Raw genomic sequence first — 284,344 nt, 5'->3', positions numbered from 1 at the left:
ATCCTGTTGCTAATAGTACTGATGCAGTTTAAGGTAAAATATTTTTCCAAAGTGAATTAATGCACAGGTATGCATGGCTTTGCCCACAGTTCCTTGTCAAATAGAGATTGCTCTAAAGCAAAGTACAATTTATGATGCATTGTTATGTTGTATGAATATATTATATATATATTCTTACAGTATTCTAATATTTATTTCAAATTCAATTTTTCTTGTGTATGTACACATATTTCACATAACACCTAACCGAGAAAGCCATTATATTGATTTTGCACAAGTTGTTTTGTTCGTTTGCTGTTCTCAAAATAAGTAATACCTGTTAATTTTTATGGAGTACATTGATTAATATAATATTCTATAAGAATGCCGAAAAAGTGTCCTTTAACAGTAGTGCCGTTGATATCTAGAAGTTACAGCTTCATCTATGTTGTAATGAGAATGACCATTCACATATATAGCAAATGTCATACTAAGAAAATGCAAGATTATTTGCAAATTAAATAACTATCATTTAGTTCAAATATTTACTTTAGTCTAGAACTAACTTGGTTTTTATTAACTCAATCCGAGAAAAGCTATTTAAAATGAATGTTGATGTGAACGTGGTATGTAATCATTATGAGAAAAACATATACACTGGAATTATGAAGTGAAGAAAAAAGTGTCATCAGCTACTGTTCATTTCCTTACTTTATACAGCTTATATCTTTTTGGTTAACTTGTGTTCAAGGTTATTGATTAGGAGTGGAATTCTCTAAGACCAGTAAAACCAATACAAGTTGATCAAATTGTAGATTGTTTGTTTGTTTTTAAAATTTTGCGCAAAGCTACACGAGAGCTATCTGCGCTAGACGTCCCTAATTTAGCAGTGTAAGACAAGATGGAAGTCAGCTAGTCATCACCACCCACCACCAGCTCTTGAGTTATTCTTTTACCAACGAATAGTGGGATTGACCGTCATATTATAAGGCCCACACAGCTGAGTGGGTGAGTATGTCTGGTGGTACAGAGATTCGAACCCGTGGCCCTCAGATTACGAGTCAAGCACTTTAACTACCTGACCATGCTGGGCCATGTAGATTGAAATGGACCTTCATTGAACTTAGATTTTGAGAATAAACAGTTTTCGGAATGCTAAATTTATTTATTAAAGGCTTAGTTCTTCCATTATAAGATAAACATTTACTATGCTTATTAAATTGTAGTATCTTTTGATAAGAAGCAAAGCAGAAGAAAACTGGTCTCAGGCTTGAATGTATGTTTCCAACAAGCTACAACAGTTAAGTCACAAAGAAAGAGACAATACATAGATTTCTATAGATAACAGGTATTTAATTACTCAAAATTTACAATACAAATAAACAATACTCTGCTAACAAATTACACAACAATAAACCACAATAAGCAAGTGATCATATGTACTTCAGAACTTTAAATAGAAATGTAGGATAAGCAAAGGGAATTGAAGATTTTAATAGAAATCACTCCTATTGGTCCATATGCTCCCCTTTATAAGTTAAAGTGAGTGAAATGAAACCACTTACTAAAAATAAGTTACGTTTAATCTACATAGAATGAATAGAACTGTAAAATTCATGTCCTTTCTTGTATCTCACTAGTAAAATAACTTTACTTAAAATGACTCTGAAGTGATAGAGCCAATGCATCACTAACCATGTATTACTTCACGCTTAAAACTCTAAAATTCCTTAAAGTATAGTGAATCTAAACAACTTTAAAGTACTGGTAAAAGCCTCAATGTATTCACTCTTAAAAAGTAAAATTAATAACAAATTAACTGCTAATGTTTCTTGTTTTCCACATTTCTCATAATATGTCCATTATTGTTTGAAATCAGAGAAGCGTAAAAACAGCATTTTTATCTATCTTTTATCTCCTGTTAGTCACTGCCTGGTGTGCTTTCTATTCAATACTCAGTTACTTCCATTTACTTTCCACATTTCAAGCATACTGCTAAATATCTGATGATCTATAATTTTTGCCTTGTAGTTTTTTATTTCTGACTTCGTTGTTTGTTAAAGAAAGTTATTGTTTTGTACAAACTCAGTATTAAAAACTTCTTGTTGAAGAGCATTGTCAGAGTTCAGAAAGAAATAGAACAATATTGTGTAGCGTGATATTCGACTAAACATCTGTTTAGCGGAACCTACTCATTTACTCTATTGGAAACACGTGCATCAGAGAATCTTACAATATTTTTTTCTAAATTTCCAACTTTGATTATTCACTTTAAGCACCTTTGGAATCTTCACTTAGTTTCTTATATTTTAAGTGAGACTAAGAGTAGAATTAATACTCCATTTTATAGTCCTTTCTTATATTTGCCCTCAGTCGCACGGTGGTATTTCTGCGGGCTTAAGATACTAGAAAGCGGGTTTCATACCTGCGGTGTGCAGAGCACAGATAATTCAATGTCTAGATTTGTTCATAACTTCAAATAAAATTATCATACTTTTGAATAAGGTGAGTAGAAATAAACAGAATAATATGTGGTTTCAATACAATAACAATAAAACGAAAAATTAACATTAATCTATATAAAAAGAAATTCAACAGTTCTTCTTTCTTTTTAAAAACATCGTTGTACTAAGAATGTTTCAAATTGGTTTAATAGTAATAAATACATAATAATAATTAAAATAATAAATGTCATTTAGTTGTTGTCACTTTTCAACCACTGACATTAAGTATATTCCTTTACATCCATATCATAGCCTGCCTCTTATCCTTTTCATGGATACGTACCAACCCATGTGTTTTGTTTTTCCTTATTGACACATACATATATTGGATAAGTATTTTTTTCCAGTTCGGCTTGCTTCTCTCTGATTGGTGTTTTGATTTACTTCTTACTTTTTCATAAATATTTTCCTTCTGCGCTATGACTGGTAAAAGGCTGGTATATGTGGTCCTATTTTATTAGCTAACATTTATTTCTTACCTGTGTTTTTTATTTTCAAATACATAGTTCTGATTAATTTTTCATGTGTTTTAACCTTAAAGTCAGGTTTTAACCTTAACTTTGCCTAATAACAAACAAATAAATAAACTCTCGGACTAGTGATGTTTCAAGTACAAAAACAAAGTTTTATGTTTAACACTGCGAATGTAGGTTGGTTTTCATTGTTCTCTGCATTGTTATCAGTGAAGATCATATAGCGAGAGGTGACTAGTCTATATACGTTTTTCAGCCGTGGGGGCGTAATAATGCGATGGTCAATCCCACTATTTGTTAGTAAAAGAGTAGTCCAAGAGTTGGCGATGGGTGGTAATGATTAACTGCCTTCCCTCTAGTCTTACACTGCAAAATTAGGGACGGCTAGTACAGATAGTCCTCGTGTAGCTTGCGCGAAATTAAAAAACAAACACATGTCACTCATATTTTACTCGTTATTAAGAATTAGTAGTAAGCACTATACACACAAGAAAAAATTCGAACACTAAATAGGTATACTCAACTAAATCTTTTACTAGATTGATATTTTAAATTTCAAAAGTTTAAAGAGACAAAATAATATGTTCGTAACAATATTATAAAATGAAAGTGAATAATAATAACACAGGCCTGCGAATTTAAACTTTATAAAACTTTGCTTATTTTTGGAATTTAGAAAAAGCTACATGATGACAATCTTCGCTAGCCGTCCCTAATTTAGCAGTGTAAAACTAGAGGGGCTACTCTTTTACCAACGAATAGTGGGAATGATCGTCGCATTATAACACCCCCACTGTTGAAAGGGCGAGCATGTTTGGTAGCACGAGAATCCGAACCCGCGATCCTGAGATTACGAGTTTAGAGCCTTAACCACCTGGCCATACTGTGCTAAGCCTCATCATTAAAGTTGATTTGATTTTAATAATGAATATTTCATAATTCAGGTACGCAGATTTCGAAAATAACATTCTTTTTGTTTCTACCCCGTAAAGATTTTCTACAAATTGGGAAGAAAAACAAATTATACTGAGATCAAATTACTATTTCGTTTGTCACAATGATAATTTTTATTAGTATATTTGTTAACAGAATGGCAAACACACTGAAGAAAGGGGAAAAACACTGATGTTAAACGAACACGTATCCTCATTCATTCTGATTTTGTGTGTTTGTAAAATTTGTCTTTTAGTCTTAAAACTGTGTGTTGTGCCCTTTCTTTTATGTATTGCGTCTAGAATATCTCGTTTTCACGACCAGCAGTAATCTGCCATCATGGTGATTTCCACCATCCCCGATACATTTTCTCCATTTCCATGATATCATTACGAAACATTTTCCTTTGTTTTTCGCTGAATGCACCAAGATTTTCAAAGTAATAGCCAAGATGTGAATGTAAGAAATGAACATTTAAGCTCATATTACAACCTAACTTTTTTGAATTTATCGAGTAAATTATTGACAATATTTTTATGATTTCGATCCTTTTTTGTTTCCTAAAAATTTGACAAAAACATTTTTAAAGGAAATCCATGCTTCTTTTTCAGACTTAATTGTTGTTCTTCCACACTGTTCACCCGAAGTCAATTTCCTAATCTGAGGCCCCCAAAAAAAATCCCTTTTATTTGTGTCACTTCTAAAAGAGTTGGGAATTTCCCAGATAAATAATTCAAACTGTTACAATCTTTGTATAAGGCTTCTACAAACTGCTTCATGAAGTCCAGTTTTAGATGAAGTGAAGGTAATAGGACTTTCTTTGTGTCAACCAAACTTTCACTTCCAATGTTTTTCGACCCTGGTATCAGTCTAACTCTGTGTGACCAATGCTTCTTTATCCAGTGTTGATTACGTGCTCTGGCCTCCCATTCACACAGACAAAAAAAACGTGCAAATTTTATAAAACCGCATTATTGGCCCAAGAACAGACAAAAAAACCAACTTTCAAGATGTTCATATGTTTCCTTCAAGTTAATGGAATGAGCGATAGAAACAGATGTATATATACGTTACCATTGTAAAGTAGAACACGCGTTTTAGACATTTTTGGAGAAATCAATGGAAAATTGCCACTCACTTGGTTCATAGCATTGGTATTAATTCAAAAAAATAGTTGAAATAAACCAGTAAACTTTCTTGTGAGAAGAATGATATAAGCCATGATGATTTCTGCACCAGTAAAATGGTGACACTGAAGAAAGTAAGTTATTAGCCTGAGGTATGAGCCCAAAATTCACTAAAGAAGCCTTTGGAAGACCCAAATCTCTCACCAAAGCATTAAGTTCACATTGTGTGAAAAAGTATGGTTCACCAGTCATTTCAGGTTTAAAACAATCCCTATCATCCTTTCTACTAACATCAGATTCAGAATATTCAGTGCAGTAGAAACAGGTACACCAGGTCCATGAATAACAGGTCTTGCAGCAGATGGAATGTTCGGATAAGAAATGTCCTTTTAGTTTTGAGTGTTGTAGCCTTGCACGTTACATGAACTAAAATAGTATTCATCTTCATGCTTTCTAAGCTCAGGATAGACCACTGAAAATTTAAAAGGCGAAGACGTTTTCTCACCTTTAGTCCTTTGTTTTAACTCCTTGACAGAAATGGTGCAAACTTTATATGGAGTCCATGATTTGTCTTGATCACCCAATTTTATTTCAAAATACGCGTAATACGTTTATTTGAATAATTCTATAATATATCACCTTTATTTCTTTACAACAAGTTTACACAACAAAGCGACGAGTAACTGATATTAAAAGAAAAAACTAGTGTTAAATTTCACGCACAAACAAATACTATCCAGAAATTACATGTCATGTGCCCTGTTAACCGTTTATATACTAGTGGTGTGTTTTTCATGGGTTCTACAAAGATCGATAAAGCTCACACATCGCAATTGGTCTAAAGAAATCTATAGCCAGTGGTTATCGATATTTTAAGCATAACAAAATTGATCCTAGTTCAATGAAAATGATTCAAATATATACTCTTCAAAAAAAGAAACGCAAAAGGCAAAATTTGAAACATATTGTTAACAAGTTTATTCCGGGTAGTTCTGTATGACATGTGTGAAACTTTGCACATTCACTGCTGAACATCCAAAGTCTGCAAAGGCGAAGGCCACGCTCACTAGTTGAAGTTTGACGTCACTCAACGTCAATAACAAGTATGCCCCCCGTGAGCATCAATAACTGCTTGGCATCTCCTGCCCATGGAAGCGATGAGATGACGAATCACATCCTGTGGAATGGCTATCCACTCAGCCTGCAAAGCTGCTGCAAGCTGAGGTAGAGTCTATGGTTGAAGTTGTCGCCGTCGCAGACGTCGGTCCAACTCGTCCCAAAGATGTTCGATGGGGTTTAAATCTGGTTATCTGGAGGGCCAGGGAAGAACGTTGATGTTGTAGTGTCTCAAGAAGACAGTGGTGAGTCGGGCTGTGTGAGGACGGGCGTTGTCATGTGGAAAAACGTCGTTGACGTTCACCATGATGGGTTGCACATGGGGCCTAAGAATCTCGTCGACGTATCGTTGAGCCGTAAGATTCCCTCGAATGTGCAAAAGGTCTGTTCTGGCATTGTAAGCGATAGCAGCCCACATCATGACGCTGCCACCACCAAAAACGCTCACCTCGGCGACGGTAAACACGAGTCCTTCCATCCTGCCTACGAAGGATAAAACGTGATTCATCGCTGAACCAAACATGCCTCCATCATCGATGAGGCCAGACCCGATGTGCCCGAGTCCACTGCAGCCGTTCTTGACGATGTTGCTGGGTGAGGATGACGCCTCTGACTGGACGTCGATATCGGATTCCTGCATCTCGTAGACGGTTGCGTACGGTCTGATCGGAAATCCTACGCATCCCTGGTATGGTTGAGGCAGTAGACGTCGCAGTGGTGGTCCTATCCCGAAGGTGACGTAACCGGATATAGCGATCTTGTGCGGGCGTGGTCACACGAGGTCTGCCAGATCGTAGACGGTCACGAGTTGATCCATGTTGTTGGTGACGATTCCATAGCCTTGTGATGGTGCTTGGGTGGATATTCACAGCACATCTGATCGAGATTCGCCTGCTTCCAAGCGACCAATGGCGTTGTTGCGTTGTGCTTCAGTCAGTCTTGGCGTAACTGTATTGCGTGTCGGTGGCTTAACACTGAGCTATGGAAACCAAGAACCCGTCACTTTTATATGGATTTTGCACATGTTGCACTTGCAGAACATGCAGATCTCTCAAACAAATTTATTGGACACGAATGCGTTTTGGCGAAAAATCCTATGTTTTCCTCCGTTTTCAAAGTGCACAACTTTTATTGTCATTTTGGTCTGACAATCAGTGCCTTAACACGTGTAACATCACATACTCTAAGCTTGTAACGTTATTACATATATTTCTCTTTAAAATAACAAAAATATCCCTTTTGCGTTTTTTTTTTTTTTTTTGAAGAGTATATAACGTATTGTGTAAAATCTGTACGTAAGAGGAAAAAGTGGATATCATTTTCGGATTCAGCTTAGAATATGCAAAAATTTCAAAACAGTAAAACCATCATAGGCATGTGCAATTACAAAACACAACAAAAATTAATCACTATTACTGACACTTCTATCACTATCAGTAACTAATGTTTGATTATGAGCACTACATTTCCAACTTCCATATTCAAGGATGTTCAAATTTCTACCTAAAAAAATACATAACAAAAAAACCATATAAATATATATGCATGTGCATAATGAACAATGTCCCCACAATACTAAAGATGAAATACACTTCAAATTAGTTATGTATAGTTGAAACATTCTACAATTTCATCAACCGAGCTTCCTGGTAGGTTCCTGGATTTGCCTTGAAGATAAACATGCTGTTTCTTACTGTCGTAGTGTGTTTGCTCATTTTGCTTCACATCAAAATGTGATCCAGTATTTTCAAATGGCTAAACTATATATCACCTGTACAAAAACATTGAATACAGCGTCTGACTTTTGGTCTATTCAGAATTACTTGTATATCTATGCTAAAGTTCATCTGTTTCCACTATAGTCCGCTCCTACATCTTTGTTGCCTTTGATGGATATAACTTTAGACTGATATGGCTTTAGAATCAAAGCCCGGCTCATAATTTCACTATTGGTCACTTTGGACCTTTAACTATACCTTAGTGACTGGTGGCCTGTTTTTAATATAAGTTCTAGATTATCTAGATACGGTTCTAATTTTAAAATTGCTTATATAACTGCCAAACATTCATGATCATGACTGAATATGCCTTTTGTAACGTTGTGAACTTACTGCTTGCAAAGGCAACAAAAATTTTTCACAATAAAATTCCCGCAAAAGAATTTCCCCATCTACAGTGTCCAACGTATCAGTATTTAGAATAAATTATTGATGGAGGTCAGTTAGATGTAAGACGGGAGGAGATGACAACTTACTCTTGAGAGTGCAAAATGTATTTCTTGGGTCTTTTCCCGATAATTTTTGTACGGTAAACCATTTTTGGTTTTTCCTATCAAACGAGAAGCTGTAGTAACAAATTTTGTAATGTAGTTACGATAAAATCTATTCAGTCTTAAAAAACCCCTTAGCTGCTTCTTAGTGACTGCCCCTCTATATTTTGGCTTCACACATCTATGACTTATCACATGGCTTAGGAATTTAACAAGTCTGTTCAACTTACGCAAGCGTTCTTCTCAAGTCTCAGTATGGGTCAACATGTCACCTATGTACTGATTACATTGGTTATAACTCTCAACAAAATCTCATGAATGTACTGAAAGTAGCCAATGCATTTACTAACCAAAAATAGCATCATTCTAAATTGACATCTGCCATCAAGATAGCTGTGATTAATTTTTATTCTTCTGCTTGAGGATTTGCCAATAACCCTTACTTAAAACAACTTTGGTAGAATAATTAACTTTGGCAAGTTTGTCAAAGATTTAATCGTGGTTGGATAGGGTTTCAAAATCAAAGACAGTTTACTGATTTATAAGACGAAGATCATAATTATATTAATTAGACATCGTGTGTTTGTTTTTTCCAAATCGCTGATGGATTGGCATAAAAATTGTCACTTTTCCAACGATTTCTATATATAATACTGACTGAAGATCTTTTCTTCACTTTGACTCTAAAATAATGTGGTACAAGGTACAACTTCTTTCTAACCTGTTCATTGCCTGTCAACTTGATTATATGTTTGTCCAAATTAACTTCACATGGGAGATCTGTTAACGCATCTTTGTTACTCCTAAGAAGTCTCGAGACTACCTGTACTTGAGTTACATCTAAGATGACACTTGTGTGAAGATTACTAACTGTGTTATTTACTTCAAAAGAAAGTAAGTTTAATAATTCCTCATTTGAAAGAGGCCTATGTACGAAGATTTCCTCGTTTCTGTGCTCTAACTCTAGTAGTTCTTCCTGTATTGCAGAAATACTTTCCAATTCCAATATTTCTTGCTTATGTTGGATGCTAGTTTCAGATGATGAAGTTTCATGTTTCTGTTAAAGTTTCAATAAATTGGCATGAAAAGTTTTTTTGGTCATGCATAACACCTGTTTGAATCTCGATAACATTTACCTTCTCAGCTATAGAAAAAACTCGTTTCCAATGCATGAGTAGTTTGTTATTGCCTATTAGAATAATAATAATAAGTTCATCATCTGCTGAAAATTCCTAGGCCTAGTTAACGTATTGTAATTATTTCTGAATCGTGCCTGAGACAGTTAATATTCTGCTCTTTCTACCTTGTAAATTTCCCCTAAGTTTCTTCATTAGGTCATTTACATTCTAGTAAGCATATTTTGTTTTGGCTGTTTCCACATTACCTGTTTAAAATCTTTGTAGAATGGTCACTGGCCTTCTAACAGTCATTTGAAACAATATAGTCCGAAGGAAAAAAAATATTGTACTGTCGTGTGGCATTTCCCAGTAAACAAACAAAAGTGAAGGAGCATATATATCCCAATTTATTGGCTTTTCTTCGCATAATTTTTTCAGCACTGATTTCAAGATTCCATCGAAATACAAGTCCGTTGCAGGCTGAGTGGTAGGGATTAGTGGCTATCTGATAAATGGATAAAAGTCTGCCATCTTTTGGATAACAGCATATGTAAACTTCACAAAGAACTTCAAATAAATTTAAAGACAATAACTAATTTTTCAGTTACATGTTCAGATTTATGAACTTCATCGAAGTAGCTCCTGGGTATTTAACACAATAGTCTATAATCACTAATATACAACTATGCCTTTCTTCTGAAGTACTATTAATTGGACCTATCATATTATCTGCATCTTGATCAAATGATTCATGAATTACTCAGTATGTGTCCTTAGACATACTGCTGTACCTCTGGGGATCGGGAAAGCTCTAGCAGGGTAAATATTTAACGAACTGACTTGTTAGAAAGGTGGCATCCCATGACAGTGCCACGTTGAAATTCACTGAGCTCTTCAGTACGATTAATTCTACTGCCAGTGTTTATCTATGGAGATTGCATGGCTGTACGTTTGATTTTGTGCACCTGTTAGCAATGGGTGTGGCTGAAATAACTAAACCCACCAATTAGAAGGGGTGTTCACATACATTTGGCCATGTAGTGTATATTTATTTAGTTTTCTTACAACGATAAAGTCGTTTCCAAATACCTCTAGGAAAACGGGCAAAGATTCTGTAATAAGACAGCTTTCAGTAACTTAACTGGTTAGGGTGGTGACGTTAAGAAAAAAGTGTTTTACTTAATAAAGACAAATATACTGTTTCACGAGTATTGTTTGTTTATTATTAAATGTATATAGCCCGATAACAATAAAAGACGGTATGGTACTGGTAAACTAGGACTATTCTACTTTACCCTGAATGTAATTTAAGGGTAAATAGGTAAACTTCTGTTATTGTGCATTAGGCAGTGATAGGGTCCATCAAACAAAATCAGAGATGTAGGATTTTTTACTATTAACTCTAATTATTTCAATCCAAGGGCTTACTTTTAAATTTAATATAGTTTTGCAAATTTATTGTAATTTATGTGTTTTTCTTATAGCAAAGCCATATCGGGCTATCTGTTGGGCGCAGCCAGAGAAATCAAACCGTTGCTTTTAGGGTTGTAAATCCGTATTCTAACCGCTGTACTAACGTGGGGCTTTTTAGTGTAATATCAATATTTTACTTACTTTTGCCAATAGGTACTTGAACAATCATTATTGGTTCACATTTGATTATGTCATTAAGTCAGATACATCACTTTCATTTTATAATGTTCTTTTCTGAAAATTACACAAAAGACAGAGATTAAGTAAACAAACTTCACAAGCTTTTTATCATAGTCTGATAAACTTCAAGAATAATTAAGATTGTTTTTAATTCTTATCTAATTTCAGTTAAAGTAGTTTCAGTATAAATTATATTATACAGGAACAAGATATTGACAGAATAAATAAAAAACTATGGTTTATTATAGACGTGACGTGATATAACACTTCATGGTTTCCATTACATCTCTTCTAAAGATCCGAGGTAATAACATTATCTTTTCCTATCAAATGTCTGAAGAGAGTTGTCTCTCTCTGTCTACTACTCTTGTTCTGTCCGTTGGAAAGTTTATTTCTGCAAAACCGCAGAGTTTCACAAGCCACGTCTCCAACTGTCCACTTTCGCTTTTCAGCCTGATGATATACTTCTGTCACCTAACGATAAGAATGAAAAATGTTTTAGTTTGAAAGTATTCAGTAGGTTTGATGTGAGCCAAAAATGTGTTTAAGTTAGTTTTCTAAGTATTTTATGGATACGATGTGAGTCAATTAAGGGATAATCGTTTAATATTTCAATTGGAGGTTTCAAACAGATGAAGAGATTCTTCACTAAATTTGGATCGAGGTTATCATGTTCGTTCTGTGAATACAAGGGTCCTTTGTGTAGCTTTGTCTTTAATACCAAAACAACCAAGGGTTCTTGGTTCGTTGCAAAAATGTGCTTTACAATCTCAGAACATGGATGCTCTATAATAATGACAGTTAAATCCTGTTACTTGGTAATACAAGAGCAGAACAAGTATTAGCTGTGGGTGTTGTGGACTAAGTATCTTCCCTCTAGTGGATTAGTTTAAAATTAGAAATGACTGTGCACAGATAGCCTTTATCTAGTTTTGTGTTAAAATTCCAAACAAGCACTGTAAAATTCTTCAAAACTAGAGTTTTCAAGTAACTTTTTTATGTAACTGAGTGAATTGTTACTTTTATTTGTTTGTTTCAGATATTCACATAAACTAGGATAAGAGCTACCTTTACTAGTTGCACCTAATTTTAAATTAACAGGGAAGCCAGCTAGTCAACATTGATCTCTACCAAGTCTTAGACTGCTGTAACTGAATAATAGGATATCACCGTCACCTTATAAAGTACTCACAGCTGAGCGCGATTTCGCGACAAGGGGAGACAAGCTATAAACCACCGGATTCTCATTCAAACACGCCAATCAGCAAACTCAGTCCCTTTAACTGAGATAAAAGTCATATTTCTTATGGATTGTACTTCTGGTTGAGTGACTGAATGATGAAAGAAACTATAGATAGAAATACGTTAGCGCAGTGCACTCAGAGTTACATGTATGTGATGCTTAATCAAAAAATAAAGAAAAGTATGATATTTCAATAAAATATGTTGATGATTCCAAAATCGAACTTTATTGGATATCAAATAGTCACTTTACCATTAGTTGTATTAGAGGTCATGAGTACGGGTCACATCTACTGAATTTGGAGCTGCAGTGGAAAATGTAATCGAGAAAAACTAAAATTCTAATATCTTACCACAGTTGTAGATCACTTCCACCAGCGTGAAAACACTCCATGAAATGAAACAGTTATTATCGGCCTATCTATTATTTTCTATGTAGCATTACTTATACATAACTAAAAGTTGTCTACAAAATTACAAGTAAGACGCATATAAATCGTGCTTGATACTTAAAACCAGGACAGTTAACTAAAAATCCGTTTGAGGGCACTACATTATTTTGTAAAGTCAATATTTTAAAATATTTATTTAGTTGTCCATTAATACTTTCGTTTAATGATTGGTAAAAACGTGTTGTTGTATTTTTGTACAATAAATATCACGTATGAGCACTTGTCACACAGCTTAGCTGGCAATGAACAATGTAAAGGTAAAAACCACAAAGTTTTCAGCTACTTTATAAAATAGTAAATTCTATGAAACTATAATATCTTCGATTAAAATTCCATGTTAAAACTAAGAAGAATTGAGATATTTACTTCAGGAGAACAAAGTTAACAAAATTATGTCAACGGACTGTTTATACAATTAAACACATGAAACTGACCATGGATAACCTTTGGTCTCCATCTGTATAAACGATCAGGGAAGGAAGACCTGCTCTGCTGGCAGCTATCCATAAAATAATAACAAGAAGTTGGCAGTCTCCTGCAATGTTACAATGTGTCGCTACTGGACGAAGATCCTCTGATGTTGAAGAGTTACACCGCTGTTGAAAAATATCTTTTTTGTCATTAAGTTTACTTATAATCTATTGAACATTTGTTAAAGAGATTTAAAGTGGATATTGTATCGTTTCCACCACTTGCACATGAAATACTTATATTTAAAATATAATGTTAGGAAAAATGATAACACTAAACTTTCTGAATTAAATAATTTAAAGTGAATCGCAGGTAACTACCTGATCTTCGTAATGTCTCTCAATTATTTTTACGGTATTTTAAGTCGCTTACTCGGTTCTGATATTTGACACTTTGTAACTCAAAATTATACCTTTTCATTGTAGAATCACACAGTATCAAAAATATAAATAAAGTTAATATCACTAATGAAATCTGTTTTCAAATAACTTGAAAGAAATACCTTTAAATGTTGCAACGAGTGACATTTGTCGTTCTTAACAGAGTCCTCTTTATTCCTGGAAAGGTCTCCCAAAGAACTTTTAATAGAAGAAACTCCACTTAGTGACCCTGCTGACCCCCAGTGCCAAAATGAAGCATCTGCGAAAGAGTAGAAATGGTCGTCCCTGCTAAGTTCTTCATTTGATGTTTTCTTGCATCTAAACCTAGCCTTGAAAGGAACCGGTAAATTAGGGTTAACACCATCATACGAGTATGCTTTAAGGCTTCCTTTTCCAGTGAGCATCAACAAATTCCGACCTCTCCATAATGTAGCAATGGCGTCTTTGGGGATTTGTAGTGGCGGTAAAGATAGTGCTGGATCCGATGGCGACATATGTAAGAGGCAAGGTTCCGAGTTAGCCGACCTCATAGGAATAATAGGAAATCTTGTGAAACCTAATTTGGGATCTTCAATAACATTGTCTATTTCACTGCTTCCACTTGAGCCCTCTGTCTTCCAACCGGACAATTTCTGGTGTCGGCGACAATCTTTCTTCATGAAGTCGTCGTTGCGTTCATCCAGACTAACAGTTAAAGACTCATCTTCATCACTTCCCTCCAAAACAAAACCAATCGAACTACCACGCGACAGCTGACTTCTGTCATCCTCTAAGATGTCCTCAGTACTCTGAGACAATTCACTTTCACCACTTTCTAAATAAAGGCGTGAAGAGTAGCCTGTATGAAACAATAAGAAAAAAAACAATTTGCTTCAACTCCTCGCCAATAATTTATGTAAGGTAACAAAAACTAAGTACGCTGAATGATCGTCCAGCTAAACATAGCATATTTTCTAATGTTTTAAAAATATAAATAAAAATGACTTAATTTTAACCTTTCCAAACATTTGTTTTTTGCTTCTTTAAACGGGGTGCACATAAGTATGAGGTCTTTATATAGATACTTTTGTTCTCTTTGTTTTAACTGATACAGTTCTATATATCTGATAAAGTTCTATATATAAACTGTTAGTTTAAATTAAAATGTCAATATCTAATAATAAAACTAATTTTCGATGTTTCTTTTGTTGTGAAAAGATTTTTATTCTTATTCAAAAATCCCCTGGTGAGACAGCGATAAGTCTACGGATTTACAAATTGCCCTTGGCGGATACAGCAGATAACCCTACAAAACACACGCAACACATTCACATACTCATTTTCTGTTTGTTTCAGAAAGCATCACAAAGCTGCACAAGGGCTATCTACGTTAGCCGTGCCTAGTTTTGAAATGATAGACTAGAGGTAATACAACTATTCAACTCCAAATTCCGCCACCTCTTGGACTACCGTAATATAACAGTGTAATTTAACCGTCACTATTGTACTACACTCATGGCCACAAAGTACATACCGTAATTTTGTAGCAATGGGAAGTGAGTCACAAACCCTCAGATGCACAATCCGCCACGCTTATGACTAGGTCCACTCCCTACACCAAATCTAAACATTTCATCATACCGTTTTTTGTATGTTCAGGCTACTTACAGACAATCTTCAACTATTATTACTTGTGATTCAATGTACTCGTCCTTCCTGTATTAAACACTATTAAATTATAATTTCTATATCTTTACCTTAATTTACAAGTTAAACACCAAAATCATTAATACTAGTCTTAGAGCTAACTGAATGACTGTACCTTGACCGACGCTCTCATCGGCTGTAAAGTATTCATCATCTAAGGACACTTGACATCTAAGATGTTCCTTTGAATTAGTGTAATCATGAGTTAGTTCACATCTTTTGAAAACTTTATAGTTTACTCTGGGCAAAAGCTCTTGTTCTGACTTATTTAAAGGTCTCTGTTTTGAGAGATGAGACACCAATAAATTCTTAGATCTTTCCCTCATAATGTAATCTACATTACTTTCTTTGGAATTTTGATTTGCCGTTTTCCATGAGTCAAGTGAACTTTCACTTGTCCAAAAGCCTTTAAATTTTTTGGAAAAAGCTCTTGATCTGCTTGAAGATTTACTCTGAGACGTTTCAGTTCTTTTGGAACTGGTATGAAAATAAGAGTTACAATCCGTCCGTATAGTATGGCGAGCATCAAGTTGTTCATATTTTGAAAGTAATCTTGAATTATTCGCTATGTTCCCTTTCTTATTGCTTAATGAGAGGGTTTCGTTATCGTGTAACAAACTGAATGGTTCTGAAGTGTGTTGCTGTTCAATGGCTTTACTCAGTTTGTCTTCAGATTCAGTATATCGTGGGCAGAAAGATTCAACTGAATTTAAGTTAAGACTGTTTTTCTCTTTGCATTGATGAACGGGTAGATTATGCCTTAAAAGCACGTATTCCGATGATTCACTATTTCTAGTGTCTACAAAAGTTTCCTCCAATGTAGCAAAATTCCTAAACTGAAAAGAAGCTTCTGATTCTGAGCTAGAATTGAGTAATGAATTTTTATAATCAGAAGTATCTAGCATCCTTTCATGCATTTTCTTCATACACTTTGGACTTTCTGGTGACCAAGTGCTTGGTTTTAGTATTTCGCAGACCAAAGTTTGAGTTGATTTTGACAACGTTTTACATACTGAGTTGTGTGATGATCCACAGTACTGTGTAGCGTTTATCTCAGTCCCCAAATCATCACATATTGGTGAATTTATTACTCTATCCTTACAGAGGAGAGTATGTGAATTAAGATGAGCTTTAAAAGGGTTTATCTGGGCTGGGCTGTATGAGTGGCTATTCGTTTCTGTGTCACTAGTATTTGGGCTTTCTTTGAGAATTGTCTTTGTATTATTGTCTATGTTTGCTGCTGTGAAACTACTTATTTTTTGGTTCCACGCAGAATGGTTAGTATCACTACCTAATCCATCGTTTTTGTGATCAAGAGAACTTGCAGGGATTTTGGTTTTGTCGACAAAACTTTGGTCTTGTTGCATACAAAACTGCCTTCTGTAGGCAAATCTCGGTACTTTTGGGGAAATATAATTTGATATACTTCTCAAATAGTGCTTAGTGTTTTTTCTATTTTTGATTTTTTGTTTTTGTGCTATGAAACATTTTACATTGGCCAAATAATGTAGTAGCTTAGCTTTGAAACGAGGTTTTACATTATTGGTTTGTGAATCATGTACAAATCTGTTCTCGGAGCAAGATTTCTCTTGGCTTTGATCACTAAGATCTCTAATTTTATTACTATCATAATATTCATCTGTACGATTTTTCACATCAGCGACTCCACATTGGGAGAGTCTTGTGTTGGAACAATGTTTCTTCTCGCTGTCATCGTCTGTAGGTCCAAATTCATTTCTAACGTAATGTCCTTCTGTACAATTTTTCACATCAGAGACTGAACATTGGGGGAATATTGTATTATAACAACCTTTCTTCTCACTGTCATCGACTGTAGGTCCGACTTCATTTCTAACGCAATGCCCTTCTGTACAATTTTTCACATCAGCGACTACACACTTGGAGATTATTATATTGGAACAGTGTTTCTCCCGGCTATCATCATTCACAGGCCCAATTTCATTTCTAACGTAATATTCTTCTGTACAATTTTTCACATCAATGACTGAACATTCGGGGAGTATTGTATTGGAACAATGTTTCTTCTCGCTGTCGTCGTCTATAGGTCCAACTTCATTTTTAATAAAAGTTTCGTCTTTACAATTTTTTATGTCAATGACTGAGCAATGGGTAATGCAACAAGTTTCTTTGTGATGATTCTTACCGTTAAGTTTACTGTTACTAATAATGGAATGTTCTTTTGACGAAACATATTTCATATTAGTCGAATCGTTAAACAAGATTGTATTATCACAGCATACACATTTGCTACATTCACTATTATGAATACATTTTTTTAATAAATCTCGTGTTTTCTTTCCTTGGCAATTAGGTAACGTAACCGAAATAGTTTCTTCAAAGCTCGAATTCTGGTTGACAGGAAAACTGTATATTTGATTTTTTGGCTGAATAAAAGCAACAAGGGCTTTATTCAGCTCTCGGAGTAAGGAACTGTCCTCGTACTGCTTGAAAGGATGGTCGAAATAGTCACAGATGTCCATTAAACAGATATCAGTCACCTAAAATCAATATCTGTTGTCAGTACAAGGTAAAAAAAACTCGAAAAGGCAATAATCACTTAACTATATTCAACTGAATTTTAAATGTGAAAAATAATAGGAATACTTAAATACTGCAAATTTCAAAGACTAAAGTTATCTAGTAACATCTAAATCACCAAATGTTGCCTGTATCGTATGATTAGAACTCTGTCTCGAGATCTAGATGAAAGGGCAATAAATTTGTCACTTAAACGAGAGGAAATTTAATTCTTATATCGAACTCAAATAATCATAAAACGTGTAGCTAATAAACACATTATGTATCAAAAATTAATTTACCAATAACAACTCCCATGAAGTTAAGTTATTAGAAATGTAGCTTATAATAAAAATGCTTAATTAGCTAAGCATATGAACAAATAAGTATAACATGTAAAACAGCTATCACCACCACAATACTTACGTACAATTTATAATTATTTCATAGAACTTACTATATGATTAGTCGAAGAGAGCAAACCTTCTGCCACAAGGGCTTCGTTGTCGGCTAGAGATTCAACAAAGCACAGGCAAGTTAACAATTCAGGATAACGACAGAACAAAGTGGATTCCTGAAAACCAAAGAAGAGGGCGTATTGTGTTTATAAAACAGTGATTAGAGATCTAACACTAAATGCCAGCATTTTTACACATAACTTACGTAACTTTTCACAAAAATGGTGCTTCATGAAATAGAAAATTTCTAAGAAAAATAAAACTATATATGTATGTTTTTAGAGAAAAATTACAATATTTTATCAGTAATGTTGAAACACTGATACAAAAATTAATAGTTAATGGATTTAATAAAGAAACTTTAAATAAGATTACTAAATTATTCTGTAACAAATATAAGAATGTATTAAATAAATAAAAAGAAATAAAAATTAAAGACATTTTACTAAAATTCTCCAGTAACAATTTTTAGTTATAAATAAGGTCATTTAACAACTTGGCACTACTTTATGTGGATGTACACCTTACCGCATATAAAAGCTTGTTTAGACTTAATGAGTGGTTGTAAGTTTGTTTAACTTACTTACCCCCAAACGGTAGTGCCTTATTTTTCTTATCTTTATTTTGCAGTTATTTTTTCTTATTCTTTACTTTGGAGAGCAGTAACCTTCCCATAACTGTCTGCAGGCAGTAAATGGTGATATAGATGTGGAACGTTGCAAGCTTAAGCCCCCACATCTCGCTCTCCTAATTTCTGTTTCTATATCTGTTATTTCTCTTGCTATTCCTTTACTTTATTTCTTTATGTGCGACTGGCAAATGGAGGTTAAGACTGATAGACTTTGTATACCCACTGCAATATGGGTTCTACTTTTTTAGTCATCTTCAAAACCTAGAGTACATTTTATATCTCATATTATGGCTTGTACTCTGGGATTCTTTCAATTATTGCATTTTTTTGTTTTTAAATTTATTTTTGTTTCGATTGTTTTTGGTTATAACAAACTAATATATAATATATATACATATATATGGGGTGTCCTATTTTGTGCGTAGCATATAAATAAAATTAGTTTTTATGTTGACCGACAACTGTTCATATCAGCTTTTAAATCATACAACCACCACATGCATAAATGAAATATCGGACGAACTTAGGATTTATTAACAACATTTTATAATACCTTTCCACCAGCAGTCGCCCCCCAGTGGCTCAGCGGTATGTCTGTGGACTTACAACGCTAAAAACCGGGTTTCAATACCCGTGGTGGGCAGAGCACAGATAGCCCATTGCGTAGCTTCATGCTTAATTCAAAACAACAACAGTCAAAAATGTCTGATACACTCATACATGTATGGCCTAACATGTTTTGTCTTGTTTTTATAGTTCACTGAAACTGAAGTCATAAAAGAGTGATTTCCAAGCGAAAGGAAAAAATATGAGCATTTGTAGTTGATCTTATAAAAAAAAAATTATCTTAGAAAGTCAAAGAATACTCGTTTAAAACTAAAAATTACCACACAGTTAATACTCCTGGCTGATGAGAGATTATCCCATATTTGAAAAACAACGCATTAAAGCAGGGTTATAGATTTCATATGTTTATTGTTGCTCGAATTATGCTATAACGTTTTCATTTTCTGATAAAGATGCTCTCCAGTGTCACGGCGGTATATCTGTGGACTTACAATGTTAAAAACCAGGTTTTTGATACTCGTAGTGGGTAGAACACAGATAGTCCATTGTGTAGTTTTGTGCTTAAGAACAAAAAAAAAAAAAACTGAATATCGTAACTAATAATTAATCCGTGACTAGGAAAACGTTTAAAATAGTGAATAAACACCAATATAGTAAAGTGTAAAAATAACCTGTCATGATAAAGTAGCATGATTAAATAACAACACCGAGTCTGCTTGTTTTCCTACAATGTGTTATTTGTTTGATAACACAATTTCGAATTCATGCAGTGTGTCTGAGCGAATACCTGAGAACAAATAAACCGAATCGTGTTTGGTTAATACGTTTTTTTTAAAGAAAAAGAACTTAAAAGAAGCCCATATAGATAAACACAAACATCTTTTTGTTTACGTTAATGATAACACTATGTAACACAAATTTTGTTCCTGGATAGTATGTGTTATTTCTTAATTGCTTATGTTGTAAAAGTACATAAAATGGCCATTATTCCCTTAAAACTTTGCTTTTATGATCTGGATAATGAAATTTAGAAATTAACCTATTTTCCATGTAAAAACGGGCAAATTTGCACATTTTCATTTACATAATGTCTGAATAAAACAACATATGAATCAAGATTGACATGTATTTACACTAAAGTCAAATAAAAATGAACAAATATGTTTAGAAGTGAGTAGTTTTTCGAGATTTGGGACTATAATGTAAATCACTTTCACGTATCAGCCCCCAAATACAGTCTCCCATCATGTTTTCGTTATACGCTCCTTGTTAGCGGCGTTCAAAATCCAGTATATCTTGGTGGAAGTGCTTACCTTGCTCGTCTCACTATGCTCTCATGTTCTCCTTGAATTTATCAGAATGAGCATCAAGGATATGGACTTTCAGGGACATCCTGCAGCCCTTTTCGCCGTAGTTTTTCACCAGAGCCTCAACCAGTTCCACATAGTTTTCGGCCTTGTGATGGCCCAAGAAGCCCCAAACCACTGCGACAAAACTGTTCCAAGCTTTTTTTCCTTCCTACTGAGTTTCTTGGGGAATTCTGTGCACTCCAGGATCTTCTTTATTTGGAGTCCAACGAAGACACCAACTTTAACCTTTACCTCAGACAGCTTAGAGAAGAAGTCTCGAAGGTACTAGAAGGCTGCAGACCTCTTTATAAGAGCTGTGACAAATTGTTTCATAAGACCCAATATTATGTGCAATGGTGGGAACAACACCTTCTGGAGGCCCACTAGCGGTTCACACTTGACATTGTGCCTCGCACAAGGAACCTGGTCCGTTGTAGCCAGTGCTTCCTGTTGTAGTGCGCTGCAGTGTTCCTGTTGTTCCAAAGGCAAAGACAACAGAGAAACTTGGTAAATACTCCTTGGAGACCCATCAGGAATGCCACCATTTTGAAGTCTCTGATAACCTCCCAGCCATACTCATCATACTTCAAGGCTTCTAGCAAGGTCTTGACGATGTTGTATTTGTCTTTGAGGTGCACTGAATGAACCAGGGGAAGAGACGAATACTTATTCTCGTTATGGAGCAGCATAGCTTTGAGGCTTCTGGATGAGCTATCAATGAAGAGGCGCCACTCGTTCGGGTTAAAGGCAATTCCAATTGCTTCGAACAGACCGAATACATTGTGGCAGAAGTAGAGTCCACCTTGACGAGTGAAGAACCTTGAAAAATGTCGGTGACGCTTCTTCTGACTTGCGACTTGCAGACTTTCATCTAACAAATCCCACTCCCTGAGCCCAGATGTCAAAAGCTCGGTATTCGACTTTGTTAGACCAAGATCTCTGATCGAGTGATTGAGGTCTCTTTGGTTGGGATAGTATGGGTTTCTCTCACCAGCTGCACCCCTGAAATTATAATCTCGATCTTCAACGTCTTCCTCCTCTTCTGATTTGATGCTCTCTTCTGAAGATAGCTGCTTTCTCTCTGGTGGAGTGGGTACAGGGAGCTCAGGGCAGTGTGGGACTGGGACGATGGATGATGGAAGGTCCGGATAGAATAGTATTCTTGCCAACACGACGTTTGGAAGGGTCCACCATGCAGAAGTAGCAATTGCTTGAGTGATCAGTGGGTTCACGCCAAATTCTTGGAATATCGAACTTCATGGCTCTCTTTTTCCCTCTGTACCATACTGCAAAATCGCAAAATAAAATTATTATTATGAAGAATGGATTTATTTCATCCACAACTAATGTGTAAGAAGTTCATGCAAAATATTTTACATGCGATATTTTTTCTATAGTATTGGAAATAAAAAAGAAAATTAAAAGATATTTAAATTTTAAAAGGTCTAAAATTTGTATAATATAAAATATTACTGTTCAAGCAAGCAAATATTGTCCGTCTTACCTTCTAAAGTTTTTTTGCAGTGCTCACAGGAAACATGAGGTGTTTAGGGTTTGTTTTGATCCCTGACAAGCATGCCGAAATATGCCTTGTGGACTTCACACATCTTGGAAGATGCTGTCACAGAGTACTTTTTACTCTTGTCTTAATGAATTGGCTACATACATAGCAGAAAGCATCTGGAGAACGTTTGCAGCTTCTTGATGCCATCTCTAACAAAATCACATAGGTTTATGTGTTCAATTAAGCAGCTAAAACTAAACTGAAGTGGTGAGTGGTGAGCCCCTGTATATATATTACAATGGAACGTTCTAGAAAATTCTAAGAGGTTCTAGAAAATTCTCGTAAGTTCTACAACATTCTAGTAAGTTCTACAACATTCTAGAAAATTCTTGTAAGTTCGAGAAAATTCTCTATGAACTACTCAGCACTGAATCTACCTGGGATGTCCTGGAAAATGGGTAAATTTGAAAATTTCATTACCCAGATCACAAAACAAAGTTTGTAGAGAAAAATAGGTCTTTTCCATTTACTTTAGGCGCAAGCAATTAGGAAATAAGACTTTCTGCCCAGGAACAAGAAAAAGTAAAAATTTTGTTACATAGTGTAATCGATCGTCTAATGATAATTATTTAGTTCAATATACACACATATCATTGTACAAATTGACGTCCATGAAAAACTGATGTACTTGACAAACACTGTTTATTAAAGCTGTATTAAACTACATTTTAAAAATAATTATGATAGGAATATTTAATAAATGCTCAGAAACTAATTACTAAGAAGGAAGTTTAAAGTTGAAAAACCAAAGTGTCACAACTTTGAAATTCACAAATAAATTGAATTTTCAAATTTCTTCTCGAAGACAATCCTTGAGCCTTTTCTAGATTCTCCTATTTTATTATATCAGTCTATTATAAAAATACAATAAGTTATGATGCACAGTAAAAAAAAAACACGTAAAAAGTGTTCATTTACAATTTTAAAATCTTGTTTATTGAGTCCCATTTTTCGTAACCTGTTTACCATCTCATAAAAATCAATCATTTCCTACATAACCGACTACCCATTAAAGTTATTACTATGCGTTTCCAGTGAGTAAATCCCCTTTCATACTGAAGTGAGGGCGAATATATGCTAACCCCCAAACCTCTATAATGAGCTCTTAACTACAGTAATATATTTGGTAAATTTACAAGTACCTACCTCTGTTTCACTGTTCCTTAGAGTATTTTCACCTATTCTTCGGCTACATTTATAGGCCTGATTAAAAATAAAAATATATTTTGTAATCTATGTACTTGTTTTATATTGCTAAGATATCTGTATAATCTAGATAAAATTATTATTTGGTAAGGTATTGATTTAGTTATTTAACCCTGGCAATACATATTCAATGCCAACTTCTTAATGGCAAAATATATGTAAATGTATCAAAATAGTTCGATTAAAGAAGTATTGGTTATGCATGTATGAGATAAATATAAAATTTATACACAATTGGTCTATAAACTGACACAGAACATAAGAAACCGTGTCTTACTTTGTAAACGTAAGGCTCTGAATCTTCTAAGTTACCATGGGATCGAACAAGCAGAGGGCACAGCGATCGATCACTGCATAACCATTCTGGTAAAGTTGGAATTGCTTTCAGTGGAAGAACCTTCCAAGACAAAATAGATATACTTATCATTTTGAAATGTTAAGTTAATGTACATAAATACATCTCTGTATATAAATGTGTAGGTGTGTATGAGTTTATATATACATATCACCCTGGCGCTTGTATTCAAGTTAAAGATATTTTAACGTCCTGTAAGTAATATAGGAAAAAAAACACAAATAATTCAAATTTTAATTTCAATTTATCGTTTGTTTTTAATTTCAGTGGTACTAGATTTGTAGCTGTATTAATATACAAGCTTAAAGATTTCCTAACAAAAATTATATTTCTTTATAAACAGTCTTCCTTGAGAGATAAAGTACTCATTGTTAGTAAAAAACAGCTGTTTGGCGTGAGAAACCCAAACTACAACTTATATTCAAATAATAATATACACCCTTGCGCAAATTAATTGAAACAAGACGGAAAATTACGATTTTTGTCAAACCAAACATTACTCACAAATTAACACATGATATGACCGCCTTTATTTTTCAGAAGATCATTAATCCGCTTTGGCATCGAGTCCACGAGTTGACTGCAATCTTTACTAATTTTTGGATCGCGGTACCACACCTCAATTATGGCCTCAATTATATTATCTTTTGTAGTACAGTCTTTTCCCCGAAGTCTTTCTTTACAACTCCCCCAAAGATTTTCAATAGGATTTAAGTCCGGAGAGTTTCCAGGCCAGTCCAGCATCTTTATTCGCGTTGTAGTCATAAAATTCTTCACAAGTTTCGATGCGTGGCACGGAGCCAGATCTTGCTGAAAAATGCCAGATCCATCTGGAAATCTGTTTTTCAATTCTGGAACGACTCTTTTCTGCAAAACTTCGATGTACTATGGTCCTCGCATCATATTCTCTACGATATGTAAGCCTCAGACGCCATAGCAGCTGAAAAAGCCCCAAAACATCTTCTTCAAGGGATGTTTTACGAATTGATTGATGTGAGATTCTCGAAGTTTCTCACCTGGAGATCTGCAAACATGCAGACGTCTTTGACCCTGTACGAAAAAATGAATAACACCTTTCTCCATTGTTCTTGCGTCCAGTTCTTGTATTTCAGACCCCATTGATACCGTTTTTTCTTCATTGAGTTGGTAAAAAGTTGTTTTTGACTGGTCTCCTTGTCCTTTCAACGCAATTTTGAATGACATAATATTCCTCAAAATTTCGTCATATATCCGAAAAAATAGATCGACCGTACTGCAAAACACAGCTAATGACGCCGTCTGTGTGAAAAAATAGCTATTAAAGGAAATCAGCGTGTCCAGCGAGCCTACACCGGCCGCCATGCTGAAAATATAGTAAAATGACCATTCGTTTCAATTAATTTGCACAAGGGTGTAAATGTTACATTATCTCGCCAACGGGTCACACAGAGTCAGATAGTAAATGTCACATCTACCTCGCCAACCAGTCACACAGAGTCAGATAGTAATCGTCTTGGTAACAGAATAGGATTATATCCTCAAAACTCCACTAAATATTAAAAAAACAACCTATGCAGCAACATTGTGGAGCTGTGTTGGTTTTTCGAGATGGTCATACTTGCTAAACATAACATTCTGAGAGCCATCTTTATTCGTGTTCCTCAGCTATTGTATTGGTACAAACACTCCAAAACTAAAACGTAATTCAAATCAGAAGCAGCGGAGGGGGGGGGGGGTATATTCACATTTCACCATAATTCAGCTACTCGCAAATTATACGTCATAAAGATAAAGATAGGTACAATAAATACACTTTAAATTACTATTTTATTTGTACAATAAACATCATACCTGTCTACGAAAATGAACTTTCCGTTTCAGATCTTCTGTTTCTAGAATTTCGAAGTAACGCAATATGTTGTTTAGTTTTTCTTGTTGTCTGAAGCTGCATAAAAAGTAAGTTCGTTTAACGTTGTTTAACTTCATTCTCGTTGGTTTAGTTTATGATGTAATAACAAGTAGTCACTCGAGAGGGAGAAAGAACTGTAGTTAGTCTTTGATTTATTTTAAATTGTGAGCCATTTTTGACGAAACTGCATGTGTTTGAAATACATAATCAAAGAACAATCAAATGAATCTGTTTTAATATCATTCAGGCATAATGAAAAATTACATCCTCATTTGTCCTATATTTTGAAAAGACGCAAACTGGTATAAAATTAAATTACAATCATATCTGACACACACACACTTATGGGTTTACAGCTATGTAACTTATTTTTCTTACGTATAAGTGCATTCTTTGAAACAAAAGAGAGTTTGTAACTATAAACGTGGATCTTTAAAGCTAGTTATTAATTTGAGGAATTGTAAGTACTCTTAAAGACATGGATGTGTTTAGTGTTAATGATATCCTTGACTTTTTTCTGGGTGCGTGGTGGGAAGGACGACATCCTAAAGTTTGTTTGTTTGTTTTGAATTTCGCGCAAAGCTACTCGAGAGCTATCTGCGCTACATCCTAAAGCAGCTTGTGAAATTATAAACAACTACTCCTTAAACTTTATCAACAATACCTCATATGAGATACTGATTAGTAAGTCTTATCATTGTAATAACAAAATACACGTTATAACAAGCAACTGAAATAGGAATAACTCGTATTATTCTAACATTCCAGTATCTTTCTTCTAGATTCAACATAGCTTTAAAATGTTCTTATAAAATGACTTTTATGTACCAATCAAGTGGCTCTAGTTCCTTACTGAAATTAATCAGGTACTTTTCCAAATTCAGAACATCACATAAAAACTTGTGACTTCTGCTAAAATGAATGAAGTAAAAAATAAGATTTGTGGTTCCGGAGTTCGCAATAACATAGGTTTGAAAATACGATACGTTCTCGTCTTCACTTCAAAAACATTATATGACACAGAATCGTACCTAATTAAGTTATTTGTGTTTATAAACTGATCATATTCTCATCTGACGAGCTGTATTTATCAATTGTTTTAAATAGGTAATTATTCATTAAGTGACTTTCTACTTTCCTATGTGGAACAGGAAGGTTAATATGATTAATACTTAATATTTGCAAAATTTCAGTATTCTTTTCATTGTTTTTATATTATATATAGCATTGATCGAGAGGGAGCCACTAAGTTTCTTTCTCTTCAGATTTTCTCTCTCTCTCTCTTTTTTTCTTTTGACGTCACAAGGTGACTTTTAGCAACGACGATACTGTGGTTTCTATTAGGAAAGGCTACTGTAGCATGAAACGTTGTAATTGCATAGAGATCGTTTTTACTGGTGAATAGGTAATGCCTAACAGCATGACACTCATTTGTTAATTTGAGAATGGCTTTCAATCAGATAAGGCATACACTAAGACAGAAATGTTTTTGTATATATTACAATGTTTTGTTTGTTTTTGACACATTTGATTAGTTTTAAAAATAGTATTTGTTTTTAGCAATTCTGGCTCCTGTTCTGAGGCTGAGAGATAAGTTTTCTTTGCTTCAAGACGTAGTTTTTACTGTTCTTCTTTTAAGAGAAATTATTTCTGTTCAGAGCTTAACGTTGAACTTAAACATTTTTGGCACTTATCTTATTTATCTACCTCCTTACACTTTTGAATTACAGCTCAATTTCAAACTTGAAGCACAATAAAGGTATCTTTGTTTTTCATTTTACAATGGATGACGCCTGTTTATTATTATGGTGTATTGAGTCTAAGTAAAGCAATGTCTATAGAACATCTAGGCATTTGCTGGCGAAAGCAATAAAACCCTGACCCTGGTTGACACAACTTATAGTTGGCAGAGATATTGGAGGTGACTTTGTTGGATGATGTTCACCATCAGGAGTTGCTTTGGCAGCAGGCTAAACAACAGGCATGCTCTGGTGAAGATGATGATCTGTGTGGCAGTGGGGAAACTCTCTGTGATGAGAGATATCTGGCTGAAGCAACCTCAAAACACCCTGGAGTCATGTAGGATCTTCAATGACCAGAAACCTCTAGTAATTCATAATTCTGTGACCTGAGTCGAAAAGTAGTACTCACCTAATTGTAAGGGTATCAGCACCAGGCTACTTGACTACATAAACAAGACTTTCTCTTTCATCATAGATAAAGATTTCATAATGGAGATATTTATATCAAATACATGGGTGAAAATAGTGAGGAAGAATATCTCATGATCTTTAAAAGTGTGATTAAGGAGGACTTTTGTCATTTTTGAGGCATTTCAAGCTTGTAACTGTCTGTAATGGCTGAAAACAGGAGTAGGCATTCTCATTTAAACAAACGCTATCTTTGACTACGAGGTATAAAGTGGTAACTTCAAACGTATCACAAGAAAGAAGACAATAGCAGCAACTGAAGTGGTTACCTCTAAAACAAGCCACCCTCCTCAAGTATGTACATCTAGTGGAGTTCAAGCTGAGCTGAGAGTGAATTAGCAGTCAATAAGTCTTAGCTCTGTAGCATAAACAGAGTGGTTTCCAGGAAATAAATATGACTTTCCTGGCTTTCCATTTATATTTTTGGCACAATTAACTGTAATGATGTATCCACCTGAATGTCACTCCAGAAGGGATGATCAGAGCATCTGCTTTGGTAGCGGGCAATTGGGAATTTCTGTATAAGCTGTTAAGTTGCAAGATAAACAAAATACTCACTCATGTAATGAGCATGAAAAGTGCAGGAATACCAGTAGTGAGTCTAGCTACTAACTCAGGCGAGTATACGAGTATAACAGAAAATGTGTACCCTCAGCCAGTGCTAGGTAGCGCTTGTTGTATGCCTATAAAGATATATATAACCAAAAAGATGGGATTTCTATTTGACAAATGAGTTATCATAAGTCTGGTAAATACCACCATGTATTAGACGTTGAAATTGAAGTAACTAATTCAACCAGTTTACAATAACTTTATTCTGGCAAAATGATGCAAGCTAGCTTTCAATGAAAAATATTTTTCTATCTGTATGTAGGTTGCATGACCCACAAAATGAAGGTAGTCCTCTGAAATCCTTGCAATAGATGCATTGTGTTTCTTTAGAAAAACAATTTGATGGCAGTGAAAATGAACCCCAAAACAGCAGATTGCATAAGTGTATGTTGCAAAGGGAATTCAATAACTCTGTACACATAGATGGTAGTGAAAGAAATCTAAATAAGTATCTTGATAGTGGTGAGCCATTGTTTTGATGATGAGAACTATGTGAATCACCATGAACTATACATCAAGCACCAGGCCCAAGGATGCCTGCGTGGATGATGTTATCCACAGTTAGTAGAGATCAAGTTCTACATGTATACATGTTTTGTTTTTACTACTTTATCAATTTTAAATCATTGTGTTCTCTAATCATTCACTATAACGTTTTAATTGTAAAATGTATATACCTAGGATTATATCTAGGATATTTTGTATTGATAAACAATTTAATAATTCAGGAAATTTGGTATCACATCTTTTACATTAAAGATATCTTTAATTCTACAAATTTGGTTCAATATACATACACTACTGGAGACAATCCTAAGGCCAATGAATATAAAGAAAAAATATGCATTTTGCGATGTTAAACTCAACCAATTATTTGAGTAGAGCTTCGAAAGATGAAAATAAGAAAAGGGAAAATAAAAAACTTTTTAGCATTCAATAGGGAAAATCTGAACACTATGAAATTAGCTTAAATACTAGCTGGCCAAAAGTTTAAGACCATACTGAAACGAAGCGTTAATCAGTAAACACGTAACGAAATTTAGTCATTTGTGTTCAAGCATTAGCGTTGTCAATATCTCCCACTGACATCTCCTGTGTTACATTGGGTAAAAACATGGCAGAGGCTAAATATTTGACAGAGTTTGAAAGTAGCAAAATTGTCGAACTGTAAAAGCAAGGTTTCTCTCAAAGTGCCATCGCTGGTGAGATTGGACATTGTGAAACTGCTGTTGCAAATTCCTTAAAAGACCCTGAGGGATACAAAACGAGAATTTCAAGTGGTCGGCCCAAAAAAATTTCGTCAGCGTTGAGCAGGACGATTAGACGGGTTGTCCGACAAGACACCAGCCGATCATCGAACTAGATTAAGACCCTTACGGACGTAGAATACAGCTCAAAAACAATAAGACGGCATCTACGAGAGAAAGGCTTTAAGAACCGTAAACGTCTTCAAAGTCTATGCCTTCTTCCACACCACGAAACTGCTAGGTTAAACTTTGCTGAGAAGCGCCAAACATGGGACGTAGAAAAGTGGACGAAGGTTTTGTTCTCTGATGAGAAATAATTTAACCTGGATGGTCCAGATGGCTTCCAACGTTACTGGCACGATAAAGATATCCTACCGGAGACATTTTCTACACGACACAATGGAGGAGGTTTCATCATGGCCTGGGGTGCTTTCTCCTTCCATGGAACAATGGAGCTTTAGGTTATAAAGGGCATCAAACAGCAGCTGGCTACACTGGCATGTTGGATAGAGCATCCTTATTGACTGAAGGCTCTCGCTTGTGTGGAATGACTGGATCTTTCAGCAGGACAAATGACTTTTTCATGGCGAATAACGTGATTCTTTTGGACCATCCAGCGTGTTCGCCCGAACTGAACCCCATTGAAAATATTTCGGGGTGGATGACAAGGGAAGTCTATAGAAATGTACGTCAATTCCAAACAGTGCATGATTTTCGTAAAGCCATCTTCACCACTTGGAATAACATTACAGCCAACCTTCTGCAAACGCTTATATCCACCATGCCAAAGCGAATGTTTGAAGTTATTCGCAATGACGGCCGTGCAACTCACTTCTAAGATCTCTTGTTGGGCATTTCCTACCCTGTTTAGGACTTTTTTTGGTATGGTCTTAAACTTTTGACCAGCTAGTGTTTGGGCTAATTTCATAGTGTTCACATTTTCCCTATTAAATGCTAAAATGTTTTATTTTTAATTTCTTTTTTCTTATTTTCATCTTTCGAAGCTCTATTCAAATAAGTAGTTGGGCCTAACAACGCAAAATGCATATTTTTTCTTTATGTTCATTGGCCTTAAGATTTTTGCCAGCAGTGTACATTAACCATCTTCCAAATATAACCTTCTCAATATTTAATGATACAGATTTTTATATTAATTTAAAATTACTCTACTCCTATAAACAGAAAAGAAGTAAATACCTTCTGTTTATTAAGTGCGCTAATTATATTTGGGTAAATATATTGTTTATTCAAATAAACTTAATGGCTTTATCTATTATTCTACGTAGAAACTTATTTTGAACAAGGATGTTTTGACGTTATGAAGCTATTTTGCCATGCCTTCCCATTACTATAGACATACAAATGTATGGGTGCATTGAAAAATGCCCACTTGTTCAGCTCTTGTCTTGTTTGTTTAAAAGCAAACTATACAGTAAGCGTTCTGTGCTCCGTTCATTACAGGAAATCGAACCCCAAATTTTAGCATTTTAAGATAATAAATTTACCATTAAATCACTCAAGTACACTTTAAAACCATTTTTATGAAATTTCTTACATTTTGAAAGTCAGTTTTCAACAAATACATGTATAAATTGTAATTATACATTTCTTGATGTTCTACGAAATTGTAGGTCCGGCATGGCCAGGTGGTTGAGGCACTCGACTCGTATTCCGAAGGTCGCGGGTTCGAATCCCTGTCAGACCAAACACGTTTGCCCTTTCAGCCATGGGGGCGTTATAATGCTACGATCAATCACATTATTCGTTTGTGAAAGAATAGCCCAAGATTTGGCTGTGCGTGGTGATGACTAGCTGCCTTCCCTCTAGTCTTACACTACTAAATTAGGAACGGCTAGCGCAGATAGCTCTCGTGTAGTTTTACGCAAAATTCAAACCAAACCTAATAAGTGAGTGACTTACCAATTAATTGTTTGTTGTTGTTTTTTTTAATTTCGCGCAAAGATACACGAGGGCTATCAGCGCTATCCCTCCCTAATATAACAGTATAAGACTACAGAGAAGGCGACTAGTCATCACCATCCATCGCCAACTGTTGGGCTACTCTTTTACAAAGAAAACTGAGATTGACCTTCACATTATAATGCCACCACTGCTGAAAGAGCGAGTATGTTTGGTGCAAGAAGGTTTCACATTACGAGTCGAGCGCTTTAACCACCTGGCCATACCTGGACCTACCAATTAATTACAGAAACTGTTATGGAAAACTACTTTCCTTTGATTTTTCATCAGATTAATTTTTATCACTTGTTCAGTTATTTATGTGCAGAATTATGTTTGTTTAGTAATAATTAAATATTTTGATCTATCAACTGATAAATTATTTTACATTGGAGCTTACTTAACTGATTTCTGAACAATCTTGTATTTCAGAAACTGATCATACAGTTTCCTATAGTAACTCCTGTTTTTAGCTGTGGCTCATATAACAGCTATGAATTTTTATTATTGTTGTTTTTCAAATACAAACCTTTAGCTCATAGTTCCGTCATCTCGTAACCAAACTGAGATCTAATTACAGTTTTAAACTTAGGAGATCAAACCATTTCGATTGCTGTATATGACCACGTTTGAAGTCTTATAGATTAATTTGCATTATTCCTGCCTAAAAGAAATTAAATTTGAGTGTAAGCTGGTACAAAACCTGATGAATAATAAAATAGAATAAGGTATGCGAGCGTCCAACGCTTCATATTTTATTGCTGACGTACAAAAAATATAGCTAATAAAAAAAAGAAAAATGTCTCATACATTAATTTATTCTAATCCTGTCTGAAAGAATTTCAAGTGGCACAACTAATGAAGACTAAATCTTGTTTAATTTTTACTTGATCATGCACTCCATCGTGAGGCTACACCCATTCGATTCCTGATCAAATCCGTTTCTTGTTAAACTGATCATACAGGTACTCCTACAGGTGTACTCGAGCCTGGTTTTTTCCATTTTATTTTGTTTTAAACTGGTTACTTACTTTTGCGTAGCTGCATTTGTTATTCCTTAATCCATAAAGATTTGTTTCAAGAGAGGTTGGATTTTACAGAAGATGTTTATACTGCTTATTAACAAAGATCAAATAGTATTTTCTTAATACATATTTATAAAGTTTCTTGTATAATCTTTTTGAGTACGTTTTAGTATAGTTGCCTAAACATTTGTATGTTTGTTTTTTGAATTTCGCGCAAAGCTACACGAGGGTTATCTGCACTAGCCGTCCCTGATTTAGCATTGTAAGGCTAGAGGGAAGGCAGCTAGTCATCACCACCCACCGCCAACTCTAAGGCTACTCTTTTACCAACGAATAGTGAGATTCACTGTCACATTAAAACGCCACCAAAGCTGAAAGGGCAAGCATGGTTGGTATGATGAGGATTCGAACCGTGATCCTCGGATTACGAGTCGAACGTCTTAACCCACTTGGCTATGCCGGGCTCTGCCTAAACAAATTTAGTACGTTTCTTTGTTTGTGGAATTTCGAACAATGCTATACGAGGGTTACCTGCGCTAGCCGTCCCTAATTTAACAGTGTAAGACTAGGGGTTAAGCAGATAGTTATCACCACCCACCGCCAACTCTTTTGCTACTGTTTTACCAACGAATTGTGAGATTGACCAGCAGATTATAACCCCACGGCGAGCATGTTTGGTGTGATGGGTAGTGGAACCCGCGACCCTCAAATTACGAGTCGAGCGCCTTAACAGCTATGCTGGACCAACAAATTTAGACTTTCCAGAACGGTCTCAGTTTATTCCATATTTTCAGCTCACATATCAATATTTGTGCCATACTTTGTGATTTAGAACACGTTATGATGTTCCTTTAGATGCAAACAGTATGCTTGGTGTTTCTGCCTTAAAATCAAATAACTTACGACAGATAAAATTTAAAATTCAAAATTGCTGTTAAGCGTCAAAAACACTACTGGCATTTACTTTATTATTTTGTTACATTCAAATTTTGATAAAGTCATAATTCATATTTGATTCAACATTAGCAACTCTTTAAACATTATTTCAAAGAGCCTCATTTTAACCATCATTCTGTGTTTTAGAAACATGAAAAACCCACCTTAGCAGATATCGAAAGAAATTGCTAAAGCTGAAATCCTGAAGAGTTGGATGTGTTTTTAAAGTCCGCCTGGGAAAGGTACAGAAAAAAGCGTTGGCTAACAGAGACATCACAAAAGTCCGATCGAGGCTCATTGTACTTTCTAAGGAAAAGCAATGTATGAAAATAATTAAAAGACTCCAATTACTTAATTCGCTGAAGGTATAATAATAACAATAATAAAACGTGACAGTAAAAATTGCAAATTGTCTTCAAAAATGAATAGTAACAAAGAAATATTCAAAAGATGAAGGAAAACTGTAACAGACGGACAGGCAGATAGATGAATAGATAGATAGTACCTTCTTGTTGCAAACTGTATTTAAATCCTTGTGACGGTTTGAAGAGTTTCAGGCTGAGGGCGCTCTTCACCAAAGAGGGATGCACCACTTTGAAGAAGTGAGCTTTTTCCTCTGTGTTAAGTGTTTCTTCGAGAAAGTACCACAAACCATCAAATCTGCTCACTTCTACAGCGTTTATCGTATCATCAGGGTCTAATCCAATGCTGGCAAGTATACAATTTAATACTTATATAATCGTGCAAGATTAAAGATAGAAATGCAAATATAGATTCAAATTGTAAGAAGTGTTAAGCATGAAAAAAAAACTGTCACACGTGTTTTGTTTTTCCCAGTATGTAGAGTATTTGCTTTTGTGTTTACACAGTTTGCTTTGTCTCACTTCAGTTATTTTCATATTAGATTTATTAACCAAAACATTTTAACAGTTACTTCGTTGACTTTACATTATGCAAAAAATGTAAAATGAAAGAGGAAACAACAATCTTCCAGCCACTATTTATATTCTTCTACTTTTACCATTACACCACCTGGTGATCTATTTTGAAAACTAACCACCTTGCTTGTGTTAAAATGCACATATTTAATCTTAAACAGCATACTGAGTTCACATAATAGTGTGTTTTATTTAACATCACATTGTCTGTTCTTCTATTTGTTTTCTAACGTGTTTGTTAAATTCTATGAAATACTTTTTTATTCTTATTAGCCTCTCAGTAACATTTTTACAAAACGTTCTATCTTTTGGTAAACTGATATAATAGTGCTTTTCGTATTTTACATATCCAGGGATTTTTATTTTAAAATACTAACTAGTTTCAAATTATTTAACTTAATCACTTTTCAGTTAATTGTTAACCGAGTAAAAATTATACAAATCTTATTTCTAAATATATTTACTTCTCTGCTTCTGTTCCTTGACTTACAAAACTCAATCATTTTTCGCGCGTTGTTGCATCGCTAAAGTTAAACTTATTAAAGTTATATTTTATCTCTTTATTGTTTCAGAGAATTTCGTTAACAAAAGTTTAACATATCTGAAAATTTTATAAAATTTATTCTCGAAATATTAGGTCTCGATTTGAGAGCGTTAAATTATCTTCCTTTACAATTCACTCAGATGAAGAAGTGGTCAAATGAACACACCTGCAGCTGTCTTGTAATTTCAACATCCCAGCTATCAGCTCCTCGGTCGTTTGAGTTCGTAACAGATGAGTTAGTTCCCGTTGAAGATCCAACCAATTCGGTATGTCACACGGAAGAAGCACATACGCCATTTCACAACGATAGTTCTTGCTACTATAACGTATTTAATAAAGACAATAGATATAAATGTATCAAAAATTAGGATTTCAATTCTCAATTGAAGCTGCATTCACTTCACTAAACACATTCATTCCGTTGTCGAGTGAATCCGTACCTAAGTAACATACTTTAATATAATAAAAATACCATATTTCCAAAATATTAGCGATCAGTTTTGCTTTTAAAATAAAAGAGCTAACCTCTTGTTTTATGCTGTAATAACTGGATAATTGATATTAACAAATAAGTAATTACTTTTGGAAATTTTTAATTTAGATTTTGAAAAGTTGGAGAACTTACATGCTTTTGTGGATCTTAATTCTAGATCCATGGCATTGGCAAGTAAAAAGTCGTTAAAATTAGCGTATACATTTAGAATTTAGAATTATTCTAATTATAATCCTTAAATCTGGAAGCAAGAATATCAATTATAATAATTATTTTATTCTTAAACATGGGGATAAATTGGGGTGTTTACTTCAAGATTGGCTTTGCAAGTTTTATAATTGGCGTTCACGTATTTTAATTAGCATGGTAGCATGCTTCTCTTAATATTGTAGTCGTAACAAGTAGCCAACCTGCTTTCGGTTATGATTATGTTTGAGATTGTTTTATCATAAAACGTTGCCTGTTTGTTTTAACGTGTAACTGTAACTGCTTGTGCTATTATAAAGTAAAAGTGTTAAATAACACAAATATTGATAATCATGGTAAATATTTTGTGTAATTTAACATGTTTTGAAATAAAATCACATTGACTTCTGCTTAGTTTTCTTCTATCATTCTCTTGTTTTCAGCTGTGTGAGTCAGTCTTATATAGCTTCAGTTTTTTTTCTAAATATTAAGATTTTCGTTTTATTAAATTTAGACATAGTAAGTTCGTCTACTTCTATTCATACTTCTAATGCAATTCCTCTTATTCTATTTGCAAGCTCCAGTTCCATTCAGTCTCTGATCTCTTGAAATGGTGAAGATTATAAAGACCAGAACGATTACGTTAAAGGTCAAGGAAATATAATCAAGTTTTAAAGCTATTCATACCTACATTGTCATTAGATAACTCCTTTCAGATGGCAAACAATATACCGTGAGAAAGCTCACTGAACCCTAAATTTATATCATAAAACACTTTAGTTCATCCTTCTTAATCTTCCACATTAGCAGTAACGAAGTTACTCAAACCATGCAATGAAACCGTAGATCCTATCCAACAATCTTACAGCTTTTTAGAGCTTTTATTAGTTGTCTTATGTAGACCACTGACAAGATAAGAGCATCATGCTTCCAGTAAAACAGGTGCATCCACCTGTCAGTATTTAAACATCACAATATCAATATAATGTGTTGATGGAAAGTTTCAAATAAAGAAATCATTTATATGCATTTCAGAGAACCTTATAAACCTGATAGCCTGCCATATTTCAGTGTCAAACTAGTTGCCATTAAAATGATCGTGCAGTGAAAAGTTTTTCTATAATAAAAGTAAATAGAACTTAAATCTGCAGGTAAGCTTTTAAATAAGTTATTACAATAACTCCCTTATTCGTCTACCATCGGACTTAGAGTTTCTTAGTGTTTCAAAGCGTATGAAAAGGATTACCTGGAAAGTTATCTAATAAATTAATGATGATTTGGTCAGTAAATCATCTATTCTCTCTCTTTTTCCGTGTAAACATTCTGTATTTATTGTCGTTCACCCAATATTTTTAACATATTATATTACTGTCTGTTTTAATTTCATATTCTAATTACGTAATAAAAACTCCATCTCTTTTATGCTCTTTTCCTTTGAGAGGTTTATTTAAAATAATATATTCAAACGATTTTATTTCTAGGCTTGTCAGATAACAAAGCGATAACAAATAAATGTATTTTAGTAACTTGTGCTTGATGAAAGATATTGTAACTACCGTTAAATTGAAATAACCGCCATCTTAATTTACAAAGTTCAAAGCGTAAAAGAATGATAGATTATGAAGGAAAACACATACGCAATAATATAAAACGTTCGTCTATTTATTTTTGTTTGTAACCTAAGTTTCATACTTTTGCTTCAGCCTTAACCACATTTTGAGGCTGAAAAACATACGAGGGCTGTTCAAAAAATACGCGGACTGACGTCATAAACCAAAATGTACTTTATTTAGAAGTTACAGGTCTGGGACCCCTTCAAAGTACTCTCCTCCCCAACGCACACATTTATCCCAACGGTGTTTCCACTTGTTGAAACAGTCCTGGTACGCTTCTTTTGTCATGTCCTCCAGCTCCTTCGTCGCATTTGCCTTAATCTCGGGAATCGTCTCTAATCTTCTTCCTTTCAAGGATCTTTTGAGTTTGGGGAACAAGAAAAAATCGCAAGAAACAAGGTCAGGTGAGTAGGGGTGGGTGGGAAAGAACAGTGATCGAGTGTTTGGCCAAAAACTCACGAGTTCTGAGGCACAAATTTCGTAGCAACGCGGTGCATCTTCAATTTTTCGGTCAAAATCTTGTAACAAGATCCCACACTCTTCAGCAAGCTCCCTGACAGTCAGACGTCGATTTGCCCGCACCAGGGTGTTGATTTTGTCGACGTGTGGGTTGTCAGTTGATGTGGAAGGACGTCCAGGACGCTAATCATCTTTAATGGACTGTCGACCATCCTTAAAACGTTCATGCCACTTGAAACATGCCGTACGCTTCATAGCAACATAACCGTAAGCCGTGTTAAGCATAGCAAAAGTTTCAGTCGTAGATTTTCCAAGTTTAACACAAAATGTCACAGCAAGTCGTTGCTCCTTCAGGTCATTCATTCTGAAATCCGCCAAACGAAAAAATCGCACTTCACTTAAAACCGCGTAGCTAATACACAAATGAAGATATCTGCAATCGGGAAATGGCGTCGTAATCAGCTGATCTATGCGAACCTAGCGACACCAAGTGGATTCCCCTGGAACCAACTGGAGCCGCGCAATTCAAACAGTCCGCGTATTTTTTGAACAGACCTCGTAGTCCACTTGTGATTTTAGGTTATTTTACCTTTTAAGCTACTTTGAATATAGTTAATATACCTGAATACGTAAACGGTTGGGACTGAATATTTTATTTTATGATTAACTAGCTGAAAAGAAGTTAAAAATATATTAAACACTTTTGTGCAACGATAAGCAATTTATTTAATTATTTGAGAAATATGTAAACTTACCACTGTCTCACCAGGGGACTTGGAAAATACAATTCTGTTTCATAGCTTTACAAGATTTATCACCGTAACGTACAATTAATCGATAAGATTGTATAACTGAAAGGTAGCGAATTATGTGTTACAAAAGTGAGAGTCAAATCCCAACAGTTAGTCTGAAAAGAACAGTCGGAGTAGTCGTTTTTCATTAATTTTTGATATCACTAAAAATTACTGCTTGGTTTTAGGGTTGCTTTCATTCTTTATTCTCAGTAAGCCTAATGTGAAATCGTTATTGTATTGTTGTAACTGTTCTTTTATTGGCGGGTTCCATTAAATTATCTGGTCAAAATAATTTAATATCCATTATACGCACCAATAACAAAAATATTTTATTTTCTCCTTAACGTTTCTTTACAAAATTTTTGTAACTTGTTGAAGGCTTACATTTACTTAGGCCTACCGAGAGGGCGGGGATATCAGGAAATAAATCCCCAAAGCTCAGGCCTCAAAGAAGCCCGAAAGAAGAAGAAATAATAATAATAAAGTACTTGATTAAGTAACAGAGAGTTCCCCGCTAGTACAGTGGTAAGTCTACAGATTTACAACGCTAAAATCAGATGCTCGATTCCCCTCGGTGGACTCGGCAGATAACGTGATGTAGTTTTGCTATAAGAAATACATGCAAATAACAGTGAGATAATATAAGTAATAAATATTATAAAGATTGTCATTCGTTGTTAACTGCTAAAATATCAACTATCACAACCGACATCAGTCAGAAGATAAAGGTGCAGTGTTTGAGAAAATATTATGACTGACACATTACGCAATTACAATATTATGTCGTTTAATTCACTCCATATACCACATTCTTCGAGCTCATAGAAACACTTGTCGGTTACATGTGTGATTATCAAAAGCTGACCATAAGGAATGTTGATGTTATATATCCGAATTGTGAGATTTTTCAACACATTTTTGACAATTTGGTTTGGATAACCCAGTTAATAGTTAGCTGAGTTTCGATGTGAGTAACCCTCTTCAGGCTCGAAATAAAGCAGTCTGACCCACGTCATCGTATCTTTTTTCAGCTGAAAATCCCTTTCAAATTGAGGAACTTCTCAACAATATATTTCTGAGCTTAAACATGGCGCAGAAAAAAAGGAAATTCAAAAAACAGAAAGAATATGCTGAAAGTAAATGAAGGCAAACTCTTTTCGTTGCTGGTTTTAAAAAGAAAAGTGAGGTTAACCTATAGCTTTCCACTCATGGTCTAATGTCAATAATTATCACGAAGCAAGTGCTGTTATTTCGAATAAATCGACTGAGTATGTTGGAACGTTGAATGATTCTAATCCAAGTGGCAATGGCCATCTTACAGCATATTCTGTTACGGAAAAACTAAATGACTATCTACAGCCAAATGTGATCACTACTGAAGGAACACTTTAGAAAATGTTCCTGAAAAACCACAGTAGCTCAGTTGCTTTGATGTTCGTACCCTAACTGAGGAAAGTTTATTAATGTTCTCCTCAAAAACACAGGCTATTCTCTTCATGGACTTTCTGAAACACATTGGACAGACAAAGTGGTTAATGTGAGGTCTTTTGCAGCTCCTCTTCTTGGGGTTCTAGATGAGCTATCAGAAATTCTTCAACCCAATCTTGCAAGAAGTGAAGTCAAATGTATAACTGTGCAATCACTTTCTTGCATCTTGATGACTGGAGTGTGGTTAAAGGAACTTGTAATTATCAAGCTACCACAAAGCTACCATTTATACTGAAGTGAGCTACTTTGAAAGTCGACTGACTGATTTAAAAATCTACATAAATATTGGGAGCTCAATTCTTAATAAATAAAGCTAAATAGTTACAAATAATATGAATCTTCGCCACAACTGTCTGCAATACAGAAAGCAGTTCCCAAGTAAAAAATGATTCCTTAACTAAATACGAAGAAAATGAGCCTGTAGAGGAGACAAATTTCATATGTAACACATTTCATAAGATCATAAATTTTATTACTGCTGAGTCCATTATAAGATATAGAGCAGTCATGAATGTTAATAAGACCTTTTCTTTTTTTATAGTAATATGTAGATATATCAGAAATTGCTCTACATTCTAAACCTAATGAGTTTGTCAAGTGTAGATCTGATTTGTCAGAAGAATTAAAGAAAAAAGAAAGATCTGAAGGCCATTCACAAAGCTGACTTTCGCGATACTGCATTAAATCCTTTGGTTCCTCTAAAGAAACTGCATATATTCAGCTACATCCACATTCCTCTTACCTTTCTATAGCCCTTCGCATTTTTTCGCAATTCCAGTTACAGCTGCACAAAAGAAAGTATAATTTTGCAAGCTGAAACTGATAAAAGTTATCTGCGCTACAACATTGCCCAAGACCAAATGACAGATCTGAGAACCCTTACAATTGAAAGCTAGTTCGCCTGTAATTTAGATTTCAGGAGAATAATTGATCCTTTTGCCAAACAGAAAGCAAGGAAAGTACACTTTTAACAATGAAAATCATACAAAAACAACCGTCTGACCTAACGACGATAAACCCATTCATCATATGAGTATTTTTTTTCCTTTTTATTTATTTATTCAATAAATTTATTTAATCAGTGATTTTTATGAGTTCCTTTTAGGTAGCAATGTATTTGTATGTTAGTGTATTTTCCAGTTATGTAGTGTCCCCCGCTCATACAGCGGTAAGTCCACGAAGTTACAACACTAAAATTAGGGGTTCGATTCCCCTCGGTGGACTCACCAGATAGCCCGATGCTATATGAAAACACATACACCAGTTATGTGGTGACATAATTAAAGATTGGATCCTTAAAACTTTTAATGTATTTTTGCTTGTTTTTGAATTTCGTGCAAAGCTACACATGGGCTATCTGCTCCAGCCATCCCTAATTAAGAAGTGTTAAACTAGTGGGATTGACCGTTACATTATAATGCCCTTACGAATGAAAGGGTGAAAATATTTAGTATGACGGGCATTCGAACCTCTGATCCCCAAATTACAAGCCGACCGCCTTAACCACTTGGCTATTCCTCACATTTTTTACTCAAGTAGCCCCCAGTGGCTCAGCGGTATGTCTGAGGACTTACAACGCTATAAGCCAGGTTTCGATACCAGTGGTGGGCAGAGCACAGATAGCCCATTGTATAGCTTTGTGCTTAATTCAAAACAACAACAACAATTACTCAAGTAGTTTGTTAAAGCGTTATTAATAATGACTTGAACATGCATTTAATTTACTTGTTATTCATACAACGAATGGAAACCATACATAATAAAACACTGATTAAATATACCTTATGTTATACGATAAGCCTAAAATTCATAGTTACTTGTAGATTGCTATATTTAACTAATGCAAAATAGCAAGTAACAAATCCACATTAATATTGTTCTTACAAATCCTCAAAATATGATATTCAACTGTAAAATCTGTAACAAAAACATGAAAAGTTAATAGGATATGCATGCCGCTGCAAATCTATTAAAATGGTATGCAATAGTGGCTGGTTTTAATCCAACATTGGGTAAATTATACTATTAAAGAATCCCAAATTTCAACTTGTTAAAAGTCAGTTTGTACATGCATATCCGAGTCTGGAGGAGGGTATTACATTCAGAAATATTTTCCTGGGACCTGGAGAAGACCTCAGCGGCCCTGAGTTTACTGTCAAGCTATCTGCACAATACTAACATAAAAATAAACTTACTTGTATAAAGTATGCATGATAGGTAACACAGATTAAAAAAAAAAAAAAAGATACGTAAACTCACTAATTCACTCTACCAGCCAGAAAAAAAAACTATCTATCTTCTTGACGCTTCACTGTTTTGTTTAACTGTAAACTTACTTATTTATAACCGAATCCTTGTTCTAGTTCTTTCACAAGCCCCTTTGTTCATTAATATTCTAGAATATTCTGAGACTAACAAGATATTAATGTGAGAGTGTTTTTTTTTTATAGTAAAGCCACATTGGGCAATCAGCTATGTCCACCAATGGAATCGAACCCCTAATTTTAGCGTTTATAACTTGATGAAACCTCAAGCTAACATCTATATTATAAAATTACAATTATAGCTTATAACAGTGCCATAATAGCTTATCACTTTTTGATAAATGGTTTGTTTGTTTTTGAATTTCGCGCAAAGCTAAATAATAAGAGCTATCTGCGTTAGCCGTCCCTAATTTAAGACTAGAGGGAAGGCAGCTAGTCATCACCACCCACCGCCAACTTTTGGGTTACACTTTTACCAACGAATAGTGGGATTGACCGCACTGAATAACTCCCCCACGGCTGAAAGGCAAACATGTTTGGAGCAACGGGGATTTGAACCACCTTAACCACCTGGCTAAATGGAAAAAGTATATATTAACACCCTTTACTTTATTGAATTTATGAATAATTAGGCAAGTTAATGTATAATTTTACACATTCTGTTCTCGGAGTTAAATAAAGTTTTGACAAATCTGTACACATTAGTGAATTCTTAAAAAAAACAGTTCACTTATTTGCATAATTTTTTTTATTTTTTCTTATATTTTTAGTATTCTTTTAAGTATTTTTATTTTACAAGGTCGCTTTTTTATTACTTTGATGGTTTTCGATCTTTTTATATTGGATTATTTTACAATGAAAACTACATTGTGGTCCACCTCTGGTAAGTTTACAAGCTAATAATGCTAAAATTTGAGGTTCAATTCCTTGCGGTGGCTAAAGCGTAGATAACCGGTTATGTGTAACTTTGCTTTAAGACAACTACGCGTTGCAAAAGCGCCTGTTAACGTGTACATTCAGTACATCCTGTAAGCATGTATAATAAAAACGTTTTGTTCTGATATTGTTAAAAAATATATATATTGGTGCACTGTCACCATTAATTGAGCCAAAGTATTATAGTAAGTAATTGTTATTAACTTTCATTAAAGAGCTTGGTCATATGATTAAGCCTTCTTTTATCATTAAATTTTTATTACTTTATCGTATTATATTAATGTGTAGTTACTGTATGGAACTGAAAACTTACTACGCTAAAAACCAGGGTTTCGATATCCTTGGTGGGCACGCTACAAATTAATCATTGTGTAATTTTTTGCTTAACTACAGACAAACAAACAAATATAACAAACTGTGATAACTAGATTTAAAAGATGGAACAAATATAAGTGGGATGATGGGCAGAAAGTAAGTTGCTATAGGTTTCTTTTCAAGTCGTGGTTATAGGACTGCACTTAAATGAACAATGTACGTCATAAGTGGTTATTATAACTTCAGCTGAAAATGTTACAAGGACCTATAGATAATTTTAGCTTTTTATTTGAATATCATGCGTGGTGGAGCAAGCTCAAAAGTGCCAAAAATTTTGTTAAGGTATTCAGAACTAAACCTAGGCACTTATATACAACTTAACTTATTAATTTTTATTCGTGAGTAGACCCTCGTCTCTCTTTGTGTGTATGTGTTTTGTTTTCCACAGAACCACCAACAGACTTAATTATACCTTCAAAACATAAAAGATGAAAGTTGTAACATGAAGCACCTCCCGGGATGTTTTAACTTTTGTCCAGGTTAGCTATTTTTAAAGACTTCGTGCTAAGTTTAGCGAGCTTTCTTCGAGGTCGTGTGGGTACGAACATATGGCTCACATCAAACACGATTTAATCAATCACTTTGTCTCCATTGAACAAATACATGAAACTTTCCAAACTAGTGGCCAAGAAGAAATACGTCTGAATTTTTATACTTAATTTAAATGTTAATAAATATGTAAATATACAGTTATTTTTACTTTATATTGTTGGTAAATGTATATGGTAAAACTTGACAAAACTGTACATGTTTAATATGTTTTATTATTCTAGATTTAACAAAATATTAAAATACTAATGTTTCTACTAAATTCAAGACATATTGCATCAGAGATAGATTTTCAATACATTTTTAAGCTTTACATTTTCTCTTTGTTTAATTCTGTCTTTAATCTGTTAGGCAGTTTGCTTCCAAATTTATTTGTTTAGTAAAGAACAAAGGTACATACTACAGGTATCGAAACCCAATATTTAGCGTTATAAGCCCACTGCCTTTCAGTTGGACCACTAGAACGCTTACCTAAAGCACTAAAACCAGTTAAGTTCTGTGCGGTTTACTTTTACAACTAAAACTGTTAGATATTCTGAAACATTTTAAGTTCACAAAGTATAAATTATAAACGGAAGAATTACATGTAATTAAAGTAAAACAATAATCTTTCTATTACATATTTCAATGTATTTTTAAAACTAACATTTAATATCAGAAAATCTTTCATTTTGTCTAAGCGTCTGGTTTGTGACAATACAAAGTGTTAAAGCAACTGCAAAATAATATATTCCATTATGTTTTGATCACCGTTATGATCACCAACTATTATCAGAAATGTTTCTTAAGTTAAAAAAAACATATCATGTTCATAAATAAAACAAAAAAAAAGTATTATTTTATTATGAAATTTTAATTATGTGTTGAGTAGTCGAAATTTGCTTTAATAATGAAAAATATCACAAACACTCTTAATTGATTAACTAAATAAACTGAAACTTATATTTTCCCTTCGTAATGAGGAAACTTTAGTACAATTCTTACTAAAGTAGGCTTCCAAACACAACACACGTTGAGCTTAAAATGGGCAAGGAACTTCACCTGTGTTGCTCTTTTTAAGTATGAAATATACTTACGTCATAAAGCTGGAGAGATTTAGTTTCATTAACAAATAAAACCATGCTTGACTTTTGTTTTTATGTGGTGTCACGTTTTTGATTATTTCTTCAATAATTAGTCATTATCTTTATATTATAACGCATTCGCTAAAATACTGGGCACGATTCTCCGTAGTGTACACAGCAGATACTTCATTGTGACTTTGTTTTAAAAAAAGACATGAAAATACGAACTTTAAAACTAGTTGGGGACATTTTAAAAGTTACTCGAACCCGTTACTTCTATTAAAAAAAGTAAATTTCTTTAGAATTTCTTTAGTTACACACTTAATGCAAAATTATTCTGAAGACGAATTATTCAGTAACTTCTCCTAATTTTAAAATAATCAATACGTTTCATTTGTTTGCTGTTAAGCACAAAGCAACAAGATGGACCATGGGTATCAAAACACGGTTTTCAGTGCAATAAACATTCGGACACACTGCTGATCCACAGAGAACAGGTAAAAGAGAGAAAGCGTTTAAAAATGTAGACTTATTACCTCAAAATATATTTTTAATCACACTTTTTAGTAAACATCAAAAACAAAATAAATGACTTAAAACAGCATGGTTTATTTTTAACATAAAGTTCCAACATATTATGTTTTAATATAACTGTAAATAAACGTTAATACAAAAAAGTTTATTCATCAAATATCGCTTATATAACTAATTTTGTAGTATATTTTTTTAAATATCCACGTTTTGCGTTAATAACTTCAGTTAAAATACTGTTATCAGAACTTTATCGTAAGAATATCGAAACCAATATACCTAAAAAATATAGCAATTAGTAATAAAACGCTGCACCTTACAGTATAAGCTAGATATAGTAAGCTTGTGTTTATAAAAACAAAAACAGATATCAAAATAGTAATAACAAAGTAAAACATTCATAATGAAATTTTCTTTGTTTGTATTTTAATATTTAGGACTGACGTCACTTACCGCTATATTTATGCAATCAGGATCATCAGTTTATTTTACCTGGTAAATAATTAAGATTATTTTCTGACTTTTTAACACAGTCTCCAAATTTTACAAGTTTTCCAAACAACGCATTTTTGCCGTTTGTTATAGTTCCCTGGTCGAAAAAGTGCTTCCAACAGTGAACACAAGACCATCTATTTCTGTTTCCCCTTTTTTTTTTATTCAGTGACACTACGTCACCGAATTTCCTTCACCTCACTGGCTAATTGCCAATGTGTGTTTCATAAAAGCAAATAACAAGTTAACCAATTTACTTAAGAATATTTTACAAATGTATACAATGTTTTAAGTACACAAAACTTCACATTTTTGTTACCTACGTCAATTTGAATTACAAAATTTCGTTCCTTTCTGAACTTTTTTAATATTATTATCATTCGTTGCCATGATTAGTAGCCTATACAATCACCTGAGAAATTATTAATAATAAGTTGCTGTTTCTCTGGGGTTTCTTCCCATCAACCAGTATTTGATTTCTTTAAATAAAGATTTCTAGGTTTCACTGACCTCTATGCTAAAATGTATGGTTGTCTTATGAATTAGGTAGATGTAGACCTATACCAATTAATAACCTCACATCCACCTGCAAAGCCCTCTACAATCCCGTACTCATTTATACTCTCATCCCTAAGACATGCGTCCGTTAACCTGAATATGACCTTGGAAGATCGAAACGTCGTTCTCTCCTTATCACTAAAGGTGTTAATACCCATGCCAGCACTTCTGAGTTAGTTTTCTCCCCTTTGACTCAGCGGAATGTCTGCGGAGTTACAACGCTAAAACCGGGTTTCGATACCCGCAGTGGACAAAGCACAGATAGCCCATTGTGTAGCTTTGTGCTTAATCCAAAACATCAACATTTTCTCTCGTATAGTCCATATCCTATTAATTTAGTTTTTATTTGTTATTAAACACAAAGCTAAACAATGAAATACGTGTGCTGTGCTCACCACCGGTATCAAACCATGTATTTTAATCTTATAAGCCATTGAGGGCATTATTATAGAATAATTTCAATCTATTCTTGTTCTCTGATCTAATGAGCCCTGGTATTACGATAATGCTGATCTACTAGTTTTTCTGAAGGGCAATAAAGTTAATACAAATACAAATAATAATATTATGTTACAAATATTTTTATTAATTATGATTTCTAAGTTACTTAAATGGAATTGCAATTCATTGACTTAATCTAGTTCACACCATAACAGTTACTGTTGTTCACGCAACTGATAATATCCCCCGTATTTTGTCATGGAGACATTTAACTTAAGAGGAATATGATTTAATAAATGCAATCTTATTATTAGTATTTATCTTCTTTCTTTTTTCTTTGTAAAATGTACCATTGTCAGTGAGGGTTGTAGTGATGTCTTTTCTTCCTTCTTATTGGCATCTTCAGTGTAATTAATTTTGTATATTCTTCAAACCAGGCAGTCTCTAAAGCCCATCTTCACACAGTTGGGATGGTTTGATTTATAGTTGAGATGTCCGCCCATAACTACGGGTTTCATTTAAACTCCCACAGTTGTATGTCTAGTAGTTATCAGGGATGTAGCGCGGCACGCCACCATATGACGACAAACATGTGTAGACCCTAGGCAATAGAGGGAGAAAAAGTAGAGATGATGATGTCATAGCGCTACTTAAAAAAAGGCTATGACATCATAGTTCCAAGAAAAGGGACCAGGGGTAGAGACTATAATGTTACAGTGCCATGTAACAGAGAAAATTACGTCATACTTTTATGAAGAGTAACCAGAAGGCGCATTGCTGGGGTGTTATGACTGGTGGAATTGTTACGTGCCATTAAAAGGGAAGTTGACCAGAAAACACGTTGTTAGGTTACCATGGTAATCTCATCATAGAATGCCACAAGATGTGAATCATCAATGTCAAGATTTAATTATGGTCTGAAAGTTACAAGAAAAATTATATTTATATAAAACTATATAATTAAACAAGTATCGTAACACTGTGAGGCCTGTCAGTTTCATCATACGTATTACACTGGGGAACACTCATTTTGTTGCATTTAAAAAAAGACCTTTCTATAGTCAATTTGAGTGTGTTGATTTCAAATCTGAAGTTGGTTTTTGTCTGCAAGCTACAGATTTCATGCAATTTGACATTTTTATTTATTTTTTAATTTTTCGTTATTATAGGAAATTATAGGAATAGCTTATCAATTTGTTTGTGTATTTTATTCAGGTAGGAATTTGCGTTTGTACACTTCATCTGGACAATCTCGTTTAATGCTCCAGCAGTAGTCAGCCATCATACTTTTGTCCCAGCGCCCTTGGTAGCGTTCTTCCATGACCTTTAGGTCTTGGTGGAATCGTTCTCCTTGTTCGTCACTCACAGCCCCCAGGTTGTCAGGGAACTTATCAAGGTGGCTGTTCAAAAATGGAGCTTGATGCTCATGTTGCACCGAGATCACGAAAAGCGAGGAGCATTCTGTTCACAAGTTCACTGTAGTTCTCTGCCTTATTGTTTCCAAGGAAGTTCTGAACGACTGCCACAAAGGATAACCATGCTGCCTTTTCTAAAGCGGTCATCTTAGCAACAAACTGATCATCACGAATTAGGGTTCGAATCTGTGGGCCATCAAACACGCCTGCTTTGATCTTCTCAAATGATAACCCTGGTAAAGCTGTGATGATGTGTTGGAAACATTCACCTTCGGTTTCCAGTGCCTTGACAAATTGCTTCATCAAACCTAATTTGATGTGAAGAGGAGGAAAGATGATCTTATCTCTGCTTACAATTGGGTCTTGTATGATATTTGGCATGCCTGCTTCAAGGGTGTCACGAATAGGCCAGTCCTTCTGAACCCAATGTCTGTCCCGTGCTCGGCTGTCCCACATACAGAGGAAACATGGAAACTTGGTGAAACCTTTCTGTTGTCCAAGAAGAATGTTGACCATCTTTAAGTCTACACAAATGATCCAATTGTGCTCATGATATTTTAATAAGTCCATGACCATTCTCATATCATCATAGTCTTCCCAAAAATGCACTGAGTGACCGACAGGTACTGCTCCATAAACATTCCCATTATGTAAAAGAACACACTTTAGACTGTGTTTTGAACTGTCTAAAAAGAGTCTCCATTCAGCAGGACTATAGTAAGGTACACCCAGTTCTTTGAGAAGCCCTTGGATGTCATGGCAGTAAACAAACTGTCTGTCTTCTGAAAAGAAGGTCACAAAAAGCTGGTCACGCTTTCTGAAATATGATACTTTAACAGAGTGATCAACAAGATTTCTGCCTTGTAATCTTGATGCTAAAAGCTCTGCTGCTTTCTTTGAAAGACCTAAATCCCGCACTAAATCATTCAGTTCAGCCTGGGGAAGAGGCTTGGGGACGGGGGAAAGGTTCAGTGTCTGAAGAACAGTTCTCCGATTGTGTACACTTTTCTGACAATTCACTGTCACAACTGTCTTGTTCGCTTGTATCATGTACAATGTCTTTATCGTCCAATGAAGGCAAGCCTTTGAAAACTGGAACAGGAACTTCTTCAGAGTGCGGAGCAGGCCGAATAGCCGAGGGAATGTTCGGATACGTAATCTTATGTCGGTTTTTCTTCCCAACACCCGTTGTGTTTACCATGCAGAAATAACAGTCAGTTACATGGTTGGTGGGTTCGCGCCAAATCATTGGAACACCAAAAGGCAGACCATTGCGTTTTCCTTTGGTCCAGTTTCGAAGCATTTCCTCACAATTGTGGCACACAACATGAGGAGCCCATTGCTTATCTTGATCACCAAGATGAACTTCAAAATATGCCTTGTAAGCACACTTGACGAACGAGGATATGTTACGTCTCTGACGATTGAGTGTGTAGCATCCACATATGTAGCAGAAGGCATCAGGCTTGTTTCTGCAATGATATCTATTTTTGGAAGCCATGTTTGATCTGAAACAAAAGAAGAATGATCAAAATATTAGAAGCTATCTATATATATGGACGTGAAAATGCTTATACATGGTTTACGCAAGTTCACATTTGTACAATTTCATTAACCTCAAATTGCATACAAACTAGAGCTTGTAGAGAAAAACTAATTTCAGATTTTAAATCAGCACCTAAAACTCCTTCAGAATCAGTTAAAATATCCAATGCAACTCAAAGTTACTGAAAAAAGTGTTCCCCAGTGTTATTTACCACTTGAATGATGAAAATTTTATAGCCAATAAGTTGTTTTACATATTATTACAATTATCTATCATGAAAAGATTTTATCATATATACTGAATGAGACAGCTAATTGTACTTTTATGATTTAATAAAGTGATTAAAGTCTTCGCTTCCACACCTAATCATATTTTTGTATTTCCTGTTTTAAATGTAAAATGATTTTATTTCTGTAAATAAAATGAGATTCTGAAATTACTATTATTACCTCTCTGTTGAGAGCTTGCTGACTGAAGTTAACAGCATATAGGCATTCTTTCAGTTTTTATCTGAAAGCCATTAACATAACCATTTTGTACAACTAAACATAATAAATTAATGGCTTACTGTTTATCTAGTCATTTTATGTTATAGAAGCTGTTTAAAATAACAACGCTTACCATTTTCTATAAAACATTCACTTGAAGTGCAAAACATGATATACAATTAAAAAATCATAAAACTGTACAGTTTTAAAGTAGCCTATGAATCGAACTTTCTTTTGCAATAAACCTTGTGAGTTACCTGACGTTACATATTCTCTTCAGTTTAAGACCATTGCCAAGCTTGATAAACCTTCATTGTTAGGAAACACAAAGACTATCATATGTCAACTCCCCTCTTAAACCTTGTCTATGGGATAGATTTACTATTATATATATATTTATTATCAATGTTTGTTTAAGTTAAATATATATTTAGAAATGCATACAACTTATAGCGTTAAACCTGTATTGTGAAATTCCCGCATGTTCACTAAAGTTGTAGAAGATTCTCAGTTATAAGAATCAACAATATGTGTGTGTGTGTAGACACTAGTGTAGCATCTATATTCTTGTACAAGCTGAAATTTCAAGGAACTCTTTTCATGCCTATAAATGTAACCAAGAGACAGTATACATTATTGGTTTGCTATAGTTTGTATACTATAAACCTCAGAAACTACAACTGTGATTAATGCTTAGTAATCAGAAATTTCAAATATTTCACCGAGAATTTTTACAGATTTCACTCACTACAAACCACTTAACTTCAGTGAATTCACATTAGACTTTACTATTTTTATGAAAGCAGTTGATAGATGAAAAAAAGATCAAAGAAGGTGGCAGAATTAATTCTTATTTGGTTAAGAAAATATTGAAAAATTTAAAGAATGATAAGGCTCTTGAGCCAGATAATCTCTATGCAAGGGTTTTGAAGGTGGTTAAAGAATGGATATGCGAACCACTTGCTATTATTTTTTGTCAGTCCTTGAACCGTAGGCAGGTACCAGAGTATTCGAAGTTAGCTAATATAACTCCTCTTTTCAACTGAGGTTATAAGTCTGACCCAGTAATTATAGACCCATTTAGTCTTAGATCATTTGTGGGAAAAGTTTTGGAAAGTCAGATAAAAGATATGTTGTAAAGTCGTTTAACAAAGTTTATAATTTTATAGAATAGTCTCACTGAGGAAAAATCTTGCCTCGCAAACCTTTTCACATTCCTTGAAAGTTTTACTGCTTATGTAGATGAGGGTAAGAGTATAGATTTGGTGTATCTGGGTTTTCAGAAAGTATCTGGCAAGGTGATATACGAATAGCTAGTAAAAATTATCTCCACAGGTGTGGGGAATAAGTCAGCAAATTGGATAGAACAGTAGCTGGATGAAAGAAAGCAGATGCTTGTTACAAATGGAGTTCAGTCCAACTGGATTAATGTTACAAGTGGTATACCTCAAGGATCAGTGTTATGATCTTTATTTATTTTGATTTACATCAGTAAAGAATGACTAATAAGCCATTTAAGTTGGCAGACAATATTAAGGTTTCTAAGTGTTGGTAGCTGTGAAAAGGATGCTACTGGTTTACAAAAGGATTTAGATTATTTAGCGAATTGGGAAAATAAATGTCAAATAGGTTTTAATTATAATAACTGTAAGATAATACATGTGGGTAAGCATAATTTGAATTGGAATAACATTAACAGTGTCATGAAAGAAATGGGTCATGGTGTAATACTTGGTGAGTCTCTAAAGCCATACAAGCAGTGTGCTGTTAGAAGTGGCAGGGCAAATAGGATTTTAAGTTGTAATTACAAAAATATTGAATATAAGTTTAACGATGTTATAGATTTATTGTATGAGTCTCTGGTTAGACCGCATTTGCAATATTATGTTTAGTTCTGAAGAAAAAAAGAGCTAGGGGGATCTGGTTGAGGTGAAGCAGTAGGAATCATATTAAGCTGAGACAGTTTTACTTTTCTAACACAGTGGTTGGTCTTTGGAATGGGTTGCCTTTGGTTGTTGTGGAGATAGTAAATTTAAGTGAGTTTAAGAGACACTTAATAAGTATAGGAATTATAAGAGTTGGGTTTAAGATTTCATAAATTTATTTATTGACAATTTTAGTTTAGTTTAGAGGATGGAATAGCCAAGATGAAAAAATAGGTCCCAAGTATTTCCAAAACGTTGTTATATGTTGTATTATTACTAGTTTATGACTTTGTGTATAAGATATGACACTTTTAAATGCATACATATATATAAGAAATTCTATTTCCACATATTTTAAAAATCATTTTGTGTACACTATAACAAATTTATTATGTAAAATAAATGAACTTAGTTTTAAAAATGATAAGGTGAAAATTTTGTATTTACACCCTACTTTGCACCATTTGATCAAAAGCTCAAGCTGCATCAGTCAATTTAGACTACTTTTCAAATCAAAATATCGATTCAATTCAATTTTTAATATTTATTGCTTGTAATTGGACCTGGAAACTATATCAACATGTGAAGCATGATATTTCATTATACAATGAATGGTAACAGAGTCAGTAGTTTTTGAGTGGTGTTGATAACTTTTGTTACAGTTCAGTCTACAACAAACAGTTTAGTTTTTATTTTAAATATTAACAAGCTTTCGATCTTATGTTATAATTATACATTCATGTTTCAGACTCAGAAGATATAAATTTTCAAAAATTAAAATCTATTTTTGAAACAATGTCACAGTAACACCTAAAATTCAGTGTTCCTCTGTATTGAACAACATAAATTGTTTTTGAATATTGTACAGGAATAGAACTGGTCGAATCTTAAGTCGAGGTCATTGACAGTTATACGATAAACGTCAGTTTGAGTTGACCAAGTCAAGTAATACATTGTCCTTATTTATGTATTTAAATTATACTTAATATTAAAAATAAATTGTTCAAACTTCACATTATCATATATCTTCTAAATAAATTTAATGTTGACCATACTTTAACCACAGCCTTTGTATTTTACTAAATTTAAACTTAAATAAACATAATCATACAAAACATTAAATGTATACTAACAATATCTGACAGGACATTTCAGTTAGAGTGCAATTCTTATGTACTTTTATTTAAATAAGATCAATAAGCTGACTATTCACGTTTCTAAAATTGTTTTTATCAATCTAGTGTAAAACTGTATTGATATGTGTTATGATCAATGAATGTAAACAAAATTACTAACTATAAATATATCTGATTAGATATATCTTATAAATATATAAGATTAAAAGTAACCCGATTTTAGTTTTCCTCTCATTTGGATTAAAGTGGCTGATTTGGAGCAGCAAAACTATAAAGACGAAAGAGCGTGCAGATACCTAAGTACTGATTAAGCCAAACAAATGAGATTGCAGTTTCTAGGTCAAGTTTTCAAAATAATTGTACGGATGAATGATTATTATCCATTACTTCATTGCTAGCTTTGTTGTATAAATTTACTAAAATTTATACATTTAGCATCATGCAATATTGGCTTAAGCAGTTAGCGTAAATAATGATGCTTGATACGGCTGTGATGATTGCATAAGGGGTTATGACAAGAAACTGTTTTTCTAAATTATATGGCATTATTATAAAGGAAACTATTAACACTATTTTAGAGAGGAAAACTAATAGAGTTGTGATCCAAAAGCTAATGTGAGACACTATCGAAAGTTACTTTCCTACTTGCTGTAGTTTGTTGGTGTGCATTGACACAAATTATGATATCAAAAACACCTTAGATGTTAAAAAGATGAGACTTAAAAAGGATTGGGTGTGCCACTTAAAGGAATGAAATAAAAATTGGCAGCCAAACTAGTAACTGCATCTACAACATTGATAATAATCTTACAGCAAGTATCCATTCAGCAGTTAGCTAGGACATATATTTTGTTGTACTTATTATGTCTCAAGCTGAATAAGAAATAGTCATGTTAATAATCTTCAGATAGGAAATAAAATGATGCTTCTATGCTATTAGTTTCAGTAATCAAGCAGTTAACAAAAAGGTAACAATAGTAATTGTTATTTGCATAGATCCTTAAACATTAACGATAAACTTAAAATTAAACACAGAATTTAATAATCATCCTTTTCAGGATGTTATATATTAATTATAAAAATGACAGCATTTTACACAAAATATTAAGAAATGCTAAAATATAATTAGGTATGGAAGTAAAAATTATAATAAATACGTTAAATAATAGATGTGATAAAATCTTTGTACAAGTTGGTAATGCAAATTATTGGCTATAATATAACTTCAACCTAAGCATGTATGGTATGCACCATCCAAGATTGGTTTAATCATAATTTCATACATTCACAATATAAAATACAAACATATACAACATTTTACCAAAATATACCAGTAGGTTAGAAAAGATAGAACAAGTGACTTAATGTATCCACAACTGTAAGTCTCTCAATGCAGCTGTGACCTTGTGGTGTTCCATTGTAGTCTAGCAGATAATCTATTTGATTTTCACAAGAGCCTTTCAAGTTTACACCAGCTATCCTTTGAGCTGATTTATCCCTTCCTCTGTGTGTGCAGCTTTCATCACTTTATTAGATGGTCCCCCTCTATAATATTACAGATCACCAGGCTTCCATTTTCCTGACTGTCTGATCTTAGAAATTGTGCTTTAAAACCATTACCTGATTCAGTGTGATTTGTTGGGTTACCTCTGTAGGTGGCTTTATATGAAGTGTTGCCCTCTTTAACATCTTCTCAAGAGCTGTGGCAGGGAATGTGTGTCTTGTAGAGTTAATGATAAAAACTACTACTCCAGGTGCTCTTGACATATTTGATTTTGCCATAGTTTGAAAAAACTACTGCTACAGGTGCTCTTGACATATTTCATTTTGCCATAGTTTGATTTCTACTTTATGAATCTTTGCTGGCATAGTGGCAGTGAAAGTAGTGAAGGTGCTGAAGGAGTGGTAACATCATAAACTGACTCCCACTTCACTGGATAAAGTGCTAAAACATTCCTGGATTAACCATCACAACAAAGAGAAAACACTAAAAATAAAATCCAGACTGTGATCAATGCAGGTAAAATTGGGTCATCAGTTCAATCAAATCTTAGTTGTCTCCGAGTTTGTCACTGATATCATAGTTTTTCAAACTTACCTGTACTACACCATATTCTATACCATCAGGTCAGTCTCTAACATTTCATCAAAATGGTTGGAAAGAAATGGAGTAGTGATAGTATTCATACTGGTGGATATATATTGAACATTGTGAGAATATCAATCTGACTTAGAAGATCATAAAAATCCATTATCATATACATCTCTTCTTTTTAGTGGTTTTGATCAGCAACAAGCTCTCTTTAGGCAAGAACAACCACTTCTTGTGAAAGTATCATATCACTAGCATCTCATCTTACATTTTTAAGAAAAATTGTATTTGTAAATATTTATATTAAGAATATGCTCAGAAAAGTGGAATCCTAACATATTTCCATATACATGATCAAAATATTCCTGCATAACAAATCAAATTTTGGGTTAACTCAATTTTACAATAGTCATGCTTAAACATGCTGTTTATGATTTCATTTTTCCCATATAATTTTGTATCACTCATTTGCATTTCAATACTGCATGACTGAAACACTATGAGCTAAAAGTTATGAAACACAGTGCAAACTGTATTTTCATGCAAGTGTAGCAGAACCCTATATTACTTTAATTTTCCAGCAAAACCTATTATCATGCTGAACATTTCAGCATAAAATTGAATGGTTCTCATTCTTGCATTAACAAAACAAGCAGTATTGCTACTTTTTGGTTAATACCTATTAGATCAACATTCACAGTTAACAGTTTGACCAAACTCTTGTATTATCAATCATAGGCTGTCTTTTAGTTATGTTCTATGTGTTTTGATTCACTTTGTTTTGCAAAATACGTACGAATGACATTGTATAGTTTCATATATGTGTCACATGTAATAAACACATAACCTTAAAACTATATTTTCATACACATAAGTATCTAAGTTAAATACACTGTCTACACCAGTAGTTTCTCATAGATTGCTTAAAGTACATGATTCATTACCCAGTAACCAATACAGATTACTTCCATGATTTATCTTTTAGCAATTTTAGTCCGGTAATGTGGTGCCATTTGGTTAGTGGAGAAACTCAATAATTTTTACACTTTGCAAAAAAACCTGGCTAAATGTATTTGAAACATCATTCTGCCAATTTTTTTGTTTACATGAATTAAAATATTTGTTTTGTTGCCACATTGCAAATTTACGCTAAAGGAAAACACAACCTCATTAGTTCGTATGGAAGAACTAAACTTGTAGTATAATTTGATCTCTAAAGAATTCTGCATTTTGTTCAGATAAGCTGTTACTATTGTGATAAGAATGATATATAGGAGAAACTTAATACGAGCTTCATATAAGATATAATTATGTGATATACAGGCTTATCATATATTTTCTATCTCTTTTTGGTAAGAGGATTTGCTCAATCCTTCCAGAAAAGGAAATAATGCTCCAAACAGTATGCAAAGTAAATGCTACATAAGGTTCAGAAGAACAACTACCAATCTGATAAGGTAAAATAGAAAACTCTACAAAAAGGTTCAAAAGAACTTTTACCTCACTCATAAGAGTAAAGTAGAGAAAACACCCTGCAACAGGTTTGAAAGAACCTACTAAGGTTAGCAGTTTTTCTTCAGATAATGATATGAGTGTTAAGAAGAAAATGAAATTCCCTTTTGATTATTAGTTTCTCAACCAAAAGGCTATTCTAGCGAGTATGTTACATCAACCTAGCAGTCAGAAGGTTGGCAGTGGAATATGCTTACAACTTCATCTACAAAGCTGTTTCTTCCCTTTGTCTTTTTGGTTGAAATAAGTCCAGGATTCTACAGATCTCTATCACTGTGGGAGAGATATACATTGCCTACACGTGGGCTTTGGTGGTTGAAACTGGACAGGTTGATCTTACTTGGGTTATGGAAAACCAATGGTTACTGAGAGAGTAGATACAGACCAGTCATCAGCAAGTCCTTTTAGACCCATGCTCGTCTATGACCTCAGTTGCCTTTGGAACTCATTTCTTCTTTTAAAAAGCATCTATTTTTTCTGTAATGGCATGTTATGGAAAACCAATGGTTACTGAGGGAGTAGATACAGACCAGTCATCAGCAAGTCCTTTTAGACCCATGCTCGTCTATGACCTCAGTTGCCTTTGGAACTCATTTCTTCTTTTAAAAAGCATCTATTTTTTCTGTAATGGCATGTTATGGAAAACCAATGGTTACTGAGGGAGTAGATACAGACCAGTCATCAGCAAGTCCTTTTAGACCCATGCTCGTCTATGACCTCAGTTGCCTTTGGAACTCATTTCTTCTTTTAAAAAGCATCTATTTTTTCTGTAATGGCATGTTACTTCACCTCACAATGAGCAAGTCTTTGATGTGTTTATGTATGAAACTGACAAAACTACTAAATACTAGAAAAGTAAGTAACGCTCTTACCACTTCACATACTTCCTCTTGTATATTAAACTACAGACAAACAAAAGTTAAATGAACAGGAAAACTTGACAATTCACTTTTCTTGCAGTTCAAATATTCATAAGCAGGATTGCACCCAGCTTAATCTTAGACTTTCAGTTCTCATTAAAAATCACAATACTTTATAAAAATGTTGCAGTTAATACGAACTTAAAGAAATAATGACCTTTATTCATGATTGATGATTAAGTATTTTGTTCCACCAGTCCTGTCAAAATACATATCAATTAAAATGAAAAAACTATAAAACTAACAGCAAGCTTGTAAAGCATTAAATTAGATTTTAATAAATCTTTCACAACACGATCAACTTGAGAGCACTTTTCTTCTGATTGATTGTACAACACAACAGTACAAGGTGAATGAAAATGTTTAACACTAAACAATTCACATTAAGAAATGAGGAAAAATTTTAAATCAGTAGAATTGACTTGAACATAAAAATAATAAAGATAAATAATCTATAAACACAAATTAACTTTTACTCCCTTATTTTGATAAATTTTGTAAATCACCTCATATTAAATAATTTCACACTTAGTAATAAACATAAGGTTTTCTTTGTAACTTCCAAAATGTTTTTGATCAATAATAAATTAGAATTAAAGAAAAAGTAATGCCACTACAAAAACTAAACATTGTATACAATACTTTAAAAGAAGATGAAAAATGTTTGTTACATGCATTTAACTGTAACTAAGAAACCTTAACCAAACCCTTAAACAAGTATTTCAAACTCTAATTTTTTCATGACTTTTTCTATGCTTTCCTGACCATTCATATGATATAAATATTTTATGCTCCAAAATCACTACAGTAACTACATGAATTATTGAACTTATGCACTAGATGTAGTATTTAACTAATACATTTCTGTTAGTGATTACCATGGTAGTGCATTATATATTAAAATGATTTCCAATGTGCAAATTAGCAAGTCATGTAACAAACACAGACAATATAAAGTCATGGAATGCCATGTATCAGAACTACATTTTGACATTATTTAACTCATTATAGGTAGTGCAACTCTACTAAAAACTGAGTGCTTTAAGGAAAGGTATGTAACAGCCTTTTCCAATGCAAAATATTCATACATTCAGCTCATAAAAATGTATTCAGACCAGGAGGAATTTCAAGGACAGGGATATTCCTTGTACTTAATGGAAAGTGATCTGCAACAAATCATACCATAACCATGACATCTTGTTATGTGAAAATTTATTACCACAAAAGCAGTTCAATGCCCTAAGCAACACTGCATAACATAATCAAGAAAAATATTCATCTGAGAAAAGACACACAAGTAACATCCACAACATAACCAGGAAAAGAAGAACAATTACAAAGAACCTAATATGATACTTAACTAGGAAAAACTAGCAGTACCTATTGAAACTCAATAAAGCATGTTTCATTGATAATTATAACAAGTGCCATTTTCTACTGATTGGGTGTTGAAAACAATTTCTAATCATGGCACCTGCTATGTTGCAAAACCTTTTTGAAAAGATTCATAATCATCACTGGATACTCTACCAGGCATAAGTTAAGGACTGGAACAGCAGATATACAAGTGAAGATAAACTCTACTTAATATTAGGCCATTTACAAGGCTAACATAGTATGAGTTCACCAAAAAAAAAGCTTCCAGTAATACCTCCTGTTTTACAATTTCATACCTCTTGCAAATGGAGAACAAAAAGAGTATCCACACATACACATCAGATGCAGCAATTGCATATTTCTGTAAAATGGCCAATGGTAAACTATTATCCTTGGACACTGGATGTATAAAGGAAAGAGTGATGTACTACGAATATGACTACCTTATGACAGAACTTTTGGAATAGAAATTTTGCTGCAGAGCTAATGTGAAGATGCATGATTGCCAAATAAGACATGACCAAACTTTCTTTATAATGTTTGGAAATACAATACAACATAATCACCAACTTAAAATACTGTTCTATAATTGTTAAATTTTCACAATAACTAAAGAAAAAATGATTTATAGAAAAGAGGTGAGTAAATCTTGCATAATATAAAAATTACTGAAATGACAAAATTTATAAAATATAGAATAAAATATACCTCAAAACTCATGACATGAAAATGATCATTCAAAAAACATCTTAGTTTAACTTCCAGCATCAAACACTATATTATTGCAAACATGTTCCTTGATCATCTAACTAGCAATGTTTAACTAATCTAGTATGTTCAACTTACACATGCAGAAACTGAAATAAAGTATGTATAAAAAATATAAACTCAGAAAGTTTGCTGAATTTTTCTACCATACTTTTACTTCTGATAAAAGTAATTCAAATGTAGCATTTTTACACATTTTAATCATTGCTTACCTTTTAAAATATACAAAAAATTAAACATATTTCAAATTCTTAGAGTCTATTTATAAGTTGATCAAATTTTAAAAACATAAGTTAAAAGAATTTAATGTCAGAAAATGCATTTTTGGCGATTTATTTTTCAATTCTTTGTGATTGAAAGTGTAAATAAAAATTAAATATACCACATTACAGGCTGACATTAACAAATAATTTATGAATAAAATGATTGATAATAGAATGCAATGAAAATAACATTTTATTTCCTACACACAACTCCTGCGGGTAGGAAATAGTTAAATCAAAGTGACAACCATATATTTAAAACCATGAACTCTTAAATCAGTGGTTCCCAACCTTTTTTATGCCCTGCACCACTAAAAAATTTTAATATGTTCTTGCACCCACCAAAGTAATTATTTATTTAAAAATAAAGGTGAAGGTGGCCAAAACAAATTTTTATAATGTTATCTCGCACCCCCTGGAACACTATCTCGCACCCCTGGTTGGGAACCACTGTCTTAAATTAAAAGTTACACTAACACTTACAGCCTTTAAAAATATCTCAATAAAACAAAAACTATTTCAAGAAACAGGAGAAAGTGTACAGACTCAAACTTATAACTCATTGTCTGGATGGGAGGAAAAAAATCTTAAAAGAACAGTTTTGCTTAACAGCGACATCAAAGAAGTAAAAAAAATAATAACCTGCTCAAACAAATGAACGTTCAAAGGCTTGAGCTCAATAAGTTTCACATTAAAAAAAAACAGAGTAAATGTTAAAATTGTTACTCAGTAGGCTTAACAGTAGTATTCATTCAACATCATAGTCATCAGGATCATCTTCTCTCTTTCTTTTTTTCTCATTTTCTGTCAGATCTGTGAGTGACTGTGATACTGAAATATTTTGAGAAGTTACTGCAGAGCTTGAGGTTGTAGTTGGTTTGCTTGTTTTTACTGATACAAGTGGACTGCTACTAATGATAGGACCTAAAAAATGTTTTCAGATATTTAAGTAAAACTATTTTACAGTAACACAGGTACGTTATTATCTTGAAAGAATAAATATCTGCAAATATGGAAAAAGGAAGCATTTTATGCTTGAAACTATAAAATTTATTTATTGAGGAAATTTATAATAATAGTAAAGCAAGATGTAACCTGATTAATTAAAATATACCACTTATAGATATGAACACACAAATACAAAACATATTTTAGTGTGTGGTTACATTTCGATAGTATATATTTCTAAAATATTTTCAGTTCCATAACATAATGTTCATACAATAAACTATCATGCAAAATATACATTGACACTGATAAACATGAAAACTATTTCTTTATATTAACATACTACAAGCAAAGAGGATTATATTAACTGCTTTAATTTGACAGACATGCTAAAAGCAACATTACAAGGTTCAAAATATAATTAACTTCTTAGTTTTAAGCTTGTGGGTTAACTCTTATGACAGCTTACAGTTGGACAGAAGTTCTAAGAATGCTGTCTCAGCCCCCACAGAAATAACAGCACTAACTAGCTGAAGCTGTAGATGAGCAAGAAGAGGTTGTTTAATTCCAGGACAAAACAAGATGAGCATTAACAATTCCCTTCAAAACCTTACAAAGACAGCTAATCAAACCATTTGGTCTATAGTTAAAAGATATCATGGGATCCTTTCTAGGATTTAAAAAAAAGAAAAAGAGATGACAATAACCCTATGCCAGGCATTTGAAAAATCCTTCTCTTGCAAAATCTGATTAAAATCAAAGAAAATAAAAAGTAACATAAGAAGAAGAAAGATAGTGTAGTATCTTGTAATGTATATCATCTGGTACATTCAATGTACTACCACTGATGAAGAACATTCTTTAGTTCCACAAGCATTAACAATTAGCTATAATCACAGAAACTACTAGCTCAAAAATAAGGTGATGAGCTATGGCTTGTAATATGATGGCAAAGAAGGTAGGAGAAGAGATGGAGGTGCTGGAATGGTAATAAAAGCACTTCCCAGGTGTTAGCAATACTCTGTAAATAAACTTCTTTCCAGTTGCTGAAATGCAAGATCAAAAGACAATAGGATATAATTTTCCCTCTAATCTTTTAGATATTGTCCTAAATAACTTTGGAAAAGGTTGTCAAAGAGATACTTGAAGTGAATTTATCTAAAGATTCCTCCTGGTTTTGACATTTGACCTAACAAGCATAGGCACAAGCCTGATGAAGGGTCATGCAGTTACAAAAAGTAGAATACCTGTGAAAGATATCTCATGTTCATTTATGAGTCTTCTACATTAACTGACAATCAAGGGTCCACCAGGGATGAGAATATCATGTCAAACAAGTCGATGTTTTAGGGAGCAGCTGCTTGAACAATATAGTCATTTACTGCCTGTACACTGTCTGTAGTGGGGAGATTAATGGCAGTGGGATTAAATTTCAAGAGAGTAGTAAAGGAGAACCAGTCAGCCAACACCAGCTTTCACAAGCCAACTCAAATTAATTGTAACTGATCTTCTTCAGTATGACAGGCAAATAATCACTCATCAGTGAGTCATTGTCTACCTTCCACAAAAAAACTAGGGAAGGTGTACAAATTAATGGATTAATAGAAGTAAACAACCCCTCACATCAATATCAACACCAACTCATAGAGAAATGTGTCCTTTTATCTCTCAAAATGAAGGGAAATAGCTACAGTTGAATATAAACATCAAGAAATGCTTGATCATAATTGTCTTGTAATGACAGGTAACAAGAACAAATTGTGGTGGTATGTCTAATGTTAACAAAGGTGGCAATAGTCTACAATAACGTAATGAGTGACACAGACATGAACTTGTCCATTGTACAACCTGTCCTTCCTGTACAGGGAAAATCAACAAAAAGTGACAGCTTTGACAGGTCTCAAAAACATCTCCTGTAATAGGATAGTAAAAATCAATCAATGTCTTAATGTCATCTGAATTAGAAAGGAAATCTCAACAGCTCCACTGTATCAAAACAGCTGTTTTTACTTATAAGAAGCACAATAACTGAGTAGAGAGCCTTTCTGTTTTTTATTACAGCCATGTTGGTTTTGCTTATTAGAGAGGTCAATCAACTTCCATAGATACTACCATGGGTCAGTAAGAGCAAGTTGCTATCAAATGAACATGATTAAAGTTAATGAATGTAAAATCTAATAATTCTCCTGCACCTTGAGGCTAATATAATGGGTCTTAAATGTTCACTGGATTCTGCTGTATGGACAGATTGAAGTAGGCATTGGCATATCTACCAGCCTACCCATGGAAAGTTAAAGACCTGTAATATGGTAAAACAAAGACTGTGGGAGGAATGAAGAGACCTGTCTGCACTCTAAACATAACAACAGAACAGGGTGCAGCAGCATGTGTCCAAACTTAAAGAGAGTACAGCAAATTCCAAGCCTTGGGATAAGAAATCTTGGTAATAATCCTTAACCATTATATATCTTCCTCCTCAACCAACTTAGGACATGAACAGTGGTAGAAATCAATGCATTTAACACAATTTTGGTTCAACTGACACATAGCTATCATGGCCTTTTCCACCCCAATATAAGCATATACCAAAATACCGTGACATTGCATTTAAAAAAAAAAGTCAAAACCACTAGCACTGGAACATCTGAAAAGGTTAGGAATATAAGACAGTACCTTACAGTTCAAATAAGCTGCTTTCACAGTAACAACTGGGCATGGCAATTTAAAAGTCAAAATACGAATGGTGGTAGGCTGTTTTATTCCAACTGTTAGAGTTGAGATATGCCAAACAGCTGAAACACCTTGGCTGGAGAAATCAGCAAGAAGCTCCAACTCTGGATTGTTAAATAAATTCCTTCAATGTTTACATCTCCTAAAGAATTCAATGTAGCATGGGGAGTAACCTAAATAGGCAAATCCCCAATACATTTTAATTTGCTATCTTAAGGTTAAGATGTTCTGATCAAGATGTCCCAAGATCATAGTTTCTTAACCTATATAGGACAGCTGACATGCCCCTCTATTCTCTTTTGAATGAAATAAACATATTCTCTAAAGTTTTGTTAGACAAGAAATGGAGTACCAAAAAGTAAGGTACAAATAAATGGTTGGAGATGGTGACTTTGGAACAGTCTTCCATGTGTGATCATTTTCAAATATTAATTTTTTTATTTTTAAAATTATTCAGAGAAAAAAATTCAGTACCCACTGACTAAACCCATCAAGAAATCCTACAAGGTGATGTGCCATACTGTCAACCAAGAATAACTTAGTGATCAGTGATGTCGAGAAAACCCACTTGTAGAGAAATATATATGAAAAAACGGCTCTTTTGGGTTGAGAAAATATCTTACATATAAAAGCGAACAACGTTTCGACCTTCTTCGGTCATCGTCAGAAGAAGAAGGTCGAAACGTTGTTCGCTCTTATATGTAAAATATTTTCTCAACTCAAACGAGCTGTTTTTGCATATATATTTCTCTACAAGAATAACTTAGCTTCAACGTTTCATGGGTACTAAACACCAGTGCCAAACTGACATGTCCACAACACCTGTTGGAGCATCCAATATTGACATATAGTTAAATTTAGTTGAAATAGGACCAGTCAATTCATCATGAAGAAGCAATTCCAAAACAACCACCTATTTACAGGAATTTAAGACCAAGATGATTTATTGCAGCACCCCCAACACCCTTCAACCATTAGTATCTTCTTCTCCCCTTCAAGGGTTACCAAGTTTAAATCCCAAAAGAGATAAACAATACAAACGATACAACCTTCCTGAAAGTTCCTCTCTCACCATATACAAGAATTTACATCAAGGGTGTTTACTTCTCTACAGTTACATACATAATTTGTAAACTAATTCACACAGATATTTATTTTGTCTATACTATTTTCAAAACTGACCTTTATTAGTAGTTGTCCAGATTATATATATTGAGATCATAAAAGGGTGGAAACAAGAGGCTTTACTTTTAAAATCAGTTGAAGAAAATAAAAATCATATAAACTACAAAATACACAATTATGTTATCAAGTGATGATATTTTCTTAAAAACCATAAGCCAATCTCTGATTGGGCATAAAAAGCCTAAACAAAACATATTATTTACAGAAAAACTCAGTAGAGCTGCAAAGAAACGTAAATTTTAGTATTTTGTTTGTTGCAAATTACACTAAACAAATGTCAAAAATGATATCAATTCTAAAATGGTTTGAGATAAAAGTGTCAAAAATAGTTAGAATTATCATACTTACTTACTGTCTGAAATTTAATATGCAGATGTACACTGGACACCTGAAAGGTGATCACTGGTCATGATAAGGTTGGAAATTATTTATTTGTGAAAGATGCATTTAAAAAAATATTTAATTTGTCAATTTTGATACATTTTAATTTCTGTTTTAAACCTACCTCTAAATACATGTTGCTTTGCATATACACAATGATATCTTTAATGGTTTTATTATATTTTATAATGAACTGTATATTACTAATTACCTTGAGATAATTTGAAAATTGGAGTTGGTGTCATTTTACCCTTAGATGGTGTAGGAGTGGTGACTGTTCTTGTAACTAATGTGACTGTTGGAGAACCCACAGTCTTAGTGACTACAGACAGTACAGTTCCAGATTTACTAGCTAAAGGAATAGCTGGCATCACTCGAGAGATTGAAGGTCCAGCTGAAATAATGAAACATACGTTAAAATTTTGAATGTGTAAATATCATTCACAATTGATTTCAGGAAATGAATTACCTTAAGAGTTTATCACTTATCCAATCTTGCTACATCATCACAGTAATTACTAAAAAAAAAAGCCTAATTTTAATATTTTTGTAAATGTTAACAAATAATCCATACTTTGACAGTACAAAACACTACAAGAACAATTATAAACTAGCTGACTATGAATCCTCTAATAAATTCTTTCCACTCTATCTACAGAATAGTTTTTTAGTCCAATAATAGCATTTCTTATTACTTTTTGACATTATCCATTAGCACAGTCTTGATAACGTTAGCCCATGATTATGACATCCGTCAACCACAAACATACGACCATTTTTTTTAATAAAATAAAACTATGATTTTACTTGCAAAAAAGATGTTTTACCAAATTAGCTATTATGTTTTGAAAGCTCAGGGTATCAAATTTTATTTCACTGGTTACTAAAGGCTGAATCAGATATAAATTTCTGAGTGATGACAACTGACTTCGAAGTCATAATACTTTTACTGTAGACCTGTGGTTTGAAATAATAAATATACATGTCTTAAGCATACAAACTTTAAACGTGTCACATTTGTCTCAAGAAGTGAAAAAAGAGATTACAATTTAAATAAATCATTTAATACTTATACCAATTCTTAAAATTGCCCAAAAAGTAAATTATATGAAACTACAACTTATGTTTATTGAAAAGCCATTTATCTATTACATAATTTCAAGGAGAAGATAATTTATATTAATCAAATAATCAATCTATTTATTTATTCTTACTATATATAATGCTAGAAGAAAATTATATTAAACACTTACTAATGTTTGAACTGCCAGACTGTAAAGAACTGAAAGACACTTTAGACGAAGGAACATTAATCTGCACACGAGGCTAGAAAAGACAGAGAAACAATACTATAAATAATATGGATACATAAAAAATTCACAATAAAAAGAATCCCATACATTTATAAAGTCATCATCATAGATATACATATTAGCTATTGTGTGAAGTTTTTAAAATTAAATCACTCAAACAATGTATTATACAGTTTCTATGATAATCTACAGTCTATATTTTCCTTATACATAAATTTTTTTTACAAACATACAACATATACACATTTTAAAACTAGCTTAAATTAAAAATAACTCTATAGGAAACTAAATCTTTTTAATAAACTACACCTGAAGTGTGCAACAATAATTACCTTTTTATGTGGTTTCAGTCGATAATTACACGCACTTAAACAATATCGATCTGGTGGAAGGCGTGCCCCAGCACTTGATTTTATTAAAGGCAGAGGTGTACTATTTTTCTGTCTTGCTACTTCTAACAAAAGCTAGAAAAATAAATGTTTGTGTTTTAAATTTCATGTTATTGATTTGCTAACCAAAATATCTATATTTTTAAAGCTAAAAACTATGTAATTAATACTTATACACTGAAGAAAAAAAAAATCCCATTAGAATTTCTTTAAAGCAGAATTTTTTTGAAAACTATAATATGGCATTAAAGTTCTGATCAAGAATCAGCAAATCATCTACATTTGTGTAATACAAGTATGTCCTCAAACTGAAACACAAATAATTAGAGCTGAGCAATTTAATCAATTACCTACAAACAATATTCACATTGATTAATCAAAATTTTTAATTATTAATACTTTTGCTTACTTCAACAATCACACTGCCATGACAATAATCTACTAATTAAAATTACTAGTTCCAATTATTAATGTTATTCCCACAACTAATTAATCAAAATTCTAATTATCACAAAATTAGTAAACATTTTTTTCTTTGCCTCTATATATGTGTATATGTATATAAAAATTTTCAGGAACACTCTACTATTAAATGAGGTTGATTATCAAATACCTCTAATTACCTAGCTCTATAGATAATGTAAAAGCTTTATTGTACAGCTATTCAAATGTTAAAAATGAAAGAGTCAATAATATTAACATGTGTACAAAATAATCATCTGTTAAAGCTATTTACTTAACAAGTATGTATTTTTGTACATTATATTTTTTCATATTTTATTTAGATCACTCCTTGACAGATCTGTTTTTGACATAATAATGATGTAAGATCCAAATACTTCATGCAAGCTAAGGTTTCAGCAGAATGTGGAAGCTTCCTGTATTACATAGAAAACTACACTGCAAATAAATACCATACTCAATGAATTATTCATATTTGTTAATCATTTAGAAGTCTTGAATCTATATATCTGCAATTCAGCTTGACAGGGAGTTATTCAAAATGTATTTAATCAATTCATTAGCTAGGAAATTCTGCAAGTTAATTTGTGACTAAAGTGTATATTAGTTTGAAGAGTTTATGTTGAAAGATTGTTTATGAAAATATGCCTGCCAGTGAACGTAACTTGTAGCAAACATTATTGAAGAAATAAATTTCTTATTGTTATGTGTACCAAAATACATTACAGTATTATGTTTGTATCAAATTTTCAAAAAATTACTTACATCTCTTGGAGGAGGACATGTAAAAGACTTGTCCATTTGTAACTGTATTGCAAGACGAACATCGTCAACATCGATGTTTTTCTTTTTGGCATGTGAAGAAAACAAACGAGCATCATCAAGCATTGTGGTAACATATTCTAAAATGAAGAAAATAACTATGAGTCATTCAAATTACAAATATTACATACAAATAACATGCAATGATTTGGTCCTTCAGTTCTATTTCTACATAGCCATCCCTTAAAAAAAAGGGAAGTAAACATTTTAACTTACTCATTATTTTTCATTAAGCTCTTGTAAGATGCAAACTTCCACTGGTGCTAACAACAACTCATTCCATAAGTTAATCACCCCATTAAAGAAAAATTTCTTAACTAAAGCCTATGTCCCCTCATCTTCAAAATAGAGCACAAAGAAATTAGGGGATCTTCAACCTATCAATGCCCCAAATAATCAAGATAAAATATTTAAATAATCAAATCTATTCCTAAAAATTTAGGAAGAGCCCAAAACTATACAAAGCATTCCAAATGAAACTTGTGATTTTCAAAACCACTCCTTTTGATATTTAATAAATATTCCTATATATACATATCATAATTTTATAAGCTTTATTACTAACAACAGAGTACTGCCTCTAAGATTTAGGTGACTTATCTACCAATATGCCTAGATTTTTCTTCACTTACACTACTGATTGGATGCTCATTTCCATTAAAAACATGGTCAGAATTATAATAATCCAAATGCATTCTCTTGCATTTACTAATGCTAAAAATCATTTTTAATTATTTGTCCAATATACCAATAGATCTAAGTCATTCGGTACTATGTTAAAAACTTCTACACAGCTATAAATACCCAAGTCTTATATCATCAGCAAACTCACAAATTTAATAATTACACTCTTATTACTGTCATTATGTAAATAAGAAGAAGCAAAGACCCAAGCACTAACCCTTGAAGCATACACTTAACAAGAAAGGTCCAGATTGATCAGACTGCATTAATTAGTGCTTTCTTTTACTTAGTCATCCTACAACTCAATTAACTAGTCTTTCTCCAATTTTATATAGGTGCAATTTTTTAGTTAATTGTCCTTTTATATACAAACACTCAGAATAAAGCTTCACCAAAGAACCATAGTTTAAGCACAACTGAATTCAGATATTTATGCCATACAATTTACAATTAAACTTCCAATAATTAAATGGGAAACACAAGAGTCAAATGCTATCCAAATATTTCTGAACACACGACCAAAACAACCTGATGGATTTATTTTTCTAATACATAAACTTTTTCATTACATGAATAGCTTTTACCAATCAGATTAAAAATGCAAACACAATACTGATTCTGTGTCACTTGCTTTTTAAAACTATAACAATTACTTTATATACCAAGCAGTAATTATATTTATCACTTCTTTTTCATTATTTTTTATTTCACCATTTCTATATATGTATTTACAGTACATGTGTAACAGAAGCTGAATTTCAACATATATGTTTACTACAGTCCTACTACAACTGAAAGCACAAGAATAGGTAAAATTTAAAATGACACCATGTCCAACATGATAATACCTCCACAAAGTAGTAAACAGACTAAATAAACCAACCAATTCAATCTGAAGGTAGTCCTTCACATTCAGATAACCATTTAACATTCTAAAACCAAACATAGCATTACAAACCATTACATCAGACACAATGTTACAACTCTAACACACAAATATATTAAAAAAAAACAGGACTAACCTGAGCATCCAGACATACTTATTACTATTAATACTTTGTTATTTTCAATCTTATTAAAATATATAGGATGCCTTATAATTGGCCCTGGCATTCCCTTAAAAAAGTGCAAGATAAAACAGAAATTACCAGCCAATAATAGATAAACATTAGATGAGTATAACATGCAGAACACTTATTGGTTTGTATACTATACAGTCAGTGTCTTCAGGAAACCAACCCCTATATTACATATGAATTGAAAGAGTTAAAAAAAAAGCACTATACATAACATTAAATTTTATTATACACATTCATAGAATACACTAACTTTCAGTAAGGGGAAGAAATGTGAAAAAAAACAAGTAATAAAAAACACTTTTGTAAATTTAAAATAATATAGGGATGGCAGTGCCAAAAAAATGCAAACATGAATATGAGGTTAATACAGCTATAAATTTATCATATGTATTTTTCCTTACTGAGGTTTCTCAATATTAAGTCCAAAGAAGTCAAGACTGTGACCAGTGACAATCAATAATTTACTGTAAACAATTGTATGGTATAACATCAACATCTGAAATCATTATAAAAGTGCAAAGAAATTGACAAAACTGATATTATATTAACAATTATAACAGAATTATAAAAATAAATGTTCACTTATCTCCCTAGCTATATTAAAGTTGTGTAAAAAATCAGGAAAAACAAGTAACAAAACAAAATTGTTAAACTTAAATAAAATGTAGGAATGACAATTCTAAAGAAATACAGAAATAAGGTAGAGATGAGCACACAAAACTATCCAAAAACCACTACGTAAATATCCACATAGCAACTAAGGTGAAGTGGCAAACAGAGAGTATAATCAACAGAAAATTTTATATGCAAAAACGGCTCGTTTGGGTTGAGAAAACACTTTACATAGAAGAGCGAACAACGTTTCAACCTTCTTCGGTCATCGTCAGGTTCACAAAGAAAGAGGTAACTGACCGGAAGCTGACCACATCTTTGAAAGGGGTTGTGTAACTGTGTGTCGAAATGTAGAGGGCGGTATTAGATGTTTGAATATATAATTTTATTTATTTATTATATTAATATAGGTATAAAGGCGTTCCTTTATATTGGTTTATTTTGGGTTTAAGTTGTTGTATAAGTAAGGCTTCTTAATTTTACGTTTGTTTATGTTTGTTTCTTTATTTAATATTTGAGTGTTTTCTATGGTTATGTTGTGTTTATTTGACTTGCAGTGTTCGAAAACGTGTGAAGGTGACTTTTTATGTTCTTTGAATCTGGTTTCCATTTTTCTACTTGTTTCTCCAATATAGAAGTCGTGGCAGTTATCACATTGTATTTTATAAATAATGTTGGTGTGGTGTTTGTCAGTGTAGTTTTTACATAGTATAGACCTCAGTTTTGTGCCGGGTTTTTGAATAAAATTGATTCAAATCTACAGAACACATACTTAATTTTTTCAATCACATTAACTCTACACATCCCAACATTAACTTCACATGTGAACAGGAAGAAAGCAATCTAATATCATTTCTTAACCTTAAAATTACAAGAACTGACACACAATTCAAAACAGAAATACACCGAAAAATCACCCATACTGGACTATACATTCCTTGGGACTCAGCACATGAAACAAAACAAAAACTCAACATACTAAGAAACCAAATAAACACAGCCATAAAACTATGCTCACCAGATAAAATTAACGATGAATTAGACAAAATAAAACAATACTTCATCAACATCAATAAGTTTCCTCCACAAACCGTAGAAAACATTATACGCACACACCTAGACAGAAAGCAAAATCAACCAACTACAGTAAATACAGCTCACGAATCAAAAAACCACGAAACCATATACTGCTGTATACCATATATTCCTGACATCAGCAAACAAATAACCAACATTTGGCAAAAATTAGTAACAAAATATGACATTCCAGTTAATATCAAATTTATTCAAACACCAGGCACAAAACTGAGGTTTATACCATGTAAAAACTACACTGACAAACACCACACCAACATTATTTATAAAATACAATGTGATAACTGCCACGACTTCTATATTGGAGAAACAAGTAGAAAAATGGAAACCAGATTCAAAGAACATAAAAGTCACCTTCACACGTTTTGAACACTGCAAGTCAAATAAACACAACATAACCATAAAAAACACTCAAATACTAAATAAAGAAACAAACATAAAGAAATGCAAAATCAAAGAAGCCTTACTTATACAACAACTTAAACCCAAAATAAACCAATATAAAGGAACGCCTTTATACCTATATTAATATAATAAATAAATAAAATTATATATTCAAACATCTAATACCGCCCTCTACATTTCGACACACAGTTACACAACCCCTTTCAAACATGTGGTCAGCTTCCGGTCAGTTACCTCTTTCTTTGTGAACCTGACGATGACCGAAGAAGGTCGAAACGTTGTTCGCTCTTCTATGTAAAATATTTTCTCAACCCAAACAAGCCGTTTTTGCATATAAATTTCTCAACAAGTGGGTTTCTCGACATCACTGAGCAGAAAATTTTGTTCATTCTGTAGATGTGCCTGCTGTCTAGACTTGTAGTTGTAATGACTGTGTGCCTGTGATTAATTTTTGTTGTTCCAAACCTGTAGATATGGTGAAGAGTTGTTGTGTATTCAGCTATACTAGAAATAAATTTAAAAGATCTGAACTTTACTTCTATTTGATACCAAGTTTTCCAACTCACCTTAATAGTAAGCATAAACATTTATGGAATTCTATTTCTAGCTTATAATAGTCTGAAGATAATTTGTTGATAATTGTTTTTTTAAAACTAGTTTGACCTTGAATATTACTTTTGAGTGCATGTTTTCCCACTAAAACAAGCTATAGAAAAGGAGGGAGGAGTGTTGAGGTTGAAAGCTATCAATCACACAACACAGGAAACAAGAGGAAAACTTTGGGAGCCAAAGTTTAACAAAGTAAAGTGACTCAAGTTTAATGTGGTTTTCATTTTTCTTTAACATTAGGTAATCATATGCATCTGGGTAATACAGTGTGTTCGGAAAGTCACTGTGCACTTATATATTTATTAACAGATACGTTTCAATATAGAATACAGGAGGTAAATATGAATGATAATTATAAACAATGTTGAAAGTGACCCCCATTGGCATCAATACAGGCCTGGATCCTTCTTATTTTATTTCTAAACACCTCTATCAGTTGCTGCCTTGAAATAGACTGAATAAAATATGATTACAAAACTGCACAGTGACTTTTTGAACACCCTGTACATACTGGGCTCTTCTGTTGGGTTAATGATCTACAAGTCAGCAGGGTACTGGTAAAGTCAAGAATCAAGCCCAGTTTTAGTCCACATCTCATTAAATTCTCAGCCAACAATTTCTCCATGTATTTATAAGACATTACAATTGATAATTGCACTACCAAACAATGACACATAAATCATGATTCAAGGATTTGTACAACACATTCAGTAGTAACAGTATCCACATATACATTGTTTGTTTTTTGAATTTTGCACAAAGCTACTTGAAGGCTACCTGTGCTAGCTCTCCCTAATTTAGCAGTGTAAGACTAGAGGGAAGGCAGCTAGTCATCACCACCAACTATTGAGCTACTCTTTTACCAACAAATAGTGAGAATGACTGTCACATTATAATGCCCCCACAGCTGAAAGAGCAAGCATGGTTTTAGTGTGACAAGGATTTGAAACCGTAACCCTCAGATTACAAGTCGAACACCTTAACCACCTGACCATGCCAGGCCAACCATACATATATAACATACATCCAGCTGTATTCACTTTCCCACAATTCCCCCCCTTGTTAAGATACCGTTAATGTTACCAGGCAAAATGACATGATGTGATGTTATGCCAACCTCAAAATTGTTTACGCATTTTTTTATTCCCCGTGTTCAACAGTATAGTTGAATTTAATGTACAATAAAGTAACAGCTAAATATTTGTGCAATGTAAACAACTACTACCATGACTATTTTTTGGTATGGAAATAAGTTTTATTCTGAGTTAACATTAAAAATTATGTTAATAATACTAATACAATAGTTTTCTTAATACAGAATCTAAAAATGAATTTTTGTCTGACAGTTTATGATCTCAACCATTGAACCAATCCAATATTTCAGATACGTTATTACGTATTACAGTAGCTTTTGAAGAAAATAAGTTAACTTACTATAAGTAAATTCAAGCATTTGATTTATAACTCGAGGTTCGTATTCTATTATCCCCATGTCTTTTAAAATTGCTGCCATAACTTGAGCATCTTTTGGATTACTTGGATTACCACTATTACTATTCTTGCCAGACGCCATATTCCCACTAACATAAAAGCGCCATCTAAAACAAGTAGATATTTTTCCTTTTAATTATCCTTGTCGTACATTATTTTTGCCCATTATACTTTTAACACTACATTCCTTATTCAACCCATAGGGTTTTTACTCAAGTACAAATAGGATATAATCATATATTAACCATACTATGTTCTCAAAAATTCGTTGAAGATGACACGTTTCGCTTAGTATATAGTTAATCAAGCCGGATGGAACGCGACACACAGAACAGTGTAAACGTGTTTAATAAAAAAAAAAGTTAATATCTGCGAAAGTGTTTTATTTTCTCAACGTTTCACCTTACTACTTGTCAAAAAGTAGACATTCTTGGAAAAAATCAAACCGTCCACACTTTTATCTGCGTCTGCCGAATAATTCTAACCTAAAACATCATTATTACAAAATGAAGAATATGAGAACCTACTTTTGCACCTATTATCTTTATTTTTACTTTATTTTAACACTAGGTTTACACCTGCTATCTTAATTTTTTTAAAGTCTATTACTGCATAACTTTTTTGGATTAAACGAGCCGTATCATCACCAAATCCAGATCCAGAATTGGACTAACCAATTCAAAAATATAATCTAATTAACGAACGAATATAATTTATCAATAAATACCCTAGGAGGCATAACATGCTTATTATTATTATGCCTCTCGATTCCATGAAGGAACATAGGGCCGCAATCGCTTGCGGATTCATTAACAGGCTGGTTTTTTAAGTGAGTAGATTGTTAGCCTACTGCACAACCCCCAACCAGGAGGAGAAACCTTAGCCGTCCCTAATTTTGCAGTTTAAGACTAGAGAGGAAGGCAGCTAGTTATCACCACCCGCCGCCAACTCTTGGGCTACTCTTTTACCAACGAATAGTGGGATTTACCGTCACATTATAACGCCCCCACGGCTGGGAGGGCGAGCATGTTTAGCGCGACGCGGATGCGAACCCGTGACCCTCAGATTACGAGTCGCATGCCTTAACGCGCTCGGCCATGCCGGGCACATACATGCTTAGTTCTAAATAATTTACAAAGTGGACATAAAACTATTCCTCTTGCTGCTTATTGAGAAAAATGATTTTAACAACAGCTGAGAAGCATAACTACTATCCAATACTGATAGCTTCCTTATCTAACATATTCACCAGAAAGAGGTATTCAGGCTACTAAATTTAGAAGAACCTGAAGAATACTTGAAAAGAGTTATCCCATTATCTTATGATGATGTTAAATATGCAATACTGTGCAAAAGTGTTAGGATAATAGAATATTTTGTCATTATTTTCAGTATATGGGGCTACTTCATTTACATCATTACCGAATTTAAATTTCAACATTACGTTAATGTTTCACCGATCCCTGCTGACAACTGAATGAGCCAGGGTGAGAATAATTATTATTTTTAGAATTACCATATACTTTTACCAAGAGCAAATCATAAGGGTTCTGCTTGAATGAACATAGTGATTAAATTTAGGGTCTGAAATAGTACCCCATGCAGTGTTTTAACTAAATAGAAAGAATCTAGCATATCGTACCGCTATATACCAGAATAAATTGATTTAATAACATTCCACAAATAAACTTCTATAAAAAAAACAGCGTTTAACATTATATATTAAGTTTTGTTGTTATGCCAAAACCCAAAAGGAGTATTGAATTGTCAGTAGAACAGGGTTCACATAGAAGCTTTACGTAATGCTGGTTGGACTCTCAAACAAATTGCTGCGGACTTAAAATGATCCCCAAACACTGTGAAGTCCACCCTAAATTGTAAGACTGAGGCAAGTAAATTTGAAAATAGGAAAGGAAAAGGCGAAATTCTTAAACTCAATGATATTGATGATAAATATCTTTGTCTATACAACTTTCAGGACAGAAGAAACACTGTCAGTGATTTCAACATGAGATAAACGACCACGTATTAATTGAAAGAAAGATGTCCAAATGTACAGTATCAAGACAACTCAACGAGAATGGAATATTTCGTCATGTAGCAGCTTAAAAACCTTTATTTCGCTCTACAACTCATTTCAAGAGACTGAAATTTGTTAAAAAGTATAAAATGGGCTATTGATGATTAAAAATGGGTGTTATGATGGACTAATGCAAGCAGCAAGTGGACATAAAGGTCCAACACGTGAAAATTCAGAAGTAACACTTATTGTAGGAAACTTCTTTATGCTCATGGTATGTGGGCTATTGAAATTGAAGAAAATAGCATATTGTGAATTTGCTTTATGTGGAAACATGGAAGATGTTTAAACTAGTTTCGAAAAGCATCATAGCATATTACCAGGAAATCACTTTGCATTATATGATAATTACTAGGCTAGTGATAGAGCTCTCAGTGACAAGGATCGAGAACTGCCATTGTACCACCAATTAGTGTAATACTCATACCAGGACTAATTAAGTAATAAATTACATTTAATAAGTGTGCTATGGTAGAAGCAAATGCTCCAATACGTGAATCTGTGAATCTCTTGTGAATCTGAATAATAAAATATGTTATTATTAGGGTCACAAACTAATGAACCATAAAACTTAAGTCTGAATGTAACAGTATAAAATTTAAAGCTCTACATGTATCACTTTCAAAACAGGGACCATCAGATGTAATGAAGTTTGAACACCCCCAGTTGATGTATAAATATTAATGTCTGCAGACTTACGATGCTATAATTCGGGTTTTGATATCCGTGATGGGCATAGCACCGATAGCTCATTGTGTATCTTTGCATTTGACTTTAAAACAATAATATTACAACACCTTTGAACAAGATTTATAAAATTTGATACCAGATCTTCACATTAGAAAAACGTATCACTTCACTTACAAGACACACTTTTATATAAGGCGATTCATAGGCTTTTCAAATATCAGAATGTAATGGTATGTATATACATATGTGTGTATAAACGATTAATATTCAACAGTCAAGTAAACTAAATCAAAAGAAAGGATTTTGTTGAAAATAGTAAATCCAAGCCTCTGACTAATAATATTTTCTAATAAAAACTTTGCACAAATTAAAAGGATCTCCAGAGTACAGGCTATTATGTGTGATATAAAATATATCCTAGGTTTTGGAGGTGAATGAGAAATAGGGCCTACATTGAGGTGGGGATACACTGTCTATCATTCTTAACCTCTGTTTGTGAGTCTCACATAAACAGCACCATAGTGGACTCACACCACTAGTAACCGGCTTTCCATGTCCGTGATGGGCAAAGCATAGATAGTTTATTGTGTAGCTTTGTGCTTAATTCAAACAAAAACTCACACGAAAAGATTCATAAATAATAAAAGTGATTAAATAATTTAATGTTGAAAAGAAATAGAAATTACGAGAGCAAGATGTGGGTGCTCAAGTCCACAACGTCCTACATCTATATCTCTCTTTACTGCCTGTAGACAGTTGTGGGAAGGTGAATGCACAAAATTTGAATAATTATGAAGTTATAATGCTTGTCAGAAGAGTACAGCACATTACTATTGACCTGGCAAGACCAGGTGGTTAAGGCGCTCAACTGGTAATCCGAAGGGCACGGGTTCGAATTTTCGTCGTACCGAACATGCTCTTCCTTTTATAATGTTACAATCAATCCTACTATGCGTTGGTAAGAGGTTGGTGGTGGGTGGTGATGACTAACTGCTTTCCCTCTAGTCTGCTAAATTATGGACGGCTAGCGCAGATAGCCCTCATGTAGCTTTACGCGAAATTCAAAAAACAAATACACATTACTGTTAAAAGAAAGTAAACAATATGTTATAAAAAATGTATTCTTTTGTCAGAAATATTTAAATTGATATAATTATTAATTATTTTAATTTCTAAATAATATACTTCTATATTCGATACTGAAGTATTTTCAATTTCTAATTCTACCAGATAAATAGTGCTAATAACATTACTTATATGTGTGTGCTTCTTTTATAGCAAAGCCACATTGGGCTTTCTGCTGAGCTCCCAGAGGGAACCCATGATTTTAAAAATTGTAAATCCGTAGACTTACCTCTGTACTAGCGGGGGGCAACATTATTTATCTCAACGTGATTTATACTAATCAAATCATCTACATATCTGTAAGTTAAAGTAAAAATGTCTGGGTTTATGTAATTCTCGATAAATCTATTCTCATAAAAATAAAGATATAAATTTGCAACACAAGTAAAATAAATTAATTCCATTGGAACTTCTATCACTTGATTAAATAGCTGGTTATTGTAAAATGTATAATTATTATAAATGCAAAAACTTGATATGTCTTTTATGCTTTTAGAGTTAGATTTTCATTCTTTCTTCCAGTACTATGAAAGGATAACAAAACCATTCTATTAACGAGATAACAAAAATCAAAGCTTTTAATGGAGTTATGGTGTACAGTGTGATAAAAACAAATGTTTGTATATTCTTTGCTTGCTCGCAGCTTCTAACATATTCTAAAATGGGTTGATTGTTTTTTATTATCATTAACGTGTGTTTCTTATTATTAACACTTACATTTTTAATCTTATAAAATAAAATATTAAGTAATTTACTGAATGAAATGGACGGTTATTTAATAATTGTTCTTACTGAACTAGGAATAAATCTAAACTTAACCGGGGATTTATGGAGTTTGGGAAGAAACGTGGCTCAAAGATCTTGCTACAGGCACGAAGCATAAAACGTTTGTTAAACATAAAATTAAAAAAAAAGAATTAAGAGAGAAATTTGTAGTAATAAAAATGATAAATCAAAATACACAATTCACATTTTGATTACCAATATTCAAATATTAAGTGCGGACTCGTGGAACACGGCAATTCAATTAAATTTTGAGACGTAATTTTATTTAAAATATTTTCATAAGCAATTCCATATATACTATATATTGTTTTAATGCTATGTGTGTATGCAGTTCTATAATAGCCCAATACTTTCAAGAATTAATATTAATTTCCAATCAGAACAAGCTTCCTATTTGTTACATCTAATGTATAAGCTATCAATGCTGGTCAATAGATGGCAAGAGATTCGTATTTTATTTAAACTTAATTTTATTGTTTTATATCGTGGTTGAACCAGTAGAAATGCGTTTTAAGAGATTTTTCCTGAGATATTACCCCCCAGGTAAGAGAAAAATAACTTTTTATGCTTAGTTTCAGTTAAAACTTGGAGATGATTCTTGAGAGTATTAGTTTGTTTTTTCTTTTCTTTAGCTTCTATATATTTTTGCTTTTTTTAAGTAATCGTTCTCTGAGATTGGTATGATGAAGGATTATATTTATCATATGAATAATACATTTAGTGTTAAAATTTTAAGTTACTCTAAGTTGAAATTTTCAATATATATTTTGTATTACAATGGAACCAAAACTAGACATTGATAAAATTGAAATAGTTTTTGTAGTATTGTATAAAATAAAGTATCCTAGTGGATTAAAATAAAACATTTTTAAGCCCTGCTTGCTAGCTGTTAACCTAACTTCGAAGGTGGTTGTTGTCACTGTTCCTATAGCAACGAAACGGCTACTATTGCATTCATATTAGCAAACTTATTATAATGCTGCCTTACATAAACTCATGCTGTAGAATATATTTATTCATTTTAATTGTAATTATTTCATTCCAAATACGGTTCTCACTCAGTTGTGATCAAATTCTCTGTCACTTCAGACAAGAAGATTTTGTTATTTGTAATGAAGCATTTCCCCTTTTAGTTTAACATTTTAACATATTTTCTCCACATGTATGTATTATTTTGTTTATTTAAACTAAAAGCTTGCACTCTTTGCTTTATCAATCGTGGAGAACAGAAATCAGTCATACTAAGGCATTCAAATGCTTTATGGTGAAATTTTATCATATCACATCAGCATACCTATAAATAGATTTGGTACTTTATCTTATTCAAAACTGTCTCTTATATACTTGTTTGGTTACTATAGAAGTGTCAAATGTGTTAATTACCCAATGAATCAGGTAACAAGATTAATGACATAAATCTTGGTGATCTATAGATGATTGGAATTGTTAAGGATGTTGTTAGGCATGTTCAAGCAATGCATGCAGTTCTAAGATGCATTAATATGTTATATAAATCTGTTTAGATGCTGTTGCTTCAATTAGCAATGATTATAATGAGTAAATAAATGTATATATATAATTCTGCAACTAGTCCACTCTATCTATGAAAATCTGTATTTAATCCATAAATAGTGTTAATTCTGAATTTTGTAATAGATATATTCCTGTATTAAAATTCTTATATATTTCTTTATTGTGACAAATTTGACATCACACTCTGTTAGTCTTACCATCCACCTTTATCAATATTGTGGCTAACTCTAAGCCTAATCCTGATATCAGCAACTTCAAAAGAAATATACTTCATCCAGTTTGTACATATATATAATTTCTTCAGTTTTCTTTAATGCTTTTTCATCAACTCTATAATTTTTTGTATGTTTCTTTACCTTAAATTTTCCTGTATGGCCCTTTTAAGTCTTCTCAAGTATTATTTTGTAAACAGAAATATCTTAGCATATTCCAGGTTTTTTAAAATTGTTTTTTGTCATATAAGTATTTCCAGTTTGGTGGCATTCCTCATAACATTTTAATCATGTAATTCCAAGGGTAAAATTTTGACAACAATCACCAGTACTATTTACCAAAACTTATTTTTAAAATGGCAATAGTACCAGGACTTATTTTTAAAATGGCAATAGTACCAGGACTTATTTTTAAAATGGCAATAGTACCAGGACTTATTTGAGCTGCTTTATAATTTCTATGTTTACACTTATAGTTTTTTCCTTTTCAAAAACAGGCCCACTTCACCCAGTTGAGTATCTCTACTTTCTTTTTTGAGAATTTCATCTCTGTCTAATTTCATTTTCTTCCAAAATCTTTCAATTTTAGTTGAACTTTTCAAACTTTAAGGCATTTTATTTCGTTCTAATCTACTGTCATTTCCACTCATGATATCATTCACTGAATTTTTGGTTAATTGATACAAAATCAAGAGATGATCAACTCTCAAACTTATTAACAGAAAAAAAGCAACACAAACTTAGTAATCTTTAGGAATTGCTAACTATTGAACATTCCATAATTATGCAAAACAAATTTTTAAGGCTAGAAATTTTGGAAATTAAAGCAGATTAATTACATAAAAATTTTCTGTGTTACTCATTTTCTCACATTCTCTATGTAACTTAAAAGGCAACATACTATTTTCTTAGAGTGGTATTAAATAACATATTTACATCATCAGCAAAAATAAATAATTTTTGATTATTTCTTCACCTATGCCATGCATGTAAAACAAAAGAAGGGAAGGTTCTCATGCTGTGCCCTTAGATAACTTGCATGTGACATTAATCCATTCTGCTGAACTTCATTTATAGTTTCCCTCTGGTTTTTTTTTTTGTTCAACCAGTTCCCCACACCAACAGCAAGCCTTTTATATGATGTCTTGTCAAATACTTAATGAAAATTCAGATAACACCAAATCCACACCTGCATTCTCATCTATGTGAACAGTAACCTCTTCAAAAAATGTCAAAAGATTAATAAAGCAAGATGTTCTAATGAAACCACGGTAACTGTTTATCAGAATCATTTGTTTTTTTTAAATATTGAGTTTTATTTCAATTAATACTAAAGATTTGAGGAAGTGCTATAAATATTATATAAAACTAACAGTCAAGTGACTGTTCAGCATTATCTAAAATATTAGGTCAATTGTGTGGTGAAGGTTAGATTACCTTATTTGTATAAAAGTACAGGAGTTGTGGAATATACAGTCAAAGAAATAAAATGCTTTCATTATTATTAAGTGTATTAGACTTTGCATTCTTCTTTTTTATTCCATAACTGAAATGAATCTATTCAACAATGTGGTCCATTTTCTACTGCATATGTGCCACAGTGTACAGAGGAGTAGATGGAGTGGTGAGGTGCTGCTTCTTGTTTTGCAGTAGCATATGAACATTAATTTGTGTATAAACAAATAAGAAAAGTGGCTATAGGTCAAATATAAGTTTGACTGAGGGGCTGAGTTTTGATGTGCTATATACTGGCCTGTAGTTCAGCAGGAATTTGGATCCATTAAAACTGGACTTTATCTTGTACTCTGATAACTGAATCTATCAAATTAAGAGTTTCAGTTATCATATGGCTTATGAAAGAGTTTCAAACAATTAGTGAGTTTATTTTACTGATGAAACTAATATGAACTATCTGGGCTGAGAGTTTGAGGTAGAAGTTACTGAATAGTAGAAGACAGCAAGAACACTATGGGTCATTATCTCAATCAAATTGTTAATAAGGAAGTTGTGAGTATTTATCTGACATTTCACAATAAGGCAAAAAAGTTGAGCCAGTAGTGGAACAGTATCTATACAATTGATTGATTGTGTTGATGATATGACTTGATCTTGGTGATGTAGTTGGGACTGAAATGTATTAACTATTAGGAGTGTTTTACAAAACAGGCTGCAATCAGTAGGTTGTTTATAAGACATGAAATTTAAAGAGTTTATTGCCTGTTACATTCTATGTTCTAGAGTAGAATTAAATAGTGAGTCTGTGAAACTGATTGTTATGCTATATAATTGTTGTTGATCCTATAAAGCTGGTCACTTGGAATTGTCTAGATCATTAATATTGATATGGAATAACTGAAAATACCTTAGATATGGTACCTAGAACTTTAATAGCTGGAAGAGCTGGTGATTATGAACCTCCACTTGTTTACTAAGTACTAAGGTAAACTTCTGTGATACACAATGTTTGCATGAAATGATGCTTGATAGTATGTTTTGTTCGTGTCAGTCAAGTTGAATAATATGACAAATGATATGAAATTTCCTATGCACATTCTCCATAGATTCAATTTAATTGGGAGACTCTCTTATTGTAAGACTTAATTATATGTTAATCTAGGTTACAGGGAGAAGAAAATATGTTTCAAAGATTTTTGGATTTATACCTAAACAATCATTTGACCTGTTGCAATCTGTGGTTTACCTTGAATTGTGTGATAAAGTATTGTTGTTTGTATTGTAAACTGTGGTGACTTTAAATAAACATCTGTATTCTCTCTGAAATGTAAGTTTTATCTTATTTTTTGTGGCCAAACTGTCTCACCCTGCACCCTGTCACAAAATAAACACCTGCATATGAGACCTGCAATCCTCCTGTTATTTATGGGCTTAATTTCTGTACACTCTTGACAATCATAAAGATTCTTCAATTTGCACAGAAAAACAAATATAATGTCAATATAATATTCAGTTAAGCATATCTTCAATTAGTAATAATGAGTATATTGGATGGCACAATACTTTCCCTTATTGTATCCTAATCCAAACATTTTATTTTATCTTACTACTAATAATCCATAAGCTCATGAATATTTCACTTTTTATTTTCTAACATTGTCAATGACAGTGTAGGGTACAACATATTTTATTTTAATATAACCCAAACTAGTATTCACAGTTTTAATTTGTATCTTGTTATCTTAAAATTCCGGCCAAAATTATTTTACTATTGCCTGGCACTTCTATTTTTTGTGTGTACTATTCATGTTCATAATTCAACATACATGAATGAACTTTTATGTAATATAATATATATATTGCAAAACGTAGTGTCTGTTTCGAGCATTTTTGTGTTTCTTGTTTGAAAAGCTGTGCACCCAGGCAAAATTGAACATTCAGTTTTGAAATGATGGGAGAACAGGTAGGAACAATGTCGAAGGGGGAGGAGGTCACTCTTACTTAATATTGTTGGTGATTTGAAGGGGGAGGAGGTCACTCTTACTTAATATTGTTGGTGATTTGAAGGGGGAGGAGGTCACTCTTATTTAATATTTTTGGTGATTTGAAGGGGGAAGAGGTCACTCTTAGTTAATATTGTTGGTGATCCTACTTGTAGTGAGATGAAAATATTTATTCAGATCTTTGGTGGTCATCAAGGGTCTCTGAAACCACAATTGAAGGCAGTCATTGTCATGCTGGAGAAAAATTAGATTACATTTTTCCAGAGCCTTTTTTTCTCTGTTGGCCTTTTAGTCCCCCTATGAAACAATGGTCAGTTTGTGGACTTGTAGCACTAAGGTCTGGGATTCGATTCTTTCAGGTGGATGTGATGGATGACCCAACGTTGCTTTGTCATAACAAAACAAATTTGCCTCACAAAAGATTTACAATCAATTGTAATAAACACTGTCTTTAAAGGAAAAAAGAAAATGAACAACCATTTTGAGATAGCTGTCTTTGAATTTTCTGTTGGTTCTTCAATAGTGTGATGTTTCATCTTTTTACTGGTTGTTTTTGAACCTGCTTCTTATTTGATGGCTAAAGGTCTGGTAGTGAATTTTTTAGTTTTTCTCTCCAACTTCTTTGTTACTTGAAGAGCCTTATCTGAAACTTTGCCAGAACTTTGTGGTTTCAGCCAACCACTGCTAAGTGAAAGCATTTTCTAACTCTCAAATAGTACTTCTGCTCCTTGAATTTTGTGGTTCTAAAGCAGAGTTTGTAGTTAACCTCAGTAAGTCTATATCTCCTGATGCAACAGAGTTAGTCTATGGTCTTCTAACTGTAAAATCCACCATTTTGTTTTCTATTCACTTCACTTTGTTAAAAAATTTTCAGGATCACCAACTTCATTGATGATGAGCTGGATCCCTTGGTAGCATGTCTGTTGGCTCAATTTTCAGCTTCTACATTATTCTCTGTTATTGTTGGAGTAGTTAATATCATTATAACTACTACAGGTCATAGGTCCTCCCCTATTTGTGGTTCCTGAATCCCAACATCAACCTCTTACATTGTTACCAGGATAGATTCTGTCTATATCCAAAGGTTCTGCTGCTTGACCTCATTTCCAGCAGTGTCAATTGTTATTGTATGCTTTCAGGGTCTGTGAGAGCTCAGCTCTGAGAATTTCTGCATGTGTGACAACCTTAACCATAGATCCAGGAGCACTGCAGATCCTTGAGTCAGGATTTGCTATTCATTTCATATCTTCATGTGTATTATCCACCCAACCTATGGGGTTTCTGTCTTTTGCAGATCATCAGTAGTTGATGCACAGTTTTAGGGCTATCAGAATTTGATTGGTCTGAGTATAGTGAGTAAATTGTGCCAATTCTTCTGAGGTTTTATTCCTTTTGGTCTTTGGGCCTGTGCAGACAAAATATTGGGGTTCAGTCATCAGCCCTTCTTGTCTATATCCATGTCTAGATTCTTCAAGGTTTACAAGTTACTGATTCCTCAATCTGAATTGACATTTTTCTTTCCTTTTTTTTACTGGGATTGTAGATGTCAATGTTTGCTGTAGTCAGTTGCTATCTGCACATTGCCATATTGATGGAGTCTCACCACTATAAGCATTTGTTATTCACAAGTATCAGGTACTGGTGTTCTTGGTTTTTACTTTTGGACTCGCATCAGCTTTACATGAGTTATGCCATATTGCATGAATTTTCTCGTCACTTCCATACCATTACACTGTTCATGCTCCATTCCATGGATGACTATTTTTTTATGGCATTATCTTGTCAATTATCAGAACATCATCCTGATTCTACTTCCAGAAACGACCAGGACAAAGAGGTCTGTTGCCTTCTTGGAACTTGACCTAGATTGATTTGACAGATCTCTGTCAGTAGAAGGAGATTTCAGTGACTGAGAGCACAAAATAATAATAGTTCTGCATATTGGGACCAAAGAAGATGAACCAAAGCAGTCAGTTGAAATAATGGTGAGGACGGAGAAACGAGTAAATGTTGCCTTGTCGACTCTAGCATCCATGGAAGATAAAATACTTTAAATGATAAGAGAAAGACTGAAGGAGACACAGAAAGGTTCATCTGCCTTCCCACTACAGCAGCATATGTTCAAGATAGAATGGGAGACATTAACTTCTCAGCTGAAGGGTAAGAAATGTTATTAATAGTACATAAACATTGTAAATTTTTTTTCCTCCATTCATTTAGGAAACTAATACAAATAATGCAGTGAGGGTCCAGCTGACACTAATAGGCATCATGATCTTTGCCACCACAATGAACACACATTAAAGAACAACAACAAGATGCTTTTGAATGTCTGAACTGCTGACACTGGAAACATTTGAGAGAGTCAGGAATATATGGCCTTACCTTACAGTTCAGATATCCTGGCAGATGGGCAAGGTGATGTAAAAATCAGTACAAGAATATTGGAAAGCAACATAATTTCCCTCTTTACAAATGGAGATGTGTTGCACAGCATAAACTCATTGGCTGGTGAAACTGGTGAGGATCTTAGAGATGAGGGTGTTTTGTAAATCCCTCTCAACATTCATTCCTCAGGAGTAATTTAAAGCAGCATGAGAAATATCCTCAGTAGGTATATACACATTGTTTTTCAAATTCAGGAGGAGTTCAGTGTGTTTTGATGTTGATGTTCCTACCAAGACGTTCTCAGAACATGGCTTCTTCACTGACTTTGGAGAGCCTACAAACCCTTCTAATCCTTCTGAATAAAAAGGGAGATATTTGCCCTGAAGATTTGTCTGATAAAGAGTACAAGATGAAAAAAAGTTAAAGGTGCAGAATGAGGTGGAGACTGCAGTTCAGAGTCTTCTAAATTAGGTTGTTTATCTATTAACTGCTTTTTTAAGATTTTATTTTTTGTGGAGTTGGGGAATCCATGAGAAAAAATTATTCAGTGCCTACTCACCCAATGCCAGGGCTTCGTGAGCATTATGGCCAAACACCAGCATCAGACATAGTGGCCAAAACACCTATTGAGAATGCCCAACACTGGTACCGAGTTGACTTTAGCTCAACAGGACCAGCCAAATGATCCCAGGAGAGCCACCAATCTATATGAATTCAAGATCAAATTGGCGTGTTAAAGTGCCACAGATGCCCCTCATCTACCAGGATTCTTTACTTTCTTTCAGGGGTCAACACACAGTAAATGGAAGAGTGGATGTTTAGATCACAAAAGAGGCAAATGAAGAATACAGAACCTTCCCTGAGAGGTCTCCTCACCACATACAGGAATCTACCTCAAGGGGTATATGTTATAGAGGTGATCCACTTCCATGTGGTGGGACCTGTTGGTTGTTATTGTTCTCCAGCTTCTGTATGATCCTACCTGAATAATGATGTTACACATATTTCAGAAATATGCTTCATATCTGAACATTGGGCCTTGGAAGCTGATGCTGTGCCAAGCATGAGTGGAAGTTTATCTGGAGGGTGAAATTGTGTATCTTTTACAGAGGTGATTCACTTCTGTGCAGTGGGCCTCAAAGATTAACACTGTGCTTCAGCTTTTATGTAGTCCTAACCAGAAGGTGATGTGATTTTTGAATAGCTCCATCACATTGCAGTTCAACCCTCTGATTGGAATTCTTTGTCCTACCATCACCTGGATATCAGTTCAAAGTAAATTGTTTTTGAATTGGAACTGGATCAATCATCATAAATCCTCACACATGTTGGCCATGCTTCCTTATCCTACATCATTCTAGTGGTTTTGTCTCAAGATTTCCATGTAGTGATTTTGCATGTTGATGTTGCACTGCACACACACTCCAACTTCTGTGCAGTCATATCTAGAGGATGATGTTATCCCTCTGTTGCTCCACCTCTAGTAGTTTTACTACATATGGAGTCAATCTGATGGAGTTTAGACTTGTTGTATACTGTCATAATGGCACATCCCTTTCTAATGTTATTTGGAGATTAGGTTCCCGAATGACTAGTTGTGATTGTGGATTTGTGCACATGTGCCATTTTTGGCAGATTGGTTTGGTACATATATCATTCGATTCTGCTCAAGTTGAAGTGTAAACACTGTGGACCCTGGTATACCATAGTTTAGAAGATTTATTCTCAGAACTGCTTGGTTTTTTTACTAGAGTTGATGGGCAATTTACAGTCCAATGCATCCTAGCCATTCTACAACATAAGGTACATATTTTTTTAGCTGTTTTTTGGGGGATGTGCAACTTCTACTTTCTTCCTATGTATATAACATCCATTTCCACATTGGGAAAAGCATATACCTGGTACAGATGGGGTGCAGTTTCTCACTTGTGTTCCTCTCCCAACAGGGGTCACACTTCAAGGGTGTTCTTTGGACACTTTCAAAGGATACTCTTCTACATCCTTCAAACCAGTTTCTCTACTCTTCAATATGGGATTCTAGTTATAAATGTGAGAGGAGTTAAGGTACCATATTGTAACTTATATTACTACGCTGAAAATATGTTTTTGATTGGTACTTATCTCTTTCTTCCTTTTCTCTTCACTTAAAATCAATGTTTCCTTCCTGCTTGATATTGCGATGATAGTTTGGGAGAATTGAATATAAGAGATCATGCAGGAGGTTGTGTCATGTTCCTGTTGGTGGAGGGCTCTTGTATGATGATTTACATGCCTAGATGCAAAGAACCACATTAAAAGTGAGGTAGAAGTTCAAGGCTTGTGGTATCTGGAAAAAATTGTTGCATATAAAGGACAGCACTGAACTGGATAAGTACCTACTGGAAATATATTTTTAGTGTAAGGAAGTAATAACATTTCAATGTAAAGTTACTTAATTAGTTTTGATAGATAAATAAACATTTAACTCGCATACTAGCTGCATAGCACAATAGATGTGATAAGTCTTACTACTTACACTTAATAATTTTTTGACAATAAACTAGTTGGCTGGCACTCAACAACTCATTGAATACTTCACTCACTTCCCATTCACTGATGATTCATATTTAAATCATTTTCACCTTCTACTCACTACATAAACTTTTTAGATTATAAACATTCTAATAAATATCTTAATTAAATATTGAAAATATACCTTATAACAATACACTACTTTTTACATTTTGATTTTTGTAATTATCTAAGAAAAGACAATGACTTATTGAAAAGAGTTCAGAGTATGCATATAAAAATGATTCTGATGACAATAGCAGTATCTTGTATAGACAAGTAAAAATAGGTTTATTTTTTCTTTTTTTTAGAAAAGAAAGATAAAGGATGATCATATTAACATTTACAGATTTATTAACAATTAATAGAACAAAGCCTTCTCACATTTCTTTGTTATATATTTGAAAGATAATGTAAGTTGAGAGGCCACAATTTTAAGATTTGTAAACAAAACAAATCAGACTAGACTCCATTTAAAACATATTTAACAGAATATTGTAGCATTTAATCAATTGCTACTGGCTGTAGTGTAGAGTGTCATCTTATAGGAGTTTAAGAGGGAAATTTGTCATTTCCTGGCAAATAAAGAAGGCATTAAATTTATACTTTTCTATATAGTGGGGCTTAAGGATAGCTTTGAAAACCAAATTAACCATTTATCTGTATGTCAAGTGTAGCAACCGTGTTTAGATTATTTAGAACTGTTATGATCAAATACAAGTTTTTGTACAAAGATCAGAAAAGTAGCAAGTTTTGATAAATAATTTTAAGTATGAATGCAAATATTTGAAACATGTAGTCATTTTTATTCCTTAGATCTATAAAGACTCATGTTAAACATTCCTTAAAACTCTCACTGTATTTGTGAAAATCATGTGTATAATTACTGCCTCAGTATAACATCAAACAAATTGTGATAAAAGAAATTATTTATTTTTAGGAATTGTGTTGGAATGTGAAGAAGATTTACATAAAATACATACAAAACATGTTGACCTATTTGATCTAACACCTGAGTAAGTATTGAATTTATTTGTTTTTCTCATGTGAATGTATGAAATATTTGTAATAATAGCTTTAGTCCATACCAGCATTTCTCAAAGTGGGATCAGGGAACTCCCAGCAGTACACAAGAGCACTCTGGAGAGCCCATGAATCTTGTCCAGAATTTCATTAAAGTATTTTTTAAAAATATGATTTAAAATTATTTTTGCAGAAATAAATTTATATGAAATAAAAATTTAACTTTAGAATACAGATTTTAAGGCACATTTTATCCTTTTTTTAAAAAACAACAAAAAACATTGACAAGTTTGGGCATCCACAAAAAAATTTCAATTAAAAGGGGTCCTTTTTTTACTAAGGTTTGAGAAATGCTGGTCTAGAGGCCTTAAAAATTGAGTAAATTTAAATATTCTTTAGTTACTATTTATGAACACTTTAAATAATATAATATTAAAAATTAGCTTAGGCTTACCATTTTATTTACTATTTATAACAACTTTCACTTTATAGGCCTTAATGTTATGTTATGTAGGTTAAAATGCACAATAGTTAGTGTGTAAGAAAGATTATACAAATTGGATTAGAAAACCACAACTGGTATAAAGTTGCGATAGAGTGGAATGCATCAGAACTATATTTTGACATTGATGTACCAAAGATAGTGTGATTCTGTTAAAAATAAAAATTTACCACTTTGTAAAAGGAAATGTAACAACTCTTTCTGGTGCAAGATATTAATACAATAAGATCATAAAGATGTGTTTAGATTGGAGGTTTAGAATTTGCCAGATAGGGATATCCCTTACACTAACTGCATTATAAAACAAATGAGTACACATCAATGTATGGCACCATGACCATTTGAGAGAAGTCAGCAAAAGCTTGTACATCAACTGTGGTAAGCAAAGTGCATTTTGTAACAGGTAAAAATTCATAAACACAAAGCTCATTAACAAAATTCATCCATATTCCCAGGCAACAGTATGTAACATAATCAAGAAGGATCTTCACCTAGAAAAGTGACACAAGTCACGAGTATACTAGTTGCTTCCATGAATTGGTTTAACCATTCATAAGCAACTGGGAAGTGAGAGTGGTATTCATACTATTACTTACAAAGACATATTTTTCAAATCAGCATATGCACCACCTATGTATTTTTTTTGCAATTAAACTGTTTAAAAGAGGTGCTAAAATGCCATCATTGTGGTACAGTACATCGATTATGGAAAGCCACAAAACATACAGTCTTATAATGGAGCCTCTTGCAATGAAATCTATGCTGTTGTTTATTACTATTACCAGAGTTCACACTTTTCATATAGAGCATAAAAGGATGTGTCAGCATGGTTTATAATGGTATGGTGAAACTGCATATATAGAAATAATAAAAATCCTTTTTTCAAAAACTCCATAAGATGTAGAGATGGAAATGCCAAAAAGTAGGGATGAATACACTAAACTGTACAAAAATTACTATATAAGTAGCCCAATATTTCTATAAATAACTTTTATCTACAACTAAATGTTGAGTTCCTGTTAGTTGCATGAATTCAGGTTTGAATAAAAGCATTTAAACTGAATATACCATACCGTCTTACAGTGACTAATCACGTAACTTTGTAAAATTGGCTCGGTATGTACTGGCCACTTATGTAGAGATTTTTGTATGGTTTTGTGTATTCATCCCTACCTCATTTCTGTGGTTTTTATCATTGCCTTTCATACATCATACTTAATTGTTTCATTTTTATTTTATTACTTGTTTTTCCCTCCATTTTTTTCAAACAATTTCATTGAAAAAGGTTCATATTTTTATAATCCAATGGCAATATATATTGTTAATATCATATCAGTTTTGTCAGTTTCTCTAATTCTGGATTACAGTGGAAGCCAGTGAAGCTGGAATAATTCATCTAGGATGTTACAAGTACCCTGGAGTGCTTCACCAATGTTAAGGGAATATTTACATAAACTACCCCTTCCAACTTCACTCCAACTCATTGCATGTGCTTACAGTCAATTTCACCTCATGCTAGGGTCAGTTGATATGAAGGACGTGATACATATCCCATGGCATGAAGTATGATACCATGCATACACACACACAGCTGCAAAGCTTAGCCTCACTGAAAATTTGAAGAAAAGTCGACCACTAGATAATGTATTGTTCTGATAATTATGAAACCGGTGTTTTTAAACTTGAACATTGATGACATATGCAGATCTGTCAGTTGCATAAATGTCTATCTTTTTGATATCTTGAATATTAAATTAGATTATTCTTTATTTATTTACTTACTTTTACTGAAATCATCTTTGTGCATTGAAGTCATAAACGTTTGTTATATAAGAACAATTGTTTTGCCATCTAGAGACAAAACATGAAACTGTTATTTACGAGGCTTGGAAATAAAATATGCATATAAACCTAACTCTCTTCAATGTAGTAGTTTTTCTTTCTATTATTTCCACACAAAAATATGTGTTGTAGAAGAAAAATAATAATACTGTTACATAATCTGTGAAACACTTGATAATGGCAATTAGGTGCTCAAATAAATCTATAACTCAACTTTAGCAATTATTTGTTATCATCATAGAGTAATAATTTGAATGCAACTGCCATTTTTAGCTCAGCCCATCCCTACACACTAAGCACTTTCAAGTGCTCCCAAAATGCTTTTCTGTCATACTAAAGTCATTTCAAAATCTTCTCATTTTTTGGCTAGCATAGGTAAAGGAAAAAGAAAGATGAATACTTTGTTGTTGTTTTTTAGCTAGTTCCTAGTTCTTCAACTTATCAACATGTCTGAATGATATTGGGAGTCTCATAAGCATGGCCTTGGAACATTTTAAATATTTTTCTGATGAAGTTTCATATATATATAAGACTATATGTGTGAATCAACTTAACAAATGAAGTCTAACTTGTAACATTTATGCAATCCATATACCCTTTCAATAAATGTTTAACAAGATTCAATCTGAAGTACGCATCATAATTTTATAATACCGATATTCATTTACACTATCAATGTATGCTAAATGTAGGTTCCTGAAACACAAAGAAAATAAAATGAGCATGGACAGCAAAGTAAATACAACTAAACACAAGTAAACAGACAAAACTGAATCATTATTTACACACATGCATAGTATAAACTTTAAATGTGTAACTTACTGCTCAAGTTCTGTATTTGATTTCAAAATCTGTACATAGCTGCTAGGATCAAGAGTTGAATAGAAGTATTTGTTTCTGCATAAGATAAGGACCAAAGCAGGAATAAATAAATAAATACCTCCTTTTTCAGTCAGATTACTGATCTGGTATGACATGCATAAGTCTTGAATTACCTACATCTTAAATTACTGCTATATTACACATACTCAAATCTTCTGGTCTTACTGACTTGTACAAGTCTCTATGACCTCACTCCAGACAGGCAAGACAAAGAAACAGGATCATTCAGAAACAAGTATTGTACTATGTAAGATTTTACTACAGTATAAGATTAGTGCAAGTGTAGAATATTTGTACACTGGGCTTATAAGATGTCAAAACTACATGTATAATACTTACACAAAAATATAGATAAATGAACTGAGCATATCTGAATAAAAATAAATTTTTCATCAATTGTTGAAGAGTGAAATATATTAATATTTCCACCCATCACATTGTTATCCAAGAAAAAAAATTGTTAAATAGGAAGACTAGGCTTCTAGTATTTAAAGTTATTACCTTTAATTTTCATCTTTGTGTTTCTAATATATTTGTCCCATCATTCAGACTGAGTTTTCAGAGTGAGAATATGCAAACCCTAAACAAGTTTAAACATCTAAATCAAATCACTTCTTTTATTTTGTGTGCTCTAGAAAAATTAATTTCAAAATTAAACCTCTCATCATAACATAAATTAATTAAACAAGATATCGATGTTTTAACCTGACGTTTTATTCTTTCAAAGATGTTGATATCTTTGCTGTAGTAAAGAGGCTTCATCAGTCTTATGCAAAATTATTCATAAATAGCTGAATATCTCCTTTACTCTTCCTTTACTAAACTTTCTCCCCAAAGTGTTCAGTGAATGATCTTATGCAAATATAGAAAAATATACATTCCATACAAAGAATTGACTATTTGTATGTCTCCTGTGGTCATGACTAGACTAATTGTTTAATAATAAAATGATGTGATTGCTATTACACAATTGTTTTATTTATCTTAACAGCTCAGACGTAAGTTTGATTTTAAAAGAAATCAGAAGAAAAGAGCCATTAATGACTGCACTTTCTTGCACTCAGCTGGAAAAAGCCATTAAAAGTATCCTTTTTTAGAGTAATAAGATCCTACTTGCTTTCATTTTTCATAATAGTAATAAATGATGATCAGGTTTTTCAAGATATTAAATGCGTCAACTGAGAAAGGTATAGAGATTTGTTTTATAAGTAATCATAAAATATAAGAAAGTACAAAGAGATAGAAGACTATTTCACTTACCAAAATAATCCTTCAAACAAATATACAAGTAGAGATTAAAAGCAAAGTAATGAAGCCCTCTTTGTCTATATATCTATGAAAATAATATTTTATAAAAGTTCAAATTGACAGCATACATCACATAATTAGGAAAAAACACTCCACAAGTTTATAACTAACTGAGAAAAAAGTAATAAAAAAAACATCTGAATCAAGTCCCCTTTAATTCTTCTATGCTTCAGAGAAAACAGATTTAAAACTTTAAGCCTCTCTTCACTGCTGAAATGACTTAAACCAGAAGTTATTGTAGTAAACACTTTCCAGACTTTTTCTAACTTTTAAATAACCTTTGTGTATAATGTGAGGAGAATAGAATTTCACACTATTGCAGTTTAGGTTATACCAGAGGCTGTTAAAATATTATATTGTCATTCTAAGCCTTATAGTCAAAAGTCCTTTAGATATAACCTAACACTGATTATTTTTTCTTTCATCACAGCTACAACTGATCAGAAGTATTCTCAGATTCTTTTTTTCTACAACTCCACTCTTCATTTAATCATATGAATCAGCAATATTTATACCATCTAACATGTGAATATAACCAAAACTTTGAATTTGAGTGAATAGCTTGCCTTAAACATCCATATCTATCCTAATTAACCATTCTGTTAGTCTCATTTCTACCTAAATCTAAGATATAATTCTTCAAGGTAAAGCCATTTTTACTTTTATCAAAATTAAGTTAAAACAGCCACTTATAAATGTATAGGTATCATTATGCAAAATTTAAATGTATATCATTTCTTTAGCTGTTTCCCAGTGCTCTGCCATTTTTTCTATTACAGAATTTGATTTTGGACATAGACTTCACTTGGTACTTAAAAGGTTTAGGGTTAGGGTATAGAGGCACAGGAGTTGTCAGCATTTCAGTGTGATGTTGGTCATGATTTTTTATTTTGGTGTTTCAAGACACCATCTGGAGATCTGTGGCACAGGCCATATGTGCCAGTGCCTAGTGATGCTCTGCGGACTTACAACACTAAAAACCTGGTTTCAATACCCATGGTTGGCAGAGCACAGATAGCTCATTGTGTAGCTTTGTGCTTAATTCAAAACAAACAAGCAAGCCTAGTGATGCTTCCAATCTTGAATCAGGAAAAGACTTTTACATAAATTCATCATTAAAAAATAAAATAAAATAAATAGGCTTGTTTTGAACTCAATACAATAAATGCTTCCATCATATTTCTTCTCTGTTAGGCTAATGCCATATTTAATGTTGATATAATTAGGGCAATGCATTGACTGTCTCTCTGATTATGAGCCCCGTAAGTAACTAAGTAATACAAAAAAAACTTACAAATGTCCTTATCTCTAGCTGATCAGTATGGATGGGCTTCCTAAGAAAATTTCACTGATCAGTTTGAAGTGTTAAAAATGGTTCTGAGTTGAACATGGCAATCAGTGAATTAAAGTCCATGGTTTACGTCTCATTGCCACAAAATTTTGCTGTTCATTCTGAGGCCATGAGTTTATTATGAGAATGGTGGTTAATCCTACTATTTGATGAGAGTAGCTCAGGAGTTAATTGTGGGGGCTATTGACTGGCTGCTTTCACCTTATTGTATCATTTGAAAATGAAAGACAACTTAAGCAAATATTCCTTTTATAACTTTATGGGATTATCTGATTCAAATAAAAAATACTTCTGTGCTGAAGCTCTTCTAGTACTTTTCTGAATAACAGAAGTAATTCATTGAGATAATTTTTTTGGAGTAATGAGTATTTTCAATATTAATGATCAGTGATTCTACCAGTTATATATATTGGTATTTGGTGCTTTTTTATTACTTTTAACAAATAAAAATAACTAACTTTTAAAATAGTAAGAATATAATATTTTAGTACATTTGTAATTAGTAATCACTAGTTGTAAGCACCTAATGATTCAGTATATTTATAAATAAAAATATGCTTCATGTGACTTGTGTGTGGTTTATTACCTATCACTTGATCTCAGCATATTAAAATGGTATTGAAGTAATTTTTATCTTAGAGTAAATTGCATTACACGAACATTTAAGGTTATTCAGCTATACACCTGTTCCTAAACAGCTAAACAGAGTTACAAAAAAAATTGGATGCTGGAAGAAGTCAGATTTACCATTTACATAAGGTACTTTTGTAATGTACTTTATCACTTGGCAAGTTATTTTGGATTATTTGTTGAAAGTAATGCTAAGTCTAGTCCATGCTAGAATAACAAATTAATTTATTTCTCCAATAATGTTTACCACAGGTTATGATTACTGGTAGGCCTGATTTCACAAACAACTTTTTAACATAAATTATAAAACTAATCTATGTCTAACTTACTTGAAAATATTTCCTTGCTATCCAGTTAAATAAATATGTTGAGTGATTAACTTACAAACTTGATCACTGACAAATATATGTACTACTCCTCACTGGCTAACTCACTAACTTACCCAGTCTGGCATTTTTATATTTTTCTACTTTTTTAAATACTAAAGGAAGCATTGATATTCTGCAGAGGTCCAAATTTTCATGAAACTTTTTGGCACACTAATCCTTATTCACATAAAGACAAGCTACTTGTATTAATCAAGAACAATAAAAATATAGCCCATAAAATTTCTCTCTTCCTAGAATGATTGTGATACATTAACTTTTTGAGATTGCATACATTTATATTGGATAATGTCAAACTTCACCTTTTAAGATGCAGAAAATCCTTCTCAGATTTAATCTTAATGTGCCCATGAAATTAAACTTATTATTTTCAATCCTCAACTGAGCAAGAACTTTCCCTAACTTATCATAAACGTTATCTGAGGTCTTCACATATGTGATTATGTCATCTAAGTAGATTAGTATGATGTTTAAGGATAGTTCAGAGAGAGTACACTTCATTAGTCATTTAAATTTAGTGGTTTCACAACATAATTCAAATAGTAACACGAGTTACTGCAATCAACTTCCTGCAGTAAGGGTTATCTTCTAATGACTTGCTTTTTCAACTTTTACTCTTAAAATACAGTGTTATAAACCATTTTCATATAGAAAAAGCATCCAAAGTAAAGTCAATCCTTTGGATTGGATAGGCATCTTTCTTCATTCTTTTTTTTGGTAGTTCATGCTGAACCTTGTGGACTTATTCTTCACAAATACAGGAGGTGATGCTCAAAAACTACTACTTGGTTCTATCACTTTTTGTTCTTCATGACTTTCATCTTGTTAAAATCTTCAAAATATTTTGGGGGTGGAAGATACCTGGGTAATTAATATATTAGTGCTGCATCTCTAATATCAATCTTAAGAGATAGTTTATTTCTTTTACCCAAGTCACAATACTCACTTGAGAAGATTGTTTATATTGCATAAGTAAATTATGTAATCTGTGCACTGATCAGCTCTAACATCCTTGCAGCTCCATTCATACAGCTCTTGTAAGTTAGGTGATGAATTGTCCTTGGGTAGGGATTTGAAATCAGATTTCCTACATTTTGCATCAGAGATAACTCTTTCTGATGTTTTTTGATGTAGAAGTAACACATTTACAGCTTCACATTTTACAATGTCCCATTCAGACTTGAATTTCATGACTTATTGTGTTCATGACCCTAACGATGACATATTTATACCTCAGATGCATAAGAGTTCTCCACTCAGTAATTTCTCAGTTCACATTTGAGTGTCTAACTCTACAGCAACCAAATTTCTAGAAATAAATTTACTTCTACTGAGTCCTGGTTTGAGTATTTTGCTGCCTTTCCTGTTGTCATTCTAAGTTCAGCATCTGGTGTAGTAATTTTCTTGTAGCATACAGGAATTTCCTGGTCATAGACTGCAAAGCTATTTGAAGCTAGTCTAACTTCACATCTTTGTTTCTGCATGAAGTCAATTCCCAATATGCACATTTCCTCAATAACCACACATCATGAGACAACAAAAAAGTTTTCTGTAACAACAGTAACCTCCAACTTTCCTTTTGTTTAAACTGTATTACCACATGTTATTTACATGAATCTACCTTCTTTCTTCATCCCTGCAAGCAATTTTTCACTTTTTGTTACCAAATTGAGTTAAACAGTTGATCAACATACTTCAAGGCATTCCCTCAATAAACCCTGTACAAATTCTTGTACTGGTTTCTTTAAATAATGAATTACTTATCTAATCTGGGGCAGATGTATTATCCTAAGTTCAGCTAATTCCTGTTTCTCCAGTGTTTAGTTAGCTCTTTGTTGTTTCTTTGATTTGTTTTAGCTCAGAAACTCAATCTTGGATTATTATCAACTGTTGATTCCTTACGATCTTGACTGTAATGGCCATATTTCCCACATTTATACCAGTTCCCTTTCTCTGACATCCTTTAGGGAAATTTTCATTCTCTAAAAGATATTATCTATAGTTTCTAGCAATACGTTATTTCAAGTTATACTTGAAACACTTATTGTCTTGTGGCTATTTCCTCTATTATGTGTAACTAATTCTTTCAGCTCTTCTGGACAATCATCAGGGGAAATTGATGTTTCAATTGTGTTTGAATTAATGATTCCATGAATTTTAAATGGTATGATTTCAAGTTCTATTACCAACTAGAGAGTTTCATCTACTTTTCTTCAGCATAATTCTCATATCCTCCTATTATGTGGCATCTAAACTGATCATGTAAAAACAGCTCCATCATTTCATATGGAGAGTTTGAGTAAGATAATTAGGTAAGTCTTTTCAAATCTTCCACAAGTTTGGATAAGGCCACTTCTTTCCTTTGTACCCTGCTCTGGAACATTGCTCGTGTGTCATTACAAACCTAATGGATAAAGCAGCCACCAATTTTTGATAATTGTTATGTCTCTCAGCTGTTGCCAAATGTTGTTAAAGCTATTCTTTTTAAAATTTGCAGGAAGGTGAATAACTTGTTCACTATTCCACCTGTGGCCTGGCATGGCCAGGTGGGTTAAGGCATTCAACTCGTAATCTGAGGGTCATGGGTTTGAATCCCCGTTGCACCAAACATGCTCACCCTTTCAGCCATGGGGGCATTATAATGTGATGGTCAATACCATTATTCGTTGGTAAAAGAGTAACCCAAGATTTGGAGGTGGGTTGTGATGACCAGCTTCCTTCCCTGTAGTTTTACACTGCTAAATTAGGGACGACTAGTGCAGATAGCCCTTGTGTAGCTTTGCACAAAATTAAAAAAAAAACAATTTCACCTGTACACTTAAAAATTATTTCACACTGAGCCTGATGTGTTTCTGTCATTGTCCTTGGTTGAACAGTTTTGTTGAGCTAGCCATCTAAATTTTGGAACTGGATTTGATAATAACATGGCAGGAGTAGTCCAGGAAATTTCTGCTTTTAGATATGGCAAAGCCAATGCTATAAAAGATGTAAATCTAATACGTTTTTTATGGTATATGGTGTTGTAGCTTTGAATTTGTGAGAAAATGCAAAAGGAAAAAGTACAGCCCACATTTTTACAGTTATTTGATTTTTTATTTGTTGTTAGATATAGAAAATTGTTACAATTTAAGTTTAATGTGAGCATCATGATTCAAATAGTTTATATAGCACAAGTGTTAAATTTAGTAATTTTCAGAAGTGATAGTTTATCACAAGCTTGTTTGCAAATCATACATTGCACAGTTCATTTGTTATGAACTGGTAATTATTATACTATTTCATCATATATCCTAGTGTGTGGAATGTCTAGGCCTCTGCTGGGATATATATATGCATTGCAATTTAGTTTAATATAGACAAGTAGATAGATTTAGGCTACGTGATTGTGAGCCCAGCCATAAAGATCTTATAATGGCATGTTTTAAAGTGAAATTATCACAGACTGTATTGTAGTAATGGAGCAGGAAAAATAATTCATCTTGTCAAATTATGTTCTAAAGTAACTGAACCAGCTTTTATGGACTTTTGACAAAAAGAAATAATTATTTAAAACTCTGAATACAACTGTGGTAACTAACAGATATTTGTACATGCATTTGACTTGATTTAATATATTATTTTAAAACAAGTGGACTGTGTGCTGTTTCTTTATTGTTGAAATTTATTGCCAACAAGTCACAGGTACTAACTGTAAAGAATCATTCCCATACATAAAACCTGACAGTTGTAATTAGGAATATTTGATAACTTAAAATAAAATGCTTCCAATAAACTATGAATATTCATTATTATCATTATTGTTAAGAGTATTATACATTTTGATTGTTTGGATTTTAACAAGATTTTTGATATCGTTTCTGCTATTTTATTATGCAATGTTAAAATTTTAGTTAATATATGAAACTTTGAGTAAATTCGAAAAAATATATTTATTATATGTACTTTTTTAACTGTAAGTAAAGTAAATTGCTAAAATAACTTTTTTAAAGCTGAAAAATATTTATTACTTTATTTATTTTACTCGTTAAAATTATTTCAAGATGCCACCTTCTTCTCTTAAATATTAGACGTTTTTACAAAGTATATGTATTAAAAAAAAGAAACAGAAGGTAATCACAAATCTAAATGTCATCTTAAATGTTATAACAAGATTTATATGTGATCTTTAATTTAGGTATTAAGAGCTCATATATTGCCTTTAACAAATGTGGACTTCAACAAAGATGGATCAAAGTAAGATTAAGTGTTTGAATAAATGTTTGTTGTTGTTTTTAGTGTACTTTATGCATATGCTAGTTGAAAGTTTCCATATTATTCTTGCATCAGTCCACTAATTTTATAAAGAGTTTCTTATATATCTATAGTTTGTTGATCTTGCAAACACTTTCTAAAGGATACCTGTATGAAGAAACTCAGTATAAGATTATTAAAGAAAGAGAGTATCTATAATAGCAAATTTCAGTAAAATATTAACTGTGAAAACGTAATAATAGTAATAGAAGAATGATGCTGAGATTATAACAAAATGGACATTTTTTCACATCTGTACAAAAGCTTTTGAGATCACTTAGCTGTTTTACATTCAGAGGGAAGTTTCCAAAGTCTGAATAATTTTTTTCATAAATATTCTAGATTTGTTACAGGAAGTTATGATCGTACATGTAAAATGTGGGATACCCTTTCTGGTGAACAGTTACTCTCTTTGGAGGGCCACAAGAATGTTGTTTTCACTATTTCTTTTAATAATCCGTATGGGTGAGTAAAATTAATATACTTATCTTTGTATAATATCCTAGAATGAGTAGTAACTGATGTGCTTTTAGTTCTTTAAAATGGAATAAGTTTGTTTTAGATCATTATTATTGTTTCTCAGATTTTTGTGGGTGTTAATTTGGAAAATATTTTACATAATGAAACGGTATATGTCCATAGTATTAATTATATTAAAATTTATTTGAATAGATTTATAGACAAGTAGACAAAATTTAAAAAATTGTTTATTTTTTGTTATAGTGCTTATATATTGTAATATATTATAGATATGGTTGATAGTAATATCTTCCAGTAGCTTAAACTTCTGATTCTTGTTTGGTTACTGTAACATAGATATTGTTTTTCAAATTTTTATAGGGATAAAATTGCAACTGGGTCTTTTGATAAATCCTGCAAAATCTGGGATTCAAACACTGGTGAATGTTACAACACACTCAAAGGTCACACAGAAGAATTGGTAATTGTATTTTGTTATTGATGACAAATATATCCACATGTCATATAAAGTTGGTTCTACACATGCAATTGTTTTGTTTAGTTTAGGTCATTAAGAATTGTTAACATTTAAAAGCTCATTCTTCATAGAACAGTTTCAGTCATTTCATTTAGATGTTCATTAACTCATGTTATAAGTCTTAGATAACACATAATTTTGTTTCAATAAAACCATTTTCTTGTTATCATGATTGTTACAACAAATAAATCTCAGTTTTATATAATCTCAACTCAACTACAATGAAATTTATACAGTTTGTGGTATCTCCTACAATCTAAAATTGAGATTGTTTGAAAGAAAGATTCAATACCAACAGAGGTAAAAATGCACAAAAGTTTATTTAGCATGATAAATAATAAAAATAGAACAAAAGTAAGTGTTCATTGGTGCTTATTGGTCTGATAAGAGTAAATACAAAGTCTTTATTTTAAAGGTTTCTTTTCTGTTCAGTTTTTTCCCCTCCCTATTATTTAATTTAAAACCTAAATCTAAAGTGAAACTTAACTTTTGGTAAATATTAAAACAAAGTTACAAAATTTACATTTAAACAAAATCCAAAATTAAGTTTAAACTAAACTATAGTTCATAAAGGCTAGCAGTATTCCATATTAAAACTGAACAAAATATGACTCAATGCAAACACTTAAACCTTTCTCTCTAAACTTTAAGCAAACAACCTTTCAAAGTGAAAGGTAAAATTAAAATGCAAAATACAATTTAAGAGGTAAAAAATAGCAAAAACTTAACACTAGGTCTTACTACGTTGTATTTGTTTATAATTCTACATATCCTCTAATGCAAGGATAAATCTGGATTTATAAACAAAAACAAGATACCCCCAAAAAACTGTGCTTACACCTGACAATGTATGTCTGTGGTGTGGTTCCCTTTGATCATTCTCCAATTTGTCAATAGAAAAGATAGCTTCTATTTCTGAATGATATGTGCTATTTTCCTTTAAAAAAGTTGGTTAATTGTTTAGGGAGTCCACATCTTTTATGCTCTCAAATGGAAAGTTAAAGTGGTACAAGAGCAACTCTTCATGTCCAAACTTTGAACTCTCAGAAAGTAATAATTTAAAAATGTACCTCTTAACTGAGGGGGTAGCAGGCAAGTAGTGCCATCCTGAATTACAAAATTGACTTACTTATTTTTACTGTTTGTGTATTTTAATGTTTCAGTAAAGCATTGAATAAAATCTGTCATTTGATAATATACAGTTAAATGTTACAACATTATATCACATTTCAACTAGCTTGATGGCATCATACATTTTAGTATTGCAGTGCTATTTTGTATTGTTGTTTCTTGAATTTCTTGCAACACTGTTTGTGGACTACCAGTGCTAACTGTCCCTAACTTTAAAGTAATAGAATAGAAAGAAGGCAACTAGTCAAAACCACTTACCATCAACTCATGGGCTGCTTTAATAAGTAATGAAATTGGATCATTACTCTTATATGAGCCCATGGCCCAAAAATGCAGAGTAAGATTTTTTGTTGTTGTTATTGTTAATAATGGAAAGTATGCAATTGAAGCTTAGATTTACATTTCACACACTACCCTATTGATTGCACTTGCCACATTACCTTGTGTCACATATATTATTTTTAGTGTCCAATACTTTCAATAGTAACATACTTAACATTCTTTTATAATGTTTCTATAATAATTGTACACATACATTTTTGGAATATTAAGCAATTTCAAGTTATGATATTTTTCCTATTCTTACTTACGGAAACATTTCTTATATTGCTTGTATTAATCTTGTTGCTGAACCCATCTCATTCACTTCTGGTTTTAATCTGTTGAGCAATAAGTAAACTGACAAGAAGTCAGCCAGTTATCTAAACAATGTTTTTGTTTTCTGTTATAACAATGTTTGTGGCTCTGCATTTTACATTGTGTCCAATCTCTTTATTTCATCTTTAAAAACTCGGATATCTAGACAAAGTCAGTATAACTCTACCTTAGATATTTATCAAATTCCTTGCTATTTAGCAGACCTCTCCTATTGCCCTAAGAATAGTTAGTTTTGACTGAATATGCAATAGTGTGGATAGGAAGGAGAAATGTTAGATACTGTGACCTCAGATTATTTTATTGTAGATCTGTTGTATGTATTACCCTTTACTTCTACTACTGTGATATTTAAGTTTAAAACAGCTTTGTTTTGTTAGAAGTGGCACTTTCCACATTTGAAAGACTTGCAACCAAGAGGAAAAGGTGGTTGCTGAAGCAAGATTATTGTATGAGAAAGTTGTCATGTAAAGGAGTCTTCTCCTGGACATTAAACTTTCATTGATGCTACAAAAGTCCATGAATACTGTCTCAGTAATACAAATGACTCAGGTAGGAAACCTACCAATGTCTGCTTTACCAAGAATTGCTGTTCATGCTCTTTTCCAGCAGATCAAGCTCAATGTGAGTGAAGCACAGACAACTGAGCACTGTTATTGTGGTGTGGTGCATGACACACCTGAGACTGAGCAGGGCAGTTTGTATAGAATTTCTAGGACTTTATCAGCAAGAGTAACCCAACCTAAACTCTTTTCAAACCACCTGAGAATATGGAGAAAAATCAATGGTGCCAGTAATGCATCGCATCTTTCAACAGGAGCTATGTTACTAGCAAATGAGATGGCAAGCTTCAAATAGTGAAACGGTAAACCCTGGAGTCATCAAGAACCAGCAGCAACACATAATTATATTGCCCTGAACCCAGAGTTCAAACACTCACTTGAGAGTGTCAGAGTCTCTAAAATGTCTTCCACTGTGTATCATAACATTGAGAATATCTCAGACAGATGATTGCTGAAAAGTCATGAAGGAAATATTCTGATCATGACTAAAGTTTTTCATGAGTGAGGCAAAACAAGTCACCCCCACCCTAATGTTCATGGGTGCACTGAAAAAAATTTTAAAGGGAGTGCAGTGGGAGTAATGACTGTTTTCTATTGTTGATGTTTTGTTGTTTGGTCACACATTTGAGTCTGTGGCTGAGAACCTGAAAATGGTATTCCAGTGGATAAAAAGACAGGCCTGAAACTGAAACCAGGAAATTGTATAAAAAATATGCTTGAAAGTGGAATTTCTTGGTAATATTGTGAATATAGATGAACTCTCCATGGGTTCTGTTTATATAGCCAAGGTACAAAATTTGCTTCATATTGTAACCAAGCTAGAAGTTATATTTTTCAGTATTTTGCATAATACTGTCAATAGTTTGTAGCCAGTATCTTGAAGCATGCTTTAGTAAAAGCTTCAGTGTTGCCATATTCACAACAGGACTGAGTTTTTCTTTGATACTGAGTCCAGTGATAATTAAACTGAAGCAATGTTTTTGCAGTTGCAGGATGGAGTAGAACATGCATTTGTGTACATTATTTGAACACTAGCAAATCCTTAGTGCAGTGATGAAAGAATTACTTGCAGTTATGTTCTTAATGAAGCTCTATTAACGCTGCCTTTATGGTAGAAAAGTTAAATTTTCAAATGAACCATGCATCACTGAAATAGTTAATAAAACCCAAAAGAGATGACAGCAAGCTGGATAACAGTACTGCAGGAATATAGCTTAGTCATACAGTATTTCCCAGACATGTAATATGGAAATGGTGACAGATTTTCTTGCTGTATGATAAGCCTTTTTCATTGATTTAGGAGTTCACACCATAGCAATGACATATTATACAGTATGAGATTCCATACTGGATAAATGCCATACCACAGTTATCAGTTTGGGATTTCCAGGAAAAACAGCTGAAGGGCCTAGGTAAAACATAGATGCTCCTTGCTATATAGAACTATAAAACATGGCCATTTCACAGTGATAAAAGTAACATGGACACACTTAACCTCTGTCACTTGTATGAGCAATTACAAGTAGAGAAAAGTGTGCTTTACCATTGTTATCAACCATCAGGCTCAGTGTGTGTTACAGCTGTTGATCCCCACTACTTTGAGGTGTAAGATTCTGCATAACAAAAAACTGGATGACACCAAGTTATTACTTACACTTGTTTTAACATTTTACAGTGATTAAACTGGCTGAATCTGAGTTGAGATATTCAGTGCTGTTGTCAACACTGTGTGGTGTGTGCCACCCAGAGAAAAAACTGGCCTAAAAAAGTTAAACTCCAGCAGATAATTGTTGGCTTTCCTCTACAGAGAATAAGCCCTAGTCTGTTCCTAGAGATGGAATAAGGTTGGTGATATATGCTCTTGGTCATTCTACTTCACAGAGTGGACTAAAGCTTATCCAGTGGTTGAAATGTCAATACATTCAGCAGTTAATGTGTTAATGGAGCACTGAATATCCCAATCTGGAGCACCTGAAAATATTCACATTGATCAGGAGCTAACTTTAACAATCATCTGTTCACTGTATAAAGTATTGTGGGTGATGAAGATGAAAAATTCACCTTATAACATCAGAAAATCTATTGTTTCTTGGGCTGGTTTCTTTAAATACTTACACACCTTATGTTCATTCTGACAAATGAAGTTTTTTCATTCTCAGAATTTTGTCTCCTTGATTTATTATTAGTTATTGATTAATATAGTCTTGGATGTAATGTCTCTGTTTCCCACACCCTTATAGAGTTTTCTTCTATCTGTTATCCCTTTGGAGTAGTTTTTGTTTTCTGAAGACTCTTATCTACAGCTATTAGTAATATTTATTTTAAGTAGCCATTGAACCACCTTCTGTCCTGTAGTTTACTTTAGTTCTGAAGAACTATTTGTCTAATTAATTCTTTGATTTCTTCTAGACTTGCACGAGAAGAAGTTGATATTTCCGTGCTACCTAATTTGACAATCACACAATTCTTAGGTGGTGCTTTTAGTTATTTATCTGTGACTTTAATTTATTTAAGCTTTATTTAACCATATATATTTCTTCGCTTTAGTTTGCACATTTTCAAACACTGTTGTATCTGTGAATTGGTTGCATGCAAAAAAAATCATAATTTCATTCATGCATCTGGATAAAATAATTGCACTATTCTTTCCATATCTTCAGAGAGTTTGGCAAGGTCTCATCTCTCCTCCTTACTATACTCATAAAATTTTCTTTTGAAATTTCCTTCTGATATGACATTTCAAATCTATTTGATTAGGTGGCCATCAATGCTGTCAATTTAAATTTAATTAACATTGTTAAAGTTCTACCTTTTAAATAACCAACAAGGTATAAGAGCTTGCTGTACACTATTCCATTCATTCATGTTGGAAAGGAATTCAAAGTTGGCCTGATAGGATTTCCATGATACCTTTCCATCACAATCTATTTGTTTATCAATTGGCCAGCTAAATTCTGTAATGTGATGAGGTATTTATTTAGCTGAAGTAATCCATGAATTAATGCAGTCAAAAATGGCAACAGGTATAGAAAAGATGAGTTTTCCATGTTTTCAGTTAAGTCTTTTGATATTGGAATTCTTAGGAGGATGCGGAGAGAGGTGTGGTTAGTTGGATCTTTGCATATACCTTATATGTTTCTGAATGTTTAATTCTGGCATTGATGTCTTTCTGTATCTTGCTAATCTTTTTATTATAATCCTTTTGTACATTTGCAGTTACTTCTTTGAGTTTATTGGCATCATCATGTTATGCTTCAATGATTTTGTTTTAATACTTTTGCACTTCTTCAATGTTGTTAATATATTCTTCTTTATGTTTCCTATGGCTTTCTTAATCTTGCATTCAATGAAACTGATTTTTGTTTGTAATTCTTTTGAAAAACTTTCATCTTATTTTTATACCTCTTTTAAATTCCTGTGGCCTTATTATTATTCTTTTATTAATTTCACTTTCTTTTAGACCTTCTTTGAATATTTCCAGTTTCTTACTGGTTTTTTTTTTTCAACTTGTTAATCACATCTAACATTTTACTTTAATTTTACTTTAATTTTACTTTAAGGATATATCATAATTTTGAGCAAAGTCTTGAGTTCTGGCATGGCTTGGTGGTTAGAGAATTTGGCTAGCAATTTGCAGGTTGTGTGTTTAAATCCTATCACTAAACATGCTCAATGTTTCACCTGTTGAGATGTTATAATTGACAATTAATCTCATTATTTGCTGGTAAAAGAGCAGCCCAAGAATTGACAGTGGATGGAGTTGGCTAGGTGTCTCCCTTTAATACATCACTTCAAAATTAGATAGCTATGGAGTAGCTTTGTACAAAATGTTGTTGTTGGGTTCACAGTACAAAGTTACAAGATTGGCTGCCTGAATTCTGTCTGCCATAAGAAAACAAATCCTGGAATTTAGTGTTGTAAATCCAGAGATATTCTGTTGACCCATTGGAAGTCTACCAAAATAATCCTATCCACATGACACCAATGTTGTAATGACTTATACTGATGGGCAGAATTATTATTTTTTTTAAATCCAATGACTAGTCCATGTAAGAGATTTATTTCTTCAAATCAAATTTCATGTTATTTAATATAACTAACAATAAACAAAAGACAAGCTAAATTTACAAATGAATAATGCTAATCTTCAGTATTTTAATACTTCATTGAAATTTTGAAAGAGAAGTTAGAAGTTTACACTGCCAAACTAACTAATACAATAGTAGTAAGTACTGCTGTGTACTCTTATAATAATTCATTATGTATATGAATTTGAACAACTACAGGCTACTGATTAAGCTTAGTTTTTCTGTTCCTGAAATTTTTAATCTTTTACAGGGAATGCAATAAATCAAAAATTCTCTTAAAATATTTCATTGTGAAATTTATACTTTTATCAAACACTGAGAATTAGATATTACAAAGTAATGGCTTTAATTTATCCGGTTTTATTTATGTATCACTCTGCTTGGAAGAGTACAACATAATGTTTATGGATAACAAGGGACCTATTAGTCTATCTATGGTGTTCCATCCTCTACACTAAATCTTATCATCCATATACTTATCGAGTTTTATCTTAAACACCTACCCTGCCATAATTTATATTTGTGTCGCCCTACCATTCTCACTATTAAGCACGAAAAAGATAATGTATCAACATCATCAGTTCCATTAAAAATCTTAAACACCTCTATAAGATCCCCTCTAACTCTTTCTCTTGCAAACAAAAAAACTGAAGAAAAACAAACAATTTCAGACATCTGAACCTTTCCTTTCATGACAATCACTCTATCCCAAGTACTAATCTAATAGCCCTCCTCTGAATCCTTTCTAACAATTCAAAGTCCTTACCAATGTAAGGAGTCCAAGACTGAACACAGTATTTTAAATATGGCCTAACCTATACAATGAAATTATAACATCTTTAGACTTGAATTCAATATATCTGCAGATACAACCTAAAATCTTATTTGCCTTATTACTAGCAACAGCACACTGCTTAGATTGTGTAAAAGTTTCATCAACTACTACACTAAGTTACCTTTCTTTCATAGCACTGTTAAAGTTATTCCAATCTATATTATACTTACAATTCGAATTACGATAACCCACATGTATCATCCTGCTTTTATTATAATCTGCTATTTATAAAGAAATCTGCCATTTCTTTGCCCAACTCACTAAATGATCGAAATCCTTTTGTAAAGCAGTATCCTCTTCTTCACAGCCAGCAACACCAAAAACTTTAATATTATCAACAAATTTTAGTAATTTATTGATCATTTCCTCAACAGTGTCATTGATGGAAATGAAAAATATCAAAGGTCCTAAGGACCCCACCTGCAGGGGCGTTGAGAGATGCAGGTTGGGCCCCAGGGACAGTTATGTCACTAGGCCCCTTTTTGAAGTCTTCATAACTTCATGGTAGATTCATGGGCACATGAAGAATTTTCCTGGTGCGTGGAAGCCAAATGTTTGAGAATTTACATTTTTTGGATAAAAGTATTTTATGAGGCAAAGCAATTTCCTGTAATTTATCCTTAAGTATATTATGAAAATGAGAATACATTATTCTTTATTCCATATTTCCCTGGGCCCCCTACTTAACCCCAGGCCTCAGGACTGTAGCCCTCCAACTTCTCCTCTCATCAGGCCTGCCTACTTGTACTATTAATCCAACTTGTAACAATTCTCTGTTGTCTTTCATCCAACCACTCTTCTATTAAATTTGCTGACATGTATCCCACACCTTTAGAGATAATTTTTTTACAAGCCTATTATGTGACATCTCATTAAATGCTTTCAACAATTATGAATACTAGATTTTATAAATAAAATACTGATATAAATAAACTGTTGTAATTATCAGGCTGTTGCATATGAAAAGTTGGATTTTCATACACAGATTTAAAACTGGTTTTTAGTGGCTGGAAGAGAAGTATTATCATAAATTTGTTAGAATAATAAAGTATATTGTCTGGTTTGTATTTATTTTGATTTTTGTCATCATGGATAAAATTGATAATCATATAATTTTCTTGTACAAGTTCAAGCTTGGTAACAATACAGTGACAGCAGCTCATAATACCAATCTTGCATTTGCTGATGGTACAGCAGAGGGTTGATTTTGGAAATTTTGCTCTGTTGACACAAGTATTCAAAATGAACTTTGGAGTCACCCTCAACAGCCATAAATGAGGAAGAATTGGAGGCCTTAGTTGAATCAGATACCCACCATACTGTGAGAGAACTTGCCAACAAACTTAATGTTCATTATTTGACAGTTTGATGACATCTTAAAGTAATAATTAGGAACCTCAAAAACTGACTGAAAAAGTATCAAACAAAACAAATTAAAATTTGCACCTCACCCGTAACAAAAACAACCTGTTTCTCCATAGAATTATTACCTGTGATGAGAAATAGACTCTTTACAACAATTAATGATGATCCAGACAGTGGATTTACTATGAAGAATCACCAAAATATATGTCAAAACCAGCTCTTCACCCCAAGAAGCTTTTGGTCAGTGCTTGGTGGTTATCAGCATGTGGGATCCATTATTCATTCTTAAACCAAAAAGAAACAATCACAGGAGAGTAATATTGCTGTGAACTTTAAATTATGCATCAAAAGTTGTCACAAAACATCCAGCAGTAGTCAGTCTGAGTCTACCTATCAATACTGCTTCTTGACAATGCTCAACTTTATGTTGTACATATTGCTGTCTAAAAACTAAATGAACTTTAGTATGAAACTTTACGTCATCTACCATTTTCACCAGAGCTTTTCTCTACACATTATTACTTTTTAAAACATCTGGACGTTTTTAAAAAGAAAAAACGTTTGCAAATCAAGTCAATTGAAAGTTCCTTTGAAGACTTCATTGCATCAAAGGATGTCCAATTCTTTAAAGATGGCATTTATAAAAACCTCACTGACAGAACTGTATTGAAGTTTATTTTTATGAAATAAATTAAACAACAAAAATGTATACTAGTTTCATATATTCTTTTAAAAATCCAACATTTCATATGCAACAGATAATAAATTACACTTTTGTTTTACTAAATGAAAAAGATTAAATACACATATACTGATAATTTGTATTTCATAACAAAGAAACACACTATCTTAGATTCAACTGGAAATAAATAGGATGGAAAATAGTTTTCAGTAAAGAATGATAAACTTCCCACATCCTAACTAGTGATTTTTATCTGTATATATATAAATGTAAATGCCTCTCTATTCCATTCTCTCTCTGTGGGTCTGTTCCTCATGCACAGTCGTATCTTCAAAGCTATAAACTCTAAAATTGTGGTACAGGTACAACTTTGTTAAGGAAGTAACATGGACTACATGGCCACAGCTTTGAAGCTGTTTTGAGGCCACAAATGGAGACCAGAAGTGACCAGTATAGTAACTTTTGGCAAATTGGACAAAATTCTAAAGACCTGGTTTTGTTCATAACGTGTGATCAACTGGACTATTATTTACATTTCTCTTCTCTGTGAGAACTTCTCTTAATCATTCTATTTGTGATCAATTATGTGTTAAAATTATTTAGAAATTTTGTGTAGTTTTTATTTGCTTCACTGCTATATTCTCTTTAATTTTTTCCTCCCTATTTCTTTTTTCTACATATACATGCTTATGCTATAACCCTCATTAATTTAAAAAGGCTGATGCTTTCTCTCAAACATGCATGTGCACTCCATCAACAAAATAGGCTTGTTTCAGCTATATCTTTTGCTTTGCTTACATGTATTTAGAATAATAAGCTATACAATGTCTCTACAAAACAATAATAAATAATAATAAAGTTATAATATGCTGCAAAAGACACTTGACTACACAGCAGAAATCAGGACACCAAAAAGTAGAGAATTTTATTTTTGAAACTTGAAATGTCACAAAAAGCACAAGCAAGAAGCAGAAACATTGCACATGGTTTTGCTTTGATTAATATAGCTTCATCAATTTTTTTTTTGCACATTGTTATTTTTATACATTTTAATAAAAATATTAATTAGGTAAAGAAATAATTTTGAATTATTTTGCAAAAATCACAATTAACATAGTTGATTTAATAAAAAAACTCAGGATATTTAAAGCCATTTTCATCTCAGCAACACTAGAGAGTCTGCTAGTTTAAAATAATATTCATTCAGATGCTGTAAAAGGAAAAGTAATATTCATTTTGTTATTCAGGTATACTTACTTTATATGAAAGTGTTAATGAGTATATTTTATTTTTCTCTTTCAGATTTGTCTAGAGTTTTCTGGAGACAGTAACTACCTAGTAACTGGAAGTATGGATGCAAGAGCCCTTTTGTGGGATGTAGAAACAGGAAAAAATCTCATGCCCTTAGTGGTATTTAGATCATGTATTTTTATGTTATTTTAATACAACTATTTATGTACATAATTTTAGCACGTAAATGTTATATTGTTGTTCCCATTGGACCATTGTCCAAAGTTTTAAGAATTATATTGTATGATTACTCATGACTTGAATTATAATCTATCTATCTTAACAGTTATAATAATTAAAGTAATGTAAATGTAAAGAATTGTACTCTGATGTTTTATAAAAACAAGTCCTAATTTGTGTGTGAAAATTATATTTTATTTTGCAGAAACTGATATTCAATGCTAGAAGGATAGATTTGTACATATTTTAAATGTTTGCACTAAACATAACAACAGCAATAAATCAGAAAATATGCTTGTAGGCTGTTTCTTGAAAAAAAATCCTTCATTATAACTCTAATTCTTAGTGATGCTTATAAATTTATATATTATTTTCACATGTTAAGCCATATTTGTTACTTTTTATTTTGTTGCATAAAATTCAGTTGTTTTTAACATTTCCTTATATTTTGATCCAGGGTCACACTGGAGAAGTGATAACAGTTTCTTTTAATTCTTCTGGATCTCAGTTGCTATCAGGATCTTTTGATGGAACAGCAAGGATTTGGGACTCTAGAACTGGACAGTAAGTGATATAGAAATAATGACTTAATATTTATATAGAATAAAATCTATGTATTTAAGTAGACAGTATTATAACAGTATGAAAAAATTATGTTTGGAATGCTTAAGACAGAAAATATTGTAACAACAGTAAATGAAAGTACAGTATATGATGCTCAAGTACATAGTGACTGTTGTGATACTTGTAACAAATGAACTTTGTGATGCTTAAAAGAAAAAAAAAAGACATGTTAGGACAGCAGTAATGAACAAGTTGAATGTGATAATTATGGGCAGTATCTTGGCATCATCATTATCGGTTCAACCATTTGCATAACATAAAGTCACATTTAATTGGAAATTCTACGAATTCAGGAAAAAATGAACTGTGTAAACAGTTAACAACTACGTGTGAGTGGATGATGCTGCAGTAAGGAGGCATACTAAATGTTTCCACCTCTTAAAAAAGTAAACTTTCAAACTGCAGTAGTCATAATTCCCAGGTTGTACACGGAGAGGAGCTCAAGTGCCTTACTAGCTCTTGCTTTATTTATGGTGAGCAAGTTGCAAAAGCTTGTTTATTTGTTTTACTTACAGGAATAAAAACATTGTTTTTAATTATTAAGCTGAATTATTCTTAACATCAAATCAAATAATAGCTGTGAATGGAATCTCTCTTGATCTTCACTGCCTATTGGCCAACTGATCAAACAATAACCAATTACTGTTTTTTTTTTGTTAGGAACATAAAGGTTTATAGACATATTCGAGACTGTGTTTGGAAGAACAGACTTTGTGTTTATTTAACGTACACAAATTTCATGTGAATTTTAAAAAAATGTCAACATATTAATGACTCGTTTTTTCTTTCCATTGCTTTTGTAATTCTGATACAATAGGTACTTGACAGAAACCTTCAGTTTCTGCTGTACTGTATTTGTACTTTGATTTCCACTTAATAACCTGGACATCTTTTGACCATACTTCATGTTTTGTTCTTGTACTTGCCTTAAGTGAGTAAGATTAGAATGTTAAACAAGAACTAATATTAGAATGTACTGTTGGCTCCACTGTTCAAAGTATAAAATGTTTTTGTAGATTTGGTGATAAAATTCAAATGATATCTTGTATGTCACACAGAACATTTTTACACTTTAATGCAGTTCACTTAAACCTTTGGTTCTTTACACATAGTGTTTTAGTCTTTTTCACATAGTATAATTTGCAAGGGATACTGTAGTATTATATCATTACTAGTGTTGTTTGTTTTTTAAATTGTAAGAATCATCACATACTGTATTTTTTCTGTTGTTTTTTTGCATACATCTTTGTCTTGTCTCTGTCTTTGTAACTTATCATTTGCAAGACATTGGGAAATATATACCAAAACTAAGGTCTAAGAATCTCTTACTTTAGTTAGCTTCTCTGCCCTACTAGCTATTTAAAATACACCACAATGCTCAAGTATTGGCAAATTTGTATGTTTGATAAATCGTTGGATACATTTTACTGAAATTCTAAATAAAGATATATATTCGTACAAGTTCATTGTGAGCTATGATCCTCCCATACTCCTCTCCAAACAGGCCTTACTTAATAAAATTTCAACTAATATTGAGCTTAAGACAAGTGAACATGCAGATTTAGGTGTCTGTAATGGGATACCAACAATGTCTCACAAGGTTTTGAAAAAAAAGAGCAATGTCTCACCCAAATATTTTTATATAGTATACCTTTTTTATTTATATTTTATTAATTTTTAAGACATCTTGAAAGTTTGTTTGTTTCAATGTGATAATTCAATTATATCAGGAAAAGTACTTCAAAAGAATGTTTGTTTCCAAATGAGAATCTAATTAAATAGATAATTTGGTAATTTATAGATTGCATTCATCAAGATGAAAAATTACACATTGTTGCAAAAAATTCGGCACTTTGTTTTTTAAGATTGGCGTCTGATTAGAATGAAATGGTTCTATTTCAATAAAACAACTGCCAAACACGTTTTTCAGTCAAATACAAGAGACTAAAATTTTCATAAAAAATGATTGGAAAATATAAAGACCTACTTATATAAAAAAAAAAAAATTTTGTCTGAGCACAAAACAAGAAATATAATGATTCAGTTCATGTAAAGAAAAACTTAAAGCAATTGCCAAGAATTGAAATGTCGTTCGAAAAAATTCTTGAATATTTATAAAAACTGGAGAAACTTTCATGGTCGACTTCATTACTGCATTCAAGTCTTATAGTTATAATTTTTCGCAAAGAATACATCTTATACTTTATCAAAATAATGCCAAATTTTTACAAAACTCTGTATTTGTGAACAGGAATGCAACATCAAAATTTAGTATGTCTTACAGCGAGAGGCCAGTGAAACACTGACCTGCACCAATCTGTAACTAAAATTATTTTTTAGTATTCTAGAAATCATGTATTTTAAGTACAGTTGCAATAGATATACTAATTTGCCCATAAATATTTGGCCAGTCTCTGCTAGTATCCAATATCTGAATATTTGTCATTTACACTGTGCAAAAATGTGAAATAATGGTCGTTTCTTTCACAGATGTTCCCGAATTTTAATAGGCCATGAAGCTGAACTCACATCCTGTATGTATAATTGGGATTCTTCTCACGTGATTACTGGCTCTGTAGATAGCACTTGCCGTCTCTGGGATCCTGGGACAGGTATATATGTAATTTAAAGAAATCAAAAATTGTAATGAGTCCTAATGGTAAAGTAACATGTATTTATTGTACTACATTTTAACTTAACGAAATACCAAAGCTTATTCTTTTCTGTTAAAATTTCATATGATTTAAAACGGTTATTAATTATTTATCCTACAAGTTATTTTTCTACAATAAATGTTAATTTTCCAAAACAAAAATGTATTTCTGATAGGTACTTCCCACCTCTCCCAAGATTAGATTTTCTCGTTTTGTGCTGCCCTCTATTTGCAAACTTTTTTCGAAAGCATGCCACAAGTTCTCAACTCTCTGTTACGTATTGTAATGTCCCCCGCTAGTACAGCAGTAAGTCTACAGATTTATAATGCTAAAATCAGGGATTCGATTCCACTCAGTGGGTTCATCAGATAGCCCGATGTGGCTTTGATATAGAAACACACACAGACGTATTGTAATTTCTTTCGGACGAGTTTCCAATTTATTATGTTGCATATGTTAACGAATTACTATTTCAAATAGCTTAACATTTGAATTTGAATTTAGAAGTTAATTATGCTAATATGTATGAAATTTATAGTATTTGCCAACAAGACTGATATACAAAATTTTCTTTTTGAAAACAAATATATTTTAATATACAAAAATAAAAACAATACAATTTATAATAACAGTTATTACAAATGATGGTTTATGTACAACCGTTTTTACAAACTCACAGACAATACTGAATCTTGTATCTGGTGTAGAACTGAGTATCTTATCGAAGAACAAATTACTTCTGAGTTGATATTGTTGCGCCTTGCTTAAGCTAGCTAGCTTGATTGGCATCACACCATTGACTTTTACTGATGAAGATATTTAATATCTTCGAAGAGATTCTAATGTTCAAAGTTATTCACTGAAGTTGAATTATTTGTAATGTTCGAAATCAATAAATGTTCCTGGTCAAATTCCGTAGTTTTTGGAATAGTAGGCGTTAATCACAATTATAACTTCCTATGCCTGTAGCAAACTGATTGTAGCTGCCCAATAATATGAGGTATGATCAGAATGTTCTAAGACTTCACTTTTATTCACAAGAATAATGTACATACATCAGTATTATATGCTATCCCCTTAAAAGTAATCTACCCCAGTTGATACACACTTGTTCCAATGTTCCTGCCACTTTTGGAAGAAATGCTAGAAGTCTTCAACTGTTATGCGACTTAGTTTTGCTTTCACATTATTATGGATTGTTGGTATGTCATCAAATTTCTTTCCTTTAAGGCCCAGCATGATTAGGTGTTTAAGGCACTTGCCTCGTAATTCAAGGGTCGCGGGTTCGAATCCCCTTCACACCAAACATGTTTGCCTTTCAGCCAAGGGGGCATTATAATGTGATAGTCAGTCTCACTATTCATTGGTTAAAAAGTAGCCCAAGAGTTGGCGGTGGGTGGTGATGACTAGCTGCCTTTCCTCTAGTCTTACACTGATAAATTAGGGATGGCTAGTGCAGATAGCCTTTGTGTAGCTAAATCTTTCCTTTCTACTTAATTTTGATTTTTGGAAACAGAATAAATCACACAATGCAAGGTCTGGAGAGTAGGGGTGTGTGGTATCACAGGAATATTTTTTTCTGCCAAAAACTTTTAAACATACACAGCAGTATGTGAAGGTGCATTGTCGTGATGAAAACACATGCAGAGTTTATCAATTAAAATTGCCTGACACAATTCAAATAGAATGTCCAGTTCATCAGTAATTTCGCGGATAGTTAATCATCGATCACTTCGAATACTTTATTTCACTTTAGCAACCGTTTCATCAATGAACGATGCTGCTAGTTGCTCAGAACGTGGGTCATCATTGACTGATTCCCGGCCATCTTGGAAGCATTTTATCCACTGATAAACGACAGCCTTACTTAAGTAGTCATCACCAAAGGCAATTCCTAACATTTTAAGGATTTCTTGATGCAAATACGTTGCTCTTCTGTCCATTTTTATTATGACAGGGGCAAGAGATACGTCTGTCTTTGAATACGTCTTTTGCAACACAGGTATAAGGTCTGGAGAAATGGCTTGTTTATGGGGTAGATCACTATTTGTACTTTGTACACACCTCAGTGAAGCTCACTACCTCTGTACGGGCTGGCACTTGTTACAGAAGAAGTTTTAGAACATTTTGATCAAACTTCGTATTCTCACTGTAGTTTCTCCATGCGACACTTTTTATATATCAATCATGCAAGATTCTGGAACTTTCACCAAAGTTCATTTGCAACAGCACCATCAATCACTAGTATTATATATACATCTAGCATGTTGTTTATTCTTATGCACAATAACATTCTACAAATTTCGAAAACACACTGTCAAGAATATGCATCACATGCCAAAAAAAAAGAAAAGTATACAGAAACAAACATAGACACTAAAAAAATGTTTAACAATAAATCCATTACATTTCCCTTTGGTGAAATTCAAAGTTACAACACATCTTTCATGTAAATCTCTATGAGATACCTCTCCTCCAGGCCCGGCATGGCCAAGCATGTTAAGGCGTGCGATTCGTAATCTGAGGGTCGCAGGTTCACATTCCCTGTCGCGCCAAAGATGCTCGCCCTTTCAGCTGTGGTGGTGTAATAATATACAGTCAATCCCACTATTTGTTGGTAAAAGAGTAACCCAAGAGTTGGCAGTGGGTGATGATGACTAGCTGCCCTCCCACTAGTCTTACACTGCTAAATTAGGGATGGCTAGCACAGATAGTCCTCGAGTAGTTTTGTGCGAAATAAAAAAACAAACAAACCTCTCCTCCAGTAGGAGAGCACTACTATCGCGTGATGCACGTGATTCCTCTACCTGCTGCCACCAAACTATCACTTTGAAGTTTACAGGAGATGTGAGCAGTGCAAGATAGGTGGGAGTAAATGCGAGAAGAGGGAAGTATAAGTTGGAAATACATTTTCCTTTAGGAAAATTACAACTTCTGATGTGGTACCCTCTCTCCTTGCATTATTAGCTTGAATTCCACATTGAATTGTAGGAGAGATCAGTGCAAGGAAAGATCTCTGGAGGAGCACCACACAACATTTGAGCCAAGTATCTCTTTTTCATAAAAAGTTATAAAGTCCAGAGGACCAGACATGGTAAAACTAGAAGAGAGTACATCCACATGAGAGAAGATGATGCATAAAAGAAGTTGAATCACTCATTGCTATGATGGAAGGTGGGTAAGAAATATGAATCAAGCTGTAGTGCAGCAAAGGAGTGAAGAACTGCACTTGGCAAGCCAACTACATCTGAAACCTCACTCACTAGGTACTGATCTTCTTGCAAGGGTAAGATGAGGACATATATTTTTTTCCCCTCGATGTGTATTCCTGTACATGGTAAGATGACCTCCCAGAGAAGGTTCTGTAATTTTAGCTTACCTTTTCTGTGATCTGAAGGTCTACCCATATGTTTACCATGTGTAGTGACCTGTGAAGGGGAGGAGAGGATCCTGATGGTCGAGGGATCCAACCATAACACAACACTTTGGTTTGAATTCCTATAGACGATAGGTCTTGGGGTTTCCCCTTGGGTTAATTGGCTGGTCCACTTGAGCTAGGGTCAACTAAGTACCAGTACCAGACGTTTTCAACAGATGTTGTGGATATTGTATCTAATGCTTGTGTTTGGGTATAGTGCTCACGATACATTGGCATTGCTGCAGTGTTCTTATTTGGCATTGCAATGCATTCCCTCGTATGGCTCCATGGTGGGTGGGGACAGTGGGCACTGACATGTTATTTTTATTATGGATACCTGCATTCATAAACAAAAAATAAAAATGAAAACCAGAAAAAACAGATTATCAGAAAATGACTACCTATAGACGAATCTGTTGTACAGTCACCATCAAAGTTAGACTCCACACCTCGATTTCTCATTTTACATTCATTGTCTGACAAGTGTTTAGGGCAGTCAGGCTGGCTTGCTCTTCCAAGTCAGTAATAAAGCTGTGCTAAGGAGACATTTTGGTGGAAACATCAACATAATACACCAAACTCCTTCTGAGTTTGAAGATCATTGGGAATATACCCATCGAGGTTACTCCCCATGCAAACCTGATTTCCTCAAGATGAGTTATTGTTAAAATGGACTTGAAGAACATTCTCGAGTCGAAAATCCTCTCTGGTTTACCAGCAAAGTCATTTCTGTGGTGCAATGAATCTCCACTTACAAAGATGGAATTATAATGCCCACTAATGTTTTGGTGTTTACATCACCACACCCTTCTGCCACATTCAAAGCAGGTTATCGTAACAGTAAGGCATGGTCATACATTCCCAATCCTCTTGGATATTTCCAGTGTCACTCAAAGACATCATGTCGTGGTTCTTTAACATGTGCTTGTTGTGGTGGCAAAGACCACAATACCTATGTGTGCAAGCTGGAGCTACACTGTGTTAACTGCAGTTGTTTTCACCCCTCTTACTTTAGTTCTTGCCTTAAGTGGGTGGAGGAGAAAGAGGTGCAAAGCTTTAAGACTTTGAACTATATCTCCTACCCAGAGGCTCAGAAATTATGGTCCCCAACTCCATTTCCAACATATGCTGATGGACTCCATTCCACAGCCACAGTGGAAGTGCAGACAAATCTCTCCATGTCTCCAACAGAGTTGTTTGCAAAACATCTAAAGTCTTTTTCTCTCCATGGTTAAAAGAATTGACAAGTCTACATCTACTCACATCTCTCTCCCCACCACTCATACCAGTGGCTGCCTGGGTTCACTTCTTTTGGCTTCGGGTTCATGTGTTTTTGGGCTCATCTTCTTCTCCAGCCCCCAAGATGTAAAACGATTATTCATTCACACCCCCAGTCACTGGAATCTTTGTCCACAGACAGAGACATAACTACTAAAGCCAAGGCAGGATCCATGGATGTCAATAGATCTGCATCTAATAAAGAAAAAATGCAGTTGAAAACAGAAGAGCTCTCTGCCCTATTCTCCTCCTCATAAATAAAAATGACCACCTTAATACAGTGGAACTGTAGGGGTTTTCATTTGAATATAGATCACACTAACAATTTGATTGATTCTTATCATTCTCTGTGTCTCTATTTACAGAAAACGTTTCTGAAACCTGCCAACACAGTCACCTTTCGGCAGTTTTCTTTGTACAGAGGTGCAGATTGTGTGATGGATGAGTGCATGGAGGGATGGCACTGATGGTCGATCAGCATGTGCTTGCCCTATCTTTGTTACTCGATACATCCTTGGAGGTTGTAGTTATTTGTGTTTCCTTGGGTCATACTATTACTATTTGTTTTCTTTACATCTCTCCTGGAGAGGCCTATGATCAGTCAAACCTTGATGCCCTCATTGAACAGTTACCATTTCTCTTTTCAATTGTAGGGGATTTTAACTGACATAATTCCCTCTGGGGTGGTGCTTATATTGATGGGAGGGATAATTCCATAGAGCATATGCTTTCAGATCACAATGTTCATCTCTTCATTACTGGTTCTTATACTGATTTTCGTGCACCTAGTCAGTTTTTTTACAGCTGTTGATCTCTCTGTCTTCTCTCCTTCACTTTTCTCTTACTTTGTTTGGAGGATTGACAGTAACCCATGGAGCAATGATCATTTTCTAATCACTTAAAGAGAGACTGGACATGGTCAATGCCACCCAACCTGCATGCCTCAGTGGAAGTTGGATCAAGCCAAATGGCCCTCTTTCACTGCCATCGTCTGTAAGCCATTGATAGACAACTGCATGGTAGCAGTGATTAATTGTATTGTCCAGGCACCTGATCAGTGTATTCCTGAAACCTCAACACGTTTTCCATGGTATCCTTGTCCATGGTGGAATCCTGCCTGCCACATGGCATTAAAGCTCAAAAACAGGCATGGGATACCTTCGTAGGTATCCCACTCTTTTAAACCACATTGGTTTTCAGCAGGCCCTTGCACATGCTCACCAGGTCAAATGTCAAAGCCAGATAGAAAGTTGGATTAAGTACACAACTAACATCTCTTCTACCACCAGTTCCAAAGTCATATGGGACAAGGTTAGTGGGTAGTATACTTCTCCCCTTTTGATCTTGCTTTCTGATGTCCAGGAAGTTGCTGATGCTTAAAGCATTGCCAGTACCTTCAGCAAAAGCTTTTCTCATGCATCTAGCACTTTTGCTTTACCCCCCCCCCCCATCTTCTTAGCTTTCAAGATTCAGGCATAGTGATCGCTTCTTTTCTTTTGGGCTGATCATCTCTATGACTATGATTGCCCTTTTACACTGGTGGAACTCAAGCTTGCTGTTCGTTGGTCTGGCAGTACATCAGTTGACGTAATGATATTCACTATGAGATGCTGTGCCATCTCTCTTCTGCCCTCTTGCTGCTCTTCTGGTTGTTTTTAACTAGATCTTGCAGGAGAATGCTTTTCCTGATGCTTGGCACTTTTTCTCAAGCATATGGAGAATCCCAGGATTTGTTCAAACTATCATCCAATTGCTTTGACAGGCTGTCTCTGTAAAATCTTAGAGGATAATTAATGCTTATTTTGTTTGATCAAATAAGCTTTTCTGTGCAATCTGACAATATTTGCAGCTTTTTTACATAGTAAGTATAATATCAAAGATATTAAGAGCATAAATTGTGAGCATGTTTCTAAAACTTTAGGGTGAACATAACATTTGCACAGTTTTTGTCAACAAGAAATAATGTTATTGATAAAGGCACAGTGTGAGTCACGTATGCCTCTAACCTAAGTTAAAGTGACTAAGGTTTGTTACCACCTGCTTTGGTTTTATGTGTGTCAAGTTAGCTAACTTTTTGACAGCAGTTTCATTGTTTTACCAATAATAAAAGCAGTATGTTTGGCTGAATCTTACACACTTAATTGAAATGTTAACTTAAAAGTTAAAGGTTATATTAAACTGTAAAGTGTAAGAAGGATTGCTCTATTAAGTTATTAACTGATCAAGGTCACCATTTGTCATTCACTATTACCAGTTATCAAAATCGAATTTAAAATAAAGCTTTTTTACATTTACATACATATCAAACAAATGCCAAATTATCAGTTAAACCATTCTGTGAATTATAAGAAATACTTTTGTTTGAGAAAAAAATTGCACCTTGGTTTCTAAAAAGTGTCAATCATGGAAGCCTTTCTCAAGGAACATCTTGTTTCTGTAATTTTTTACCTTGAGAAAGCTTATGATACTACATGTAGGTAAGGCATTTTGCAAGACTTCTACTTATATGGGTTGTGTGGCCATTTGCCCATTTTTATCAGAAGTATTTTAATTAACTGGTGATTCCAAGTTTGTGTGGGTTTGACACTTTTTTTTCTTTTCGACAGGAACTATAAGTCTCAGAGCTGCTGTCTTGAGTGTCACACTTTTCACTATAAGTGTTAATGCCATTACTGAACAACTCTCCACTGTAATTTCAAATGTACTCTATGCCAACAACTTCCACATCTTCCACATGTCAGTCATCAAGCATGAGGTTTATGGAGTGGCAGTTACAGACTGCCCTTAATTGTTTACTGAAGTGGACAACAGCAAACGGTTTTACCTTTTCTCTCTCTAATACTGTCTGCATTCACTTTTGCCACCAATACCTCATTCACCCTAACCCTGAGCTCTGTCTAAGTGAAGTTGTGCTCCTTATTGTCCCTGAGGCAAAGATCTTGGAGCTTATATTTGACTGCAAGCTGACTTTCATTCCACACCTCAAGCAGTTATGCATCAAGTATACAAGGACACTAAACATCTTCAGAGTCCTCTCTTCCACCTCTTGGGGAGTGGATCAATGTTCTATGCTCAAGATATCTCATGCCCTCATTTCATCACAACAGGACTATGGGTCTCTGGTCTATGGCTCTGCCAGAACCTCAGCCTTGAAGATGTTGGACCTCATTTGCCATCAGAGGCTTCAGCTCTGCAAGGAGGCTTTCTGCACTTCTCCAGTCCAGAATTTGTATAGTGAGACTCATGAACCTCCTCTACACCTCTGCCGTTTGTAACTGTCTTTACTGTGTGCTTCAAAACATCGATTCTTACCACAGCATCTTACCTTGGGTTGTGTGTTTCTTCCTCAGTGGGCCATGTTTTTTCAGAATAGATGGCCTGGCATTGTTCCTTTTGGCCTTCATACCAAGTGCAGTTGATTGAATTGAATCTGTCCTTGGATGACATTGCTGTCTCCATAGGCCAGCTCATCCTACTATGACTTATTACGATCCCCAATTTGACCTTTCTTTGAGTCATCCAAAGAAGTTGGATGGTCCCAATTGAAAGTACCGTCTTCTATTTGCCAAACATCATTCAAACCATCCTTTCATTCCCATTTATACGTATGGTTAAAAATTAGGTGACTCTGTGGGCTCTGCCATAGTTTATTGTGATTCAGTAGTTGCACACAGGATCCCGTCTACAATTTTTGTGGTTACTGCTGAATTGTACACCATTTTTCTTGCCCTGGATTGCTATGCAGTACACAAAGGGTACTATTTATGCCAACTCGTTTAGCTCTCTATTGGCCTTAGGAATCGCTTCATGTTAGTTCTCACCCTATTCTCATTGATATTCAAAACTGACTGCCCATTTATCTTTATTGTATACTTCTATTCATGTTGGTATTTGTAAGAATGAGCTTGCTGACACTGCAGTTATGTCTGTCTGCTCTGGTTCTATCACTACTGTGCCTAATCCACATGTGGACTATGGCCCTGTATTTCAAGTCTTGGCTACACACCAAGTTGGCAGTCAACTTGGAGTGAGCAACACAATAACAAACTTTACCAGATGAAACCTTCTCTTGGACTTTGTCTGTCTTGTTTCTGTAAGGATTGGGAGGAGGAAGTTGTCCTAACTACACATTGGTAACATTTTTAATTCATCATATTCTTTTATCTTGAACTGATGTACCAATGTGTGGTCTGCGTGACACTCAAGTCACAATAGCTCACATTTTACTGTTGTGTCGTCATTACAAACGTGAGCGACGGCACCATTTTAGGTATGTTTTTACCCTTGATGTTGGACAGTGTCATTGGCGATGGTGACACTGTCCACCTTACAAATATTTTTAATTTTTTTAAGGACAATTGGCCTTTTTAATTCTATTTAAGTTTTCATCTGATGTTGGGCTGCTGTTTTTGTTTTAACTTAATTTCCCTTTACACTTTATACTTTCACTGTTTTATTTTTTTTACTGGTTGTTTGGTACAGATAGTCCAGTTCCTTTGCATCATAAAATGCCAAATAACAACAACAACAATATACTTTCTTCACCTCAAGTTCTAAGATTCAAGAGTAAACCTATCAGAAGACTCTGAGAATATGCAGAGTGGTCTAATGCCAGGGACTTTAGAATGTATCGTCCAGAAGCCAAAGGAAGTACACAGCATGCACTAGACCCCAAAGACCATGAATAAGTCTGAAATGACTCAAGTAGTCAACAACCTCATAATAAGGAGAAATCCAGAACAGAAGCAGAAGCATGCCATGGAGACCATCTGTGATCAACTACACAGAAGAATAATAGAGGGGGGAAGATGGACAACCTGAAACCTATGTGAGGACTTATGTGATTGGTTCATTTGATCTCCAAAACTTACTCACTAGGTACCAATATCTGTATGGGGATAGGAGGGATAAATCAAATTTGAGGGTTGAACTGCATATGAGCATTTCAACTTTGGGAAAAAACACTCATAGGTAGGATCCTGTAACTCCCACTACACTGAACTGAATGGTTATAGCCATATTTGTGGAGCCCATCCAGCAGGTTGCTTCTATGGTCAACTACTACTTCAACAGTTTAAAACTGCTAGGTGATGACTCCTATACTTCATTGGGAAAGAGGAAGTAAAAGTGCACTGGGGAGCCTGGAGAAACTACAACCCCTGAGACAGTGTAATGGGTGATCACAAAACCCTATTTTTAGAAGTAGATCATACAGACTTATTCAATAGAGGCATGGTGGGGATTTGAAGCAATTCCCTTATGCTTTATCCATATCTTCCATGGATGGTGTGGTTCAGGACAAGCATAATATTATATAAGTATCACAAGGAATTTACAGTCAAGTGAGCTTGTGAAGCATTCCATCTCAAGAGTGGACATTATATCATCTTTATCATGCTACAAGGGTCATTGAAACTTACCAAGATTTTTTTCCCATTTTGTTCCCAAACTTCTTTCGAATAATGAATTCAGACTTTTTTGTCACTAATAACCACAAGCATCCTAATTCCCATAATTAAGATTTATCAAAATTCTGGGATTTCTCTTTATGATATTAGAAATTTTAAAACAGTCTTTAGTATCCTCATAGGTTACCATGTGACTTCATCAGGTAAATTTAGTGAATATCCTAAGTTTATTTCTTCAAGTTATTTGGAGATCAGATAGTTCTAAGGTGTATGGTGGTGCTTTTGTTTCTGATCTTTTTGTCACATATAGTGACTTGTGGTCTGAATTACTCTCTTCAGATTTTTTTTCCTGAAGTGAGCTATGTTTACCCTCTGGAGGTACTTTATCAATCAACAGATTTGCTCTATACCTTACTTTTTTTTCCTCCTGTTGTTTTACAGTCAGAAGTTTCATAAGATGTTTGTGTGATGTACAGGCATATCAAGTATTTTCCACTTTCTATTAATTTAATAATTTTAAAGTTTTTCATATAGTTCGCTTCTATGTTGTTTTGGCATAAAACATGGCCTAGAAAATCATTGTGTTGTTTTGTTCTAGTAGATAACATCTACTTTACACACAGATATATTGTTGTACCTTCACACATTGTGTGCATCAGGCCCTTGACAACAATGTCCTTCATTGAACAAGTATATCATATCCAGAGTATACAGATTTATATGTTTATGAGAATGACCATTACGTGAAGACACTTGTCACTAATGGGTAAAAATGAGGTTCCTGTTTAGCAAGGAGCATGAGTTTTATTTAGTATACAGAAAGTTATACTTAATTCAAGAGATGAGTTGATTAATATAAAAAAACACCTTTTAGGATTATAAAACAGGCCTTATTCAGTGATATGGTAAGTTTTTTTAGCATTTTAAATAAAACTTGTTTTACACTTTACATCATTTGTCCATTTATTTTCTCAACTTAAGTTCAGTCACAGTTAACTTCAGGTTTACTCTTTAATTGTCATACATAAATATCTCATTATAATGCAGACCTACATGGTACTCATACCTTTTGCTAATTGCATTTTATCAGTCACATTCTTGCTGCTGATCCAGCATATAATCTTTGTTTTCTTATAATCTCCAACTTAAAATAGAGAATTTACCCAATTACAGACCCACCTGAAGAAATATTGGTAGATGTCTATGATTTAAAGGCCCCGGCATGACCAAGCACGTAAGGCATGCGACTCGTAATCCAAGGTTCGCGCCTGCGTCGCGCTAAACATGCTCGCCCTCCCAGCCGTGGGGGCGTTATAATGTGACGGTCAATCCCACTATTCATTGGTAAAAGAGTAGCCCAAGAGTTGGCGGTGGGTGGTGATGACTAGCTGCCTTCCCTCTAGTCTTACACTGCTAAATTAGGGACGGCTAGCACAGATAGCCCTCGAGTAGCTTTGTGCGAAATTCCAAAAATAAACAAAAACAAACTATGATTTAAATAGCTAATAATTATTTTAAAGTTCCAATTTATTTTACTTTTTGCTTCCTTTATGTTTTGGGGCCAGATGCTTCACTCTCAGTACAATATTTACCCTCTGTATGTTCACCAGCATCAGCAGGATGTTTATTTACATTATTGCATTGATGATTAATTGACTTTTACTTCCACCCAATAATATGCCAAGATGGGAGCAGACTTCTGCCTGTAATCTTCTACCAGTCTTGGGTTTATTATTAGCTGGCATTTACATCAAAATTCATTTTTTCAAGCATGTAGGTGTCTTTAAAGATTCCTGTTAGGGATGTTTATAGCTTTCATCTTTAGAATTAATGAAGTTGAAATTTTAAAATTCACAGGCATTGCTTCTTCATAACTGTTCTTCTTAGAATGTCTTACTTTGTAACTTTGGTGTAGGTGGTACCTTTTATGTCTTTTGATTTAACTTTTCAGTGGTGTAAATACTGAAACTTACCAATCTAGACATTTTCCAACTTGCTGGAAACTCATGAAGCTATGAGTTTTATTTGACTGAAACTTCATTAATCTTGGAGTTTCATAGCATCTTCCACGTGTGAACTTTAATTTGTTCATTGATGTGACCCTTCAAACATGGGGAAAGATGCAGGATTGTTTTCTATTATTTCTGGTTTCTTAAAAAGCAGAACATAATTACCAGTGTTCTAGATTTGCCAACTGTTAGAAAGACGTGCTTATGGATTATGGATGAGTTGAAAGATTCAGTTATTTTCGTGCATTTTCAAATCAATGCTTTAGTGGATTATATCAACAGTATGCCTCTCCTCAGAGCTCAGTAAGTTGTTTCTGTATGCTTATCTTCTAATCAGAACCTTCCCATATATATCACAACAAATTATTTTCACAGCACAGTGAATTCTTCTGATGGCTTTTTCTTTTAACCAGATCATCTATGGTTTCTTCTTCTTTTTTCTTGGAGGGGGGGGGAAATATGCACTTGAACCTCATATTTTCTGAAGCTTATTTGAAAACATTTCCTATAATTCCCAGGATGCCAGTTGCATCACCAAAGTGCACAAGCTTAATCTTCAAACTTCGTTTGTCTCTGGGACATTAATAAATCACTGGGTTTATTGTCACAAACTATTAAATGGATTGCCAATTTCTGTAAGTAATCTTAGGTAGCCATTTATCATTTTAATGGATGTCTTATCTTTGCAGACTTCCAGAATTTGACCCTTTGTCTTCATTGACCTCTTTGATGTATAATTTATTTTGCTTCCTCTTTGAAGAGACCTAGCCTTAGAGATTGCAAGGCCCTTCTATTCCAGCCTTTAGAGGTGAGGGGGGGTATCTGGGGCTGCCAGAAGTTCCATAGAAAGTCTAAGGTCTGTCATATCCCGGGATGTACCTGCAGCTATTTAAGACATATTTTTTATAACTTAAATCAGAATCTTGATTTATGCACCATTTTAATTTGATAATAACATATGGGCTTATTAGGTCATATTTTCAACTGTACAGATCAATACAACTTTTTGGCAAAACATAATGTATACAAGTGTGTACTAGTATATATGCACTTGCTTAATTGCAATTGCAATAATAATAATAATTCATCAATAGTTATTAAATCAAACAATTGCAGACAGATGCTTCATAAATTCACCAAAGATAGCCTTTCTTTATGTTGATGCCAAAATCAAGAAATACAGAAGTGTCACTGTTTCTAGGCAAGTTTTTGCCAAGTCACAAAGCAGCAGATTGTAAGTGTGGCATTCACATGGAATGAAAAAATGCTCTTGGAATCACGTATAGAAGATATGCTTCTACACCTGACTTATGCTCTTTCATATTAGCATTACAGTCCAAAGTCTAATCCCAGCTCATTCAGCTGGCACAGTAAAACACTGATAAGATTTTTATCTCTGCTTTCCTTCACCTCCAAAAAATTTATGAAATGTTTATAAATTTCAAGAGAAATATCAGATGAACTGTCTGAGACACAATGAATAATCAGTGACATATTTTCATTATATTGAGGTCTGGTATACAGTCTAATATCACATATTAATATTTAACACTTTTTTTATTCTGCGTACAATAATTGTTTACACCTTAGTGTGCCCATAAAAAAACACAACTCCTTCTTCATGTACTTTACTAAATAGTGGTCACAAATATCTTCATCCTTTGCTCCTCAAATCCAAGAGAGTTTGCATTATGTAGCTGGCACATTTTGTAAACTGAACCATAAAAAGCCATGTTGTGTTCAGCCAGAAACTGTATGATGACTAGAAAACTTTCAAGAACATTTTGACACTGAACTCTTTTCATTGTTGAGTAGTTGTAAACTTAGATTGTTGACAGTGCACCTCTTGTTCTCTCTTTTTTTTTAAGTTTGAACCATCACAGGGTAGTTTCCTTGTGTCCATTTGAATCGTTCATGTTCAGACAGATGTGAATTTGTATTCAACCAATCACTTAATCCACCTGATCCTAAAGCCATATTATAGTTACCAAAGAGCATGCAACAGAAACAAAAAATACAATTCTTTGTCATGGAGTACATGAGCCATTGATGATTTACAATTCATCCACTTAGTAGCTTTCATTTGTAGTTTTTTGAAAATGTTTGTCCTCTGTGAATCTTTTGAAAGTTATCCTTTTCATTTTTCTGTAAACCTTTCATTACTAAGAAATTACAATTAGTTATAATTATGTTTTAGCCAAAATGTAAGATACTGAAAATTTGAGATGCATATGACTTTATAAGTTTCATAATCAGGATGTTATATTCCCTACTAGTAGTTGCATGATGGAGCTTTTCATGTTCACACTGTTCATTCTTTCAGACTGTAAAATGAACTGTGGTACCAGTATCTTTACTCTTTTCATTAAAAAATCTTGCCATTGAATGAATTACTTGGCACTTGATGTCTGCTAGTAGTCTTCTCACTTATATTTTCATCATGGTCTGAAACATTTGTATCTTGACTGATTCTATTTAAGAGTAAACTTTTCAGTGGCTCCACCTTACTTTTCATACTGTTTCTTTAGCAATTTTAATATTTCTTTTCTTACGTCCACTTTGTTATTTTTAACAATGTCTCATTTTCTTTTTGCCAATTTTTCTACAGTAGTTATAACTAATGTGTATTTTTAATAACGAATATTATTATACACTTCAGATATACAAGTGGTGCAAAACACGTGTGAATGCCTCACTTTCTAACTTACATATGAACCCCTGAGTAATCATAATGTACATTCATTGTTTACCACCAATAAGAAGTGACCTCCCAATTTGAAAAACCTCATCTCAGTTTAAAATATACTTACACATTTTCAATTTAATAAGTCTCCAAAAATATGCTTCCCAAGTTACTGTGAGATAAATTATTTCAATACAAATAACTGTAACATGATCATAATGTTTCAGTGCTAGGTATTTTTATTGTGAATTATTGGCTTTTAAATTTTAAACTTCAAGCCCAAAGTAAACTTATTAAATTCTAGATTTTCAGAGTGACCCTATTTTCTTCTGAAAATGACCTATCAACACCTTGAATCCCATATGTATGCTTTTTGGTTGTCTTTTTTCCATAAAAATGTTAAAAATAGGACTTTGGAAAAGAAAAAAAAAAGACAGTTTCTACTCTGGTAATTATTTTTGGGGAAAACATAAGAAACCTGCTTTGTTAACTGGTTCAAGTTAGGTGGGAAACCTATTTTCTTTGGCCAATCAGCTGGTAAAAAAAACTTTATTTTCATGTTGCAGGCTCTTTTTTATTAAATACATTTTATCACAGATTATATGTTCTTTAACTATCTAATTAAAATTATTTATAAACTGTATGGTATTTTACAGGACAGGAACTAGGAAATTTTTGTGGCCACACAGATGAAGTATTAGATGCAGTCTTTGACATGACAAGTCATCATGTAGTTACTGGCTCTGCTGATGGTAAAGCTCGTATTTTTGATGTCATGAAACAAGAGTGTTTAACAGAGCTTAGTGGACATGAAGGAGAAATATCAAAAGTAAAGTGGGTCTTTGAGTTTTTAAAGCAATACTTGAAAATGTTTTAGAATTTTATGAACATCAATACCTTGGAAGCACAAATTTTATGTAGCAAAATATACTAAAAGGCTTAAAATTAATATGTTTAATTTAATAGCATAAAGCATTTAATGATAAAAAGCATACAGTTTTCCCATTAAAGCTTATGCTCTACAAATACTTGTCAAAGACTATAAGTTATTAAAGTAGTAGTTTATCTTTTCAGGTCATATAGTGCAGAATTTTTCCAATTATTTTGTAGGTGCTGTTTAATCCTCAAGGTAATAAAGTCCTAACAGCAAGCACAGACAAATCAGCCAGGATATGGGACCCCTTTTCTGGGAGTTGTCTACAAATTCTACAAGGACATAAAGATGAAATATTTAGCTGTGCATTTAATTATCATGGGGACACTATCATCACTGGTTAGTGTTATAAAGTTGGATGTATTTGCACTGTTAGATTTATGCAAATAAAAAAAATTGAAACACAAATAGCTGTTTATGTTATGAATGGTTGAAGTTAGGTTTTAACATGTTTCAGTTCCTATCAACATAAAATTTCAGAAAATACTGAATACTGTTTAAATTTGTTAATATTCTAGATAGGCTGTATTGATGTTTATCAAAGAAGTACTGGTGTACATAAATATAGATAACTTAAGAACTTACAAAATGTTATTCATACTTGATACAAACTTTGTGTACTTTAATATTTTGGTGGTTATGAGTAAATAAATTATACTTTTTTATGTAACTTTCTTAAACATCTGTGTACACCTAAATGTTTAATCATTTTTTTCCTTAATACACACTATTTTAATGAGCCTGCAATATTATATTTTTAAAATAGTACACTATTTTCTCAGTCTCTTTTAAATCATTACAAATATACATCTATAACTTCTTAAATAAATTATATATAGTTGATAGAGGCAGAGGTAACTGACATTTTATTTTATTTAAAAGAAATCTTTATGATCTTCATGACTTGTGTGGTTTTTGCATAAACACAATATTTAAATATCATGACGTTTCTTTAAGTTATTGTCATTTACTCCAATGTATATTTTTAGACTACTTCTTAATAGATAAATGCATTTTTCCTTTGCAGGAAGTAAGGATAATACTTGTCGCATTTGGAGATAAAACAAGTTTCATTTGTTTTACAAATACCTGTGGTGGTAATTCATCAACATCAATCTGTAAGTAAAGTACATAGCATACAAATGAAATTTTTTAAGACACCTAACAGTTTCTTCAAAAATCAGAATATTAAATTTTCCCACCTTCCAAAGTGTTTTTATTTCATACTAATGTAAGAAAGTTGCTCTGAGTATTAAATTAAAATAAATTAAATATTTCTCTCTTTCAAGTTAGTTGCTGAAACTTCTTTCACACGATGTTTGGAGATGATTTGAATAAGTAGTGAAAAAATTTTACTACAGTTGAACAACATTTCAACAAGCTTGTGTCACCATCATGTACCTGGTGTACTTGAGAATGTTAAAAGCTTGTTGAAATGTAAATTTATAACAAACTTTCTCTTACTACCAATTCAAACCATCTTTAAGCTTTATTTTCTGAAAAGTTGGTTCTTTATCATCACATTTCTCTGATAAGTGATGGTAATAATCCTGCATGGTCTACAAGGTTCTTAATATGATTGTTTTTAATATAACTCAACATATCTAATGTCATTCTAGGTCACACATTTGCCCAAGAAAATGATTTATGGTTTACTAGAGTTAACCATGAATGCTTAAATTTTTATAACTTTATCTATAGTAAGATTAGAAAGTTTGATTTATAGTTGTTGTAATATTTTCTATTAAGAAAATACCACTGTGTTTATCCTTGTACTGTAAAGTCATAAGCAAATACAACTAGGTACAAAAATACTGCCACAACTGGTTTTTAGCTATAACAATAGCTTTCACCTTTAACTGTGGTATGCAATTTGGATTTGACTTGTACATTTATGAGTTTTTTTTTTTTTGATGAATATATGCTTTTAAGTTAACAGAATTATTAAATTGAAAATAGGTTTTACAAATTAATTATGTTTTCCTGGATCATTTTAGGAAATAGGTTTAAATCATACTTGCTTTGATAGTTATACTGTAGTATAAAAATGGTAAAGCTTTCAATAGCTTATACAAGAGATATGAAATTATGAAGAAGATAAGAAACAGCTTGATTATGACATCTATAATTTCATTTCATATGCAGTTAAAAACTGGAGAATGACTGAAGTACATCAGTTGTCATCAGAATCTTCCATCAGATGCTTACACTTTCATGTACTTTTGTGATGAAAATGAAATATTTATTATGATGCATATCCTTTTTTTTTTTTTTAACTATAATCAAGGAAAGTTTTCAAATGGTCCATTTTTATCTGGTATAAATGTAAATTTATTTTCAATATATTGACATTCTGGTAATACAGCTTGTGTGAGAGTAACTTACAAAGTCTACAAGTCTTTTACAAAATTACCAGGACAGAAGTTTGTTCTACTGTCTTTTGTGACCTTATGGAAAAGCAACAGTTGCTGTCTAGACCAAAAGCTCTTGGTTGGTACAAAACTACTGTCAACTTACTATAATAAACAATATCAATACTTCAGTTTCTGCTAATTTCTGCAAATTTTCACTCTCTATAAGATCATAAAACTATGTTACAACATGATTCCATCTCCAATTCTAAGATCCTGAAGAGCAAAAATCTTCAATCTTGATAGTTGTCTAATACAAATAACCTACTTCCTCTATCAACAATGGTTTTGTAACAATTCCTAAAATATGTGAAAGTATCAAGGTCCAGCACTGGAAATATTAAATTTAGCCATTCATCTCACACTGTAGGCAAAGTACTCAATCCTTATCAAACCACCTTATTTAATTTCAATACATCAAAACAGTTCCTTAATATGATATGTTAAGGTTTATGTTTTTGAGTAATACATACAGATGTTAAAGGATAGTTTATAATTCCTTAGTTCATTCTATCAATTAAATATATATATATATATATATTAGAAAAAATGCAATTTTTCTAAAAAACGTTTTTATAAAATGAAATTAAGAATACTTTTTTTAAAAAAACATAGAAGAATTTTTTTTACAAAATAAATAGATACTTAGAAAATCTTCAAATGTATTAATTATAGTCAACAATATAAAAATATTTAATGACAATGTAATTTCACAAATTTATTGTATTTAGTATCTCAGTTTAGTTACTGCACATGTGTAGAGAAAAAGAAATATACCATTTTAGGACAATAAGTAAATTAAATTAAACTCGTCAGCCATGGCTATAGAATAATTAATTCATTTCTTCATTTCTAGATGATGATGCTTTCACTTGGCTTTAAATACAGGTACTACAATCAACAACCTTATACTGGCAGCAATGAAAATACTGGTTGTTATAACACTTTGAATTTGTATAACACATTCTACTGACACAAAATTACAATGAAATTGTAAGTTTTTCATCTTCATACAATCCTGTTTTAATATAAAGCACAATTACAATTAACATTGATTAAAAGTAAGTCTCTTAAATGAAGTCATCTGTAAAGTTATAGAACATTTCAATCCCATAGAGCATTGTGGGGTGATTTCCTCTGAAGACAAGAAATATTGGCATGCATAAGATGAACTGAAAATGAGCAATGAAGACACATTTTTCTCTTGTTATTGAGAGATCAGAAAACTATAAAAAGACCAAGCAATACTTCGATTTTAACTACTTTAAACAGGAACTTATACCTTCATAGTTCTTTAAATATTTTTCAAACACTGCAAAATCACTTTGCTTAAAACAGAAGTTGGGTGTAGTCTATTTTTCGTAAGTCTGCCATGCGTGGGTTTTTACAACTAGTTTACACTAAGTTCTAAATACATTTTGTCAAATAGATCCTAGTGGACTGGATATACATTACATTCCATAACATTAGTTGTCCTGTTCCCATTCTGTACTATTACTTAAAGATTAGCAAAGAACTGATCAGCATGAAGGATTAATAAATCTGAGTATTGCCACAAAGTGTTCTAGCAAACTAAACATCAGTCTTATGGAATTAATAAGTTTTAGATTAATTAACAAATCAACTACAAGTTCATTAAGGCTAGCTGGCCATGCATCAGTTAACATATCTGTTACTCATATCACTGGAAATATCCATTTTTAGGCTAAGTTAACTCCCACAGCAATTGACAAGAAGACAATTCTACAGTTAGAGACAACCAGTATTAACAAACTATCCTAAGATTTGTCAATAAGCTGAACACTAAATAATCCAAAATTGGTACATCCATAGAAAATTAGTTTAGAGAACTAGTGAAAACAATTATTAGAAAAAAATCAATGGGACTAGTACAGCTACTCTGATCAATACAGAACTAAGGGTTTAAGAAAAGAAAATTCCTGCTAACCAAATAAGTGTGCAGCTGAGCTTATCAAACTATGAAGATATATATATATATTTACCTATTAAAAGTGTTTACTTTTAAATGTTTGCTAATCCTATTAACACCATCTAAATATCACCAAGATCATGCTGGAATGTGCTCCTTTTAAGATACCATAGACTATGCTCAGCTAAGTATTTATAAACATCTCAGTAAAACTGTAATCAGCTGTCTTTATCTATGTCTACAAATACAACAAAAACAAGTTTTTTTTTCAAACAGACACAGTAGTCTTCACATTATTACCTATAGCCTTTACTTTAAAAAACAGAAACATAAAATATAGAACTTATCGTGGAAAACTTATACTTTTGATTAGCCATTTAGATTCAACAATTCTTATTTAATACTGAAAAATGGAGCAAAGATATACTATTTACTTCATATATAATGTGTATAACAGTGTTTTAGTTTTTTACTCACTGTAAACTAATGTAGTAAGATTGTGGGTAACATCATGGTGTTACTAATGATACATCATTGATAGAAGTAATACAGTGTTCTCAAAACTTATGAAGTAATGATAAAATATGATTGTTAGTTTCTAACTTTTCTGGACGAGCATATTAGCAATTTAAGGAACCTGGAAGAAATATTTTACAGTGGAAAAAACAGCACATCTCAAACTGACATTGATAAAGTCTAACCCTTCTTACATAAAAAGCTAACTATAGACAACTGTTAAACATAATGCTTTTAACCAGGCCACATGTATAACACAAAACTATTCTGCAATGAAGATTGTATGATACTTACAAACACAGAATAAGACTTGCATACAGTAAAAAGTTTTAAGCTCGATAAAAATTCATGGTATGCAATACACATTTGAAGCTCTTTAAAATTGCTTGTGAACTTGAAGGTACAAGCAATAATTTTAAAAATAAAGCAATTTGTAAATGTTGACCTTATAAGTTACTTTTTAGTTTTGCACTATGATGAGAATTAATTGAAACAAGTAACAAATTCACAATCAGCCAAATCATATAGCCTATCATTGGGCCTCCTTTCCACACAGTTATTCATGCACATTAAGTATATGCATTAGGAAACATTATTAACTCGTTTCAAGGTGTTTGAACAGACCTTAGACTTTAAGACAGGCTCAATGCCTACACAGTACAATAGCTTATACATTATATAAATTTTAATAATTCACCATACATTACTTAAGAACATCCTACAACAGCCTCTTGAGGCATCAGAAGTTACCTCAGTTGTCTTTGTATGAACAATTTATAGTTCTATAAAAACCAACACCATCAACAATAGTAGACAAGAAACACTACAAACATTTTAAATTATTTGTCACTAGAATTTATAAAGATGTGATTGTAACAGTAAAACAACATGACATATAAAAACAACATTATTAAAAATATCCTTTCCATTTTTCCCCCAAAGCCTTTTCTTCTACAAGGTACACTATTAAAACTGCCCTAAAAGTTCTTGGGCAACATGTGACTTGGTATTACAACATCCCTTAAGGTGTATCACCAGTATTATTAACAGCCTTAAGGCTTTTGAAAACAGTTTAGTCCATTTACAACTTTTGTTAAAACATTTTTAATAAACCTTCTAAACAATTAAATCAGTCTAGAAATTAAAAAAAAACATCACTTAATAACATAATCATATCTCATATTTTGCATAGTTTAAAATATACATTTCCAGTTGTTGTTTTTCTCTTTTTTAGAACAAAGTTTCTAAAATTACAAGTTACAGGCTATTTAAAGATGCAAATATAATAAAGAAATTATATCAAGTTTTAACTGAGAAAGAAACCTTTTTGACCTCTGTGATTATTTTTATTTTATTCATCCAGGGAGCTGTACTAAAAATGGCACAAAAAGTTTAAGTTTTTATGCAAACTAATTCTTTAGGGTTTGTTTTTGTATTCTTTCAATGACTAGATCATTTAAAATTGCTGCACCTTTGTTGGTTCTTTGATGCCTTGTGGATACAGTGACACCAGTTAGCTAAAATGACCTAACTATATGTTTGCCTTAAATATTTCAGCATAGATGAAACATTCAGTGATGCCCCCTGGACACAGAACTCAACTCACTAGGGATGTTGACATGTACATGTGATCACAATGACAGAGACATCTGAAAGAACTAGATCATGCCTTTATGGAAGATTACTTCCTCATTCCCGTACAGGGGCACAAAAATGACCTGATGCAGGATCCAACTTCATCTTTATATATCTATGACAAAAACATCAAAACTAAGACTGCCTTACTACTCCTTACATTAAAGCATTAGTTAAAAGTAATTTCCAATAATTTCTTTCTTTGAAATAATAAAAATATATATCTGGTCTTGTACAGAAACTTCAATTTTATGCAATAGAAAAATATATAAATTGTTTTTTTCCCTTTTACTGTGTTATATGACTAAAATGGCTGCTCCACATGCTCTTAAATAATGGTTACTTCTTTTCTGTAAAGGTGATATAATAAATATGACAGGAAGGACTAATATAAAAACAAAACAAAATATTCTATGAAAAATATTTTTTAACAATCTCAAAGTGTTTAAAACTGCATTTGCTAATTTTCATTTAGGTTTCTATTATGATAATTAGGTTATACCTTTTAAAGGAAGAAATAAAGCTGTAAGTCAAATTTTTAACTTTACATTACTTCTATAAGGTTTTATTCGGATATTTCCAGAAAAGTTTAGTTAAGTTGAGGGAAAGAATGATGCTGAAATGTTTAACTTAGCCCAAGTTTGCCATCCTTCAAGATTTAAGCTTTAACAGATGTAGTCCTACAAATAAAAATTACATGGTTAAAAATACAAAATGTACCTACCTTCTTTCATAGTTTTACTCTTTTTAAAATCTTGGCACACCTGTTGAATGTCCAGCAACTGGCACTGTAAACAATTTGAAGAAAATTATGTACATATCCAAGCTTCAAAACAATGTTTTACCAATTTATTTTATATTACAAGAGTTTGGTATTTTGAGATAATAATATGTTAATAGTGGTAATTTATTTGTTAGAATAAACAAAGCCAAATGTAACTATCATTTTAATGTGCGAGTTTGTCTTAATATGAAACGTATAATGAATATGAATGGTTTTAAAACTTACATGATACAGGCACAAATGGTTGCTGAACATGCATGGCTAATGCTTGTTGGTAAGCTGCAGAAGTACTAGGCTGAAAGACTGGGATTCCACTTTTGTCCATGGCTGGACGTTTTGTATATGGGGCGATTCCTGGAAAGGCCTACATCACACAAGTTTGGTTAATGACCATTCTTAGTTGAAATTCTATATGTTTATATAAATAATTCATTTCGTATTTTTAATACACAGGTAACCAATATATAATTAGGTTTTTTTATAGTAATGTAAAAATAAAACTAAGTTTTTATCAGCAAATCTTGAATTTTTGGCTACATGTTAACAACCTGATGTGACAATATACACAATAACAAATTGGTTCAATCTCATTCAGTACTATAACATAAATCAACTTGTCCATACTGTTCTAAGAAAATATGGTATAGCACATTCATTTGTTTCTCTGATGTAATATTTATTTTACATTATTCAACAGATAGTAAACAATTATCAACTGTCCTATTGTTGCAGCATGTACTCCACAATTAAATGCAAAACTAACAGAAAAATAATCTGAAGTGCTACCTTACCTGTTTCATTAGATATGGATTTTGAGACACAATTTCACTAGATTAGATGGCTGCTAATTTTTAATTTTTCCAGAAAAAAAAAGAGAGTAACAAATGGTAATACACACATAAAAAGCAATTTAAGTTCTGGCTAATCCTTTTAAATACATAGTGTAATAACTGAATGTCAGCTAACAAATAACTTGTACACTTGTAGTTTTAGTATTTTTCTTATTTATATACTTTTAAAACTGCATTAAGTTTGCATATCAAAATTGGTTTTTTTCATTGTAAGTATATTTGGCCTATCATATTAATAAACCCTTCAACACATAAAATATTACATTTCCCCCAAAAATTGCAACATTAACAATTATGAACTTGCTACATCTATTGTAAGTTATCTTATAGTTACTTAAAAAAATGTATGTATATTTACAAGACTTCCAGCTTTAAGCAGTGTTCTCATCAGTTTTATCTATATGCCATGTAAGAAATACAAACTATAATCAGCTATTCAAAACTTAATTACTTTGAATAATTTCATGGGTAGAGTTATTTTGTTTTACATAGTCTCAACAATAAACCAGTCGTCTTTAACCCTAAGGATAGATTTGCATTGAACTAATACAGTTCAGCACTGGAGTTATGAGAAAGATAAGTCTCAAGTCATAATATCAAATATATAAGCTCATCTATAATGTCATTAGAAAACATAATATACCACATTCAACTGTTTCTCTAATATAAAATAAATTTTACATTATTCAACAGATATAACACAATTATTGACTGTCCTGCTTCATAGTCTAAAATATCATGAAAGATAATTTTTCATACTTATGTATATTATCTTTAGTTATCATAACTGTGAATAAATTCTTTATTCCCAACTGTACATTTAAAATAACAGCTGTAAACATGTTTCCACTTTTCAACTTAACAGCTGCTACAGCTTGAAATGGCTATTTAATATCCACTTAAAGCAAAAGCTACAAAAAGTACCCATTCTCACCTAATTCAGCTGTTAATGCAACTATGGATGTTTCTCAATCATTTACTTGAACAAGTAAAGCATTAACTAAAGAAACGTTACATTTATCTTTACTAATACTTCTTGCATTAGTAAAAACCATCTATGACCAGTTTCAACAAATACAGCAATACCTACAGAATTTTTGTCCACTACAGGAATTTTCCACTTATATAAAAATGAAAAAAGCTGTGTTGGATTTTGTTCTCCCACTATTTTATCAGTAAATGCAAGCACTGACAGTGAAATTCTCAATTCTTCACACATACAGATAAAGCAACAAGTTTGAGCCTGTTTTATTTTTAACTTAAATTGTAAATGAAATCTATATTCCCTACTTTCAGAGCTAAAGGAGATGCAAGCTTGTATTTTACAACTTTAATTAAAAGCTGCTGAAATTGAAAGTTGAATTCTTCATACTTCAAAAGTCAAGTAAAAGTTACAGGCATGTTAATGCACATTCAAAACACTTCTGATTCCATTTTTTTGTACTACGTTAAATAATGCTGCACTTTCAAATATGATTTTACTGTTACAGTTGAAGTGTAAAGAAACCAATTATAGTGCATGTTGACATTTCTTTTTTTAAATTTTCATTACGACTCTGTAGTCAGGTGTTGTGTATTATAGCTAACATTTAATATGTTTTGCTAGTTTCTAAAATCAAAAAAATAAAGATTATGAAGGCCATGATGCAATAAAGCTGGCAAAGTCTGCCTGGTGCAACACACTAAAGTGTGCAAACTCTATTAAAATCTAAAAGGTTCCTTTAGGGGTAAGGCCTGATAATACTATGTAAATTTTATTGCCTCCTATTACGTTTCTTTAATACTTAATGGTAGTGATAACTCCAAATAGTCAGTATATTAAGTAATTTAATTTAAAGAAAGATAACCTAAAGCAATGCACTGACCTATATCTTAAACATTCATGAAGCAAATATACCAACTTATTGTTATTCAAAGCTAGCGTTAATGAAAGTCTAGCCATTAAAAAACAACAACAGCAACATCCATGTACATGCAGCCACAGATGCTTACTGGTTTTAGTTCATACATTTACACAATTTTAAATAGATGTGTTATCTTGCAGACTTTCATAGAAAACATAGTTGCATATACATAAGCCAATCCAACATGTGCACAACTTGGGTATGCATTAAGTGATTATTAAATGTTTTTGTTTTCTATTTTTCTGATCTCACTCACTTATAGGGACAATTTACTTACAATTAATACATGTTATTTTGAAAACATTACTTTTTCACTGCTGACACAACACACTAAACAGTATGATCAGTTTTCTGAAAAGTGATAAGACTATATTAATCAACATGAATTATCATAAATATGTTTTCATGAAACAGTTGAATGTTAGTATATACATTTATATTTAATTTATGTTGGCTTTGATGCTCATATTTAACTAGATAATTTATCAATCCCCTACTCTAAGTAACCTATATTTTTGTTTAGAATGATCTTTCTTTTCTTATAAACCAACTAAACAGTTTCTTAACAGAGAATGAATTGGTGTATGAAGAAGAACAGAAATACTGCACAGTTTCTGAAAGTAAACTTTCTTGATTACAATAGTACTAATAATAAACTGCATTTATCAGTTAAAGAATATAAATTTGTTTAAAATTATCAGTTTTATTTCTTTTAACAGAAAACTATATACAAAGCAGTGTGATTCATAAATTCAATACATATTTAACTATAATCTTAATATTCAAAATACCTTATTAATTCAAGGCAGTTAGAAAGCTGAAAAAAAAACAACAGTTTCAAGGGTGCATATTTTAAACTAAGAAGAAGTATTCAGAAAGATAAAAACAAGTAATAACTCCTTCAAAACTTCATATTAAATTGGGTAATACTTTCAAGTTTAGTTTGTGATTTCCTATTTTTTTATTACATACATTTATCTTATTACCAAGCAACAACTAGCAGGCATAATATTAAAACCAAACACCTAAGGTTTAAGAAGTGTTTCAAATAGTTAAGTAATCTACCCAAACAAAAAGGGCGTTGTGCAGCATCAGATCAAAAATTGGGTTATGTCTACCTAAAATGTGGCTGACTTAATATTAAGTCTGAAAGTATATATTGTACAGTTATAATATTCACAAAGAAACACACACATCAAAGTGTAGGCTGAGCAGAAAGCAATCATTTCAAAGCCTGACCACTGAGGCATTTTTAAATGGAGTTGACAGTATTTACTGTATATAACCATACTGTTGTGTGTATACATCAACAAAACAGTATGGATCACAAGGTTTTTCTGTTGCTGTAATACATGTTAGTCTGCAAGCTTTGCAAATGGCAAAAAATTACCTCAAAAACTAAGTTTTACAGAAGAAACCAATTGTATAAAACCAAAGGCCTGAATGTAAAACCTGTTCTGTTCTTTTCTACTTGTATGTATTTCATGAGAAACAAAACATGCACTTAAATCTTTTATCCACAGTCAAAACATTTTTCTTCTAACTTTAGCTTTTTTTTACTTATATTCTAACCAAGGTTTTTTAATACATGCATATTTATTTCTTTTAACTGATAAAAGAGAAAAAAATCTTTAAGAATTTTAACACTGGGGCTGCATGCTTTTAGTAAGGCCAGGCATTGCAATGTTGCCTGAGCTCAAACTTCAACTAGTTCTATGATTTTTAATCTAAATTGCTTTAAATTGTACTGCCAAAAGGTGAGACACTGCACTACGCCCTCTTCTGCTATGAAGTCTGAGCTACATGCAAAAGCACTAAGGGCCAATACCAGAATCAGGTCATCAGCAGGGTCACGCGGACGCTTCTTGCTGATCAAGGTCTCGACCACATGTGGCTAATTAGTATGCAGAGCAGATGATGTTGATTGGAAGGTGCCAGGGGTGGGTAGTAGGTGGCAGCACATGACACAGCAAGCAGCAAGGCGATGAAAGAAACCAAAACAAAACAGCAACAATTACAAATCAGCTCACCAAGTCCAACATGCAGTAAGGAGCTATTTACCTAATATATAACTGTCAAAATCAGATTATAAAACATTAAAGAAAACAATTCCTATCCTCTTGCCAACCAATTGCACAAAATTCTAAAACAGTTAGATTACTATGCAGCTAAGTTTTTATTTGTGAAACTTACACACGTTATAAGTAGTTACTGCAAGATGTATAGCTTTTAATAAATGTTCATAATATTGAATTTTCTTTGTAGTCAACAGAAAAATTAACATCATTATCAAGGACTACAGAATTTAAAACAGTTAATATCACTACCATAAAAGGAAACATTTGAAGACATGCAAGTTATACATCAAACCCCAAAACCGTTATATAGAAACACAATCAGTCCTTCCTATTACCTCTCATTGATATTTTTATGTCACTTAACATTTTTGGGATTACAAAACTTTTCTGAGAAATCAGTTAATACTTTACTTAACTTCCATGCAATAAACATTAAGAAATTTTAGAACTATCATTTTTTGATAAATTCAGATAAAAATATTCAATTAATTTCAAAAACCTGTGAAACATTATTACATCTACACTAAACTAGCAAACAAAAAAAGGCTTTGTGAAATTTTGCATCATCAGTTTAAATATTAATTATAGTCTATGTACATAAAAAGTAAGAATGAAAATATTTTTAGGTACAGTGTAATATAAACTTGTTTTTTTACAAAGACAGCATTTTCAATGCTTTAAATCATATTTTATCAAAATATTATAATATGTAAAATCTGTAACTGCAAATACAAAAAACAGGTAATAATGCTGGCATATCAAGAGCTTCAATAATTATGAATATTCTGTTCATGTATAATACATTATAATATTTTAACAGTTTCTCTGTTTTAGCACTAGGCCTATAGTGAAAGTGACATGTGGCATACAAGCATACAAAGACATACAGAATGCAATATAAATATTGATCCAATTTAACTGTGAGTTAATTTTGTTTCCACTGTAGCATTATGCCTAATACTAACATGGATAAAATTCATAACAAAATTATGGATATTTTTATATACATATGGTACATTAATTGTGCACAGATAACAGAATCAAATTATTGAATTAATTATTGAAGCACATTAAATCAGTCCAGTAGTTCTCTCTCTTACATGAGTTTGAAATTACATCACAAAATCAATTTTAATAGAACATTCTACCAATCAGTGTCATTATCAAATCTAAGCTGCCTGGATGAAAATCCTTTATTTTCTGGTTGTTGAAAAAATAATAAACTATTTCAAATTCATATGACACACTATTAAATAAATTTGAAGTTATAATTTAGTCTCTTTATCACCACGAGGACAGTTCAGTTCAGCCAACAAAACCAGCTACAAATCAAAAGCCTTTTCTGTATGTGTGTTTATATATATATATATATGAAAAGTTTAAATAAACAAAGAAATATATATGCTGGTAACTACATATTTCATTTATTCTATCAAAAGCATAAACCTTTTTCACAACAAACAAATACAAATTTACATCCTTTCAAGAGCTTTACTTATTATTGTTATATAAGCAGAAATAAACACATGAATAATTAGCTAAGCTGGACTCACTCTTATTCTTACTAGGAGGCAAAAAAAAAAAAAGTGATTATTTCTGAGCAAGCAAACAGGATGCACACATTTTTACAAAGCAGCTAATTTTAAAGTCAGACCTGGAGCCAGGCAGGAAAAGCCTGTGAAATACTTATTGTCCTACCATAGCAGCGACGTTAGCACGACATTGGGCAGCCTTTAGCTGAGCCTGTAAATGCAGTGGGGGGTGAAAGTAGCGGCATGGGTCTCGCGTACACCGTCCCTTAATGAAATCCATACAGACAGTCACCATGCCCTCTGTACTGTCCATCGTCACATGCTCAGGAGGGTGGGCGAAGCGGCATTCAGTTTCCACTCGTTTACAATTCCCACGTTGGAACTCTCGACACACCTGCAAGGAAAGGGGGAAAGAAAATGGATAGGAAAGCAGGAAAAAAAATATAGTGACAAACACAATTAGCTAGCAGAGACATGGATAGGGAAGTTAGTGCAATCTCTTACCCTCTTTTCACTCATTGTATTACACATACACAATTTTGAATGAGGGTAACATGATATGTCTTCAATTAGATCATGCATTTTCAAATACAGGCTTGGACAATGGAAAGTTTAGAACAGAAAACACTGAACACAATATATGCAAAAAACTTAACAACATTAACAGCAAAATGAAAATGCCCCTATATGGTGACTATTTAATTAAAACACCTCGCACAGTATGATGACACAGTTCTTATAGCACTAGCTAGACTACTTGTTATTAAAAAAATTCAGAAACTTTTACAAGTAATACTATTATTGCAACAAAATACAGTAACCTTTAGCCTAAAAGAAGGACTAAAGCCATAAATTTTACCAAAAACAACAACAGTTTACTTATGAACCTCGAGGTTCAGTATTGTATTATACAATAAACATCTATTGTAATTGTTTAATTGCAGATATAGAAATAGAAGTAAACAGTCCTAACATCATAGTACTATATCATATCAAACTTATTCATTCAAAGAATTATTCTTTGATTTCATATCGGGTGTTCTCATCCAATATTCTCCAATAATTCACACTTTTTAATACATTCTTAACAAAGAATTGCTCTGATTTAATCTATTTACATGTTTTTGAGTAATGTTTTTTTAATCAACTACAAAAAATGTGACTGACTGTGTACTGAATTCAGTTCATATGGTTACTAAAGTTAAACATTTTCAAAAATTATATTGCCACTAAATACTGTAATTACAAAAAAATTCATTCTGATTTGTCACTGATATTTTCTGAAATCTCAATTACTAAAAAAATCTGGTTTTACAACTGAATAAGTCCTCCATTGTTTAATGTAAAAAATCAAATTTTGTTATGCATTTGATAAAGCTGTATTCTTTAATCTTATAAATCAACTGCAGTAGGTAATAATTTAGTCTTGACCTTCAGGTATTATTAAAAAATAGTGTTGCATATTTATTAATCTCCACATTCTTCACTAATATTAAACTGTACTAAATATCTAATAACACAGAATTCTTCACTTTGAATTAACTAATCATATAATTAATGAAAATTTTCTTTCCTCTTATTAATAAACAGTGTTATACAACTAGAAAAATATGTAATCTGTTTTCAATACTTTGCATAACAATGAAACTGTACATCATAAACCATTATTAACTATCTTATACATCTGATAAAACTTTGAACATACATTAATCAATTTTATTGCATTAGTAATAAAATTCTAAATTCACTATTGTTAAGGCATTTTACTACACTAGTAATGAAAATTCATTTTATTAAACTTAAGTAGTTGATCACAACGAATTTAATTCAAGTGTATTACTCCACATCTGTCTAATCTATATTATTAATCTTAAAACAACAAGTATCCCACTGTAGTTTCTAAAAAGGTTTTATCAGCAAGCACTAGGGGTTAGTCATTTAGTTTCATTGGTAGAGCACTTGTCTACGGAAGAGGTCTCGGGTTCAAATCAAAGATGAGAAGATACATCATGAAAAAAATTAAAATACCGTACCATTGCATTTTGTGGCCTGAATAGCTTTTTTATCATTTAGAATTAAAGCAACTCTGTTCTAAATGAAGTTTTTACACAGTTGGTAAAACCAATTTCTTTTAAGAACATGTACATTATACATTTACTTACATAACTGATTAGCTACATAATATCTCTGATGGATACACTTTGCTCTATATAGTTGATAATTATGTATTACAAAAATGGCTCATAAAACTATTTATTATATAAACAGACTCTGTATTCTATTTACAATGAACTATTAAACAGTACATGAAACTTATTCTCCATCAGTATCATACATAGTTACTTAATTCATTAAACTTTCTATTTTCTTTTCACTAAATAAGCTTTGAGTTCTCCATTCACAGTGATGTTTTTTTCATATTTAATGATCATTAAATATATATATTCAATTACACAATAAAGTTTAACTTTTCTAGTTTTCTTCTTTCATTTTCTTAATTTGTTTCTATGCTGTATATGCTTTGTGAAATAAAGTTTCTCTTTATATTCTTGATAAAATTAAATTTATGGCTTCTTCAAGACTCAGAAATTGTATAAAATCCTTTGTAAAATAACTTAACAACTTGAGTTTTAACACCTCAAAAATAAAGGTATTCTTACTTTTATAATACTAAAATTAGCTTCCATAAGTTACTTTTCAGGCTTTGAACTTAACTTTGTAAGGCACTAGCATATAATTGCAAATAACACCATCCCAACTATAACATTCAGGACTACCACAAACAACTACCTTATTCTTCTAAATTAAATGTAACTGTCTCATAAATAATTACTTCATGTATTAAATATTAATAAATGTGTATATACTCTCTCTATATATATAAATCTTCTGTGTCACATTTTATTTTCAAATACTTTTGAACAAAGTTAATTTTAATTACATTTAAGTATTTTTATTTTAACTGCTTCAAAAGGTTAGATGATAAATTTTGGTGGAAACTGGTATATCTAGGCCATGAGCATCTGGGTCAACAAAGTCTGCAGTAACCCAATGTTGATAGCCACCCTATACTAAAAAAGATATTTAATTATTAACAGCTATGGTTTAAACACTGAAATCTGATGAAGCATTAGAAGCCAGTAAACATTACATAGGTTAACCATAGTCAAATAAATAGGAAAGTAAAAAGAAATAAAACACATGTGTAGTTTACATGATTTCTAGTTTATTACTGTAATAACTTTCTGTACTTAGAATTTTGCAACATAAGCAACTGAATTGCATGTATCACAGATATACTGATACTCAATTGTAAGTGTCTGTGAAAGAGATATTTTTCTAGTGCTTTCCAATTTTTACTAACAAAACTACAACACTAACAAGCACTTTGCTTTCTTAGCATTAATTTCATGTCCTTTTCTTCAAACAACTATACATAAACTTGGAGAATTATTTATAAAGCAGTAATAGTAGGTTTAACACACTAGTTACACACACTCTCTTGTCCAACCAATAGCATTCTATTATTTTTGAAAACTTGTGTACATAATTACATTTTGGGTAGAAAATCCTTCTCAAGTTTACTAATTCATAAGAACAGGTTTTGGAAACTAAAATGTACATAAGATTTTTAAATTACAAATTTTGAGTTTTAAAGCTAAACTTATTTTCCTGAAACAACTAACAAAAACACACAGTTTAGATAACTCTAAAAGAAAAATGGTGTGATATGAATGATGGTATGGAACATATAAAGAACTTATACACATTCTTAACTTTAATAGTGAATTATTAATTATTTTGAGTTGTTCACCAACTCTTGGTGATTCTTATAAATTCTACACCTTTATACTTTTAGTTTTACCTCTAATCTGTCTGTTCGAGATACCTTCTGTGGATTAACAAAGGGATTAGGGACAATGCTGAGAGGTGCTGCCATCGCATCTGCAGGCATTAAGCCAAAGATGGGGCTTGGATTCAAGTAGTGGGCAAATGATGCAGCAGAAGCCATAGTAGGAAGTGCTGCCAGATATGGATTGGTTGTTGCCTTAAAAAGAAAAATGTTTCAATTTCAAATATTAAATAACTATGTATACTTGTGTGTGTGTCCTATCACCTTCTTTAACAGCTTAACGTGGTACAACACCAGCTGGAATAAAATGTAATAAAATTAACAAGAAATACCATTCAGTCCTAGTAACAAGTGTATTAGTGCTTATAAAGTAGTAACAGATATCCAAAGCTAACTTTAAAATAGAGAATTTTACAATGGTCAACAGAATGTTTCTGATGTTACTCCCATAATCAGCAGAATTACTGACATGATATCAAGTTGGTTATATATCCAGTAGAACTACTACTATGATATCAAGTTACTTTCATATTCAATAGAACTATTAATATGACATCAAGTCAGTCACGTATTCAACAGAACTACTGACATCACATCATTTCAGTCACAAAATTTCTGGTATACTTTCACTTCAATTTACTAATTCTACACATTTTTTCCAAACTTTTATCAATTTGTTTAGTTATGTAGTAACTTTCACATTTTTTATTTTACTTTTTTTAAAAATTATTTTCAGTTTCTATGCTTAATAAATTTCTAAATGTTATCTATTTGAATATAACCATCTTATATCCATTCTTAGTTGTTTGCTCTTATGGTAATCCTTAGAGTAATTACTTCATTGTCATAACACTGAATACTTCTCATAATAATATTTCACAAGTGTTTTATAAGTTGCAAGCTATCCTCATTGAAAGATTTCTCTGCAAACACATGCTTAAACTGTCACTTATTTCCAAGCAGACAATCTTTCTGAGGCTTTGAAATAAATTATCTTAAAAAAAAAAGAAGACAATGTCGCTATAGAAAATTACCTTCGATATTGTACCATTGGTTAGTAGTGACATCCCTCCATAATGCTGTTGTTGTGCAAGTTGCTGCAATAGTGGCGTGTACAATAAGGTGGGTGCACCATTTACCACAGCAGGAGCAGGCAAAACAGGCTGAAGTGGCACTTGTTGCAAGAAGGCATTCTTCAGAGCTAAATGGTTTCGGCCTGTGATGAGAAGCTGATCCTTAAGATGTTGTGGTGGGTGGAAGTATTTACAAGGAGGTTTTTCTCTGTTACATCGTCCCTAAGAAACAATTATGCTAGTGATAAAATTTCCATGAAATAATACCTTTCTATAATTATCTATAATGTAAAAGACGAACCATTTTATAGTGTTATTGAAACAGACACTCAATCAGAATCATATCACATATTGTAAATCTTTAGTCCACAGAACACGCTCTCCTTTCAGCCATGAGACATTACCATCAAATTCCACTTTTCATTGGTAAAAAAAGCAACTCAAGAGTTTGTGGCGGGTGGTGTTGATTAATGGCAAGTATTCCAACGAATAGTGATTTATTATGGCTTGTTTGTTTTGTTATGCACAAAGCTACGAAAAGGCTATCTGTGCCCTGCCCACCACGAGTATCGAAACCCAGTTTCTATAAGTGTACGTCCACAAACATACCACTGTGCCCCTGGTGGGAGATTTATCGGAGGCGCTATTGTAATACTATGAAACCTAATAACGTGAAATATAAGTTCTATCTTATGGTGTTAATTTAAACGCCTAAACTGGCAACGCAGTGAAGTAATTGAAATAAAACTGTAAACAAACGTAACTTTCATCAAAATTTCGAATACCAATAATGAAATAACTAGATGACGCAGAGCACGTGGCCAATAATATGTTCACTCTTCTGGCGTCCCAAACTTGAGATCGATGCTGTTGTCATGGCCACCGACGATAACAAGTACGTTATATAAGAATGTACACCGGTACAAGATTGATGACTAAGATTTAAAATATTTATATTTAAAAAAGAAAACTGTGCGTATAAATATCCAAAAGTCAGGTAAAACCTCAAAGTATCGTAATCTACTAATTTACAAGACACACCGGGCTGGATTTTGAAGATATAGTAACAATTGGAAAGTAAATCCTAATGTTTTTGTATAATGCAATCCTGAAATAAATGCGTAAATTCCGTGTATTTCGGTGTATTGGTTTCACTTTCCATGGGACCATGAACATCTTCACAGAATATTTTATGCTCTTATACCTAGGTACAGTAATAACCAAAAACAGTGTTACATGTAACCGTTAAGGTTTGATTTTTAAGTCCTAAGTTCTTATAAAATACTTCTAACAAAATAATTTGTTTGTTTTGGAACTTCGCACAAAGCTACGCGAGGGCTATCTGTGCTAGCCGTCCCTAATTTAGCAGTGTAAGACTAGATGGAGGGCAGCTAGTCATCACCACCCACCGCCAACTCTTGGGGTACTCTTTTACCAACGAATAGTGGGATTGACCGTCACATTATACACCCCCACGGCTGGGAGGGCGAGCATGTCTAACGCGACGCGGGCGCGAACCCGCGACCCTCGGATTACGAGTCGCGCGCCTTACGCGCTTGGCCATGCCAGGCCCAACAAAATAATTATTGGCTGCATGTGATCTTTTTTTTTTTTTTTTAAGGCCCGGCATGGCCTAGAGCGTTAAGGTGTGCGCTTCGTAATCTGAGGGTTGCGGGTTCGCGCCCGAGTCGCGCCAAACATGCTTGCCCTCCCAGCCGTGGGAGCGTTATAATGTGACGGTCAATCCCACTATTCGTTGGTAAAAAAGTAGCCCAAGAGTTGGCGGTGGGTGGTGATGACTAGCTGCCTTCCCTCTAGTCTTACACTGCTAAATTAGAGACGGCAATCACAGATAGCCCTCGAGTAGCTTTGTGAGAAATTCCAAAACAAACAAACAAACAAAAAACAATTTTTGATTCTATCAAAACTTGCTGGTGAAGTGGGTACGCGAGTTGTATTCTCCCATAATTGTCCTACTTTTCTCATCTTTTAAACGTACTTTAGGCCATTTGCCACGTTGATTTATTCTCATTTTTCTGAACAATTTTTTTTAATTACAAGTAAAACATTTTTAGTAACTATAATATAGATTTCATAACATTATTTTATCATATTGTTTTAAGATTTTAAAACAATTTGTATCCCCCACAATAACTTATGGTATGTAAATCCTTATTTACAACTTTCAGTTACTTAAGATATGGCCCGGCATGGCCTACTAAGGCGTGCGACTATTCGCGTACGCTAAACATGTAATGTGACGGTCAATCCCACTATTCGTTGTTAAAGAGTAGCCAACTTTCAGTTACTTAAGATAGCCCTCGATGGTCTAACAAACAAAACTATATATATATATTGTTGTCGCACAGTCATTCACTTTGCATATTAAACGTCTTATTTATGTCAATTCTTCTTTATAACTTTCAAATCTATCTATAATAATAAAAGAGCATGTCCGCGTCTGTGTGTGTGACTGACATAGCTTTAAAAGTAAAAAACCTAGAAACCTGAAATTTTGTACCCATACTTTGTTGATCCTGAGAATGTGCACCTGGGTATTGTTACTTAACACATGTACATGCACATCTTTTTATGAGGCAACCAAAGAAAAAAGACAAAACACACATATAAAAGAAATATGACTGCCATAGCTCCAATAAAAAAGACTAAAAAGTAAATTGATTTAAAAGCCACATAGAAAAAAGTGGTTTCTTACATTACAAATAGAAATTGCATACATATACACACAGACACGCACGTGAGCAGCGCATAGATCTAAGAGGAAAAACCAAGAAACCTGAAATTTCGCACCCGTACTGGGTATTATTAATCATCCATGCACAGGCACATGTGAATCTTTTAATGAGGTTACCTAGCGAAAATCCACACAGGAAAAGTGTGATCACCATAGCTCCAATAAGAAAGAACCTAGAAACGTGAAATTTTGCACCCACGCTAAGTGAATCCTGGGAGTACGAACCTGGGTATTACTTCTTTCATTCATGCGTGCACACATATGCACCTTCTTACGAAAGCAAGCTAGTGAAAAAAAAACTACATAAGAAGTCATTACGTATATAACAACTTCTAATACATAGAAATGCCAGTAACAATGCGTTCCATCAATGTTTTTATGTTATGTTACTTAGCAACAAAAGTATATAAGTTATAATTTTATGATAACATGTGTTCGGGATACACACACTATTAATTAAACCTAATAACTCGCGCGCAGGCTGGCGCTTTCGCAAGTAGTTAATATATGTTCTAATCACAATGTTGTCTCACAGTCACTCACCTTGCCCATTAAAATTCCTTTTTTTTTCCAACTTTCAACTGATTAATATACGTTTTGTGTATATTGTTGTCACACAGTCATTTATTTTGCATATTATATGTGTTGTTTATTACCTCCAACTGCACGTCATTCTATATTGTCCAAAGAAGATTACTGCCCATAAAAGTCTTATTGTAATAAATAAGCATAAAGGTGTTTACTATTTCTTTTTGATGGAATTCTATTACACATTTTCATCTAAGTTACACCACACACGAGTCAACCCTGATGTGGTTAAACTTTCTAAGGACATGTTTGGTTTCCGTTGTCTGGGGGCCCGGCATGGACAAGCGTGTTAAGGCGTACCACTCATAATCTGAGGATCGCGGGTTCTCATTCCCGTCGCGCCAAACATGCTCGCCCTTTCAGCCGTGGGAGCATTATAATGTTACGGTCAATCCCACTATTCGTTGGTAAAAGAGTAGCCCAAGAGTTGGCGGTGGGTGGTGATGACTAGCTGCCTTCCCTCTAGTCTTACACTGCTAAATTAGGGACGGATAGCACAGATAGCCCTCGAGTAGCTTTGTGCGAAATTCAAAAAACAAACAAACAATCCTTTGTCAGTTAAATGTACTACATCATCTACCTTTTAAGAAGGCATGATGATATATAAAGAAAACAAATATTAACGTTAACTAATTTTAAACAAAACATTCCCCTGTTTTTTAATAGAATGAAGTTAAGATTACTATAATATTTAACAGTGAATGTTTCGAATATTTCTTCGGGTTCGTTTTTTTATGTATTATATACAAAAAGAACAAATCATCGGTAAGAGGTTTTGTATCAATTTTTAGTAATTCAACTGCAAAGAAGAAACTGAAATTTCACCAAATTGTAATCACCGCACACGCATTTGTTACCAGTTCCAACATTCATCACAAAACTTACTTTGAGGTGTTTTTTTTAATTAAGTTTAGCAAGTAATATCGAACAACAGAAAAAAGAAGCCCCCTGTTTATTTGATATTCTTCACATCTACTAATATTTTTAGTTCACATAAAATATTCTTATATTAACATTTAACTTCTTATTATTCACTCTGTTAAGAGCAAATAAGTTTCCTTTTTATTTGAAGTAGGAAGAAAAACTTGCATATGTGGATAATGTAGGTGTACATGCATACATGGGCTGTTTTATGGTAATTTAGCAGTTCTAGCATACCCTTGTTGGCTTAGGTAAAGTACTCTCGAAAAGGAAGGCGGGTGGGTGGATAAGCGGGCTATACTTTATACAAGATAAATAAAAACCTGGATATTTAAAAACATGCGAGCAGGGATCCTAAATATGGTAAAGAAACAAGGCTGTAAATACTGTACACATTGTTTACTCAAACTACAAATCCCTGTTTTGACTCCACCAAATGTAATTTCAGGTAACAGTATGCAGCAGTATGGTTTGTTATTTGAGTAAATAATGTCTACAGTATCTCCAGCCTTGTTTCTTTACCATTTTTAAGATCCAAAATTGCAGACTTTTATATTCTTAATTTTTTGTCTTGTTTGTTGGCTTTTTTATGCTCAACTATGGAAAGAGAATTACTTGGTACTGTAGCTAGTTTGTATATTGTAATTATAATAAATATAGCTAATAGCTAACTGATACAATTCATGTATTATTAACTACTTGATCACATTAGTTAGAGATGTAAAATGCTAAGCTGTAAATGGAGATTGCCATGAAGACTTGTTTGAGAATATAGTGAACATTTTTAGTTTCTGTGTAACTAAATTATCTATATATAAAGCATGAGATTGGGTTAATATACACCTTGACTAAGACACAACTCCCAATAAGCGTATATGAACTTTTAAAGTAAAAAAGCAGTCTTTTCAAATAAAAAAAAAATATATATATATATATATACATCTAAAACATCGCTTTAAATGAACCTTCGTGTCTTTTAAAGTAACTATTTACAAATATTTATAATAAATTTTAATATTTATGCGTCTTGATATTTTAACTTCTTTACCTCATATATTAAGTTTTTGGCTCCCTAAAGACACCGACTGTATAGTGTACAAAGCATTGAGTATCTACATATTATTCATCCGGTAGTTCATGTTTCACCTTGCACTTTAGTTCTTCTTATAATATTTTTAGCTTATGTAAAATACATAAAAAACAAATTAACTTTTCAATAGCCCAAACGAGCCCCGCACAACTTTATTTAGCATTTCACAAAAGGTGCGAGTGCAATGTACTAAGCCGTTTTTATTGCATGTGTGTGTGTGTGTGTGTGTGTGTTGGCAAAATAATAATAAAACGAATTACAAATGGGCCTTTCTAAACGGATTTTCTTTTCCATGTAACTTGTAAATCTAACGTGCGTGCATTTTCATATGTGTACAACCTCAGCAGTCAGTAGTGAACATTTCAAAGTGTTGTTTAATGTTTAACATGCTTTTTGCCCGTAAGTTCTATTACTGTTTTGTACACTTCATTGTGATCCTAATTATAAACCACCATTGTGATTCATGATAAACCAACTGTGCTGACATGTTGCACGTGAAAGCCTTTATTGCACCACTCATACTGAGACTACTACTGTTAGGGAAGAAATAAATAGGATATCTATACAATCTTTACTCATCGTCATTGTATGGAATTTTTATCGAATATGAATTAATAAGTAAGCAAAGTAATGAACAGAACAAAGTATTTTACTGTGGAGCACGAAACGAGTGGTGCTTTCTCATGTCAAATCTGACAGCATTCAATTATTTTTTGTTTTATCGTTTGATTGTTTGTTTGAAATTAAGCACAAAGCTACATAATGAGCTATCTTTGCTCTGCCCATTACAGCTATCGAAACTTGGTGTCTAGCGATGTTAGTTACGTCTGCGTGAAAGTGTATCTCGCCATAACCCCTCCCAGTTGTTTTACTGTAGATCAGATAGTTTTAATTTTGACATTACATACAGATAAGTCGATCGCGTTAAATGAGCAGGTAATGATGTATAACATGATAAATGGATACTGGTGATGAATAACATAATTACAAAGTTACAAAAAACAGTGGCACACAAACTACTTGTATCACACACACAAGTTAATTTTTTTTTGTATAGCCACACCCCAGATCTACAGGCTTCTGTCCTATATTTATATTCCGAAACAATGGATAATGACAGATAACCTTGAACAAGAATCTAAAAATGGACGCAAAAAGCAGCCTTATATTTTTGTTCAAACAATGGTTGCACACGCTAGTCATTTACTTTCATTCATAAAATATTTAACAAGTATACAAGTAAATTATTTTTTTAAAACTATTTGTATTTTTTAGTCGCTACTCCATAACATAACAGAAAATTAGTTTTTTTCAATCCATCACATCACTGTTCTCCAGAATTAGGTAATCATAATTTGGACCGTAAAGAGACGATGTTCCTATTTCTACGTACCCCAAATAATTTGATGATATTCCTGAGTCGGATAAAAACTAAGCGATCACAGTAACTTTGAAACTGGTTATAGGATTTCTAAAAACCCACACTTATTCACTCAGGCAGAACTAAATAATCTTGTATGAGATCTTGACCTACCGAAAGATGCTGCTCAACTTTTAAGATTCAGGCTGAATGAACTAAAATTACTGGTTGCCGTAACTTCGTATTTATGGTACAGGAACAGAGAACAAGGATTTGTCAAATTCTCCTCTATGGATGATTCTGTAGTATTCTGTCCTGACATACCTGTTCTTATGAATACTATGCACACAGAATATGAAGCCCTTTCAGCCGTGGGGGCATAATAATGTGACGGTCAATCCCACTATTCGTTGGTAAAAGAGTAGCCCAACAGTTGGCAGTGGGTGGTGACGACTAGTTGCTTTCCCTATAGCCTTACACTACTAAATTAGGGACGGATAACGCAGATAGCCCACATATAGTTTTGCGTGAAATTCAAAACACATCAACTATGATCCAAAATAGTAGATATTGTTCACTGCCTGTTGAAGATCAAGTCTCAAAGCTGTTTTGCTGCATGATGGCAATCAAATGACATCCATTTTCATTGATCACTCTGCCCACATGAAGGAAAATTACGATAATAAGAAATTTCTTCTAGATAAAATAGAATATACTAATTATAACTGAATAATTTGTGGAAATCTGAAGGTAACATCCATGCTTCTTGGCCAACAATCTGAAAATATCATGTGAAGGGGACAGTAAAGGTTAATTATTGGAAAAAGAAGAAATGGTTCCATAGAACTAACTTAACACCGAGCAGCAAAAATGTCATCAATGAACCGCTTAAGATACCTGTAAAAGTGTTGCTACCACCATCATTACACATGGAACTGGAGCTAATAAAGCAGTCTGTAAAAATTTTGGATAAAGAAAGATGTCAATTGCTTCAAATACATTTCTGACCAATCCTTTTGCCCCTCAGTGGCTCAGCGGTATGTCTGCGGACTTACAACGCTAAATACCGGGTTTCGATACCCGTGGAGGGCAGAGCACAGATAGCCATTGTGTAGCTTTGTGCTTAATTCAAAACAACATCAACAACTAATCCTTTTCTTTAAGCGAAGAGAAAATAAAAGCTGTAGTGTTCGATGGTCCTCAAATAGGGAATCTAATTAAACATGACAATTTTCTTGATTCATTGTCATATGTAGTAAAAGTGACTTTGATAGCATCCAAAAAATGTAGAAACTTTTCTAGTAAACAATAAAGCCAAATACTATAGAACAATTTTTAGCCACACAATGAAATGCTATGAAAAACGTTTCGTTGCAACACGAGTGTAAAAATGTATTTCCTTAAAAGCCACGTGGAGTACTTCTTTGAGAACCTTGGACAGTTAGTGAAAAGTAAGGTTAAAGGTTCCATCAATAAAAAAGAAGAAAACGATACTAAAAGAAAATGGAATGTCAATATGATGTCTGACAGCTGTCGGTTTTTGAAGATAAATATTTGCAAACCAAAATTTCAAAAAGCTATCTAAAAAGAGGATATTTACCCAAATTTGAAAAGTAATTAAATGAAAAGTAATTAAAATATTCTTTCTGTGAATGTTATTGTATTAGTGTTCGTTTACTTATACTTAAATAAATAACATTCTTTTGGTGTGAAGTTGAAAGTTTTTAATTTGTTTTCAAACGTTTCATCTAATGATACGTTTCTGTCATCCACATAAAACTGGGAAATTTTATTATTGCTTTTGTGAGAAAATTTGATGTGACAGTAAAAAACTAAAACTAGATATGGAATCTTACCCATATTTTCGAAGAAAGAACAATTGTCTTTCATTTGTACACTGGTGTTTTCCTTCTTAAATCCAGTAACACATGCTTACAATACAGGCCTCATCAAACACATTCAGGAGGGTGAATAACATATTCGACATAATATCTTAATTTTACCTAGAGTGAAAATAGACAAGATTCTCCCTTACCTATATCCAAGAGAAAATGAGGGGTAAGACTATACTCTTATTTTGAAGTATGGATAACATAATTTCACTCAATACATTAGTTCCTTAACTATATAAATAATTATGGCCAAACTGCTGTATATGAGGTAGATAAACAAAAAGCCCAAATCTTCTATACCCACAACCAGAAGTATGGGTATGGGAAGGTCAACTCACAGGTCGGCGGAAGAGTAATCCCCTAACAATGACCTGGAGTAAAGAAGAACAAACTAAATTCCTATACTCGAATTTAGGAGTATAAAACAATAAAACTTTTTTAATTTGGAAGTTGAAGAGGAAAAACGATGCCGTATTCGCGACCACGATTTTAGGAGATCAAACAAACTACTGATCATATTTAAAAGCATCAAATAATATATTGGCATTTTACGCATCCCCCGCCTCCTATCACCTCTCGTGAAATCTACTAAAATCCTGTAAAATCGTATAAGAAGGCTGCAACTTAAAATAACATAATCAAGCTCAAACCGAATAAGACTAAACAACAGTTCGCTACAAAGAAATCTGGGAAAGGACAATCCACAAGATATACTACGTCATTCTCCCATTTGTCAAGATACAGCTAGAGACTTGAGTGTGCAAGTTTATTCTGGGTAAGTAAAAAACTGGTTATGTGTCAATGAAAAACAACAACAAAACGCAGATATTATGCAAAGAAACACTCAGACAGTCAAGGCCACGCGAAGCGCCTAAATGATTAACGTCATACGAAGACAAGTCACACAGTGCTAAATTGAACATACTTTACCAGTTCATACATGTTATTAACAAGTTCCCTAGTTTAAGCAGTTTAGCCTTATACGTTCAATTACGAGTTTAAACGTAGATGAATGCAAACATCCTTACTAAAATATCAGCGTTATTTTTACATAAACATGTTACATGACATTTATGTATTACCACAACTTACTGTTTTTCTTTTTTCTTAGTTTTTGTTTCTTGTTTAGCGCAATGAGATCTCTGTGCTGTGCCCACCATGAATGTTGAAATTTGGTTTTCAGCCGAGGCAGAGCAGTTTACAGAATGGCTCAGGTTTTTTTTGGTTTTTTTTCCCTTCAAGTACAAGCTTTTAGCTTATAGCTCTGTCATCTCTTAACCGAATTGAGATCTAATTACAGTTTTGGGCTCAGAAGGTCAAGCCCTTTACATTAACGTATTTGACCACGCCCAAGATTTCATAAACTACTTTCCTCTAATCATGGCTGAAGGAATTTCAATTTAACAGTAGACCGGTATAGATACTGATGAGTATTAAAATCGAATTGGTATACACGCGCCGCACGCTTGGTATTGCTGACGCGCAAGAATATAGCTAATATATATATATATGTGTGTGTGTATATAAAAAATGGGGAGTCCTCATAGATTAATTTACTCTAATTCTGCCTAAAAGAATTTCTTTTGGGAGCTATTAAATATTTCTTCTTGTTTAACGTTGTACACCATCAGACTTACCGATGAGCCGCTGGGAGATCTTTCGTTTAGTTTTACACATATTTCGAATTTTATTTTAATTTTAGTTATTTCAAGATGAATGGGAAAATTCAAACTCATTTTACGTTTAGTCATATAATTCTCCGAAATAATACAGTTTGATATCTATGAATGCTATATTGATCCACACTGATTTTTTTTTTCTCATTGCGAGCCTCTCCCACAGTTTAAACGTTACCAGGGCCAAACTTGGCAGGCAGATCTGGAGCAGCACAGAAGTCCTTATCTATATGGTGTATCTATCTTCCAAAGGGTCAGACTAAAACGCGCCCGTAAAATCAGCCAAGCACGACGGAAGTTTAAGGGTTGCTGGCATTGATTTTGTGTTTTACCACCCACCCCCCCCCCTTTCGAGATTCTGGAGGCGCAATTTATGAAATTGTGTTCATAACCCCATTCACAAGTTAGTAGGATCAAATCTGATTCACTTGCCCAAGTATCAAGATTCCATAAGTAGGTGCATTAATGGTTTTTCTTTCTTTAGGGTAGCTATAGAAATAACTGCGGATAATGGAGAAGTTAGATCGGCACATCAGGGCTTTCGTGGATTAATCATGTGAGAGCAAATCTTCTACACAAGTTACCATTAACGACGGAATAAATGGAAACATAAAAAAAATGTTATGAGACTGAACTAAACACTGATCATGATCTGTTGGTGAATTTGTTGATTATGTTGTATTTCGTGCAAAGCTATTCGATAACTATCTGCGCTAACCCTTCCCTAAGTTAGAAGTGATAGACTAAAGAAAGACTGTTGGTCAAAACCACCCACCGTAAGCTCTTTAGCTACTTTTTGTAGCTAACAAAACGTTGGATTGACAGTTACATATAACGCCCCCACGGCTGAAACGGTGAACAGAGACAGGATTCAAACCCATTACCGACTGAGTTCAGTGCCCTAACCTACACGCAAAACCGGATCCCAACTCGGTAAGCTTGCAGTACATTAAAGGCTGAAGTTCCAATGTACATGTAGTCACTATGTTGTACCTGTGTTGTAAATTTGTATGAACCTGTAATGCATATAGTGTATAATTCAGGAGTCGATAACCTTAAATTACCAACTTCTTTTTATAACGTCCCACATATAGAGTAATTTTAATATTTTCTCTTGTTACTACAAGCAGTGCAAAGTTTGGTTTGGTTTGAATTTCACAACACGATTCGAACCCGCGACTAGCAGATTGCGAGTCAAGCGCTCTAACCAATATTCAGTGTAGAGAACTGACAAAAAAGTTGTGAAATTCCTTGTGTTGTATGTAATATATATGCGATTCCACTTGTACTTTAAGGATGAATTGCAATATTGGCGGTATTTTCATTTATATTTTGCGAGATTCAGTTCTTATCCGGGATCTTATAGCCAAGAAATTGATACATAAATAGCGTAGACAAACGTGTCTAAAAGCCTAATGAAGTCTGGATTCCTTCATTAAGTCTAGACAGTTAGTCATAAATGTACGTTGGGCATTTTTACCACATTTTAAAATTATTGAAATCGCACGAGCAGAATGTTTTTATTTTAATCATACATACATTAATTTTCAAATTTTTATGCTGCAAATAAGTGCTCGGCATTTTGTTTGAGCGCAAACTTTGTAATTTGCGTTCAGTAGTTTTCTCAAATCTCTTATTATTAAAAGCAAATAAAAATATTATCATGAAGTTAGCACAAGCACTATAAAGAGACGTTGCGAAACTTTGTGGGAAAACGTTCTGTACACTCCTAACTGATAAAACCAATAAACAAATATGATAACTACATACCTTGAACACGAAGTTTGAAAGAGCTTTTTCAAGCAATTGTCGGAAATCACGTTTCATTACGACGTTTTGAGATCCTTCAGTATAATATCTCCTCGCAAACGTTACATAAAGGTACGACAGCCTCTGCTCTGATAACAGTTACGATACAATCAAAATGATATAAATTACTATAAAAAAGGAAGTACAGCTAGACACAAGATTCCATATAAAAGCAGTCAATAATGTCTGAGTGACTACGCATTGTCTAGCAACTACACCATGTTCCTTATATAAAGATTCTGACAAGAATGCTGGTGATGAATAGAATGCCTTCTGGTTTACACAGAGACAAGAAAATTATAATATTTTAGGTTGAGCTACTTTCTACGGTAGTTTGTGAACAATACTGTTAACTAATATCAGAAGTCCCTTTGGGGAAAACGAATAGTGGATAAGGTAGGCTGTGGCGTATAATGAACAGCATTCAAAAATAAACACCTGTTTCAAAACTACAATTTCTGTATGAGTGTGTCAACAAAGCCAAGTCAACGCTATCGTCAAAGTAGAAGCTTTGTTTGAACACCTTTGTAAAAGTCTATAAATGGAAAAAAGAACAACAATTTAAGCCTGGTACAAGAGCAAGTGTCGTGCTGTTAGATGCAGAAAAATAGATTATACGCATGAAAACACACTGGTCCAGACGACAAAAAAACACACAAAAATCATTCGTTTTACATCAAAAATAATGAGTGGGCAATAAGTTTTAAACTCAAGTCATAAAAGAAAAACATTCCCAAACACACTTTGTACAAGGTTAAATACATTATATTAAAACGTTATATTAATATGCAACTCGAGCTACGTGATAATTACAATCATATTAATTAGTCTCCCTAGATAGTGTGATGCCACCGAAAACTGAACGCTATGGGAAGGATATGTAACAGCCATTTCCGACGTAAAATATTCATTTACTCTGATCATAAAGCTATACTTATTTAAAATTTACTAGATAATAATATCCCTTTTACTTAATGGCATTGAAAAAATAAAAGGAATATGGATCAACTTGGAAACTCAGAACTACAAAAAAACAGACTTGTAACAAGTCCTACTCTATGTGTGGTAAGGGTGTAACAGATGAATTTGTTTGTTTTCGAATTTCGCGAAAAAGTACACGAGGGCTATCTGCGCTAGCCGTCCCTAATTTAGAAGTGTAAGACTAGAGGGAAGGCAACTAGTCATCATCATCCACCGTCAACTCTTGGGCTACTCTTTTTACCAACAAATAGTGGGATTCACTGTGAGCTATAACGCGCCCACGGCTAAAAGGTCGAGCATGTGTGGTGTGACGGGGATTGAACCCGAGACCCTCACATTGCGAGTCGAACACCCTAATCAGCTGGCCATGCCGGGCCGTAACAAATGAGAATTCACGAACTCAAAGATCAGTGACAAAAGCCTCAAATAATTGTATTTAGAAAATTTCAATTTTTCTTCTTGCGTATTTCAGTGTAATGTTTATATAAGTGTATTAAAATAATTAACATAAGAAATCCTATTGCTACTTGATTAACAAATGTAAATAAAATGTTAAAAAAAAATCACACTTTAGTCAGCTCAAATGTTAAAAGTTGTTCATTTCTCACTAAATATTCGATTAAAATTATCATACCTCACGGTATAGAAAAAAATCGATTATTTTACATATGAAAGAATCCAGTAACTTATACGTTAATTTAACAACAGAATGTTTTTTTCAGTGTCATTTAAAACTAATTACAGCGTTCAATGTTGACATTTTGTTGTTGTTGATAAACAAAAAATCTTCGATTTTTACCCTCTGTGTTTTTCGTATAGCAAAGCCACATCGGACTATCTATTGAGTCCATCGAGTGGAATCAAACGCCTGATTTTAGCGTTGTAAATCCGTAGACTTACTGTTGTGCCAGCGGAAGACTTACCTTTTTTCTTTACCCTTTTTAATAAGCATAATTTATTTGAAACATATTGCTAAGATCCAACTTTATCTTAATCAATACTTTATGCCAATTGGCATTAAGTTTATTTCGTTTAAAATAAAAGCTATATAACACATTAGCTGCGCTATATCTGGTGCTGGAAACAGACTCCTACTTAGAGCGTTATAGATCTTCAAGCTTACCAATAATTTAATTTACAATTTGGCACCAAGTCGAAAAGATCATTCTATTAAAGGCGATTATCAAACTTTAAATATATTTATATACTTTTGTTTTTAATTTTTTGTTTAAAAAAACAAAAAACAATCAGTCCCAAAACTAAGAATAGACGTTTGCCCGTGCTTATATCTTCTGTTACGAATTAACTTAATATTTTGTGATTTAAAAACGATATACATATAAATAAATTAGGCAACTGTTAAGACAAAACAAATAACACCATGTAACAAAATTTTTAATTTTTCTTGTTCCTGGGCAGAAAGTCTTATTTCCCAATTACTTATGCCTAAAGTAAATGGCAAAGACCTATTTTTCTCTTCAAACTTTGCTTTTGTAACGTGGGAGCATATAACGAAAACATGATGGGAGACTATTTGGGGGCTGATAGGAGAAAGTGATTTACTAAATATTATAGTCGCAAATCTCGAAAAACTACTCACTTCTAAACATTTTTGTATAACTTTAGTATAAATATATGTAAATCTTGATTCATATGTTGTTCTATTCAGACCTTATGTAAATAAAAATGTGCAAATTTGCTCGTTTTTACATAAAAAATAGGTTAATTTCTAAATTTCATCATCCAGATCATAAAAGCAAAGTTTGAAGGGAATAATGGCCAGTTTCTGTACTTTTACAACATAAGCAATTAAGAAATAACACATACTATCCAGGAACAAAATTTGTGTTACATAGTGTAATTTATTCCTTGTTCCTTATTAAGCTAAAACTTGATTTTCAAGTATCATTATGTTGTTTGTACTATTGAAATATTTCAATAGACAATGCAAGCAAAACATAGTAACAGTGATAAGTTGTCAGCTCGTAAAGCACCTGGCATGACCAAATGGTTAGGGCACTCGACTCGTCAAACCAAACATACTCACCCTTTCGATCGTGGGGTGTTAAAATGTGTCAGTCAATCCCACTATTCGTTTGTAAAACATAGTATAAGAGTTGAAGTGAGTGGTAATGACTAGCTGCCTTCCCTCTACTCTTACACTGCTAAATTATGGACGGCTAACGCAGATAGCCCTCCTCGTGTAGCTTTACGTGAAATTCAAAACCAACCCAGTTTGTAAAGAACAATGTTGACTGAGGTTGCTATAATGCTTTCACAAGAGAATACTCAACTTTTGCTTTGTACATGGTGAAAACCGGTTTTATTGGTAGGAATTTTATTATTCATAAGAAAACTTTGTACAATATTATTACAAATATTTAGGTGTTACGTAAGACAGTAATTATATCGTACTATTAAGAATTAAGAAAATAATTTTTTTTTAACTAGGTTGTACGTTTGTACTCAGATGAGTTCGATTTGGACCATCATCCTACAATAATTAATATTTGTTGGGCATATGCCACTTCTTACATCTTAATAGAGCGCGGATCTTGGCCAAGTGATTAACATACCGGAGCTGTAAATCCGAGGATTCGCGGTTGGCGTTTAGTAGCCGTAAAAAAAACCTCCATACTTGAGGGTCATGCATGGGTGTACTATAACAGTGGCAGTCAAATCCCCCTATATGGTCAAATAAGATTATTATTCGAGTTGGCAGTGAGTGCTGGGGGTCAGATGCCTTTTGCTTTAGTCGAACATTCGAAATTAGGAACGGGGCTAACACAGATAACCCTTTGACTGAAAATGTTGAAACTACTTGTTTAGAAAGGATATTTTTTTCCTTGTTGTTATTGTTGAAAACGAATTAATGCCGGTATTTTGATTATAACCAATCTTACTACGGAACTTTTTACACCCTTTAATGTTCCTATTAAAGCTTAAAAGAAGAAAAAATACAATGAAACACTTGATTTGATATACGTATACAAAGAATGTGCTCCTCTTACAAAGGATTTTATTGTTTTTATAGTGAAAAATTCAACTATGTACTCTTATCCACAGCGGAGGATCGAATCCTGGAGCTTACGTTATAAGCCCAACGGGTCTGGATCACAGAATAAAAAAAAATTGTAATATTTGATATGAACTATACCTCCATAACTTTAAGTGCCTCACGAAGTCTTAATAGCCCAGTAACTTAAGCTCATGCCGTGTCAAAAATAATTTTGAATAATATATTCAAGAGTTTTATTTTACCCTTATTATAACATTTGGATTTGCGAAGTTACTGGAAGATAAGAGATGGGCTATTAATAGAAGGAAACCAGAAACCCCTCAAATCCATGGGGCCAAAAGTTGATACAATAAATATATCTTGGAGGTTGAAGTAAAATATTATTACCAGGGCAATTGGGAAATTAAAAAGAACTAACATTCAGTATTTTTATGTAACATCTTGTAACCCGACAGGAACATGTCATATACGTGTGCTTGTGAGGTCCAAAAGTTTTTAAAGTTAGACAATATTAATTGCATGCATTCACTATCTTGCAGACATATTACCATCCTTAATGAAGGTTTAGCATTAAACATTTCTCGAAATGTTGGGCATACTCTGACATGCAACTTCGTACAACGCATGTAGTAAGTTCAATCTTCATATGTGCAGATACAAAAATTTATCCAACGTACAAATTCTTTCGCAATCTAAGGGTCGTAAGATCGAATCCCTGTCACACTAAACACGCTCGCTCCTTCAGCCGTGGGGCGTTATAATGTTTACGGTCAACTCCACTATTCGTTTGTAAAAGAGTAGCCAAGAGTTGGCGGTGGGTGGTGATGACTAGCTGCCTTCCCTCTAGTCTTATACTGCTAAATTAGGGACGGCTAGTGCAGATAGCCCTCGTGTAGCTTTACGCGAAACTAAAAACAAATAAGCAAAAATTCATTAAATATCAACATAACGTTATTACTGTATTTCACTGCGTTATCACAACATAATCGAACTTCGCTGAGATCAACAGTGCTGTGTTTGTCGGTGGATGTGCAACTGCTCATGTGGTGCCTTTTTACCCATAATTTTTTGAATGGTTTACTTGTTTTTCTTGAATTTCGTGTAAACGTAGTATCATTCACTAATTTAGAAGTGATAGACTAAAGGAAAGGCAGTTAGTCAACACTACTCATTGCTAACTCTTGGACTACTCTTTAGCAACGGGCCCCAAATTACTCAGCCATAAGTCTGAGGGATTATAACACTAAAATCCGGATTTAGATAACCTTAGTTGGCACTGCATGAATAATAAACAAAAAACAACAACAAATTTTACTAACGAAAATTGAGCTTGATTGTCAAATTATAACGTTCCCCTATGGGTTGAATAGGGACAGGATGTTCGCAAATCGTTAAGCCCTCGTAATTATTATTATTTTGAATTAGTACAAGTAATACTGTAGGGAATGAAAATCTATATACATACACTATATATTCTGTTTTACCTTTCTTAACACATGAAATCGATTATTGATGGGTTAACACTGAACAACAATGAAAATAATATGAAATGAAGTACACGACCACAAGTGAACATAGGGCCGCAATCGCTTGCGGATTCTTCAACAAGTATTTATGTGAGTAGGTTGTTAGCCCACTGCATCGAGCCGTCCCTAATTTAGCAGTGTAAGACTAGAAGGAAGGCAGCTAGTCATCACCACCCACCGCCAACTCTTGGGCTACTCTTGTACCAACGAATAGTGGGATTGACCGTCACATTATAACGCCCACGCGGCTGGGAGGGCGAGCATGTTTGGCGCAACGCGGGCGCGAACCCGCGACCCTCGGATTACGAGTCGTACGCCTTACGCGCTTTGCCACGCCAGGCCATGTTTATTATTAGTATTTAAAAATGGTGAGGTATTTTAACAATAATCACCTTTATAAAAGTAGCTCAAAGAAGGAGGAAAACAAAAGAAAAATCCATACTTATCAAAAAAATGTAGAATTATAATGCTAAATTAAATGTACATATACTCTTATATTTGTCTTAAACTTCCAGATTTTGCTGACTTGAACAAAAGCCGTTGAAAAAGGAGAGTCGAAACAAAAGACACTTCACCTGTAAAAGATCTAACGTACTACAGAAAAGTCTGGAAGTGTACAACAGAATATCTCCGGAAGCATCAAAAGGAAGAAGGGCAAAGCAACTTACGATACGTAAGTGACCGCAAGACTCACAAATTCTCATTCAGCCATAAAGTAAGAAGTACCCTATAAGCGCAGATCAACAGCAGAAAATAATCGGCGTGGTTTGTCAGAAAGTTTTTTACCCATTACTAATAACTTAAATTACTTTATATGTTAGAATAACATGACTATCATGTCATAAATTGTTAAACGGACTGGCTGATAAACAAACTGTGATATTTTCCCTTCGTTACTAAAATGTGTTATCTTAATGACGAAAATAATGAGTCCACGAATAGCGTAGAAGACTAATATATCATTCGGTTCGCTACTTCCTCTGCAGTTGATTAGCTTCTCCGAATTCGTGGTTCATCAATAACCTTGGGGACAGTACAGTACGCCTACTATAGTGATAGAATACAAACAATTTCTAGGGTTTGATACACACACACAGTCTAATGCAGAGGGAGGCCACAAAGAACAGATCAGGCCTATAAGTCATTCGTGAATTCTTTTTTCTTCATTGAAATAATAAATTTTGGTGAGAAAACGAAAAACCCCCAACTAATTTACCATTAGTAAGTAGGTTGCTTTTGAACAGACAAAAATTGAAAATAATTTGTGTGTTACCTAAAAAGTTTTTATTGGTTTGCTTAATAATATACACCACGGATCGACAACCAGATTTGTTTCCTAAATGTGGGCTTACATACCAAAAATTAGGTTTCGATAGTCGTGGTGGGCATAGAACAGATAACCAACTGTGCCACTGTGTAGCTTTGTGCTTAAACACAAACAAAAATTGTTAATAGATGTTAACTGAAACTTAAATGTTAAATAAATGTATTTATTTACATAAACACAATGGACACAATTCTCTTGAACAATTACTTATTTTTCTTTTACGGGAGTTTTCTACTCTAGAAAATATCGTGAAACATCAGGGCATAATCCTCACATAGTGACTCCTTTGTTACAGAAATACATATTATCCAAACATTACGGAGCAAATCGTTTGTGCTCAGCACACATTTTGTTTCTTAAATTTTGGACATCCGTGTGTATGAGTCAATTATGGTTTTCTCAGTTACGAATATATCTTAAAATATGTCCTATCGGAATGTACAAACAAAAATAAAGAATCATTGGATATATCTTAAAATATGTCCTATCGGAATGTACAAACAAAAATAAAGAATCATTGGATATATCTTAAAATATGTCCTATCGGAATGTACAAACAAAAATAAAGAATCATTGGATATATCTTAAAATATGTCCTATCGGAACAGTAAAAACAAAAATAAAGAATCATTGGATATATCTTAAAATATGTCCTATCGGAACAGTAAAAACAAAAATAAAGATTCATTGAATATATCTTAAAATATGTCCTATCGGAATGTACAAACAAAAATAAAGAATCATTGGATATATCTTAAAATATGTCCTATCGGAACAGTAAAAACAAAAATAAAGAATCATTGGATATATCTTAAAATATGTCCTATCGGAACAGTAAAAACAAAAATAAAGATTCATTGAATATATCTTAAAATATGTCCTATCGGAACAGTAAAAACAAAAATAAAGACTCATTGAATATATCTTAAAATATGTCCTATCGGAATAGTAAAAACAAAAATAAAGAATCATTGGAGAAAGTCACTCGTATACAAGTAAAGAGAAAAGTTTTCAAAACTGGAAATGTAGGGATAGATAACATCAATTCTTCAAAAACCATGCAAATAGGATAGCAGCGATAGTACTTGCAACATGATGGTAGACAAAACTATTCAATCACAACCGAGTTTAATTTATTCTATTTTCGACTGTTAGCATTCTACTAAACTATGTGCCTCTGCTACCATGTACGGATCATGCATCCTTTGTGTTGTTTTTGGAGGATTGATAATAGCGCTACAGTTACTTCTTTTTTCAAAGAGTTTTTTTTTCTTTACTTGTTTGCTTATTGTTTTTAATGCAATGTTTCAATAGACATAGGAAGGTTGTAATCATAACCAAGTTATAAATACAGTGAGATTCCAGGTGTAATATTTATTGTCTACCTGTTATTCGCTAGTAATTTCTGTTTCACTCTGTACTTAAGCTCTTTAAAGGAACGCCAGATTTCTATTAAAAAAACAGCAAAAACTAATTTCAAAAGGTCATGATAACATGGTTTACATCAGAATTGTGACTTTTTAACTATTGCTAATTAATAACACTTATAAATTCGGATACTCCACTTGAAACTATGCCATCTCAGTGAAAGTGACTGACATCATTGTTTTGGCTTTTGAGTTACTTTGTATAAAAAACAGAACACGAAATTCAAAATTTTTGCTATAATATTTACAGACACTGCCAGAACTTATGACTCAGTCATTACATTGATATTGTCACAAAAGAAAACACTATATAGTATTGTAAAGTTCTAATTAACCAATTGAGGAGATATTTAATATATCATTTCAATGAGCACTTCCAGTCATCCCCACATAGGCAGTGCTACCGCTTACCTAATTATGCAAGTTACACTTTTGACGTCACTTCTGCATAAATCTTTTTTACTTATATATCATTTGTCATCTCGTTCGAATTTTATAAATTGTTAACATAAATATAAAACATTATTTCGGTGGGAAGGGAGAGGAACAGGAACCTCTATGCTCTCTACATAAAATAATACAACTGATCCAAACAGCTCATAGACTTAAAGCATGCCTATAAAAGTAACACTGAAACTATTTGCTTGTTTGTTTTTATTTCTTTATGATTTTCGCGCAAAGCTACACGAGGACTATCTGCGCTAGCCGTCCCTAATTTAGTAACGTAAGACTAGAGGGAAGGCACCTAGTCATCACCACCCACCGTCAACTCTTGGGCTACTCTTTTACCAACGAATAGTAGGTTTGACCGTCGCATTATAACGCCCCTACAGCTGAAAGGGCGAGCATGTTTAGTGCGACGGGATTTGAACCCGCGACCCTCAGATTACGAGTCGAACGCTTTAACCCACCTAGCCATGCCGGGTCCTGTAGTATGGATCTGGCGAGCAGGGTTGGTTGTTTGTTTGTAGTTAAGCACAAAGCTCCATAATGGACTATCTTTGCACTGTCCATTACGAGTATCGAAACCCGGTTTATAGTGTCGTAAATCTGCAGACATACCGCTGGAGAGCAGCAGGGTTGAAATCCGAGGAATACTGTAAAATACTTCTCACAGTTTAAGCATTAGTTGTGTTACAAGAGTGACAGTTAATACCATAACGCGGATGATGGGTGTCAGGGCGCTGTTAACTGGTTGCTCCGTCTAGTTAGTGGTTCAAAAAAAGGGACGCCAACAGATAGTTTTAATTGCATTGTCGTGAATATAAATATGAAATAATTAAAATTATCTTTAACAAAAATGTTGTTGAACGAAATTAATATCAAACGTACTTCTGTAAACATTACATTAAAAAAAAAAAAAGCCTAGGAGAAAAGGAAGTAATTCTCCGGGATGTTCGACCAAGCCTTAGAGTTTCTAGAACTTCCACGTATTACCTCTACATAATAAGAATCATACGAAAAACTTACATAATGGATCTATTTTGGAGCTCCCAAGTAGCATAACGGTATGACTGCGGACTTATACTGCTAGAAACCGGATTTTGATACCCGTAGTGGACAAAGCACAGATAGACCATTGTGTAGCTTTGTAGTTACTTCCAAACAATCAATCTATTTTAGACCCCAAACACCGCACATAATCTGAAAACGAAGAAGCAGCTCACCAGGTGTTATGTTCGGTGAAGAATAAAAGAATTAAAGTACAGAGGTCAGTGAGGTGTTTATTATAGCACAAAAAAGAAGAAGGAAAGAAACATACATGCATGTATTGTAAAGTAGCATTTTATGTGTCATTTGAATATAAAGTCTATGCAGTCAGTGTTATTATACAGAGTTTTTTAACGTAATTTCTATCCGCAAATCACCAATAGGGATTCGTAAGACAGGTACTAACACCGCCTAGAATGATGATTTCTCAATACCTTTAACAGTATCTATTAGATATGTTAATATTTTACTAATATTGACTGTACATAATTATATTGATTTACACAACTTTAACTAACATGCTCTGGTACTTAATTAAAGTAAAGAGTTTGGCCAAGCATGGCCAGGTGGGTTAAGGCGTTCGACTCGTAATCTGAGGGTCGCTGGTTCGAATCCCCGTCGCACCAAACATGCTCACCCTTTTAGGCGTGGTGACGTTATAATGTGACGGTCAATATCACTATTCGTTGGTAAAAGAGTAGCCCAAGAGTTGACGGTGGGTGGTGATGACTAGGTGCCTTTCCTCTAATCTTACGCTGCTAAATTAAGGACGGTTAGCGCAGATAACCCTCGTGTAGCTTTGCGCGAAATTAAAAAAAAACTTTTAAAAAGATACAAAATATCATAATATCACACATGTCTCTTCTAATAGCAGTAATGCATAATTGTGACAAGAAACTAAGAGGTGCGGAAAAGCACTCTTTATATGCACAATTAAAATAACTCACTCAAAAGTCCAACAAGTAACAAAACCCACTTCCCTTCCCGGTGGCTCAGGAGTAAGTGTAACAGCTTAAAACTCTGGGATAAATCCTTCTAATGCAAGTGATCCATTAAGTGGCTTTGCGCTTAATAACAAGGAAAACATTAACATATTTCATTCAAACTTAGATACTCGAGTGTTCACTGTTGCTTAGATATAGAAGGCAAAGCAGAAGAAGAAATAAAACCTTATTTTCAACCTTTCCGTTGCAAATGCAGGAGCTCGTGGCTGCTTAAACATCGGCACAAAAACGACGACTTCCGTTAGAAACGGAAGAATAGCAGTAGATTGTGGTTGCTTACATATTTACGTAGTAAAGTGGGTCTCTGATATGAAACGAAGAAGAATGCGAACTGACTGACATATAAATCATCATTCAAGTGTGGGCATCACCGGTATACTTACCGGTCTGGGCAGGAAAATTAATAATGTTCTCGTACTTTTCTTGGAAACGTACGATTATGCCATTAGCAACACTAGAAACTGAGACAGAACACGAAGTCGGAAAACGTTTGACCAACAAAAAACATATCTCTTGCACGGCTGTAACGTATTACATCCAAAGTAACAATAGTTTGAACAAGGGAAAATATTCACTCTACAGGTAAACAACTCTATAGGATAATGCTCTCTTAATTTCCCAAGTCAGTACGACACTTTCTATATTATTTGTAACACTGACCCGGCATGGCCAGTTGGGTAAGGCACTCATATCGTAATCTGGAGGTTGCTATTCGACTCCTCGTCACACCAAACATGCTAGCCGCCCTTTCAGCCGTGTGAGCGTTATAATGTAACAGTAAATTCCACTATTCGTTTGTAAAAGAATAGCTTTTACACTGATAAATTAGGAACGGCTAGCGCAGGTAGCCCTTGTATAACTTTGCGTGAAATTCAGAAACAAACCTACTAATAATGCACCTTCTTCAACACTGGTATGTAACAGATACTTTACAACAGTGCATGTATCATTCTGAATTGATTTATTGTTTTCTTTAAAGGTGTGTGAAAAGAAACACTATCACAACACGTGTATTTCTCTCTAATGTTACAATTCTGCATTATACTCTCTAACATCCTAAAACAGCTCTTAAATTCTTCTATATTGTACTGTAAAAAGTAGGTCGTAGGTCAAATCACCGAAAAAAACAAGGAGTTAACTACAAATATATTTATTCATTAGCATATATATACTCTTGTGGATACAACGTTTCGAATAATACCATTTTTCGGGTATCAGTAAATGAACAACAAATCCTCTTATCTCCAGCGATTTGACCTGAATCATACCTCTTTTTGTCTTTTTCAACAAGCAATACGTGTATTTACCTATAGAGTTTTATACTGTACTGTTAAGCGAAAACGATACAACAGTTGTTGTATTGTTTTAAGTTGTGAGGTTCACCACAAAAATTATGAGAGCTAATGCATTTTTCTCCATCCGTTTTGTATTGTCAAATATAAACTACATATCTTTTTACATTTTCCCGCCTTTACCTTCTAGAACAAATTATACATCAGCAACTTCATCCTTCTGCGATACACAAGGAACTTTTGACAAAAAAGCAGCTACTGCATCCTTCTGTGATATACAAGGAACCTTTAATAAAACAACAGCAACTATATCCTTTTGTGATACACAAGGAACTGTAACAAAGTAGCAGCTACTGCATCCTTCTGTGATACACAAAGAACCTTTAACAAAGTAGGAGCTACTTCATCCTTCTGTGATACACAAAGAACCTTTAACAAAGTAGGAGCTACTTCATCCTTCTGTGATACACAAAGAACCTTCAACAATGCGTCAGCAACTGCATCATTTTGTGATACACTATGAACCTTTAACAATGCAGCAGCTACTGCATCCTTTTCTGATGCACTAGGAAACCTTAACAATGCAGCAAAATATGTCTATATTATATATATAAAGAGAGAGATATAGTATTCAGTCACCTTATATGTTATTTTAATCATCCGTTACATTCGACAAGAAATATCCAAAATAAACTGTCATACTTCCATTTACACAACCAAAAAATTTGTCAGTGTTTACAGTTTATCTAATTTTGGTTAAATTGCAGAAGTTACTTGACGAAGCATTTCACAATAAATATAGGTTCATCATCATCATCATCATCTGCCACTCGATTCCTTGAAGGAACATAAGGCCGCAATCTCTTGCGGTTTCAATAACAGGTTTTTAAGTGAGTAGGTTGTTAGCCCACTGCACCTAGCCGTCCCTAATTTAGTACTGTAAGACTAGAGGGAAGGCAGCTAGTCATCACCACCCACCGCCAACTCTTGGGCTACTCTTTTACCAACGAATAGTAGAATTGACGGTAACGTTATAACGTCCCCACGGCTGGGAGGGCGAGCATGTTTGGCGCGACGCGGGCGCGAACCCGCGACCCTCAGATTACGAGTCGCACGCCTTAACGCGCTTGGCCATGCTGGGCCATAAATATAGGTTACTGCTTTTTATTAGTTTTTACAGTATTTTTTTTGTTCAGTTGTCAGAATCTTCCTTGGAATATCATAGAATAACATACAGCAAATTACATTCTTTGAGATTCCACACTGATGCTTTGGGAATATTTTTCAAGCACTTTTAGATAAACCTACTTAAAAGCTCCTCAACTTTGCTGAAGTTTAACTACTATGCATATGTTTAAAAATGTTTTATGTTACATTATCCATAAAATTATAACAAACACCATAACGTGCGATATATCCGCATATTTTTTTACATTAATGAAAACGAATTCTACTTAAGTTAAACTTGTTTTACATCCTACCTTGATGGAATCATAGCAGGCTATAACTCGGCCATTTTGGACTTCTACATTAGCGGGCGGATGAGCGAATTTACATTCCGTATCGGGACGAGTACATTTATTCCTCTGGTATTCTCGACACACTTCTAGCTGAAGCCAACGTGAATCTTTTATGTTGTTTATCATGGCCATCATCACTGGATGGGTCTGAATATTCAAATACTTTCTAAGAACTTCTGGACAACAAAAACTTTTCTAATAATCCTCAACAATTCTTGGTTAACAAAGGACTGGTGAGTTCAGGCGGAGTTGAAAATTTTTGACGTTTTTGTTATTATTCCAAGTGTAATATTTCTGTCTAAACACTTGGTGTATCCTTAAATGAACAACGTGGTGCAGGATGTTTCACCCACGCAAAATACTTGTGACCCAAGAGAAAATACAGGGTTAGTTTTCCTGTTCACTATTTTTTTACCCCAAAAACAAATCACAGAAAGTACCGACGGATTAATTTGAAACATATATGAAACCTAAGAGTGAAACTTTTAGTGGTTAGGGCACAAGTTTATTTTGAGAAAAGGTTACTGAGTAAGATATTCTGTTTTTTTTAGGAGTTGGGCGGCTGCAGTAGGACAGGATGAGCGAAGGTGGACGGGCAGCAGGGATTCTATTTCTGGAGAAGGTTAGTCCTGAAATACAAATAAAAGCATCTTTGTAGTTTTATTCAACATACATTCATCAACTGAATTTCTTTAAAATTTTATATTGACAAAATTTTCCACACAGAAAAATGTCGCGATTCGTTAAATAAATTAGCCATAAGTACATGTAGCTTCCACACATGTGCAAGTAAGCTAAGGGGTTATTAACAGGTAAGTAAGTTAACGTAAAATATACAAGATTAAAATAATGTAAATCTTTATAGAACATACTGTGTTCAATACTAGCTTGCCACAAATAGCACAGTGTGAAAGACTAAACCATTCTGTAATTTGTTTATTACTGTTCCACATTGCGTACAAGCACTTATTATTGTTATTTTGTTCTCTCTGCTTATTTTATTGTTGTAAACCCATTTATCTACAGAAACACTGATCGGAACTCGAGTTTTAGCATAAGTATTTAAGCTCACCATCGAGCCAAAGAAAAGTGGAAAGTATTTATTTCAGTTGCACTTTTTATAAACTTCATGTACTTTCGTCATTGTTGCTATAATCTAGAAACATTAAACATTAGTTATTCATCGATGAGTTAGAGGTTAGTTTATGGACTTACAATGCTAAAATCTGGAGTCCGATTCCCTACGATGGAAAGACCACAAATATCTCAATGTGTGGATTTTTATTGAAACAAATAAATACAAAGAGAAGCCACCTTCATAAATACTCACAGATTAACCTTACAGTCAACGAATATAGAGAAAACAACTCTTCCTGAGGAACGTATGTGTAACATATGCTGTAAAACACACATGTAACAGATTACAACTGTAGAGCCTGTTAAAGTACATCTACGCTAATCGTTGTCTTGTACAAAATTCTTGCGAATTATAGTGTAACATGCGAACTTATATTCACTGCATCGTTAATGAATTCCCTGTTCTATACAACCAGAGGAAGTGTTCTCATGAATATCTGGTTCTCTATATACTTTTACGTTTACATTCTCACTTGCAATTTATAATTCGTATTCTTACCGTAAGATGGTACTTTTGTGCTTAACACCACACATTTACTACTTTCAAATCTTAGTTTATTAATATAACTCTTTATAACAATTGCTAATTTGTAATAGATAACTTCTGCATGGTCCCAGAAAATATTCTGTTTCGAGAGTAAGTACAACCAAAATTAAGAGAAAGAAATGTTATTATCGCTTGTTTAAAAGTTCATATGTCATGCTGTGTTGTAGCCTACATAGTGTATAATTCTCCTCGTGATTCATGGCATGCACACATTTTACTGACGTCACGACAGTATAAATTTTAAGTTAAGCATTCCTTATATGGCGTCATTTTAATGTCTAACTGAGTGAGTGACAGAAAACAGATACTGTTAAAACAGTTGACCCCTTTAGATGGCCTTTGACCCCCTATAGGGGAAATCAAAGTTAACCATCTTGTAATAAAAATATGGTTTTGGAAGTTCAACACAACGTCAGAATATTTGATAATACCTATATTACGCTGGATAATAGGACATCTTTTCTAATATAATGTATCGTCTTTTTCTATAATATTTTTGTTAAAATTCGTTCTGAATTACTTTACTGGTTGTCGTTTAAAATAAACTAAAACGATTCTTTTATCTACTTCCCGACAATAGTAGTCTCGTGTTTCTACTGTTTCAGTGGTAATAAAGGTATTTAATTGTCAAATCAGTTACGACTTGTCGAATACTTATTTATTTATTTTCTCTACAAGGAAGTCTAGTTAGTGTGCGTTTTCTATAAAATATTAATGCAATAATTTTTTTTTAAGTATTACAGTGATACAGAATGACAGATTTCCGTAACAAAAGTCGGTAGCGAATGCAAGTATATAAAAAGAAACCTATATGCAAAAACGGCTCGTTTGGGCTGAGAAAACACTTTTACATAGAAGAGCGAACAACGTTTCGACCTTCTTCGGTCATCGTCAGGTTCACAAAAAAAGAAACCTGCTCAGTGTAATCAAAATGCATGAAGTAAACATAACCAGCACATTCTCTATTATCGAGTAAAACGAAATTCAAAATTCCCTATAAATATAGTTAACATGTTTGATTTTTTGTGATTGAATCAACGAATCGCAGATAATTCAATGTAATAATCCAACAAAATTGAAAATCTCCAACTAATACTAACATTAGAAATTCTATAGTTGTTTAAATCGCTCGTTAACCTTCTTCAAAAGATTTAAAAACTATAAAATATGGTTCTTTTATGTCTCAGTGGGTTGCAGTAAGAATGACAAATAATTTTAATTTTCTTTACGTTCATAAAGTCCAAAGTTTATGTCTTTGGTTATAAAATATCACCCACAACTTGGGTTTCAAGAGGGTGTTATAGGAACTGAGCAGAAACTGATCTTACTAGGTTTGTTTTTTGTGTGTTTCCTATACGTATAAGTAGCTTGTGCTCAACTGATGACCTTTAAAAAGGGGGTTTACGATGCCATAACTCATTGCACTTAGAAAGACGTATCATGTTGCTGCAACATAAAATATGTTTTCGTATAATACTTTTGTCACAATTCTTAAGTGGTCCAGGTTGTTAATTGACAGACATCCAAACCTATTTTCACATATAATACGTAACATATTTTTACACGTGATTACTTAACGTCCCCTCACTAGTACAGCGGTAAGTCAACGCTAAAATAAGGGGTTCGATTCCTCTCGGTGGACTCAGCAGATAGCCCATTGTGGCTTTGCTATCATAAAACACACACACTTAACACCTAATTGATAGACAAGTTTAAGACTATCCAAATGCTACACTGCCTTAATATCTCGTTACTATAACAATTTATCAGAAAAGATACCCAATCACCCGATCGCTTTAGGAAAGTGAACTCTCCATCGGGTATAAATGGAAATAAGCTAAAGAGCGGGGATTACTGGGTTTCTTTCTTAATACTAAGTTTGTTCTGTTTATCATACGTGATTTAGAATATCATGAGTGAATAACTCTAGCAATGATATGTCTTTAAGCAAAACTTGACATAAACACATTGTCATCCTAAATACTCAGGTTTTTAAAAATGCTTCATAACAAATAACACAATCATATTTTTCCATCATTTTTATTAAGTTCTATACTCTCAGCAAATGGCCAAACTTATAAAAAAGGAAAAAAGAATGAAAAATTGCTTTAAAAGAACTAAACATTATATAAATTTAATACAAATTTTGTGAAACTTTTTTTCCCTCACGATTTTCCAGTAGCTAACTGGTTTACAAGTAGTTTTTCCCTTAAGCCAATCCTTATCAAGAGTTACCAACTGATTAAATAAACTTTCTGGGAAACCGTTGTTGTCTAAAATAACTAGGATAGAGCCTATATTTATCACAATCAAATCACTAAGCTAAATATGATAACTGTCAAACATGAACCCATCAAAGAAGTACTAAGACCAAAATTTGATTACGATTACACTCTACTCAAATTACCCTTTTAATACCTTGCAGTATCAAAAAATAAATTAAAAAAAATCTATAACTTTATTCGCATCCTGTGCCATTCAGATGTCGTATCCATCCGAGTGTAACGACACACAGATATTCTCAGGGTATTGGTTTGTTTGGTTTGTTGCTAAACACAAAGCTTCATGACTGGCTATCTGTGTTGTGCCCTCACCAGTATCGAAACCCGTTTTGTTTTTTTCATCATCATAAGCCTTCAAGCTTGTGGCTGAGTTACGGCCGGAAGGGCAATTCTTTGATGTGACAGTCACGTACTCCAAATCGAACTGACTCTACCTCATTAAATCCCATGTGCAAATGATTACTTTTAATTAGTAGTTTGTACTCCCTTCGAAACTAATGAAAGTGTGTTTATCTTGAAATTCTCACCTTGCCATTCTCTACGTAGTATGTAAAGAAAACAAAAAGATGTTTACTTTAGTTACTGTGTGTATGTATGTGTGTTTTCTTGTAGCAAAGCCATATCAGGCTATCTTCTGTGTTCACCAAGGGGAATCGAACCCCTGATTTTAGCGTTTAAAATTCGTAGGCTTGACCGCTGTCCCAGCTGAGGACCTTTTAATAATAACCAATACAGTTTATTTTTTTATCCATTTTCTTAAAATAGTTTATATCGAAATTTTCAGGTGACTTCTAAATCTCCTTAAAATTGATAGTCTTGTCTGAAGATGGAGACCCTACAGATTTTAAAAGATCAATGAACAGGGGCAGAATAAAATCATAGGCTAATCAACAGGCGTGCATCTGAAGAGTTTTCGCTGGTAAAAAACAAACAAAAAAACTGAAATATTAAACTCATTAAAGTATTAGCCACACTAATAATTTCAAATAATTTTGGAGGCCTGCGAACACTTAGGTTCAGTTCAATGACTGACTGACGGGCTTTCTCCAAATCTTAGTAATTTATATCCAGTCTTACGCTATTGTGATCAACCATTCTGTCCACAGACATCGAGTCAACAGAGTAAAGGAAAATACTTAGAATTATATCAAGCCAGTTAATAATCGCCAAGTGTGAACAGGTAATGTTGTTACTTTTGGAACTGTCAATTTATTTTAACCTGTAATTTATGTTAAACTGGTTCATATTCAAAGTTTAAAAACTTTCACACAGATAAAAGTTGAGTATGTCAAAGATGTTGAAAGATATAAAAGCTATAACTTAAGATTGTTGTCTGCACAGCTGTTGCGTGTATCATGCATATTTACATACTACAAATGTGACATGCTACAACAATACAGCTGCTGGGTGTACCGTATACACTTACATACTAGAATTATGACATACAACAACAACGTTAGCGGTGAATATACCACGTACTCTTACACGCTCGAATTATGACTTGCTACAACGCTATTAAGTGGTGTATGTACAGATGTAAACTAGTATCACATAACCATCACCACTGACACGGTTAGCATAAACAGCTAACATATTACAGTTAAAACAAACAAGAATTGGTTAAATCATGAATTATTGTCTATCATCGCTCTTAAAAACATTAAAAAGTAAATGAAGCTATTCAAACTTGAATATATTTGTGCTTCAATATTATTGCAATGCAGTAACGGCATACGAAGCTACAAGTTATAGACAGGCAAAAAGTTGAAAGTATATATTTATTAAGAATTTCATTGTAGTTGAAAAGTTGAAATCAGTATTAAGAGTTAAAAATAGGGAATTAAAAAAACGTCTTTTTTGAATAATGAAAGGTAAAATTATATTAAAAGTTGTTAAGGGCCTCTGATGGTGATAGTATTATCAAAACTATACGGCTGAAATATTTCAATAAAAGGTTTGCTTTTATTGCACAAAAAACTTTTTTTAAATTGACTTTAAACATAGTGGCAATAAAATGCAAAAATCAGTGTCAGACTTGAATACACAGCATTTGATCACAACACAGGAGTTAATGGCCTGGCATGGCCAAGCGCGTAAGGCGTGCGCCTCGTAATCCGAGGGTCGCGGGTTCGCGCCCGCGTCGCGCCAAACATGCTCGCCCTCCCAGCCGTGGGGGCGTTATAATGTGACGGTCAATCCCACTATTCGTTGGTAAAAGAGTAGCCCAAGAGTTGGTGGTGGATGGTGATGACTAGCTGCCTTCCCTCTAGTCTTACACTACTAAATTAGGGACGGCTCGGTGCAGTGGGCTAACAACCTACTCACTTAAATACTTGTTGAAGAATCCGCAAGCGATTGCGGCCCTATGTTCTTAGATGGAATCTAATGGTGGTAACTAACAGGAGTTAATGTAAATTATTTTAGAGCTACAATTTCGTTCATATGAATTAATCAACCTAGAATAGGCAGAAAATAATTTAGTATGTCAAACGAGAAACAAACTAAATGCGAGACTCGATGAGAGATAAATGATTTCAGAGTAAAGACAAACTTTGGCTTGTCATTCTATATCTTTATCTTATTATTCTGTTACACTTTCAAACGTAAGATTGTAAACACTGACAAGATTAACAACAGGCGTAGGTTTAAAAGGTTCGGGCTCGGGTCCATAAGCGTAGGAATTTTCGGCATTTTAAGTATGATATCTATCATGGTTTTCCATTACAAATAAAATCAGTGCACGGGCCTCGTGTGCCAATGCCTAACGAAACTTCAGAGGGCAATCTACATGATTTAAGAATATATTAACAGAATATGAATATCAAATAGCTACTAAATGTACCATCAATCAAATAATGGATAAAGATGAGACGGGTTAGAAATTAATACATACAAATTACAAGGTAGTGTTGTGTGTTTCCTTATAGCAAAGCCACATCAAGCTATCTGCTGAGTCCATCGAGGGGAACAAGGTAGTGTTATTAGTATGTATTATATTTATCACTATAAACACTTCCTTACTTGGAACTTAACAATTTAATCACTTTCAATATTTGATACTTTCTTCATACGATAAAATATTCACTTACAAAACAAAACTGAATCTGTCACTGACGGTTCACCACTGTAACCTGTAGAGTGGAATTAAATATAATAATAACAATATTAACAATAAAGTGCACTAACTACCCATGTCTGGCCCAGCATGGCCAAGCGTGTTAAGGCGTGCGACTCGTAATCTGAGGCTCGCGGGTTCGCATCCCCGTCACGCTAAACATGCCCGCCCTTTCAGCCGTGGGGGCGTTATAATGTTACGGTCAATCCCACTATTCGTTTGTAAAAAAAGTAGCCCAAGAGTTGGCGGTGGGTGGTGATGACTAGCTGCCTTCCCTCTAGTCTTACACTGCTAAATTAGGGACGGCTAGCACAGATAGCCCTCGAGTAGCTTTGTGCGAAATTCAAAAACAAACAAACAAACTACCCATGTAACATCGAACTCATGACAAATTAAGATTGCAGTAAGTCAAAAATGTTTAGTGCAAAGCTACGCGATGACCCATCTGCAAGAGCTGTGTCCACTACAGATATCTAACTACGAATTTTAGTGTTATAAATCCCAACGCTTGCTGTTGACCTTTTTCTCGTTAACGTTATCTATTGAGAAACATATTGAATTGATCAAATTTTCTTAAGTTTCCTAAATCCTTGTATTTTTAATGCAAGAGATCCAACTCAATAAATCCTTTCACTTTTAACTGAAAATAATATCTAACCGACTTGGTTTTTTTTTTTAAATAAAACTTGTCAAAATCACTGGAAAAACATAGAAAGAATTAAAGTAAAATATACGACTCAAGTTTAACTCGGCAAAATTTTAAAGTGTTTGAAAACTCTTCAAATACAAGGGTAAGTCTACATTTATTGAAGCACAATATAGAAAGATTCGAATACTTTTAAAAATTCGTATTTTCAAACCCCACAACGCTTTCGATGAATCTTAATCCAAACTCAAAAGTGAAGTTCCTCCCGCCCGGTTCAGCGGTAAGTCTCGGGGGCTTATAACGCTAAAAAAGGGAATTTTTATTCATTCGTTGAGAAAAGTCCATACAGCCTATTTTCGCTTAACAATAAATACAAAGACAGGGAACAAGTTGTAGAGAGTCATTACGATGAAAATCCACTTTATAATTATATTTATATTGTTGTAGTTTTTATTTCTGGGCATTTAATAATCTGGGAATTGATCAATAAATACCTGAATTTTATAGGATAAACTTCTCAAGCAATGAGGTTTTGTACACTTTAAAACACAAACTAAAACCAAACTGTTAACATCACCAATCTCATCACACTCCATACGTTTAACTGAGTTTCAAAAGGTTTGATTTGAATTTCGCGCAAAGTTACACGAGAGCTATCTGCGCGAGCCATCCCTAATTTAGCAGTATAAGACTAGAGGGAAGGCAGCTTATCATCACCACCCACCGCCAACTCTTGGGCTACTCTTTTACCAACGAATAGTGGGATTTACCGTCACATTATAACGCCTCCAACGGCTGAAAGGGCGAGCATGTTTGGTATGACGAGGATTCGAACCCATGACTCTCGGGTTACGAGTCGAGTCCCTTAACCACCTGACCAAGTCGGGCTGTTTCAAAAGGTTGAAAAGAAGCTAAAGTCTAATGTCGTTCAGTTTAACAACTAACGTTGTAGTTTTGACGTACATAGTGATATAATCTTTCTTTCATACACAAACAAATTCCTGAAATCATCCAAATCAGGCTAAAAGTATATCAAACATTTTCGAACCAGCTATTTCAAATCTGTGAAGGAGAAACTGAACATTTTCAAAGTCATTTTAAAAACAGAAATTGGTTTTCAGAGAACAAGCGTCTTGTGTAATAAATATATTTAGTATTTCGAAAAAACATTTAGCATGTATATAGATAGTATCTAAGATTACATAAACCACTTATAAACTTTACATTAAAAGTCCTCAAGATGCGGTTAGAGGGCAAAATCAGGTCCTCGAAATCTTGTTTCGTATCTCTAGAACAAAGGTCAAACATTGCATAAGTAAGTAAAATTCTCCATATTCCCTAACAAACTCAGATCCGGTTCTCGGTTTTATAATAATCGGATGAAATTGCTAAGTGTAAAAAATAACTGGGGATCACAGCCCTAGATTTTAGAACTCGCACCATTTTAACTGGAAATGAAATCACGAGCACAATAACTATCACTCACTTTATCAATCAGTCGCCAACACCAGTATTATGAAACTTCTATTATGCACTGAATTTTAACCAACAAATTATCGACTTACTTTTATAATCTTCATCAGTAGTGGCGTCCACGTATTGCATCACTGGTTTGTTTTAATTTTGCACAAGGCTACACAAGGAATATCTGCGCTAGCAGGCCCTAATTTAGCAACGTAAAACTAGAAGGAGGGCAGCTAGTCATCACCACACACCGTCAACTGTTGGGCTACTCTTCTACCAACGAATAGTGGAATTTACTGTCACGTTTAACCTCGACAAGGCCCAGCATGACTAAGTGGTTAAGACACTCAACTCGCAATCCGAGGGTCGCGGGTTTGAATCCCCATCACACCAAACGTGCTCGCCCTTTCAGCCGTGGAGGCGTTATAAAGTGACGGTCAATCCCACTATTCGTTGGTAAAAGAGTAGCCCAAGAGTTAGCGGTGGATGGTGATGACTAGCTGCTTTCCCTCTATTTTTACGCTACTAAATTAGGGACGACTAGCGCAAATAACCTTCGTGTAGCTTTGCGCGAAATTCAAAACAAACCAAACGTATCGACAACTCTTAGGATACCCTTTTACCAGCGAATAGTGGAATTGATAGCCCATTACAACGCCCCACCACGAAAAGGGCATGTTTGGCGTGAGAGGGGTATTGCATCATATTGAATAACTTTATATTTTTACACTCACTCCAAAGACCTGAGGAAAATTTTGTGATAGGACTTGTTTTGTATATAAAATATATATAGTGGATCCCAGTAATAATTAGTGAAATTGCTGCAATATCGTTTTTTTTTGTTTGTTTTTTTGTAATTCAAGTTATTTATCACCGTGTAATCATATAAGATCATGATTCTACAAACACCCTGTTGCATAAACCGTTTTAAAAAATATGTTTGAAAAGCAGACGGTTATTTTGGGTTAACGATTTAATACTAATTTTGTATTCATCTTAAACAGGGTATTTCTAATTCAAGGCGTTTTTGTTTTTTTTGCGAAAGACTCTAGTAATGACAAAATTAAAAGTTATAAAACTATATATCATAAATTCCTAATAATGTACTTTTTTTTTTACTATAAATAACCCTAACTGGTTTGGATGTTTTTTCATGCATCAATGGACAGAATGGGATCCGTACGACTTAAACTGTATGGATATTATTACAAAAGGATTGTGGTAAAATGTAACCATACATAAATATTTAATTATTTAATTGATTCAAACAACACTGTTTCATCATTTCCCTAGAATGCATCTGCTGTATCTGAAAACAACGTTTCTTTCCATACACCGTATACAAACACAAGAAAAGAATTAACTTAGGTATCGCATATTAACTAACAAGCGGGGCAGCATAATTATCTTTTAGAGATAATTTGTCCATTACGTACTAGACTAAGCGAAATTTTTCTAAATGTTTTGTCGGGTGTTTTCGGATAAACGCATGATAACTTCAAGAAAAAAAAATATTAACAGAACGTTTCGAAATGATAATGTGTTTATCTGATGTATATCTCACACACTCTTTCATTTGCCCTTTTTCATTAGGACTAGACACATAGATGTGCAGGTCACGCACCATTCTACAGTATGGCTTCAGTTTCGTCCTTGGCAGTATCGCCTACCCACTTCCTACTTCACTTGGTAATCATTCTTACAATTGTCAAATAGACGCCACTGGGGCACTGACAACAGTTTTTGATTACTACTGAGGACGAGTAGGTGGTGAAAAAGAGGTTGGCGAAAACAATCAGTTTTCTTTTGTTATGCACTTTACGATATTAGAGAAGTATAATTTGTCTGAGTCAAATGACAACGAGCTTATTAATCGTGAGTCCTATTCAGGCATTCGATTTGGTGAAAGAAGTATGTACTATTATATCTTTGAAATGTTTATGCATGTCCCTAATGCACTAAAGCAGTAGTAAAACAGGGCATGTAAAGTTGAAATACAAAACTGTCACAATAACATGATTTTTTTTCGTTTTTTTTGAAGTAGGTGGTTTTTGGCATCAATTATTTTGCGGATCAAAATATAGAGGCCATTGTAAACGAGTCACTGCGCTCACAACAGTGAACCATTGAACACAATATATCGAATCGCCTAAGCCTGAAGTTCGTTTAGAAATTCGCGAAAAACTTTTAGAGTTGTCCTTAATTTAGCAGCAAATGATTAAGGGGAAAGCAGCTAGTCATCATCACCAACTGCCACCTCTTGGGGTACTTTTTAACCAATGAATAGTGAGATTGGGGGTAAATTATAACTCCCCCACAGCTGAAGGGAGAGCATATTTGGTGGGATGGGGATTTGAACTCGCGACCTTCAGATTACAAGTCGAGAGACCTGACCACCTGACCACGTTAAGTTAGCTTCTACATAACAATCGTTCCTTGTCTCTTTCCCAAAATCAATATAGAAATACATAATATAGAAAACTCAAACAATGAGCTTCCTTTTACACATATCTAGTTTTCTTTTCAATGTCATAACTTACAACTGTTCGAGAAACCTAGTCTTTGTTAGAAACAAACATAGATTTATAATTTCCAAGACACTAATTCTGAAATCTCTTGTTACTAAACCAAGTAAGATAACCAAGATAGGATAACTTTCCTCATTTTTCACCAAATGCTAGCTTAAAATTCTCTATCCCCTTTTGGTTTCTCTCGTTTTCTTTTCTTGTCATATTCACAATACTGTTAAATAATCCGAAAATGTTAGATCAAATATCTCGACTTCAAAACCTTAAACCAGCATATATCTTTATAAAAATCAAAATCTTTTTAAAGGTTGATACTGTTCATAGAGCCATGTACTGAAAATGCAGAACAACTTGTTCTTTATGAAATATTATCCTGCATCATGATCATCTTACAAAGTCCAGATAGTCACGGAAACTGTTCACATCAAATCAACTAAATGTTTTATATTTCACGTCAAATCAATTTTAACATTCCATCTAACAGTAAAATAACTATAATATTTAACTTAAAGTTAAAACAAATGTAATTTTTCACTCTTTTACATCACATCAAATTAACTGTAGAATGCAGTCCTACACTCGACGTCATCATATGTGATTTTTCTCGCAACTTCACAAAACAATTACATTGAACTTGGCGTCAAATCACCTGCAGTTCTTCACTTGATATTAGATCACTTGTATCTTCTACCTAATAACCGGTAAACGATAATTTTTCACATTACGTCACATCAGCAACAACGTATGTTTGTGCATGTCTTATTTCTTTACTGATTGGCACAAAACAAAATACTGTGTCATCCTGTACTGTGAAACACTGATACGTACGCATGGCTACATCTTCAGTAACTCCCACCCAGCTAGCAGTCAAGTTTACCTGTCTTGTATTGGATTGCATTAAACGATATTGTCTTTTCCCTTATGAGCCTTCAAAAATTAAAGATTTTCTATTGCCTCTTTCTTTGTGGTAATGACTAACATTAACTGGCAACTGGGACCAACCAATAATAAGCTCACATTCCTGTTCACAATATATGTTCCTTCCTTCACTTATCCTGGGGTATTATAATGTATCGATCAATTCCACTATTCGTTGATAAAAGAGTAACTTTCTAGTCTTTCGCTGATAAATTAGGGAAGGCTAGAGCAGATTTTCTTAGCTTTGCGAGAAGTTTAAACTTCCTGAACTTGATAACATTTTAAATACCTAATATCATTAAACTAATATACATTTATCTTTTTAACCAGAATTCTGAATTACACTCTAAACACATTTCAAATAATTTAAATTGTTACTTCTTTTTTAATCTTATTTATTACCATACTTTTCGTTTTTTTTCAGCAAATAATTTTTATCAAAATTTAAAGATAACGCTTTTGTATTTCGATTAATTCTTGCGGTTTAACATTTATTTTACACTTTGTTTATTTTATTGTTAAGCGCAGAGCTATACAATGAGTTTTTATCTGCTGTGCCCACCACGAGTATCAAAATTCGTTTTTAGTGTTATAATACCACAAACCTACAAATGAGCCACTATAGGCATTCCCCATAGACACGTTGTTTTGAACGAGTTACTGTAAAACCGAGTTAGAATACACAAAATAATTAAAAGTAAATAGACTTTCTAATATTATAGGTATGGTACAACAAAGCATCAAGCAATATCTATTACCTCTTCAGTGATTAATTCAATCAATACATCAAACAATATCTATTACCTCTTCAGTGATTAATTCAATCAATACATCATATATTGATATAATATAATCTTGTCTTGGATGTCATTTTGAAGAAAATCAGAAAGCTCAAAGTACTCCAAGTTTTTAATAACCATGAGCTGGCCTCAAAGAAGACAATCAGATATTTTTAAGCACGTGAAAAGTTGTCGAAAGAATGAAAGCCAGCCATTAAAAAAAAACAAAAAACGATTACGAATTAGCCTCAAATGTCCCTCAAATACTGGAAGTGTTATAGGTGTAGGAGTAAGCACATGTGAACATTCTAATCTGTATATCCTGTGGAATTTCCCTAGTAATGCTACACATTATACAAACCTTTGTGTTGGAATGTTCTGGCGCAATACGTTTCCACAATATGGATTATAACAGTCTACTCCTACTGTACTAAAACGATCTAAATATTTTCTGGAAAAAAACTGGACTGACTGAATGGTTGGACTACAGGCTCATCGAACTTCATTTCTATTGGATACTGATGATATATCGGCACGTCAAAGACTCCAAACATTAAGAATGCCATGGAAAACAGTTCCTTCCAACAACCTCCGCAAATGTCTCTTTACTGTCATGTAAGACTTAGTTAAGAATAAAGAATGCATAGAGTCACAAGCGATATTTTACAAAAGGTGACCTTACCTTGTCATAGGTATATAATATTACAAGTTTCAACTGTTTTTGAGTCTGGTGGTTACGGCACTCGACTTGCAACCTACGGGTCATGGGTTCGAATCCTCTCTCCACTCATGTTCGCCCTTTCTACTGTGAGAACGTTATAATGTCATATTCAATCCAGTGTTCGTTAGTAAAGAGTAGCCCAAGAGTTTATGGTGAATGACGTGAACAAGCTAATTTCCTTTAGTATATCACTTCTAAATTAGAGACACTTGGCGCAGATAACCCTCAAACAGTTTTGCTAAGTGTTTCAACCCTAATGCTTTAACTTTTTGTTATTTTTACAATTACCTATTTAATTAAAAAACATATATCAAATTTTTGAAACAGTTTTTGGTGGGAACATTAAATTTATTTTTCAGTACAACGTTTCGTCTCAACAACATTCAAAACACTTTTAGAGAAATAACATTGTACTAAAACATTAAATGTAATATTATCATAAAAGTTTTATAAATTGCATTATCGTTTTCGAACCAACTGTTGTAGCGGTTAAGTTATGATATTTTGTGATAAAATATGTCCAATTAGAGAGAGTTTATAATCTTTATACTGTTTTTATAGAAGAAAACTCTTCTACGCTTCCTTCTCTTCAATCTCACCATGTACAACCTTTGTATTCTGATAAGTGTTATAAACATTTGCTGTTCTTATCTCAGATATAACTTAACTTGGAGTTTGATTCTACACACCTACAGAATGCTTATCTTAATGCATTTCCTGGCACAATTTCATGTAACAAGCTCTCAACAAAATATCGGTTGCTTTTCTCACCATATATAATTTACTTTTTTCTGTATACTTGGAGGTAAATCATGAAAATGTGTGCGATGTTTTGGATGTCTCTTCATTCATCACCAACACACACACACACACACATATGGACTACAAAAACTGACAGCACTAATGTTATTACTTTACCCTTCTGTTCGCCAAACAGGCAGCTGAACATAATATAAGTTTTTACCTCATTAACTGTTTGTGAACAGTGAAAATTAACAGAAATAATAAAAAATGAAGCCCAATCTAGTCTCGGATTCAACATCCTTATCCAAATTACTGACGATTAGTGGAAGTATCCGAACGAGGCTTACCTCAGTAATATGTGATGTTTCTTTCACACTGGTTTGATTGCTTTCTAAGCGTAAAACTACATAATGACTATCTCTGCTCTGCCACGTGTCGCGCTTGTACAATGGTAAGTCTACGGATTTACAACGCTAAAATCAGGGTTTCGATTCCCCTCGGCGGACTCAGCAGATAGCCTGATATGGCTTTGCTATAAGAAAACACACACACCACCATGGGTATCGAAAGTCGGTTATTTATTACGTATAGCTGAAAGATGTACACACATTTATCTTTCCAAATGAAACTATGATTGTTTTAAAGCTACGTAAAGCATCTCTTTCATAAACAGTAAAACAAATATATATACATAAATATGATTTTCATAACTTACAATGCTACTAACAAACAAGTTGTTCGGCATACGGTTCGGGAAAAAACCAAAAAAAAAACGTTTCTCCAAGAGACATAAATCCTACAGTGATAAAAATAAAATCAGTTGCTTAAAACCAAAATGGTTATGTTCAAAATTACACATTCTAAATTGCTTTTGCCACAGAGAGCTGACAAACTGACATACTGAATCAACTAGTGGACCGAAAAACATCTGGGAACAATCACGACGCGCCATCTTTACCGTAAGAATAAACTATATATTTCCGACTTATATAAGTAAATAAAGGCTATCTATTTCGTAAGATTGTCGATTTTGAAAAAAAAAAAAGTCGATTACATATAATACTCAAAAACTGAAGTATCTATGTTGATTCTCAGAATGAAATACGTTTAAAAACTTGTAGAACATAAAAATTTAAATAATACCATGAAAAAAGTCTCAAAATAACCCAAAAACTTCATTCTCAAAAATGTATGTGCTAGAAGAAAAAAGGAATAATTTAATTGAAGGTAAAAAAAGTACATTTGTCTTTAAAAAACTTAAATCAATCAGCACTTTGACAAATATTTGTAAATTTCCTGTTCACAAGATGAGGATTTTTATATACATGTATTTATTTCATGTTTCTGTCGACACTGGAAGTAACGTTTGAATATATTTGTGTTCGTTTGTAAATTACGAGTAAGTTATATCAGAAACCTTCTCGACAATACCTTTTATATGACCTATGTATATTTTTACATTATCAAAACATATGTTTAAAGACGTTGATGTAAAAGATAAAAACTGCGATCGTAAACATAAGTGAGGATATATATTCTTACACACGATTAAAAATATCAAGGACAGAGTTTAAACTATGAGTCGATCCTTAACCTACCTTCTGATGTTATTTATGACTTCTCTTGCAATACATGTACACTTTCATTCCACTTCATTACAGCCTTACTATCGTGGTCGATATCTAGACATACATCAAGTTCAGGTTGGACTACCGATAAGTCGGGGCAACTGCCTTATTTCAAATCGCTCTTTTGTCGAACCTTCTTAAGACTATAATAATTTTTACATTAGAACAGGCCACGTTTACTTTTGAAAGTGATATCTACCATTTTGCAAGGAATTAGAAAAAAACAACTACTTCAAGAATTTGTCCGCTAGTAACAAACTGCAGATTACGAGCTGTAGTAAAATATTGCACAATATATCCTGTGTGGTTGCTAAGTGGCATTATATAAGCAGTAATGCTTACGGTAATATAAAACCTGGAGAGTCACGACACTGTTAAAAACGACAAACAGAAAATACAAAGTAATCTTTCACAAAACATAAAACTTCATCGTCTGCGTATTGAATGAGTGTAAATACCTTGACAGGTTTAGACTTGATTCAATTAATAATTTTTAAATTATTATTATCTATCTGATAGGTACAGCCACAGATAACTTGAAAATGTTTATACATTAAAGGTACTTCCACATTTTCAGAATGTACAGCATACTTAATCTGTGTCCCCCGTTAGTATAGCGATAAGTCTACGGATTTACAACGCTAAAATCAGGGGGTTCGATTCCCTTCGGTGGACTCAGCAGATAGCCCAATGTGGCTTTGCTATAAAAAAACACACACACACTTATTCTGTGTAGTCAAAAATACGTAACAAGAATGTCAGTAATGTAGTTGCACGTTGAAAGATTTTCAAACCACAGTAATAAACGATCTTCAGAGGAATTACTTAATATTTTATGCAACTCTAATTGACATATTGATCTGAAACTTCCACGTGTACTAATGTCATGTGTATGTCAACTTGGATCATACTAATGATGTCTAAATGTAGTTATAATTACATGAAATCAGCAAAAGGTGGGTGATGAGTAGGGGTTCGAAGAAAGGATAGATGAATATAATTATCACATTTCAAGTATCAGACGAGGGCGGAAGTCTCCATCAAAAATGTGTCCGTGTTTTCAAAATTACACAGTTTTTGAAAGGATACGGATACTTTAGAGAAAGAAAAAATTGTAATTAAGAAAGGTGTGACACTAGTAACTTGTTCAGACACGGTCAAAATGAGAATGAGTGATAATGTACGCTTAAGAACATACGCGCAAACTTGAATAATTTAGATATGCTAATTACCGCTACCCTTTGTTACGTTGCCTCGTATAACCTCTACCAGTTAAATTTCGGAAATAATTTGTGTAGATTCATACGATTATCAAAGTACAAAAATTTCGACAAATGTGGAGAACGCATTGCAATTAACTAATTTTGAGCATATGTTTCTTTTCGTGAAAACTTTCATCTCTTCAGATTCCAGATCATCTGGCAAACCCTCGTTCTTTTATTTTCGCGCGCATTGCCCCCCGCTAGTACAGCGGTAAGTCTACGGATTTACACGCTAAAATCAGGGGTTCGATTCCCCTCGGTAGACTCAGCAGACAGCCCGATGTGGCTTTGCTATAAGAAAACAAACACATTTTCGCGCGCCTGAAGCGAGTATTCGCACTATTTCAGTTTTTTTTTTAATCCATGTTCACACCTATGTATATTATTTCCTAACATACATATACATATAATTATTTTTCTTCAAAGATTCATCAAGCACTGAAACTTCATCATGAAAGCTATCGAGCCTGTTCTTACACGCGGTACCTAAAAACAGAAAAGGAGCGATATGGTTTGGTTTGTTTTTAATTTCACGCAAAACCACACGAAGGCTATCTGCGCTAGCCGTCCCTAATTTAGCAATGTAAGACTAGAGGGAAGGCAGCTTGTCGTCACCACCTAGCGCCAATTCTTAGGCTACTATTTTACCAACGAATAGTGGAATTGACCGTTATTTTTAACGCCCCCACGGCGGAAAGGATGAGTATATTTAGTGTGACTGGGATTCAAATCCGCGACCCTCGGATTACGAGTTGAGTGCCTTAACCACCCGACTATGCCGTGCCAGGAACGATATGTTCTCTAAGTTGAGCAATTTCCTTTAACTATTTATTTTAACCATTCTTAACTGACTATCATTAAATCATCTATAACCGTTAAGCAACAAGTTTCTTATGATTATTAAGAAGTTGGGGTTACGCTTTCCATTGGAACACCACAGGTGTTTCATTTAGCAAAACGAAATGTTTTTATACCCAAAATACAAAAAAGTTTACTTTTTAAAAATAAAAACACCAAGTACTAAAAAAACTATATGGGAAGTTATTATTTGGAGATCAAAAGTTTTTTAAATTATGTGAATCTACGGTTACCCAGTTATCATAAGAAAATCACAGATTATCAGACACTGATAATAACATTTACATGTTAGTGCCTGTACATGTCAGTTAAAAGTTTATTTGTCGGTAAGGAAGTAAAGTGCGTGTCAAGCTATTGAGATAACTAGTGAGGTGTGTACGTCAAGCTACTGAGATGTTCATAAACCAAACGTTGTTGAAACGTTTCGTGTTTTTCTTGATCTTAAGCTTTAACAAACTGTGAGTTAACATATGTTCATGTTATGACAGCGCTCGTAAAAAAACTGTTCCTTTTTTTACGTTTTCACAGTTTATTTATCCAGTGTATCTGTAAAATAAAAGTGCTAACTATAAAACGTATGAAAGATTCCTGTTTTCTTTCTTGTTTTATTATTGCGTGGTGTTAACAAGATCAAATTTGAGACAGATATCTTGCGTTGTAATGAAAATTTCTCGTTCAAAGCCTCTCTATAGGTCTTCTGAGCTTCACAAGACTAGTTTTATCTGTTCCTATACACACCCTAAAATGAAAGGTTAATTGCATTTTATAAAAATGATTTGCAGATGCTAATACAGTATCGTGTTGTCGCCACTGTGGGCCGTGGCGCCAAGAGAAAAATTTTTAATACCTATGCATTCGGTTCACAGAGAATTATCGATTAGTCGACATTACACTCTTACAGGTATATTTAAGGCTGAAAGAACATGTCATATCGCTTTTCGAGAAAAGACATCCATATTGAAAGATCATTAAAAATTGTTTAGCAAAATAACATTTCACAGAAAGACAGACTTTATTGAATCCCAGGAATGTGATCAACTCGTACAGCAGAAAGTTTAGTCTAGCGAGAAGATTCGAAACCACACACACCCACGAAAGCCCATGGCAACGAAGAGGATATGATCAAGAGAGAGAACCTTCGACTGAAATTGAAAACACACATCACAATGAAGCTAGGCATATCTCGTTGTGTGTAATGATAAAAAAATATATGAATTAGAGAAAAGCTCACGAGTCAATGATTCACGGGGTTTAACCATATCTTGAAATCAAACTATTGTTTTTATTAGAAATTACAGAACTTACAGCAATTCAAATTTAACATGTACATATCGTGTTCCCGGTTGTAGCGCCAATGAACTTTTGAGCCTTTCATCTGCTTTAAGGTGGTTTTGTAATCCGAAGTGTAGAAGAGGGTCCGTGAAAAAGAGTGTGTACTCTAAGACTGATCTCGTAATCCTTCGCAGAAGCTTGTTACAAACTGCAATGATAATTGCAGTGTCCAGAACAATGCATAATTAACAACAGAAGTAGTAGATCCGACGGTAACACGAGACCATAAACGTTTTATAACGTGTTTAACACTGAATAAAACTAAGGGCGATTATCTTTAAACCCAGTCGAACTGTATGAAATTAAATTATGAAAGGCTTCAAAATTTATAGAAAAAACGTTTCATAAATCGGCATAATTTGTGAATAAATAAAGTATTTTCATTGTCATTTTTCGCTTCACATACTGCATGCATACATAGTAACTAACCCTAAAATTACCGACTTCCTTCTATTCTTTTATCTTTCACTACCGGTAGGATCAACATTTTGCATTAAACTGGGTAGTTCTCAGAGTTGCCGGTTACAACAATCAATGTAAAGAAATAACCGAAACCATTCGATAAAATCAGTCAGTTTCAGTGCAAAGTATATACAAGACCGCAGCATTATTAGTGGAATTAATTATAATATTGATGTTTTTTGTTTAAATTGTGTGTGTGTGTGTAACGAGTTATTTAGGAAACTGTAACCAACTCATAAACATAAAAACAATTTAAAATACTGTGTTTATAAAACCGATAGGGTCTGAGCCTCGTAGATTTTTCTATGGTCACTTCTGCGTTTCTGAATTTCGCGCATAGATATATAAAACATACCTGCGCATATCCTTAATTCTGAAATGACAGACTTGTCTTGAATTAATCTTGTGAAACCGAATAATGGGGAGATAAGGCATCAACGACTCCGATGTGCAGTTGAATATATAATGACAACAAATCGCGAACCTAGAATCTTACGTTTTACAGTCCCAGCAAGCTAATCAGTGAACTACACCCGGCCTAATTCTAGTGATTTCATAAAGGAGAGTATGTTATCATTAAATGTTACAATATTAAAATATACTAGCTAAAGATCATTTCGATACACTTACTCAGCTACTACTGTAACGAAAATTAGACCCCCCGGTGGTCAGCGGTTAGTACGGACTTACAATGCTACATCCAAGGTTTGATTATCCATGGTGGACGAGGTGTAAATAACAAGTTGTAAAGCTTTACACTAAAAAAGCAGAATATAACTCATATTAAATACTATCTTCCATCCTTCTAGAATCTTATACACGTGACCTGCTGTTTAAAGGTCTATCTGAGCCAATCACTACCCAGAGGAGAGTCTCCAAAAAAAGTGAATGAATAATTCCTTCCTGAGGATGAAAGATCTCGATTAATGAACCAATCACAACGCTGAACATAGTTGTCATAAATGTGGTTTGCGTTTTTCTTATTTTAAAGACATCCACGAAAAGAATATAACGTAAATAAAGCTACTACCAGCTGTCATCAAATTTGATTTTGAGCACAAAAGTATATACTTTGGTCCCTACCCTAATTTTGTTCAAAATATAATACAGTTGCATCTGGTGAGTTCAGTAAAAATTGCACTATGAACTATATTCCAAACACGGTTAATTTATTCTTCTTTCTTAATCTATCCGTTTGTTCATTCTATCTGTTCGGGTAGCTCAATGGTAAATTTGTAGAATTATAATGCAAAAATTGGGTTTCCTTCATATCCGCAGTAGAAAGAATGGAGACAATTCTTTTTGTAGCATTGTGTACACACACAAAAGTCCAATAAAATATTGTACTTTAAAACTTTGATGTTAAATGGGTTCAACCACTTGAAATGCAGCATTGAAGTCATTAACAGCAATAAAATATTTTTCAACATAAATATTGAAAAATTTATAGTATAAACATTTTATTTTACTGTTAAGCCTAACTTCCCATATAAGACACTGAAGGGAAATGTTTTCGCTGTTTATTAGAGAACTATTTTTACACCACCACTTTTCTAACAATATAATTTCAAACTGGCTACGAGAAGTTGCTCCAAAGATGCACATATCAAAAGATGAGACTGATGTCAGTCTCATAACTTCGTTTTACCACGTCACGATTTTTTATATTAAGACGCTGTTACGTTTGATCAGGTACTTGAAGCTTATGGTTCAATAAATTGCCAGTTTCAACGTTTTAGCCTTATAAGTTGTAACATTTTCATAAAACCAAAGATTTCTTATTTTGTGATGAGTAATAAGATCAAAAATTCTTATTTTTATTAACCACTCTTTACGCCGACGAGTCATAAAAGGAGGACGTACATTACTGGAACTTAACCACCACACCTTAATTAAAACATTCTCAATTATATTATTTTTTATAGTCCATGTACTGAGTTAGAAAAGTCAACGCACAGTGCATTTAAAAAAATTAGGTACTAAATACAGTTAAAACACTTCTGTAAAATCAGCATTTCATCTTGTCCCAGGCCCGGCATGGCCAGGTGGGTTAAGACGTTTGAAACGTAATCTGAGGCTCACGGGTTCGAATCCCTGTCGCACCAAACATACTTGCCCTTTCCGTCGTGGGGGCGTTATATATGTTATGGTGAATCCCACTATTCGTTGGTAAAAAGAGTAGCCCAAGAGTTGGCGGTGAGTGGTGATGACTAGCTGCCTTCCCTCTAATCTTACACTGCTAAATTAGGCATGGCTAGCGCAGATAGCCCTCGAGTAGCTTTGCATGAAATTCAAAAGAAACCAAACAAAACAATCATCTTGTCCCTTGTGGTAAAACTACGCTCTACTTGTTCTGTACGCCCAGACAAGTAAACACTTTTAAAATGTTGTAGTTATTATAAGCTATACTGTACACCTACTAACAGAATTCTATGAGATGAACATGCAAATATATAAAGAAAAGCATGGTGATACACGTCAGAGATTCAAAGAAAATGGTTAAATATTAACCTTTCATTTCATACTATGCTCTTTACTATCACGATAAACCTAATCCTAATATTATTTTAACCATAGAAATAGCTTCAAAAGGTTTTAACTCTGTTCGTAGAAAAATAAGTGAATATCTATATCACAGACGAAAAACCAACCCTCGATTAACAGATTAACATCACCTTAAATGACGATGATTAATATAATGTGTTTTATATGTTCGAAGGATATGTAAGAAAATATTAAATGTATCGATCTACAATATTTCTTTAGTTATTCTACAAACATTGGTATTATTGGTCAACTTTTCCAAATTCTTAAGAGTTCTGTTTTTTTATTTAAAAGGATATTCAGTCATCCGATACCTGATGTAGGCCTACGATCGAAACTAGCTGTGTTTTAACATATTTTGTTTGTGGGGTTTCTAGGGTAAAAAAGTTTATTTATATTAAATAAAAGTTGTTTTTTATATCTTTTCCGTTCCCTCCTTAGAGCACTACGTTGTTTAAATAATGTTTTGTCACTTTAAAAATGTTTAACACATCATGTAGTTAATTGGCTAATACTTTGTGATAAAATTCCAGTTGTAAATGTATCATAACTAGCTCTAAAACTATACTTATAAGCTATAGTTCAACAGAAATAAGTCAAGACGTAAAACTTCTGGCTTCCATTTCATAAATAGCATATGGAAGCCACAAAAAAACTAACAAAATCAAGGATAATCTTGTTACCTTCCAGTCTCTACATGTAAGGTTATGTCATCTAATATAACTGCATGAAATAAAGCTTACCTTCCAATAAACAGGTTTCGTCTGCAAATAATAAAAACGACCAATCTTGGGGATTTACAACTCATATTTTTTTAAGACCAAGGTGCGTTTGTTCTTTAGTACACCCGGTTTTAAAGGTGACAAGTTTTCAGACTTACGGCTGAGCCACTAAAGATGGTTCCTTAAAAAGTATTTGCCCAAGCATACGAATGCATTTAACTTTAAAATTCTTAAACGCTACAGAGAGAAAAGAGCATTCTGTAAGCCGTATATACATTACATTAATAATTTATATGGTAAACAATGCTAACAATTATCTACACTGCTTTAAATAATTAAGGATCAAATTATAGAAGGAAAACCTTTTATCTCTTATCCCTGAGATTTAAAAAAAAAAAGAATCATTATATTAAAATTTAATGATTCCTGATCTGTCCTCATGTTCCAAATAAAGTTCACAGGCACAAATATTTAGTGCGCATCTACCCCAATGACGAGTACAAAGATGTCACCACATTACTACACTTTGTTGTTTTATATAACTAGGAGCTTAGACTTGTTTGTGATACCCAAAGAAATAATTTCTGCGCACACATGCAAAGACTATGAGATATAAAAAGGAAATTAAACTAGAACATTCCAGTGCAAAATAACCGATGCATAAATTTTATTGTTAAACACCCATTACAGAAACAGAGCCTATTGACGGGGCCTGGCATGGCCTAGCGCGTTAAGGCGTGTGCTTCGTAATCTGAGGGTCGCGGGTTCGCGCCCGAGTCGCGCCAAACATGCTCGCCCTCCCAGCCGTGGGGGCGTTATAATGTGACGGTCAATCCCACTATTCGTTGGTAAAAGAGTAGCCCAAGAGTTGGCGGTGGGTGGTGATGACTAGCTGCCTTCCCTCTAGTCTTACACTGCTAAATTAGGGACGGCTAGCACAGATAGCCCTCGAGTAGCTTTGTGCGAAATTCAAAAACAAACAAGCCTATTGACGTGTCACGCGCACACATGTAATCAGTGACCTGAAGGATCAACATTTTTAGTATCACCATCATTGGTTCTACCTAAATATGATAGGTTAATTACATTTATGTTCCAAATCGTATAACGTTTGTTTGTTGTTAAGCACAAAGCTGCATAATGAGCCATCTGTGATGTGGCCGATACGGGAATCGAAACCCGGGTTTTAACATTATAATTCTTCAGACTTATCACTTAGTTAGTGGTGAGGGACTAATTGTGTAAAGAGCTGTTTATTTACATCGCTATAATGAACATCTTATATACGGTGTGGGGAGAGGATACTTGAAGAAAACTATTAAAAAAGTTAAGAGGGTCTTATGGAGAGATACTTAAGGCATTTTATATTGAAGGGGGAGAGGAATCGTACAGAGAAAACTTTCGATTTTTTCCAACGTGAGAGTACAACGCATATTACCCGGTGTTGGATTCTACCGTTGATTCACAGTGCGGGCAGTAAAAGCGAACATTTGACATTTTACTGTCAGAATCTTATAACCTTCATGGGATCCACTCTTCCAAACACTAAAATTGACGTCTTTTTTTTCATTGCCCTGGAAATCTCCCGGAGATACTACGTGTTTATAGCCACGTGTAAGAAAGGAACCAGAAGTTTACGAGTGTGACGCTTATTGGTTTACCTCAACTATAAGTTTTGGATGAAATCTATAGTTTCAGGCCAAATGATACAATTAGAGAACAATTTAAAATTAGTTTTCTTAAGCCTCTTCTCAGATCATGAGATATTCTCTCCTGAAAATATTGTCTTTCAGAAATTTATAATACATTATATTCTGAAGCAAAAACATAGAAAATTCTATCACCCAAAATCCAAATACCTGTAAGAAGCTTAGGTTAAAGTTGTACTGTATTACTCTGTGTATAGAAAGGAAGTCGAAAACACATTTTAACTGCTGTAAAGCTATATTCATAACTGGTCATCTGTTTTTTTTTCACTCAATCATTTAATTTAAGTATTTATAATTGACTGCTTTACAATGCTAGAAATGGATGCTTGTTACTTGTGCTGCTAAATAATTCTAGTTGTCTAATTTATATGCATCCTATATGAATACATCCTATATTGTATGAATATATCCTAAAAATCAATATCATCCTATCAGACACGAACAAATTTAAACCAATACACACAAATCCAACAAAGACACACGAGACGCAACTGAACAAATTACTACTACAAATGAAGAAAGCCAACACAATTTCACAAACACTTTATTCCTACCTACGTAAAACCGACTCACGCACACCGCAAATATACGGCATCCCCAAACCTCACAAACCAGATTGTCCATTACGACCAATAATGTCCACATATGAATCGTTTAATTACAATCTTGGTAAATACATAGCATGGGCATTCTCTAAATATGTAACATCAGCCAGCTCATTCATCAAAGACTCTTTTAATTTCAAGTCTAATCTTAATCAACTTAATCATAAAGCCTTAATGGCCAGTTTCGATGTTATATCCCTCTTTACAGAAGTTCCAACCACTGAAGCCTGCAAGATAGCCTTAGAACTCTATATCCGAGACCCTAACCCAACTATAGAAATTCCCAGTAACCTGTTAGCAACCCTCATAGAATTCACCACGATAAAGACAAACTTCATGTTCAACAACCAAAATTATATACAAACAAATGGCCTAAGCATGGGCAACCCAGTATCACCAGTTCTAGCCAATATTTTTATGACACAAGTTGAAACACAAGCAATTAACACAGCATCACATCCACCACTATACTGGTACAGATATGTAGATGACACGGTTGCGGGATTCAAATCTACAGAACACATACTTAATTTTTTCAATCACATTAACTCTATACATCCCAACATTAACTTCACATGTGAACAGGAAGAAAGCAATCAAATATCATTTCTTAACCTCAAAATTACAAGAACCGACACACAATTCAAAACAGAAATCCACCGAAAAATCACCCATATTGGACTATACATTCCTTGGGACTCAGCACATGAAACAAAACAAAAACTCAACATACTAAGAAACCAAATAAACACAGCCATAAAACTATGCTCACCAGATAAAATTAACGATGAATTACACAAAATAAAACAATACTTCATCAACATCAATAAGTTTCCTCCACAAACCGTAGAAAACATTATACGCACACACCTAGACAGAAAGCAAAATCAACCAACTAAAGTAAATATATCTCACGAATCAAAAAATCACGAAACCATATACTGCCGTATACCATATTTTCCTGACATCAGCAAACAAATAACCAACATTTGGCAAAAATTGGTAACAAAATATGACATTCCAGTTAATACCAAATTTATTCAAAAACCAGGCATAAAACTGAGGTCTATACTATGTAAAAACTACACTGACAAACACCACACCAACATTATTTACAAAATACAATGTGATAACTGCCACGACTTCTATATAGGAGAAACAAGTAGAAAAATGGAAACCAGATTCAAAGAACATAAAAAGTCACCTTCACACGTTTTCGAACACTGCAAGTCAAATAAACACAACATAACCATAGAAAACATTCAAATATTAAATAAAGAAACAAACATAAAGAAATTTAAAATTAAAGAAGCCTCACTTATACAACAATTTAAACCCAAAATAAACCAATATAAAGGAACGCCTTTATACCTATATTAATATAATAAAATAAATAAAATATATATTCAAACATCTAATACCGCCCTCTACATTCCGACACTCAGTCACACAACCCCTTTCAAACATGTGGTCAGCTTCCGGTCAGTTACCTCTTTCTTTGTGAATCTGACGATGACCGAAGAAGGTCGAAACGTTGTTCGCTCTTCTATGTAAAATATTTTCTCAACCCAAACGAGCCGTTTTTGCATATAAATTTCTCAACAAGTGGGTTTCTCGACATCACTGATTAATTCTAGTTGTCTGTAATTCACACAAGATTTAAATTAAACCAAACCTGCAAATGATACTTTTTGTAAGCTGTGTTTTTAATGCTTCAACTTTGATGTTAACCAGAAGACGCATGACGTTATTCTTAACATACTTAAAATAATCGTAAATATTAATGATTGAGAAACTTTGTGCAGTGTCTAAAAACACGACTAAGTTTAACCATACAACTATATAAATAAACGTCAATGTGTATCTGTTCCTTATACGTTTTAATATTTGTTGATCAATCGAGACCAAACTTGACACAGTGATATAGGATGACATGGAGAAGATAACGGGAGGTTACATTCCTCCATCTAGGTTTAGGGGCCCGGCATGGCCAAGCGTGTTAAGGCGTTCGACTTGTAATCCGAGGATCACGGGTTCGAATCCTGGTCGCACCAAACATGCTCGCTCTTTCAGCCGTGGGGGCGTTATAACACTTTATATGTGTTAACCAATTAGGTATGTGCCAGTACCTTGAGACTTCTTAAGTTAATACAGACTAAATGTAAGTTGATTTTTATTTCTTACGTGCATCAGAGCATGTTTAATCTATTTTGTGTAGACAGAGCAGTAACTTTGGAAACAGGGGTTTCATATACCGAGTCTATGTAGTGCAGGTAAAAAGTAGGCGTCGTAGTTAATATTTCAAATGATGCTCGTGTACGTAATTTGATCTGTGGTACAGAGATTATAGACTTTAGTATGTATAAAATTGAATCATCGTTATGAGTTAGTTTAATGGTTTTAGTATACATGCTATGACATTCATGAGAGTAAGAATTTTAATTTCTGTTTGAGGGTTTTATTTTATAATCTTTAGTATCTTCAAATGAAACGGAAAAGAGACCAAGTTACCGTTACCAACTCTAGCACTGAATGCGTTGCTCCAGATTTATATATGACTGAAATATAACTGTTATAAAAATAACACAAACGTTTAAGAATGTTTGGTTGAATCTGTGTTGACTATATTCAAGTTTCGTGTACATTGCTTTAAACTTTACGTATCTATTTGCAATGTTACAAACGCGTAAGAAAGCTACAGTTCCATAAAAAAAAAAAAAAAAAACAGAACCATAAATATCGTAAAAGAAACGTACTTTTTTACTTGATTGGAAGTGATTCAGAATACATGATCATGCTTTCTATTTATGAAACATTCTGTGAATAATTAGTATGACTTACATATAAACAGAATTGAGATACATATTCGACATATTATTACTGTCTGTTTTTGAAGTAAATGACATGTTCGTAAGTTCTCAAGTAACCTGTATTAAATAGATAATTCTTGGTTTTTTTCATTCTTGTAGAATGTTGTTTTTTTGTCTTCAATAACCGAGGTCAGTAAATTTGTGTGTGTACCATTGTTTTCACATTCGTGGCGTGAAACAATAGGCGTTGACTTTTTGTAACATCGTGTATTTCCCGTCTGAAGAAATATTTGGTGGTTGGAGGAGGTGTGTGGGTGTTTGAGGAAATGATCTCTCATAGTTAAGCAGTGGGATTAAAGGTTAGGTTTAGTAGCCTATTGCTTGGAACTTGGAGTCAGCTAACTCTAAGAATTGTGTACAGTTAAGTTGCAATTTCAATCAATATTTAACGTCTATGAAATGGCTCTGTGAGAACATAGTAGATACAAGAATCTTAATTTCAGTCTGTTAGACTTCAGGAATTATGTTCCTATGCATGCGATTGTGCATGTTCTTTTAGGTCTTTGCACTTTGACCTTTAACATACTCGTCTCCATTTGAAGCTGTTTAGTACCAAATTACAAATTTAAATTTGAAAATATAGCACGCTCGCGCATGTGTGTTGTCGTGCATGCAAGCAAGGTATTTATCAGAGTTATTCATGGAGAATCAACAGAAAAAAAAAGGCACCAGAAACGATACTCAATAACCCGAGTAATTTTGGATAGTGGATTTTCCTTCATCGGTGGTAAATGAGAGATGGACGATGAAAGTGTCTGGATCGTTGTACCGGAAGTGATACGTCAGACGTTTCTAAGAGTATGACCTAAAACAGCATTACATGTACACACGTGTGTGCGCGTGTGTATGATGTGGAAGCGATAGAATAAGAAGAAAAATGACTAGTTTTGAAATACCAAGGGCTTACAAGACATATGTTTGGAGAATAAAGTAATGTATAGAAGAATAGAATAGGAAGATATATCAACAAAAATACTTAACCACACTCGAATTGGAAAAGTGAAATATTAACAGGCCCCTCATGAGCCACTGGAGGACATTTTTATTGTAAAAAAACAACAAAACCTATCCATTCCGGTTCTGCTTAATTTGAACTGAAATTTTTGGACATTTTTACTGGCTAAACAGAGGACAGTTCCCACGTCCTTTTAGTGTTGGGGTTGCAAAAAGTAATTTGAGGTGATAAGATGACTGAAATCTTTCAGCTCATCACGAGCTTAACGGCCAAGCACAAGACACAGAGGTCTCCAAACGACACACAGAGGTATTCGGGAACCATTTAAAACCACTTTGGTAGATATTTTGCAGCAAGCCAAGTACAATATTATGCCTGTAGCTGCTTTCAAAGTGTTTATGTGTGTTCATCCTACTGCTGACTATCGTGATGATTCGACCATCCCTACTGTATCGCAGGTGAAATCGTTCGTATCTCAGTTGAAAGCTAAACATTAAAAGGTGATACCAGAAGCAGTAAACGTTGGCAGTCGCTTAACCGATGATGATGAGAATGTGGTTTAATTGATATGTGCTGAATTTACTTTCAGCGGGTAGACCGTAGTACCATCAAGTATGAAGACTTGAGGATGTTATATTACACTTTACCATGGTACTATCTAGTATAAAGGCTTACGAATGTTATATTACACTTTACCGTAGTACTATCTAGTATGAAGACTTAAGGATGTTATATTACACTTTACCATAGTACTATCTAGTATGAAGACTTGAGAATGTTATATTACACTTTAAAAAATGTAAATTAATAAACAAAAACTTTCCTCGAAAAGATACGTTCAAACCACCTTTTTTTAATGTTTCCGTATTGAATTTAATTTGAATTTTCAACAAATTGTAGTATAAAAACACTCCTTGGCTCCTGAGAGACGTGTTAATAACAAATTGAATAAATGAAATCCAGTAACAGTAGATATATAACTGAGAATATAAAAAATAATAAGAAAGCAAATAAAAATTATAATACAAAGATCCCAATTTTGATAACGTAATATCAGTTAAAACATCATTAATGAAATAACGGAAATTCGTTTTCAAAAACGCCCCCCAGTGGCTCAGCGGTATGTCTGCGGACTCACAGCGCTAACAACCGGGTTTCGATACCCGTGGTGGGCAGAGCACAGATAGCCCTTTGTGTATAATTCAAAACAACGTTTCAAAACAGTTTTGTTAGATTTTTCAGAAAGACTGAGTTAAATGACGAAGGTAATTACTATCCAAATCGAGGTTCGTACCGTATGAGATAACAGTGTTTAAAATATTGATCCTGTAGTCTGTTCTATTTCTCTGTTCGGCTTTCGATTTAAACCCGGTTTCAATACCAATGAAAACCACGTCACTGATTAAAGTAACCAGGTTGGTTAATTCTCTGTTGCACAACTTATTAAAATACGGTAATTTTTTTTTTAACTTTCCTTAAATTATTTAAATGGGTCTGTATTGCACAAATATGTTTTTGTGAAATTTATTTCGGTAAGTTATAAGTGGATGCATTACCCAGAAATACCATTGTTCAATTGAGTAACCAACAAAAATAGTTCCATGGTTTATGTATACCGTTTCCTGAAAGTAAGTGCATTCCATTACATAATTGAAGCAACAAAGATAGGTTTGTTATCTGTCCGTCACAGTATACAATGGAGAGTTAAAGTTCAAAGCAACAGGATGGTATTTTTCAGTATTGACACAGGATTTGTGGTTATTAAACTGTTTTTTAAGGGTGAAGTCTGAGTTTATCCAAAATATTGATGGTTGCATATTTTTGCACTGTGTAAGATAAGTTTAACAAGGACTGGCTTTGTTATGTTGTAGTGTTTTATTTCCGAGTTGGGCTGAGAAAGTGCTCATTGTTTATATAAACGTACAAGTTTGACAGAGAACTTTGTTTTTTCACAAAGGCAACCAACCATTCGCTGGCGCGATACAATCGACTTTTGTGTGAACAAGGATATTTTAACGCTTTTCCTTCTCCTGAAAGAAACAACAGAAATTTGCTATAGTCCTTCACTCGGCTGTAGAAGATGTAGCTATATAACAAATTCTATAACAACATTATTTTACAAAACTAGGTATTAGATTTACAAATACTTTATTTAACATAGATGGAAACTATTTTTCTTTAAACGATATTTCATCTTATGATACAACTAGGTCTAAATATTGTTTATTTAAACATTTTGCTTTTATAATTCATAATACCAGCAGTCCCTGTCTTAGTCTTGACTCAGTGGTAAGTCTGAGGGCGTATAACGGTTAAAATCGAATTTCGATACTTCTGGCGAGAAGGGCAAAGTGTAGCTTTGTGCTTACAAATAACTTCTTTTCAGGAAAACGCTAGCTATAAGACGAACATTTAAATAAATTAAAAACTTGAAAATGAGCATTCTGTTTATTTAAAAGCGATAAAGTTCTTGGCATTACCATGGCAATTCAGTTGTTTTCTAGGACGTAAGGTATTCTTTAGAAGTTAAAACTTTTCTGTCTTCAAAAATAATCCTTTTAAAAAAAATAAATTATTTGGGCCATGAAGTTAAATTCTGAACACGCCGGTAGACTCTCTCTTCCATCCAGTAATATTAGCTTAATGTATATAAAATTCCTTCGAAATAATTTAGGATAAATTTTTATGACTGACATGATATAATTCAAGAGTGCTGATTTCAAATATTTCAGATGCCACTTTGTCACCCTTGGGAAAATTGACAATTGAATATTTGGCTGAATGTGTGTTGACTTTATTCTGGTTTCGTGTACATTGCCTTGAATTTACGTATCTGTTTGCAATGTTACAAATACATAAGAAAGCTACAGTTCCATAAAAAAAAAAAAAAAAGAAGAACCGTTAATATCGTAAAAGAAACGTACTTTTTTACTTGATTGGAAGTGATCTGGTTTCAAATTTATTCAAAAAGCTTCTAAGTTACGTCTTCGTGTAAGAAAATAGTTCATGATTTTTCGTTGTTTTTAATTTACCTCATTAAGAGATACGTTCCTAATACAGAATCACAAGAGTAGTAGTTTTCTGTTCCAAATTATATTTTTGAACTGTTGTCTGTTTTACAAGCCCCCCTCGCTAGTACAGCAGTAAGTCTACGGATTTACGACGCTAAAATCAGGCGTTCAATCCCTCTCGGTGGGCCCAGCAGATAGCCCAATGTGGCTTTGCTATAAAAAAAAACACAAACACACTGTTTTATAAAAGTTAAATATTTTTAGGTAACTGACAGACTGGAATAAAGAAAACTATTCAACAATACACATCTCTAACTACTGCAATGAAATATTGGGAATTAACCCTCAGATTAAAAGTATCCATGACTAAGAAGTGCTTGTCGAGTAACAGGACGTGACCCTCAGTTTCACAGTTCATCACGATAACCTTTGGTCACACCGAGCCCAACACAGACATTAAGAGAAGTGTAGTTGTGATGCTTATTAATTGGTTTAAAGACGTAAAACCTTAAAAGTAAATTCGATTAAAATATTTTTCGGACAGTTGCGAAGCACTGAAGTACTATTACTGCTAATCCCAGCGGATTAAATCATATGGACTGTTGTTTTGATATACCTTTACTTTCAACGTGTATCTGTTTAATATGTTTACACTTAAATCTTTTCGACAGATGTAATGAATAAATTCTAAGAACTTTCGTGCGAAACACAATTACACACATACATCATCATCTTTCATATATGTACATATATACTTTTTTCTAGTTTAATCTAGTTATTAAATACATTAGTTTTCTAATGTGGCAAGTTTAATGAAAAGTTAAATACAAAAAACATATTAAAGTACAATATACTGTACTAATTGTGGTACCCGTTTGTTGGACGATGAAAATAGAAACCCGTTTGTAACAAAGGATGGGAAATTATACTTCAGTTTTTATCTTAACATAATAAACTATAAAAGTGCATTAAAAATACATAAAAGCATCGATACTTACAATAAAGATACACTGCTTTCAGTAATTTTAACAACAGTGGTTATGTTTATTCTAATGGTAGGGGTATACAAAATTGATGGTTTTTCTAAAATTAGATGTTTGTTTTGTTTTTGAATTTCGCGCAAAGCTACTCGAGGACTATCTGCGCTAGCCGTCCTTAATTTAGCAGTGTAAGACTAGAGAAAAGGCAGCTAGTCATCACCACCCACCGCCAACTCTTGGGCAACTCTTTTACCAACGGATAGTGGGATTGACCGTCACATTATAACGCCCCCACGGCTTTGTCATATTATATTTAATTTTCGAGTCTCTAAACGTACTGTGAATGTTGTTGAATAAACGAAATGTTTACAAAAAAAACTGTTTCAAGGATTTTATATATATGTTCACCAATTAAGTAAGTACGTCTTAAAATAACAAAAAATGAAAACAGTTTGGTTGAGACGTTTAGCAAAGTTGCTCGAGGGTTATTTGTGCTAGCCGCATCTAATTTCGAAGTAATAAGAGTAGAGGAAAATATCTAGTTAACACCACCCACCACCAACTCTTGAGCTATTATTTTACCAACGAAAAGTGGATTTGAGTGTTACATTATAATGCCTCTACAGCTGAAAGGGTAACGTGTTGGGTTTTTGTTCTTGTGTATTTTTCGTTAAACGAAAAGCAACAGAAAAGGTTATCTGTGTTGTGTCCACGACGTGTATCAATATACGGATTTTAGCGGTGTAAGCCTGCAGACTTATCGCTGAGCCACTGGAAATTCAACAATACATACTTGTAACTTTATAGCACAGTCAACGATTACTATTTTGAGAGGTTGCTTAGACACAATAAATACAACAGAAAATCTTAATGGTGTATTTTGTAACTGTTCCAAATAATGTTTTAAGTGTCATAATTACGTATAATTTTCAAACTGTTTTAATAAAATGAATACTTTTGTTTGTTTTGGAATTTCGCACAAAGCTACTCGAGGGCTATCTGTCCCTAATTTAGCAGTGTAAGGACAAGAGGGAAGGCAGCTAGTCATAACCACCCACCGCCGACTAATGGGCTACTCTTTTACAAACGAATAGTGGGATTGACCGTAACATTATAACGCCCCCACGGCTGGGAGGGCGAGCATGTTTGGCGCGACGCGGGCACGAACCCGCGACCCTTGGATTACGAGTCGCACGCCTTACGTGCTAGGCCATGCCAGGCCCAAAATGGATACAAAGAGACTATTAGTTATTATTAAAGACATTTGAATTGGTAATTGATGAAAGTATATTTTTATTTACATACAACATAATGACGAAGTAAAGATCCCAACAACAGTGAAATTTCCTTTAGTCCTAAAGAAGATACAAACTCCTTATTAGAAGTACTTATTGATGCACGAGATGTGCTAGAGTAGGGTTAGTTCGAATTAAAAATTTGCTTTACCTTAGGTAACTCAATGGTAAGCTGGAGGGCTTATAAAGATAAAAAAAAAAATGAAGTTTGATCCTTGGGATGAACACAGCACAGACAGTCAATTGGGCAGCTTTGTGTTTAACAACTAATAAACAAACTGAAACTGTGACGATCAGATGCGAGAACGGTCGCACGCATTTTAACGTTCAGAACTGAATCAAACTACAAAAAGGGTAGAAGTTATGTACTAATACAGTTATGCTTCACAACTAAGAATTATACAGAATATTCTAAGTCGTTAAATGAGTTGGTCTGATATTTGTATTCCATCACAACATCGATAATGTAATTAGACAACCAAGGTTTTAAATTTGTAATAAAAAACTTGAATTTATTTTCACTTCTCACAGGCTCGTCGTAAACGAAGTCCTTGTAAATATTGTTTGTTGTTTCATAAATTCGCAGAAAGTTACATGAGAGTTATGTGGTAGCCGTCCCTAATGGTCAGTAGTTTAGGCGCTTGACTTGCAATATGAGAGTTGCGGGTTGGATCGCCGTCCCACCAAACATGCTTGCACTTTCAGAAGTGGGGCATTATAATTGTTATAATGTAACGTTCAATCCCACTATTCGTTTGTAGAGAGTAGCCCAAGAGTTAGTTGTAGATGGTGATGACTTGCCGTCTTTCACTGCTAAGTTAGGGATGACTAGCGCAAATAACCCTCCTGGGGCTTTGCGCAAATTCAAAACAAACTAAACCGTCCCATAATTTTAAATTGACAGATCGGGTATAGAGGACAGCGAATGAACCACTTACAGTACGGTTAAAGGTGGCGCTATAGCACCCCACTTCCCCAAAGTAGCAATGGAGCGAGCACCATGAATCCTGAGATTCACAGTGTGGACATGTTTGTTTCACACACGACCCCCTCTTTTTCATTTTAACCTTGAATTCGCCACTTTGTGATTTGTGGCTCACAAACAAATATACAAACGGAATAGACATCCTCACATTACTTTTTATATTAACTACCTAACATTTTAATGTTGATTATAGCAAAATGCATAAAATTTGAGCTTGAAATTAAAAATTGTTCCATGAGAAAAAGTTTTCGAAAAAGCTTTCAATAAGCTTATTCACATATGTGTTGAGTCTATATTCAAGACTGCAGTTAGACGGTTTGAATACTAACATCTTTATATATGATTTAAATATTCATATTTCAATTTACATAAGAATATGATGATGAAAGAGTATTTAAAAATCTGCAGTACCTGTTGAAACATTTCTCGTTCACATCATTCCTGGTTAATTTGCCTATTCAACCTCTTAAAATCTTACGATCAAAAGCTAAGACCAACTTTCCTTCGGAAGAAAGTTTTTGAAACAGGTAGTGACTTTTAGCGTCACAGAATATTTTGTGGCCTGATCGTGGTAACCACGAGTGTAGTTTCCAAGGTTACGTGACCTCATTATGATCGAACTCTTCTTTTAAGATGAGGTAATTTTATGACAGGGAGGTCATAATGAATACGGTCTTTAACTGAGGAATTTTGTTTTCGCTAGAATGGCAAGAATTCAAACTCGAAAATATGACAATGTTCAGTTACCTATTATTTCTATGGAAAGAGGTCTCTTTCTTTAACGACATATCAAATGTAACAAAAATAGTTCCTGTGCATTATTTTAATTTAAAATTATTAGTCATTCACACAAAACCGGCGTAAAAAACCAAAAAACCCAACATCTAAACTAACAGAAACATAATAATCTGATCCATATCTGGTGATATATCAGGTGGGAGGAAATAGATGAATGCCTAAACACGTGCGATTGGATGTAAACGTGCGCATTCCACAACCATATCGTACAATTTCATGGTCAAAACAGCAACTGGTAAGGATGTTAACAATAATTTATAATGTATTTGATACATTAAATAGCACCCACGTTATCTTTGTACTTGTTCATTGACACACACAAGTAAAACATGTTACCAGAGTGTAATAACTTTGAGCTCCTCCGTCATATTCCTGACCACTGATCAAAGTAAAGTGACTGCGTTCCTTGTTTAGCACGTTGCTTAGTCAGAAATATTTTTATTTCATTGTCAACAAGTGCTCAGTTGATCCTATTTTGTTCAGTCTGACTCGGAGATGTTTCTTCAATAATATCTGACGTTCACTGTGCTATCTGTTTCTCTTTATGGTCTTGTTTGTCATGTGACCCAATACGATTTGTTTGTTTCTGGTATTGATAGTGTTTAGCTATTTGGCGTGTAATTTAGTCTCACTTACAACTGTTTCTCCATTAATTAGTTTAAACGAATTGTTTTTGTATTATGTTTGATGGATAGTTATTTGCACCGTAGAGTCATTTCTTTCGATGTTTATCTGTTTGATGTGTTATTTATTTTGACTTAATATTATTTGTTCCTTCATTGCTCTTATTGTCTTTTCGTTTGATGTTATTTAATTTGAGTTTTCTTATAGCGAAGCCACATCAAGCTATGTGCTGTATTTATTGAGGGGAATCGGGCCCTTAGCTTTACCGTTGTAAATCCGAAGACTTACCGCTGTCCTACCGAGGGACGTTAGAAAAATCTCACCCACACTGAGTTGTTTCTTCATTACGAGATACAAATCTGTTTGACGTGTTCATTAGTTTGATCCATAGTGGTTAGTTCAATCGTTACTCCAGAATTTGTCTCAAAAAAAGAAAAACAAAACAAAAAGGTGGATGAAACTTAATTTAACGAAACTACACAACACGACAAAAGAAGGCCCCAAAAACTATGAAAATCACCTAAAACCTCTGAAAAATTCAGTTAGGAAAAACGCACTGCACTGTTTATAAAAGAAAAATAAAGGTGGAGCCGTCAATACGTGGAACAACTTTGATCAACATGCCTGATTCTGTATTCAGTTATAGACTTAAATTGTACGATACAGCAATAAATACTACTTTTATATGTTGAAATAAAACGAATCCTAATGTCTAATCTGATCTGGTTTTTTTTTTATTCACTGAGCTTAAGATGCTATGAATTTCTGCTGTAACACAATGAATTATGACATTTCAACATTTATACCATTGGGGTTTTATTGTCTGTAAACAAAACAGCTGTTTCTCGTCTACACTTTGAGAAACAACGTGTTACAAATCAAGTAAGTTTATTTATTGACATATTGTCAATGTGATGCTTTTTTATAGCGGATGTTTGTTACAAAATTTTATCCTATGTCATCATCATTTTATTTCCATTGTTCTGGCTCATACCTTGCCTTTCAAGTTCTGAATAAGGTAAGGGGAAGCGATAGTTTTAGCAGTATATACCACTTGATTCTTGAAGGTTTATGTACAACGAAACTCCTGTTTTGTCTTTTCGTTTTTTGTACATGCGCAGAGGCTCACGTCAAACGAGTTTATTCTATGCTGTATACTTAAATCTTTTTCATACAACATGCATATACTAAAATTAAAATTACATTTTGTGTGTGTTTGAAAATACATAGTTGCGTATTGGTCAATAATTAAAACGTGGTAAAGCTTAACTACACAAACAAAATACATGTTTTAAACGCGTATAGCCAAGAAGGACGTATGGAAGAAAAAAAGTGACGTCACACTGAATAATCACTATTTTTAACAATGGAAAACCTATGTATCAGGTAACTAGAATTATTCAATTAAAACACTCTACAAAAGTAAGTTCGTTTTGGTTTCTTCTATTATCACGACAGCATATTTTGTTTTATAATATCTGTTTTCGTTTTCCTTGTAATTTAAGTAAGCGATAAAACAGAAACGACAATTCGGAAGGTGAAAAACACTGGTTTGTTTCATTGATGAATTCTTTTAAATTATCCGGTTAATATAACTCATGTTCCAGATGCTTTATTCTATCATCAATATTCTCTCCTACCTGTCTTTTTTTACTTCACATTTCACTTCACTTTTCAAACTTGTTGTAATCCCAATTCTCATGATCTTTACATTCAAAAGCTGAAATCTTATTTCAAATATTTTATTTTCAATAAAGTAACCTTACTTCTGACGCCACGTGTTGTAACACTGATCTTTCGTTGCCGGTTTCTTTTAAATTATTTGGTAGAAATAATTCAACGTCCAGTCCAGTAACAATCAAAATTAGTTACTTTCTTCCTTTACCGTTTCTACAAGATTCAACATTTGTATACTATCGCAAATAGCGCAGATAGCCCTCTGAAGGAAAATAATTTTTCAAGAGAGAATGTTGAATCAATGAGTGCATTTTCGTGAAGTATTTGGATCTGTGTGTTTGCTATCGCGGATATTGAGTTAGTTAATTTTTAATGTCATTGATAAGGTAGGCCTATGGCAATTTGCGATAGTTTGGTTTGTTTTGAATTTCGCACAAAGCTACTCGAGGGCTATCTGCACTAGCCGTTCCTAATTTAGCAGTGTAAGACTAGGCGGAAGACAGCTAGTCATCACCACCTACCACTAACTCTTGGGCTACTCAAAAATTACTCTATATTTCTATAACTTGCTTAATCATAACGTCCTGGCCCGGCATGGCCAGATTGGTTAAGGCGTTCGACTCGTAATCTGAGGCTCGTGGGTTCGAATCTCCGTCGCACCAAACATGCTCGCCCTTTCAGCCGTGGGAACGTTGTAATATACGGTCAATCCCAATATTCGTTGGTAAAAGAGTAGCCCAAGATTTGGCGGTGGGTGGTGATGACTAGCTGCCTTCCCTCTAGTCTTACACTTCTAAATTAGGGACAGCTAGCGCAAATAGTCCTTGAGTAGCTTTGCGCAAAATTAGAAACCAAAACAAAATATAACGTCCTTCGCCCTCTATCTTACATATAAATTCAATAAATTACATTATAAACATAATTTTAACAATACCAAAAAAATCTGACTGCATAAGTTGTTTCACATATGAGTTGTTTCTATAATTAATATATCTAATGCACGTTCTTCCACGACCATATTGACAAACAGTCTGTAGAACACTATAATAGGTAGTATTGCTTAATTTACGTTATTATATTATACGTTAATACAATTACATCAATAATAATATAACAATCTTACATTACGCTCTTACTTTCATGCTTGAATACTGCAATATAAAGAATTAAACTCTAACAAGAATAATCGTGATATATTTTATAACCCTCCCCTCTTTTTGAGAGTTGCAAACTAAAACATGAGTACGAAGAAACTCGCATAAACTGTAAGACACCAGAAGTTTAAAAACTAAATGCATATATCTGACTAAACTGAGTGAAAATGAGGGTAGAATGGTTCAAAACAAGTAATAATATGTGGATTAGTTAACAATAAACGAAATGTCTGTGACAAAAAAAAATTAAACTGATCCTGAACTGCGGAAAACAATGTTTAGGTTTGTGTTTGGTAACGTTACAAATATGATGTAATCCGTTTACAGTTTAAAATTTAAAAAAAAAAGCCTTCTTGAAACTTAAAGAACGACCATCTTCCGAAAAAATTCAGGTTCCTCCTCTTGACCACCCCACTATTCTAATGACTGAAATTTATAGCCAATAAGATAAAACTTAAAAGATTCTGTTTAGGCATAGCGGTATACGAATATTCCATAGAGGTTTCAGTTTCCAGTTTTTAGAGTGGTTGTTAAAGAATTGGCGACACTTTCCTTGGTTTCGGGAATGATTCTGAACTGACAACTTTTGTACTCTGCAATGTAGGCCAAATTCTACCGGGTTTGTCAAGAACCTGCTTTTTTTAGAAAAAATATAACAAACATAACACTGGCTTACTAGTTTCAAAACACATACACACACACTGTATTCTTTTGTATTGATTTAACATTCTTTAATACTTTACACATATTATTTCAATTTTGCGCAACGTTCCATCTTTTATATTATTTTTAGCAGGCAGGTTTACCTTAGTCAAGGTGCGGCAAGTTACATGCTTGCTGACCGCTACCAGCAAGAATCACGCGCAACATCTGAATTGCGACTATCGGCACGCCTTCAACGATTCGATTAGCTGCAAATGAAGCAGCATCCATCTGTTTCTACTGCTTTGTCATTTTCCAATTTTGCAAAACAAGTCAAGATTAGTAAAAATGTTTTGTTTCCAAACTGATCACTGTACACTCACCTTATTCAGAGAAGATATCCAGACAAGATCAATGGGAAGAGTTACATAGAAAATAAAGCATACGTTCTCCATTCCTTGCTGCAACTATCGAATGGCAAACTCACGCTAGCTTAAACTAACTTAACGTAATCAGGCTAACAGGAACTGCGCATGTGCAAAATACGACCACACCAAAGGCCCTTGAAGCTGTCTCATTCTAAAGAACTGAGTATATATTTTAAGGGGCTCGTGAGTTTAAAAGAGGACCTCACCCCACCCAGTGGCTCTACAACAAGTCTCTAGACTTATAACGCTGAAATCAGGTTAGAACAGACATAGCTCATTTAGCAGCTTGGTGCCCAACATCAAACAAAATGAGGCTAAGGAAAACAATATCAGAAACATATTAACATTGAAACAAAGACTGAAAACAAGAAACATTAATTTTATATGTGCTATTTATTGAAAAACGAACAAACTATTTTTGTAAAGAGAAATTAAGGATAGCCAAATGTTGAAAGAGCTCATATATTTAAAGCCTGAGCATAATTCCTAAATTTCAAAAAGTATAAGATAGGAATTATTAGCACCTATGTTATCGGGTAAGTTGAGGACATCAAATGAAATAGTTATTAGAGTACATTTATTACTTACTTGTTATGTATAAAATTCGTGTTGTTGTTTTTTCACCAACCTTATCAGATCTAAATTAATCCATCTATGCGGTGATTAGCGAATAAACAATATTCATATTAGTTATTTTGGTGCATAGTTGATTGTAATAACAGAAAAGCATTATATCGTGTGTCACATTTAAAATGCTAGTTTTCAAAAAAAAAAAAAAGAAGACATAAATGGAAGAAACTATCAGAAGACTCGAAACTGGAGAGACTAATTTTTACACATTTCTGCGTCTTCATCGTGAAAGTGTAGAAAATGCATAAAATAGTTTCTCTAATTGCAAGTTTTCTGATAGTTTGTTACTCCTGTCCCTGCAGTTCACAGAACGTATTTTTTGAAGGATAGTGTACACATTTTGTTATCAGACTGCCAATTGGTTAACCGAACTCCAACATAATAAGATCTGAAATCATGTAATGTGCATTGCTCGTTTTATAATATTGGTTCTTACATTTTGCACTTGTATGTATACCTACCCATGTGTGATAAGCCTACTTCCAAAGGGTTACCAACCAGCAATTATTAGTAATAGCAAAGCGTTCTTTAACATCTCTAACTGTCACATTCTTCCCTTCTTACAACCAAGGCCTGTCTTCGATTCGTGGGCCATCCACTAGCTGGGCGCCAATTTTTCTGTGGCAGTCTCATAATTTTATCATCTGGGGGTAAGATCGAATCCTGGCCCTGTGCTAAAGAGTAAACCTAACAACAAATGTTTAGATGTTTTTGCAATAAATTACACTTCCACACATATAGATAAAGCACATAAATGATTCGTGTGTGTTTTATTAAAATATTTTATCTTTTATAAATTTAACAATTATCCTTGTTAATTTTCATATCTTAGTACAGTTTACAGCTTTTACAGTAAGTAAAATTAATTTTTAGAACAGGTACAACGTTTCGATCATTGGTGCAATCATTTCACAAAATTGGTTCTGATGTAACGAGTTTTGTATGTAACAGTTGCAAGGTTTTATTTTCATTCTTATATAGATATGTATATATCTTCAAAGTTTCTGCTCGCTTTTTAATTTAATCATGTATTTTTTCAGTATTTTTCTGTGAGTTATTTAATTTTTATTTTATTAATATATTTGATATTTGTTGAAGAACCTTATTTTTTGTATGTTATGTTGAACCGACCCTGTACTGCCGAATAAATGTTTTCTGTATGTAATTCCGAATTTACTTTGTATATATACACAAAATATGGCAACCTGTTAGTAAGGTGTACAAGCCCGTTATGAACAAGATATTAAATGTGTTACAAAAAATAATTATTTTGAGGATATGTCAACGAACTGATAACGTCATTGTAACTCGGACTCTGACAAATAGGAGAGCAACGTGGGGTTCTTGTGCAGAATAAAAATTATTACATTTGGGTATCTACAGGACCTTCGAAATGCATGTCTAACTTTTTAAAAATTATCCCTGTATATTATATACAGAATTTTCCCAACAACGAACTATCGTTAAATCAACAATTTACTAAAGCAATTCAAAAGTAATCTGGTTTTTCTTTTCTACATATTATTAGAAGCTAAATATGCAGATCCATCTGGCATAATCACCTTATTTCCGGTGCATATGCCACTTTTCAGCTATCCAGAGCCCCCAAAGTCGAAAACCGGCTAATAATATTTTGTTATTATTTTATGCAAAATGTATTTTTAAAAAATGTATGATAATTTTACCGTAAACGACGTTATTGGTTCTTGAAGTTGGCTTTCTTACAGGACGTTTATGTTATTTTAAAACACTGCTCCACAACCTTTCCAATACCATTTACCCCTATAGGTTTTTTACTCACCCCAGTTTGAAAAAATTAGTACTAAATTAAAATACAAAGTCCTTTATTAGAACACAATATACATCAGGCTACAAATATAATGAATATAAAACTTAAAATAAAGAAAAATAAATATATTTATCAAATTACAACTAGAATATATAATAATAACTAAGGATTTTTTATGATAATTGATAGTAGTCACTCACCTTGCTATTCATCCTGTCATTCTCATTCACTCTGATTGTGATCTCATTAACCCCTGGGTGCATCATTAACCAGTTGAGAATCACTGTTTTAAAATCTTAAATATAGGGTGAAGAGGAATTACCAGCCAGTATTAAATAAACGTTAGCTGACCGTAATATGTGGAATACTCAATGATTTGTACATTATACAACTCGGTGTCTTCAGGGAGCCAATCCCTATATTATTTATACGTAAAGGAGTAAAAAACAAACAAATATACATACAAACCAAAAGTTAGATATGAAAACTATCTGGTATAGTTGCTCTATCTCTGAAGTACATGCTGCTTTTCAGCTATCCAGAGCATTCCAAAATAAAAATTCAGTGGATAACCAAAACCGAAATTTGTTATTTTTGTTCATTATCATCTTTAATCAACAGGATTGTGCCTACCTAGGTCTACTAGCAACTACAATTTTATCATCATTTAACACAGCAAAACAGTATTCACAGTATTTCACTGCCTATTATATAATTTTTCTCTTCGAAATTTATAGAGCTTTATGATAAACTCTATACACTCAAAACTCACATACATTATTTTATAAATAAAAAATAATCAAATAAATATTTAGAAAAATATATCACTAAATAAAAAAAAGCTAGGTAGAGCTTGCTATTGAACTATTAAAAGAAAGAAACCAAATGAGATAGGGACCTTGACACCCACGTGTGCACTTTAACGCCCATGTGTGCACATAGGGTTACCTAAACTGCTATTGCAGTTCAATTAAATTAATACACTAGCTACCTACTTTGATAATTCAATGTATTAATATGGAGAGTCAGCGAGAATTTCTTAATAAGTTTTGGTAAAAATATACCCCATCTACCCTCATGATTTTGCTGGATGCATTCACTGAAGTACTAGTAATCCAGGTTATGTATTAGCGTATTAAAAATGTCCAACATCGTTGAAAATTAAATATCTTTATGCATGGACAAAAACTTACAGTATTAGACGTGGGCATTGAACATGAAATACAAGAACATTCATAACTATCATAATTTCATATCTAGATAGATAGATAACCAGCACTACATACCTTTTTATTTGGCAATAAATTTCTCCCTAATATTGTAAAATTAGTTTTCTATTTCCTAGTGTCAGAATATTTGTAAATGAAAGTGGATGAAGACAATAGGTTTAAAACGGCCTTTGTTATCACTAATAGTTTATATGAGTGCAAGGAAGCGCCTTTTAGGTCTTATAAAGCTTCAGACTCGATTGTAAAACTGTCTTTCGTATGGCCAAACAAATAAATGAAAGACCCTCCGCCAATGGTATTACGCCATCTATACTGCCACAGCTAGCTTACTCTGATATTCTTGCTCGTGCTCACTTTATCTGTTGGCACAGCTTTATTTATACGAGTGTTTTTCCGCTTGTGATTACCGTTTACGATTGCACTTCATTGACATTTTAATGCTTTTTTCAACAGTTTTCTTTTATTGTATTTCCGTTCAATTGTTTCACTTTTTTGCTTTTGTTACTTAACAGAAATTTGAATAATTTCAGAATTCGATGTATTAAGAATGGAAATTTCTATATTGTACACAATGCTTCCAATATGACTAACCAGGCATTGGGTTCGACATTATCTGTCGAAGAGGTGCCGGCTGTAATTCTCATGGAAGTTATATTCCAATATTCAGATAGCAATTTACTGTCATTTTCAATCTCACATTGTTTCTGAGGATGAATATAATCAAGGAGATTAAAATTGAATTTTCTTTTTACAGCACCTTCTTACTTTGGTCTGTCACACACTACACCTTTTTTGTTCTTATAGCTGGTTTGTTAAAGTTTTAAATACGTGCTGGGATGTTTTTACAGTAGATTTCTGTGACTTATTGGTGATAGCTTCAAATAATAAATAGATAGTACACAATCCACTTGTTTTAAAATAATATATTCAAATCAAGTTAAACATATGTACTAAAATTATTTAAACTATAGGATATCACAGTTGTATCTAAAGCTTTAAATTATTTTATTTCATGTCAAAGGTCCACGCGGGCTAGTTCAGTTACTTTAGAACTCAATTGGCAACACGAATTAATTTTATTTATTGTTTCTTACCATGATGGATTCACTTACATTACTCCTGGATTACCACAGTTGTACACAGAACTTTATCATAATTGCCTCCTCTTCGTCAAAGTTCACATAGGCGAGTTTAATTATTTTAGTACACCCTTTGATAAAACAAAACATTATTCTCTTCATGTCTTTTACCTATGAAACTTTAGATATTGTCCGTTAGGGCTAGACTAACAAGCATAGTCTTAACTTCACTTTCACTGATTTAACGTTTTCTGCTTTAACTTCTTTATAAACTGCCCATAACAATTAACTTGCTAATTATTCAGTCTCGATCTGTCTAATTATTTTTTATTTGCTTTATTTACTTCCTCGCTGTATCTGTACCTATTTATAGCACCCAACAGAAAAATTTAGAAATATCTAGAGTTCAACTAGTAAGTTCAACGAAAAGAACTTCGAAGTTTCGAGTAATATGACGTCAACAGTGTTATTACAGTCCAGTATAATAATTAAACTGAATACACAACGTACGACTGTTTTGACTCGTATCGAGTTTCTTAACGTAATTTGTCACAACTATCACTTTAAAATAATTAAATTCTATCACTTGTGTTATGAAAACTAAATTATCATTAAATACTAAATCACTAAATAACAACTCTTTCACTAAAAATCTTCTATGTCCAACATGTTTAATCACGTATATGGTATATTACATGTTTCATTTTCCTAGTAAATTACGAGCATCGTCGATCGGATATTTATGTCATTAATGTTATCAAAATCCTCTGCCATTCCTTTCATGTTGTTGTACATCCAGACAGGTCCTTCCTCCCTAAGACCTCTGTTGCACAGAAGATATTTGACTTTCAGGCCAATTTCTTTACCTTCCATCTCCCACCTGAATTTGCATTCGAATCCCGATTTCCAGGCTTAATTCCTACAGTGTTATGTGGCATGTTTCAGGATTCATTTTATTAATATTTTATTTCTTGGAACTCTACTGTTTCCCATGATCTACCTCTTGTTACATTGACTGGTTGGGTTCGTCAACTATTTAGAATGGCATATTCAGACTTATTCATGGAAGGTCACTGTCTCCTTCAGAACTTTTCTGAATAATTTTTCAATTACACAGTTATATTTTAACTTCATCATTTTTAAATATATGATGCCTTATTACACCTTGTAAAATTCAGTCCTAGTAAGAAATGATCCACGAAATAGAGAATACTCTTGTACATACATTTATTTATCAACTCTGAACGAGATTTTATAATCTCAATATTTTTATATATATTTATGTACTTGAACTTACTTATAAAGATAAATTTTCAACTGCTCAAATGTTGGTGGTAAATTACACTCCAGGAAAACCCCTAGACTCCTCAAATTTGACATATCACTATGTCCTCGGCAGCTCTTCTTTGCTGTTTGTTTGAAGAGATCATTCAGGCCTGAATGTGGACTACTTCTTAATTCTTTGTTACTAATAATCTGTACTATCTGGTTGTATTTTTCTCTTGTGGCATTTCTACATACGTCTTTGACTTCGGTATGTCTTTTCACAACATTTCATTCATGTATTCTTTGTAGGATCTCTCTATGTGGCAAGTTTTGCTTGGTCAGGTGTGTTTTTACTCAGACTTGCACCAAATACTGGTAGAGCTATAATGCTCATTGTAGAGATAAGGTGTTCTGCAAGACTACTAGTGGCATGCCCAGTGATATGTGCTTATGTGTTTATAGGGATCCATAAATTTGTCTCTATGGTGTACCATCACTCATGGACTATAATGAGTAAAGCAAAATGGAATTTCTGCCCAACCTTGCTGACCTTTTTATTGCATAAATTGGAGATGGTCTGATTTTCCAAATAATAAATCACGGATATCTATTGCACTGCATTTATTTCCTCCCCTTTTTTTATAGGTGAAGCACAGGAGTCCGTACCACTTACCATTCCCAGGCACTGGGGTGATTAACCAGGGAAGTTTCCTTCTGAGTGTGAACTAGAAATTTACCATGCAATACAACTACTCATTTATCCAGTCAGTGAGAAGAGGGCAAAGTTGAGTTCCTTTCTTTCTCTTCCGCTGGATGCTTAATTCCAGGTGGGCCAATTGTCAGTTGGAGCCGAATTAGCCTATATAAAATCCTTATCATAACACCAGGTTTAGGATGGCACTGCCCTGTTCCCACGGTTGAGTGCAACGGAAGCCCCTATTCTTGTTATTTTCAGCTGGAGAAGGTTTCATTCCCTGCTTCTATGGTGAAGTTTGGGGAACTTCATCTGTCTCGTTATACTGGAAACAGGATATAAGTATATTATTCCTATGGTTGAGTAAATGCTCCACATCCTCCTCGTAATTCTGAGTGCAGGATGTTTCTTCCTTGCATTTAGGGTTGAGTGAGCTACAATTTCTGCTCGTAATACCAAATACAGATATTACAGTGTTCTTATGGTTGACTTGAAACAACAATAATACGGGTTTTGTTTATCTTACTTCTTTCTCCTATGGTGGTTTTGGAAGTTTGATTTTAGCCGAATGCTAACGTCCTGTTTGTGGTTCCAGTTATTTGATGTATGACTCTGTTTACTAATGTTTGGGATTTGTATGCATATGTCTTTTGGTAAACATGCACTAGCAACAGTGTTTATATTACTCTAATTTTGTTTCTATTAGGTTGATCCCCAACCTCTCATTGATTCCTTGAGCTCCTTACGTTAGAAGGACATTGAATTATTAAAAAGAGCTCAGGAAAGGGTCACTAGAATGGCGTTTGGGATAGAGGGGTTCTTGTACAAAGAGAGGTTGAAAATTTTCAGTTTTTATCTTGAAAAGAGAAGAGTTAGAAAGAATGTGACTGTGGTGATTCAGATTGTGAAAGCAATTGATAGTATTGATACATCCTCTTTTTGTCCATATTTGACAGTGAGAATAGTAGGGCTAAGGATCACAAGTATAAGACTTGGGAGGGTAGGAGTTATCTTTAGCTAAAATAGTTTTACTTTTCTAACAGGGAGGTTGGCCCTTGGAATGGGATGCCTTAAGATGTTGTGGAGACAGTAAATATACGTTAGTTTAAGAGAAAGCTTGATACTTATATGAATGGTAAAGGCTAGCTTTAAGATTTTAAATATCTATTTCTTATATACTTTTCATTTAGTTTAGAGGATGGAACAGCCAAGATGGACCAATAGGTCCCATGTTTTCCCAACACATTAAATTATCTATTATATATTATGCTTAGGACGGGTTATAGAACTTCATTTGGCCAATGAAGTTGAGTAAATACATGGCCAAGGCTGGTTGTTTCTTGTTCATCATTATATTTCGAAGAACTATTCGCTGCCTTTTTATTTCTCTTCATGTGGATATCAAGTTTGCTTCAAGTTTTCGTTTCATAGAGCGGCTACTCACCTATGGAATGTGATTGTTTTTGACCTATTTTGTGCGATGGAGGATGATTCAAACATGCACCATTTTTACTATGAATTGCGTTTCTCAAAACAAACTAAGTTTGTGCACATTCTTTTTATTTACCTATGACAGTTTCATTTCCTTCTTTTGGAGCAAAGATCATATTTCTTTTCAACCATACTTAGGGGGCAGAAAAATAGATCAGGGCAACTTTGTGTGAGATGTGGTAAGTAGATATCAGAGATACGTTTTTAGTGTGAACATTTCAAATTTTATGCACAGTTATATGACATTTATATTTACATCCAGAAACCTAAAATATTTACTCCTATCTTCAATTCATAGTCAAAGACAACTCAAAGTAGTTACTTTTTATTTTTGTGCAGTAATACACATAAGGCATTTTGTTTTATTATAGATAACTAAAATATATTATTTTCAATATGATATTTGTACATAAATATATTTAGTTAATATTACGTCACCCTTCAATTTGAAAACCTAAATTAGTTACTCATATCTTTAACCACTATTCTTTGGTAAAAGAGTAGCCCAAGAGGTGGCGGTGGGTGGTGATGACTAGCTGCCTTCCCTCTAGTCTTACACTACTAAATTAGGGGCAGGTTGGGACCACATATTTGGTGTTGGCTTGGTTTGTTTTGAATTTCGCGCAAAGTTATACGAGGGCTATCTGCGCTAGCCATTCCTAATTTAGCAGTGTAGGATTAGAAAGAAGGCATCTAATTTTGGGCTACTCTTTTACCAACGAACAGTGGGATTTACCGTTACATTATAACGCACTACTGCTGAAAGGCAAGCATATTTGGTGCAACGGAGATTCGAACTCGCTGTCCTCGGATTACGAGTCGAGTGCCTTAACCACCTGGCCATGCCGGGCTGTATTTGGTGTTGGTGTTGGATAAGCTTTTAATATGTAGTCATATTCTCTGTGTGTGTGTGTGTGTGTTTTATAGCAAAGCCACACCAGGCAATCTGCTGAGTCCACCTAGAGGAAACGACCCTTGATTTTAGCGTTGTAAATCCGTAGATTTACCGCTGTACCAAGGGGGGAGGGGCATGTAGTAATGTATTATTTGAAATTATACATTTCGGTTAAAAGGTTTTCTCATTTATCCATCATTTATCATGTTGTGGAAGAAGCTGATTACCAGGTATTGTTTAGCCATATCAATTCCAAAATGAGTAAGTTGTGGAATACTAACACAGTAACAGTATTAGTACTAGTAATACTAGTAATAATACTTTACTGTCTTTGACTAGAGGCCCGGCATGGTCAGGTGGGTTAAATCGTTCGACTCGTAATCTGAAGGGCGCGGGTTCGAAGCCAAATCGCACCAAACGTGCTCGCCATTTTCAGCCGTGGGGGCGTTATAATGTGACAGTCAATCCCACTATGCGTTGGTAAAAGAGTAGCCCAAGAGTTGGACGACTAGCACAGATAACCGTCGAGTAGTTTTGTGCGAAATTAAAAAACCAAAAAAACTCTGTATTTGACTGGAGTGAAAGAGTAATAACAAAATAGTACTTCCAAGCTGCACTGTAGTTTGTTTAATGTTGTATAATACATAATTTAATGTAAGCGACTGGAAATCTTAATGTTATGAATCAGTGAATATGCCTCCGCTGAGAGCGTAACTTCGAACTGCTTCACAGGTCCTCGTCAGATAAAACGTTATTTTTAAGAGTTTAAAGTCTAATATTAAATTCAAAGGAAGTTGTGGCTTTGAAAGAGTTAAGAATACAAAATTATGGAAAATGTAGAACCACAATTGAAGTTAAGCAAAGATAGATTAAATCAGTGATTAAAATATCTATAGGAGAGGGATCAGATGTAAGGGGGTCATATGATGTCATTATATTTGTAGAGCACAGTGGGCTGTATGGGAAATTGGAATTGTTTTCTTATTGCTTATTGCGTTTTTTTAAGAGAAAATGAATCTGTTTGAATGGAATCTATGCTTTAACCACTTTGCTGCACAGTTTGGATATATCCCAATGAACATTTATACCCATTGGATGTGAAATTCAGATTTACCCTACCTGTACCAAAAAAAAAAAAAGTTTCCCTCTACAGCTACATGCTGGAACTTTGTACTTAGGGCCGGCATGGCCAAGTAGTCAGGACACTAGACTCGCAATCTGAGACTCACACCAAACGTGCTCGTCCTTTCATCCATGGGGGCGTTATATCTGCAGTTAATTACATTATTTGTTGGTAAATGAGTAGCCCAAAAGTTGGCGGTGGGTGGTGATGACTAACTGCATTCCCTCTAGTCTTACACTGTTAAAGTAGGGGCGGCTAGCACAGATAGTCCTAGTGTAGTTTTGCACAAAATTCTAAAGACAAACAAAACCTTTATACTTGAATCAATAGCCAAACTTGCTGCCATCTGCCTTCTACACTGTGAAACCTAAATATACATATGCCTCATTACAAAATTGCCAATTTTGCAGGAACACCGTAGAATCTAAATAAAGACAGCTTTCTTATATATTAGGTATTGTTAATTAAATAATTTGTTTTATATTTTAAAATGATTTTGGCCTGTTATTGAGTTAGTATTGCCAAAATTTATACCATTTTTTAAAGAACACTTTTATTCTAATTTTCCTTAATTTTTTATTTAATTTTTAAATCATTACTTTTCACTATCCAATATGATTTTCGAGGATATATATATCACTGTTAGATATAGAAAATAAAGCTTCTTTCAATAGTAAAAAAGTAATACAAAGGATGAAATTTATACTTTTATTTTTTAGTGGATAATTATCATTGTTTTGGAGTCAGCCTGAAAATTAATTGCACAGTGAAAGGGTTAACTGTTTTTATGGTATAAATCATTTATTCAAGAATAAATGTGGTATTCAGGATTTTACATTGATTCCAATTAATGATACAATTTATAGAAAAAGAGACTAATTGGTTCTTCAAGGCTTACATTTTTACACCCATTACTGAAAGGTAAAAATATTAATTTTATACCAACTCTTCATTTTTCAGAAGTTAATTTATTCTCGTCATAAAATCTTGGATGTGTTATAATCTTTTAACCCCCATAAATACCCACCAATATTTCATGACCTAATCATCCTGTCTTGAATATGTCATAACTCTTTTCCAAATCTTAAGCTTGTTGCTTGCATCATCTTATCCTGTTGGCTTAAGGATACAGTCCAAATAAAGCAAAGGCCTTTATACTATTGATCCCATTAATAAATTTTAGCAATATTCTTATAAAACTTCTTTTCCAAAAAATAAGAGCAAGTTAACAGATTTTAACTTACCCAGAAGAACAACTTTTACATCTTTAGAAACATTTAACTATCTCTTCTCCGAACCCCCTTACAATAAATTGGTATCCTTTATTGGTTAAGGATACCAAAGTTGTACACTATAAATGTAATCCTAGTAAGGATTAACTAACGATCTGTATACAAAAGATAATCAGTTTAAACTTCTAGCAAAGGAGCACTGATAGAAAGTTAGTCAGAATAACTAGAAAATGGAACATAATTCAACTCATCTACAAAACTTAAGAAGGCATTTGGTAGCATAATTCACCAGTGATTGTTAAATGAACTAAATGCATATTGTGTAGAAAAGATATTTAGAAATAGAATGCTGAGTATTGTTTCCATGTTAAATCGTTAAAATAGTCACCTGTGTTGAGTAGTATATGCCAGTATATGTTCCAGGCCACATAATTTTCTTAGTTTATATAAACAGTACAATTCGTCAGGTCAGTAGATACTGTTGTTTGGAAATGACTATTAAGATTTACAAACCTGTGCAGAATGAGTCTGAGTTTGCCATTCTGTCTTACTAATTGGTCATCGTAATGGCAGATGCTGTTTGATAACTTTTTTTTTGTTTCTGTGACACTAATATTCTATATGGAAACAAGAAAATGAGTGCATGCTTCAATCCATTTTTATATCAATTTAAGTTGTTCAAAAAGGTCTGAGTGTTTTGTTGTTTTTTTATGCTAAAGTTTTCAAATCACGTAACCATGATTTGTATTAGAATAAGCTAAAGTTTTAGCCTCATTCAAAGATAATTTGATTGTCTTGATGAAAAAGTTATATTATCGTTATCTATGTTGGAGAACTGTATTTCAGAGTGGAATTCTTATGAAAAGAAAGATAAATGTAAAACCTAAAACATCCAAAAATGTTCAAATTCTTACCTAGTGTGAAGTCACTGACTTACAAGGATAGAATGCAAAAGCTAAAATCACCATCCTAACAATACAGAAGACAGAGAAAGATATGTGTGAACACAAACTTTAGGGATAAATAATCTTTTAAATCCTCATAAGGTAAGACTATTTACTGGATGGTTAGTCTTGAAATATAACTTAAAATTAAAAACATAATATTGTTTAAAGTTAGGCTTTCATTAGGCTGGTTCTTTTAAATTACTTGGTGAGAATAAAGCAAAGGCTGGTCCAATAATGATAACAAATTAGTTGAATTTTATCTTTAGCCTATAGTTAAGGAAGAAATTATAGTTCTACTTGTAGGTTTACCTAACTTTGCAAATACATTTTCAATTTCAATACAAATTTACCTATTTATGATATTACAACTAGCATACAAATAAAGTTTGACAATTTCAAAGATAATTGGTTAATTGAATATATGTGATAACTAACACTGACCTAAATACTTCGCTGAGTGACCAGTACTCTACCAACTAAAAACTGACCCAGTACATCAGTAATTTTTATAATTATAATGCAGCTAAACACTTACAAAGTCTCTAGATTCTGAAAATGACTACATTTATAAACATACCTGATCTTGATACCACTCACCCTGTAACTAATACTTAAAACAGTAAATATATTGCTTAACACAAAATGATGATATATCAAAAGTCTTTTGATAAAGTACCACATAAAAGATTACCTAAGACAATCTCTTTAGTAAAATTTGGAGAAGACTGGATTAATGGGATTAAACATATAGGATTTCATTCTATTGAAGAAAGCAAAACGTTGTTATTGGAGTTGAGTCCAACAAGACATACCCTTATTTGGATGCTGTAGGGGTCAGTGGTTTTTTTTTTCTTCCTTTTGCTTACATTAATGATAGGAATATAACTAATAGATTAAGTTTGATGATAGCATTAAACTCTTGGGTACTTGTAGCTTTACTGGTGATTTTGAAGAGCTACAGAATGATTTGCATGTATTGCTAGTGGGATGGACATTTGCCAAACGACTTTTAATTTGAAGTGCAAGGTAATGCAGGTGTATTATCGGAGAGTGTGATGGGAAACACTCTATTTGTAGAGATGCTCATGTCAGAGCAACAGAAGAGTCACCAGGATTTTGTTCTCTATAGGTCATCCGAAGCTAGATATGAGGAGCTACCTGGCATAGTTGCTCTATCTCTAGTTTATATGCCACTTTTCAGCTATTTAGAGCAACCCAAAGTTAGAAACTTGTAAACAGCCTAAACTGAGATCTGTTATTTTCATTCATAATCCTCTTTCAACAGGCCTAGTACCTTCCTAGTTCTAGCAGTAACAATAATTTTATCATTATGTAATAGAGCAAAACAGCCTTCACAATATTGTATTATTATTCTTTTCAAATAAAGCTTTAGAATAAACTCTCTAACATAGTAATCCATATACACCATCTAATGTAAAAAAAAAATGTAACAAGTATAGGGAACAAAATCATTAAATAAAAAAACTGTGTTGGGCTAGCTACTGGTCTTGAAAAAAACGCAAAAACAACCAAGATTATGTCATCATGAAAATTTTCAACAACAAAAACTTACCCCAAATATATGGTTTTAGTACCGGCATCTCTGTTTCACATATTCTTGCCATCATATTTATGACCCAGAACAAAAGAGAAACTATACTATCCATGCTTTAACCTCCCATATATTGATGTGGAGGTGCCAATGATGCTTTTGCTGGATTTACTTCTAACAAACATACTTTTTTTTAATACAAAAACTGTATTCACTGTAACATTAAATTCACCACTGAACACAAAAGATAACAAGCAGTTACCAAAACAAAAAAAATCACTTTTGCAGACCATTAAGTTTTTTTGAATTTCACCTATAAATCCAAGCAAAAAATTAATATACTAAAAAAACATTATAAACACTGTTTCAAAACTTTTCTTAACTGATGAAATAGATGAAAAAATCTATTTTAAAAAGTATTCCTTCATTCATACCAACAAATTTCCACACAATCACCAATCAAAAACCTCACATCTCAATTTACAAACAAGATTGACACTAATACACCAAACAACAACAGAATATTACACTGCAGTTTACAATTTATCCCTAAAATCAGATTAAAAATAATCATCTCCCAGAGAAAACTTACCATTAAATATAACATTCCTGTTTACTTCAAACTCACTCAAAAACCTGGTCCTAAACCAAAATCATTACTAAATAAAAATCATAAAGAAGCATACAATATCAATGTCATTTATAAAATAATGTGCAATAAGTGTCCAGAACTATACATCAGACAAACTGGAAGAAAATCAAAAACTTGATTGATTAAACATAATCAAAAATTCTCCCATCTTTACCACCATTGTATCTCAAACAATCACAGTATATCTACACAGAACATTATAATTTTCAACAAAGAACCTAAATTTAATAAACACAAAACATAGGAAGCTGTATTAATTGAATAAATCAGCTCTACTCTAAACCAACACCCCAGGATATGAAGATACTTTTACTTAGTTGTTAAACAATCTGTATTCACGTGACTTCTTTTTTCCATACTGTATATATATACATATATTCCTGTGTCTGTAAATTCCTTGTACATAGTAAAAACATAATTTTATAATAACATTTTCTTCAGTACCCTTTCAAGCCATCTCTAAACTTTTATTTTCTAAAAAGTAGGTTCTTTATTAACAGATATTTTAAAGTCTATTAAGGCTGACCATTTCATTAATTGGTGTACAAGGAATATTTTGAAAATTAGAGTAGCAGGAGGAAGTAGAAAAATAATACTGAAAGACAATTAGTAACAAAATATAAGAGAATAAGACCATTTCTTTAGTTTGAACAAATTTATTGATTACTTACAATGTGTATCCACTTATTTAATTGTTTCGGGGCTTTCTTATGGTTGTTTTAGGTCTGATAGTGTTGAGTGATTGCAGCTTTTTTTCTGTTCATGTGTCCAAAATATCCCTGCACTATCAGTCAAAGTATAGAACATGTTCCATGTTACACCCAAGCTGATTTTTAAGTAAGAGTGAACAGTTTTAAAATTCTCAACAACAAAATTTGTTTCTCATGTCTTTAAAACTTAATACGTTTCTTCTTTTATGTCAATTAAAAATGAAAATGAGATTTATGAGGTACATATTAAAGAGATAAATAGGCATAGTAGTTGTTATTACCAAATGCTATTTCTCTAAATTTTATGTTAAACTCATACAGTAAATAAAATAACATTCACACAACTTTTATTTTCAATGGCCAACTCAGTTACTTACAATAACAACCAGAATGTATTCATTACAAGGTTTATTTCTTTTTTGTTGTTTTCAGTGCTTCCAAGAGTAGAATCAGGTACTAAATATTGGATATACAATTCCAAATTGTTTCTTCAGGCATATATTTACCTTTTTTTCTAGATAATTCTTGCATTTTCTTCTTACATTCATCAGTATATTAAAGACAGATTTATTGTTGTAACTTTTAGAGCTGGAAGTCTGTGTATTGTTTCACACAAATTTTGAGAGTTTCGTATCCAGAATTCCACAGTAGATGATGTGTAAAAATACATTGTGAGATTTTCAATGTTTATGTTTTCACCACTGACCATTTACCCAGTCGTCATATTGTTGCTTTACAGAATATCTTTGAAAACATGCCTTATATATAATTTCAAAATATTTTTTTCAAAACTTTTATCCTTAATGTTTTAACACTGAAAAATAATTTTAAAAAACACATACTTGGTATTCTATGTTGTAAAGAATCACAATGGTGTCAAGCAAACCTACTCAGTAAATGCTGTTATTTCATGTGTGGACATTTTATTTACACGTACACAAAAAATATGTAGAGTGTTGCATTAAAAAAACATGAGGTTTTATTTTTATTTCACTTTTGTAAAAATCGTAAGTGGTGTGTTTGTAAATCTATTATTAAAAACGTTTAACCTAATATAAAAAAACAAAGCAGTAACTAGGTTATTTTGAAGTACAAAACTCTGTGAGTTGTGTATTGAAAAAGATAAAAACCTTTTTGCTTGAAACATCATTTTGTGCCTATCAAATATAATTAATTTGTGTGACTTGAAAAATATGAAATGTTTGAATTAATTTTTTCATTTTGTTAATAATGTCAATTGCATTTAGAACTTTAACAAAATTACATACTGATTATGATTTACTTGTATAGAATGAAATAAATTATTGGCATATTTTCCAAGTTTACATTTAGATTATTTGATTAGTAGATAATACTGAATCTAAAGGGAATTTATGCAAATAATGTAAAATTATTAACCTGTCTGGTCTACAATAATAACAGGTTAAATATTCAATAATTTTTAATTCAATATTGTTGGATGACACTGAAAATGTATTTAATATTATTATAATTGTTAATCCTTTATTAATCACTATTTTACAAATTAGATCTCAACTGAAGAAAGCTTTTAATAGTTTATTTTCTTTGAAATAATTTGTCATATTTCTCAATTTCTTTGTAACAGTCCTGTAATTACTGAGCATGTACAAGTTTGCAAATCAGTTATATAGAACCTCTACAAAAATTCTACTACTTGTTACATTAAATTATGATTTTTCTTGTTTCATTTCAGGTTTAAGGCATAATTCATGTTTTATCATTCTATGTTGTAATCAAGCTTGCCAGTGTAACACATGTAGCTTTTTATGAGTTTTCTTTGAATAACCAGATCTATGATACACAGTTGTATATATCACAATGATTTTTGTGCTTTGATGTTTGTTATGTAGTTAAATTCAAAACTCTTTAGTTACAAGTAATGTACATTTTTGATGCAGTTAAAATCTAAATTACAGGTGATGTTAAGTTTGAATTTTCAGTCATTGTACCTTCACTTACAGTACAATTAGTTCTGTATATTTTGTTAATCTCCATTGTGATAATTTACAGATAACTATGTTACATTTATATAACTTTTTATGATAATGTATACTGCAGTTTTTATATTGCAGGAAAGTCATATAACTACTAACAGTTTTTCGTTTTGCCTGTGTTCATATTCATATCAACACAAAGATATGAAAAATTGTGCTACCTGTGTAAGAGTATAATAATTCTTATGTGGTCCTAATTTAAACATAAGTTATATATATGCATGTATTCTTTACACCTACATTTAGTAGAACACAGCATTTCTTCCAGATGCTCAAATGTCTTGCAGAAAATGTTGTTGTGAAACACAGTATCCTGTTGTAACTTCATGGAACAGAATTTTACAAGAGCACAAATATAAATTGCATATGTCTGTTGTCATTATTTTCACATATCTGAGTGAAATTTTAAACTGTTTTGTATATTACTGAAATTGAAATAATCTATTTTCTTTACAGTATATATTACAAAATAAGTAAAAATCTGTGTCTTCCTTAATGTAACTGTGATTAAAACTTTTTTGTTAAAGGAAAAAGAGACTGGGCACACTATAACTAAAGTGCAAGTTATTCTTTATTCAATTCAATAAATTAAAATAGTCAAAGGTTGACAAGTGCATTTACAACTAATGGTGTAATATGATCATAGATTAAGAGTATTGAAGTTTCTATTTTATTTCCTCTATTAAGTCTACATACAATATGATTGATACATCTTCAAAGGCAGACTGAACAAGGCATCCTTTTATGTAGCACTCTCTAGATGATTTCAAAACTGTAATACTTTCATGATTGTTGTATAGTCTAAACCTGTGACTAACAGGTTTGTTATTTCTCTATTTGGCACACTTTTGTGACCAAACCAGTTGACCTTTCAATGTCTTATAATCAGGGGTTGATATAAGGCTGGTCTTTTAACATGTAAACCATTAGTTGTAAGTCATTGGAACTGGGTATGGCAGTTGGTAAATTTTTCCATTAGAAACTAAATTTTGTAAAATTTACATAATTGTGCTATTATACTTTTCATCCATGAGGTTTCAATACTTGAGAAAATATGTAATTCTAGGTTTTTATTGTTTTTCGTTCAGAACATAGTATGTTTCTATCAAAGACTTGCTGTAAACAAAATGTTAAATTATGCTGAAAGTTCTCATTTTTATCATCTTAATGCATATTCCAGAGTTAAATGATTACCTTAACAAGCTTGTACTGCATTTTTTTTAAACTTATGCCCAGACTTAAATGTCTTCCAAATCCTTTGTTAATCCATACTTTTCCTGCTACTGTTGGAGATTTCTTTGGTCCATAGAGGTATACATAAACATTTTCAGTTTTGCTCAGTGTGAATTTTATGGGAGTATTTGCATTTTTTACTATTATTTTTGCCCCCTTCAATGATCTTTACCCAATTTGGTATGATGGTTTGTTTGGTTTACCAAGACATACCTAGAAAATGTTCAGTTGTTAACCAAACTATTTTCATGATTTCTACATATCATCCCAGAAAATTAATTAGAATACAATGAACATATGTCATCTGATTAAATGATCACCAGATGCTTCCTAGAATATCTTCATAACTACTTTTTCCAGAACAATTTGCTACAAAGAATAATTTACAATTGCTGAAGAAGCAATTTTTTCCCATCTGTAGTACACTGTTTATGCCATCTTTACTTCCTTCATATTTTGGAGCATATACAACAGTATCTGGTGCCCTCCAGTCTTTGGCTATTTTTATGCAAGGTCTGAAATATCTTGTCTTTGAACTCCAGGGATGACTAGTTTTATCACAGGTTGGTTACTGCACATCATCCTGTCCTTATATTTGATTATACAAATTACAGATACTGTGTGAATTAGTAATGCATTGGAGAGATTCAGATGGCTGCATTTTAGCTTGTTGCAATTCAACTGATACCCAAAATATATGTCTTATTCAGTTGCTCTTCCCAAAGATCCTGGACAGCAAATAATGGCTACAACATACTCGTCTACACTGACAGTTAAATAAAGAATATATATGTATTCTTAATGAAACAACCCTCTTCTCATTGCAAATTCCATTGTTCTTGAGGGCACTTTGACTAGCACTTTATTGTTTTTCTATGGAACTGTAATTTACATATTACATCAGCAAAACTGGCTGTCAACTTAAGCATTAAGTCAATATCTAAGATATCTATACCTGCACCATAATCTGAGAAAAACATTCTCATTTGGTAAATAACAGAGTCGGACATTCTTTCCACTAATATTCAGCTTGATGCCATTTGCCAAAGAAAGTTTATAGTTGCCTGAAGTGGTAGCTTAGTCTGGAATGTATTATAACACTTTAAGCTTAACCTCTTATCTGCATATCATATAAACACATACCACATGTGGTAAAGGTAATTGCTGTCAGAACTATTCACCATACCTCTGTGTGCAAACCGACTGCCTGAACTTGTGGTCAAACTCAGTTTCCACTATTCTAAACTAACCTGAGCTGTGTAACCAGTACTTTTTGCCAGCCCTTCTGCATTTGCTGTGGTACAGAATTTAATGCTTGCCATTCTATTGGATGATATTATGATTGTGCCTAGCAGACTTTGTCCAGAATATGAATCTCATCTCTTGCCTTGATCACAAATGACTCTGACCAGCATCTGATGATTTCTGGACTAATTACTGAATGCCTAATGGTTGGTGCCAAGAGTAGATTTTACCAGTATGAACTACCCTTGCTGCTTGATACTCCTATGTAGGAGGTAAGCAATAGAGATTATTTTTGATGCAGCATCAAAGTATTCTCTTAATCATCTTTCAGCTTCTCAGAACTTGGAGCAAAGTGAGAATACAAATGTATCTTTTGACTTGGTTGGTGAAAGACCTTTGTTCAAGAGATGGCCAATCCTAGGTTCTGTTGCATTATACAAGATACTGTCATCACCTCAGATGTTGTTTCATTGTATATGCTCTAAGTTATATATAGTCTCAGAATTTAGAAATTCAACACCATGCACTGTTAACGGAACAAAAATAACATTTAAAATAAACTATAGAAAATCTAATCCATAGTCATAATCCTAAAAAACTGCAACTTAATATCTTAATTTGTTTTGTTTTTTTAAAAAGGTATAATTGGAACGATTGGTTCATACAAATTATCACAAAATGGGAGGATCAAAAAAGAATTGTTTTGCAAATACTGTGGGAAGAGTAAAGAAAGTATATGAAATCTTGTGTAAAACAATGAATAAATATAAATGATCATACAAGATTGTACACCTATTAAGTAAGAATGTGTTTTTACTTAATATCCAAAACATGGAAGGATTACGTCTGGAGAAAATACAGTAAGATTGTGTCCATAGCATAATTTCAGGTTAGACCAAAGTATTGGTTTACTTAATCGTTGATCATTCTCATCATACATATTTAAAAAAGAGATTCACTCTATGCACTTATTAAGTTATGAAAGCTTTCACGTCACCGTTAAATTTTGCAATCTAACACAAGGAAAATGGTCTATATACAAGACTAACACAGTAAACCACATATATTTCTTACAAACAACATTTACGTTCATGTAACATTATCATGCAACTCAATTCAGTGAGTGCCTGGTGGCTCCCCTTACCAACATTCCATACTAATCACATATACTCAATATGGAGAGAAAGTTTGAAAAGTTTATATTAAATATAAAGGTATAAAACCCCTTTTCCTTCCTTCTAACTTCAGATCGAAGTAATTATCTATAGCTTTAAAACTCAAAAATAATAAAAGCATTTTGCTTATTTATAAATAATGTGGTGTGATTTACTCTCACGTTTAAAATCGTTAACAATTAATACATTATGAAAAGTATTTCCAACCTCACATATTTTTAGAGGTAGTAATACAAAGCAATAAATATTTAACAGTTTCACATTTAAAGCTCACACCACATGCACGTATACTTTGTTTGTTTTTTTTTTGGAATTTCGCACAAAACTACTCGAGGGCTATCTGTGCTAGCCGTCCCTAATTTAGCAGTGTAAGACTAGAGGGAAGGCAGCTAGTCATCACCACCCACCGCCAACTCTTGGGCTACTCTTTTACCAACGAATAGTGGGATTGACCGTCACATTATACGCCCCCACGGCTGGGAGGGCGAGCATGTTTAGCGCGACGCGGGCGCGAACCCGCGACCCTCGGATTAGAGTCGCACGCCTTACGCGCTTGGCCATGCCGGGCTCACGTATACACAAAACTCTTTATCAAAATTACGTATGAAAAACATAAATCAGTAAAATATATTACAAAGATAAGCCCTTTAATATATAACTCGAAAATACAAAGTAGAACATGAAAGAAAACCTTAAAAAATAATTTAAAACATATTAAAATAAACTATTAACAATCAAGAATAAAAAAGTACCAAAATAAAAAAAAAAAGTTTAGTCATGAAATGGCCCTTTATTTCAAAACAACAACAAAACTATTTAAAATCAAGATTCGAAATCATTTCTTTGATAGATTGTTCAGGCAGAGTATTCATGATGAAACTATGTAGAATGGACGACAACTGCCTGTTGTGGAGACACAAGTGTAGACGACAACGTTTCGAAAGTCTTCGGCTTTTCGTCTTCAAGTCAGTGTGTGTCTGCCAATTCCTTGGCAGGTAGGTATTCGGGTTAAATTACTATTTCGTTCCCCCGAAGGGGAACGAAAAATAACCTGGGGCGGTCCGAAACTCTTGTTTCTCTTCACCCCACACGCAGCTGAAGTTAATTTAGCACATAATTTGAAACTTATTAACTGAACTGGAGTAAAACTTATTTACTGAACTAGGGTGGTAGAAGTTTAAATTACCTTGGTTGTCGTTGACAGGTTTATGTTCTCTTTGATACGAGTCGGTTGAAGCGGTGAAAGGGCTCGGCGAGCCGGAAAGCTTGCGATTAGTTAAACGAGTAGCTGCAGCATATATTTTCTCAACAATGTCTGTTGGCGTAGTAGTGGTCACAACGGAAAGAGCAGGGAGATGCAAAGCCAGTACATAGGCACAGTTAACACACATTACTATAGTTTACTAGAATTTAGATACTTACAGACGGGCTTCTCTCCTTTCAGGTCTGGGATCAATAGATCTAATGAAACTGAAATTTTGCTGTGGGGGGAAACAGGTGTACCCCCAAAAAACCCACTTTCACGGCCAAAGCGCCGAATAAAAATGCTCTGACCATGCCCGGAAGCAATCTGTAGGGAAAAAGATACAAGGGTTAACAAATACTAACATAAAATAACTGGGGTACATATCAAAGACTAATGTTAGAAGAAACATGACTGGTGTAAAGAGGCGGTGAGGTTAGGTTCAAGAGTAGCGTTGTTGGTAGTCCTGCTTGGTGAGATCAATATCAACATCTTGTTGGATAATGGTCTCAGGTTTCCGGGAGAATGTGTGGAAGTCGTAACTGGAAGAGTTGGCTTGGTTTCCTGAAGAAGTTTACGAGAGACTGGTGAGTCGCTTGTTGTCTACTTCAGTCTGGATTGCTTGGTGGTTGTTGGCGATATTGGTTTCAGTTTCTTCTCTTATTGTACGGAAATGTTCGTTAGAAGTTGAGGCATTGCATGTATTGATATCTAGAGTTGTAGTCTAAGTGCTCTGTGATATTTTGCTGTACGAGTCAGTTTGAGTACTCTTGCTGGTTGATTGCTTTTGAGCGGTGGTGGATCAGTGAATGGCTTTGGCGAGTCATTAGTTGATGGAGTATTTTGTGGTTGGCTGTAGGGTTTGGATATCCTTGGCTTGATTGAGCAATGGCGAGGGCGTTTGGCACTGAAATGGAATATATGGTAATATAATCCATTGCGTAGAATGGTGTCCGCACTGTGCTTGGTGGTTGTGACTATTTTGATGAAACTGGTGGCTTGATTGGTGGATTTCGAGAAAATTCAGTGAACGACGTATATTTCGGACTTCGTTTTTCAATGGCATACTTTATTTCGTTCAGGTTAATGGATGGATTGGCGCTTCTATGAAAAACAGAGAACAGGTTCATGGGGCTCTTGGTGAGTGAACAACTGACTTTGATTTCTGTATTCCAAGTACACCCTTGTGAAAATTAATTGAAACAAGACGGAAACTTACGATTTTTTCAATTTTTTGTGTTTTATTTCTGAGAATCCAAACATTACTCACAAATTAATACATGATATGACCACTTTTATTTTTCAGAAGATTATTAATCCGCTTTGGCATCGAGTCCACGAGTTGACTGCAATCTTTACTAATTTTTGGATCACGGTACCAAAACCTCAATTATGGCCTCAATTAGATTATCTTTCGTTGTACAGTCTTTTCCCCGAAGTCTTTCTTTACAAATCGCCTACAGATTTTCAATAGGATTTAAATTTGGAGAGTTTCCAGGCCAGTCCAGCACCTTTATTCGAATTGTAGTCATAAAATTCTTTACAAGTTTCGATGTGTGGCATGGAGCCAGATCTTGCTGAAAAATGCCAGATCCATCTGGAAATCTGTTTTTCAATTCTGGAACGACTCTTTTCTGCAAAACTTCGATGTACTATGGTCCTCGCATCATACTCTCTACGATATGTAAGCCTCAGACGCCATAGTAGCTGAAAAAGCCCCAAAACATCTTCTTCAAGGGATGTTTTACGAATTAATTGATGTGAGATTCTCGAAGTTTCTCACCTGGAGATCTGCGAACATGCAGTCTTCTTTGACCCTGTACGAAGAAATGAATAACACCTTCCTCCATTGTTCTTGCGTCCAGTTCTTGTATTTCAGACCCCATTGATACCGTTTTTTCTTCATTCAGTTGGTAAAAAGTTGTTTTTTGACTGGTCTCTTTGCCCTTCTAACGCAATTTCGAATGACGTAATGTTTCTCAAAATTTCGTCATATATCACAAAAATAGATCGATTGTACTGCAAAACACAGCTAATGACGCCGTCTGTGTAAAAAAATGGCTATTAAAGGAAATCAGCGGGTCCAGCGAGCCTACATCGGCCGCCATGCTGAAAATATTGTAAAATGACCATTTGTTTCAATTAATTTGCACGAGGGTGTATAATAGGTCTGCTGGTGTAGAAGGCTGGAGGAAAATTCCGCCTCGGCTTAGTATCTGGGTTCGGGAAGAGTCTGTGGTTGCACCAGGTTTAGCCTGGGCGATAAACGTGGCTATCTGTAGTGGCGAGAGGTGCGACGGTAGGCCGTTAACGATTACCGGCGGAGAAACTGGCAAGGTTAGTCCCGGCAATGAAAACATCGTGTTAGCAAAGGAAGTTCAGCACATCTTGCTAGCTCGGCGTTCAAAACCTAAACTTTTATGTAGTGTGTGTGTAGGTGTTGTCAGTCTCTTATAGTGCCCTGATGGATTGTGGAAAGCGTGTTATGATTCGTTGGGTTATCAATTTTTCTGATTGAAGGGGAGATTTCCTGTAAATTCAACCAATGGCAGCCACAGGTTACTCACCTCTAATCTGGAATCTCTGTTTAGTGAAAGTTTAATAGTGTTAATATAAAATGATTCTCTGATTTTTCTTGTTTTAGTTTTTCTTAGTGTGTTTACTCAGGCTATTCCCGTTCCCTCCCTCCCCATCTAAATCTCTGGCATTGGATCTCTAGATTCCAGCCAAGGCAACATTCTTGCCTAGCCCTGAATAGTGCCATTTGAGTTAATGTTTCATATCGTCGGCCGTCAGGCTATTTTGACCACGGGTTCTGGCCTACTTCTCTTATGCTGCCTTTGTCTCACTCTCCTTTCTCATGCATCATTTTCATACTGCTCACTTCAGTTCATCACCTTAAACAAGTCAAAGCAAAATACAGGTAAATTCCCATGTAAAATTAATTAATCTTTCATGTGAGGGAACGAAGAGGAACTACAACATTCCTGACCACCCCTGTTGGGGAGATATTTCTTCAGACTTCTCTCTCTCTAAATTAAACCCCTGCCAAGTTCGTTTGCGTTCATTTGCGTTTTTTCTTGTCGTCCATACTTTGTCTGCGTCGATGATTTTAGTTTTCTCTCAGTTTATTCTGTGTCCAGTTGACGTGACGTGCTCTGCAATGGCTGAATTTTGTGTTTTCGTGAGTTTTGTACTATCTTTATGTTTTTTTATTCTTGTCGCGCGAGTTTTCTTCCCGTTTCTCTAATATATATATCGTTGCAGAAACATGGAATTTCATAGATGATGTTTTTGAGATTCTCTTTTGTAGATTGCTTTTTGTTTTTTACCAAAATGGACCTCAAGGTATTGTAGGATTTCCACCACACTTCTATGTTCAATTTCTGAGCTATGCATTTGAGTTTTCACTGAAATGTTGTAGGTGTGGTAGGTAAATGATGGTAATGGTGGTGACTTTCTGATCTTTTCTTTCTGTCATGGTCTTCTTCAAGAGGTTTTTGGTGAAGGAGGAGATGTAACCATTCTGTTTAAAACTCTCTACGATCTTTTGGCGTCCTGCTTCGATGGATGTATTATCACAAATGTTTTCTGCTCTCTTGCTTAGGCATTGGATTATGCCACGTTTCATCGAGGTTGGATTATAGGACTGGAAGTGTAGGTATCTGTTTGTGTGGGTGGGTTTTCTGTATACAGTTGTAGTTATTTGTCTTACTTGTTTGCTCATGGGTATGTCAAGAAACGATAACTGTTTTGTTTCTCTATTTCCTTAGTGAAATGGATTCTTTTGTCTGAGGAATTGAGATGTTCTAAGAAGGTTGGTAAGTTTTCACGACCATGGGGCCAAATAGTAAAGGTGTAGTCGACATAACGTCTTAAGAAACTTGGTTTTATTGGTGTGGATGAGAAGGCTCTTTGTTCAAAGTCTTCCATGAAAATGTCTGCTAGGATTAGAGAGAGTGGTGATCCTATGGCTAGGTCATTTGCTTTTTTTCATCAAATTCCTAGTTGTATTGGAAATAGGTTGATTGTAGGCAAATGGTTGTTAGTTCCATTATGGCGTCTATTTTCATATCTGTTCTGTGTGGTAGAGCGTTGCCATTCACTTTGATCCTGAACTCCATATTGGTGAAGTTGTACTTCCTGTGGGCCAAAAGGCAAAGTTCTTGGGACTTATCCACATATCAAGCAGCTACATGTCAAATGTACAAGGGCACTGAGTGTCCTCTCTTCCACCTCTTGGGAGCGGATCAACGTTCCATGCTAAAAACCTATTGTGCCCTTATTCCATCAAAACTAGACTATGGGTCTCTTGTTTATGGCTCTGCCAGAACTTCGGCCTTGAAGATGCTGGACCCCAGTCACCATCAGAGACTTCAGCTTTCTGCACTTTACTTGTTCATAGTTTGTACACAGAGTCCCATGAACCCCCTCTAGACCTTAATCGTTTGCAACTGTCTTAATATATGCTTCAAAACTTCGATCTTTACCACAGCATCCCACATGGAGCTGTGTTTTCCTTTCTCAGTGGGCCACACGTTTTCTGCCATTGTTCCTTTTATCCAGGTGCAGTTGAATGAATTAGGTCTATCCTTGGATGACAAAGCAATATCCACAGATCAGCCCATCTCACCATGGCTAATTACTATCCCCAAATGTGATCTTTCTTTGAGTCATCTGAAAAAGGCAGATACTCCTGATTAGAAGTATCACCTTCTATTTGCCGAACATCTTTCGAACTATCCTTCCATTCCCATTTATACAGATGGTTCGAAATCAGATGACTCTGTGGGCTTTGCCATTGTTTGCCTGATTCGATTGTTGCACACAAAATCTCTTCTACAGTTTTTGTGTTAACTGCCGAATTGTAAGCCATTTCTCTTGACCTTGGTTACATAGAAGCTATGCAATACACGAACTACTATTTATACTGATTCACTTAGCTCTCTGTTAGCCCTGGAATTGCTTCATCAGTTCTCAACCTATTCTCGCCAATATTCAAAACCGACTGACCTATTTCTTTTTAACATCTGCTTCTATCCAATTCTTCTGAATACCAGGCCACGTTGGTATTCGCGGAAACGAGCTTGCCGACACTGCAGCTAAGTATGTCTGCTCTGGCTGTGTCTGTTTCATATATGGACTATAGTCCTGTATTCAGGGGTCGCCCCTGTGACAGTTGGCAATCGACTTGAAGTGAGCAACGCGGAAATAAGCTTTTCTAAATAAAACCCTCTATTGGACTTTGGCCGTCTTGTTTTCATAAGAATCGGAAAGAGGAAGTTGTTCTAACTAGACTGCACATTGGTCACAGTTTTTTAACTCGTCGTTTTATTTTATATGGGACTGATGCACCAACATGTTGTGTGAGTGACACTCAGGTCACAATAAGCCATATTTTACTGTCTTACCGTCGTTACGACTCTCAACGACGGCACCATGTAAGACATGTTTTGTCCCAAGGTTTATCCATAACGTTGAACAGTGTCATTGGCGATGGTGACACTGTCCACCTTACAAATGTTTTTAGTTTTTTAAAGCCATTGACTTTTTAACACTATTTACGTTTGAAATTCATAAATAACACGCTTTTTAATATTATTTCTTTTTAAAGTGCAACTATTTCGATATGAAATTAGAAAATGGCCGTAATGTCAAATAAGTCGAAACCAGGTCTGGAAAGGCCAATTTCAGGTAACTAAGGTTGATGTTTAAATTTACCCGTTAGTCATCCTGGTGAGCTAGGATAATCAAAATTATGCTACAGAAAGTCCTTTAAAACTAGTATTACTGTAGTTTTCTCTTTATGCTGTACACTAGATATAAAAATTGGATTTAACGCTATTTAAGTTGTTAATAATCTTACTTTACTTTGAACTTTTACCGGACGTTTAGCGCAGATAATCTAATTGCTTTGAGCCATAGATGCCAAACCAACCAACCAACCATATCAAGTGGTTGGTTATCACCATGCATCATGATGATCATATATGCAGTATCATTATCAATGATAACATTGTGGCAATGGTATCAAGAGCAGCAGCCATCCAATCTGCATGAAGCTATTCCAAAGGTTATCATTGTTTCTGAAGAGAACATCATACATCAACAATGCATTTCATTATTAAACTGGACTCTTTAAAACATAACGGTACTGCTATTATGCAAAATTATGTCTATAAGGGACATAAAAATATAAAAAAGAATATTACTAAAATTATTAATTTTAAAAGGGGAACTACAGAAAATTACAGAAACAAGATAAGTAGCTTAAAGTGAAAATCCAACAAAAAGTAAGGTTTGAGATGCAGGGGCGTGCCTAAAGTATTTGGTACCCGGGGCAGATCTTTTCTTTGGCACCCCCACTATAAATAATTTTAAAGTTTTAAACACACAGGAAAATATATTATGTTTGCAAGTATATTTTTAAATGGTACAATACTGTCATAAGCAAATTAGAAATAAAAAATGCAGGACATTCACAATTCAGTAAACAGGTAATGCTGGATTTTAATTGGTACACAAAACACAGGATATTCAGTCTCAACGCTCAGCCCATTCGTCAAAGGTAAATAGAGAGGATTCACAGTCTCTGCTTTTGAGCCTTAATTTCTGCAAATTGATCAATGACCTAATCAAATTTCACCTTCTTAGCATATTCATGTTCAACTGAAAATAAAGCCATATTTGTCAATTTTGTATGGCTCATGGTTGAGCGAAAGAATTTTTATAAATTTCAATTTGGAAAAACGTCTTTCACATGAAGCAAGAGATATACAAACAGTCAAAAAGAATCTCAAATTCGGTGACAAGCTTGGCAGAGATTCACAAAAATCCTATTGCACAATAAAATCTGGAAACTGCAATTCTGCCCTTTTTTTCCTCTTCAACACTGATTTTGGCAGCTTCCAAATATCTTCGAGGTCATTCAATTTCTAAACTGATATCTTCATCAGAGAATTTATCAAAACTCTGAGTCAAATTTGGAATATACTTCCGGAGTTCTTCTTTTCTTGCAACAATCAAAGCGTTTGACTGAATAACAGTGAAGATTGACAGAATTTGATCCATTGCCTTAGAACAAATCTCCAGTTCTTAATGAAAGTCATCATGGTATTCAAATATAACCCTTTTTACTTCCTCTGTCAATATGAGACCAACATCCTTTGCCATTTCTCCTGGCATCCTTTTTTGTAGTTTTCTTTCCCTCTTCTCTCCATAGAATTGTCCATTTATTTTTGCTACATAATGAATGAAAAAGTCAAGTTTCAAGTTCAGTGCAAACTATGACTTTCAGTGTCTTTTTGCTGATCACCAGTATTCACAGGGACCGCCATTCATAAACATGAGTTTCTATAGCATCACGACGATGCATTTATAAACACTTGAATATCACTATGATAACACACTGTCAAAATTACTGGACACTTGTATAAGTAAATGATATTGTTATAAACACCAGCAGTTTATGCTTTATCATAATTATTTAATGAAACATACTTCGTGTGTGGAGTCACAGTGTCAACAAACTGATGACTAAATTATCAACAAACGTTCACCTTTCGTTGTAATTTGTATCAAATACTTAACTTTTCGTTTGCAAATTTTGTATTGCCAATAAAAATTATAATGTAAATTAGCATTAAACTGTTGTAATAGTTTGAACATTTCTATTTTTTTTTTTTACTTTAATGACTTTTTCATTTGGTTTGAAAACCTGTACTGGTGTTCAACTCTCCCGATGGCACCCCTCCCAGCTATCACCAGGAGTGTACCGCCCCCTCGCACCCCTCTTTAGTACACCACTGCTGAAATGTAGTATTGAGATTAGTTCCTCAAGTTACAAGCCGTTATTTCGACTCCATGTCTAAACTCTGAAATATTTATGATTTGTGCGAAATTAGAAACAAACCAAACCATTTGGTCTCAGACTCTCCGGAAGCCTTACCACTGTAACGAAACGTATTTGTCTATACTTCCTTCACCCCCGAGATCAACTCACAGAGTAGTAGCATGAACAACCATTCTGAGGGCATTAATCGTAGGCCTGACATGAGCAGGTGGCTAGGACGTTCTACTCGTAATATAAGGCTCACGAGTTCGAATCCCCGTTCCACCCAACATGCTCGCCCTTTCAGCCGTGTGGTCGTTATAATGTGATGGTTAATCCCACTATTCGTTGGTAAACAAGAAGCCCAAGAGTTGACGGTGGGTGGTGATGACTAGATGCCTTCCTTCTAGTCTTACACTACTAAATTAGGGATGGCTAGCGCAGATAGCCTTTATGTAGCTTTGAACGAAATTCGAAACAAACAAACAAAAAACAAGTATTAGTCAACGGTGGCTCATTTCCTTGAGTCATTAATTTTAACGAGAAGAAAATCGAATCTTTGCAAAATCATCAAAAGTTGATTCGATATTTCTCAAACATCAACTCTTTTTAGTGATTGACTCTTCTTCTAAGTTACAAGTCCATAATGATAAAGCCTTTTAAAACTTAAACACAATAGTAGTTTCATATTATGATGAAAGTAGGATGCAGCTTTCTTCAATGGTAGGCTAAGTAATATCTTTGAGACTACAGACATCCCTGATTTTCTTACTGGAATAACCAGGTGCTTGGGTAACGAAGTCTTATCTATTGGTACAGCCTGTGGCTTCAGGGTTGGTTGAGCTCTGAGCAGTCCAGTTTAAAGCATTGAAAGAGATTCACGTGGATCAGTGAGTCAATTGTGTTTAAAACTTAAACACAATAGTAGTTTCATATTATGATGAAAGTAGGATGCAGCTTTCTTCAATGGTAGGTTAAGTAATATCTTTGAGACTACAGACATCCCTGATTTTCTTACTGGAATAACCAGGTGCTTGGGTAACGAAGTCTTATCTATTGGTACAGCCTGTGGCTTCAGGGTTGGTTGAGCTCTGAGCAGTCCAGTTTAAAGCATTGAAAGAGATTCACGTGGATCAGTGAGTCAATTTCAATGACAGACTGTTCATTTTGTTGTGTCAAATGTTAGGTGTGGTGAAGAGTTGCACTCACCATATCATCTACAGCCTGATGGAATTAGCTGAATGAATAATCCATACCATCAAGCACGTGTTCGCCAAGCTTATTAATCCTGACCAAACTGATTAAGATGAGCACTTAATATATGCCACTGCAGTATAACACATAAATAAGTATAATTCTTTAGATTTTTCGACAAGCATACTTATGTTTGGACTAGAAATCATGCTTATTACGACATGGTGTATAGTTTTCCCTTTAAAGCAAATATTCCGCAATGTCTGCAAGGATGTATGGAGTGTTTATAGTTATTAGTCATTGTACACGAATTTGAACTTCAATGACAAGAAAAAGCTACCAAACATCAAAATAAGTACAATGAAAAGACAATGACGATACAAATACATCAGCTTGGAGACTAGGTGTGGCTTTCGTACATGCTACTGGCAGCTGGAAAGTATTATCTCGTATTTCCATTAGTTTTCCACTGTTACAGTGGCTGAGGGGCACATGAAAGCATGTAGTACGTGTCATCAAGCTGTGTCCATAAATTGCTGACAAACCTCTCCGACAATGGTTTGCCGGGAATAAGAGGAGGAGACCAAGAATATGAGTGTGCTGTCTCGTACCATCATTCCAGAAGAGGAGGTGGAGAGAGCTGAGGGTGCTTATTTAATTATTCATGCCGAACTAGCTTAAGAAGCGTCAGATCTATAGGAAAGAGACAACACCAGCGCTCAACCAAGCCACTACTGACATCCTCCCCATTTAATCGGTTTGGATTAATAATGTTTATCAAAAATTACGATAGCTGGTAGATATAACGCATAGTGATTCAACAGTTTTTAAATTGGATAATACTATAAGGTACTATATAATGCACTACACTACATGATTGCTACCCAGTTTGTGTGTGTGTGTTTTTATAACAAAGCCACATCGTGCTATCTGCTGAACCCACGGAATGGAATCGAACCACTGATTTTAGCGTATAAATTCATAGACTTTCCGCTGTACTAATGGGGGCTGCGCTTCCCACTTACTTGGAGTTATAATAGTTTTTTTATCGTAAGATCATGTGGGCCAAAAGAGATTTTTGAAATATTATTTACTAAGCTATTTAGAACTGTACTATTAGAGATTTATGTTTCGTCTAAATATGTATTGACGTATACTGTAGAAACAACATGAATATTCATGATGACGAGAAACCCACTTGAAGTTAAAATGTATCTCAATACCATTAACCTGAAGATGACCTAAAAAGGTCGAACCGTTGTCCTTTATTTTATTTTAATAAAAGTTTCAGTACCCATACCAGCCATCTTGAGATACATTTTTACAGCATGAACATTAGTCCCGAATTATTAGAATTTTAGCTGATAAGTCTAAATTTGACTGAATTCTGTCAGTGTTAATTTATTTTATGATGCCTGAAAAAACGTTGAATTTGAAAGTTATACAAATGAATTAATCATGCAAATAGTACAACTATTAACTAACATATGGAAATAAAGGATTTGATATGAATACTCAGACATTTTGATTTGAGGTTCTTTGGAGTTACGTATCTGTAAAGTATTATTTGAAAGTAGATTGCCCCCCTCCAGTGGAGCAGCGGTATGTCTGCAGACCTACAACGCTAAAAACCGGGTTTCGATACCTGTGGTGGGCAGAGTATAGATAGCTCATTGTGTAGCTTTGTGCTTAATACAAAACAACAACAAAGTAGATTGTGCGTATTATTTTCATTGATACTTGTGAGAAAACGTTTCAGTTTTGACACTGAAATATTTGACAGGATGTGAACTGTCAGGAGATGGCTGTAAAGTGATAGGAGTTCTTGCCTTTAACTAATCATGACGAGGGTCAGTCGCACTTTTCTGGCTCAAGGATAAGGTGTGCCACCTAAATGCAGAGGCGGCCTAATCTAGAAAAGCCCTAGCTTGAGCTTGAAACATTTGTTCCGCACCTATGGTCACTAGATGGTTAAATGCTGATTTAAAAAGCCTTGTGATGAGGTTGAGGTGATGGAAGTTAGACTTTTTGCTTGCTGTGGGATGAGTTTATTTGGTGTACTTTTATATTTTATAGGTATCTCTATTTGTATTATATATATTACTCTATTTTCAATATACTTCCATTTTACTTGGTTCATAAAAGATTATTATGCATCTTTATGAAGTCGTATAACATCTTTTCTAGCTGCTTTAGATATATGAAGATTTAAAACATTGTTTACTTAGTTGTATGCAGTTTTAGCATAAACAGATATTCCTGAAAATCGTTGAGATTGCTATGTTCTATGGTTTATTTCTTTGTTCTCTATAGTTGATAATGGCAGTTCAGTACGAGAGGATTTTGTAGGAAAATATAGCACCTGGATTTAAAAGATTTGCAACGTCATACCCTTTGTTGGCACAATTGGCATTGACTCAATGTTATATCCTACCAATGCTGTGAAAGAACTGAGGTCATGAAGTGATGCTTCGACTGGACAAAGGAAGCAAATTTACCTTTTGAATTTAAGCTCACTTTTCGGATAAAATCTACTTGTTGTTTGTAATAAGACTAATTCTTCATATATCTGTTTCAAGATGTGAGTTTCTTCACTTATTCAGTAGACGTTAGTGTCCGCTTTGAACCCAGGTATGCATTATTTGTTCTTGTTGTTTTTATGTCATAAGTAGAGGCTGTTTTCATTGTTCTTTGGCCCGGCATGGCCAAGCGTGTTAAGGCGTGCGACTCGTAATCTGAGGGTCGCGGGTTCGCATCCCCGTCGCGCCAAACATGCTTGCCCTTTCAGCCGTTGGGACGTTATAATGTGCGGTCAATCCCACTATTCGTTGGTAAAAGAGTAGCCTAAGAGTTGGCGGTGGGTGGTGATGACTAGCTGCCTTCCCTCTAGTCTTACACTGCTAAATTAGGGACGGCTAGCACAGATAGCCCTCGAGTAGCTTTGTGCGAAATTAAAACAAACAAACAAAACAATCATTGTTCTTCAAACACCTCTGTTCTGTTTATTTCTTACATAGTTTAAAAGTTAATAGAGTTTTCAGATTCATACTGTTTTTGCATTCGCTCTTCACACCTGCTATTGTCGGAAGATCTAACTATCTAATGATTTTAGGGAAATTATTCACCTGAGAATGTCACACATATGCATCGCGATTTGTTTTCGAACTTGTAAAGTTCGTTATTCAGTAATGTTTTCTATGCGTTTTATATTGTAAAAATTCCAACTGAATATGACATTTTGTCTTCTTCTTGTGCATTATTAAGGATTATTTATTTTTATTATTATTCGTAATTTTGTACTTTTTAAATGTTTGATTGACCAATAATTGTAATAATATACTTTTGTGTAATTATTCTATGTTAAAGAGTTTATTTATAGTGATCCTTATTATTAGATCTTTCTTAAAAGTATTTTTCTATATATTGTATTTTGTTACATTGTGGTATCATGTAATGAAGTGTGTTCATTTAATCATACATTTGTATTTATTATATGAAATATTTTGCTTGTATTTTGTATTGAAGAATGAGAGTGTGAAATTGTTTATTGCGATCTATTACATAATTTAAAAAGCGTTCTTTCTTTCTTCCTTTTTTCGACTTTATATTTGGTTTGTAACTTTGATTTTGTATTGTTATGACTAAAGTTGATTTATTATGAGGTAATTAACAATATCGTTGTTAAAGAGTCCTTATTAGCTACTGCATATGTTTTATTTTCTATTTTATGATGTATAGCTATGCAAATATCTTCTTTGTTAATTAAAGGTTTGTATTATTTCAATTGAATGCAAGCGTTTACAGGCATGAGAGAAAGTTACAGTACTTGACCAGTGCACGTGTATTATAAATTAGTTAAACTTTATTCACCAATACACAACGTTTTGGGACAATATGGAACCTATTGGTTCATCACGGATATTCCATCCTTTAAACTAAACTAAAACTATTGAAAACTAAATTTAAAAATACTCTTTAAATCAGCCATTATAATTCACATACTTATCAAATCTTTTCTTAAACTCAATCAAATTTACTGCCTCTACAACATTCGAAGACAACCCATTCCAAAGACTAACCACCCTGTTAGAAATATGGCACAGTCTTGTTGAAGATAATTCCTAACCTGCTAAAATTTATATGTGTGGCCCTTAGTCTTATTATTTTCACTGTTTAATCTGAAAAAAAAGATGCTACATCAACACTATCAATTCCCTTTACAACCTTAAACATTTCAACTGGATTCCACCGTAATTCTTCTTTTTTTTTTTTTAAAGAAAAAACGTATGTAATATTTCATCCTATCCTTGTATGGAAACTCCTCTATTCCAGGCATCATTATAATAGCCATTTTCCGAACCCATTCCAACAGCTCAATGTCTTTCTTAAGGTAAGGAGCCCAAGACTGAATATAATATTCCAAATGCGGCCTTTTTAGACTTGTATTCAATATTTCTGAAGATACAACTTAAAATCCTCTTTGTCTTACCTATAGCTAGAGCACACTGATTAGATGGCTTTAGAGATTGGTTAACTATTACACCAAGATCCCTTTTTTCATGACACTGTTGAGGTTATTACCATCCAAATTACACTTGTAATTCAAACCGTGATAACCCACAGGCTTTATCTTGCAGTTATTATAATTAAAACTCATCTTCCATTTATTTGTTCAGCTCACTCTATTATTTAAATTATTTTGTAACTCAGCAGCATCCTCTTCACAGCTAGCAACATCCGGGACCTTAATATCTTCTGCAAATTTAAATAATTTATTGACCACACCTTCGTCTATATCAGTGATGTAAGTAAAATAGAACAAATATTCTAAGAATAAGCTCTGAGGTATCCCACTTGTGACATTAATCCAGTTTGACTAAACTTCATTTGTGCCAACATTCTGCTTTCTTACATATAGCCTCTTTTCTATCTAATTTACTGACTTTTCTCCCACACATATAAAGATAATTTGTTTATCTTATCAAATGCTTTTTGAAAATCCAGATACACCAAATATTCGTTCTTTCTTTCATACTGAAAACTTTATGTATCCCCACGTAAAATTAAAGTTAGATAAACACTGAATAAAAATCTGGTGAATTTTCACTAGCTATCTGCAGAGAATCTATGAACATTTATGTAAATTCTGTGTCAAAATTCCTGGGAAAGTTCGTGCAGATCTTGTTTTTTGGCCTTCAATTCTGTTTTACCTCTGAACATAAACTCTCGAGCTTTGAATTCAATGAAGTTGTGATTGGTATCTATTAGATCATTTTGCAAACAGGCAACGAGAGTAATGGGCACATTCATCCATAACTGTTATTCAATTTGCCGACGACAATAACTCGGTGTTCTGAAAAGCACATTACTTTTCCAAGAGAGTCAGGCATCTGGGTATTTTAATGGTAGAAACTTTCTTGGACGATACTATGTTCCAGTTTTAAGAATTATAGAAAAGGGAACAGATATTTAACAAACTTAATTTTAAACTACAAGGCGTTAGGTTGTTTGTTTGTTTTTAAAATTCACCCAAAGCTACATGAGGGCTTTCTGCGCTAGCCGTCCTTATTTAGCAGTGTAAGACTACAGGGAAGACGGCTAGTCATCAACATCCACCGTCAACTTTTGGGCTACTCTTTTACCAATGAATAGTGGGACTGACCGTAACATTTAACGCCCTCACGATTGAGAGGACGAACATGTTTAGTGTTACTGGGATTTGAACCCGTGACCCTCAGATTACGAGTCGGGCGCCTTAACCACCTGACCATGCCGAGCCAAAAGAGTTAGAAACGTGCAGGCCTAACATGTCCACGTAGTTAAGGTTCGAATCCCAGTAACACCAAACAGGCGTGGGGGCGTTACAATGTAACGATCAATCCCACAATTCGTTAGTGAAAGAGTAACCCACGAGTTGGCAGTGGGTGATGATGACTAGCTGCCTCCCTCTGATCTTACACTTCTAAATTAACGATGACTAGCGCAGATAGCCCTCGAGTAGCTTTGTGCGAAATTCCAAAACAAACAAACAAACAAGCGCAGATAGTTTTCGTGTAACTTTGAGCGAAATTGAGAAACAAACTCTTGGGATACTCTTTTACCAACTAACAGTGGGATTGGCCGTTATATTATACGCACCCACAGCTGAAAGGGCGAGCATGTTTGAGGACGGGGATTCGAACTCGCGTCCCTCAGAGTACACCTACACCGACCTGGCCATGCCGAGCCTATGATATTTGCAGTACGTATATAAATTATAATTTATTACTATATATTGTGAAAATATTTTTATAAAGGGAAAAGTTATATATTTAGAAAATTGAATAATTTTATATGTGATGATTTATGTCCATAATATATCTTGTTGTGTTTTTATTATTTCGTTTCACATTTATCGAGAAATACCTCATCATCTGATATTGGTGGACGCGCTTTTACCGCTTCATACATCATACGCTAAATGAACGCGTGGGAGATTCATACTGATTCGGTCTGAGACTGAGAGAAAAGATAATTATTTCATATTTTGTATCATACTTATAATTAAAAGTAAAACTCATGACATTACCTGGTACGAAAGAAAAACTTCTACAGTTAGTAGATGATGTTGAAATTATAGCTAAGTAAGTAACGTTATTTCATAATAACAATTATTAACGAGGCATTAGTATCACAGTGTGTGTTTTAATTTAAGTTTCGGCAGAACTTCAGGGTGTTCGGAAAGTCATTGTGCAGTTTTGAAAGCAGCGATAACAGCATTCATTCAGTCTATTTCAAGCCAGCAACTGATAGCAGTATTTAGAAACAAAATAAGAAGGATCCAGGCCTGTATTGATGCCAACAGGGGTCATTTTCAACATTGTTTTTAATTGTCATATTTACCTCCTGTATTCTATATTGAAACGTCTGTTAATAAATATATGTTAACAGTGACTTTCCGAACACCCTGTATATTTCTACATAGATAATTTTCTGTGACATTTTACAAATGGCCTTTCTGTTAATGTTATTCAAACCCTCAAGTTAATCATCATAATAAATTAAGGTAGTACACTCACCCTCTCTAACAGTCGTAACACCAACACCTTTTGTGTAACTTTTAATTCAAATAATGTTTTATTCTAAATACGTTTTAATTAGACCATACAGTAAAACTGAAGTTATTGTTTGCCACTATAAGTCTGATTCCATTTTCTAATTTGGAGTATTTATTTGGAACTGAGTAGAGCAATTTTTAAACTACTGTTATCATTATGGAGACTTTGGTTACCGTAATATCATTTATTGTGTTAAGAACTTAGTATTCCCAAATGATTCATGAAACTCAGGATACCTCTTCCATGTTTCACAAAAATACTTAAAGATTTTAAATAAAATATGTTCATATCACACCATTATGTGTACATGAATTTATTCAACATATTTTACTGATGTAGCACGAAGTTGTAAATAATGTTATTTAAAAGTGGAATATCCTAAACTTAATTATCATCATTACTCCAAAATGTTGCATGCCTTTCTTGTGAAGTAATGCCTGCTTGCTGTAATGGCACAAGTTAGGCCTCAGGTATTCTGTTTTACAATAAAATTGCTTTGAGGCATAAGAAGGATCAGTAAATGTATGATGAAATGAGTTGTGGAAGTCTAAAACTTTTGATTAAAATATTTTGATGAAGCTGATAACAGTTTTAAATATGGTATTTATATGGATTGGCTAAAAAGAACAATGAAAGGTGGGAAGAAATGTTTCATGAACCTTAAATATACAAAACTAAATTTTTGTTCCCAGAGACAGTTTATAAAGTTGTGGGATAAATTTATATATGTCTTGTTTAATGGGTAATACCAATCCAGTTATAATTGTGTGTATTATTTAATAGTAAAATATTTATTATGTATAAAATTGTGTTTGCATATTGATTGGAAATGGTGTTATGTTTGTAGTTCCAGACTCTTGCAATAACATTTAACATCATTGATAGTAGTACACAGTATGTAATTTTACAGTTTACTTATTTTTTTAATTTGTTTTTGCAATATTATCATTTTTAAAAGAGTATCACAAGAGTGTGTTTAGAGTATGTTTGTGACCCTTACTATGAGTTATAATGTAAATATACTTTTTCTGTATTAGTGTTTTATTACTTATGAATGTTGTTTGTTTTTTTACAGAGAGCTGTTTGAAAATATTATAGCACACAAACCTCAGAAACTACCAGCCATAGAACATGCTCAATTAGCAGATTTGTTAGTTACAAAAGATCAAGAACTGAAGGACATGCTAAAAACAGGTTATTTTTTCTTTATAAGCTGGTTATAATTCATAATATATCAGTAAATTTACAAATTTTATTTGTTAAGGAATTTCAATAATATTAGAATATGAATTTTATTGAATTACATGATCATTTATGTATAACTTTGTTAAAAAAAATTAATGTATTTTGGTATCAAATACATGTATCCTTAGAAGTGAAAATATGTAAGAAATAAAGTTAGTGTAACTGTATTAAAAATATTGAAATTGCATGTATATCTAGATGTGTACAATTTTTATATTTCTTGGTGTCAAGACAGAAGACCAGTGTTGTAAAGTAAAAATCGTTAGAGCATTTATTTTAATATACTTAGTTAACTACAGAAATGTTCACATTATATTGTTCCAAAGTCTCATTTGCTATGAATTTTACAAACTATTCATCTGCCTAAGGTTTAAATTCTCAAAATTTATTTAGCATTCATTTTGTTGGATTTCTTCTTGTTTTTTGCATGCATATTTTTGCTCTAACGTTTGTCAAATAGTTTTTTGTTGCAACTTTTAATATTTTTAAACCACAGGTTTGAAGTCTTAAGTTTATATATTTACAAAGTTTAAAATTGAAGTAAAACTAATTTTAATTTTTAACTAAATGTATTTTAGAAATTTTTATAATTTTGTAATATTTATTTAATGCAATTCATGAAGACAGATGAAAATAAATGTTAAACATTTATATTGTTGCATCAAGTGGATTGATTATATGCCAAAGAAATATAGTTTTTGAAAACAGCTGTGAGGAAAGGTTTAAATATGTTGGATAGAGCAAGAATTAAACTTACTTTTCACATCATAGTAGATGAATAAAGTGGTTTTGAGTAGAAATTTATTGTTTCATGAGAAAGTTGTTAGATAAATAAAGTGGTTTTAAGTAGTACTTTATTGTTTCAAGAGAAAGTTGTTAGATAAATAAAGTGGTTTTAAGCAGTAATTTATTGTTTCATGAGAAATTTGCTAGTTACTGTTTTTACAGTATTGACCAAAAACATTTAATGGGAAGTTTTGAGAATTTTGGAACAAGTTACAGAGCTAAAGATTTTTTCATATTGGATTTAGATGTTTATTTAATTTGTGAAAGTATATGCTTGTTAAATTATGTCTGTTTGAAGCTACATGAATATTTTTGTTGAAAAAACATCAGATAAACTTCATTAGGTTTACTGAGTATGACAGGTGAAGACAAACTGGACTCCTTACTTGTTAAGTATTAGTTTTTAGCATATTCAAACATACATAAAATAATTAGCTAACTGACTACTTAATTATTTTCATATGCAATTGTGATATGTTTTAAATAAAAAATATTACCATTAGCAGTGATGATAAAACATTTTTGTTATTTGTTTATTAATTTGATTTACACGAGGTCAGTGGGAGATTACTTAATATTTTAAAAACTATCAGAATGGTGGCCTTTCTTGACATTAAAAATTCACTAAGTAGGAAGTGTTAAGATTATCTTTTAAACATATTTCCAACAAAGATGTTTGCCAAGATTATGTACTTTCAGTTTACCTACTCTGGGATCTAAACATCTACCTATATGTTTACTGTGCGTGGCAACCCATGAAGGGGAGGAGAGGATCCTGGTGGTTGAAGGGTCTAACTGTAACACACCATTTTGGCCTTGAATTCCTGTAGATGTTTGGTTCACTTGGACTAAGGTCCACTGAGCATCAGTGTTGGGTGTTCTCAGCAGGTGTTGTAGACACTGTGTATGATGTTGGTGTTCGGGTATAGTGCTCTTGAAACTCTGATGTTGTGCAATGTCTTTGTTTGGCATTGTAGTACATCCCCTCATTGGACTTTATGGTGGGTGGGGACAATGGGCACTAAAATGTATTGTCTTTATTATGGATACCCCCATTCATAAAAAGAAACAAAACAACAGATTATCAAAAATTGACTAAACATGGACGACTTTGGTGTACAGTCACCATCACAGTCAAATTCTGTACCTCAATTTCTAATTATGCATTCTTTATCCAAGAAATCCTTATGGCAGATGTCTCTCTTTTTTATTCAAAAGGGATTAGAGGGGTTTGCTGGCTCCCCCAAGTCAGTCAAGAAGTTATGCTGGGGAGACATTTTGGTGAAAATATCTTCACCACAACATCCCAAACTCCTCTTGAAATCAAAAGCCATTGGGGATATATCCATCAAGCTTATTTTGAATGCAACTTTGAATTCTTCCAGAGGAGTCATAGTGAGAGGGATTTAAAGAACATTCCGAAGCTAGAGATCCTTGCTGGTTTTTCCAGCCAAGGTGTTTCTGTGGTGTGCTGAATCTCCACTCACAAGGACAGAATTATGATGCTTACTAATGTTCTGATATTGACATTTACATTACCATGTCCTCCTGGCACAGTCATAGCAGGTTATCTGAACTGTAAGATACAGCCATACATTCCTAACCCTCTCAAATGTTTCCAGTGTCAACAGCTTGGCCACTAGAAGACATCATGTCATGGTTCTTTAGCATATGCTCATTGTGATGGCAAAGACCACAATGACTGTGAATGCAAACTGGAACCACACTTTTTCTACTTGTCCGAAGTAGGTGGAGGGAAAAGGGGTGTAATGCTTGAAGACTATAAACAATATCTCCTACCCAGAGGCTTGGAAGGTATTGTCCCTCACTCTGTCTCAGACATGTTGCTACACTCCATTCCACTGCTACAGTGAGAGTGCAGACAGATCTCTCTGTGCCTCCAACAGAATCATTTGTGAAACATCTCAAGAGTCTTATGCCCTCAGTGGTGAAAAAGTTGATGAATCTACACCTATTTTCATCTCTGTGGCTGCCACTCCTTCTAGTGGCTGCCCGGGTCCACTTCTTTTAGCTTTGGGCATTTACTCAGACTCATCTTCTTGTCCAGCCCTAAGATGCTAAACCATTATTTGTTCACGCCCTCAGTTGCTGGAATCTTTGTCCACAGACTGAGACCTGCCTATTCAACCCAGGGTAAGATGTTGATAGATCTCCATCCAATAAAGAAAAAAAACAGAGAGCTCCATGCTCATTCTCTTTCACATAAATAAAAATGTCTACCTTACAGGAAATATTTTGAAACCTGCTGATGCAGTCACCTTTTGGTAGTTTTCTTTGTACAGTAATGTAAGTTGCTTAATGGACAAGTGCATGAAGGGATGACACTGGTGGTTGATCAACATATGCTTTCCCTGTCTTTGCTGCTTGATACACCCTTGGAAGCTGTAGTTATTCGTGTTTTCTTGATTCGTACTATCACTTTTTCTCTTTCTACCTGACTCCTGGAGAGACCTATGATCAGTCAGACCTTGATGCCCTCATTGAGCAGTTACAGTCTCTCATTTTAATCCTATGGGATTTTAATGGACATTATTCCCTTGTGGATGGTGTTGATATTAATGAGATGGGTCATTCCATAGAGCATGTGCTCTAGGATCACAACCTTTATCTCTCTAATACTTTAATACCAATTTTCATGCACCTGGTCAGTCTTTTACAGATATTGATCTCTCTGTCTGCTCCCCTTTACTTTTTTCTTACTTTTGTTGGAGGGTTGACCGTGATCCATGAAGCAGTGATCATTTTCCTATCATTACGAGAGAGATTGTTTGTGGTCGATGCCAGTGACCAACTTACTGCAGTGGAAGTTGGGCCTGGCCAACTGACTCTCTTTAACTGCTCTCTAGGAACTTAATCCTGCTGTTGTCTGTAAGACATCAATAGATGACTGCATGGCAACAGTGACTGATTGTATTGTCCAGGCAGCTGCTCAGTGTATTCCTAAATCCTTGACGTGTTTTCCACAGTATCTTTGTCTGCAGTGGAATCTTACCTGTCACATGACACGGAAGGGTCAAAGACAAGCCTAGGATACTTTTTGTGTTTGTCCCACACTTTTAAACTGCATTGCTTTTCAGCTGGTCTGTGCACATGCTCGGCAGGTCATATTTCAAAGTCAGAAGGAATCTTGGAATAAGTACACATATAGTATCTCTTCTACCACCAGTTTCAAAATGACATAGGAAAGGTCAGTGAACAGTATACTTCTGTCCCCCTTCTGATCTTGCTTTCTGATGACCAGGAAATTGCTGATTCCCAGACCATCACTGATACTCTCAGCAAAAGCTTTTCTCACACATGTAGCACTTCTGCTTCATCCCCCACCTTCTTAACCGTTAAGACACGGGCAGAGAAATTGCTTCTTTTCTTTCTGGCTGATCATTTCTATGACTACAATTGCCCTGGTAGAACTTAAGCTTGCTCTTCATTGGTCTTGCAGTACATCAGCTAGATTTGATGGTATTCACTACAAAATGCTAGATCTGGCAGGAGAATGTTTTTCCTGATGTTTAGTACCATGCTATGTCCTCCCTTTTCTTAAGCCTGGAAAGGGTCACAAGATTCCTTTAAACTACCATTTAATTGCTTTGAAAAGCTATCTCTGCAAGATATTAAAGAGGATGGTTAATGCTCATCTTGTTTGGTTCCTTAATTCAAACAGCTGCCTCTCACCCACCCAGCATGGGTTTTGATGACAGTACTTCACCATGGATCACCTCATTTGACTGACAACATCAATCAGGCAAGCCTTTCTCAAGCAACATCTTGTATCTATGTTTTTTTATCTTGAGAAAGCTTATGATACTATGTGGTGGGATGATATCCTGTGAGATTTCCACTCATACATGTTGCATGGCCATTTGCCCATTTTCATTAAAAAGATATTTTACTGGATTGGTGATTTCAAGCCTGTGTGAGTTCATTACTTTCCCACAAGAACTTGGAGTCCCTCAGCATTGTGTCTTGAGTGTCACACTTTTCATTATAAAGATTGTCATCAGTGGACAACTCCCCTGTACAGTTCTAAATGGTCTCTATGTAGACGAGTTCCACATCTCATATCAGTTGTCAAGCATGAGGTTTATTCACATTAGATCATTCTCATTGATTTTCAAAACTTACTGGTCCATTCCTCTCTATCCTCTACTTCTATCCAGTTTTTCTGGATACCAGGCCATCTCAGTATTTGTGGGAATGAGCTCACTGACGTTGCAGCTAAGTCTGTCTTCTCTGGTGCTATCACAGCTACACCTGTCCCATACATGGAAGTTGGTATTTGACTTGGAGTGAGTAACATGATAATAAGCTTTTCAGGTCAAACCTTCTATTGCTGTTTGGCTGTCTTACTTTTGTAGGGATTGGAAGAAGGAAATTGTCCTGGCTAGGCTACATATTGGTCACAGATTTTAACTCATCGTTGTTGTTTTTTTTTATCTGGGACTGATGCACCAATGTGTGGTCTGTGTGACACAAGTTACAATAGCCCACATTTTACTGTCATGTCATTGTTGTGATCAAGAGCAATGACACCATTTCAAACATATTTTTACCATGGGTTCACCCTTGACGTTGGACAGTGTTATTGGTGATGGTGACATTGTCTACCTTAGTTGTGTTTTTAAAATTGTAAGGGCCATTAGCCTATTAAACTGTATTTAAGTTTTTAATTTGAAAATGTTTTATTTTAACATGATTCCTTTTCACATATTTTAATAATTTTACTTTTAACTTTTTTACCAGTTGTTTGGTGCATATAGCCTAGTTGATTTGTGCCAATAACCAACAAAGAACCAATCAAGCAATGTAACATCTGCTAATTCTTTATCTATCTCACACTGTATTTTCACAGTCATCTCTTTATTGGATATATTCTTTAACCTTTGCATGTGAAATATTTTTTTTGTTTTGCTGTGACTTGAATACTTCTTATTGGATGTCTGGCATACAAACTAGTCTTGTGAAGTCTATTTTTAAACATTGTTTACAGACACAACATTAATTTGTGGCTATGAATGTCTAATTCAGTTTTAAAAAAAGGTACCTTAGAAGTCATAATTGGCAAATAATGTCTTATTATTTCATACATAGTAGTTTGCATTTTCTTGGTGTGCAAGAAATGTACAATTAGTTTGGAAGCAATTTATCATTCTGTCAACAACATTCATAGCTAATTGACAAAAGCCTGTTATGATTAGCCACATTTCATTTCTTCAGTAACATGCCGTATGAATCAAGTACCCATATACATCTTAGAGGTCTAACAAGTAATGTGCAGAGAACATCAAAAGGGCAGGCGATACAAAGCAAAGGACATTTTTCAAACATTGAAAGGCAAACATATTTTTGGATGGGATGGAATGATAGCGAGTAAAAAGATAAACAGATCCTCTTTTGTTCCTATTCTTTAAGTTCAGCTTTAAGTGACATGCAATATTTTTATGTCACAAAAATTAACTCTTTTGAGCAGAAGTGCACATCATTTTTAATTAACAATTAGGGGCTTTTTAATCTCTGTAGTTTGGTTTAAAATGACCACTGGAACAAGATTATCCAAAACCACTATATATTGATTAGGCTTAATGACCAGTTATTTGCATTTCCAGTCACATTACTGATTTGCATGACATTGAATTGAGCAAATAAATTTATTATTTTGAAACAGTGATTTTGTATTGTCATAACTTTAATTTTACAAATTCTTACTATTGTTTAAATGACAGTGCTTTAAACTAATGGTACTAATGTCCTTATGAAATTCCAAATGCAGCTTCAGAACAGGCAGAAATTCAAAAAAAAATGGATGCTGTACAAGGAGAAGTGGACAAACAGGATCAAGATATACGAACTCTTCAGAAACATTTAAAAGAAGCAGAACATATTTTGGTAATTGTATAGGTGTTTGTTTGATGCAAATAAATAAAAATTACAGTGTAAATCAAGGATTAATATTTATCATTTTGTATAACATTTTGATGTCAGGAACTACTGAATGTGTTGTTAGTTTTCTGTCATGCAGAAGGACTTGGATGATTAATATGATTTGATGAAGTGGAAAAATGAGTCACAATATTAAGTTTTAATTGGGTTATGACAAGTTGGACTGACTTTTTGTGTGTTAGAAATGTTTATGTTGTGGCAAAAGAAAGGTTTTGACGTAATGAAAGCAGTTAATGGTATTTTCTATGATTTATTTTGAATTTTATGATTAGACTAATTTTGTAACCTGGTACGATGAAGGCTATTTAAAATGATTTTGCTCAGTTTTCATCCCCTTACCACAATAAGGAGACCAGTTTGTTGAAATAAAAGTTGTAGAAACAGGTTACTAGATTAATGCCTTGTTCAACAAATTGAATTGTAAAAAAAAAACTGACCTTAAATATCATAGTTTTCAGAATTTTGGAAATATAAATGATTGATTATTGTACCTAAAATTGTTCTGGTTTTGGACTTTGTCTATTTTGCATTGTTTGATGATGGAAGGAAAGAGGCTGGAAATGCTAATTTTCATACAAAAGTAATAAAGAAGCTTAAACTTTGTATTGATGGATCTGTGCTTCTTTTTTTCAGTTCTTTGAAAGTTGTGTTGGGTGGTTATATGGCTGTAAAAGATTACGATTTGGTCTTAATATTTAGATTTATTTTTCTTTGTGAATGGTCAGATAATCTTGATGTTTTGTCACTTTTCTTGCTTTTATGTCTACTTAGTCACTTCATTCACAAAATAAATTACTTAGTTTTCAACATGAAAAGTAAGATTTCCAACACAAAGAAAAGTTCTTTCCTCAAAATACTTCACTTTTAAGTTGATTATATCTAATTTTAAACGTTGAGTGTTTTAGTACTGATGAATTTGTGTTAATACCAATACTGAAAATGTTGTACTACATGAAACTGTTAAATCTAATTCTATTAACATCAATGACATCAGTCATTGTTAACACGTAAAACAATGGATTGCATATACACCTGAAACTTTGAATAGGTTTACTATTAAACAAAACAAACTAATCCAAAATAGATTCATCAAGCATATACAATAGTATATAAAAAATAACTAGACTTTGTAGCTATCAGTTCATGATTTTGATCATAGAAGGATTTGATGTATGAAAAAGAGTATTGATGAATAAAATGAATGAATGAAATATACCCACAGCATGATCATACACCAAAATGTAAGGGTTGGATAAGAATAATGATAATAGGCATTTTATGACTTGCATTAAAGCTAATTTCTGGTATTGTGTTTTAAGATAATGACAAATGAAGAACTTGGCCATCATGACTTGAATTCTAAAAGATTTAGATCTTGTGTTTTGTCTGTTTTGCACAAAGCATCCAGTTTTACATGTTTAAAAGGTACCACAGATAAGAAATTGAAAGAAAAAAAAGCAAAATAACATCAGATAAAAAATCAGAATTCATGCATGGCAAACATTGTATCAAAAGGAAGAACAAACAAGTTTATTACATTGTTTCTTGAAAAACAGAAACTTAACTATCAGATGGGGCAGGAAATATTATGCTGAGGATATTGTAGTAGACATAGTAATAAGTTTAACATTTAATGATGTTATGTTAATTTTCTAGTTTTCCAGTGTGTTGAAGATACTTAATCACTAGATAATGCAGCACAAAGGCAAATATTTGAATTCAAAAACATTTTTTATTAGGTTTAACCCTTTTGCAGTAGGTTAGGGTTCAAAAGCCATATCATATTTATTAATGAGTTTGTCAGTAAGTTTGGAATAAAATTATAGATTATAATTCAAACTTTGATATTACATATGAGTTAATTTCTTAATTCAAAAGTAAATATTAAAATACATTTAAAGAAAGATTTTAGTCACATGGTATGTTGAATGCAGCACTGTTTAAAATTAGATGTTTGTGATGTCAAAATACTAAGTCTACAGTTTCATACAAATTAGGAACTCAAATTACTGATATTGTCAAGCTATAATATAAAATAAGAACTCCATATTTTTTATTCTGCTGAGATAGGGCTTATGTACTGAATCAGACACTGACCCTGTTCAACTCTTTCCACTTTTTGAAACAGTCCCTTATATACTCTTACTACAGAAATGATATGAATAATCTATCAACAGCTGAAAATGCCTCCAGATTGGTTTTCTCAGCCATTTTATTCTTTGAAAAAGCTATCACATTCTTTCCACCTAAGTTTCAAGGAGGTAGGTTGTGTCTTTAGTCTGCTTGAAGTTTTATATTTTTAAAAATCTAAGTCTTAGTTATTAAGCTTAATAAATTATCCTGGAATTCTGTGGTATCAGTGTAGTTATTTATGATTTTTGGTTATTTAATTGTTTATATAAAACCTAAAAAAAATTTGTTTGATATCCTCCATGTGTGAAATTTTAAAAGACTTAGCAACCTACTTCCAGCAATAATCAAGTACAAAGGCCCCAGCATGAAGTGATAATTGTTTGCTTTATTTTTTGATTGATTGATCTGTATTTAAAAAAAATAAATTTAATAATTTATTTCTAAATAGTAATAACCTATATACATATATATAATGTATAATAATTGAAATGGAACTATGTATTACAAAATACCATGCTGCTGACACATAGCCAAGACAGGGAAGACTAAAGGTCAGGTTTATATTACTGGATGCATAACATGAGTGCATATGAACCAAATCAGTGCAAGTTATGTAATTTTAGCTAGTCATGACTGAGAGGTCAATATAATAAAAATAATAAATATATATGTTCATATATGAAACTTAAATTATTTAAATTAAATATGTATTTTTATGTTATAATATGTTGTCATTCTATAATGAAAAAGCATAATTTATATTTATTTCCTAATTTTGTATGATGGTTAGAAGGTTGGTTAAGTGCCATACTCCAAATAGTTAGAGTATAGAAAATAACATAAAATGTAAAGTAATCTGAAAACAAATATTTGAAGCTTTAGAGATCACACAAATAATACTTGATATTTTTAGGATTAAGTTGTTTTTTTTCTTAAATTATAGCACAAAATCATTTTGCACTCAGACTAATAATGAAACAGGCTTTATTTTTGCAAACAAATACTTAGGAAAAATATTTCATTAAATAATGTGATTTTTTGTATGTGCAAAATACTTGTAATTTTACTAAAAGTCTACCAAATTTTGTGAAGGTACACACGCTGTATCAAAAGTTAAAGTGCAAATTTGTAGACAAACGTGTGTATATTATACAGAGCCCTTGCAAAAAGGTTAATTAGTAATTAGGAACTTTTAACATACATTTCCTTATTGAGAGTTTAACATTATGTATTTAGGATATGGAATTTAACAGACGTCTTTCATATTGTGTTGTGAAGGAGGATGGAATACCTTAGATGCCATAGTTCAGATAGGATGAAAATCTTCATCCAACTGTAGTGGTTAGAGCTAATAATTTGTGTAATATCTATATTAAAATTTTGAGATTAGTAAATAAGAAGATTACTTCCACTTTCAATAAAACTGTCTAAAACATTTTAATGTATGGTATTCATCATCATCTTAACCAGATGTGTGATGTTATTAAGATGGATAAGTGCTGTATGAAATTTCCTTGATTCCTTACAATATTCACTAGATTTCTTTGAAGTATTATAAGCTTTCAAAATCTAGAACCATCTTCTAACTGAAAGTGATGCTCTTTCAGATACATAATATTAGTTTAGGTGTTGTTTATTTCTTCTGTTAGGCATATGTATTCAAAAGGTATTACTTACATTAATTACTGAGTGCTCACTCCTGCTTTAAAGTGTGTTTGAGTGAGATGAGTATCTTATATTTACGTAAAGAACTTGTAACATAATATTAAAGATTTGAAGATTGACCCCAGTTGTAGAAATTGAATCAATTAATTTTCAGTTAGTCAAATAGCACTGTTGATGATAAGGTTATCACCTTATCCAGTATTCTGAAGATATAAATGCATTTGTACTTTGGAACTGACACCACATTTGAAAATTTTTTTGTTTTGGAGCACCCAATATATTTTTCTTTAAGAAATAAGAAGCAAAGTAAAAACTTTTATAGAACACTTCAAACCATTTAGTTTGGTCACTGCTTACTTTTTATTGATACCATAATTTTAAAATTCACTATTTGGTAACATTGCTTTATCAAGAGTTTGGTGAAGAAATAATCTCAAGAGCTTAGTTATTGGTGGTGTTTATCTTGGAAGACAAGGTGTTTCTTCAAAAGAATGATGTTTACAGAAACACATTTTATTTCTATCATTCAATGTTTTTATGTTTCTTTACTTTAAATACAAATATTCTTGAAAATATTTAATTTAATTTTCTTTGGTTTTGTCATTTTCTAGGCTACTGCAATTTATCAAGCTAAACAGAAACTACAATCTATTCAAAGGAGCAATGAGAGAAGTACTCCTTCAGAAGAGTTAATAAAATATGCTCATCGTATCAGTGCTTCTAATGCAGTGGCAGCACCTCACAACTGGCAGCAAGGTATATTTACAAATTAGTTTTACTAACTAAACATAGAATATTAATCAAGGAAATGTTTTTAATTTGTAAAGTTGTGTCATTAATAACAGTCTAATTTGTTATAATAGCAGTGTTTAACTCTGAGAGATGTAAAATCATCTCTTATAATCTATTTGGTTATAAAATAGAAATGTTACCTAGATTAAGCAGTGTAATATATTAATTTTAGACATACCAAGACTGATTAGTTTATCCTTTGTTACTCTAAAATATTTTGTTTCATTATACAAGTAACTCCAATTTAGCTAAGACGTGTAAACCATATCAGTGCATTCTTTAATTATTATAATAAAATACTTTTTACTAACAGTGGATTAGTGGCAAGTCTGCAGTTTTACAACACTAGAATCAGGGGTTTGATTCTGCTTGATGTGATATTGCTGTAAAAACACACCTTTACATTATGATGGGAGCCTACTTCTAATACTGGTTGAGATTGAATGCTCTGCTATCCAGTTGGGGTGTGCCATGACCCTTCTTTTTTTCATCAATATCGGCTCTGTATATTGTTCAAGAAAGGAGGTCCACTGTCTCCTCATAATTCCAAAAATGGAGTGGTCCTGTCCTGGTTTCTTCATTGATCACAGCTGTTCCACTTCCTGCCCATAATTCCAAAAATGGAGTGGTCCTGTCTTGGTTTCTTCATTGATCACAGTTGTTCCACTTCTTGCCCATAATTCCAGGAGCAAGTGGAAGGATCCTTGCCCGCTCATTTGGAAAGTGAGGATGAACATTCATAATTCCAGACCAAATGGGTACTTTTCCTTTGGTTGAGTAAGACATACATGTTCCTGTCATTCTGAGTTGGGTGTTGCTTTTTGGTCTTCTTCAGGAGGAGGTGAAGGTTTGGGACTAGAGGTTGGGATGCAATAAAAAGTATATTTATATATGTATTTGCAGTCCAATAGTCTCAGTCATCAGTGTGGGATATAGGGATCAAGACCCCTTAATTCCAACCCTGAGTAGTTGAACCTCATCTATCTGGTTTGGGATGGCCTATAATGATGATCACTCATCTACAATTCCATCCTTGATACAGGAACTAAGGCCATGGTGAAGAAATATCTGTTCTAGATGTAGTGTGGTTTCTCCTCACTCAGGTGCCACTCTTTTTGAGCTACATCCATTATCTTTGCAGATCCTTACTGTATGAATAATACCTTCACTGGCCTCTCCACCTTCTCAGTGTGGAATTCTAGCTATAAGTGACAGCAGAGGTAAGTATGTTTAGGAAGTTAACCTTTTCCTAAATTGAAAATGTATTTCCAATAATACGTACCTCTGCTGACACTCCCACCCTTTCTTTCCACTAAGAGCCAATATTAGAGACTTATAGTATCAGTCTTGAAAAAATGAGAAAATTATCTGAATGAAATACTTGTATACAGTTGCAAGATAGATAGAGGGCACACTGAAGTTAGTAGAAATTATCACAAGACATTTAATTGATTTGATTAAGCTTTATATATGTAAAGTGTGGAATTCTAATATATATATATATATATATATATATATACATATTCCCTCGCTATTCGCGGGGTTACGTTCTTTACCCCACCGCGAATAGCGAAAACCCGCGAATATTGGATGCAGTTTTAAAACTTCTATGTATGAGATTATATACGGTACTAAATGCTTCCCAGACACTTTCTAAAGACACTCTTACTCATTAATACAGTAATAATGTAGTAATATTGCATGCAGTCATGTATTTCACTAATGTAGTAATGATAATGTAAACACATTTTAATTTTGTACTGCAACAATATTTTAATCAAAAAGAAATGTACATAGTATAGTTACCCATACTGTATTACTGTACCGTAAAGTCATTTTCTATGCGTACAACACGTATTAGAATTGACAGAAAGTGGAACAAATTTAAAGGCAAACTTAGACAGATAAATACAGTATGCACAGTTCAGGTAATAATAATACAGTACAGTACAATTCAGTAATAATTGTTCGATAAAGACGTCAATCGATAAAACTGCTTGAGAAAGTAAATACAGACATACCCTCGAAGAGCGCTTTTAGTCTCTATGACCTACAAAATCCCGGTTTACCGAGCATTCGTTTTTATGACGTTATGACGCTAGCCCGGTATACCGGCATACGATGTGATAGGGTTAAGAGCCTAACCCACGAACATGCGGGGCCGCGAATGGGGAACCGCAAATAGGTGAGGGTATACTGTATTATTTTGTGTGTGTTTTATTGGAGGAGAGAGGGATACTTTGATTTTTAAGAAGGATGTGTATAATTTTGTAGTAATTTGTTTCTTGAACAAGAAGTTTTTTCAAAATTTAATTGCGTAAAAGTACTTCACATTCATTCTGCCTCAGTCTACACAAAACTGGGAGCACTAAATTTGAGTTGCTGTGTGTTCATTCTATCTAGGCCTATCACCTGGACTGGGAGCACAAAATTGGTTTTGACTTGTTTTGATAGACATGAGTAATGCTGCTAATGTAAATGACAGAACTAGTCCTACCATGGTTAATACATTTCATGCTTGATATTTTAAGTTTTTAAACTTCACTCTCTTTTTAGAAAAAGCTGGAAAAAAATTCAAAGTAATGAGTGTATTCTCAGTGATGATTTTTTTATTAATATTTCTCTTGCAGCATTATGTGATCCAATAAACAGCATACAAATACATGTCTACTGGTAAAAAAAAATTGTCTTTAGCTTGGTCTTAAGAAGTTGTAAAAAATAATCTTAAATTTACTTAGCTGACAGTGCTAGGAACTCTGAACACCAGTATTTTGTGCAGTGAGACCAGTAAAACATTAATTATATGCAAAGTAATAATTTACTTGGAAAGGTAATTTATCTTAATAAAAAATGCCATAGAATTTAAAATATTTTAATGTTTTCATGTCTTACTACAATTCATGTCTGTGGCTTAATCACCTCATCTAAATGGTGAACTGTATGCTTTAGATCAGGGGTGTGCAACATTTTTCGTCGGTGGGCCATATAACCAACTTCATCAATCAAGTGGGGCCACTTAAAAAACAAGCTTATTCGTGTACATGCACAATAAATTAAAAAAATTCTTAAAATGCAAGCAATAATATTTTATATTTTTGCATGAGTGATCATTTTAGTGCGACACTTGAAATTTAGAGTCCTTGCAGAGCTTGTCAATATCAGCTTTGACAGAAGTGGTTGCCACTCTTAACTGACTGGTCAAATGTTCATCAGTCAGCTGACTTCTACATTTGGTTTTGATGAGCTTCATTTTGAAGAAAAATTGCTCACAGCAGTAGGTGCTACCAAAAGGGAGGCAATTCTTTGTGCATGGCAGGACAAATTGGGAAACTTTTCACATTACACAGAGTTTGTAAAGTCTAGCAAACTGTTTTCAGAGAATTTCCTTTTAGTGTCCATGTCAGCCTGCAGTTCAATGAGTTCCATTTGGCAATCATCAGGACTGTCTTCCACTGCCAAATCAAAAGGTTGAGCGAACAATTTCAATCTAATTTCAGTTTGTCTGAAATCTGGAAATCTGTTTGCAAACTCATCACTCAGCTTTTGTACACTGGTTCCATATTTGGTGCAATCCAGATTAGGAAATTCCAGTTTCCTGGTTGCAAGACATGTAAAATGGGTCAATATGGCTCTTCTCAACTGAACCTGGAAAAGTTCAATTTCTTCTCAAAAGCACAAATATGCTCAAACAACTTATTCACAAGTTGACTTTTCCCTTGTAGTTTTAAGTTTAAATCAGACAGATGCTGTGTAATGTCTGTGAGGAATGCTAAGTCATTCAGCCACTTCTCATTGCTCAAGAAGTCCACATTCTGACGTTTGCTCTCCATGAAGAACTTAATCTCCTCTCGCAGATTCCAGAATCTCTTCAAAGTAGCAGCTCTACTAAGCCAGCGTGCAGCAGAGAAGTACAAAACATCTGAATACTCACTGTCCAGCTCATCTAAAAAAGTTTTAAATTGTCGATGATTTAATCCTCGTGTTGAATATAATTTACGCATTGGGCGACATTTTTCATGACTTCTGCAAAATCCAGAACTTTGGTGCACAAGCTCTCTTGGTGAATAATGCAATGGCTTACAACTTCGTCTTGTGCTCCAATTGCAGTTAGAAATTTCTTGGTGAATCCATTTGTCCTACCTGTCATGGAAGGAGCACCATCTGTTGTAACACCACATAATTTATAAGGATTCAGTTCAAACTTTTCTACAACCTTAAGCACTTGTTCACAAATATCCTGTCCTGTGGTTGTGGAGGAAAGGCTTGCCATATCTAAAAACTCTTGAAAACATCAAAGCCTGCAGTAACAGCTCTGATGAAAATGACAAGTTGGGATGTGTCATTGATATCAGTGCTTTCATCAAAAGCCAGACTGAAAGCTTCACACAATTCAATCTCTCTTTCAAAGTTTCTTTGATGTCCTCTGAAAGATCTTTTGTCCTCGCATTGAGAAAGTAAAGCGGGAAAGGCTAGTTTGCTCCACCAAATATTTTTTCTCTGGACATGCATATTCTGTGAATATTGTTAAACAATTTTAATAAATTCTCCATCACTGAAAGGCTTTCCCTTTTCTGCCATACATTCTCAAAGCTTAAAACTCAGTTTTGTCACCAGTTCTGAATTTTTCTTGAAAGTGGTAAAACACCTTGTTGCTTTTCAATGGATGTTTTTAAATGTTCAATTTTGTCCTTTCGTGCCTGACCAACAATTTCATCAAACTGGGAGGAGTGCTTAGTTGCGTAATGTCGCTTAATATTGTACTCTTTCATGACTGCAGTTGTAGTTTGACAGACGAGGCAGACAACACCTTGATTATGTGGGACAACAAGATATTTTGTGCACCATTCACTGTTGAATAACCTTCCCTCATCATCAATTTTCGTTTCTTAACTGCTGACATTTTACTAGCCCTGAAATCAAAACAAAAATTATTCTCACGAAAATAGCAAAGTAGAAAAAACATAGAATTTATTTACACATGGAACCTCTTATGGACAGAAACGCATGTTTCTAAATTGGCATCCCGATCATAGCCTTCCGGTACTTAAATTAATTGAGAATAGCAAAATACAGTGTGACCTCGCCTATTCGCGGTTCGCCATTCGCGGGTTATGCGCGAACTGCGTTTTGTAGGTCACAGAGACTGAAAGGGCTTTTCGAGGAGATTTCTGTTGTATTTACTCAATCAAGCCGTTTTATCAATTGTCGTCTTCACCAAACAAGATTGGACTGCTATTGGCTGACTGCCTCAGCTTCCCCAACAACGCAAACGGCAAAGCACAGCCCGGTAACGCACGGTACAATTTAGTGAAATACATAACAGTATGCAATATTGCTACATTATTACTGCATCAATGAGTATAAGTATCATTAGTGTTTGGGAAGCATTTCATATAGTATATAATCGCATACATATACGTTTTAAAACTGCATCAATATTCGCGGTTTTCGCTATTCGCGGGAGGGTAAAGAACGTAACCCCCGCGAATAACGAGGTTACACTGTACATAGAATCAGATGCATCTGAAAGCAAAAATTTTAATAAATTCAGTAAAGTCACAACAATATGCTAAATAATAATCAATTTACCTTCAATCTCTTGTAGTAACTGTAAAAGGTAATAAAATTTTCACCAATAATGAATGACGGACAGCAGAGGTTAGGGAAAATTGTCGCCAGCGGGCGAAGGCGAGGTTCAGGACATGACGTTGAGTCGTAGACAATAGTGCTAGTGCACGTCACCTATTCATGCCCTAAGGAGGCCGACCAATCGAATTCGGCCTGCTCCTGTCTAGCAAAGATAATTTTAGAAGTTTGTCGAGTCGAAGCCTGGGAATCCCGTAGGATCGATGCTTTTAAAAATATTCCATTTGCGTTGGATTACAGATCAGGCCACATGGTTAGATTACAACAACTAGGGCCACACTAAATGGCTTTGCGGGCCGGGTTGTGGCCCGCGGGCCGCCTGTTTCACACCCCTGCTTTAGATCATGCAAAAAATATAAGAAAGTCTATTGTCATGTGTAATGTCCCTTATTAATACAAGTAACCTATGTTAATATAGCTTTTTGAAATGTTAACAGTTAACTATTCTCTATTTTCCAGCAGACAAACTCTCATAACTTACACTTTTATTGAATTTTGTATTTTGGTGGGGAAAATAAATGAGGTACAATTTCTTCTTGGATGTGGTAATGTTACTGTTTTATAGTAATCATGTGTAACAAAAAAAAAAAGTAAACAAGACCAGGCTTTCTATGGTGGTTAACTGCTTTTTACATGTATCACATTTTTAGTCATTTATTTGTTACAAGAAACTCAGAAAAACATAGGTATTAAAACAGATAAGTTTAATTTTTCCAGCTAATTCTTCCATGTTATTTTGTGGATAAACTTTTTATCTTTTATTCAAAAAAGAAATGTTCTGTTATTAGTTTTGGCACACTGAGTTAAGTGTCATTTGGGAAATTCTATCCTCTATTCAGTTCTCTCAGCCAAAGTCAAATCATAAAAAAAGACCAGACCTGTAAAAGAATTAAACTACATTTTATATATATGGTATTTATAATGCTCTATATTCTCCACATGTAATCTTCATTTATTTAAGATTTTGAAATAGAAATATTTTTCATTTTTTCAACAAACTGTTTAAAATACTGTACTTTCCTGATCACATTTGATGTATGTCTTCTAAAGCTTTGTTTCTGCTAATTGTAGGAGATCCAAGAAGACCTTACCCTACAGATATTGAAATGAGATCAGGATTCCTTGGTAGAATGAGTGATTTACCGCTTAGTAGTAGTGTGTTGCAACAGCAGCAGCAAGGAAACTTAGGAGATTTAACATCCCGTGGACCACATGGAGGTAAATGTTGAATGTAATAAATGAAAAATGTTTCAAGAAATACTATTTTTCACAGTACATAAGAAAATGCTATTTAAAATTGAATTTATTTATTACTATAATATCCAATTTTGATTACAGTGAGTGTAACAATTGTTAACATTATTATATAGTGTCCACTTGATATTATCAGTGTTTTGTAACCAAAATATAGAAAACTGAACTTGGACTTTTAAAACATGACATCTATGAATAGTTAAACAAAACTAAGAATCTTAAAGGTGTATATGGTGTTTATTTTCCAACAGTTAACTGCACTTATGTAAATATTTTAAAGAAAACTAACATTCTTTCGTATTGTTCAACAAGTTTAAAAGATTACTGTTTTCTGTTTAAATGCCATAAGCTAGCAAAATATTGGAAAAAGTTAATAAGTCTTAGAATTGCTATAAAAACAAGTTAATCAGCAGCTATGGATGATTTTTTTTCCTCCATTTCTCATAATTTGTCTACCATGACTCCAAATCAGAGATGTGTAAAATATGTATTTTATCTCTGTTTTATGTATTCCACATGTCACTGCCAAATACTATTTTTATTCAGTACCAGAACTCGTTACTTGGTTAAACTGATACCAAAAATATGGGAAATTGTATAAAGTGTGTGAAATCCATTTTATAAGATCTGGTATTAAATTAAAGACATTTTGTGTAATGAGATGAGTGGGGGGGAATAAAAGATAGACCTGAAATGCATTTTTTTCATATGCCTCTGATTTTGAACCACAATGAACAAATTAAGGGAAATGTATTTTAAAAAAAAAAGCCTTGCAGTTAACTTGTTTTTATAACAATTACAGTTTTCTTAACACCTAAATATTGCATTTCTTTTTTTTTGATGAGCAAAAATGAAAAAAGTAAGACCATATCTATAGATTTATGATATATTTAAAAATATTTTTACTTAAAATACAGCACATTTATGCATATTTTCATTTGAAAGGATGGGATCTCGGTTGTGATATTTAAGCAAAGCATTCTGTATAATATATTCATGTGCAATGGGCAGTTGAGTCAACAGTAATATTATTCCCAGAGGTTAAAAACTATATTGCTTTCTAACAAGTTTGGTTTTATGCTAAAACAAAATATTTTTGAGCTTTTTATTGACAAAAATGTATAATTGTTGTTTCTATCATTTAAAAACCACTTTAGAAAATGGTGCTCTCTTGATATAAAATGTGTAGCTTTTAACTTATCTTTAAATAACTACTGAATTTTTTAAAATATTTCTTAAATAACCACTTCCAATAACATTATTTTCACATTCATAGCATTATTAAGTGCAATACTATATATATGTATATACATGTATTATGGTATGTTTTAAACAGATAAATCCTTTAAACAATGCTGTTGTTGTATGATGAAGTTGGACATGAATAAAAAAAAATTAAAGCAAACTTACTCAACAGAATCTGGAGTTGTATTTAAATTAAAGAAATGTCAAAACAGGAGTGACTATAAGCAAAATACACATTTTTTGTATAAACATTGTCTTTTGGAATAATTATCATGTTTGGCTAAAATATTGAGATTATTTCTTCACCAAAATTTTTGAATTTATACAATCAAGAAGTTTAAGTCAGCTGTAGTTTCATTTAATTTTCTTTTTTCTACAATGATGTCAACTCTTCTTATTCTCCCCTTAAGTATACTCTTCAAAACAAGAAATGCAAAAGGTGTAATTTTTGTTATTTTAAAGAGAAATATATGTAATAACGTTACAAGCTCAGAATATGTGATGTTACACGTGTTAAAGCACCAAAATGACAATAAAAGTTGTGCACTTTGAAAACGGAGGAAAACATCGTATTTTTCGCCAAAACGCATGCGTGTCCAATAAATTTGTTTGAGAGATCTGCATGTTCTGCAAGTGCAACATGTGCAAAGTCCCTATAAAAGTGACGGGTTTCAGTTTCCATAGCTTAACAGTGTTAAGCCACCGACATGCAATACAGTTATGCCAAGACTGACTGAAGCACAACGCAACAATGCCATTGGTCGCTTGGAAGCAGGCGAATCTCGATCAGATGTTGCCAGAGCTGTGAATGTCCACCCAAACACCATCACAAGGCTATGGAATCGTCACCAACAACATGGATTAACTCGTGAACGTCCACGATCTGGCAGACTTCGTGTGACCACTCTCGCACAAGATTGCAACATTTGGTTATGTCCAAATCCCATGCAGGAATCCAACCTCGACATCCAGTCAGAGGCGTCATCCTCACCCAGCAACATCGTCAAGCACGGCTGCAGTGGACTCGGGCACATCGGGTATGGCCTCATTGACGATGGAGGCATGTTTGGTTCAGCGATGAATCACGTTTTATGCTTCGTAGGCAGGATGGAAGGACCCGTGTTTACCGTCGCCGAGGTGAACGTTTTGCAGCAAACTGTGTGCAGGATGTTGACAGATTTGGTGGTGGCAGCGTCATGATGTGGGCTGCCATCGCCTACAATGCCAGAACAGACCTTTTGCACATTCGATGGAATCTTACGGCTCAATGTTACGTCAACGAGATTCTTAGGCCCTATGTGCAACCCATCATGGTGAACGTCAACGACATTTTTCAACATGACAACTCCCGTTCTCACACAGCCCGACTAACCACTGTCTTCTTGAGACACCACAACATCAACGTTCTTCCTTGGCCCTCCAGATCACCAGATTTAAACCCCATCGAACATCTTTGGGATGAGTTGGACCGACGGTGACAACCTCAACTGCAGACTATACCTCAGCTTGCAGCAGCTTTGCAGGCTGAGTGGACAGCCATTCCACAGGATGTGATTCGCCATCTCGCTTCCATGGGCAGGAGATGTCAAGCAATTATTGATGCTCACGGGGGGCATACTCGTTATTGATGTTAAGTGACGTTAAACTTCACCTAGTGAGCGTGGACTTCGCCTTTGCAGACTTTGGATGTTCAGCAGTGAATGTGCAAAGTTTCACAGATGTCATACAGAACTACCCGGAATAAACTTGTTAACAATTTGTCTCATATTTTGCCTTTTGTGTTTCTTTTTTTGAAGAGAATATTAACAAACATTGAGTCCATTACCACCAATAACAGAAATGGTGGAATATTTTATTCCTGTAGCTGGTGTTGGATATACAAGACTGCTTAGTGAAAAAGTTATTATTTAGCTTATTCAGTGATTTAATATTTGATGATTACTCAGTTTTCTTAACTAGTGTTAAAAGTAAATATTTCAAAGGTGATAGTTATGACAAATTGTGTTACATAAGTAAGTAAAAGTTGTACATTGTGTGTGTAATTCAGTTTTTGCCATGTGAGTATTGTTGCATCATAGTATTTCCTAGTTTGTAGAGAATATCAGGCTTCATTCAGGCAAGGTATATATATGTGTGTTCATGTGTGTGTATAACCAAGTGAGTGCAAGTCAAGTGAAGTTCTTCAGTCAAAAAAAAGTTAGTTTTTAGAATAAAATATCAAGTTACACACTGGTTGATTTCTATATTGTGTTTCACAGACATATTTTAACAACAGAGATGAAAAAAATAATTTGTTTTGTCAATTGGATTCTAAAGTAACCGAAACAACCTGTGTGGACTTTTAACAAAAACAGAGAGGCAGTTATTTAAAGCTCTGGATACAACTGTGGTAACTAACAAAAGAAGTGAAGTTCAGTCAGAAAATATAAAAGTTTGTGGAAGTGAAGCTGGAATAAATGATTGTTAGTTTTGTCATAATGGGCAATATTTAAAGTGAGTTTTGCAGTTTAACTGTGCTAAGGAGAATAATTTGTTCTGTCAAAGGGTATTCTAAAGTAATTAAACTCAGCTATGTGGACTTTGACAAAATGGGGACAATATTTCAAGTTCTGGATACAACTGTGGTAACCCATGGGATAACATAAATAAATCTGTCACATACTGTATAGTAAGAAACAGAGTAAAGAAAAATAACTTTTCAGTTGGATTGTAAAATAATTGAATCTGCCTGTGTTTAAGATAAAACTGTGATATCCTATAGTGCAAAGAATTTTTGTACACATTTGACTTGTTTTGAATATATCATATTTAAAATATGGATTGTGTGCCATCTTTTTTTTTTAATTTATTGCCAACAAGTCACAGACATCTACTATAAAAGAATACCAGCTCATATATAAAACCTTGACAGTTGGTAAACTTGTTTTTTGCATATGAAACATATTTAAACTTTAGGTCTAATTGCAGTTTTTAGGTGCCTGTATTGAAATAGTTAGAAATGTATAAATTATAAAGTAGTAAAAGTATAAAATTATGATATGAAGAAATGTAAGTCTTCATGTGTTATCTTGTAAATTTCTTGTGTGTTTATGTATGTGTAAATCACATTTATATATCATCTGAAACCTGAAATTAATTTTTCTTGCACAATGTGTTAGCTGTAGAGCATTTATAATGAATGAAGTTGTAGCAGTGACTATTGAGGATAATTGTTTGTTGAGTATATAGTTGGTAAACTCAAGCAAAGTGTATTTAAACTTTAGGCTTAATTGTTGATTTTTAGACACCTGTTGGAATCTGTATTGAGATGTAATGTGTTTAATTGCATGGGTGTTTACTTTACTGCCCTTAAAGGCAATGTTATAAATATCCCATTTTAGTACTCATTAATTGTCATCCACTTTTGCACTAATATAAAGTACAACTGTGCAATTAATCAGTAGGAATGTTGGTTTTCCATGTGAGCCAGCATGCATACGTGTACAGACTAATTGGCATACATTGTTCTTTTAATAACTTAGATTGTATAGAAGAATGTTTTTTTGGTTTTTTTTTAGGAAGTAATTGATATTTAGGTAAAGTATTGAGTTTCCTAATTTTATTATTGAATGCTTTTATCATCCCACCTATTTGTTGTATAGTGGTATTTGTTTCAGGACTTTTATCATGTTTCTTGGTGCGTCGCAGTGGTTCATCATAAAAGGTATATATATGTGATGTGAAATATTTCTTCCCTCATAGATCAGCCACAACCAACCTCACACACCAGCTCCTTTACATGGCAAGGAGCAACAGAAATGAAACCAGGTCTAAGCTCAACAGCCACTCACAACTCTGTTAATATGGAAAGTAAAGGTCACAGTAAGGAAAATGAAGACGTTGAAGTACTTTCCACGGATTCATCAAGCAGCTCTTCCAGTGATAGTCAGTAGCACTTTTATGGTTTTTGTTTATTATTATTATTAAGGAAAACCATAATGAGCCATGTATATAGTACATATGTTGGATATTCAATGTAAGGGATATATATACTTCATAACTCACTCAATTAGAATAAAGTTTTATTAAAAAACATGCAGTTTCAGATTGCCTTTGCTCAACACTTAGTCACAATATGCATAAAGTGAAAAGAATAATTGAACATTATATGATGCACAATAAATAATATATATAGTTTCTTTAAACCATTTTTGGTGCCCTCTGGCTATAGCAACAATGTCAAAGTTTCTTTTTTCTTTTTTTTTCATGTTTCACAAAATATGTTATTGTGATATATACATTTAAAGTAGAGAAAAGTAATTATACAAAACTTCATGAAAACAGCGTACACTGTGCTTACTAAGTATGTAACTGAAAATTCATTCTCCACCAGGGTTTTGTTATTGTCATAAGGCTTATTACATGTTCTTGCCATTAATTTGCACAAACCACTGTGTTGCTTTTCATCATATGATTTAAACAGGATATTATCTATAAGTTGGGTAGAAATGGTTGCAATGGTATTATATAAAGACTTGTGGCTGCTGGAGTAGGTGAATAATGGATCTTTGTGTATCAAGAGTTTGTGAAATTGTATCAGTAATATGCCAAAATATACAATAATCCTAAATTATCTATGTCTGGTGATCATTCTTATTATACATACTCAAGGCGGTATATTTATTCATAGCCCATACTAACCTGTATAAACCTCTGTACAAACTGCTCATTTGGGTATGACCCACACTTCAGTAAGGTAGAATAACAAGAGATGTTATGAAAGTTTGGTCTTAAGAACATTACCTCTTTGGAATGATCATTATAGGATGTAACCATAACCTGAGTTTAGCATTGAAGCAATTTTATGACTAGATGCATTATTTTCATAAGGATATTAACAAATGCAAAACAGCTGAAAGAACTAGTTTGAAAAAATACTCCTGTATAAACATTTGTGTCTTTTCTGGTTATGAAAGGATAAAATTTAGTGGATTTCAACTGCTACACTCTACCATTTCTTATCTCAGTATCTTCTTAGGCTTAAATTTTGAAAATTAACCACAACTTGTTTATATACCAGTTACTTCTGTTTGGATGCACATTTTGTATCATATTGAATAATTTTAAGTTTTCACCTGCTGTAATAATCAGTGTAAATAAAAAAAAAAAGTGAACAGAGAAAATGAATGAAATCATTCATTTCCTATATGAAATACAAAGGACACCCCATCAGTAATTTGTGGAATTACATGTATTGTTGGTGCTGCATCTGTGTGTATTTAGCTCATGTCTTGTCAAGGACCTTTTAACCAACTAAGACTAACTTATAGACTTGCAAGTAGTTTGGTGTATAAAAAGCACTATAATACTGAATAAACAATCAAGGCAGTCAAAATTATGACCAGACTCAAGTTACATGATGGGTAAGATTTGCAACACTAAAATCTAAAGTTGAGGTTCCTGCAGTGGATAACAGATTCCATTTACGTGGCCAGATTTGCACTGAAACAAAGAAATGAGTAAATAAAAGAAAGATTAAACTTAAGTACAAATCAAAATATGAGTATGTTGAATAGAAATAATTATTAGTTAAAATTAAGGAACCAAAGAAACAAACATTTTACACACATAAATGTGAAACCAAGTTCATCACATAATTAAAACTAGAAACAAAATGAGTGAAAACAGTTTAAGAAAAAAAATGTTAAGCAAATTTAAAGGTATCAGAATTGTTTTATACATTCACAGGCTATCCTGAGACTTTTCACCGTGCCATTTTCTTAGGGGAAAAAAGGTAGGCTATGCAAGGCAGTAACTGTTTTCATTCCCTTTTACTGACATCCATCAGATTAACTTTGTGATATTTTTTAAGGTACACTAGGTATTGGTAAGTTCTTCCGAGTTACCAAATCTCTTCATTTATTTTTTTCTCACCTGTTCCCATAGCCTTATCAGTTGTTATTTTTCTCTATTTGGCAGTCTGTGCTTGATTCTGTGATTTCAGTCGCATGTATTTTTGTTCAGGTTGTCTGTTCATTCCAGATACTAATACCAGTGTAATAGAATTGAAGTATTATATGGGACTGTATGGAATATGTAATCTAAACACTAACAACTTCTAAATACAGATATTTTAAGACAAAGAAGAAGCTTCTCAAACTTGTATTTATCAAACTTTGCAGCCACTAGTTGTGAAGTCATAAACTTCATTATTTGAGTAGACTATACATTAATGAAATGGTTCATGAAATTCAGAAATGTTAAATGTATGACTGTATTTGGATAAGGATGAGTATCCTTATAAAACATGTGCAAAATACAACTACAATGTACAATACCAGCCAGGTCTATAGCTTGGAAAGTTTGGTATATATTATCTCAACAACTGGCAAAAACGTGCCTTTCCATATCTGGATGTTAATATTTTAATGTTCAAATATTGGACATTGTGCAGCATTCAAAACAATTGCTGTAGTGATTAGAATTTACACTTCTACTCATAA

General features: G+C 33.5%; 5 protein-coding genes and 1 long non-coding RNA gene across 16 annotated transcripts; 3 read left to right on the top strand and 3 right to left on the bottom strand.

The window, feature by feature from the left end:
* Positions 1-11,392: 11,392 nt before the first annotated feature.
* Positions 11,393-49,099, bottom strand: LOC143247139 (uncharacterized). 2 transcript variants are annotated; one of them, XM_076494738.1, is made up of 12 exons: positions 46,636-49,099; positions 35,597-35,749; positions 34,454-34,656; positions 34,113-34,254; positions 25,902-25,995; positions 23,994-24,113; positions 23,657-23,713; positions 18,399-18,515; positions 15,519-17,922; positions 13,840-14,555; positions 13,301-13,462; positions 11,393-11,646 (listed from the first exon to the last, which is right to left on the bottom strand). In XM_076494738.1, exons 2-12 carry the CDS (start codon positions 35,725-35,727, stop codon positions 11,464-11,466), a joined length of 4,329 nt encoding a protein of 1,442 aa, XP_076350853.1. In that variant the 5' UTR covers positions 35,728-35,749; positions 46,636-49,099; the 3' UTR covers positions 11,393-11,463. The 2 variants fall into 2 exon arrangements, with proteins under 2 accessions (XP_076350853.1, XP_076350859.1); XM_076494744.1 differs by having other exon boundaries at positions 35,597-35,746.
* A 9,749-nt stretch (positions 49,100-58,848) lies between these two features.
* On the bottom strand, positions 58,849-75,589 carry LOC143247146 (transcription initiation factor TFIID subunit 9-like). 2 transcript variants are annotated; one of them, XM_076494769.1, is made up of 6 exons: positions 75,571-75,589; positions 69,289-69,425; positions 68,005-68,136; positions 67,613-67,685; positions 66,571-66,753; positions 58,849-62,039 (listed from the first exon to the last, which is right to left on the bottom strand). In XM_076494769.1, exons 2-6 carry the CDS (start codon positions 69,409-69,411, stop codon positions 61,864-61,866), a joined length of 687 nt encoding a protein of 228 aa, XP_076350884.1. In that variant the 5' UTR covers positions 69,412-69,425; positions 75,571-75,589; the 3' UTR covers positions 58,849-61,863. The 2 variants fall into 2 exon arrangements, with proteins under 2 accessions (XP_076350884.1, XP_076350873.1); XM_076494758.1 differs by lacking the exon at positions 75,571-75,589 and adding an exon at positions 75,264-75,435.
* Positions 75,590-80,336: 4,747 nt separating this feature from the next.
* LOC143247119 (uncharacterized) lies at positions 80,337-137,767 on the top strand. Its single transcript, XM_076494634.1, has 14 exons — positions 80,337-80,544; positions 91,083-91,158; positions 95,383-95,474; positions 97,757-97,809; positions 102,241-102,299; positions 102,699-102,821; positions 103,197-103,296; positions 113,974-114,081; positions 114,599-114,705; positions 117,256-117,377; positions 132,872-133,044; positions 133,326-133,488; positions 134,177-134,267; positions 135,295-137,767. The coding sequence occupies exons 1-13, from the start codon at positions 80,505-80,507 to the stop codon at positions 134,209-134,211; spliced, it is 1,251 nt and encodes a 416-aa protein (XP_076350749.1). The 5' UTR covers positions 80,337-80,504; the 3' UTR covers positions 134,212-134,267; positions 135,295-137,767.
* On the bottom strand, positions 135,457-218,925 carry LOC143247121 (muscleblind-like protein 1). 9 transcript variants are annotated; one of them, XM_076494657.1, is made up of 10 exons: positions 218,772-218,887; positions 193,874-194,046; positions 177,356-178,023; positions 151,678-151,938; positions 150,656-150,838; positions 146,957-147,184; positions 145,009-145,074; positions 140,651-140,789; positions 140,366-140,429; positions 135,457-139,756 (listed from the first exon to the last, which is right to left on the bottom strand). In XM_076494657.1, the coding sequence occupies exons 3-9, from the start codon at positions 177,527-177,529 to the stop codon at positions 140,389-140,391; spliced, it is 1,092 nt and encodes a 363-aa protein (XP_076350772.1). In that variant the 5' UTR covers positions 177,530-178,023; positions 193,874-194,046; positions 218,772-218,887; the 3' UTR covers positions 135,457-139,756; positions 140,366-140,388. The 9 variants fall into 9 exon arrangements, with proteins under 9 accessions (XP_076350772.1, XP_076350783.1, XP_076350811.1 ...); XM_076494668.1 differs by lacking the exon at positions 193,874-194,046 and having other exon boundaries at positions 218,772-218,925; XM_076494696.1 differs by lacking the exon at positions 145,009-145,074 and having other exon boundaries at positions 218,772-218,891.
* A 10,827-nt stretch (positions 218,926-229,752) lies between these two features.
* Positions 229,753-237,006, top strand: LOC143247117 (uncharacterized). Its single transcript, XR_013026382.1, has 3 exons — positions 229,753-229,933; positions 231,163-231,290; positions 236,389-237,006. It is a non-coding gene; the product is annotated as an uncharacterized LOC143247117 (long non-coding RNA).
* A 19,472-nt stretch (positions 237,007-256,478) lies between these two features.
* MED4 (mediator complex subunit 4) lies at positions 256,479-283,024 on the top strand. The gene is made up of 6 exons (XM_076494609.1): positions 256,479-256,664; positions 258,214-258,332; positions 264,958-265,073; positions 269,537-269,681; positions 276,435-276,581; positions 281,604-283,024. Exons 1-6 carry the CDS (start codon positions 256,600-256,602, stop codon positions 281,792-281,794), a joined length of 783 nt encoding a protein of 260 aa, XP_076350724.1. The 5' UTR covers positions 256,479-256,599; the 3' UTR covers positions 281,795-283,024.
* Positions 283,025-284,344: the final 1,320 nt, after the last annotated feature.

The sequence above is a fragment of the Tachypleus tridentatus genome, chromosome 1, assembly GCF_004210375.1.
Source record: "Tachypleus tridentatus isolate NWPU-2018 chromosome 1, ASM421037v1, whole genome shotgun sequence".
NCBI lineage: Eukaryota > Metazoa > Arthropoda > Merostomata > Xiphosura > Limulidae > Tachypleus > Tachypleus tridentatus.
This window is presented reverse-complemented; position numbering and strand designations above follow the sequence as displayed.

Excerpts from the sequence above, each read along its gene's own strand:
- LOC143247139 (XM_076494738.1), bottom strand. The coding sequence starts at position 35,727 with ATGGCGTATGTGCTTCTTCCGTGTGACATACCGAATTGGTTGGATCTT. Across the intron at positions 25,996-34,112 it reads TTCTTTCGATATCTGCTAAG|CTTCAGACAACAAGAAAAAC; the intron begins GTGGGTTTTTCA and ends CTTTTTATGCAG. Across the intron at positions 18,516-23,656 it reads TAAGGAACAGTGAAACAGAG|GAATCCACTTTGTTCTGTCG; the intron begins GTAGGTACTTGT and ends TTTGGTTTTCAG.
- LOC143247146 (XM_076494758.1), bottom strand. The coding sequence starts at position 75,402 with ATGGCGTCTGGCAAGAATAGTAATAGTGGTAATCCAAGTAATCCAAAA. Across the intron at positions 67,686-68,004 it reads GACTGAAACCACATAAAAAG|CCTCGTGTGCAGATTAATGT; the intron begins GTAATTATTGTT and ends TGTCTTTTCTAG. Across the intron at positions 66,754-67,612 it reads GTCTGGCAGTTCAAACATTA|CTGGACCTTCAATCTCTCGA; the intron begins GTAAGTGTTTAA and ends TCATTATTTCAG.
- LOC143247119 (XM_076494634.1), top strand. The coding sequence starts at position 80,505 with ATGCGTTTTAAGAGATTTTTCCTGAGATATTACCCCCCAG. Across the intron at positions 114,082-114,598 it reads AAAATCTCATGCCCTTAGTG|GGTCACACTGGAGAAGTGAT; the intron begins GTATTTAGATCA and ends ATTTTGATCCAG. Across the intron at positions 133,489-134,176 it reads TGGGGACACTATCATCACTG|GAAGTAAGGATAATACTTGT; the intron begins GTTAGTGTTATA and ends TTTCCTTTGCAG.
- LOC143247121 (XM_076494648.1), bottom strand. The coding sequence starts at position 170,037 with ATGAGAATTTGTGAGTCTTGCGGTCACTTACGTATCGTAAGTTGCTTT. Across the intron at positions 150,839-151,677 it reads CCAATGGTACAATATCGAAG|GCAACAACCAATCCATATCT; the intron begins GTAATTTTCTAT and ends TTTCTTTTTAAG. Across the intron at positions 140,790-145,008 it reads CTGCTGATGACCTGATTCTG|GCCTTTCCAGGAATCGCCCC; the intron begins GTATTGGCCCTT and ends TGTGTGATGTAG.
- MED4 (XM_076494609.1), top strand. The coding sequence starts at position 256,600 with ATGACATTACCTGGTACGAAAGAAAAACTTCTACAGTTAGTAGATGAT. Across the intron at positions 256,665-258,213 it reads GATGTTGAAATTATAGCTAA|AGAGCTGTTTGAAAATATTA; the intron begins GTAAGTAACGTT and ends GTTTTTTTACAG. Across the intron at positions 265,074-269,536 it reads AAGAAGCAGAACATATTTTG|GCTACTGCAATTTATCAAGC; the intron begins GTAATTGTATAG and ends GTCATTTTCTAG.